General features: G+C 46.6%; 1 protein-coding gene and 1 long non-coding RNA gene across 5 annotated transcripts; both read right to left on the bottom strand.

Annotated features, from left to right (window-relative positions):
• Positions 1-14,523: 14,523 nt before the first annotated feature.
• Positions 14,524-18,877, bottom strand: LOC134958412 (uncharacterized). Its single transcript, XR_010186994.1, has 5 exons — positions 18,708-18,877; positions 15,985-16,055; positions 15,831-15,909; positions 15,670-15,757; positions 14,524-15,003 (listed from the first exon to the last, which is right to left on the bottom strand). It is a non-coding gene; the product is annotated as an uncharacterized LOC134958412 (long non-coding RNA).
• Positions 18,878-54,999: 36,122 nt separating this feature from the next.
• On the bottom strand, positions 55,000-287,928 carry LHFPL4 (LHFPL tetraspan subfamily member 4). Of its 4 annotated transcripts, XM_063941000.1 has the most exons (4): positions 286,695-287,920; positions 87,159-87,395; positions 70,613-70,629; positions 55,000-56,968 (listed from the first exon to the last, which is right to left on the bottom strand). In XM_063941000.1, exons 1-4 carry the CDS (start codon positions 287,098-287,100, stop codon positions 56,960-56,962), a joined length of 669 nt encoding a protein of 222 aa, XP_063797070.1. In that variant the 5' UTR covers positions 287,101-287,920; the 3' UTR covers positions 55,000-56,959. The 4 variants fall into 4 exon arrangements, with proteins under 4 accessions (XP_063797070.1, XP_063797071.1, XP_063797072.1 ...); XM_063941001.1 differs by lacking the exon at positions 70,613-70,629 and having other exon boundaries at positions 286,695-287,921; XM_063941002.1 differs by lacking the exons at positions 55,000-56,968; positions 70,613-70,629; positions 87,159-87,395 and adding exons at positions 183,288-183,490; positions 183,590-183,660 and having other exon boundaries at positions 286,695-287,928.
• Positions 287,929-288,358: the final 430 nt, after the last annotated feature.

Genomic DNA, 288,358 nt, shown 5'->3' with positions numbered 1-288,358 from the left:
CTACTGTATGTTCCTGCTACTTCTCGTCCCTACATCTCTGCTGCTTCTATCCCTACATCCCTGCTGCCTCTCTCACTCTGTCCCTACGTCCCTGCTTCCTCTCTCTCTCTGTCTTTACGTCCCTGGTGCCTCTGTCCCTGCTGCCTCTCTCTGTCCCTACGTCCCTGGTGTCTCTGTCCCTGTTGCCTCTCTTTCTGTCCCTACATCCCTGCTGCCTTTGTTCCTAATGTATGTTACTGCTGCCTCTCTCTGTCCCTGACGCTACTCTGTATCCAGTGGCGGATCCAGGGGGGGGGGCACCAAGGCACGTGCCCCCCCCTGTCGTTTAGAAGAAGGTTTTTTTTTTAAATTGATAGTGCACGACACTGTAAGGGAAAATGGGACGCTCCAATCTCTGCGGCGGCGGCCCCTGCAGTACGGGGGGAGATGGGGCAGTCCTGTTGCTAGACTGCACTGAAGTCCCCCTCTGTCCGGTCCGCGTCCTGGTGCTGAGTGCCGTCCTGACACCCGTGCTGCTGCCAGCTGCTGTGCGGCGCTGGCAGCATGAAAAGCCCACTCCCCCCTTCCCTCACCTGTGTGTCAGTGGCTCGGTACATATCAAAGGAGGGGGCGGAGCTACACGGACCAGAATGGGCGGAGCTAAACGGGACAGAAGGGGCGGAGCTACACGGACCAGGCTGCTGCAGTGCTGTACTGAGGTAGACAGTGGCTTAGGTAAGTGGTGGGTGACAGAGAAATGTGTGTGTGTGTGTGTGTGTGTGTGTGTGTGTGTGTGTGTGTGTGTGTGTGTGTGTGTGTGTGTGTATATATGGTGGGTGTGTATGTGTGTGTCTATGTGTGTGAATTGTGTGTGTGCGCACACGTTTTATGGACGCTACTACTGGGGGGGTGCATTACGTGTAAGGACGCAACTACAGGGGGGGCATTACATATAATGACGCTACTACTACTGGGGGGGCATTACGTATAACGACTCGACTACTACTGGGGGGGCATCACATGTAAGGACGCTACTACTACTGGGGGGGCCATTACGTGTAAGGACGCTACTACTACTGGGGGGGCATTACGTATAAGGACGCTACTAGAGGGGGGGCATTAAGTATAACGCTACTACTACTGGCGGGCGTTACATGTAAGGACGCTACTACTACTGGGGGGCATTATGTATAAGGATGTTACTACTACTGTGGGGGCCATTACGTGTAAGGACACTACTACTACTACTACTGGGGGGGGGGCATTACATATAAGGACGCTACTACTACTGGGGGAGCACTACGTATAAGGACGCTACTACTACTTGGAGTGCACTACGTATAAGGACGCTACTACTACTGGGGGGGCATTACGTATAAGGATGCTACTACTACTGGGGGGGCATTACGTATAAGGATGCTACTACTACTGGGGGGGCCATTACGTGTAAGGACGCTACTACTAATACTGGGGGGGGCATTACATATAAGGACGCTACTACTACTGGGGGTGCACTACGTATAAGGACGCTACTACTACTTGGAGTGCACTACGTATAAGGACGCTACTACTACTGGGGGGGCATTACGTATAAGGATGCTACTACTACTGGGGGGGCCATTACGTGTAAGGACGCTACTACTACTGGGGGGCATTATGTATAAGGACGCTACTACTACTTGGAGTGCACTACGTATAAGGACGCTACTACTACTGGGGGAGGCATTACATATAAGGACGCTACTACTACTGGGGAGGCATTATGTATAAGGACGCTAATACTACTGGGGGGGCATTATGCATAAGGACGCTACTACTACGGGTGGGGCATTACGTATAAGATAAATAAGATTGTGCTACATTTTGGCGTAAATTTAAATGGGGGTACTATTGTGTTGCCATGCCCCTTACTTGTGAGACCACACCCCTTTTCCCGGCGCACGCCAAAGGATTATGGGAGGGCGCAAATTTATAGTTTGCAGGGGGGCGCCGAACACCCTAGCACCGGCCCTGCTGCAGCCAGATCTCCATATCTGACATCGGGTAAAGGTCCGCTCCCCATCCTACCCCTGGTACCTTCTGTCCACTCTTCTCAATGCCAGTACCAGGGAACAGTTTCCATAGCAGGGGGCCATCAACAGTGTTAGTGTGGGGGTACAGGGGTGGTATATCAGTGGGTAGGGGTAATTCTTTGTGTGCCCCCCACCAGCCCACTGCGCCCATCGATGTCATTGCCCCCCCACCTAGAACCTACCTGCCAGTTCAGTCACAGGGATCCCCCTGCCCCCTTCCCATCCTGCCTAGCGTTCCCCCATCATCTCACTGGCCCCCCTCCCATCCCAATGTCTCCCACCCTACCAGCCGTGGGTATTCCCTCCCTTATTAAGCCCAGTGTACCCCCTTCTCCAACATAGTGCCACCCCTTCCCACCATGTCAGTGCCTATTTCCCATTCAGCCCAGTGCCCCCCTATATATCATCCACTGCCTCTCCCCATCAACCTCTATCTGGTGTCATCCATTGTCTCTCCCTGTCACCCTTTTAATGTCACCCACTACCTTTCCCTGTCTCCTACTGCCTCTGCCGTCACCTTCTCCCTCTCATCATCCACTTCCTCTCCCTGTCACCCTCTCCTTTCACACACTGCCTTTCCCCTGCATCACTATCTCGACATCCGCCTCTCTCTCCTGTTACCCTCTTCAAAGCATCACCCTCTCCCTCTCCATGTCAACTTTTCCCTGTCACCCACTGTGTCTCCGTGTCTACCATTCCTGTCACCCACTAGCTCGTGGATACAGCATTCCCTTTGAAGCCACGCTTATTATTGTGGGCCACACCCACTTTCCCAGGAGCGTGCTTGCCTTTGGCGCACAAAGTACCCCCCAAGTCATAGTGCCCCCCCTGTCATTTTTTTCTGAATCCGCCCATGTCTGTATCCCTGCTGCTATGTCGCTGCTGTCACTCTTTGTCTGTGTCCCTGCTGTCACTTTTTCTGTCTCTATGCCCCTGCTGTCCACTCTCTCCGTCTCTGTGTCCCTGCTGACACTCTGTCTCCCTGCTGCCATTCTTTCTGTCTCTATGCCCCTGCTGTCACTCTCTCCGTCTCTGTGTCCCTGCTGACACTCTGTCTCCCTGCTAGCACTCTTTCTGTCTCTATGCCCCTGCTGTCACTCTCTCCATCTCTGTGTCCCTGCTGACACTCTCTCTCCCTGCTAGCACTTTTTGTGTTTTGGTACCTGCTGCCACTCTCTCTGTGTCTGGATCTATGGTGCCACACTCTCTCTCTCACTCTGGGTCCTCTCATCTTGCTCCAAAAAGCCTAGTTACGCCTCTGCAGACAACACACAGTGCAAAGAAGAGACATAGCAGCGGGGGGCGGAGGCAGCGCTGGGAGATAAGCTCTTCTCCGCGCCGCCTCTCCCTATATAGTGAACGGGTAACCGTTCACACTGCCACTGACCCGGTATTCAACCCAGGAATAACACTGGTTTATTCCCAGGTTGAATTACCGGGTCAGGCGACCCGGGAATTCTGCCATGGCCCTTTCACACCGCACGCTGACCTGTGTCGACCCGGGTCGATATCGAGTTATTTGTGCGGTGTGAATGGGGTATAACAAAGCTGATCCATTGCTACAGGTCCATTGACTAAGTCTGCTTGTCTGGATACACGGATGGAGGGTTAATGTAGATCTGTTTTGAGGGGGCAGGGGGGCTATAAGGGTATGTATATGCTCTGTATAGTGTTGGTTATATAGCTAGTTATGTATATGTTATGCAGGTTGCTATGTACTGTTAATTATGTATATGCTATGTACATTCTATGTATACTTGGGTATTTATATGTTATGTCCATTCTGTGTTTAGTTTTGTATATAGTATGTGTATGCTATGTTTAGTTGTCAATGTATCTGCTATGCACATGCTGTGGGTGGGATGTACTAAACTGAAAATGCGGAAAAAACCCTGTTTTCAGGGTTTTTACCAAATTTTCATATGTACTTACCTGCATGAGCCGGGTGTCCACCATGCAGGGTAATGCCAGCTTTCGCTAGCGTTATCCTGTAGAAGCCTATGGGGCTTCTTCAGCAATGCCATGTGGGAGGGTTCTCTCACTGAACTCTCCCAGCATCCCCCACGGCCGCCGCCTGTCTGCGCATGTGCAGACAGACTCCCGGGTCATAGATTCGAAAATTCAGGAGCCGCAGTGAATCATAAAGAACAGCTCTTTTTGGGAGAGCTGTCCTTTGCGATACTAATCACATATGTTAGTACATATGCGATTAGTATCAATGCGGTAGGTGACGGGATGTACCATGATCCTTTGGTAAAACCTGCCCTGTGTCAGGTTTTTTAGGGGTATGCCATGTATATGCTATGTATTGTTGGTTATTTATAGGCTATGTGTAGTTGATTATGTATATGCTATGTATGGAGATTTGTCTTGGGGGTATTCTGTACTGAGGGGGGCTATTCTGTAATAGGGGGAGGAAGGTTATTTAATGCTAAGCTGCTTAAACATTGTGGACTGTGTGATGCAAGAGTTCACAAACTTGCTTGAATCACAGTGCATTAGAATATCAGGCTTTTTTTCTTGGCACCCCTTGTCCAAAATTTTCTTATTGATAATTTGACAAATATTAAGTTAGGTAAATTGGGCTTACATGATATCCTTAGTTCAGTTATGTGGTGGTGTACAGAGTTGTGCTTCTCATTGTCTGCATGTTTTATGATTGGCAGCCACTATCACTGGTTTTGCCTATCACTGTTTTGGTCCTGGGCCACATCCCGTGGCACCCCTGCTTGTGCCCCATGAGGACCCAGCTTGAGAACCACTGTGACAGAATATAGCATAAAGTAGCTATAATTTCCTTACAATTTATTTAGTGAGTGTACAGAGGATTAAATGTCACCCCAGTTTTAAATTCTTAATTACTTCTGTCTGCTACAACACAATACTTTCTAAACTTTTTAATGTGTTACATCCAGCTAATATAACATGTTCTGCCTTTTGTTGGTGTAACTCCATGTACATTACATTTTTTAAGTATTAATCCCGCCTACTTTGGTATTGGCTCCACCTACAGTTGATTCGGTGCCGCCCACATGAGGCCACTTTTCAAAATTTTTCCAGGGCCACTTTTGATTCCCAATCCGCCCCTAAATGTGACATATTGTAGGGTGAACTTAAGCACTACTGTGATTCAGAAACTAGGCACTACTATGGGGCATAACATTAAATAAGGCTCTACAATGGTTCAGAAAATGAACTAGGGCAATATTATAGGGCATAAAATGAACAACTGCTGCAGAGAAGTGTCTGTCTAAAAGCATTGGGATGGGGGCCCCTTCAAAATGTTGCTATGGGGCCCAGAAAGTTCTGGCTACGCCCCTATATATATATATATATATATATATATATATATATATATATACCAGGTATCCGAGACCAAAGAGATCTCAAAAGAGGGCACTCACCAGTCCAATAAATTAAAAGGCTTTTATTAGTTCATCGCAGTCATCAATAGATAGTCGACGTTTCGACCTATAAGGTCTTTTTCAAGACAGTCACCGCAGACATCCAGTCAGCATGCCAGCTAACAGCATACTGACTATGCCTACCGGGTCCCCTTATATAGCAACACAGCAAACATTAATTAGACAATCATCAGTAATCAATGATCACACCTGACAATGCTGGCGCCCCAACACTGCATAAAGTATATCACAAGATAGCACTAACACAAAGGTCTGTTACACCATACATATCAGCAGGTTCAATTATACACACCTGTTCCTAACCACCATCAGCCGGGGAGGCACAGTGCACACCCGGAAATACCGGAAGTGCATCATATGCATTCCACCGGCTCACTACAAATAACAACAACGTAGGACACAAGCTAAACGTTCACAGATGCATATAGTACATACCCACCAACTCACCAGATGCACTATACAGTGCATCTACAAATAATGCTGCAGTATATTTCACCCAATGTTGAAGACGCAAAAGCACAGTATATACACCCGGAAGCACCCGGAAGTGCTTCATTTCACCAGCTAATGAGACACATCCTGTCATCCTCGTGGAACGCAAACCCGGAAGTGCCAGACGCGCATTACATGCGCTCCACGCGTACAGCGGGCTGCGTTCCACTATATAGTTATAATAAACCATCAATGCCATAAATCTCAGCCTAGCCAATGTCATTGCTGCATGTAGACAAAACACCTATATATCATAGTTATCTAGTATTTTAAACAAATAAAATCTATTTAAAGCTCAATATTAACCATATAGGTGGAGGTAGATGAGAGAATGTAAGGCACTCCACTCCAATACAGCGACTATATGGAGCGCTCAACACAAAAGGTACCAGACAAGTGTATATACAGCAGGTGGATCCCTCTACATGTTACTTAGACGTATATTAAATATATTTATAAAAATATTCTAAGACTGCTATAGAAGAGGACCCGGCAGGAAACTGGACTATCCAATGAAAAAAAATCTAGAACAATATAAAGATAGCCTACACTATCAACACTTAACACTAAACATATAAGATATTCACATAACACTTGTTGTGCCTCTCATAAAAAGGAGAATCAAACTATGATTCTCGTTCACCAACTAATGAATGAAAATATTTAAAGGATTGTGTTCATTAAGGCCACATGGGGCAATGGTGTCAAGCCTGTAGATCCAACGAGCTTCACATTTCTTTAAAGAAAGTACCCGGTCGCCGCCCCTCAGGGGTTCAGGAATATGATCAATCACCATACACCGTAGTGAAGCAACTTGGTGATTAGCATGTAGAAAATGTATTGCCACAGGTTTGTCAGAAGCACCAGTTTCTATGGCTTGTCGAATAGAGTATCTGTGGTTGGCCATCCGCTCCCTAAATGATTTCTTGGTCATTCCCGTATAGTAGAGACCACACGGACAGATGATTATATACACCACAAAAGCACTAGTGCATGTCAAATTGTGCTTAATGGGTATTCTTGTACCATTATGTGGGTGGCGAAAATCTAAACCACTGAGCATCGAGTTACAGGTAGTACACCCCTTGCATTTGAAGCAACCAGTCCTTCCTGAGCGTAACCAACATGCAGACCCTACAATAGGTTGCATGGTGGGACGCATCAGTAGTTGGCGCAGGTTGGGACCTCTCCTATATGCACACATTGGGGGTTTAATTCCACGTAATTTCAAGCCAGGGTCTGTAGCTAGCAGTGGCCAATGTCGTTCCTGAATCCTCTTCGTAGTCTGAGAGGTGTGATCGTAAGTGCTCACGTGTATCATTCTCTTCTCAGAAGCCTTATTAGGCATAGTATGTCTCGGATCCCTATGTCGATGATATGCTTTATTAATACATCTGTCTAGCGTATCGGGTGAGTACCCTCGTTGTAAAAACCTGGTTTTCATTTCATTAATCTGATCACGGGCAAGTTCACTCGAAGAATTTATCCTCAGTACTCTCAAAAATTGAGAAATTGGAAGACTTTCTTTCAATGTGGAAGGATGTTGGCTAGTGGCCTGCAGCAAAGTGTTCCGGTCCGTCTGTTTACGAAACAGTGTTGTACTTAGTCGACAACCATCTCTCCAAACAGTTACATCAAGAAAGTTGACTGTCTGTAAATCCATATTGCACGTAAACCTTATGGGTTCATCTAATGTATTAAGGGAATCTATCATACTAGTCACTTCGTCCCTAGTGCCAGACCATAACAGAAAAATGTCGTCAATAAATCTAACATATAATAAACATTTATGACCAAACTGTTGATAAATAAAATTACGTTCATAAATGGCCATATATAAATTGGCATATGCTGGTGCCAGGTTAGAGCCCATAGCAGTACCGTTGATCTGGGCAAAATACCCAGAGCCATACATGAAGTAATTCTGTTTTAGTACCAACTCAACCAAGGTAGTCAAAAATTCAACTGGAGGCTGTGTATGACCAGCCTCAATCAGATGTTGCCGGATAGCATCGATGCCTTCCTTGTGAGGGATTACCGTATACAAAGATTGTATGTCAAGTGTCACAAGCCAAACTTCACCATCAGGGAAGCTAAAGTTCTTAATTTTATCTACAAAATCTGTGGTATCTCTAATATAACTGGTGGTCTTCATTACTAGAGGTTGCAAAAACTGATCGATATACATTGCAAGTGGTTGTAATAAAGACCCCCGGGCAGAAATGATGGGCCTGCCCGGCGGGTCCTCAAGTCGCTTATGCACTTTGGGCAATGTATAGAGAATAGGAGTAATAGGATATTCAACTTTAAGATAGGCTACTATATCCGTATCAATCCATCCAGCCTGAAAACCAAGATCGACCGTAGTATCAATGAGTCTCTTAATGTTATCAGTAGGATTACCTTTCAATTTAACATAGGTAGTATTATCTGCTAACTGTCGTCGGATCTCACGATCATACTGTGTCCAATCCTGTATTACCGCCTTTATCAGCGGGGCGAATGGTAATATTCTTATTACTCTTCAATGCTTTAAGAGCTTCCCTCTGCTGACTGGATAAGTTATGGTATCTAGGTCTTATAGTAACCTCCTCTTTTTTGTCAATCTCAGTCATCCGTACGAAGGTCTTGATACTAGCATTCTGAGACCCAGGGTCGTAATAACTCGGTTTTTTAAATTTCAGAGCATCCATCTTGCTAGGTGAGACATTGTCACCAAACTGTTCCCTAAGCCGTAACTTACGGCCAAATCTATAATTATCAACCGTCCAACCAAAAGGGTCATGTGTAACGGTAGGAATGAAAGATAAACCTAGTGACAAAACAGCAGTCTCAGCCTCCGTTAATGTGTGAGATGACAAATTAAATATCAGGCTTGGGTCTTGGGCTGCCGACCTCTTCTTGTTGTGTTGCCCACCCCGCCTTTGGTGGTTCCGGATCCGCCTCTTTTTTGGAAAGGGGGATACACATGAGAATCTTTCTCTAAAAAATGTTGTCGTTGTCGTTGTCGTGATCTACCATCATTAGAGTCAGTGGTCTCACCATCTGATGATGATTGGGCTGAAGTAAAGCCACCATATGTGAAATCTCTATATCTACGTGGACGAAAGGGTCGCCTGCCCCTATTCTCGCTCTGATTCCCTGATAGCCACCTGTACACTGTATGTAGTTTGTAATCAGTGTTAATTGTTTCAAGTTTCTTTCTCTTAAACTGTAACAATTCCTGTTGATATGTATCAACCTGATTTTTCAATCGATCAAGCCAGGGTTCTGTTTTATCACTAGTCAGTTTCTTAAGATGTAGACCCTTAAACATTTCTATTTCACTACGCAATTTCTTTAGCTCAGTGCTCACCTCTTCAATAACCAGTAAAATAAGGTCAGATGAGCACTTGTTTAGGACTGAGCACCACTTAGCACAGAACGTAGGATTACTCCTACCCAAAGTCGGTACATTTTGCACCCTAAAGCCCCTTGGGATCCTCTTGGCCCTGTGGTATTCACTCAGGAACTGACCATGCAATATCAAGTCAGTCTCACGTTTCCTCATTCGCAATAGCTTAGTAAATAAATCAGATGAGGTTTCAGCTGGTAATTCAGTGAATTCCACATGGTCAAAGTAGATCCTCTCAGCATCATCATCTGTGAGTGATAAGAAATTATTCTCAGCAATCCTCAACAGGTCCTCATCGACCACATTAGTCCCTGCCTGGGACATATTGTATATACAGGAAGGTACCAAAAAATCAGAACAAAGAATAAACAAAAAAAGCAAACAAAACAATATAAATATGAACTTTATAACATATAATCAATATCCACTAATTCTGTCATGGTCTGGCACCAGTATAGACAAATTATGAGAGGCACAACGTATATTAAAAATAGACACGCTGAATAGTCAGTAGTGTCAGTATACCAAAGCACTAGGCATGCTAGGATGTATCATTGGTTGCAACACTCAAGTCACTTTGCAATAAGAAAAAACATTAAAACATTGGTGATCAAATATAGCGGGTGCTCGACAAAGGTAATCCTAGCTTCAAATTGCTGGATCCACATATAATTTCTTTGAGGAGCACCCCTATATATGGATTTTTCTGATGTGAGTGCGGACTTTCAAAGAAATTATATGTGGATCCAGCAATTTGAAGCTAGGATTACCTTTGTCGAGCACCCGCTATATTTGATCACCAATGTTTTAATGTTTTTTCTTATTGCAAAGTGACTTGAGTGTTGCAACCAATGATACATCCTAGCATGCCTAGTGCTTTGGTATACTGACACTACTGACTATTCAGCGTGTCTATTTTTAATATACGTTGTGCCTCTCATAATTTGTCTATACTGGTGCCAGACCATGACAGAATTAGTGGATATTGATTATATGTTATAAAGTTCATATTTATATTGTTTTGTTTGCTTTTTTTGTTTATTCTTTGTTCTGATTTTTTGGTACCTTCCTGTATATACAATATGTCCCAGGCAGGGACTAATGTGGTCGATGAGGACCTGTTGAGGATTGCTGAGAATAATTTCTTATCACTCACAGATGATGATGCTGAGAGGATCTACTTTGACCATGTGGAATTCACTGAATTACCAGCTGAAACCTCATCTGATTTATTTACTAAGCTATTGCGAATGAGGAAACGTGAGACTGACTTGATATTGCATGGTCAGTTCCTGAGTGAATACCACAGGGCCAAGAGGATCCCAAGGGGCTTTAGGGTGCAAAATGTACCGACTTTGGGTAGGAGTAATCCTACGTTCTGTGCTAAGTGGTGCTCAGTCCTAAACAAGTGCTCATCTGACCTTATTTTACTGGTTATTGAAGAGGTGAGCACTGAGCTAAAGAAATTGCGTAGTGAAATAGAAATGTTTAAGGGTCTACATCTTAAGAAACTGACTAGTGATAAAACAGAACCCTGGCTTGATCGATTGAAAAATCAGGTTGATACATATCAACAGGAATTGTTACAGTTTAAGAGAAAGAAACTTGAAACAGTTAACACTGATTACAAACTACATACAGTGTACAGGTGGCTATCAGGGAATCAGAGCGAGAATAGGGGCAGGCGACCCTTTCGTCCACGTAGATATAGAGATTTCACATATGGTGGCTTTACTTCAGCCCAATCATCATCAGATGGTGAGACCACTGACTCTAATGATGGTAGATCACGACAACGACAACATTTTTTAGAGAAAGATTCTCATGTGTATCCCCCTTTCCAAAAAAGAGGCGGATCCGGAACCACCAAAGGCGGGGTGGGCAACACAACAAGAAGAGGTCGGCAGCCCAAGACCCAAGCCTGATATTTAATTTGTCATCTCACACATTAACGGAGGCTGAGACTGCTGTTTTGTCACTAGGTTTATCTTTCATTCCTACCGTTACACATGACCCTTTTGGTTGGACGGTTGATAATTATAGATTTGGCCGTAAGTTACGGCTTAGGGAACAGTTTGGTGACAATGTCTCACCTAGCAAGATGGATGCTCTGAAATTTAAAAAACCGAGTTATTACGACCCTGGGTCTCAGAATGCTAGTATCAAGACCTTCGTACGGATGACTGAGATTGACAAAAAAGAGGAGGTTACTATAAGACCTAGATACCATAACTTATCCAGTCAGCAGAGGGAAGCTCTTAAAGCATTGAAGAGTAATAAGAATATTACCATTCGCCCCGCTGATAAAGGCGGGGCGGTGGTAATACAGGATTGGACACAGTATGATCGTGAGATCCGACGACAGTTAGCAGATAATACTACCTATGTTAAATTGAAAGGTAATCCTACTGATAACATTAAGAGACTCATTGATACTACGGTCGATCTTGGTTTTCAGGCTGGATGGATTGATACGGATATAGTAGCCTATCTTAAAGTTGAATATCCTATTACTCCTATTCTCTATACATTGCCCAAAGTGCATAAGCGACTTGAGGACCCGCCGGGCAGGCCCATCATTTCTGCCCGGGGGTCTTTATTACAACCACTTGCAATGTATATCGATCAGTTTTTGCAACCTCTAGTAATGAAGACCACCAGTTATATTAGAGATACCACAGATTTTGTAGATAAAATTAAGAACTTTAGCTTCCCTGATGGTGAAGTTTGGCTTGTGACACTTGACATACAATCTTTGTATACGGTAATCCCTCACAAGGAAGGCATCGATGCTATCCGGCAACATCTGATTGAGGCTGGTCATACACAGCCTCCAGTTGAATTTTTGACTACCTTGGTTGAGTTGGTACTAAAACAGAATTACTTCATGTATGGCTCTGGGTATTTTGCCCAGATCAACGGTACTGCTATGGGCTCTAACCTGGCACCAGCATATGCCAATTTATATATGGCCATTTATGAACGTAATTTTATTTATCAACAGTTTGGTCATAAATGTTTATTATATGTTAGATTTATTGACGACATTTTTCTGTTATGGTCTGGCACTAGGGACGAAGTGACTAGTATGATAGATTCCCTTAATACATTAGATGAACCCATAAGGTTTACGTGCAATATGGATTTACAGACAGTCAACTTTCTTGATGTAACTGTTTGGAGAGATGGTTGTCGACTAAGTACAACACTGTTTCGTAAACAGACGGACCGGAACACTTTGCTGCAGGCCACTAGCCAACATCCTTCCACATTGAAAGAAAGTCTTCCAATTTCTCAATTTTTGAGAGTACTGAGGATAAATTCTTCGAGTGAACTTGCCCGTGATCAGATTAATGAAATGAAAACCAGGTTTTTACAACGAGGGTACTCACCCGATACGCTAGACAGATGTATTAATAAAGCATATCATCGACATAGGGATCCGAGACATACTATGCCTAATAAGGCTTCTGAGAAGAGAATGATACACGTGAGCACTTACGATCACACCTCTCAGACTACGAAGAGGATTCAGGAACGACATTGGCCACTGCTAGCTACAGACCCTGGCTTGAAATTACGTGGAATTAAACCCCCGATGTGTGCATATAGGAGAGGTCCCAACCTGCGCCAACTACTGATGCATCCCACCATGCAACCTATTGTAGGGTCTGCATGTTGGTTACGCTCAGGAAGGACTGGTTGCTTCAAATGCAAGGGGTGTACTACCTGTAACTCGATGCTCAGTGGTAAAGATTTTCGCCACCCACATAATGGTACAAGAATACCCATTAAGCACAATTTGACATGCACTAGTGCTTTTGTGGTGTATATAATCATCTGTCCGTGTGGTCTCTACTATACGGGAATGACCAAGAGATCATTTAGGGAGCGGATGGCCAACCACAGATACTCTATTCGACAAGCCATAGAAACTGGTGCTTCTGACAAACCTGTGGCAATACATTTTCTACATGCTAATCACCAAGTTGCTTCACTACGGTGTATGGTGATTGATCATATTCCTGAACCCCTGAGGGGCGGCAACCGGGTACTTTCTTTAAAGAAATGTGAAGCTCGTTGGATCTACAGGCTTGACACCATTGCCCCACGTGGCCTTAATGAACACAATCCTTTAAATATTTTCATTCATTAGTTGGTGAACGAGAATCATAGTTTGATTCTCCTTTTTATGAGAGGCACAACAAGTGTTATGTGTTATGTGTATATCTTATATGTTTAGTGTTAAGTGTTGATAGTGTAGGCTATCTTTATATTGTTCTAGATTTTTTTTCATTGGATAGTCCAGTTTCCTGCCGGGTCCTCTTCTATAGCAGTCTTAGAATATTTTTATAAATATATTTAATATACGTCTAAGTAACATGTAGAGGGATCCACCTGCTGTATATACACTTGTCTGGTACCTTTTGTGTTGAGTGCTCCATATAGTCGCTGTATTGGAGTGGAGTGCCTTACATTCTCTCATCTACCTCCACCTATATGGTTAATATTGAGCTTTAAATAGATTTTATTTGTTTAAAATACTAGATAACTATGATATATAGGTGTTTTGTCTACATGCAGCAATGACATTGGCTAGGCTGAGATTTATGGCATTGATGGTTTATTATAACTATATAGTGGAACGCAGCCCGCTGTACGTGTGGAGCGCATGTAATGCGCGTCCGGCACTTCCGGGTTTGCGTTCCACGAGGATGACAGGATGTGTCTCATTAGCTGGTGAAATGTAATATAAGCACTTCCGGGTGCTTCCGGGTGTATATACTGTGCTTTTGCGTCTTCAACATTGGGTGAAATATACTGCAGCATTATTTGTAGATGCACTGTATAGTGCATCTGGTGAGTTGGTGGGTATGTACTATATGCATCTGTGAACGTTTAGCTTGTGTCCTATGTTGTTGTTATTTGTAGTGAGCCGGTGGAATGCATATGATGCACTTCCGGTATTTCTGGGTGTGCACTGTGCCTCCCCGGCTGATGGTGGTTAGGAACAGGTGTGTATAATTGAACCTGCTGATATGTATGGTGTAACAGACCTTTGTGTTAGTGCTATCTTATGATATACTTTATGCAGTGTTGGGGCGCCAGCATTGTCAGGTGTGATCATTGATTACTGATGATTGTCTAATTAATGTTTGCTGTGTTGCTATATAAGGGGACCCGGTAGGTATAGTCAGTATGCTGTTAGCTGGCATGCTGACTGGATGTCTGCGGTGACTGTCTTGAAAAAGACCTTATAGGTCGAAACGTCGACTATCTATTGATGACTGCGATGAACTAATAAAAGCCTTTTAATTTATTGGACTGGTGAGTGCCCTCTTTTGAGATCTCTTTGGTCTCGGATACCTGGTATATGTGAAACTCTCCTTGGGGTTTTTTGAGGAGCACCCCTATATATGGATTTTTCTGATGTGAGTGCGGACTTTCAAAGAAATTATATATATATATATATATATATTATCCACAATATGCCGGCACTCCGTGTGTAAGCAAACTCAGCGTGCTCCGGTGCAATCATCCAAAATATTCATATCCAAACCACAAAGGAGGCACTCGGTGGCATCTAGCAACTTTCATATCACCCAACGAGTTTCGTCAATATTGACTTCATCAGGGGTGTCTTTAAAAAGAACAAAATATAAAAATTAGAATTATCTCAATTATCACAAACGTTTAACCTGTCGCAATACTGGACCAATTTAGCCTTTTTGCTCCATTAACAATTAAAAAAAACTTTTTCAATAAAGACTTCTTTTTTCTGTATACATGTCTTAACAGGTTATCTGGTTTCTATATTAATAAACATTTAACTGACATAGACGTCTCTCAAAGTATGATTTCTCAATTTAACTGGTTTACATGATGATTATCAACAGGACTCAAAGGCTGAACACAAATAAAAAAATGCATAAAAAACGAAGATACAGTAAGAGGAGGATGATGCAAAAGAAGAAGATACATAGACATTCAAGATGGTTGAATAATAACACTTATTCCAACCATATTTTTACTCTTATATATTATTGTTTCTGGTAACTTCAATAAAAGATGATAGAATAAACACTTGTTTATCTTATATATGGTTCTTGTCTCAAACATACTAATAGGGCGTGTTGGTTCACTGATTCCACATATTTATTGACATTCCTATATAGTGGGCCTTATACTCATATAATCATGTTTAAATATTATATAATTCTATACATTCTTATTAACAATTATTACATTGGTAATTGCTGACATTCTGGTGGCCACCAGTGGGACCTTTTTCATAAATCTTACTTACTTCACTCTAGTATAAGCTGTTCTTGATGGTTTTCCCAGATGGGACTAATTTCTCTGAGCCAAATAACGGTCAAACAAGTTGCTCCTATCTGTCAAATAGTGTATATTAATAAGAGTGTCCATTATAATATTGTTATGATTACCTTAATGAATAATACTCACTTGTAGCAACTTAGATTCCCTTTAACATTTGGTGTAAAAGTTTCCCTTTATGTATTTTCCAAAGTATACCGCTTGGATTCTATCAAACAGATAAATAATCTTAATAATTTATAATTATCTTAAATTTTAATGTTATATACCCTAATATACTTACTATTATAAAGCTGAATGCATCAATCTTAGTGCCGATCTGTGCTTACTGTAGATTCGGTCAAAAGCGAAGACCTATTTTGGCAATAAAAATGTTACCTCAGTGTATAACTTTGTATAGTGTTCTAAAACAATATAAAAATAATATAACATCCCTATTGGATTCCATAATGTTGGAGAGCGTTAATATACAGCTTTCCAATTTCTATTTAGCAATATTACTCTAATTAGTGTTAGTGCAAATTATGCTTATTTATAGTGAAATATATTAAAAAGTGGTACAGGTTGAGTATCCCTTATCCAAAATGCTTGGGACCAGAGGTATTTTGGATAACGGATTTTTCCATATTTTGGAATAATTGCATACCATAATGAGATATCATGGTGATGGGACCTAAATCTAAGCACAGAATTCATTTATGTTACATATACACCTTATACACACAGCCTGAAGGTCATTTTATGCTAATTTGTTTATAACTTTGTGCATTAAACAAAGTGTGTCTACATTCACACAATTCATTTATGTTTCATGTACACCTTATACACACAGTCTGAAGGTCATTTAATACAATATTTTTAATAACTTTGTGTATTAAACAAGGTTTGTGTACATTGAGCCATCAAAAAACAAAGGTTTCACTATCTCACTCTCACTCAAAAAAGTCCGTATTTCGGAATATTCCAAATTTCGGAATATTTGGATATGGGATACTCAACCTGTACTAATAAACTAATATTATTCTATTTAATATTGAATACTAGGTAATTCATCGCGCCCTACGGGCGCTCTTCACACCGTCGTAAGGGGCTATGCCCCTGTGGGCTGAGGGATGGTGGAGGGGGCAGGAGGTGTTGGGCTTGTTGGAGTTGTGGGTGTGTGGGGCAGGGGGATTGGGGAGGGTGTGTCCGAGGCTGACATGGGTGGTGGAGTTCCACATGGGGTGTGTGGGTGGATGGTGAAGGGTATGGGGGGCTTTGTAGTGTTCATGGGAGGGGTGGGGAGTGGGATAGGGGGAGATTTATGGTTTTGTTGAGTTTTTGTGTGAGCTGCAGGGGTGGTGTGTTTGAATAAGCTATGTGTCAAGTATGCGGCTAAAGTGTTTGGTGGATGTTATTGTGAGGTGGTGTGGGTGTTGGGCAGGTGTGTGTTGTGTGGATTTGGGGTAAAAGTGTACATGGTGTGTAGTTTGTATGTGAAAGGGGGTGGGTGTAGTGAGGTGGAGGCTTATGTGTGTTGGCGTTGCCCTGTGATTAAGGTATTGACTGACTGTGGGCAGGGTTGTTGTAGGTGGTGCATGTGGTGGATGGTTGATTGTAAAATAGGCTTGTGGATGGGGATGTTGGTGCAGAGGTGGTGGTGTAAATGGGGCATATGGATGTTGTGAGTGGTGGAGGGTTGGCAGTAAGGGGTATGGAATTTTTCAAGGGGGAACGGATGTGCTGTGTGTGAGGGAGGAACGTGTGGTGTGTAGGTGGGTTTAGAGGGGGTGTTGCGTTTTCCAGGGTGCTCATAGGTGCTTAGGGGGTTTTGTGGGTGTGGTGGGGAGGTTAGCGATTGAGGATGTATGTGTTAGGGAGTGTGGGGGTTGGCTTTGGATTGTTGATGGTGGTGAAGGTAATGTGTTTGGTGTGGTGGTGTGTGTGAGTGAGTGTTAGTAGGTTTGGCCTGTGGGCCGGTAAGATGCTGGGGATGGTGAATGAGCGTGTATGGGCTCAACCGGTCACAGATCTGGACTAATATATAGGAGATACAGAGACACACTGGGACCTGGAGGAATATGGATACCTATACACCAGTGACTGGGAGGGGTTGGGAATGAATGACCAGCGCTTATATCCCACCGGTCACCATACCGACGCCAGGGTTAAGAACGCCGGCTGGGGGTGGGGGTGGGCGAACGCAACGAAGCCCCTTGTGGGCTCGTTGCGTTTGCTATGCTGCAGGCTCGCCACAGGTTCTATTCCCACTCTATGGGTGTCGTGGACAACCCGGGTGGGAATAGTTCCTGTTAGTCAGCATGTCGGCTGTTGGGATGTTGAGGGGGTGGGATGTAGGCATCTGTATTGTGACCAGCGGTCTCCTGACTGCTGGTCACATAACTACATCCCACTGGGAGGGGGGAGACATAGTGACATACACACTCGTGAGTGGTGGGTGGGCATAAAGAAATACACATTGGTGGAGGTGGAGGGGAGGGAGACATTGAGACGTCCAAACTGGTGACTGGGGGTGGGGGACATTAAGACGTACAAACTGGTGACTGGGGGTGGGGGACATTAAGACGTACAAACTGGTGACTGGGGGTGGGGGACATTGAGACGTCCAAACTGGTGACTACAGAGATGGGGTATGGAGATATACATATTGGGGCTGGAGGGGAGATATCCACACTGAGTTCACACTAAAAAGGGCGGGATGTACTAAGCCGTGAAAAGTGATAATTTCATGGTGATAAAGTAGCAGCCAATCACCTCCTGTCATTTTTCAAACACAGCCTGTGACATGGAAGGTAGGAGCTGATTGGCTGGTACTTTATCACTGGGAAATTATCACTTTTCTAAGCTTAGTACATCCCGCGCTAAGAGAGGATATGGAGACACGTACAAATGTGAATTGGGCAAACAGACAGACATGCAATATGAACTACGGGGCAGTGGCAGAGGTACTGACTGAGACAGGAAGCATAGAGGGGAAAACCGCAGCTACAGAGGAATAAAACTTACTGGCCAGCTGCACCTGTTGGTCTTTAATGGAGAACTCCCATCATTATCAAGGGTCCCTCCGTCCAGGGGGCGGGGCAAGGGTGTGGGCATATTGCATCATTGTGCACGCCCCAAGCTCCTCATCAGCACAGGACTCTGGAAGCTCCGCCCATGACACGCCCCCGCCTGGAGGCTGCGATGTCTGCCTGTAGTAAAGGGAGATTCCCCTCGCCACACACCCGCCCACCCGCCTGACGTGCGGCATCCCTGCACTGCGTGCCGGCTGAGCGGAGGTAATAATTCTTCATTTAAAATAATACTTATTGTGGTGGTGGGGACAGCAGCGGTTGCGGGAGGCATAACGGGAGAGTGACAGCAGCGGTTGCGGGAGGCGGAACGGGTGAGTGACAGCAGCAGTTGCCGGAGGCAGCGGTTGCCGGAGGCGTAACGGGAGAGTGACAGCAGCGGATGCGGGAGGCGGAACGGGTGAGTGACAGCAGCGGTTGCCGGAGGCAGCGGTTGCGGGAGGCGTAATGGAAGAGTGACAGCAGCGGTTGCCGGAGGCGTAACGGGAGAGTGACAACAGCGGTTGCCGGAGGCAGCGGTTGCGGGAGGCGTAACGGGAGAGTGACAGCAGCGGTTGCGGGAGGCGTAACGGGAGAGTGACAGCAGCGGTTGCGGGAGGCGTAACGGGAGAGTGACAGCAGCGGTTGCGGGAGGCGGAACGGGTGAGTGACAGCAGCGGTTGCCGGAGGCAGCGGTTGCGGGAGGCGTAACGGGAGAGTGACAGCAGCGGATGCGGGAGGCGGAATGGGTGAGATACAGCAGCGGTTGCCGGAGGCAGCGGTTGCGGGAGGCGTAACGGGAGAGTGACAGCAGCGGTTGCCGGAGGCAGCGGTTGCGTGAGGCATAACGGGAGAGTGACAGCAGCGGTTGCGGGAGGCGTAACGGGAGAGTGACAGCAGCGGTTGCGGGAGGCGGAACAGGTGAGTGACAGCAGCGGTTGCGGGAGGCGTAACGGGAGAGTGACAGCAGCGGATGCGGGAGGCGGAACGGGTGAGTGACAGCAGCGGTTGCCGGAGGCAGCGGTTGCGGGAGGCGTAACGGGAGAGTGACAGCAGCGGTTGCCGGAGGCAGCGGTTGAGGGAGGCGTAACGGGAGAGTGACAGCAGCGGTTGCCGGAGGCAGCGGTTGCGGGAGGCATAACGGGAGAGTGACAGCAGCGGTTGCGGGAGGCGTAACGGGAGAGTGACAGCAGCGGTTGCGGGAGGCGGAACGGGTGAGTGACAGCAGCGGTTGCCGGAGGCAGCGGTTGCGGGAGGCGGAACGGGAGAGTGACAGCAGCGGATGCGGGAGGCAGAACGGGTGAGTGACAGCAGCGGATGCGGGAGGCGTAACGGGAGAGTGACAGCAGCGGATGTGGGAGGCGTGGCTTCACCACTATTGGTAGGGAGAGGACGCCGTCTGTTTCCCCTCTGTATCACGGGTCCGTCTCTCACAGCTGCAGTGTGTATAGTGGAAGCGGAATGGCGCTCTGCTCGGCCTTCATACCCTATGTCACAACAGCAATGTACCCCCTTTACCCCCTTCAGGGCTGGAGCCCGGTGGCAGGTGACTCCTCTCCTGTAGATTTGCCCAGATCTGTGACTCATTTGACTAACTCCACCCAGTGTTGTGACTCCGCCCAGTGTTAGCAAATGAGGCACAAAGTCACAGATCTGGGCTAATATATAGGAGATATATATATATATATGTACTGTATATACAATATATAGAAGGGTGTTTCATGGTTTATTGCGTCGAACTTTCCAACAATTCTGATAAACCCTTTAAACCCTTCCTACCTAAATTGGGACAGTTGGTGGATACGGGCAAACTCAAAAACAACTTCTGGGAGCCCTAGGATGATCTAGTGACTACTTATTATGAAGAAATACACATTTCCCAGCAGCCTCAGCCCCAAGGTCTGATGGGAGAGTCACCATCGTTGTTGAACCTGTCAAAGTCGAAAAATATTCCAGTACACACATCACATACAAACCACACACACATGCCCGCTGCGCATGCACTTGTTCCGCCATGCGTGCACATATTCACAAATTGCGTATGGTCGCACCCGCGGTCCTGCGCGGTTTGAGCGTGGTATGAGTAATTACAGTGGAATTTGTACTCTCATGGAAAAGCCATAAAGACATATCATAGATTTAATATATATATATTGTAAAAATCCCACACTGTCTGCTTGGCCCTTCTAAATAGCAGGAAAATCAGTCACACATAAATTAAAACTCCCAGAGACTAAAATACAATGGCATTATTTACACTGGGCTTTGGGGTTCTATGAAGAAGGCAGACACCTTTGTTTACTAACATAGGCAAGTTTCTATTTAGAACAAAGAGTGCTGAGTTGTCATTGTCTCACCTGAAAGGAAGGGACAAACAGGGTGACAATGCCCAGGAGCCGAGGCTGTTTGAAAGATCAGAAACAATAGCTAACCACAACACCACAGATGGAGATTTGGGATATTAACATTCCTAGTCTAAAACCCATGGAGATAAAGGTGTTCATATATATATATATGAATGAATAAATATATAATTCCTAACAAATTGTAATAGCAGGAGTATGTGTGTACGTGTGTATATATATATATATATATGTATATATATATATATATATTTATGAAAATGTGGATATATGTATATCTTGAAGATTGAAATAGATAATCATATCATGTGTGGGATCATATTGTTCAGAGTCACGTAAACATTAATCTGGTGGGAATAAGAACATTACTAAAATATTACCTCATTAAGTTATTAATAATACCAGATTTATGATTAATGTGATGGGTTTAACTGATCATGGGGCGGGAACTCAGATGTAAACAACAGAAACCACATCTCAAGTCCTAGCCATCGCCCACTTCTTGAACTGACCAACGGTCCCCGGTGCACAGGATATGTCCCATCCCCGAACCAATGGAAGAAGAGCACACAGTGTCTGTTGTATTATGTTTTGATCTACTGAATAAAGAGCGAGCTGCAGGCCAGGTCACTATCACAGACTCTTAACGCTTTCTACCTGACAAGCGGAGGACCGGCCGGGTTACGCTTGCGAACATTCTCACGTATGTACATTCTCTGTAGCCATTATTCTGTTTAGATTTATCTTGTTAGACTGTAGTGTATGATTTGCACTGTTTTACCTTTTGAAATAATCCACTGTGGCCTTAGAACCCAGCGGTTTGACTACATATCAGTGTTGTGTCCTCACTTTCCTGCAAGGGTTTAAAGCGTACTTTGCTGCATAAGGCTTAAGGTGTAACATCATTGCAGAGCTTTGCTGCATAAGGTTTAAAGTGTAATCATATCATTGCAATGTATAACTGTATAAGGTTTTAAGGTGAATTAATTGGGTGCGAACGCACTGCGTGTGCTTTGTACCCACAGTGCGGCGTTTGTACGCTAAGTGCGTACACGGTACGGGACTCTGTGCGCAAATAGCGACCGCAGCAGCTCCATAGTAAAGGTGTGTTTAAAGGTATAGCTTTGTGTTGAAAGGTAATATTGACATTATCAATTGGGGGCATCGTCCTGTTTTTCCTCATACCCACAGCCTAGCAGGGTACAGCAGACTTTATCTATCATCAAAGGGCGGACAGGTATCCATGTAAGCCTTCTCATGATTGGTGGATACTCTGGTAAACTCTTTCTCAAGTGCTGATAAGATAAGCGTCTGCTCTGCATGGTTTGTAGGGATGCTGGTGGGATCCGTAAGGTAAGAACGCAAAGCTATTTTTAAAGTCTGTGAATTTCTGTTTGGCGCCAAATGCGCACACATCACACGCATACACCTGTATTTTGTACTTTGCATATCTGCATAAGTATTGATTATTAGATTCATTTTGACCTGTGCTGAGGAATTTGTTGCTATTTAGTTAAAATATAGAGTTAATATTTTTTGAAGTGTAAGACGCATACACAGCCTGGCCTAGTTGTAAAGGTTTATACAGAAGAAACTGTGTGTGGTGTTAAGTGAGCGATTATAGTTAATATTGCTTACATTTATAGAAGTGTGGGATTTGTACTACTGCGGACGTACGGTCTTTGTACACGTGTCTCGGACAAAGTACGGGACTGTGTACGCTGCGTAAAGGCATACACACGTGGCGTGTTTACGCAACGTGCGTAAAGATACGACCACTAAGTACAAATCACACAATAACATTGTTTTAGTTTAGGCGCGAGACGGTAGCCACGCGATAATAGCACAAAATTGTTCAGTTTCCAATATATAGTTTAAAAACATTTTTACTGTATTACCTCTGGGGAAAGCTATCAGTTAACAGGAAAGGATATTTTTCTGATCAGAAAACTATAGAGTGTTAGTGTGGGCTGAATAAGGTGTGAATGTATTGAACCCCGCTTGGTGAACTTGGTGATCTCGGTGAAGCTTGGTGAAAACGTGGTGAGCACGGTCTAGGTGAATACGTGCAATGGAGTGTGATAAAGTTTTCGTGGTATTACACTCCAGCTGTTTTGGAGCACAGGGTGGAGACTCCAGTGATCCTACCACTTATAGATAGCAAGTGTCTATGAGCGGTACGATTGGACCGCGCGGTTGTATGGGCAATACGTGACGCAATGTGATACGAAGTTTTGCATATTTGTGCGTAAATCTCGTCATCATACGCGTTGTATGAACCACATGCAAGCGTGATTTGTGTAAAATAAAGGTTTAGGGAGTTTTCGCTGGTCTCTCAAGAAAATCTCCAGAGGCAGATATTCACTGGGTACGGTAAGTTACTCCTAAAGGCCCAGGGGATATAGGCCGAAGTAGGGCCTGCAACGGCTACACGTGTCTGCTAAAAAAAAGGCGGATCCGTGATACTCGGAGCAGAAGAAGTTAGTGGAAGAACTTTGAGGACTTCACCGGTAGACTACTGTGTTTGGTGCATTTTAGGAAGTTTTCCCGTGTTAAAAAGGTCCACAATGGAAGCCAAGTGCACAACACAGGGACGTTCCTCAGTCAGGGTTCAGACTGCAGAGTTCAGACCCAGGGGGTCAGCTCGGTTAGTAATGTGGGGGAAGTATGGTCCCCACACTGAGACCTTTTGTGATGAATGGACACGAATGACTGTGGGGGATAAAGCACCATTTCCTGGGATAGGTAGTTTTGACTCAGAGGTGTTGCAGAATTTAAGGATTAGGATATGTCTGTTAAAGTCCCAAAAACAAAGGATCAGACACACAAACTGTTTACATTTATGGCAGCAAGAGGGCGATATGCAGAGGGAACTAGCTTACACAGCCGGTTCCAAACCTAGCAGGAAACTGATGGCAACCGCACCACCACCACCGTATATTACAGGGAAGAAAGTGGCTACAGACAATGGCATACTGATATATGATAAGAGTAAAGTTGATAAATGTAGTAATGATGATAAAAGTAAAGCTGATAAATGTATTAATGCTAACCCGTGCAAGTTGTATCCCATTTTAAACTTCCCTCAGGACTACGAGCAAGAAGATGAACCCAGCACGATATCGGCACTTTCTCTAGCAGCCACCATACAGGACACCCAGGTGGGCACGGCCCAACCGGTAAGAGCAGTAGTAAAGCCCCCTAGCAGAGGGATAAGTGAGGTTGTGTCCACAGGTAAGTACGGTACTGTACATTATGCAGAGACAATAGCACCTCAGATTGTAGAGTCAACACAAAATGATGTAATTGAACTAAATCCTGTCAGGGTGATCACAGTCCCCAATGGGAGGACTGACGCTCAGGGAATCACTCCCATCAGGAACATTGCTATGCATTGTCCTTGGTCCCGGACAGAATTGAGGACAATTATGTCTGAATTTCCCGATCCCAGAAAGGATCTAGCCGCATGTCAGAGGTTTATTAGAGAATTAGGTAACGCCACCGAACCCACAAACAAAGATTGTCGAACAGTGCTACGGGCATGTTTACCCTCCAATATTGACCCTGCGAAATTAATTACTGATTGTAAATTAGATGTAGAAGTACCTCTCACTGATGAATACACTCAGGAGAATGTACGGCAGATCAATCTGCAATTAGGAGTATATTTCCCTACTGTTGTTAAATGGAATAAAATCTTTTCCATAAGACAAAAAGAAGGTGAAACTGCTTCTGAATATTTCCATCGAGCACTGCAGGAAATGGCTAGATACACTGGGGTCGAGGACATTAAGGAAAATGTACATCATAGAGAGGTAGCTGTGTCCGTATTAATGGACGGGTTAACAGACTCACTAAGAACCAGGGTACAAACCTCTCTACCTAACTGGAGAGGTATTTCGGTGGCTGCATTAAGAGAGTCCGCTATCGAGCACGACCGTAATATCCAGAGAACCAGAGAGGCACAGGGAGAGCGGTTGATGGTGATGAGCATCTAAGCACTGGAAGCATCAACTCGACCAAAACCCCAGGCCCCTGGCACGTGGAGGAAGCCAAGAGTTTGTTATCTGTGTAAAAGGGAAGGGCATTATGCCAGCAATTGTAACAGCACACATAAATTCAGACCCCCTAGACAAGAACACGAGCAAAGTTATGATACACGTAATTGGGATCAGGGATCACATAGGAAAAATTTTGGGCCACACCTGTAGTCTGCAGCCAGTGAAGTTGATTGCTAGTCTTGGTAGTGAACCTGAGGTCACAGTTGATGTAGTTGGTAGATCATTTCTTGTAGATACAGGGGCGGCCAGGTAAACTCTGTGATTTATCTTTAAAGTTTCCTTTTCATCTCTGACGTTCACCGACAGAACTACAGCTCAAACGTCACATGTCTACTCGGTCTTTTCAGAGGTCTGCCCAACCCCAGTATATCTCACCAGCATCACTGTGCCTGGCCATGCACAAAGTGTGGAGAGTGGAAATACTGGTGAAGGGAGACTGTGCAGAGATACCGATAGACATGTGGGTGTGACAGCCTGATGGTGAACGCAAATCTGACAAATTTTCTTTTTTATTATTCTCTCTCTCTCTCTCTCTTTTTTCATTTTCCACGGATGGTTTATTTCACACAACAGATAAACACATTGTAATGCAGGATTTATGTTCCCTACAGAAAGGTCGCTGACTCAGAAAGAATATCGTATCACTGGAGTGTCTGTTCCGGGAAGACTGAGAGGCAGGACTGTTGTCACGGCACCTGAGCACAGAGAACTACAAGACCAGAGGCGGTTGTCGCACCAAATTTCTTTTTCCTTTTTATTATTTTCTCCATCTCCCATTACCCTCCTTCCCCCCCCCCCCCCCCTTCTAGCTCCCTTTTTCTCTCCTCTTAACAAGATGGACTTACCCCAAGAGACTGCATTCCGGGTTTTCCTGTTGACCCTGTTGTTGACCAGAGCAGTCTGTTTCGGTGAGAGTACCAGAGAGGTCGAGAAAGGATCTGGAATGGGTTCTGATGGCAAGGACGGATTTGTAGAATTCCAAGAGCAACACATCCACCGAGCAAAGGCGAGTATCAGAAAACGATCTGGTAGTCAAGAAACTAGGAGACACTGTGAAGGGTTATTGGCTGAGGAAAATTGTATCTGTAGAAATTGTGAAAACATAGTTGAGGACGGGTGCATCCAGAGATGTCAGTCCAGCCTTAATATCAACATGGACCGTCATCCATTGAGTGATTATCACTCATTAGTGGGTAAGGTTTTAAACCAAACAGAATGCTGGGTGTGCTCACAAGTACCTCAAGGTCAGAGCAAGTCAGGATTAGTACCGTACCCTTTAGCAATAGATGAGGTACTCGAATTACGGGGTAGGAGACCGGTGGACAAGAAATTTAATATTTCTAGGCCCCCTAGTTTGAAGCTCCACCAGTATCATGTAGATAGATCCTTAGTGTGTTTCAACATTTCCAATTCCCGAAAGCCGGGAAATTGGGAAGTGACATGGAATAACCAAACCATGGCATTTTCACACAGAGCCGACAGAATACCCGTAGACTCTGCACTTATACGCCAAATAGCCAACAGTGGAAGGTATTTTCGGTATAGGTATACTCTAGGAAGTAAGACCATGCGGGTTGGAGAAGTATCACCAGGGTACTGTGCGCATATCATACAGCCTGATACGTGTACTGAACAGATGAGAGAGATAGGGATAGGATTTTTCACTTGGAAAGTTTGCAATATGGTAATGTCATATTCTGTCCCATATGTTCTCCCCGATGATGCTTATTTCATATGTGGGAGGAAGGCTTATAAGTGGCTTGCCCCAAACTCAGAGAGATTGTGTTACATTGGAAGAATGTTGCCAGAAGTAATGACCATAACCCATGATAAGATGAAAGACGTTCACCGCAGTGCTCAAGCTCCTTATACTCATACTCACTATGAACACATCGTTAAGAGACACCTCATAGATAGGACAGAGCACGCAGCCTCTGATTTGATCCACGAATCCACCGGGATTCAATTCCTACTCGCGTTAGACATCACCCGTACCGCCAGAGGAATTATAAATTATAGGTGTATCCATGCGCTAGCGAACCTGATAGATAATATCACCGAGATGTATGATGACACCTTCAGGTATACAGGGAGGGAGTTGCAAGCTTATAAAACGGAACTGATCCAGCACAGGATGGTCCTCAATTATATCACAGCGGTGACAGGCGGGTACTGCGTCACATTGGCAACTCAGTATGGTGTGAAGTGCTGCACGTATATTACAAACAGCACTGATGACCCAACCGAGGTCATAGATCAAAAGATGGACGATATCTTACAGTTGAAGTGGGAGTTCCGAAGGAGACACAACCTTACCCTTACTGCTATGAGTAATGAACTGACCGGTTGGGTCTCATGGTTGAACCCACGCAATTGGTTCTCAGGTTTAGGAGAATGGGCTCAAAATGTTATCGTGAGTGTATTAAAGTTTCTCCTTTGTATCCTGGGAGTTGTCATAATGATTGGCTTGATGTGTAGGTGTGTTCGAGTTTTAACGCGGCGCAAGCACGGTACCAAAGTGATGAGTTTAAGGAGCGGGGGCATTGTTACGGCAACTGATTTAATTTATGACCCATCAATAGAGACCATGTTGTGATAAGACGTGATTCCACGGCCCGTTTCTTTCACCCGTTTTTCCTTTGTTTTCCCTCAGCAAAAATACACCCATCCGGAGAAGACTTCAATCAACACCCAAGAATGATTACGCAAATGTGATGTGAATGTATTTTTGATATGCTCCTTATCTTCATCTCTACAACCTTCAGGTAGTGACACACATAGTCGATAGGTGATATCCATATATTAGCATTCATATGTGTTCCCCCTCCATGTATCATCAACTAAATGTGCACCCCATTTGTTGGAACAAGAAGCCGAACAGAGTTCGGTAGTGTTTGTTGGCCCACTTACAGACCCTTAATATGGGATAAGAAGGATTTAATGTATACTTCGCAATACCTCGAAGCTTATCTAGAACATATACGGCACGATGATACATGCCCCTCAGACATGGATTCATACATACATGCTTTTACTATCTCACTAGGTCATACATTTCCCACCTACACCTCTCCTCATACCATCCAATCATCTGTAGATATTGTATTGTATATTTTTCTGTTTAATGTTTAGATAGTGGCAGTTATTGTTGACTGCAAAAGGGTAGATTGTCAAAGTCGAAAAATATTCCAGTACACACATCACATACAAACCACACATACATGCCCGCTGCGCATGCACTTGTTCCGCCATGCGTGCACATATTCGCAAATTGCGTATGGTCGCACCCGCGGTCCTGTGCGGTTTGAGCGTGGTATGAGTAATTATAGTGGAATTTGTACTCTCATGGAAAAGCCATAAAGACATATCATAGATCTAATATATATATATTGTAAAAATCCCACACTGTCTGTTTGGCCCTTCTAAATAGCAGGAAAATCAGTCACACATAAATTAAAACTCCCAGAGACTAAAATACAATGGCCTTATTTACACTGGGCTTTGGGGTTCTATGAAGAAGGCAGACACCTTTGTTTACTAACATAGGCAAGTTTCTATTTAGAACAAAGAGTGCTGAGTTGTCATTGTCTCACCTGAAAGGAAGGGACAAACAGGATGACAATGCCTAGGAGCCGAGGCTGTTTGGAAGATCAGAAACAATAGCTAACCACAACACCACAGATGGAGATTTGGGATATTAACATTCCTAGTCTAAAACCCATGGAGATAAAGGTGTTCATATATATATATATATATATATATATATAAATGAATAAATATATAATTCCTAACAAATTGTAATAGCAGGAGTATGTGTGTACGTGTGTGTATATATATATATATATATATATATATATATATATATATATATGAAAATGTGGATATATGTATATCTTGAAGATTGAAATAGATAATCATATCATGTGTGGGTTCATATTGTTCAGAGTCACGTAAACTTTAATCTGGTGGGAATAAGAACATTATTAAAATATTACCTCATTAAGTTATTAATAATACCAGATTTATGATTAATGTGATGGGTTTAACTGATCATGGGGCGGGAACTCAGATGTAAACAACAGAAACCACATCTCAAGTCCTAGCCATCGCCCACGTCTTGAACTGACCAACGGTCCCCGGTGCACAGGATATGTCCCACCCCCGAACCAATGGAAGAAGAGCACACAGTGTCTGTTGTATTATGTTTTGATCTACTGAATAAAGAGCGAGCTGCAGGCCAGGTCACTATCACAGACTCTTAACGCTTTCTACCTGACAAGCGGAGGACCGGCCGGGTTGCGCTTGCGAACATTCTCACGTATGTACATTCTCTGTAGCCATTATTCTGTTTAGATTTATCTTGTTAGCCTGTAGTGTATGATTTGTACTGTTTTACATTTTGAAATAATCCACTGTGGCCTTAGAACCCAGCGGTTTGACTACATATCGGTGTTGTGTCCTCACTTTCCTGCAAGGGTTTAAAGCGTACTTTGCTGCATAAGGTTTAAGGTGTAACATCATTGCAGTGCTTTGCTGCATAAGGTTTAAGGTGTAACATCATTGCAGAGCTTTGCTGCATAAGGTTTAAAGTGTAATCATATCATTGCATTGTATAACTGTATAAGGTTTTAAGGTGTATTAATTGGGTGCAAACGCACTGCGTGTGCTTTGTACCCACAGTGCGGCGTTTGTACGCTAAGTGCGTACACGGTACGGGACTCTGTGCGCAAATAGCGTACGAAGTACGTAGCGTGAGCTAGCGACCGCAGCAGCTCCATAGTAAAGGTGTGTTTAAAGGTATAGCTTTGTGTTGAAAGGTAATATTGACATTATCAAACCTTTTAATGGTAAAAGTGGGCATAAAGAATAATGGTACCAATTTCTTCGGTATCACTGTAATACTTACAAATATGTTGCCGGCATTTTCCATAGCATTTCTTAAACCGGCTGGGACTCCTACAAGGCTTGTCTTAATCCAGAAAGACCTGCTAAGTCCCCATTACTTGTACCTTTGGCTCCCTGACCTCCTTGATGGATGAAAGGCTCCCTGGACCTAGCAAGTCTTTGCTAGGTTATTGTTCTATCTTTCCTCTATCACAATGTGCTCTCTTGTGTTTGATACCCATGGGCGGGATGTACTAAGCGTAAAATGTGGTAAACCCCCTGTTTACCGCATTTTCCTGATGTACTAACCCCCGTCCGACAGGTCAGCGCCACGGCGGGGTACGCCAGCTTTAGCTGGCGATAGTCCATAGAAGCCTATGGGCTTCTCTCCGCGGCGCTGTGTGAGGGATCCGATCGGATCCCTCCCAGCATGCCCTGCGGCCGCCACCGTTACCCCGCGCATGCGCAGACTGACTTCTGGGGCCGAATCCCGGAAGTCAGGCTGCCGCTGTGCATCGCGGAGGACAGCTCTTATCGGAAGAGCTGTCCTCCGCAATGCTGATCGCATATGTTAGTACATATGCGATCAGCATCGTGGCGCTGGGCGGCGATGTACATTAGTACATCCCGCCCACATGTGAGAACCTTACTGCTTCTCTAACACTTTCTTCTGCTATCTCCCGCTTTCTCCCTGTCGTTCTACCACAAGTTGTCCCCAAGTGCAGCAGACCATAGACCAGGCCTGGCAAACCTGTGACTCTTCGCTGTTGTGTACAAGACCAAGCATGCCACGCAACAGTTTTGCTATTAGGGAATGCTAGGTTTTTAACACCCTAATTATTACCTCTCACCTGTGTAACACTCTCAACGTAGCTGCTGATTCTCACTAATATAACACTTTTCTCTTACATCCTAGAGGATGCTGGGGTCCATTTTAGTACCATGGGGTATAGACGGTTCCGCAGGAGCCTTCAGCACTTTAAGACTTTTCAACAGTGTGAACTGGCTTTTCCCTCTATGCCCCTCCTCCAGACCTCAGTTTAGAAAATGTGCCCAGGAGACTGGACGCACTCTAGTGGAGCTCTACAGAGCTTTGCTAAAAAAGACTTTGGGGGTAATTCTGAGTTGATCGCAGCAAGAACTTTGTTAGCAGTTGGGCAAAACCTTGTGCAGAGAGAGTGGGGTGTGTTCAAACTGAAATCTAAATTGCAGTGTAAAAATAAAGCAGCCAGTATTTACCCTGCACAGAAACAAAATAACCCACCCAAATCTAACTCTCTCTGCACATGTTATATCTGCCCCACCTGCAGTGCACATGGTTTTGCCCAACTGCTAACAAAGTTCCTGCTGCGATCAACTCAGAATTACTCCCTTTGTTAGGATTTTTATATTTTACAGGGAAGCTGCTGGCAACAGCTTTCCTGCTTCGTGGGAGTTCGGGGGGGAAGTAGGAACCAACTTCTCCATGAGTTAATGGTTCTGCTTCCGCTGACAGGACACCATTAGCTCCTGAAAGGTACTGAACACAGCCCAAGCCTGGCCAGCGTTCACTCCCACAGCACTGCCGCCACCCCCTAACAGAGCCAGAAGTCAGAAGGCTGGTGAGTATATTACCAGAGTCCTGCAGAGAGGGGTCCTCCGGTCATCATTGGCGGCCAGTGGCGGTTCTTGCCACGGGCAAACGGTACTTTTGCCCGGGGCGCCGCCTTCCGGAGGGCGCCGGCGCCATCCGGAGGGCGCTGCACCAGGGCAAGATCCGCCACTGTGCCCCCCGCAGTGCCCTGCTGTGCCCCCCCCCCCGCTTTGAAGGGAACCAGACGCGTAGCGTCTAGTTTCCCTTCATTGAGAGGACCTTAGTTGTGCGGTGCGCGATGACGTCATCGCGCACCGCACAGCAAAGGTCCTCTCCATGAAGGGAAACTAGACGCTACGGTCTAGTTTCCCTTCGTGTAGAGGACCTTTGCTGTGCGATGCGCGATGACGTCATCGCGCATCGCACAGCATAGTGGCACAGACACTAGGGGTCATAATTGACCTCTAGTGTCTATGCTGTTCTATGGGAGAGACGTAATAACGTCTCTCCCATAGATCGAAGAGAAGAGAGAGGGGAGAAGAGCGGTGCCGCCGGCAGAGGGGGTCTGGATCAGGAACGGGGATGGTAAGTATTCTTTTTATTTATTTATTTATTTTCTTGCAGCGTCGTGACCACGCCCCCTATTGAAGCCACGCCCCCATATTTTGCCCGGGGCGCCACAAGTCTTAGAACCGGCCCTGTTGGCGGCATACAGGTACACGCGCAGTGGCGGGACGCTGCGCGCCATGTCTCTCAGCACAAGGGTGCAGAGCGCGCGGGGGGGACGCGCTCTGAGCGGCATGGTAAAAAATCCTTACTCTCACTGGCTAAAAAGTACATACAAGATGAACTAAATCCCCGGCCAGTATAAAAATTTTACATTGCTGAGGCTGAATCGCGCCATTACAAGGGTGCGGCCCTGCGGGGCTTCTCCTCAGACTTGCCAAAACACTCACTGGGTGCCATTTTCTCCTGCAGAAACGCCAGTGTGAACCTCCTTAAAGCTGTTTCTCCTCATGAGAATTCTGATACAAGTACCAGGGGTTGTAGAGGGTGAAGAGAGTGTTCTTTATCATTAGGTCTGTGGGCCTAATATTGGTATTTGCGCTGTAATTGGGTAATATTTCCACAATTCACATATAAAGCGCAGTGTGTGGACTGGCAAATCCCTCTGTGTCTCTCTGACAGACTTTTGTTGGGTCTGTCCCCGATAGCCCCCCTGTGTCACAAAGGTGTGTGTGTACAAGTGTGTAACATGTCAGACATCGGGGAGGGTACTTCCCTGGAAGAACCCATTTCAGATGCACGAGAGGCTAATATGGTGGCCCTTCCCTCACAGAAGGAGCCGGAGTGGGTGAGACTGTTGCAGAAGAATATGTCAATGCTTGCAAAGAAATTCTCTGAGTCTGAACAGCAGACTAAATATTGGAGGCAGTCCGTGGAGGATGCACTGTTTACTGACCCCTCCATATCATCCACTCGGGTCCCATCCAGTTCCCAGAAAAGGTCTCTGGCTCAGATAATGCAAGGGGACACAGACACTGATTCCGATACTCAGAGCCGGCCCTAACCAATATGATGCCCTAGGCAAGATTTTTGGCTGGTGCCCCCTAGCAACACCGCTGGTTCCGCCTCTGACCTTGCACCTCTTTCCCAGCACCATCACCACTCACCCATAGCAGTCCTTATTTTTGTGTTTGTACCCCCTATATTTTAAATAGGAACAGTTTGCACATTTGGTGCTCAGCCCAAAAAGGGGTGAGTTTTTGCTGGTAAGGGGCATGGCCACACAATAGTAACCCCAATTACAATTACGCCACACAGTACTGCAACTTTATTCACATTTGATCATGCGATAGTGTCCATAATTCATATTACATCCCACAGTAGTACCACTTTACCTTAAAAATGTTACTCCTCACAGTAGAGCCCCTTATTCACATTACATCACACTGAATTGCTCCTTATTCACATTACACCACACCCTATTGCTCTTTATTCACATTAGACGACACAGTAGTGCCCTTTCTATACGTAACGCCACATAGTAGAGTACCTTATACACATAATGCCATAGAGTAATGCCCCTTACACATATGAGACGCATTATTAATGTCCTTATAAACATAATGCGCCTTACACATATGACAACCTTTATTAATGCCCTTTTACACATAATGTCCCTTACACATATGCCGCACATTATTAATGCCCTTATACACATAATGACACACATAGTGCCCCCTACACATTTGCTGCACATTATTAGTGCCCCAATACACATAATGACACACATACAGTAGTACCCTGTTACACATATGACGCACATTATTAATGCCCTTATACACATAATGACACACATAGTGCCCCTTACACATATGCTGCACATTATTAAAGCATTTTTACATGACACACATAATGCTCCTTACACATATTCTGAACACTACTGCACAACCAACCCACTCACATGCACACAGCACTCGCACTGCCACTAACACTGTGACCTCTGCTTCTGCTTGGATACAGATGTGTCCTCCTAAATCTTGCCTCAATGCTCACGATGGGCACATTTTTTTTTATGAAAATGCATCTTATTTGCATTGCTATGTGGCTAGGATGCACAAGCAGCTTCTGCTGATTAAAATGATATGCAGCATGCCTATATACTGTGTGAGACTGTGGCTGTATCTGCATATGAAATGCTACACACAGAATATAGGCATGCTGCATATCATTTTAATCAGCAGAAGCTGCTGATGCCCCTAGGCATATCAAATGCCCTAGGCAATTGCCTAGTTTGCCTATGCCTATGGCCGGCTCTGCCGACACTGACGTTGACACTGGGGATGTGAAAGGGGTAGATCCCAAATTAGCCAAAAGCATACAATGTATGATAGTTTCTATAAAGGACGTGTTGGAATTTCCTGAAACAACACTGGTCCCAGAGGAAAAGGATTATTTTAAATTGAAAAAAAAGCAGGTTGTGACTTTTCCTCCTTCAAAGGATTTCAATGCGTTCTTTGAAGAATCCTGGGATAACCCAGAAAAGAAATGTACTATTCCCAGAAGGATGCATGTAGCGTACCCTTTCCCTGAGGAAGACAGGCACAAATGGGAGACACCCCCAAATATAGACACCTCAGTTTCGCGGCTGTCTAAGAAAATTGTTTTGCCTGCCCCGGGGTCAGCCTCTTTAAAAGATCCGGCTGACCGTAAATTAGAAGCAACCCTAAAATCCATATATACAGCTAACGGAACGGTGATCAGGCCCACCATTGCTTGTGCGTGGGTGGGTAACGCTGTGGAAAAATGGTCTGACAACTTGCTTGTTAAGATAGACACAGTTGACAGGGATGAAATAGTCCTAACTCTCGGCCATATTAAAGATGCTTCAGGTTACCTAGTTGAAGCTATGAAGGATATTGGGTTGCTGAGTTCAAGATCCTCCGCTATGGCAATTTCAGATCCGCCAATGGAATGCTGATGCAGAATCAAAAAAGAATATTGAGGCGCTCCCTTACAATGGAGAAGCCCTCTTTGAAGCTAGATGCCATGATTTCAACAACTACATCAGGCAAGTCGGCATTTCTGCCTTCCGCAGCTGCTCCACCTAGGAAAGGATATCATTCTCATATGATGCAGTCCTTTCGGCCTAACAAGTACAAAAAGGCAAAAGGTAACGCCTTCTTCGTAGGAAGAGGTCGAGGAAGAGGTAAAAGATCTGCAACACCATCAGGTTCGCAGGAGCAGAAGTCAACAGCTACTTCTGCTAAAACCACTGAAGTGTTTGTAGGCGCTGAAGCACGTGGAGACACTGAGGTGCCTGGAGGCACGGAGGTGCTTGGAGGCACGGATGTGCTTGGAGGCACAGAGGTGCTTGGAGGCACGGAGGTGCTGGAGGCACGGAGGTGCTTGGAGGCACGGAGGTGCTGGAGGCACGGAGGTGCTTGGAGGCACGGAGGTGCTGGAGGCACGGAGGTGCTTGGAGGCACGGAGGTGCTGGAGGCACGGAGGTGCTTGGAGGCACGGAGGTGCTGGAGGCACGGAGGTCTGGCGATCACCACTCCTGGAGAACTTGATGATACTCAGGCACTGATACAGCGCCTGAGGCCTGAATTTATACTTCCCACCATCAGCTGGTTGGTGGGAAGTAACTGATGACGTCACCCGCCCAGACGCCGGGCCGAGCGACGGGAGCCGCCAGCGAGGACGGCCGCAGAGAAGACCAGCGCGCCCGGAGAGGTAAGTACGGGACCCGGGGCGGCAGCGTGACAGGTACAAACTGGAATTTCAAGACCTTCCCCTATGCCGATTTTTCAAATCAGCCTTACCAGCTTCAGTTCAGGACAAGACAAAAGTGCTGAACGCAATACAGAAATTATGTCAAGACAACGTCATTTCCTTAGTTCCTGTGTCACAACCGGAAAAAGGGTTTTATTCAAGCCTGTTTGTGGTGCCGAAACCGGATGGCTCGGTCAGACCGATTTTGAACCTAAAGAATCTGAACCTCTATTTAAAAAGGTTCAAATTCAAGATGGAATCCCTGAGAGCGGTGATCTCCAGCTTGGAAGAAAAGGAATTTCTGGTGTCGATGGACATCAAAGATGTTTATTTACATGTTCCCATCTACCCTCCGTAATCAGGCATACCTGAGGTTTGCGGTGCAGGACTGCCACTACCAGTTCCAAACATTACCTTTCGGGCTCTCCACGGCTCCGAGAATATTCACAAAGGTGATGGCGGAGATGATGGTTCTCCTTCACAAGAAGAGAGTCAATATAATTCCTTACCTGGACGATCTCTTGATAAAAGCGAGATCGAGGAAGAAACTAGTGCAGAACACTGCAGTTTCCCTGAAACAGCACGGTTGGATCATAAACCTTCCAAAATCACAATTGGAACCCACAATGAGGTTATCATTTCTGGGAATTATATTGGACCTGGAAGCACAGAAAGTATTCCTACTGGTGGAAAAGGCTCTGGGGATCCAGAGGATGGTCAAACAGCTTTTGAAACCAGCATGCGTATCGATTCATCAGTGCATCCACCTGCTGGGGAAGATGATAGCGGCCTACGAGGCTCTACAATTTGGCCGATTCCATGCCAGGGTCTTCCAATGGGACCTACTGGACAAGTGGTCAGGATCGCACCTACACATGAACCGGAGGATAATCCTGTCCACAAAAGCCAGAGTTTCACTCTTGTGGTGGCTTCAAAGTTCTCACCTCCTGGAGGGACGCAGGTTCTGGATTCAGACTTGGATCCTGGTGACCACAGATACAAGCCTCCGAGGTTGGGGAGCAGTCACACAAGGGGAAAGCTTCCAAGGAAGATGGTCAAGTCAAGAAGTACTCCTTCACATAAACATTCTGTAATTGAGAGCTGTGTACAACAGTCTTCATCAAGCGGCACACCTTCTTCAAGGTCGTCCCATACAGATCCAGTCAGACAACGTAACGGCAGTAGCTTACATAAACCGTCAAGGCGGAACAAAAAGCAGAGTGGCAATGACAGAGGTGACAAAAATACTCCTCTGGGCAGAAAGACATGCAACAGCTCTGTCGGCAATTTTCATTCCGGGAATGGACAACTGGGAAGCAGACTTCCTCAGCAGACACGATCTCCATCCAGGAGAGTGGGGCCTCCACCCAGAGGTCTTTGCGGAGGTAGCAAGTCGTTGGGGTGTTCCTCAAGTAGATATGATGGCATCACGTCTCAACAAGAAGCTTCAGAAATATTGTTCCAGGTCGAGAGACCCACTAGCAATAGCAGTGGATGCACTGGTGACCCAGTGGGTATTCCAGTCAGTGTATCTGTTCCCTCCACTTCCACTAATACCAAAAGTTCTCAAGATCATCAGAAGAACAAGGGTTTGAGCAATTCTCATTGCTCCAGACTGGCCAAGGAGGGCTTGGTATCCAGATCTTCAGGAGTTACTGCTGAAAGATCCTCGGCCTCTTCCTCTTCGCGAGGACCTGCTTCAGCAGGGGCCGTTAGTTTATCAAGACTTACCGCGGCTGCGTTTGACGGCATGGCTGTTGAGCGCTAGATCCTAGCCCGTAAAGGTATTCCCAATGAAGTCATTCCCACACTTATTCTGGCCAGGAAAGGGGTAACGTCCAAACATTACCATTGTATTTGGAGAAAATATGTATCTTGGTGTGAATCCAAGAAGTCTCCTGCGGTGGAGTTTCAATTATGACGTCTTCTCCTATTTCTACAGGCGGGTGTGGATGCTGGCTTGAGATTAGGGTCTATCAAGGTCCAAATTTCGGTCTTGTCCAATTCCTTTCAGAAACAGTTGGCTTCCCTTCCTGAGGTCCAGACGTTCGTGAAGGGGGTTCTGCGCATCCAACCTCCCTTTGTGCCTCCTGCGGCGCCATGGGATCTTAATGTGGTTTGAGCCTCTGCAAGAGGTGGAGTTGAAGTTTCTCACTTGGAAAGTGGTCATGCTGTTGGCCTTGGCTTCAGGCAGACGAGTGTCTGAATTAGGGGCTCTGTCACACGAGTCCTTATTTGATTTTTCATGAAGATAGGGCTGAACTGAGAACACGTCAGCACTTTCTTCCGAAGGTTGTGTCTTCTTTCCATATCAACCAATCTGTGGTGGTGCCAGTGGCTTCTGACACTTCAGCCGTTTCAAAGTCCTTGGATGTCGTCAGAGCTTTGAGGACTTATGTTGCAAGAACAGCACGGATAAGGAAAACAGATTCTTTGTTTGTCCTCTATGACCCCAACAAGATTGGGTTTCCTGCTTCTAAGCAGAATATTGCGCACTGGATCAGAGGTACCATTCAGCACGCTCATTCCACGGCAGGATTGCCGTTACCGAGTTCGGTAAAAGCCCACTCTACCAGGAAAGTGGGTTCGTCCTGGGCGGCTGCCCGGGGTGTCTCGACGGCTGCTACTTGGTCGGGTGCAAACACGTTTGCTAAGTTTTACAAGTTTGACACCTTGGCTGCTGACGACCTTAAATTTGGTCAGTCAGTTCTGCAGGAAAATTAGCACTTTCCCGCCCGTACTGGGAGCTTTGGTACATCCCCATGGTACTAAAATGGACCCCAGCATCCTCTAGGACGTAAGAGAAAATAGGATTTCAATTACCTACCGGTAAATGCTTTTCTCGTAGTCCGTAGAGGATGCTGGTTATGTTAAAGGCCATGTTAGGCGGCATGTTTTTTGTATGGTGTGAGCTGGAGTGAATCTCGCCACTAGTTTAATGTAAATTCTTCTCTCAAAGATGTCCGTCTCCTATACTGAGGTCTGGAGAAGGGGCATAGAGGGAGGAGCCAGTTCACACCGTTAAAAAGTCTTAAAGTGCTGAAGGCTCCTGCAGAAACATTTATACCCCATGGTACTAAAATGGACCCCAGCATCCTCTACGGACTACGAGAAAAGGATTTACCGGTAGGTAATTAAAATCCTATTTTTAATACGTAAACCTAGTGTGATGCCTTGGTGTGCTTGGCTTGTGCTGGCACGGGGGACCCTATATTCTGGACTTGAACCTTGGGAATGTTAGGGATCCACCAGATGAGGTCACCTGGTTGTGGTTGGTGGGCGCATATTTTTTTACCAAAATTATGCTAAACACCTCGATTTTACTCTATGTTATATTGCAGCGTTTCTTATAATTATTCTGATTGGCAGTGTTTAGTACTATGGAGTGTGCGCCTGCATTTTCTCTTTTTCTATGTAATATTAATAACTTCACTATAGTGAAATAGGTTATTGAACAGTTTAGTAATAAAATGTTCTCCAGTTGAGAAACTGTATATCCATAGTAACGCTACAGTAAAGAACTATCCTCACAAATATTTACAGAGCTTCTGAAATAACTTGATGCAATACACAATGGTATAAGTGCAGTGCTGTCTCCTCATCTTCCAATTTTGGCACGCAAGCTGCAATTCACATGGATCTCACAGATTTCATCATACTGCGGCAACGCCAAAGAAATATGTAGGCCTCTGTGCGTGCACTGGATCAGGTACACACATACGGATGGAGTTTGCTAGACTGTATGATCCGTCCTGGACAGTAGGCAGAACGCGCTGCTCTCTCCTATCTGTTCTTGCAGGGTTGAATACCTAATGTTAGTGTTGGTACTATACAGTAGTTGGTACATTTGCCATTGGGCCCAGAGTTGAGCGAGGGTCGGGCAGTGCTCTGTGTCTTCCTTCTTCCACGGCCCCCATTCTGCTCTCACAAGTAGAGCAGCAACCTCTTCTTGGCCAACGCATGCCCTTAACCACAAGTACTAAAAAGAGGCCCCTACTCAGCCAGAGTGGCTATGGTCAGACCCCAACCAAAAAATGAGATTGGGTTCTAAAGTCTGCTGCAACATTGTTTTATGTTATTATATGTTTTTCATTTGTATCACGGTCTCCTCAATATGCAGAGCTACTTAATATGTTGCCATTTTATAAAGGATAACTAATAATAATAATCATCATCATCATCATCATAAATAATAATTGCATTAACATTTAATAAAGAGACTTTCTTCCTCTCAACTAATCCCATCATTAAATTACTCACTCCCACATTTAATACAGAGACCCTGTATCAGATGAATAGCCCCCCACAGTCCACCACACTACGTTAATATCCCCCTTTACACAAATCCTCATTACATTAATAACCCATCACTATAGTACCTGACACGTTTTTGTAGTTTAGATGATGCATTATAGTGAATGCATTTGTTGCATAGACTAAATGGTTGACAATCTGGAGCAAGTGGGACCTTAATGTGAAACATGCCTGGTGTAAGACAGAAGCATCTACTACTGTTGTCAAATGGGACGCATGTCAACCTCTGCATATGGTCTAAAATACACAATTTTTGCACACTTATTTTTTTAAATTTTTCTATTTATGCCCATTTTGCCATTAATTCTGCATCCACACATATGAGTAGTACAGAGTATAGCTGCCCACTCTTCCAGAATTTCCGGGGGAGTTTCCCGGTTCCCATATAGTGGCCAACTTTTATGAAAGCTACCCACCTGTCCTATGAAGTGGGCAGGACATCTTGTCCAGTGACGCGTTTCGCTACAAACTGCGGCCAGTCCCAGATCCATAATCCTGTGAATTGTGGCTAATCAGAGCATCGTACTCCAGCAAAAGTTTGTCAATGGTATAAAGAGGTACTGTATGCCGCACGGAGCTGTGAGTCACATTAATGACTGCACATCTAACATTATTAAACTGCGGGCCCTTAAAGAGCTGCAAAAATGTATAACATTCATTTTATCATAAACTGAATGCATAAAAAAACAAAAACAACGATTTGATAATCCCAGTAGTTTCACCAGTCATTTTTGAAGGTGCGAAATGACAAATATCCCATTCGCATTATAATTTACAGGCAAAGACTTATTTATTTCAATTATTTTTCTTTTTATTTCAATCATATCAATTACTGGCTTTTGCAACCCAATAAATAATGGTCAAGTGTCTTTTTGTATTTCACCTTGATCAGAAAGTTGTCAGACTGTGTTTCCACTGACAGACGACCAGAAATGTACAGGATCCAAAGCGGACAAGACCAGAAAACACAACACCAAAGAAAATGACAGTACTCGGTTCTGCGGTGCAATTTTTTTTGGCACCAGCCTTAGCACAGTATCGGGAGGACGTGACGCGAGACAGGGACAAGCAGAATTGTTCTCCATAGGGAAGACAGATGCTGAAAGGACAGTGATATATTGTTCTACTGAAAATAAATATCAATGACAGCAAAAAAAAAATTATTTGCACAGTTTGTGAAACTTTGAAACTCAGTTACTGTCTAATAAAAAATAGAATATGAATATTGCTGGGTAGTGTTTCTGCAAAATGTGGCTCCAGCAGAACGTCAAAAACAAGAACTCTCATCAGCCTTGTCCTGCAAGTGTGTAGAGTCCTTGATCCACCTAGCCACATGTTGGTTAGTGCTAAGTTTAATTTAATAAGCAATTAAAACACTTGACATGACCAGTACTATTGGTAAGCAGAAAAGTCAGCTGGTTTGGGGCTTGGGAATATTTTGTGTTCTGTCTGTCAGGCCGTCTCAAGCCATTGGGCACCCTAAAGGCCCCTACACACTTTGCCGATAACAATAATTGATATGAACGATATCGTTCAAAAATGAACGATAAATCGTTCGTATCGATCAGTGTGTATGCATCAACAATGAACGATGTGCGGCCCCTCCATCGCTGATTTATCCTCTTTTATACATGCAAGTCAATTTGGACGATATGGATGTATGTACTCTCATATTGTCCAAACTGACCATCGATATCATCCAGTGTGTAGGCAAAAATCGTTGGTGGAAAAATCGACCATCGATAATATTGGCAACATTGCACAGTGTGTAGGGCCCTTTAGGCTGCGTACAGACTTAAGGGCCCTACACACTGGCAGATAACACTGCACGATATGAACGTTCTTGTTCAATAATGAATGAGAACTCGTTCATATCATGCAGTGTGTAGGCACCAACGATGAACGATGCGCGGCCCCGCGCTCGTTCATCATTGGTGCCCCGTTGCTTATGAATGCAGGCCAATATGGACGAAATTGTCCATATTAGCATGCATTGCTATGGCGCCAGGTGACGGAGGGAGTGAAGAAACTTCACTCCCCCCCGTCACCTCCTCCCTGCCGCCGGGTCGCCCATCTTCCGTATCGGCGGTCGGACAGCTCGGCGGCGGGCCGCCCAGTCTGTAGGGCCCTTTAGTTGACGGATTGACCGTGGGCCCTTTAGTTGACGGATTGACCGTGCAACCGACCAATTTAACGATTGGTGGTAAAGGTTATGCACAAACGACCTTACCAGCTGCACTGTGGCAGGTATGGATGTGAATGGGCAAATATGCTTGTCAAGTGCTGAGGAATATGTGTGCGCTATATAAATAACTGGTAACAAATACCAATAGTCTGGCCAGCAGACCCATCTGAATATGCCCTGGCTGTAAGCACAGAGCAGGGAAGTGGATTCCTTTCTATTCTAGACCTTGTCAGATTTATTCATGTCCAACGCATATAAAATGGTAAAAAAAGAAAAGGTAAAAGCTTTCTCCTCACTTTCTTTTACATCAAACAACGGTTTATTTACATGATAATGATAAAGGTCTTATAGAGAAAAGAATTCTGTTTGCATCTAGTAGCAAAATTGGATATAGCAAAAGAAAACAGTTTGACTTTACTGCTATAGTTGGCTCAGGTGTTCTGCTCTCTATCGGTGTCTGGTAGACCCATCTCTAGACCAATGACAGCTGACTAGCCCATCTGCTGTGTGAGGCTCTAGAGACAAGTCGCAAGACCATCTGTCTGCTGTGATACTAAAATACGCTGACAGCAAGGACAGATACAAGGCTTTTTATATAGGACACTAACTCTTTTCCAGGTGTAATTTTTATTCTCTATAGAAGACCCCCAGCAATATCAATAGTTGTTGGCAAAGGGGGGCAAGGATGTGGGTGGGGGGGGTGTTTGTAATTTGGTAGATTTCACTGGGGTTCCCTTTCAAGTCTAAATTCAGCACCGCTCTCTCTTTGCTATGGTCGTTAAATCTCATGGTCATTATGGGGTGACCGAATAAGGGGTTAAAATCTACGCAACCCCAATTTAATGACACTCATCACTCATGTATTATAAACATGTATTATAAATTATAATTACATATATAAAGATTTAAGACAACACTGATGTTCGTGTGAGTTTAATCCTTTGTCACCAAGTGGACATAGGGGCAGATGTATTAACCTGGAGAAGGCATAAGGAAGTGATAAATCAGTGATATGTGCTAGATGATAAATGCAGCAGCCAATCAGATCCAATATGTAAATGAACAGTTAGGATCTGATTGGCTGGTGCATTATCACCTTGCACTTAACACTGCTTTATCACTGGTTTATCACTTCCTTATGCCTTCTCCAGGTTAATACATCTGCCCCAGAATGTCTTAGAATCTTTTCATACTGATTTCAGCAATTCAAATTCATGGCCAATTACAGAAGATTCCATTTTTATGAGCTTAAGGAATTGAAGCAATTTGGAAAACTAATTTTGTTACTTTAATCAAATGGGTTCCTAAATCATTGTGTGGGTCCAAAACAAAAGCTCGGCCATCAGCTGGCAGCACTACGTATATAGGCGGTCGCTCGGCCTGAGCGCTGTGAGCCATCAGTTATGTCCAATTTGTTTGCACGCATAACTGGCCACATCGCACACAGATCCAGTCGTTGGTCATTCTGACCACACAACTGGATTTGGCCGTGCAAGGACAGCGTTAAGGTCTACTGAACACACGTTCTGCAGTCCACAGCCCCCTTATACGGCAGACATGTACATGCACTAGTTTTCTGATGACCTCTTATGATGAAGCTAGCCGGTGAAGGGTGAACAGCTTTTAAAATGGGGATATTTGATCCCTATATTAGATCAGCAGTCTATATATACGTGGAGGACAGAAAAAAAATGTATAAGGGTTAAAATGAAAAAGAAAAATAAGTACATCTTTGTGTTTGTTTCTTTAACTCTTCTATACATGTGTAACGTGAAGATCACAGGCACGTGGTGTCTTCATAGGCCAATATATTGCCAAACTATTATGAAAACGATTATTATCCATTGTGTCATGGACGATGGCCATGTGGCCCTTATAGATCGTTTTCTTGCCTCTATCTTCAATCAGTGATGTATGTATTCTTAATATGGTGAAAGGAAGCTCAGACATGGCTGAAGAACATGCATGTTGAAGCCATTTGTCTTTGGTTTCTACATCTGTCCTGCCTGTGACCTGACACTTGCATTCACTCCTCAGACTCCTCTGCCCTTATTACCTTTTGTCGGCTACAAAACTCAATACCAAAGCCATGAATAGACATTTTAGTGCCCTAGGTGACAGAGAATACCGGTGGGAACTTGATGGGAATTATAGTGGTGCGTCCAACACATTGAGGGTCAAACCTTTCCCGCATAGGGTGCGTTTGGCCCTGTACAAATGTCAATGCCCCTTTCCGATCCTCACCTTGAGACCTGTCAATTACACCATTGTAGCTTCCTATTGATCTTTGTGCCCCAATTGGGAGAACCACCCCAGCTGTGGCTATTAAATACTGCACCTCTGTATTCTCTCTCACTCAGAACATTGCAAATTGTACATTGTTTTCAGCAATAAAAGCAAACTTTCAAAGATCGTTCTGCCTAAAAACTTACTTCTACCTGGATTCCCCTCACATCCAACTAGCAGAATGATGGCCGTCCCTTCCTACGGACAAAGTTCTGTCATCTTCTAATATAGTCTGTCTCATCGCACCCATCATAAACTGACAGAGTATATTAAGCATTGAACTGGTTTTTGGTTGCTAATAGTAGAGAAGCCGGTGCTTCTCCCAATATGAGGGACACTGCCAAGAAATACCCACAGATATGCTAGTTGCGGAGGGAAATATTTGGTTGAAGTTAGTTTTTAGGTGCAGTTATACTTTAACATATCAAACAAGTTGCCTTTGTAATTTTGTAATTACCATATAGCTGCAGCAGTGATATTATCGACAGTGACCTATGATCTGGAACATGAAGATTATGACAGGCCTATTGTAAACGTTGGACTGAAGTTACTGGTCTTACACTCCCACCAGTGTTACTAATAGATTCTTCTCCATCAGACATCATGAATCAGTTTCCTTATATTTCCTCTGACAATATAACTCGTGTTGTTGCTGTATTGTGCTACATCTTGTCTTTGTTGTCATAATATATACAGTCAGGTCCATAAATATTGGGGCATGGATACAATGCTCATATTTTGGGCTCTATACACCACCACAATGGATTTGAAATGAAACAAACAAGATGTGCTTTAACTGCAGACTTTCCGCTTTAATTTGAGGGTATTTACATCCAAATCAGGTGAACGGTGTAGGAATTACAACGGTTTCTATATGTGTCTCCCACTTTTTAAGGAACCAAAAGTAATGGGACAATCGACTCAAAAGCTATTTCATGGACAGGAGTGGGCTATTCCCTCGTTATTTCATCATCAAGTAATCAGGTAAAAGGTCTGGAGTAGATTCCAGGTGTGACATTTGCATTTGGAATCTGTTGCTGTCGACTCTCAATATGAGATCCAAAGAGCTGCCACTATCAGTGAAGCAAGCCATCATTAGGCTGAAAAATCAAAACAAACCAATCAGAGAGATGGCAAAAAATCAGGTGTGGCCAAATCAACTGTTTTTTATTATTATTATTATTATTATTATTATTATTATTATCCTTTCCGCAGCGCCCAATTACAGAGTACAAATGCACATAATCAAAACAGGAAAACAGTGACTTACAGTTGAAGACAATTTAGGACAAGTACAGGGTAACTAAGCATAACTACACCAGTAAATGACAGAGATAAGTTCCAGGTGGCCAAAAAACTGCGTGATTTGGGCAGTTGAGGATTATTAAAGTAGGAAAGGATGAGCACATGAGGGAAGAGGGCCCTACTCGTGAGAGCTAACTGTTTGGAACATTCTTAAAAAGAAAGAACGCACCGGAGAGCTCAGCAACACCAAAAGACCTGGAAGACCACGGAAAACAACTGTGGTGGATGACAGAAGAATTATTTCCCTGGTGAAGGAAAACCTCTTCACAACAGTTGCCCAGATCAAGAACACTCTCCAGGAGGTAGGTGTATATGTGTCAAAGTTAACAATCAAGAGAAGACTTCGCAAGAGTGAATATAGAGGGTTCTCCACAAGATGTAAACCATTGGTGAGCCACAAAAACAGGAAGACCAGATTAGAGTTTTCCAAACAACATCTAAAAAAGCCTTTACAGTCCTGGAACAACATCCTATGGACAGATGAGACAAAGATCTACTTGTACCAGAGTGATGGGAAGAGAAGAGTATGGAGAAGGAAAGGAAATGCTCATGATTCAAAACATACCACCTCATCAGTGAAGCATGATGGTGGTAGTGTCATGGCGTGGGCATGTATGGCTGCCAATGGAACTGGTTCCCTTGTATTTATTGATAATGTGACTGCTGACAAAAGCAGAATGAATTCTGAAGTGTTTCGGGCAATATTATCTGCTCATATTCAGTCAAATGCTACAGTACTCATTGGACGGCGCTTCACAGTGCAGATGGACAATGACCCGAAGCATACTGCGAAAGCAACCAAAGAGTTTTTTAAGGCAAATAAGTGGAATGTTATGCAATGGCCAAGTCAATAACCTGACCTGAATCCGATTGAGCATGCATTTCACTTGATGAAGAGAAAACTGAAGCGAAAATGCCCCAAGAACAAGCAGGAACTGAAGACATTTGCAGTAGAGGCCTGGCAGAGCATCACCTGGGATGAAACCCAGCGTCTGGTGATGCAAGAAAAGGTTATTGTGAATCCCTGGCAGGTGGCGCAAAAAAGGGCAGCCCGTAAGCCGGTTTCACCACACCTGAACCTCACCAAAAAGTTCAAATAACCACAATTTTTAGATACAAATGTGTGGGACACCAGAGTAACAGGCGCTTAACAAATGAAATAACAAGATATACTTAGTAAAACATCCCTTGAATGTGCAGGAAAGGTGGAGTTCCCGGTTGTCATGTATACAGGCGTATTCCCCTTCTCTGCAACGATTCTTTTCTCCTCAACTCGACATTAACATGTAAAAGATGGTATATACATATATGTGTAATATTGTTTCAATAAATAAAAAAGTCTCTTTAAATGTCAAACGATATGTCACACAAGAAGGGCTATGTTCATCCGTCAGCAAGGCGTACCCCAACTCACTTTCCAAACGAAGGAAGAAAGCCTATCTAGGTATCTTTATCTTATCCACCACAGTGTTTTGAAAATCACAGATTTAAATGGTGAACCCCTTTTGCCAAAGAAATGAGCGTACCTCACTCACACAAAGAGGGGGTTATTGACACACGTATCTTTCATTCCTTATGTATTGGATGTAAGGCGTACCCTACTCACGGAAATAAGGGTTATTTTCAAGCACATCTGGGTTTCTTTTGATGATCAGACGTGTTGGTGATTAACACCAATTGTCCTCATATGTGGATGGTTCCCAGAATCAGAAGAAAGTATAATAGTTCACAATATATCCATGTGCCAAAAAGGTTTGTATTTTATTTAAAAAAGTGCCCCAAACATAAGGGGTAAAAGCAGTAGACAACAATAAAAGGGTGCATACAGTCCAAAGAATGTTATAGCAGCATGGACAAAGTATCCAAAAACATAATAAGACAAAAATGAAAAAAAATATTTCAAAGTCCAAAATTAAAAAATAAAACAATTCGTACCTAGATGGTATAATGAAAGGTCCACAAAGACCAGCTGAGAGTGTGGACCTTTCATTATACCATCTAGGTACGAATTGTTTTATTTTTTAATTTTGGACTTTGAAATATTTTTTTTCATTTTTGTCTTATTATGTTTTTGGATACTTTGTCCATGCTGCTATAACATTCTTTGGACTGTATGCACCCTTTTATTGTTGTCTACTGCTTTTACCCCTTATGTTTGGGGCACTTTTTTAAATAAAATACAAACCTTTTTGGCACATGGATATATTGTGAACTATTATACTTTCTTCTGATTCTGGGAACCATCCACATATGAGGACAATTGGTGTTAATCACCAACACGTCTGATCATCAAAAGAAACCCAGATGTGCTTGAAAATAACCCTTATTTCCGTGAGTAGGGTACGCCTTACATCCAATACATAAGGAATGAAAGATACGTGTGTCAATAACCCCCTCTTTGTGTGAGTGAGGTACGCTCATTTCTTTGGCAAAAGGGGTTCACCATTTAAATCTGTGATTTTCAAAACACTGTGGTGGATAAGATAAAGATACCTAGATAGGCTTTCTTCCTTCGTTTGGAAAGTGAGTTGGGGTACGCCTTGCTGACGGATGAACATAGCCCTTCTTGTGTGACATATCGTTTGACATTTAAAGAGACTTTTTTATTTATTGAAACAATATTACACATATATGTATATACCATCTTTTACATGTTAATGTCGAGTTGAGGAGAAAAGAATTGTTGCAGAGAAGGGGAATACGCCTGTATACATGACAACCGGGAACTCCACCTTTCCTGCACATTCAAGGGATGTTTTACTAAGTATATCTTGTTATTTCATTTGTTAAGCGCCTGTTACTCCAGCGTCTGGTGATGTCTATGCGTTCCAGACTTCAGGCTGTAATGGACTGCAAAGGATTTGCAACAAAGTATTAAAAAGTGAAAGTTTGATTTAGGATTGTTTACTTTGTCCCATTACTTTTGGTCCCTTAAAAAGTGGAAGGCACCTATAGAAACCGTTGTAATTCCTACACCGTTCACCTGATTTGGATGTAAATACCCTCAAATTAAAGCGGAAAGTCTGCAGTTAAAGCACACCTTGTTTGTTTCATTTCAAATCCATTGTGGTGGTGTATAGAGCCCAAAATATGAGAATTGTGTCGATGTCCTAATATTTAAATACTTATGGGCCTGACTGTATATATATATATATATATATATATATATATATATGATATATATATATTTATTTATTTTTTTGCGGTTGATCAACATAGATAAAGTTTTCATTGAGGTTTTTAATTCATCCTCAGGCTGATATGATTTCTTCTTCTTACTATTATTAAAATATACTTACATTATATTAGAATTTTGTATCATTATTTTAGCTGCATTATGTTTAAAATACAGCACTTAGGCTCTCTTCATCATTAAGGGCTTTTTCCAGAATGTAACAGTAGTCGGTCAGTTCTGATGGGAATGAGTTCTGACAGTTTGCCATGGTCTGTTGTTATGGGTGAGTCACCTAGTAGATGTGAGAAGGACAGTAAAAGACCAGGCAGGATGCGGTCAGGAACCCAACGGTTAGAATACCAAGAGATCCTGGCAGTAAGTACTGGGCTAGGGTTCGGCTGCAGGAGGGGTGGGTTAGGGGTAGGGTTAAATTACTTACTGGGATCCATCGGGATCCCAACTGCCGGGATTCCGATACCATCCTAACCAGGTAAGTGACTTTCCAAGCTCGTATAATAAAGGTCATGTGGGTTCTCTATTGCAAACACACAGATTTGTTTAAAACAGCATTAGCAAGTGCTTTATTTCCACTACAGACAGCCCAAAGAAATATAACAATTTCTTTGCAAATCCTATTGTTGCTTGGGGGATATGAACTAGAAAAATTGTTCCCTTTACAAAAACAACACTTTTCATATAAAGCGCCTTATTCAGGTTTGTTAGCAAACAAAAAAAGTTAGCAATTGGACAAAACCATGTTGCACTGCAGGTGTGGCAGATATAACATGTGCAGAGAGAGTTAGATTTGGGTGGTGTGTGTTCAAACTGAAATCTAAATTGCAGTATAGAAATTAAGCAGCCAATATTTACCCTGCACAGAAACAATATAACCCATCCAAATCTAACTCTCTCTGCACATGTTACATCTGCTCCACCTGCAGTGCAATATGGTTTTGCCCAGTTGCTTACTTTTTTGGTTTGCTAACAACCCTGAATAACCGCCAAAATCCTCTAATATCTTAGAAGACTGACAATTTATTATTGTGGAGTGACAGCACACTGAACATTTTATGATATACTTTGCTTATTATGTTACTCTTTTTGGGAAAAAATAAAACTAAACAAGAAGTTTACGAATTAGCAGATATTCTTAAAGTCTTTTTTGTCGGCATGTTTTTTTTTCAAGGAAAAAGCTCACTTATGCTGTTTGGATCTATATGTCTGTATATACAGCAGAACGATGGACTGATAGATCGAATAGTTTTGAAAATGAAACCAAAGATTACATTAGCTTTTGGGGCATTTTTTAGCTTTGGGCGACCATCATACATACACTGTTGTACCTTGGCCCAACTGGCTGGGAACATCAGCTTAACATGAGTGAAAGATCAGAAATGTTAACTTACGGATATTAAATATCGTATGACTTCCATTAGCTATTTCTAGTTCTCACTCAGTCTCCAAATGTTCACCAGTGGGAGTGTATAAGATATGTGGGGCTTATTTACTAACATGGTACAAACAACTCGGTTGTGACCTAAAGCTGTTGCTCCTTGGAATTGAAGTGATGAAGTTCTCATCTCACCTCCTGGACTTAACACACTATATCTCTCTCCCCGTCTCCCCCTCCACGTTTGCGGTCACTGGCTGCCCTGCAATAATTGATTGTAGGGTGACCCCAATCTCCTGCCAGTCTTCCTCAAGCAATTGTAGCAAGGTGATTAACAGGGTGAGAAGAGTAGGGACGAGGGAGAGAGTGGATGTACCCCTCAGTGTCAGTCACAGTGATGAGGGGGAGTGTACACATGATGCCTCATTGGCAGAAAGTTGTGGAACTCATACCAAGTAATCACATTCTGTTATATTCTTTTTTTTTTTCCAAAGTGCAATTTATGAAATGAAAGCAAACATCTTATTGGCTGGAATATGTCACAGCACACATGTCAACATTATTAAAAATCCCAATTGCCTGTTTGTAAATAAAATCTAGTGTATTTTTATACTAAACAGTGGCACATTTATGTGTTTTTGTTATTAGAATCTGGCATCCCTTTAAGAATATTTTATACATTTAAGTTAATTACTTTAGATTTTAAGGGTATTGTGTAATGTGTGAGGGGGCTGTGCAGTGTGAGGCAGGGAGGGTTTTAATGTGTGAGAGGGGGTGGGGCTGTGCAGTGTGAGACAGGGAGGTGTGCAGTGTGAGGTAGGGAGGTGTGTAATGTGTGAGAGTGGAGGGGCTGTGCAGTGTGAGACAGGGAGATGTGTAATGTTTGATAGGGGTTGTGCAGTGAGAGGTGAGGGGGTGTAATGTATGTTAGGGGCTGAACAGTGTGCGGTAAGGAGGTGTGTAATGTGTGAAGGGGTGGGGCTGTGCAGTGTGAGGCAGGGAGGTGTGTAATGTGTGAGGGTGCGGGCTGTGCAGTGTGAGGCAGGAAGGTGTTTAATGTGTGAGGGGACGGGCTGTGCAGTGTGAGACAGGGATATGTGTAATGCGTGATAGGGGTTGTGCAGTGAGAGGTGAGGGAGTGTAATGTGTGAGGGGGCGGGCTGTGCAGTGTGAGGCAGGAAGGTGTGTAATGTGTGAGGGGGCAGTGCAGTGTGAGGCAGGAAGGTGTGTAATGTGTGAGGGGGCAGTGCAGTGTGAGGCAGGGAGGTGTGTAATGTGTGAGTGGGCAGTGCAGTGTGAGGCAGGAAGGTGTGTAATGTGTGAGGGGGCAGTGCAGTGTGAGGCAGGAAGGTGTGTAATGTGTGAGGGGGCAGTGCAGTGTGAGGCAGGGAGGTGTGTAATGTGTGAGGGGGCAGTGCAGTGTGAGGCAGGAAGGTGTGTAATGTGTGAGGGGGCAGTGCAGTGTGAGGCAGGGAGGTGTGTAATGTGTGAGGGGGCAGTGCAGTGTGAGGCAGGAAGGTGTGTAATGTGTGAGGGGGCTGTGCAGTGTGAGGCAGGAAGGTGTGTAATGCGTGATAGGGGTTGTGCAGTGAGAGGTGAGGGTGTGTAATGTGTGAGGGGGCTGTGCAGTGTGAGGCAGGAAGGTGTGTAATGTGTGAGGGGGCAGTGCAGTGTGAGGCAGGAAGGTGTGTAATGTGTGAGGGGGCAGTGCAGTGTGAGGCAGGGAGGTGTGTAATGTGTGAGGGGGCAGTGCAGTGTGAGGCAGGAAGGTGTGTAATGTGTGAGGGGGCAGTGCAGTGTGAGGCAGGGAGGTGTGTAATGTGTGAGGGGGCAGTGCAGTGTGAGGCAGGAAGGTGTGTAATGTGTGAGGGGGCAGTGCAGTGTGAGGCAGGAAGGTGTGTAATGTGTGAGGGAGCTGTGCAGTGTGAGGCAGGAAGGTGTGTAATGCGTGATAGGGGTTGTGCAGTGAGAGGTGAGGGTGTGTAATGTGTGAGGGGGCTGTGCAGTGTGAGGCAGGAAGGTGTGTAATGTGTGAGGGTGCGGGCTGTGCAGTGTGAGGCAGGAAGGTGTGTAAGGTGTGAGGGGGCAGTGCAGTGTGAGGCAGGAAGGTGTGTAATGTGTGAGGGGGCTGTGCAGTGTGAGGCAGGAAGGTGTGTAATGCGTGATAGGGGTTGTGCAGTGAGAGGTGAGGGTGTGTAATGTGTGAGGGGGCTGTGCAGTGTGAGGCAGGAAGGTGTGTAATGTGTGAGGGTGCGGGCTGTACAGTGTGAGGCAGGAAGGTGTGTAATTTGTGAGGGGGTAGTGCAGTGTGAGGCAGGGATGTGTGTAATGTGTGAGGGGGCGGGCTGTGCAGTGTGAGGCAGGAAGGTGTGTAATGTGTGAGGGGGCAGTGCAGTGTGAGGCAGGAAGGTGTGTAATGTGTGAGGGGGCAGTGCAGTGTGAGGCAGGGAGGTGTGTACTGTGTGAGGGGGCAGTGCAGTGTGAGGCAGGAAGGTGTGTAATGTGTGAGGGTGCAGGCTGTGCAGTGTGAGGCAGGAAGGTGTGTAATGTGTGAGGGGGCAGTGCAGTGTGAGGCAGGGATGTGTGTAATGTGTGAGGGGCGGGCTGTGCAGTGTGAGGCAGGAAGGTGTGTAATGTGTGAGGGGGTGGGGCTGTGTAGTGTGAGGCAGGAAGGTGTGTAATGTGTGAGGGTGCGGGCTGTGCAGTGTGAGGCAGGAAGGTGTGTAATGTGTAAGGGGGCGGGCTGTGCAGTGTGAGACAGGGATATGTGTAATGCGTGATAGGGGTTGTGCAGTGAGAGGTGAGGGAGTGTAATGTGTGAGGGGGCGGGCTGTGCAGTGTGAGACAGGGATATGTGTAATGCGTGATAGGGGTTGTGCAGTGAGAGGTGAGGGAGTGTAATGTATGAGGGGGCGGGCTGTGCAGTGTGAGGCAGGAAGGTGTGTAATGTGTGAGGGGGCAGTGCAGTGTGAGGCAGGAAGGTGTGTAATGTGTGAGGGGGCAGTGCAGTGTGAGGCAGGGAGGTGTGTAATGTGTGAGGGGGCAGTGCAGTGTGAGGCAGGAAGGTGTGTAATGTGTGAGGGTGCGGGCTGTGCAGTGTGAGGCAGGAAGGTGTGTAATGTGTGAGGGGGCGGGCTGTGCAGTGTGAGACAGGGATATGTGTAATGCGTGATAGGGGTTGTGCAGTGAGAGGTGAGGGTGTGTAAGGTGTGAGGGGGCGGGTTGTGCAGTGTGAGGCAGGGAGGTGTGTAATGTGTGAGGGGGCGGGCTGTGCAGTGTGAGGCAGGAAGGTGTGTAATGTGTGAGGGGGCGGGCTGTGCAGTGTGAGACAGGGATATGTGTAATGCGTGATAGGGGTTGTGCAGTGAGAGGTGAGGGAGTGTAATGTGTGAGGGGGTGGGCTGTGCAGGGTGAGGCAGGAAGTGTGTAATGCGTGATAGGGGTTGTGCAGTGAGAGGTGAGGGTGTGTAAGGTGTGAGGGGGTGGGTTGTGCAGTGTGAGGCAGGAAGGTGTGTAATGTGTGAGGGGGCGGGCTGTGCAGTGTGAGGCAGGAAGGTGTGTAATGTGTGAGGGGGCGGGCTGTGCAGTGTGAGGCAGGAAGGTGTGTAATGTGTGAGGGGGCGGCCTGTGCAGTGTGAGGCAGGAAGGTGTGTAATGTGTGAGGGGGCGGGCTGTGCAGTGTGAGGCAGGAAGGTGTGTAATGTGTGAGTGGGCGGGTTGTGCAGTGTGAGGCAGGGAGGTGTGTAATGCGTGATAGGGGTTGTGCAGTGAGAGGTGAGGGAGTGTAATGTGTGAGGGGGCGGGCTGTGCAGTGTGAGACAGGGATATGTGTAATGCGTGTTAGGGGTTGTGCAGTGAGAGGTGAGGGAGTGTAATGTGTGAGGGGGCGGGCTGTGCAGTGTGAGGCAGGAAGGTGTGTAATGTGTGAGGGGGCAGTGCAGTGTGAGGCAGGAAGGTGTGTAATGTGTGAGGGGGCAGTGCAGTGTGAGGCAGGGAGGTGTGTAATGTGTGAGGGGGCAGTGCAGTGTGAGGCAGGAAGGTGTGTAATGTGTGAGGGTGCGGGCTGTGCAGTGTGAGGCAGGAAGGTGTGTAAGGTGTGAGGGGGCAGTGCAGTGTGAGGCAGGAAGGTGTGTAATGTGTGAGGGGGCGGGCTGTGCAGTGTGAGGCAGGAAGGTGTGTAATGTGTGAGGGGGCGGGCTGTGCAGTGTGAGGCAGGAAGGTGTGTAATGTGTGAGGGGGCGGGCTGTGCAGTGTGAGGCAGGGAGGTGTGTAATGTGTGAGGGGGCGGGCTGTGCAGTGTGAGGCAGGAAGGTGTGTAATGTGTGAGGGGGCGGGCTGTGCAGTGTGAGGCAGGGAGGTGTGTAATGTGTGAGGGGGCGGGCTGTGCAGTGTGAGGCAGGAAGGTGTGTAATGTGTGAGGGGGCGGGCTGTGCAGTGTGAGCAGGGCCGGCGACAGGGGGGGTCAAAGGGGACTCCTGTACCGGGCTCCAAGGATCAGAGGGGCCCCAAGTATATGCCACTTAGTGTCCAGCAGGGAATAATCATGGAGTTATTGGGGAGAGACAGACCATGGTGTGTGTGGAGGAGGAAGGAGAGATATACATATTCATATCTCTGTATACTGTAGATAAATAAAAATAGATATATTTATTTAATAACAGTTTATTTATATAGCGCAGCAAATTCCATTGCTCTGAGGGGGCCCCAGAGATATCACTGTACCGGGCCCCAAGATGTCTGTTGCCGGCCCTGAGTGTGAGACAGGGATATGTGTAATGCGTGATAGGGGTTGTGCAGTGAGAGGTGAGGGAGTGTAATGTGTGAGGGGGCGGGCTGTGCATGGTGAGGCAGGAAGGTGTGTAATGCGTGATAGGGGTTGTGCAGTGAGAGGTGAGGGTGTGTAAGGTGTGAGGGGGCGGGCAGTGCAGTGTGAGGCAGGAAGTTGTGTAATGTGTGAGGGGGCGGGCTGTGCAGTGTGAGGCAGAAAGGTGTGTAATGTGTGAGGGGGCGGGCTGTGCAGTGTGAGACAGGGAGTGTAATATGTGATAGGTTATTTGATTGCAATGTTTTGCATATTTAATGCCTTCTATAGAGCAGGGTGTTACATTGTAATTAAGAAAGGCCAATTTAACCAAGGAACACAATGGCCTAGATTTATCAAGCCTTGGAGAGTGATAAATTGCAAGGGGATTAAGTACCAACCAACCAGCTCCCAACTGTCATGTTACAGGTTGTGTTTGAAAAATGGCAGTTAGGAGCTGATTGGCTGGCACTTTATCACCGTACAATTGATCACAATCCAAGGCTTGATAATTCTAGGCCAAAGTATGTGTATGTGTAGTCTTCACTACAGTATGTGTATATTTACTTATGTACTGTTCCCCTTTAGTAATACTAATACTTATACATATCTGGCTGGACTGCTCTGCAGGTCATGTAAGTAACTTATAAAGAAGTGAGAATAGTGATGATGCAGTCCATTGAATGTACACTTTCTACAACAATTCCTGCTGCCGCTTTCACCCCCCTACGTCTCCAGTCGTAGACCACTACTCTATAGCAGCCCTCTCTCAGGTGCCTTCCACATGGATAAAAGGACATACTGTAGCAATCAACATTTCAGTCTATAAGTAACAATAAGTCAAAACTGGCTTTTGTTCTTTTAGTGTTTACCCTGTAGCGAGAAGTTCTTAGTGACCAATGTACATACAGAAGTAACAAATAAATAACTTATGTGGCCATGTACAAAAGGTGATTGCTGAAATCAGGCCCAAGCGCTCAGTTTAACAAGTCCATTTTATATATATATATATATACGCACAGAAAGTTTGCAAAAAGTTTTTTTTTTTCATCCCAAAAGTAAATGAAAAATCCTCCGAACAGGGTCTGACGCTCAGGAAGGGCGATTTTCAGAGGTATAAATGCTTTGCTTTTTTATTTCTTATTATAAAATTGCAACACATTTCATAAATAGTCCTCGCAGCAGCCTCTTGCGTTTTTTTTGTTTTTTTGTTTTTAAATTAAGGATACGACAATAAAAGGACGTGGAGGAAAAGTTTATGTTCTTGGCATTGTTATCAGCAGACTTTGAGGACATCCGTGGTAGCAAGTGAATAAAAGGAGCAGTTGCGATGGCATCGCTGGTTCTCCCATGGCGCACGAGGGGCTCACTGTAGTTAGGGCAGTGCAGGCACCGTCTCGGTGGAGGAAGAATTCTCTTCAAGGCTGAGATGCGGAACCAGATTTCACTGGAGGGGGCTCAAGGCAGTGTGGCAGAGGACAGCAATACAAGAATAAGGGGAACGATACCAATGAGATGGGAGGAATGGGCAGCCTGGAGACATTCCTGCGTTGGCGAGGGTATTACGTGCCCCCTCGAATTTCATCTATTTTATATCCTCTGTAATAAAAAAGACAAAAAAATAAATAAATTATTTTGCATTTCTTTTATAATATATCTTACTATTTGTTATCATATGCTAGAGCAGTGGTTCCCTAATGCAGTCTTCAAGGCACCACAACAGTCCAGGTTTTAGGGATATCCCTGCTTGTGCACAGATGGTATAATCAAACTGACTGAGGCACTAATTAAGTTACGTGTGCCTAAGCATAGATAGCCTTAAAACCTGGGCTGTTGGGGTGCCTTGAAAGCTTTGTCAGGGAAGTTGGGCCACCCTCAGAAGTGGAGGTCATATCAACTTGCCAAAATTCCTGAGTCTCCTGGATAAGTTGGTGGAGTAGCCAAGTATGGCCTAGCCTAGGTAAGGTTCTACCACATACACTGATACTGGCCTGAAATATAATGCTTACACAATGCTTCAACATTCACATACATGCATACGTGTGACCAGCGATGTAGCTACTGCTAGTGCACAAGGTGCAGACACTACAGGGCCCAGAGGTAAGAGGGACCCAGCAATGTCAGCCCCCCCCCCGAGCCAATTTATTGTTACACTGCTCATGCACTGGCCATTGGCCTATCTATTACCAACTTGTGTATTTACTCGTTACACCACAACCAAGTCTGCTGTATTTGTCATGCCTGCCATACACTCTGCAGATATTTACAAATGACACAAATAGTAGAACATACTTGCCTACCTGACCCTCTCCATGAGGGAGAAAATGCTCTGTTCCTGGACTTTCCTGGTAATGTATGATTGCCATCACCTGTGGTGAGCTAGTTAATTGATAAGAAAGGTGTTTCACCACAGGTGATGGCAATCATACATTACCAGGAAAGACCAGGAACAGAGCATTTTCCACCTCATGGAGAGGGTCAGGTTAGGTAGGCAAGTATGTAGTAGAAGCATATAGAGTTATATTGGTTTTAGTATCACTACAGAGTTTTAGGCTTATGAAATGAGTCACTATAAAGCATGTGCGTTGGGTGTATGAGTCTCTGGGAGCCTCGTAACACCCCTTCCCTCCTGCCTGACCCCATCAGTCCCCCATTTGCTGGTGCTGCGATACAACCTGCCCTTTCCTGAATGCTACACCTGGCCCTCATCCCTAACATGTCCCCTAATAATCTGCCCAGTGGTCAGAGCCGGCCATAGGCATAGGCAAACTAGGCAATTGCCTAGGGCATTTGATATGCCTAGGGGCATCAGCAGCTTCTGCTGATTAAAATGATATGCGGCATGCCTATATTCTGTGTGTAGCATTTCATATGCAGATACAGCCACAGTCTCACACAGCATATAGGCATGCTGCATATCAGTGTAATCAGCAGAAGCTGCTTGTGCATCCTAGCCACATAGCAATGCAAATAAGAAGCAATTTCATAAAAAAAAGGTGCTCGACGTTAGCATTGAGACAAGATTTATGAGGACACATCTGTATCCAAGCAGAGGCAGAGGTCACAGTGTTAGTGGCAGTGTGAGTGCTGTGTGCATGTGAGTGGGTTGGTTGTGCAGTAGTGTTCGGAATATGTGTAAGGAGCATTATGTGTGTGTCACGTAAAAATGCATTAATAATGTGCAACATATGTGTAAAGGGGCACTATGTGTGTCATTATATGTATAAGGGCATTAATAATGTGCGGCATATGTGTAACAGGGTACTACTGTATGTGTGTCATTATGTGTATATGGGCATTAATAATGTGCAGCATATGTGTAAGGGTCATTATGTGTAAAAGGGCATTAATAAAGGTTGTCATAATGTGTAAGGCACATTATGTTTATAAGGACATTAATGTGTCTCATACGTGTAAGGGGCATTACTGAGTGAAATTGTGTATAAATGCATTACTAATTTGTGGCATTATGTGTATAAGGTGCTCTACTATGTGGCGTTGCGTATAGAAAGGGCACTACTGTGTCGTCTAATGTGAATAAAGAGCAATATGGTGTGGTGTAATGTGAATAAGGAGCAATTCAGTGTGATGTAATGTGAATAAGGGGCTCTACTGTGAGGAGTAATGTTTATAAGGTAAAATTATACTACTGTGGTATGTAATGTGAATTATGGACACTATCGCATGATAAAATGTGAATAAAGTTGCAGTACTGTGTGGCGTAATTGGAATTACTATTGTGTGGCCATGCCCCTTGCCAGCAAAAACACACCCCTTTTTGGGCTGTGCGCCAAATGTGTGAACTGTTCCTATTTAAAATATAGGGGGTACATACACCAAAATAAGGACTGCTATGGGTGAGGGGTGATGGTGCTGGGAAAGAGGTGCAAGGTCAGAGGCGGTGCTAGGGGGCACCAGCCAAAATCTTGCCTAGGGCAACATATTGGTTAGGGCCGGCTCTGCCAGTGGTAGTAGATAGTCCTGGTGTGAGGTGTCCACCGACCCTGACTGAGTGGTCAGAGTGAGGCACTTGCCTACGGTCCTGTCACTGAGGGGCCCAAGAGCCAGTATGTGATTACCCACACATTGGACTTTATTTAGACGATTTGCGACACTTGTGTCAGTAATTTTGGTACTGCTCATCCCTACAAACTGATCCATTGTGGGTTTTTTTTTAGTATTTCAGCTGTACTTCACACTTATTATTACCCAACCATGTTACAGAGTGGAATGGATTGGGGCAATTGTTCTCCCATCTCTAGATGTAGACTATAAATTCTGGAAATACTCTGGTTATTCCGAGGAAGTGCAAAGCAATAGTGGAAGCCAAAGCTTGTATAACTGGAACGCCTGCCGCCATTTGCACAAAATTCCACTACAAATTTGCTTATCTCCAACTAGTGAGCAGGTTACAATACAGAGAATATTCGTGACCTCTATATAATGCAAATAGCGTTGTAGTGATCTTTCTGTTCACTTGTGCCGGGAAGTCTGCTGGGATTTGTGTTTCTCCGTAGAATTCTGGAATATAAACACAATCCATACACTCTCAAAGGGATTTATAGCTCAGATTACTTTATCGTATTGGCTTGTACATATGTGCATTGGAAGCTATTGCTAGCTCAGGAAGATTTATTTTCATTGCCAAACTATGATATATAAAACATGGATGAAAAGCACAGAGAGAAGCTCAGAAAATAAAACAAAGCAGTTTGTAAAAGTTATACAAAGGTACATGTACTGTACAAGCCGATAAATCAAGGTAATCTAACGGTGGGCCGAAGTAGACCTCTAACTGTCCTTCTCTGACAAAGTAATTTGTGGTGAATGGGTAATACATTTATTACGTTTACTACCCTTGGTATACTGCCAAAACAGGAAAACAAATAGGATTTTGCTTTACATACATGAAAATATATGTGTTGACGTAACATGAAATCTTTACATCTTATGCTGCATACTAAATAAATAACACACATCACAGCTGTTTGAAATCTATGTCTATAAGGCAGTGGGAGAGATTTATCAAAGCTTGAAGAGAGACAAAGTCGAGAGAGATAAAGTACCAACCAATCAACTCCTGTCATATTTCAAACACAGCCTGAAAACAGACAGAAATTGATTGGCTGCTACTTTATGTCTCGCCAAGCCTTGATAAATCTCCCCCAACTGACATTGGGGGTCATTCCGAGTTGATTGTTCACTAGCTACTTTTAGCAGCCGTGCAAACGCATAGTCGCCGCCCACGGGGGAGTGTATTTACGCTTTGCAAGTGTGCGAACGCCTGTGCAGCAGAGCGCCTGCAAACACATTTTGTGTAGAACAAGACCAGCCCTGTAGTTACTTATTCTGTGCGATGATTGCTGCCACGAGTGACACGGTAATGATGTCAGATTCCCGCCCAGCAAACGTCCGGCCACACCTGCGTTTTTCCAAACACTCCCAGAAAACAGTTGACTACCAAAAACTCCCACTTCCTGTCAATCACCTTGCGATCGGCTGTGCGACTGAATGCGTCGCTAGTACCTGTGCAAAACCACAATGCTTTTTGTACCGGTACGTCGTGTGCGCGTATTGCAGTGCATACGCATGCGCAGATTTGCTGTTTTTTTATCTGATCGCTACGCAGCGAACAACAGCAGCTAGCGATCAACTCGGAATGACCCCCATAGTAATATACTAAAATAAAAACAAGATGCCCGAGTGCAGTGGATGTGTCTGGCCACAAGGTGGCACTCTTAGTTCAGTTGCCATTCCTATACACCAGTGATTTTCAACCTTTTTTTATTCGCGGCACACCGAACAATATTTTAAAATTGCCAAGGCACACCATCAGTTCTCCACAGAAAAACAAAACAAAACACACACATTGGCCCTCACAGTACATTGGCTTACACAGAAAAAACAATCATATTGTTCCCCACATAAATCCTATTGCTCCCCACATGAAATATTCACATTGTTCTTATTCTCCCCACATAAATCCTATTGAAATACTATTGTTCCCCACAGGAGAAATAAAATAACAAATATTATTATCAGCTGTCCTCCTCCCTGTCCCTCAGTGGCGGGGGTTGTTCCTAGTGGAGTTCTGCGAATACTGAGCAGCGGACGGTCGGGCAGGTGTGGATGTGGGGTGGGCAAGGAAAGCTGTGGATGCAGGCAGGAACTGGAAGATGTGTATGCAGGCGGGTGGGCTCGCTGGGTGGTGAGATGCAGCAGCTGTGACCTATGATATCACATTGTTTTCAAGGCATAGGTTATGGCAGGAGCACGACTGATCCTCTAAGAAGATCCCGGGCCAACAGTTCACTCTGAAGGTGCAGGAAGCTGCTCTGGCTCCGCGGCACACCTTGCAACTGGTCGCGGCACACTAGTGTGCCACGGCACACTGGTTGAAAAAGCCTGCTATACACAGTAGTAAGCCTTCAATGTGGTGATTTCCTCTTAGAGCTACATTTCTGCTCTCCTTCTGTATATTGCATGATACAGTTAAGTTTAATATGTACATTTGTACCTCAATATTACAAGGCACAGTGAAAGCTTTCAGAACATACAGCACAGAAGGTTATACTATACTCCTTTCACACCACTGCTTCTACCAGGTTAATGCTGGGTTAACCCAGGTAGCGGCTGAGTGTAAAAGGGTTGCTGGAAGGAAAACCCAGGTTGGATGAACTGGTAATCCAACCTGGGTAGCGACTTGGGGCCTAATTCAGACCTAATTGTAGATGTGCAGAAAAATGCACATCTACTATCAAAATCTTTGCCATGCAGGGGGACGCCCAGCACAGGGCAAGCCCACCCTACGTGCCGGGTCCTGCTCCCCACCCTCGCAGTCATGCGAAAGATGCTTTCGCACCTGACGAGTAGCTCTCTGCCTAGCAGGTGGCTACCTGCCACATTAAGGGTCGCAGCAGCTGCGTGTAACTTCACGCAGCTGCCGCGGCCCACCCTGCAAATGGTCCAGACGTGCCTGCGTTCTCTGGACCGCATCCCCCAAATGCCATCGCGATGCCGACGACCGCCTCTGCCTGTCAATCGCACAAGTGACATGCGTGCGTACACTTCACTGGGCTTCAGCCTGCGTATGCTGCAGCGATGAGGTCTGAACTAGGTCCTTGGATTGGACACGGGAACGATCCATGTTAATGGGCAGTGTAAATGGGTAACCAGGGTCATCTGACTTGGGTTCTGTTCACGCTTAGGGAGCATCTCCAAGCCCTGGGAGACCAGTTCCTCTGCACCCACTGTGTGAAAGGGGTTTGTCCCGGGTCTTACCTGGATTTGGACGGTGTTCGAAATCCAGGGTAAGTTAGCATTGCATTACAAAGCCAAAACTGACAGATTTAATCAGACTACAGGATTGTGGGTGGAGACACATGACTGGATGGAGACTATTGGTGCAATGCAGAAAATAGCTTGTAGGTGAAAGGCCAACTTTAATGCAGCATTCACTCATTGAGGCTACAGGCCGCATCCATGTTGCAAATACCTGTACTTAATAAAGCTTCTATCTATAATAGTATTTCAACTGGAACATGGCTGACAAAAATGCATTGCATTACATTAGGAATAATGTAACAGGAATGTACATTTGGCGTAATGTAACAGGAAATCAAATTAAGCAATATGTAAGGATTTGTATGTAAGGGTCTATTTATCAAGTACTGCTGAGCACTGCCTCTCAGCAATGCTACTTTAGTATTCAACTCGCTGTGAGGGGGTAGAGCTGGCAGCACCAGTTAAGTGCCGCTCTGACCGCAGCATCCTAAGCATGTTCCAATTGGCTGTACAGGCTTCAGGGTGCCTGTATGGTGTGTCTAAAGGCACCATGCTAGCCAGTAGTAAGGACCTTGAGGCAGTGATGGCAGTGACCCTGTTCTCTGTGCAGTTGCACTGGTCGTACCCCCTTAGATACGGTCCTGGTAATAACCGTTCCAATGTTCTCTCATTCTCGTGATCAATTTAGGCTTTAAATAAGGTAAAACCAAACAGTGCTTTGAGAGAATAACTGAAAAGTGATACCTATTGAATGGTGGGGTCCTACAGTGATGGGAGGTTGGACTTTCATGTGAAATGGATGTACGCTGGGTGGACTATCCAGTCTCACAGCTAAAAAAACATGGCCATCTTGTGGTGAGCATCTAGTATAGTTTGTAAATAAGCTCCTGTGTAAGACATCCATTGAATGGACCACTATACATGACTACATTGATCAGCCAACCAGTTTACGAGTAGCCAGTGACATCACTAAGACACTTCATAACCATTATTCATGATTCACCGGTTCCTAGAGAATGGATCTACTGTACTCTCAGACATCAGCCCTCAAAATGGCTGACTCCACTATATGCAGAAATGGCCGCCCCTTAATGGTGGATAATAAGATTATATAAATTTATATGGTGCAATGTCTAGCAGAGAAATGAAAATGTGAAACCCTCGCTCTACTGACACCTCAGGTTGTGATGGCTGACACGTTTCATATTTACTGACAGAGCAGATGCCTCCTGGGAAACAGAAATCTGGCTTCCAAGCTAAATATGACCAGATTCCAGTAAATCAATACTCTGCAAACTGGGATGTGGGCATGCACCTAGGAATACGCTCCTTGCCCAGACAGCTTCTCTGCTGCAAATGAAAAGCTCTGCACAGTATTGCTTGGTAATGTCATACATCAGCAGATCTCTAGAAATCCACAAGTATGGTTGTATCGGCCACTTGTGTTTAGTGTGAAGCTGCTCAGACATGGTACTCCTGCAGGGGGCTTGATTCAGAGTTGCACGCAGATGGATTGAGCAATATTTAGCAAACTGCACATGCGTCATGGGCTGAATATACATCTTATAGCGCTTATAAGTTACCCTGAGTTGTACGCCTCTCATTCACTTCTCACTTGCGATTGGATAGGTGTGATTTCCTGGCAACAGAGCGGTAATGGAGCATTTCAATGTAGAATAAATTTGTGTACGCACCAAGGCTAAGCCTGGTGGAACTACTCATACTAGTAAACACGGCTGCCCTTACTCGCAGAAAGCTGGGGGTGATATCGTCGTATAAATGTGACGCGTGTTCACATGGGGCTTCCAATCGCAGGAAGTGGCTGGTGCCAAATAATCAAATTACAAAATGTTAGTCTTCTTTCCAGTTCTTCATCTGCCAATTACCTCAAACATTCTGATATTTGTTATCGGCCAAATAGAGTCTCCATTCTACTTGATGACATCGGATTGAACCAGACTGAATTTTGTCCACACATAAAGGGACACACAAGTTACTTTTGTGGGATAATTTAGCTTAAAACAACTAACTTATGCACCTAACAGCCTGCCAGTAAAAGCTACTCTTCTGTTTCTTATCTACCTTGAAATTTCACATTACCACTCAATAAGCCTCACCCTTGGGCAGAAGTCAAGTGAGAGTACCAAGCCTCCAGCCTCCATGGGAATTCTATCCCTTTGGCCAACAAATGTTGGTTGAACAGAGACGGGGGTTTCTGTTTTTTGAGCCCTGTAGGTGCAGGGAATACACTGTAGGTCAATAATGCCAGATTCAAACAGTTGCTAACAAGCAAGGTGTGCGCACTTGAAGTAACACCAGATGCCACAGCGTTCTTTGTTGGCAATGGTTTAAATCCCCCCTGAATCTGTTGTAGGGTCATAGGGGTGGGGGGGGGGTGGGGAAGGCAAAGGACCCCACCCAACATATTACAGAATCTGGAGCACATCATTGCCTGCCAATGTGACACTTAATCTATACCTGGTGGGGGCACTTACTTATAGGGGAAACTCCAGGTTAGGTGGTGTTCTTGTAAAGATCCTTAATAAGCACAAACAGGGCTCTGTTACATGTAACTACATGAAATCATATAGGAAGTAACAGGAACCAGAAATATAGTACTGTAGGGTAGGGTTGGCAGGTCAGCTATCTGGATACATATAAAAAAACATAAATCGTTTCCAGCTGGCCCAAATGTCAAGGGACAATGTCAGGGTTTGAGGAGCTAGGTTCAGGAGTTTTTGTCCCTGGCTATTTTCCGAGATGTAAGTATTGATCTGATGCCCAAAACTTTATACAGTACCTTGATTTGATTGCTAGGTGGTGTTTACAGTAACTGTGCTTATTTTGTATGGGGTATAAGTTCAATTGCATTACATTAAAGATCGGCTTGTAGTGTCCTATGTTTGCATATAATGTAGTAAAAAAGTATTATGATCATGTACAGTGGTCAAGTCATGTTTGGGGTGTAGTGTCCTATGTCTGTATATAGTGTAATAGATGTATTATGGTCATGTCCAGTGGTCAGGTCATGTTGGCTGTGTAGTGTCCTATGTCTGTATAGGGTGTAATAGATGTATTATGGTCATGTCCAGTGGTCAGGTCATGTTGGCGGTGTAGTGTCCTATGTCTGTATAGAGTGTAATAGATGTATTATGGTCATGTCCAGTGGTCAGGTCATGTTGGGGTGTAGTGTCCTATGTCTGTATAGAGTGTAATAGATGTATTATGGTCATGTCCAGTGGTCAGGTCATGTTGGGGGTGTAGTGTCCTATGTCTGTATAGGGTGTAATAGATGTATTATGATCATGTCCAGTGGTCAGGTCATGTTGGCGGTGTAGTGTCCTATGTCTGTATAGGGTGTAATAGATGTATTATGGTCATGTCCAGTGGTCAGGTCATGTTGGGGGTGTAGTGTCCTATGTCTGTAAAGTGTAATAGATGTATTATGGTCATGTCCAGTGGTCAGGTCATGTTGGGGCGTAGTGTCCTATGTCTGTATAGGGTGTAATAGATGTATTATGATCATGTCCAGTGGTCAGGTCATGTTGGCGGTGTAGTGTCCTATGTCTGTATAGGGTGTAATAGATGTATTATGGTCATGTCCAGTGGTCAGGTCATGTTGGCGTTGTAGTGTCCTATGTCTGTATAGGGTGTAATAGATGTATTATGGTCATGTCCAGTGGTCAGGTCATGTTGGCGGTGTAGTGTCCTATGTCTGTATAGGGTGTAATAGATGTATTATGGTCATGGCCAGTGGTCAGGTCATGTTGGGGGTGTAGTGTCCTATGTCTGTATAGGGTGTAATAGATGTATTATGGTCATGTCCAGTGGTCAGGTCATGTTGGGGTGTAGTGTCCTATGTCTGTATAGGGTGTAATAGATGTATTATGGTCATGTCCAGTGGTCAGGTCATGTTGGGGTGTAGTGTCCTATGTCTGTATAGGGTGTAATAGATGTATTATGGTCAGGTCATGTTGGGGGTGTAGTGTCCTATGTCTGTATAGAGTGTAATAGATGTGTTATGGTCATGTCCAGTGGTCAGGTCATGTTGGGGGTGTAGTGCACTATGTCTGTATAGGGTGTAATAGATGTATTATGGTCATGGCCAGTGGTCAGGTCATGTTGGAGGTGTAGTGTCCTATGTCTGTATAGGGTGTAATAGATGTATTATGGTCATGTCCAGTGGTCAGGTCATGTTGGGGGTGTAGTGTCCTATGTCTGTATAGGGTGTAATAGATGTATTATGGTCATGTCCAGTGGTCAGGTCATGTTGGGGGTGTAGTGTCCTATGTCTGTATAGGGTGTAATAGATGTATTATGGTCATGGCCAGTGGTCAGGTCATGTTGGGGGTGTAGTGTCCTATGTCTGTATAGGGTGTAATAGATGTATTATGGTCATGGCCAGTGGTCAGGTCATGTTGGGGGTGTAGTGTCCTATGTCTGTATAGGGTGTAATAGATGTATTATGGTCATGTCCAGTGGTCAGGTCATGTTGGGGGTGTAGTGTCCTATGTCTGTATAGGGTGTAATAGATGTATTATGGTCATGTCCAGTGGTCAGGTCATGTTGGGGTGTAGTGTCCTATGTCTGTATAGGGTGTAATAGATGTATTATGGTCATATCATGTTGGGGGTGTAGTGTCCTATGTCTGTATAGGGTGTAATAGATGTATTATGGTCATGTCATGTTGGGGGTGTAGTGTCCTATGTCTGTATAGGGTGTAATAGATGTATTATGGTCAGGTCATGTTGGGGTGTAGTGTCCTATGTCTGTATAGGGTGTAATAGATGTGTTATGGTCATGTCCAGTGGTCAGGTCATGGTGGGGTGTAGTGTCCTATGTCTGTATAGGGTGTAATACATGTATTATGGTCATGTCCAGTGGTCAGGTCATGGTGGTGGTGTAGTGTCCTATGTCTGTATAGAGTGTAATAGATGTATTATGGTCATGGCCAGTGGTCAGGTCATGGTGGTGGTGTAGTGTCCTATGTCTGTATAGAGTGTAATAGATGTATTATGGTCATGTCCAGTGGTCAGGTCATGTTGGGGTGTAGTGCCCTATGTCTGTATAGGGTGTAATAGATGTATTATGATCATGTCCAGTGGTCAGGTCATGTTGGAGGTGTCGTGTCCTGTGTCTGTATAGGGTGTAATAGATGTATTATGGTCATGTCCAGTGGTCAGGTCATGTTGGGGGTGTAGTGTCCTATGTCTGTATAGGGTGTAATAGATGTATTATGGTCATGTCCAGTGGTCAGGTCATGTTGAGGTGTAGTGTCCTATGTCTGTATAGGGTGTAATAGATGTGTTATGGTCATGTCCAGCAGTCAAGTCATGTTGGGGTGTAGTGTCCTATGTCTGTATAGAGTGTAATAGATGTGTTATGGTCATGTCCAGTGGTCAGGTCATGTTGGGGGTGTAGTGTCCTATGTCTGTATAGGGTGTAATAGATGTATTATGGTCATGTCCAGTGGTCAGGTCATGTTGGGGTGTAGTGTCCTATGTCTGTATAGGGTGTAATAGATGTATTATGGTCATGGCCAGTGGTCAGGTCATGTTGGGGGTGTAGTGTCCTATGTCTGTATAGGGTGTAATAGATGTATTATGGTCATGTCCAGTGGTCAGGTCATGTTGGGGTGTAGTGTCCTATGTCTGTATAGGGTGTAATAGATGTATTATGGTCATGTCCAGTGGTCAGGTCATGTTGGGGTGTAGTGTCCTATGTCTGTATAGGGTGTAATAGATGTATTATGGTCAGGTCATGTTGGGGGTGTAGTGTCCTATGTCTGTATAGAGTGTAATAGATGTGTTATGGTCATGTCCAGTGGTCAGGTCATGTTGGGGGTGTAGTGCACTATGTCTGTATAGGGTGTAATAGATGTATTATGGTCATGGCCAGTGGTCAGGTCATGTTGGAGGTGTAGTGTCCTATGTCTGTATAGGGTGTAATAGATGTATTATGGTCATGTCCAGTGGTCAGGTCATGTTGGGGGTGTAGTGTCCTATGTCTGTATAGGGTGTAATAGATGTATTATGGTCATGTCCAGTGGTCAGGTCATGTTGGGGGTGTAGTGTCCTATGTCTGTATAGGGTGTAATAGATGTATTATGGTCATGGCCAGTGGTCAGGTCATGTTGGGGGTGTAGTGTCCTATGTCTGTATAGGGTGTAATAGATGTATTATGGTCATGGCCAGTGGTCAGGTCATGTTGGGGGTGTAGTGTCCTATGTCTGTATAGGGTGTAATAGATGTATTATGGTCATGTCCAGTGGTCAGGTCATGTTGGGGGTGTAGTGTCCTATGTCTGTATAGGGTGTAATAGATGTATTATGGTCATGTCCAGTGGTCAGGTCATGTTGGGGTGTAGTGTCCTATGTCTGTATAGGGTGTAATAGATGTATTATGGTCATGTCATGTTGGGGGTGTAGTGTCCTATGTCTGTATAGGGTGTAATAGATGTATTATGGTCATGTCATGTTGGGGGTGTAGTGTCCTATGTCTGTATAGGGTGTAATAGATGTATTATGGTCAGGTCATGTTGGGGTGTAGTGTCCTATGTCTGTATAGGGTGTAATAGATGTGTTATGGTCATGTCCAGTGGTCAGGTCATGGTGGGGTGTAGTGTCCTATGTCTGTATAGGGTGTAATACATGTATTATGGTCATGTCCAGTGGTCAGGTCATGGTGGTGGTGTAGTGTCCTATGTCTGTATAGAGTGTAATAGATGTATTATGGTCATGGCCAGTGGTCAGGTCATGGTGGTGGTGTAGTGTCCTATGTCTGTATAGAGTGTAATAGATGTATTATGGTCATGTCCAGTGGTCAGGTCATGTTGGGGTGTAGTGCCCTATGTCTGTATAGGGTGTAATAGATGTATTATGATCATGTCCAGTGGTCAGGTCATGTTGGAGGTGTCGTGTCCTGTGTCTGTATAGGGTGTAATAGATGTATTATGGTCATGTCCAGTGGTCAGGTCATGTTGGGGGTGTAGTGTCCTATGTCTGTATAGGGTGTAATAGATGTATTATGGTCATGTCCAGTGGTCAGGTCATGTTGGAGGTGTCGTGTCCTGTGTCTGTATAGGGTGTAATAGATGTATTATGGTCATGTCCAGTGGTCAGGTCATGTTGGGGGTGTCGTGTCCTATGTCTGTATAGGGTGTAATAGATGTATTATGGTCATGCCCAGTGGTCAGGTCATGTTGGGGTGTAGTGTCCTATGTCTGTATAGGGTGTAATAGATGTATTATGGTCATGTCCAGTGGTCAGGTCATGTTGGGGGTGTAGTGTCCTATGTCTGTATAGGGTGTAATAGATGTATTATGGTCATGTCATGTTGGGGGTGTAGTGTCCTATGTCTGTATAGGGTGTAATATAATTATATTATGTACAGTGGTCAGTTCATTGTTTTGATGGTGTCCATGCCATATGTCTGAAAAATATTTTGAAACGTTATGTACATATGCAATGTGGCTGTGTTACAGCTATCTCAGATGCATGTTCCTGGATGGTGTTTGGCAATGCAGCATACAGGATTATGGGCATTATTCAGGTATGTTAGCAAACTAAAAAGTAAGCAATTGGGAAAAACCATGTTGCGCTGCAGGTGGGGCAGATGTAACATGTGCAGAGAGAGTTAGATTTGGGTGGGGTGTGTTGAAACTGAAACTAAATTACAGTGTAGAAGTGAAGAAGCCAGTATTTACCCTGCACAGAAACAAAATAACCCACCCAAATCTAACTCTCTCTGCACATGTTACATCTGCCCCACCTGCAGTGCACATGGTTTTGCCCAATTGCTTACTTTTTTTGGGTTTGCTAACAAACTTGAATAACCCCCTATATTGGGTGATTATAGTGCAGGCAGATAGTGTTTATTTCATAAATGTTTAGTATTAATATTCTGATCTCTCTGAGTTTTAAGAAAGACATAGTTAAAACACTACAGTATTTCTACTTACCGCAGTTCCAACAAAATCTGCAATACAAGAGAGGACACAGTTATAAATGATAAGTTGCCACATTAAAGACCTCTACACTAAAAATGCATCAAATAAGTACAAACACATTTTATTGTTTGGCTATATTATTTATATACGTCGCCATACACTAACGGAACTCAGTGATTAAAGAATTAGGTAGAAAAAAAGTCTCATTATAATATTTGGTGTAAGTGCGAAATTAGTCTGGCTCCACAGGCCGGTGAGCACTGGGGGTGTAACGCTACTACGAGTGGCTCTCCGCAGTTATATACAATGCACATAGAACATAGGCCCTCATTCCGAGTTGATCGCTAGCTGTCGTTGTTCGCAGCGCAGCAATCAGGCTAAAAATCGGCACTTCTGCGCATGCGTATGGTGCGCACTGCACACGCACGATGTACTTTCACAAAAGCCGATGCAGTTTCACACAAGGTCTAGCGACGCTTTTCAGTTGCACTGCTGGCTGCAGAGTGATTGACAGGAAGTGGGTGTTTCTGGGTGGTAACTGGCCGTTTTCGGGGAGTATGTGTAAAAATGCAAGCGTGCCAGATAAAAACGCAGGAGTGGCTGGGGAAACATAGGCGTGGCTGTCCGAACGCAGGGCGTGTTTGTGATGTCAAAACAGGAACTAAACAGACTGAAGTGATCGCTAGCCAGGAGTAGGTCTGGAGCTGCTCAGAAACTACACAATCTTTTTTTTTGTAGCCGCGCTGCGATCCTTTCGTTCGCACTTCTGCTAAGCTAAGATACACTCCCAGAGGGCGGGGGCATAGCGTTTGCACTGCTGCTAAAAGCAGCTAGCGAGCGATCAACTCGGAATGAGGGCCATAATACAAACCTGATGGTTTATGTCTAATTCCGATGGTTGGGGATCTGCACATGTGCAGAACGGGTCCTGCGTGATCGCTCACTGTCCCCCCTTAGTTGCAGAATGAATGACATGCTGCAGCATTTTGGTGGGCAGAGCTGGGGCCAGCGACCGGGACCTTTCTACAAAATGAGCGAATGTCACCCCTGTTTTATAGGCATGCAGAGCCCAGGGTTTGTGTTATTGGACACAGACTTCCTGGACTCTGCTGACCAGTTCGGACAATCTGAGTACGCTTTAGCTTATGCAGACTGGCTTATGGAAGTGATAGTCGTGATGGCGATTCAATGCTGCATCTTCGGACACAGCTCTCGGATCGCAGATGCATGCAGGAGGCGTCTATTTCCTACAGCCGCTGCCCTGCAAATCCGTACAAATCGGAATCAGGCCCTTAGCACCTGGAAATTCCAGATGCAGCTGCTGTGTGCTGCACTGGGGAGAGAGGCAGCTGCAGAAGCAGCCACCGCTCTCACTCCCTGCTTTGATGTGTGCAGAGATGGGGGGTGAGCAATCGCCGTCTGCCGGCATTAAACCCCCCCCCTCCAGAGTACAGCACGTGCCTGCTTTGTGGCCACAATAAGGCTGATATTTTTTATATTTCCTACGTCGGGGGCTGGCCCCACCTTCCTAAGTTGGCCACGCCCCCTACCATTACCTGGGCCCAGCACAGCAGTCAGCGCCCCTGCCCGAGCTGGTTACTTTGGATGAGTAGATATTGAATTGTGTTTCTGAAATGAGGTAAGGGCCTGCAATGTGACAGACTGTAGCTGTGACTGTATGGTCTATTTATTAAGCCTTGGATAAAGATAAAGGGGGTAATTCCAAGTTGATCGCAGCAGGAAATTTTTTAGCAGTTGGGCAAAACCATGTGCACTGCAGGGGGGGGGGGGGGGCAGATATAACATGTGCAGAGAGAGTTAGATTTGGGTGGGTTATTTTGTTTCTGTGCAGGGTAAATACTGGCTGCTTTATTTTTACACTGCAATTTAGATTGCAGATTGAACTCACCACACCCAAATCTATCTCTCTCTGCACATGTTATATCTGCCTCCCCTTCAGTGCACATGGTTTTGCCCAACTGCTAAAAAAATTTGTGCTGCGATCAACTTGACATTTCCAAAGTGGAGAGAGATAAAGTACCAGACAATCAGCTCCTAACTGCCATGTTACAGGCTGTGTTTGAAAAATGACAGTTAGGAGTTGGTTGGCTGATACTTTATCTCCGGCCACTTTATCTCTTTCTAAGGCGTAGTACTGTACATAGACTCCTGTGCTACTGGAGCAGTGCAACGGGCAGTGATACTCTAATGTGACTGTACAATCTGGCTGTGACTGTGTATTCTGTATCGAGGTATGTAATGTGGTTATGAGTGTGCAAAGTGTCTGGGAGTGTGCTGGGTGACTTAGGCTGTGTAATGTTACTGGGGTTGTGCGAAGGGGCTGTGATAGTGTAATATGAATGGGACTATACAGTATAACGTGGCTGCAACTGTGTAACGTGACTGTGCAATGTGACTCTGACTGTGTAACGTGGCTGTGACTGTGCAATGTGACTCTGACTGTGCGTGTGCTTTGGGCTGTGCAATGTGACTCTGACTGTGCGTGTGCTTTGGGCTGGGCAATGTGACTCTGACTGTGCGTGTGATTTGGGCTGTGCAATGTGACTGACTGTGCGTGTGCTTTGGGTGGGCAATGTGACTCTGACTGTGCGTGTGCTTTGGGCTGTGCAATGTGACTCTAACTGTGCGTGTGCTTTGGGCTGTGCAATGTGACTCTAGCTGTGCATGTGCTTTGGGCTGTGCAATGTGACTCTGACTGTGCGTGTGCTTTGGGCTGTGCAATGTGACTCTGACTGTGCGTGTGCTTTGGGCTGTGCAATGTGACTCTGACTGTGCGTGTGCTTTGGGCTGTGCAATGTGACTCTGACTGTGCGTGTGCTTTGGGCTGTGCAATGTGACTCTGACTGTGCGTGTGCTTTGGGCTGTGCAATGTGACTCTAACTGTGCGTGTGCTTTGGGCTGTGCAATGTGACTCTGACTGTGCGTGTGCTTTGGGCTGTGCAATGTGACTCTGACTGTGCGTGTGCTTTGGGCTGTGCAATGTGACTCTGACTGTGCGTGTGCTTTGGGCTGTGCAATGTGACTCTGACTGTGCGTGTGCTTTGGGCTGTGCAATGTGACTCTGACTGTGCGTGTGCTTTGGGCTGTGCAATGTGACTCTGTGCGTGTGCTTTGGGCTGTGCAATGTGACTCTGACTGTGCGTGTGCTTTGGGCTGGGCAATGTGACTCTGACTGTGCGTGTGCTTTGGGCTGGGCAATGTGACTCTGATTGTGCGTGTGTTTGGGCTGTGCAATGTGACTCTGACTGTGCGTGTGCTTTGGGCTGTGCAATGTGACTCTGACTGTGCGTGTGCTTTGGGCTGTGTAATGTGACTCTGACTGTGCGTGTGCTTTGGGCTGTGCAATGTGACTCTAACTGTGCGTGTGCTTTGGGCTGTGCAATGTGACTCTGACTGTGCGTGTGCTTTGGGCTGTGCAATGTGACTCTGACTGTGCGTGTGCTTTGGGCTGTGCAATGTCACTCTAACTGTGCGTGTGCTTTGGGCTGTGCAATGTGACTCTAACTGTGCGTGTGCTTTGGGCTGTGCAATGTGACTCTGACTGTGCGTGTGCTTTGGGCTGTGCAATGTGACTCTGACTGTGCGTGTGCTTTGGGCTGTGCAATGTGACTCTAACTGTGCATGTGCTTTGGGCTGTGCAATGTGACTCTAACTGTGCGTGTGCTTTGGGCTGTGCAATGTCACTCTAACTGTGCGTGTGCTTTGGGCTGTGCAATGTGACTGACTGTGCGTGTGCTTTGGGCTGTGCAATGTGACTCTAACTGTGCGTGTGCTTTGGGCTGTGCAATGTGACTCTAACTGTGCGTGTGCTTTGGGCTGTGCAATGTCACTCTAACTGTGCGTGTGCTTTGGGCTGTGCAATGTGACTCTGACTGTGCGTGTGCTTTGGGCTGTGCAATGTGACTCTAACTGTGCGTGTGCTTTGGGCTGTGCAACGTGACTCTGACTGTGCGTGTGCTTTGGGCTGTGCAATGTGACTCTAACTGTGCGTGTGCTTTGGGCTGTGCAATGTGACTCTGACTGTGCGTGTGCTTTGGGCTGTGCAATGTGATTCTGACTGTGCGTGTGCTTTGGGCTGTGCAATGTGACTCTGACTGTGCGTGTGCTTTGGGCTGTGCAATGTGATTCTGACTGTGCGTGTGCTTTGGGCTGTGCAATGTGACTCTGACTGTGCGTGTGCTTTGGGCTGTGCAATGTGACTCTAACTGTGCGTGTGCTATGGGCTGTGCAATGTGACTCTGACTGTGCGTGTGCTTTGGGCTGTGCAATGTGACTCTAACTGTGCGTGTGCTTTGGGCTGGGCAATGTGACTCTGACTGTGCGTGTGCTTTGGGCTGGGCAATGTGACTCTGACTGTGCGTGTGCTTTGGGCTGGGCAATGTGACTCTGACTGTGCGTGTGCTTTGGGCTGGGCAATGTGACTCTGACTGTGCGTGTGCTTTGGGCTGGGCAATGTGACTCTGACTGTGCGTGTGCTTTGGGCTGTGCAATGTGACTCTAACTGTGCGTGTGCTTTGTATCACTCTCACAGGATCACAGCTATATCGCCATATAACTGTGATCCTGTGAGAGTGATACTAATCCATTGCTGAAAGGATTACTACAGCTTCTAATCCCAATCTATATGTTGATGATATTATTGTGGTGAAGCCATTTTGATATCTTATACATTTTGGATGTGATACACTGAGAATTTTGGATGTGATATACTGAGAATTACAACTATTGGTAATCCTGTCTGTTTTAAAGAATTTGATTTTAACCCCTGATGAAGTCCTAACGGACGAAACGCGTTGAGTTTCTTCGATTATTAGAACATACATCATCTGGTTGGAGATTTGTCCACTCTAATCTAAAGCAGAGAATCACCAGATTGTAATTCCTCAGATTAACATGAAAGTATTGTATGTCTATACGATTATGTATAATTCCCACAAAAAGGGTTATATTTTTTGCATCTATGACGTATGTGACAATGTTATTAATTTCTTTTATGTGAATAAACATTATTTTTAAACATTGCATTGTGAATTCAAAGGCGATATAGCTCCCATGAGAATCCCCCACACCTTTGTATCTTAATTTAATACCTCTTCTGACAGAAGGTATTTCTTATTGGTGCAGCTTGGGGTATAGCGCAATTTAGGGTTTAACTTTTGGTACTTCAATATATATATATATATATATATCACAAAGAAGGCGGCACTCACGACGACTTGAAATGATCACACGGACCCCAATAGAGAGTTCAACGTTTCAATCTTATTAACAGATTTTCGTCCTGTCCATGAATACTATCCTGCTTCATGAGGTGATTTTATGATGCACTTGTGGCCACAACACGCAGCAGCATCGATTACCGGTCGCCCCATCTGTGACTTTATGAAAATGTTGCTACAACCTCCTTCCCGTGTATAAATCTGTGCTGTCATATGTGCAAGGACTACGACCGCACACGCTGTAAAACTGATTGGTGCGTCACTATACACCATCATTGGTTGCACCACCGAAACTTGCAATAGCCCCATGGCAGGTTCAGTGTCTCCATCTTACCGCAGGCTCCTATGCCTACATCTGTGCACCTGGGAACACAGCCGGTTGCACTGTCTGACATGCCAGCGACACTCCCATAATATGCCCACGGAAAGGGCCATTACTGAGTGCATGCACTAATGCCACCTCCCAGGAACAACCATCACTTTTCCGCCATATTTTTGATGCCGCCTGAATAGATTATAACAGCGTCTTTGTGCGCACACTCGCGTAACACATGCCCCACCGGAGTTTTTGAAATTTTTGCACATGCGCAAATGCAATAACATCGCCACTGCGATCAGGTTGCGTGAGAATCAAAATCAGGCCCCGTGGGTGCAAGAGCGGATATTTCATAGGGTAGTTAAATATAACCCATATAGAGATTTCTCTCATCCCCAAAGTCCAATGATCTTTTTTTACTAATGTTCTTTACTACATAATTTTAGAAACTGTAGAACATAATCTTGCTCAAACTAGCCGCTGACATAAATATTCTAATAAAAAAAACAGAAAATTTATTTTATTTTGGCCCCTCACTACAGGGTATTTTTACTAAAGAGTGGGTTTATAGAAATGGAGAAGTTGCCCATAGCAACCAATCAATCAGATTCTAGCTATTATCTTCTATAAGGTGCTAGATAAATAAGTAAAATCTGATTGGTTGCTATAGGCAACATCTCAACTTCTAAAAACTCGCACTTTAGTAAATATACCCCTGAATATCTATCTAAAGTTATGTTAAAAAAGTTCCTTTAGAAACTCCAATAAAACTGGTTCACCTATACCTGACCCGAAAAATAGTATTAAAAATAATTCTGAGTGCGAACTAGAGATGAGCGGGTTCGGTTTCTCTGAATCCGAACCCGCCCGAACTTCATGGTTTTTTTCACGGGTCCGAGCAGACTCGGATCCTCCCGCCTTGCTCGGTTAACCCGAGCGCGCCCGAACGTCATCATGACGCTGTCGGATTCTCGCGAGACTCGGATTCTATATAAGGAGCCGCGCGTCGCCGCCATTTTCACACGTGCATTGAGATTGATAGGGAGAGGACGTGGCTGGCGTCCTCTCCATTTAGATTATAAGAGAGAGAGATTTACTGGAGCTTAGGACTAGGAGGAGTACTGTAGAAGTGTAGAGAGTGCAGAGAGTTTACTAGTGAGTGACCACCAGACAGTGCAGTTTATTTAATATATCCGTTCTCTGCCTGAAAAAAGCGATACACACAGTGACTCAGTCACATACCATATCTGTGTGCACTGCTCAGGCTCAGCCCAGTGTGCTGCATCATCTATATATATTATATATCTGTCTGACTGCTCAGCTCACACAGCTTATAATTGTGGGGGAGACTGGGGAGCACTGCAGTGCCAGTTATAGGTTATAGCAGGAGCCAGGAGTACATAATATTATATAGTGAGTGACCACCAGACAGTGCAGTTTATTTAATATATCCGTTCTCTGCCTGAAAAAAGCGATACACACAGTGACTCAGTCACATACCATATCTGTGTGCACTGCTCAGGCTCAGCCCAGTGTGCTGCATCATCTATATATATTATATATCTGTCTGACTGCTCAGCTCACACAGCTTATAATTGTGGGGGAGACTGGGGAGCACTGCAGTGCCAGTTATAGGTTATAGCAGGAGCCAGGAGTACATAATATTATATTAAAATTAAACAGTGCACACTTTTGCTGCAGGAGTGCCACTGCCAGTGTGACTGACCAGTGACCTGACCACACTGACCACCAGTATAGTTAGTAGTATACTTATATTGTGATTGCCTGAAAAAGTTAAACACTCGTCGTGTGACTTCACTTGTGTGTTGTTGTTTTTTTTATTCTATAAAAATAAAACTCATTCTGCTGACAGACAGTGTCCAGCAGGTCCGTCATTATATAATATATACCTGTCCGGCTGCAGTAGTGATATATATATATTTTTTATATCATTTATCATCCAGTCGCAGCAGACACAGTACGGTAGTTCACGGCTGTGGCTACCTCTGTGTCTGCACTCGGCAGGCAGTCCGTCCATAATTGTATACCACCTAACCGTGGTTTTTTTTTCTTCTTTATACATACATACTACTACGACATCTCTTTATCAACCAGTCTATATTAGCAGCAGACACAGTACAGTACGGTAGTTCACGGCTGTGGCTACCTCTGTGTCTGCACTCGGCAGGCAGTCCGTCCATAATTGTATACCACCTAACCGTGGTTTTTTTTTTCTTTCTTCTTTATACATACATAGTTACATAGACATCTCTTTATCAACCAGTCTATATTAGCAGCAGACACAGTACAGTACGGTAGTTCACGGCTGTGGCTACCTCTGTGTCTGCACTCGGCAGGCAGTCCGTCCATAATTGTATACCACCTAACCGTGGTTTTTTTTTCTTTCTTCTTTATACATACATAGTTACATAGACATCTCTTTATCAACCAGTCTATATTAGCAGCAGACACAGTACAGTACGGTAGTTCACGGCTGTGGCTACCTCTGTGTCTGCACTCGGCAGGCAGTCCGTCCATAATTGTATACCACCTAACCGTGGTTTTTTTTTCTTTCTTCTTTATACATACATACTACTACGACATCTCTTTATCAACCAGTCTATATTATTAGCAGCAGACACAGTACAGTACGGTAGTTCACGGCTGTGGCTACCTCTGTGTCTGCACTCGGCAGGCAGTCCGTCCATAATTGTATACCACCTAACCGTGGTTTTTTTTTCTTTCTTCTTTATACATACATAGTTACATAGACATCTCTTTATCAACCAGTCTATATTAGCAGCAGACACAGTACAGTACGGTAGTTCACGGCTGTGGCTACCTCTGTGTCTGCACTCGGCAGGCAGTCCGTCCATAATTGTATACCACCTAACCGTGTTTTTTTTTTCTTTCTTCTTTATACATACATACTACTACGACATCTCTTTATCAACCAGTCTATATTATTAGCAGCAGACACAGTACAGTACGGTAGTTCACGGCTGTGGCTACCTCTGTGTCTGCACTCGGCAGGCAGTCCGTCCATAATTGTATACCACCTAACCGTGGTTTTTTTTTCTTTCTTCTTTATACATACATAGTTACATAGACATCTCTTTATCAACCAGTCTATATTAGCAGCAGACACAGTACAGTACGGTAGTTCACGGCTGTGGCTACCTCTGTGTCTGCACTCGGCAGGCAGTCCATAATTGTATACTAGTATCCATCTCCATTGTTTACCTGAGGTGCCTTTTAGTTGTGCCTATTAAAATATGGAGAACAAAAATGTTGAGGTTCCAAAATTAGGGAAAGATCAAGATCCACTTCCACCTCGTGCTGAAGCTGCTGCCACTAGTCATGGCCGAGACGATGAAATGCCAGCAACGTCGTCTGCCAAGGCCGATGCCCAATGTCATAGTACAGAGCATGTCAAATCCAAAACACCAAATATCAGAAAAAAAAGGACTCCAAAACCTAAAATAAAATTGTCGGAGGAGAAGCGTAAACTTGCCAATATGCCATTTACGACACGGAGTGGCAAGGAACGGCTGAGGCCCTGGCCTATGTTCATGGCTAGTGGTTCAGCTTCACATGAGGATGGAAGCACTCAGCCTCTCGCTAGAAAAATGAAAAGACTCAAGCTTGCAAAAGCAGCACAGCAAAGAACTGTGCATTCTTCGAAATCCCAAATCCACAAGGAGAGTCCAATTGTGTCGGTTGCGATGCCTGACCTTCCCAACACTGGACGTGAAGAGCATGCGCCTTCCACCATTTGCACGCCCCCTGCAAGTGCTGGAAGGAGCACCCGCAGTCCAGTTCCTGATAGTCAGATTGAAGATGTCAGTGTTGAAGTACACCAGGATGAGGAGGATATGGGTGTTGCTGGCGCTGGGGAGGAAATTGACCAGGAGGATTCTGATGGTGAGGTGGTTTGTTTAAGTCAGGCACCCGGGGAGACACCTGTTGTCCGTGGGAGGAATATGGCCGTTGACATGACAGGTGAAAATACCAAAAAAATCAGCTCTTCGGTGTGGAGGTATTTCAACAGAAATGCGGACAACAGGTGTCAAGCCGTGTGTTCCCTTTGTCAAGCTGTAATAAGTAGGGGTAAGGACGTTAACCACCTCGGAACATCCTCCCTTATACGTCACCTGCAGCGCATTCATAATAAGTCAGTGACAAGTTCAAAAACTTTGGGTGACAGCGGAAGCAGTCCACTGACCAGTAAATCCCTTCCTCTTGTAACCAAGCTCACGCAAACCACCCCACCAACTCCCTCAGTGTCAATTTCCTCCTTCCCCAGGAATGCCAATAGTCCTGCAGGCCATGTCACTGGCAATTCTGACGATTCCTCTCCTGCCTGGGATTCCTCCGATGCATCCTTGCGTGTAACGCCTACTGCTGCTGGCGCTGCTGTTGTTGCTGCTGGGAGTCGATGGTCATCCCAGAGGGGAAGTCGTAAGCCCACTTGTACTACTTCCAGTAAGCAATTGACTGTTCAACAGTCCTTTGCGAGGAAGATGAAATATCACAGCAGTCATCCTGCTGCAAAGCGGATAACTGAGGCCTTGACAACTATGTTGGTGTTAGACGTGCGTCCGGTATCCGCCGTTAGTTCACAGGGAACTAGACAATTTATTGAGGCAGTGTGCCCCCGTTACCAAATACCATCTAGGTTCCACTTCTCTAGGCAGGCGATACCGAGAATGTACACGGACGTCAGAAAAAGACTCACCAGTGTCCTAAAAAATGCAGTTGTACCCAATGTCCACTTAACCACGGACATGTGGACAAGTGGAGCAGGGCAGGGTCAGGACTATATGACTGTGACAGCCCACTGGGTAGATGTATGGACTCCCGCCGCAAGAACAGCAGCGGCGGCACCAGTAGCAGCATCTCGCAAACGCCAACTCTTTCCTAGGCAGGCTACGCTTTGTATCACCGCTTTCCAGAATACGCACACAGCTGAAAACCTCTTACGGCAACTGAGGAAGATCATCGCGGAATGGCTTACCCCAATTGGACTCTCCTGTGGATTTGTGGCATCGGACAACGCCAGCAATATTGTGTGTGCATTAAATATGGGCAAATTCCAGCACGTCCCATGTTTTGCACATACCTTGAATTTGGTGGTGCAGAATTGTTTAAAAAACGACAGGGGCGTGCAAGAGATGCTGTCGGTGGCCAGAAGAATTGCGGGACACTTTCGGCGTACAGGCACCACGTACAGAAGACTGGAGCACCACCAAAAACTACTGAACCTGCCCTGCCATCATCTGAAGCAAGAAGTGGTAACGAGGTGGAATTCAACCCTCTATATGCTTCAGAGGTTGGAGGAGCAGCAAAAGGCCATTCAAGCCTATACAATTGAGCACGATATAGGAGGTGGAATGCACCTGTCTCAAGCGCAGTGGAGAATGATTTCAACGTTGTGCAAGGTTCTGATGCCCTTTGAACTTGCCACACGTGAAGTCAGTTCAGACACTGCCAGCCTGAGTCAGGTCATTCCCCTCATCAGGCTTTTGCAGAAGAAGCTGGAGACATTGAAGGAGGAGCTAACACGGAGCGATTCCGCTAGGCATGTGGGACTTGTGGATGGAGCCCTTAATTTGCTTAACAAGGATTCACGGGTGGTCAATCTGTTGAAATCAGAGCACTACATTTTGGCCACCGTGCTCGATCCTAGATTTAAAGCCTACCTTGGATCTCTCTTTCCGGCAGACACAAGTCTGCTGGGGTTGAAAGACCTGCTGGTGACAAAATTGTCAAGTCAAGCGGAACGCGACCTGTCAACATCTCCTCCTTCACATTCTCCCGCAACTGGGGGTGCGAGGAAAAGGCTCAGAATTCCGAGCCCACCCGCTGGCGGTGATGCAGGGCAGTCTGGAGCGACTGCTGATGCTGACATCTGGTCCGGACTGAAGGACCTGACAACGATTACGGACATGTCGTCTACTGTCACTGCATATGATTCTCTCAACATTGATAGAATGGTGGAGGATTATATGAGTGACCGCATCCAAGTAGGCACGTCACACAGTCCGTACTTATACTGGCAGGAAAAAGAGGCAATTTGGAGGCCCTTGCACAAACTGGCTTTATTCTACCTAAGTTGCCCTCCCACAAGTGTGTACTCCGAAAGAGTGTTTAGTGCCGCCGCTCACCTTGTCAGCAATCGGCGTACGAGGTTACATCCAGAAAATGTGGAGAAGATGATGTTCATTAAAATGAATTATAATCAATTCCTCCGCGGAGACATTGACCAGCAGCAATTGCCTCCACAAAGTACACAGGGAGCTGAGATGGTGGATTCCAGTGGGGACGAATTGATAATCTGTGAGGAGGGGGATGTACACGGTGATATATCGGAGGGTGATGATGAGGTGGACATCTTGCCTCTGTAGAGCCAGTTTGTGCAAGGAGAGATTAATTGCTTCTTTTTTGGGGGGGGTCCAAACCAACCCGTCATATCAGTCACAGTCGTGTGGCAGACCCTGTCACTGAAATGATGGGTTGGTTAAAGTGTGCATGTCCTGTTTTGTTTATACAACATAAGGGTGGGTGGGAGGGCCCAAGGACAATTCCATCTTGCACCTCTTTTTTCTTTTCTTTTTCTTTGCATCATGTGCTGATTGGGGAGGGTTTTTTGGAAGGGACATCCTGCGTGACACTGCAGTGCCACTCCTAAATGGGCCCGGTGTTTGTGTCGGCCACTAGGGTCGCTAATCTTACTCACACAGTCAGCTACCTCATTGCGCCTCTTTTTTTCTTTGCGTCATGTGCTGTTTGGGGAGGGTTTTTTGGAAGGGACATCCTGCGTGACACTGCAGTGCCACTCCTAGATGGGCCCGGTGTTTTTGTCGGCCACTAGGGTCGCTAATCTTACTCACACAGCTACCTCATTGCGCCTCTTTTTTTCTTTGCGTCATGTGCTGTTTGGGGAGGGTTTTTTGGAAGGGACATCCTGCGTGACACTGCAGTGCCACTCCTAGATGGGCCCGGTGTTTGTGTCGGCCACTAGGGTCGCTAATCTTACTCACACAGCTACCTCATTGCGCCTCTTTTTTTCTTTGCGTCATGTGCTGTTTGGGGAGGGTTTTTTGGAAGGGACATCCTGCGTGACACTGCAGTGCCACTCCTAGATGGGCCCGGTGTTTGTGTCGGCCACTAGGGTCGCTAATCTTACTCACACAGCTACCTCATTGCGCCTCTTTTTTTCTTTGCGTCATGTGCTGTTTGGGGAGGGTTTTTTGGAAGGGCCATCCTGCGTGACACTGCAGTGCCACTCCTAGATGGGCCCGGTGTTTGTGTCGGCCACTAGGGTCGCTAATCTTACTCACACAGCTACCTCATTGCGCCTCTTTTTTTCTTTGCGTCATGTGCTGTTTGGGGAGGGTTTTTTGGAAGGGACATCCTGCGTGACACTGCAGTGCCACTCCTAGATGGGCCCGGTGTTTGTGTCGGCCACTAGGGTCGCTTATCTTACTCACACAGCGACCTCGGTGCAAATTTTAGGACTAAAAATAATATTGTGAGGTGTGAGGTATTCAGAATAGACTGAAAATGAGTGTAAATTATGGTTTTTGAGGTTAATAATACTTTGGGATCAAAATGACCCCCAAATTCTATGATTTAAGCTGTTTTTTAGTGTTTTTTGAAAAAAACACCCGAATCCAAAACACACCCGAATCCGACAAAAAAAATTCGGTGAGGTTTTGCCAAAACGCGTTCGAACCCAAAACACGGCCGCGGAACCGAACCCAAAACCAAAACACAAAACCCGAAAAATTTCAGGCGCTCATCTCTAGTGCGAACATTGCCTACAAACAGTGGAGGTGGCCATTTTAAGGACTTATCAAGAATAAGATTGCAGTTGATTGATTCACTAGGAACCAAAGTGCCTGAGTGATGTCACCGATACCTAGTGGATTGATTGGCTGCCTTCAACACCCAAAATGGCTGCCTCTATCTTTAATGGCAACTTCCTGAACACGAATGAACTAAACGGTATTCTTTTTTAAGCAGATATCACTTTTAGTTTTACATTATGGGGTATATGCAATTGCGGTCGAATTGCCGCAAATGTCGAAAAATGGGGCATTTTTGACAAAAAAAAACTGTCGAATTGGATTCGACTATGCAATACAGTACTTTTCGTCAAAAAACCTGCCATTTCAGATTCGACTTTTTGCAATTCGACATTTTTCAAATTCGACATGTCTGCAATGGTAAAAATGCGGCTTTTCGACAAAAGTATATTCAATTGAAGAATGTCGAATCGACAACAGTGCTTTTCGACAGTCATTTCGTCAATTTCATTCCGATTCCGCCTCATTTTGCTGTCGTGATCTAATATTTTTTTTTTAAAAACATGGGTTTTTTGGTGTTTTTTTGATTGCTAATAGCATATCTATTTATATTAGAAGAGATTATCTACTTGGTTTGTCTATTTAGGAGCCACAAGTATTATTTAATATATTTTTTTAAAATATATATATTTTTTTTACTGACTAAAATACTGTAATATGGAGAGATCAGAGCATGTTTTTCAGTGGGAAGGGGTGGGAATGGGTTAAAATTTCAGAAAAAAAATACGTGGGGTCCCCCCTCCTAAGCATAACCAGCCTCGGGCTCTTTGAGCCAGTCCTGGTTGTAAAAATATGGGGGGGGAAAATGACAGGGGATCCCCCCGTATTTTAACAACCAGCACCGGGCTCTGCGCCTGGTCCTGGTGCCAAAAATACGGGGGACAAAACACGTAGGGGTCCCCCGTATTTTTAACACCAGCACCGGGCTCCACTAGTCAGAGAGATAATGCCACAGCCAGGGGACACTTTTATATCGGTCCCTGCGTCCCTGACATTAAATCACTAACTAGTCACCCCTGGCCGGGGTACCCTGGAGGAGTGGGGACCCCTTAAATCAAGGGGTCCCCCCCCTCCAGCCACCCAAGGGCCAGGGGTGAAGCCCGAGGCTGTCCCCCCCATCCAAGGGCGGCGGATGGGGGCTGATAGCCATGTGTCAGAAAAAAATATTGTTTTTTTGTAGCAGAACTACAAGTCCCAGCAAGCCTCCCCCGCAAGCTGGTACTTGGAGAACCACAAGTACCAGCATGCGGGGGGGAAACGGGCCCGCTGGTACCTGTAGTTCTACTACAAAAAAAAACAAATAAAAACAGTACACACACACCGTGACAGTATAACTTTATTACATACATGCACACCGACATACACACATACTTACCTATGTTGACACGAAGTGTCGGTCCCCTTCTCCATGTAGAATCCACGGGGTACCTGTAAATAACATTATACTCACAACAATCCGGTGTAGATCGGTCCTCTTCTGTTTGTAATCCACGTACTTGGCAAAATAAAAAAACGGAAACCACGGACCACGCACTGAAAGGGGTCCCATGTTTACACATGGGACCCCTTTCACCGACTGGCAGGACCCCCCATGACTGCTGTCAAAGAGGGTCCCTTCAGCCAATAAGGGAGCGCCATGTCGTGGCACTCTCCTGATTGGCTGTGCGCGTCTGAGCTGTCAGGCGGCGCACTCGAGATACACTGTAGCACATAGCCGCTCCATTGTATCCAATGGTGGGAACTTTGCGGTCAGCGGTTGACCGCGAGTAACCTCAACCGCTGACCGCAAAGTTCCCACCATTGGATACAATGGAGCGGCTATGTGCTACAGTGTATCTCGAGTGCGCCGCCTGACAGCTCAGACGCGCACAGCCAATCAGGAGAGTGCCACGACGTGGCGCTCCCTTATTGGCTGAAGGGACCCTCTTTGACAGCAGTCATGGGGGGTCCTGCCAGTCGGGGAAAGGGGTCCCATGTGTAAACATGGGACCCCTTTCAGTGCGTGGTCCGTGGTTTCCGTTTTTTTATTTTGCCAAGTACGTGGATTACAAACAGAAGAGGACCGATCTACACCGGATTGTTGTGAGTATAATGTTATTTACAGGTACCCCGTGGATTCTACATGGAGAAGGGCACCGACACTTCGTGTCAACATAGGTAAGTATGTGTGTATGTCGGTGTGCATGTATGTAATAAAGTTATACTGTCACGGTGTGTGTGTACTGTTATTTGGGTATTTTTTTTGTAGTAGAACTACAGGTACCACCGGGCCCGTTTCCCCCCGCATGCTGGTACTTGTGGTTCTCCAAGTACCAGCTTGCGGGGGAGGCTTGCTGGGACTTGTAGTTCTGCTACAAAAAACAATATTTTTTCTGACACATGGCTATCAGCCCCCATCCGCCGCCCTTGGATGGGGGAGACAGCATCGTGCTTCACCCCTGGCCCTTGGGTGGCTGGAGTGCGGGACCCCTTGATTAAAGGGGTCCCCACTCCTCCAGGGTACCCCGGCCAGGGGTGACTAGTTAGTGATTTAATGCCAGGGCCGCAGGGACCTATATAAAAGTGTCCCCCGGCTGTGGCATTATCTCTCTGACTAGTGGAGCCCGGTGCTGGTGTTAAAAATACGGGGGACCCCTACGTGTTTTGTCCCCTGTATTTTTGGCACCAGGACCGGACGCAGAGCCCGGTGCTGGTTGTTAAAATATGGGGGATCCCATGTAATTTTTACCCCGTATTTTTACAACCAGGACCGGCTCAAAGAGCCCGAGGCTGGTTATGCTTAGGAGGGGGGACCCCACGCATTTTTTTTCAGGTTTTTTTAACACTCAGGGTTTTTTTTAACACTTTTGTGCTGTCCATGAAGTCGAATCCAGGACGCACACTATCGTTTTTCGACAGCGGGACTGTCTAATCCGTTTTTTATTGAATATGTCGAATTTGGGTCCCGGCTGCCGGGATTCGACTGTCGAATTGTGTCGAATCCAAAAACGATCGAATTCCAGCCGGAATTCGACCGCAATTGCATATACTCCTATATGTTTTTGGAATATTTTCTTAAGCGATTTTCCCTGTTCATATTCATATTTGTAGACCACAGTGTTATTTATACAAGTTCATTATAATTGTGTTACCTTTGTTGTCTGCTTTAAGATCCTCAAGGAGCAAGTCGTTCTGTCTGTTTCCCAGTACAAAGGCCAGGAAGGATAGGATAAGGGCATTCAGGATCCCGATAATGGCCAGTATGTAGGCCCAGCGGACGGAGCAATCTCCGAGGGAATATTTGCCAGTCTTGTCCCCACACATATCCCTGATCGTCTCTGCATCCCATCCATCTGGGAATATCATGCAAGCAAGCACCAGGCATACAGCTGCGTAAAAAAAGAATTATTAGAATTATCTATCATCTATTTATAGGGTGACACAATGTCCTGAGACTGTGTGCAATTGCTAAATAAAGCCTAGAGCGAGCAAGACAAATATAAATGTGTAAAATAACAAAAATATAGTGTGTTTATATATAATAGTACATCAAGCATAAAAAACATAAAAGAAACATTTAGCAGAATAGGTGAACAGAAGGATGAAGATGGAACATACGAGACAACAGGAGGAAAGAGGACTCTGCATGAGAGGTGTTACAGTTTAGTGACAATAGAAATAGAACACAAATTGTTAGAATACAGATTGCACATAAAGGGACTAGAAAAAGATATTTCAGAGGCAGTCGCACTCATGAGACTGTTGGACAGGCTGCAAGTGGCTAACCGATTTCCACGTCTCCAGTCTACTAGTCATGTCTTGTCCCTAGAGTTGTACTCTACATGAGTCTGGTGCCAGCTAGAACAGAGGCAATACATTGGCTTTTTTATAAAGAGTGCAGGGTGAGTGGTGCAGATCAGCATACCCTGCACCCAGGGGTGGACTGACCACAGGGTTCCCAGGGAAGATTGCTGGTGGGCCGATGCGCATGTGGGGCCTGTTTTGTTTATTGACATGTGATGGGTGGTGCTGCAGAAGCGAGAATCAGGCCCCCAAAAGACGTAAAATCAAGACGATACAATGAGGTGTTCTGCCAGCCACCCACCTTGGTACAACCAATCCCTGCCATCTTGGCATGTTTTGCCATGCGCTTAACCATACAAGAAATCCCACATCTAGCTGGGTGATATTGCAAAAAGGCATTTCTGGCTGCAGGGCTCAGATCTCCTACTATCCATGAAATATTATTTTACTAACGTTTGAAAAACAGATTGACTAATATTTGGATAAACAGTTTACACCATTGGATTCCCAATTCAAAGTCAGTTTATCTAAATAAATTCTATACATTGAGGCTCTTCACTCAAAAACCCTCAGGTTTCTTAGCACTAGTAAAAGCCTGTAAACGGTTGTGGGGATGACCTACTGATGCCACCACTCTGCCCACGGTAGGAAGTGGCAGCAGCATCTTGGCACTAGTTAGATGCTGCCTGCTGTATTTATTGATGATCCCTAGGGCAGTACGGATGGTGTAATGGTTAGCACTGAGGTCATGGGTTCAATTCCCACCATGGCCCCAACTGTGCGGAGTTTGTATATTCTCCCCGTACTTGCGTGGGTTTCCTCAAGATACCAGTAGGTTAATTGGATCCCAACAAAACAATTAACCCTAGTGTGAATGTGTGTGTGTACATGTGGTAGGGAATATAGATTGTAAGCTCCACTGGGACAGGGACTGATGTTAATGGCCAAATATTCTCTGTAAAGCGCTGCACAATATGTGTGCGCTATATAAATAACTGGTAATAATAATAATAAATAAATAATCCCTGCAAGTGAACACAAAGGGGGTTGATGGAGCGTAATGGCTGCGTGAGGTCAGTGTAATTAATGGGTTCTATCCTCTAAGAGTTTTTGCTCCAGTGGTTAATGGGCCTTTAAGACACAAATAATTCTTCACTGAAATTGTTAATGAAACAAACATTTTTCAACAAAAAGCATGCCGATAACTGATTACATTGTTATCACTGAAAATAACTTTTACAATGTCGCAAAGTGCGCATCAGGAAATTTTTGTTGTTTTTTTTTAAACATATATTTATTGAGTTTTTCAGCAGAGAAAAAGAACACAAGATAGGGGGGTCATTCAGAGTTGATTGCTCGCTAGGTATTTTTGGCAGCGCTGCGATCAGATAGTCACCGCCTATAGGGGAGTGTATTTTCACTTTGCAAGTGTGCGATCGCATGTGCAGCCGAGCGGTACAAAAAAGTTTTGTGCAGTTTCTGAGTAGATTAGAACTTACTCAGCCGCTGCGATCACTTCAGCCTGTCCGGTCCCGGAATTGACGTCATACACCCGCCCTGCAAACGCTTGGACACGCCTGCGTTTTTCCAAACACTCCCTGAAAACGGTCAGTTGACTTGACACCCATAAACGCCTTCTTCCTGTCAATCTTCTTGCGATCGGCTGTGCGAATGGATTCTTCGTAAAATCCATCGGCCAGCAAAGATCTGCTTTGTACCCATACGGCGCGCCTGCGCATTGCGGTGCATACGTATGAGCAGTAGTGACCTGATCGCTGTGCTGTGAAAAACGGCAGCGTGCGATCAGGTCGGAATGACCCCCATAGTAGAGTGCTTAGCAATGACAAGGAACAGATATTAGCATTTCAAGTTATATAAACTTGTGATACACAGTGTCAATGGTTCTAGAAGTACTGTAGAATCAGCAAAAGAGGCATCGGGACATGAGTTGAAAATGTGTCGTCAACTGTGCAAACACTGTACAAAGGCCCTTATTCCGAGTTGTTCGCTCGTTATTTTCCTTCGCATCGGTGCGATTTTCCGCTAACTGCGCATGCGCAATGTTCGCACTGCGGCTGCGCCAAGTAAATTTGCTAAGAAGTTTGGTATTTTACTCACGGCATTACGAGGTTTTTTCTTCGTTCTGGTGATCGGAGTGTGATTGACAGGAAGTGGGTGTTTCTGGGCGGAAACTGGCCGTTTTATGGGTGTGTGTGAAAAAACGCTGCCGTTTCTGGGAAAAACGCGGGAGTGGCTGGAGAAACGGGGGAGTGTCTGGGCGAACGCTGGGTGTGTTTGTGACGTCAAACCAGGAACGAAACTGACTGAACTGATCGCAGTGGCAGAGTAAGTCTCGAGCTACTGAGAAACTGCTAAGAAATTTCTATTCGCAATTTTGCGAATCTTTCGTTCGCACTTCTGCTAAGCTAAGATTCACTCCCAGAGGGCGGCGGCTTAGCGTGTGCACTGCTGCGAAAAGCGGCTAGCGAGCGAACAACTCGGAATGAGGGCCAAAAAGTAATACTCTGCAAAACAGAGAAAAGAATACACATAAACAACAGGGAGAGTGTGGGGGAGGAGGGGGTGTGATCCGAGGAAGAGCTAGACATACAAATTCAGTAGAGCCAGCAATAAATTGCAGGTAAGATGTACACCTAGCAAGGGTAGCAAGGCTCATACAATTTGAAAAATGATAAGCAGAATAAAACAGTCCAGAAGGTCTCCAGAATTACTGGGAGGGGGGTGAGAGTGGCCCGGTCTCAATCAGAAGTCACTGTTTTTCTTAATAACCACCAATCCGTGGATTCAAATAATTTAAATATATTAGAACGAGTAGCGTCGTCAAGTTTCTCTATATATGGGCCCCATTTACGGTAAAAGGAAACAACACCTTTTTCTACGTCAGGAAGTGTGCAGGAAATTTATTTAGAAGTTGTAGCAAATTGAAATAAATGTTTTATTCTGCAGTCTCTGCACAGTCCCGTTATAAAACCTTATTGTCTGGAAGATACAAAATTCAGTTGTGTTTGCTTGTTTGTTTGTTTGTTTGTTTTAAAATCGTTATTCTTGCGAATCATAACATCCCTGTGTATATATAAATAAAATAAACAGAAAACATAAACAAACAACATTGGAGGAATAACGTTAGATGCAAATTTACACCCATATGAATTCCCTAGTTAGGAATGTGCTTTTTGAGAGATATATCTCCTGTATAATAGCCCAGATCTGTGACTCTGTGCCTGTGTGTATAACGCTGGGCGGAGTCACAGCGCTGGGCGGAGTCACAGTCACGGGCCTGGCCAATTATATAGGAGATCCAGCTGAGGATTCACTTTCTCTGGTGTCCCAGCATGGCTGCAGGCACGGGGGGCTGAAGCACAGCACTCTCCCTGGCCGGCGGTCTGCCCAGGGCTGAGCTCTCCAGGCGCAGCCCCTCTCTGCGCACCATGCTGCATGGGGGAATGCTCAGCTGCGTGACCTGGGAATCAGGACCCGGCGCCAGCCCGCTGACCCTACCGCACACCTCACCCGCAGCAGCTGGGCACCGTACTCCACCCTGGTTCAAGCCATGGACCAGAGGTATGGACAACCCCGCACCCGCCCTTCCCCCACCTGCAGGTACCCCTGCCCCTCCCCCACCCACGGTACCCCCTCCCCCACCCGAGGCACCCCCCGCACCCGCCCCTCCCACACCCGCTGTACCACTATATATAGATATATATATTTATTCCCATAATTCCAATAATGACACCCTGCAGATTGGGATTAATTGTGACACCTTTACTAAGTCTTAGTACAAATATGCATGTCTCAAACTGGTCCTTTTATTCTTCTCCAAATGATACATCGTAGATGCAGCTGCCTCTCTCCCCTTTAATGTGGCATTTCTCTCCATATAAATTCCATCTAGGATTCCATGAAACAAAGAGATAAATTGTACAGTATCTAGGAATTAGCACCAGGTAACCCGTGCCATTGCCCTTTTAAAATAAAAGTCAGAGATCGTTCGTCTTCTCGCACCTCCGGCCATCTCGGACTCCGCCGCAAGTCTTTCCTTAGTGCAAGAAATGCCATTTCTCTCTGTCTTCAGGAGATCCCATGTGTGGTTCCGTTCATTTATTTGGATATTAAATATACTGAGATTTGGTATGATCGGATTCTGCACCCGCCCTACAGTAGAGTGTGCCCAGGAGACTTAGTTACGACTGACTGGCAGGATAGCTATGGAGCGAATGGTGGGTATAATATTGCCCAGAATGCTCTGTTACAGGAACATTGTGTTTGTAATTTGCAGATTGCCGGTCTATTCGCTCATCCGGGACGGTATGAAGCACACCGCATTAAATTAATGTAGTACTGTGTAGAAAGTGACGGCGTACACCGATACATCACTGTATACTGCATGCAGAACACAAACTGCATTGTGCAGAACAGCGACTAACAACGATAAAAATACATTTATTTACAGTCAATAAAAAACAACTCCCAGTTGTTATGAAAGGAGTCAAAATGCAATCCCTTCACCTTTATGCATCATAGGCAGTGGCGTAACTACCACCCTCGCAGCCACTGCGGAGGATTGGAGGCGTAGGGCTGCGGGGGCGCCTCCGCTGATTGCTGCCAATCAGGAGCCGTAGCTGCCGGTCCGCAAGCTCTGATTGGCTCATGAACCGGCACTTCATTTGACAGACATGCCACCGGAGACACAGGAGAGGCGCACGCTGTACCCTCCGGCTCCTTCCCGGACTGTACCACTACCCTCCTTCCCGCAAAGCACAGCAGCGGGGGAAGGGTGTGTACCTGGCACTGGGGGGGGGGCATATTTGGGGTGGTGGGGGGGGCATATGGGACACTGGGGGCATATGTGTATCTGGCACTGGGGGGCATATGGGGCACTGGGGGCATATATGTTTCTGGCACTATGGGGCATAATTTTATCTGGCACTGTGGGAGAATATCTGGCACTGGGGGCATATGTGGCACTGGGAACACAACCCTAGCAACAAGCATTACCCCCTGGTAACAAGCACGACACCCAGCTCATGAAATCCCTGGCAACAAGCATTACCCCCTAGCAACGAGCATGCCACCCAGTGCATGAATCCCCTGGCAACGACTATTACCCCCTGGCAACGAGCTTGACACCCAGCACATGATACCCCTGGCAACAAGTATAACACCTAGCACATGAAACCCCTGGCAATGGGCATGAAACCCTGAGCATGAAAACCCCTGGCACCGTGCATGGAACCAAGAGCATGAAACCCCTGGCAATGAGCAGGTAATGTAAAAGTAATTAGAAGCCTTACTGTAGGACTTAATGTGTAATGGGCATTGCGGTGTGTGGCATAATGTATCACGGACATTGCGGTGTGTGTCATAATGTGTCACGGACATTGCAGTGTGTGGTATACTATATCACGGGCATTGTGGTATAATGTCTCTGGGGCATTGCAGTGTGTGGCATAATGTATAATGGGCATTGCGGTGTTTGGCATAAGGTATAACGGGCATTGCGGTATGTGTCACAGGCATTACGGTGTGTGGTATACTATATCACGGTCATTGTGGTATGTAGTATAATGTCTCAGGGGCATTGCAGTGTGTGGCATAATGTATAATGGGGATTGCGGTGTGTGGCATAAGGTATAACGGGCATTGCGGTATGTGTCACAGGCATTACTGTGTGTGGTATACTATATCACGGTCATTGTGGTATGTGGTATAATGTCTCAGGGGCATTGCAGTGTGTGGCATAATGTATAATGGGCATTGCGGTGTGTGGCATAAGGTATAACGGGCATTGCGGTATGTGTCACAGGCATTACGGTGTGTGGTATACTATATCACAGGCATTGTGGTATAATGTCTCAGGAGTATTGCAGTGTGTGGCATAATGTACAACGGGCATTGCGGTGTGTGTCATAATGTGTCACAGGCATTGTATGTGCAATAATGTCTCAGGGGCATTGCAGTGTGTAGCAAAATGTATAACGGGCATTGTGATGCGTGGCATATTGTGTCACAGGCATTACGGTGTGTGGCATAATGTGTCAGGGGCATTACGGTGTGTGGCATATTGTGTAATGGGCATTATGGTGTGTGGCATAATGTCTAAGGGCCATTGCAGTATGTGGCATAATGCATATTGGGCATTACTATAATACTATAAGGAGGAAAAATGACAAATAATGAATCAGGAATCAAGATTATTTTTTTTCCTGTGGTGGCCGTCTGGGTGTGCAGGTTGCAAAACTGGGGTATAAGGTAGTCTTTTCCTGCAATGCCACGCCCCTTTAAGCATTGTCACACCCAGTTCAGCAAGGTCACGCCCCCTTTTTGCGGCACCCGACTACTCATCACTTTACTAGTGGCAATTATAGGTGGGGGGGCGCCAGAGAATGTTTTGGCTTGGGGGAGAAAAACTTCTAGTTATGCCACTGATCATAGGGACGGACTCCTATCAGAGCCTCTGCCCCCGCACGTGTTCAGTAACAAAAGTCAGCAGTATTTAATTTCTTACTGCTGTGAACAGGAAATTATAATTATCAGGACTAGCCCTTATGGGGGTCATTCCGACCCGATCGCTCGCTGCACTTTTTCACAGCGCAGCGATTGGGTCGGAATTGCGCATGCGCCAGCCAAAGGCCGACCTTCAGTAGCGATCACCTCTGCCTGACTGACAGGCAGAGGCGGTCGCAGGGCGGGAGGGGGCTGGACGGTGGCGTTAAGCCATTTAGTGGGTGCGGTCCGGCCAATGCAGGCGTGGCCGGATCGTGGGGGGGGGGGGGGGGCAGTGGCAGCGACGATCAGCTCCCGGCCAGCAGCAGGAGCTGCGTTGGCCGTGAGTTACTCCACAAATACAAAACCATCGCAGCTGTGCGATGCTTTTGTATTTGTGCAGGGGTAGGCCGGCACTGACATGCGGGGCGGACTAGCCCTGTGCTGGGTGTCCCCCCGCATGTCTGGGAAGATGATCGTAGCTGTGCTAAATTTTGCACAGCTACGATCAACTCGGAATGACCCCCAATGTAACAAACAAAAGTTAAACCAATCTGTAGGGGTGTGAACTGCTCACTTATAAATCCTAACTTCTATTTACCTGTAGACGATTCTAGTCATATTGGTGGATGATCTGTCAGTAAACTATATCTTACACAGTTTTCTTTAATTGTCAATATAAAGGTTTGGCAGTATCCTTAGGTAACGGCACAGCTGGAGACCACCTGAATCTGTTGCGGTATCTTACTTGGCAGAGCAACATAATGCCTAATGCATCAAGCCTTTCGGAGAGATCAGCTTTTATAAGTGACATTTTATAGACTGTGCTAGAGAAATGATAGCTAGAAGCTGATTAGTTTGTTCTTATGCATATTTGCCCAGACTCCCACAATTGCCGGGAGGCTCCCGAAAATCAGATGGCCCTCCCAACCACCCAGAACAGTGGGCAATTCTACCAAAGCTGGCCCGCTGGTCTCCACCTAGCCGCCCACTTACTAGTGAAGTGGGAGGATCCGGCAGCCAATGACGCAATGCAGTAATCTTGGCGTTGTATAGCAATCCGGTAATTTTGGGCGTTGTATAGCAATCCGGTAATTGGGGCATTGAATAACAATCCGGTAATCTTGGCGTTGTATAGCACATTGACGCGATCTTGCAGACACATGCCCTCAGCATGCCCACATCAGAGCCGGCCATAGGCATAGGCAAACTAGGCAATTGCCTAGGGCATTTGATATGCCTAGGGGCATCAGCAGCTTCTGCTGATTAAAATGATATGCGGCATGCCTATGTTCTGTGTGTAGCATTTCATATGCAGATACAGCCACAGTCTCACACAGTATATAGGCATGCTGCATATCATTTTAATCAGCAGAAGCTGCTTGTGCATCCTAGCCACATAGCAATGCAAATAAGGTGCATTTTCATAAAAATAGGTGCCCGACATTAGCATTGAGGCAAGATTTATGAGGACAAATCTGTATCCAAGTAGAGGCAGAGGTCACAGTGTTAGTGGCAGTGTGAGTGCTGTGTGCATGTGAGTGGGTTGGTTGTGCAGTAGTGTTCAGAATATGTGTAAGGAGCATTATGTGTGTCATGTAAAAACGCATTAATAATGTGCAACATATGTGTAAACTTAAAGGGACACTATGTGTGTCATTATGTGTATAAGGGCATTAATAATGTGCGGCATATGTGTAGGGGGTACTATGTGTGTCATTATGGGTATAAGGGCATTAATAATGTGCGGCATACGTGTAAGGGACATTATGTGTAAAAGGGCATTAATAAATGTTGTCATAATGTGTAAGGCACATTATGTTTATAAGGACATAAATAATGTGTCTCATATGTGTAAGGGGCATTACTGTGTGGAATTATGTGTATAAAGGCATTACTAATGTGTGGCATTATGTGTATAAGGTGCTCTACTATGTGGCGTTGCGTATAGAAAGGGCACTACTGTTTCGTCTAATGTGAATAAAGAGCAATAGGGTGTGGTGTAATGTGAATAAGGAGCAATTCAGTGTGATGTAATGTGAATAAGGGGCTCTACTGTGAGGAGTAACGTTTAAAAGGTAAAGTGATACTACTGTGGGATGTAATATGAATTATGGACACTATCGCATGATCAAATGTGAATAAAGTTGCAGTACTGTGTGGTGTAATTGGAATTGGGGTTACTATTGTGTGGCCATGACCCTTGCCAGCAAAAACATACCCCTATTTGGGATGTGTGCCAAATGTGCAAACTGTTCTTATTTAAAATATAGGGGGTACAAACACCAAAATAAGGACTGCTATGGGTTAGGGGTGATGGTGCTGGGAAAGAGGTGCAAGGTCAGAGGCGGAACCAGTGGTGGTGCTAGGGGGCACCAGCCAAAATCTTGCCTAGGGCATCCTATTGGTTAGGGCCGGCTCTGGCCCACATAATGCCCCCTGCACCGGCTCTCATGGTGCCGATCTGGCTGCCCATTCCCGAAGTGGGCAGCCAAGAATTCGGCAACTATATTCTTATGGGCAATTTATCCATTTTATCTTTCTCAAAGGTTTGATACATCTCTCCCTCAGTGGTTTAACTGTCCCCCGAGTGGCAGGTGCTAACAGAATTGTGCCAACATTGGAGGTGGGACAAGGAGCTTGGTCATGCCATGGAGGCACGCCTAGTTCCCTTTCACTGCCGTGCGAAGCAGCAGTGAATCGGTCATGCCTCACAACAGCCTGGTCATCAGGATATTTCAGTCCAATCATGCCCTCAATAAGGGACTGTCCCACTGAAATTGGGACAATTGGGAGGCACATTAACATGACTGGGCAGATTTTTACTTGTAATGCTGACTACATCTACTCAGCTGTATTAGTAATGGGCTGGGGCACCGTATCCATTCCACACTAGGGAGGAGATTAATCAAAATTTCTAGAGCGGACAAGAGGGAATAGCTCTCCATTATCTAGTATATTCTGGAAAATGGAAGCTAGACTTGTTCTCTTTAGAATATTTGATAAATTTCCCCCTTGGTAAGAGTAAGGAGGGTGATGCAGCACATAGACCGCGTGGTATTGGTGCTGGCGCAGTGAACATAGGGTGAGACTTGGACACCCAGGCCCCATGCAGTGGCCCTGACTGCAACTTGAGCTCTACATCACGAGAGTTCTTACAGTAGCTCGGACAACTCCATGGGCGATATTCAATTGATATCTCGACGATCTCCCATCTAAAGTGATGTGATATCAGGGGGCGATATTAAATTGTGCCCCATTATCGCCCCTATCGCGCCCATAGCTGTCGGGTTTAGCAGTGAAAAGCAGCTAGACCATTGTGAAAAGTCCCGTTTGACCACCCGAACGGGTCACTTTTCACACATTTCAGCTCACCACCACCAGGGGTAGCGAGCTGAAATGCTGATATCACGCCCGTTGGCAGACACAATTGAATAGCTGCCCGCAGGCGTGATAGTGGGAAGGGAACAATTGAATTCCGCACCATGGGTCCACTTATCACTAATAATGCTCAAACTTTCATTGCGCTACCAGAAAAGAAAATCAAGTAGGAACTTGGTCAAATGAATGTGTATTTCACTAGGGGGATAGGCACTGGGGAGCTAGAGAGGATAAACAGCAACTTACTGGATTCCCCGATCATGACGCGCTGTCTGCGTGGAGTGACCCAGTGACAGCAAGCTTCCTAGTGTGGCCGTGGAGGACAAATGCCAGTTGGCGCCTGATCATAATTGTATACTAAAGGAGGACTCCTAGATTCACATTTGTAACAGTGCCATAACAGTACAATATTGATAAGTGAGTCTTGAAGTGCTTTATTCTTCTCACCCAGAGGATCTTAGTAGACGTCCTTCCGTGCAGAAGGGGCCTGTACGGCAGTCATACATCTTGCTTTACATATAGAAAAGTCAGAGAAGCCTTTTAATATTGCAGGTTTAGTTAAAGCTTCATTCCTCCTCTGCAAATTAGCGTCAGCAGCCGACATTAGGTTTAATGAAAAGAGTACTCCCCAGCCACTCACAAGTACTTGCATACACTTTCAATTGTAAGATTCGCTGCCTCCTAGACAGAATCTATCTACCTTCAATATATCTCTCTTAACTTTGGCCTCCATTGGGGCCTGGCTTTTTAATGTGCTTGAGAATTAAGAGATTACTGGTTGTAAAAAAGAAAAAAAAGTTTGATTTTGTGGCACTCGACAAACAAAGGGGGGAAAAAAACACACAAACACCCACACAATAAAACAACACAACACACATATATACACATGACATATCCTTGGCTACTCTTGCGGAATGGCGGAGAGTCCAACTATTTTTTTTGGGTGGGTCCTCCTGAACTCTCAGGAGTGAGGATCGCCCACCCAGATCCAATTTCTCTTCTAGAGAAGAAGACGAAACGCTGATGACAGGAGGAGCTGTATCAAACCTTCTAAAGAGAAATAGTGGAAATGTTGCCCTTAATAAATCAATCAGACCTTCCCACCGAGGTTTCCTGGAGCAGAGGTCCAATATGAAGGGAAGTATTAAAAAAACGTAGACTCTAGGGATTCCCATGCCACAGTCATGTAGCAATCTCGTCTCTAGTCTGTTGTGTTGTGAAAGCAAACATTTACACAAGTGATAATCCCAAGTGGGTATGTTTCTACCTGTGGTATGTCTATCTCCAGTCTAGGTAATCTCATTGACCTAGCTACCCATTCATTTATCTTCCCTGCAGACACACAATGACACAAGCACATACCTTTAGTCATTGTTAGAAACTGGCAAGTCTGGAAAATCTGGAAGCCTGTTGGAAATATGAATCCTCAGAAAGGACGTGTGTATAGGAAGGTAACACACCATATGCAGTTGCATAGAACATGATCGATTCGCTATTGTACAGAATTCTACACTCATCTAGATAACACTATTTGTAATGTGTAACTATGTTCCTGGATGTTATGTAGGATGTTTTTCTCAAACGTAGCAACCTTTTGGTCAGTTGTAGGTGATGAGTACAAGCAAATACTTGATTAAGTTATAATGCTAGGCTGCTTACCACTAATGCTATGGAGTCATAATAAAAATAGCACAGGTCTTACACTGCTGAGGTTCCCTCCTCTGTAAGTCACTGTAAGGGGTGAAGGTAGGCATTGTCACCCTGGGCAAATAATCAGCTTGGTTTCTCCGCCCCCACCACCATAGATAGTTGTCACCCTATACTTATGACCACCAAAGAGCATAACAGTGACGACCATATAATGCAGAGAGCATCACAGTGCCCACTATATAATACAGAGAAGATCACAGTGACTGCCATATAATGCAGATAACTTCACAGTGATCACCATATAATACAGAGAACATCAAAGTGACCACCATTAAACACATGGATCGTTGCAGTTACCGCAATATAATGCACAGAACATCACAGTGACTGTCATATAAATGCAGGGAATATCACAGTGGGCATCACAGTGACCACAATATAATACAGAGAACATCACAGTGACCACCATACAACACAGAGACCACTGCTGTGACTCAAATGTAATCCAGAAAACATCACGGTAACTGCCATATAATGCAGAGAACATCACAGTGAGCACCATATAATACAGAGAACATCTCAGTGACCACCATTAGACACAGGGAGTATTACAGTGACCACAATATAATGCAGAGAATATCACATTGACCACCATATAATGCAGAGAACATCAGTGTGCATCACAGTGATTACAATACACAGAATATCAGTGACTGTCATATAAATGCAGAAAACTTCACAGTGAGCATCACAGTGACTGCAACATTGGGCCTAATTCTGAGTTGATCGCAGCAACAACTTTGTTAGCAGTTGGGCAAAACCATGTGCACTGCAGGAGGGGCAGATATAACATCTGCAGAGAGAGTTAGATTTGGGTGGGGTGTATTCAAACTGAAATCTAAATTGCAGTGTAAAAATAAAGCAGCCAGTATTTACCCTGCACAGAAACAAAATAACCCACCCAAATCCAACTCTCTCTGCACATGTTATATCTGCCCCCCCTGCAGTGCACATGGTTTTGCCCAATTGCTAACAAACTTGCTGCTGCGATCAACTCAGAATTACCCTCATAATGCAGATAACATCACAATGACCGCCATATACTGCAGACAATATCAAAGGGCCCACCATATAGTACAGAGAGCATCACAGTGACTACCATACAACACAGAGAGCACAGCTGTGACTCATATATAATCCAGATAACATTACAGTGACCGCCATATAATACAGAGAACATCACAGTGACTGCAATATAATGCAGAGAACATTACAATGACCACCATACAATGCAGAGAATATCACATTGAGCATTACAGTGGCCGCATTATAATGCAGAGAACATCACCATGATTGCCATATAATACAGAGAACATCACAGTGACAGCCATATAATGCAGAGAATGTCACAGGGACTTCCATATACAGTAATTCAGAATGCATTAGTGACAGACATATAATTCTGAAAGCATCAGTGACTACCATATAGTACACACAGCATTAGTGGCCATCATATAATGCAGAAAACATTAGTAGCCTCAATACAATATATAAAGTATCAGTGACCGCCATACAATATATAAAGCAATCGTAGCCGGCCATACAATAAAGCATCACTGACCACCATTTAATGCATACTACAGATGTGTCCTCATACATCTTTGCTGCTGCAGCAATCATCCCCTCTCAGCACATCAGGTCCCGTGAGACTCTGCTTGCACCTTAGATTCTTTTTCACATCTTTTCCACCCAAAACTGCATCTTAGTCCTAATGCAATGCAATGAGAACTCACAAGGAGACTGTGCTGAATCATTTGGTGAGACCCTTGTATATCTGTGTGTGACTGAGTCTCTGAATCTGTATACAAAGTGCTATAATGCAGCAGCCGTGGCTTGTTGTCATACCAACTTCCATTGAGCTACAGATACAGACGGTATACGCTGAATTTACCGACACCGGAATCCTGATAGCTGGCAATGGCGGCAGCGCAATACCAGCGCAACAGGACTATTCTCACTTGTGGTTGCCCATGACACCCATAGAGTGGGAATAGAACCTGTGGCAAACGCAGCAAGCCACCGAGCCCACAAGGGGACTCTTTGCGCTCGCCCAGCTGCCGACATACTGGCGGCCGGGATGCCGTTGTAAGTATGTTACAACGGCATGTTGACGGCTGGCTGCCGGTAAATCATACCGCACCCATACAGACATATCTGTCGGAGTGTGACAGAGAGAATTTTTGATCACCTTATAATATTATTCCCACAAAACAAATGACAATGGTTATGATTCACGGCCGACCGTGTAGATGGCCGGTCACAATCATACTGTCATGATAATGGGCCTATTGTTATGTGGAGGCCTGGGGCTGTAGTACTATCCGCCCCATTGTTAATCTAGCCCTGTATACCGAACCCCCCAATAAGCTGCACATGAATGTGGTTCTACAACTTATGATCCAATGAACAGGTTGTAAACTAGCTCCAACTATCGTAAAACATAGACATACAGCTTTATGGTAAGAAACTGCATTATGAATTAATTTTGGAGACCTCTGTCCATCCTCTCCTGATCTGTATATTCATATTGGTGGCGACAAAGCTCATCTGTATTCTGCACCTTTTATCTCATTCTCAGCCTGGTTAGTCTACATTTTAGCCCTGCATTTGCAATGTCGACTCAAAATACCGAAGTCATTTATCAAAGCCTACAAAGTGATACTCTGTTTAGGCCTGGCAACTCTCTGCTGGCGACTGATTAATGGTTCCTGTAAACCCCTAGCGTCTAACATCCACACACATCCACTCGCATCCACACGCAGTCAAACAAATTTGTCTTGCTCATTTTGGACTTGGTAATTCCAATTCCCCAGCCTCCTGCTCTCCAGGGGATTTTAGCAATTACTTGTGGTCATATCCTCTGAGGCTCCACTTCAGAAATCAATGAGAACTACAGTACAAAGAAGCAATCTACAGTATGTCCAAGGAAACCGCCCCCTCCTGGTCATTGCAGGAATTGCACGTGTACTAGGCTTTATCAAGACTATTCATGTGGACAAAGGCACTCATTCCAAGTTGTTCACTCGCTGCCGTTTTTCTTAGCGCAGCGATCAAGTGAAAAAATGGCAATTCTGCGCATGCGCATGGTACGCAGCGCGCATGCGCTAAGTACTTTCACACAAAACTTTGTAGTTTTACCCAAGCTCGAGCAACGTTTTTCAGTCGCTCGAGTGATCGTAGTATGATTGACAGGAAGTGGGTGTTTCTGGGCGGCAACTCAGCGTTTTCAGGGAATGTGCTAAAAAACGCAGGCGTGCCAGGCAAAAACGCAGGAGTGGCTGGAGAAACGGGGGAGTGGCTGGCCGAACGCAGGGCGTGTTAGTGACGTCAAACCAGGAACTAAACAGACTGCATTCATCGCAAGGAAGGAGTAGGTCTGGAGCTACTCAGAAACGGCATGAAATTTTTCACGCGCAATTCTGCTAATCTTTCGGTCGCACTTCTGCTAAGCTAAGATACACTCCCAGAGGGCGGCGGCCTAGCGTGTGCAATGCTGCTAAAAGCAGCTAGCGAGCGATCAACTCGGAATGAGGGCCCATATTATGTGAGTTACTGTTGTATTAATATTACCCTGCCATATACATTGGCGGCCAAACAATTGTTTGCCCAACTTTGTTAAATTTTCATATATATATATATATATACACACACACACACACACACACACACACACACACACACACACACACACACACACACACATCATACTTACCTACATTTTATTTCTCCTCTCCAGGAGAAGCCCGGAGAGGAGACGCTGCAGTATCTTCGGGGGGCGGGGCCAGACTGTGACATCACTAAGCCCCGCCCCCATATTGGGAAATGCCACAATTTGCGGGTCCGCGGGAAGGGGCGGGGCTAAAATGACGCGATTTGCGTCATTTTAACCCCATTCTCCACCCGACGGACCCGCGAATGTGGGAGGTTATCGCTCCATCCTGCTCGCATCACTAGGGTGCGAGCAGGGTGCGGGAGACCTGTCCACTCTTCCGGGGGTGCGGGGGGCTACCCCAAGAAACGGCAGCCTCCCGCAGCTTCCGGGAGAGTAGGTAAGTATGACACGCATGCATATGTCACACAGGACCGGCACAGGACCGGCACTCTCCTTCTGTGAAACGGCAGCCCTCTGGATCCAAACCGATATTTATTTATTATTTATTAACAGTTTCTTATATAGCGCAGCAAATTCCGTTGCGCTTTACAATTGATATCACTCCATACAAACATACTGCGGCACTGGGAGTCTTAAATTCAGCATAATGTATTCACATCAAAATCCAATGTTTCGGGGCTAGATGGCACCTTTGTCAAGGAGAATCCCCCTTTGTCAAGGGTGTTTTAATAAACTTTTACTTTCTAGAGGGTCCAAGTACTGTTGTTATTGTAATATTTGTTTTACTTGTGGAACTACAAGCACCAGCAAGCCCTTTAATGCCCCACATGCTGGTCCTTGTGGTTCTCCAAGTACCAGCATGCGGGGAAGGCTTGCTGGGACTTGTAGTGCCACAAGTAAAACACAATATTTATTCTTATTTTTACACAATGGACTATGAACTCGGCATTCACAGCCCAGGAATGCCGAGCTACAGCCCTGGCCCTTGGGGGACATGGAGGGGGGACCCCTTCATTGGGGGGGTCCCAACTCCCCCAGGGAACCCCGGCCAGGGCTTACTAGTTGAGTTGGTAATGCCACGGCCGCAGGGACCTGTATAAATGTGTGCCCTGGCTGTGGCATTATCTTCTTGACTAGTGGATCCCAAAGCTGACTTATAAAATATGGGGGACCCCAGTGGCGTAACTAGAAATTTATCTCCCCCAAGCCAAAAAATCCCCCCCCCCCCCCCCCCCATGCTCCATAATTGGGAGCAAGAAAGGGATAAATATGCGCGCGCCGAAGGCGCGCGTGGCAAAAAAAGGGTGTGGTTTTGTTGGAATGGGCGTGGTTTCGCATAAAGGGGCGTGGCATTGCAGGAAAAGACTACCTTATACCCCAGTTTTGCAACCTGCACGCCCATACGTTGGCCACCACAGGAAAGAAAAATAATCCTGATTCATTCCCCTTACATTATTTGTCATTTTTCCTCCTTATAGTAATGCCCAGTATACATTATGCCACATACTGCAATGGCCCTTAGACATTATGCCGCACACAATAATGCACATGACACAATATGCACACACTGTAATGCCCCCGACACATTATGCCACACACCGTAATGCCTGTGACACATTATGACAGGAATCGCAATGCCCGTTATACATTATGCTACACACTGCAATGCCCCTGATACATTATAGCACATACAATGTCTGTGACACATTATGACACACACCGCAATGTCCGTGATATATTATGCCACACACTGCAATGCCCGATACATTATAGCACATACAATGCCTGTGACACATTATGCCACACACTGCAATGACCTTGAGACATTATACCACAATGCCCGTGATATAGTATACCATACACCGTAATGCCTGTGACACATACCGCAATGCCCTGCCCGTTATACCCTATGCCACACACAGCAATGCCAGTTATGTATTATGCCACACTGCAATGACCCTGAGACATTATACCACATACCACAATGCCCGTGATATAGTATACCACACACCGTAATGCCTGACACATTATGACACACACCGCAATGTCCGTGATACATAATGCCACACACTGCAATGACCCTGAGACATTATACCACATATCACAATGCCCGCGATATAGTATACCATACACCGTAATGCCTGTGACACATTATGACACACACCGCAATGTCCGTGATACATTATGCCACACACCGTAATGCCCATTACGCATTAAGTCCTACAGTAAAGCTTCTAATTACTTTTCAATTACCTGCTCGTTGTCAGGGGTTTCATGCACTGGGTGTCATGCTCGTTGCCAGGGGTTTCATGCTCTTGGTTCCATGCACGGTGCCAGGGGTTTTCATGCTCAGGGTGTCATGCTCGTTGCCAGGGGTTTCATGCACTGGGTGTCATGCTCGTTGCCAGGTGTTTCATGCACTGGGTGTCATGCTCGTTGCCAGGTGTTCATGCACTGGGTGTCATGCTCGTTGCTAGGAGGTAGTCCTTGTTGCTAGGGCTGTGCTCCCAGTGCCACATATGTCCCCAGTGCCAGATATTCCCCCACGGTGCCAGGTACTCACATGCCCCAGTGCCAAATATAGCCCCCCCCCATGTGCCAGGTACACATATACCCCCCCAGTGCCACATATGCCCCCAGTGCCAGATATTCCCCCCCAGTGCCAGATATTCCCCCCCAGTGCCATATATGCCCCCAGTGCCAGATATCCCCCCCCCCAGTGCCATATATGCCCCAGTGCCAGATATTCCCCCCCCCCCCCCCGTGCTGCTGCTGCTGCTTTTTGGAGGGACACGGAGGGCACAGCGCGCCTCTCCTGTATCCCTCCTGCTGCATCATCTCCGGCGGCCGTGGGTCTAATAGGGGGAAGTGCCGGTTCGTGAGCCAATTAGAGCTCACGGACGGCACTTCCCCCTATCAGACCCGCGGCCGCCGGAGATGATGCAGGAGGGACACAGGGAGGCGCGCTGTGCCCTCCGTGTCCCTCCAACAAGCGGCGGAGGGAAGGAGACCGCAGACTGACATGCGGACGCTCGTCCGCATGTCAGTCTGCTGTAAATCAGTGGCGCCCCCGCAGCCCCTCGCCCCCAAGCCACCGCGAGGGCTGCGGGGGCAGTAGTTACGCCACTGGGGGACCCCTACGTCCTTTTGGAACCAGGACCGGTCCAAGAGCCCAGTGCTGGTTCTTAAAATACTGGGGGACCTCATACACAATTCTTTCCCAGTATTCTAAGATCCAGGACCAGCTCAAAGAGCTAGGGGCTGGTTATATTTAGGAGGGAGGACCCCACACAATTTTTATTCTTATTGTTAACTCTTTCACACACATTTACAGAGAGAAGCATGGACGGATCTCACTGATCCCTGAATGATTCTCCAAAGACACCAGCCAAAAGCAAGTCTATTTGGAGGTTTATTTCTGTACGAATTCCATCCTTTTGCTTCACTGTTTTGGAATTGTCGGGAGTGACTGAGAATATGAATCCTTGGTAATTTCCTGTGTTCTATGAGGTGTATATACAAATCCAACGGTGTTTGGCCGATGGGTCTGTTTTTCCGTATATGTGTGGCCAGCCTAAATACGAATTGGTCAAACTCTACTGTATTTAGGGGGTCATTCCGACCTGATTGCACGCTAGCTATTTTTTGCAGCGCTGCGATCAGGTCAAAACTTGGCAAATCTTTGCATGCACCGCAATGCGCAGGCGCGTCATACGGGTACAAAACGGATCATTGCTGAGTGATGGATTTTACAAAGAATCCATTTGCACACCCGATCGCAAGGAGATTGACAGGAAAAAGGCCTTTATGGGTATCAACTGACCATTTTCTGGGAGTGTTTGGAAAAACGCAGGCATGTCCAAGCGTTTGCAAACCATCGTTCAGCAACGATCCGCTTTGTACCCGTACGACACGCCTGCGCATTGCGGTGCATACACCTGCGCAGTTCTGACCTGATCGCAACGAAAAATCCTACCGTGCGATCAGGTCTGAATGACCCCATTGTGTCTTATTAGAGTGCTGGTGACATGTCACATACAGATGGAGACACAGATGGAGGAACTGCACCTACCACAGGACAGGTGGAAGTTTTGATGGTGCCAACAGTGGTGCATCTAAAGACGCATCAAGTGGTATTTCAGCAGCTACGGACACTGATAGTGGCCGTCTCAGTACCTGCACAGACGCAAAGCTGTACACAAGCTAAGGGCTTTGTAGTGGTATCAGCATAAAGACACAGACGCATCAGTGGCATAAGATGTAAGGATGGCAGGAACCCAGAATCAGCCCTATTGGCCCCTGCATATAGCATACCACAATGCAGTGTCGGACTGGGGCATGAAGGGCCCAGGGGAATGTAGTTGTAGGGGCCCATGTTTAGGGGCATGGCCAGTCTCCAGAGGAGGTGTGGCCAGGCTTGGCTAACCATTAGAGACTGCATGGCTAGGATCCCTTGATAAATATATCAAGTAGAAGTATAGTATAAGACAGTGGGGCCCGCTGGGGGTTTCCCCTGTGGGCCAGTCCAACCCTGCCACCATGAGAAGTAATTTAGAAAACTGCATACTTGTATCTCCCTCTTACAACTGCGGTGTCTTACAGGGAAGGCTTCCAAGGATTTTCTCCCAAAGCTTCTGGAGATAACTGCTGGTTACAGTCTCCCCAATGTTGCATTGTTATCTCCTGATTTATTTATTTTAAGGATTTGTTAAATGTAACATTAATCAATTACAACTAATATATTAACTATTGTAATAATGCTGACATTAGGACACATTGTTAACATTATCAATATCAGCTGAGATGGTGAAAGGCTGTTGTGTACAAGGCGACAATTTAATGCAGCATTAAAATTTACAGGGTACCTGTTGCAACCCTCATAACTACAATACAGTCCTCTGCGGTGGCTAGTACACAAGTTTGATTTTTGTGTTCAAATTTTGTCCATTTCACAGTGTGTGACCACAATCAGTGAAAACATAGACCCTCACAGGCTCGCTTCACTTGTCACGCTTTGGGCAAGGTGCCTCGCTTTGTTAACGCTGCGCTCGTCACAGGTTACTATTCCCCATCGTGGTCCACGTGAATGGTAAATGAAGCAAAAGTTGAAAAAACTTAAAAAACAACTTGTGTCCTTTTAAACCTGTTGACCTTTAACCTGTCGCCCTATTGACCATGTCAATCTACTACATGTAGACCATATGGGGTAGACCTTTTGACTGTCTAACTAGACGCTGTCTATCCACTGACTGGAACCCCACTATTAGTTGGGAGGTAACAATTCACCAGTTTTATATCCTATTTGGAGATGCAGTTAATTTGACGGCTACTATGCATTCTGATACCCCTATTTGTTGTCTATGTATAGCCTAGAAACACTGCTAATGTCTATGCCAGCAGCAGAAGCTATCACTGTCTATGTGTAGCCTAGCAGCACTGCTCATGTCTATGCCAGCAGCAGAAGCTATCTCTGTCTATGTGTAGCCTAGCAGCACTGTCTATGTGTAGCCTAGCAGCACTGTCTATGTGTAGCCTAGCAGCACTGTCTAGTATGTACAGCCTAGCAGCACTGTCTATGTGTAGCCTAGCAGCACTGCTCATGTCTATGCCAGCGGCAGAAGCTATCACTGTCTATGTATAGCCTAGCAGCACTGTCTATGTATAGCCTAGCAGCACTGTCTATATATAGCCTAGCAGCACTGTCTATGTGTAGCCTAGCAGCACTGTCTATGTGTAGCCTAGCAGCACTGTCTATGTGTAGCCTAGCAGCACTGTCTATGTGTAGTCTAGCAGCACTGCTCATGTCTATGCCAGCGGCAGAAGCTATCACTGTCTATATATAACCTAGCAGCACTGTCTATGTATAGCCTAGCAGCACTGTCTATGTGTAGCCTAGCAGCACTGTCTATGTGTAGCCTAGCAGCACTGCTAATGTCTATGCCAGCAGCACAAGCTATCACTGTCTATGTAAAGCCTAGCAGCACTGTCTATGTGTAGCCCAGCAGGACTGTCTATGTGTAGCCTAGCAGCACTGTCTATGTGTAGCCTAGCAGCACTGCTAATGTCTATGCCAGCAGCAGAAGCTATCACTGTCTATGTACAGCCTAGCAGCACTGCTAATGTAAGCTATCAACCACAAGTATCCAAGTACTATGCCAGCAGGACTAGTTACTGTATATTCCAATAGTTGCCTAGTAATATGCAAGCTGGCAAAAATGTCTATGAATATGACAATGATAACAGTTGTTTGCCAGTAATAGTTTCCCAATAAGTTGCCAGCAGTAATGTCCATCAGTTACTCACCCCTCCACCTACTCCTCTTTGAGCCCTTCACTGATAGCCAACATTTAATGTCCATTGATGCTTACCCTGCGGCTCTCAGTGACACAATAGAGCAGGCCTGGCCAACCTGTGGCTCTCCAGATGTTGTGAAACTACACATCCCAGCATGCCCTGCCACAGTTTTAGCCTTCCCTAATAGCAAAACTGTAGCAAAGCAAGATGGGACTTGTAGTTTTACAACAGCTGGAGAGCCACGGGTTGGCCAGGCCTGCAATAGAGCAAGTCAGGCTGTTTCTAACTTTCCACACTCTCAACAGCAGACAGACAGCAGCCAATGCAAAGCCTCAAACATTTCCATCTACCATGAGACTCTGCTGTCACTGTGATTTCTACTCATAGCACTGGGCAGACCACCCCAGTCCCAACGCACTTTTCTTGTCCAATGAGAAAGCAGTAATAATAGGGGTCTAAGTTTTGTAAGCCTTGAGAATGCCAGAGCCCCTCCCACCACCAACCCTATTTGACTTCTGCTTGTATTAACCAGATGGCGCCCCTGAGTTTCTCAATGATGTCACTGGTTCCTAGGAAATTGATTCGCTGCATAGGCCAATGGGCAATATTTCAGCATAATATCTATTTAGGCATGTTATATCTAATCCATTGGGGATATTGACCTGAGCAGACTCCCAACATGTCTGTCTTTGATTCCTAATATGTAACCTGCATGATTAGTGCTGTTCCAGCACAGACCAGAGCCTGCCTGGAATACTGATAAACTCCAGTATAGATAAGCTAACATACTGCGAGGAATCAGCTCTGGGATATCTCCTCTATCCAGCTCATTTACTCTGATGATCTGCAGTGGCTTTTCAGCTATACACCAAGGTCCTGTGGTCATTTATTGTAAAGGAGCAGATATAACTTTGGCTGGAAGAGGACAGAACGGGTGCATACATCAGAGAAGCAGGCCATTAACTCGACTATTCCTTAAAGTAACTGTATTGGCAGAAGTTTAATGCAGATGGAGTGAGAAGCTGCTCTATTCATTCATTACTCTGCAAGAGACGAGAGATTTGATGGCTAACCATACAGAACAGGCCATTAGTGTTGAAGATATATATAGTGTAGAGACAAGGGACGCAGCTAAGCCCAAAGATATGGAACTAGTAGTGCAGTCTATATGGTCTGGCGGAGTCTTTTTTTATCCGATTAGTGTTACAAAATTGTTAGGGAAGAGAATAAACCAGAAGCAGCACACACCTTCGAAGATGGTTTAAGATTGAAAGAAAATGCACTATTAATAATAAGATTAGAGAGATAGAGAAAAGCCAAATAATGAAATTAAGTCTCAATCACAGGGCTCCAACTTCCCAATTCCAAATATCAGTACACAGAACTAGGGGCGCACACCTGCAAAAAGGGGTCCAATGGGAAGAGGGTGTGGCCTCACGGACCGACTGAGAAAGGGTATGTGGTGTCATGGGAAGAGGGTGTGTTCTCACAGCCCGATTCCATTTTCTTCACTTCGGGGGGCCGGAGATGCTGGGCTGCCCCTGGACACTGCTGTGGCCTCACTGCCGACTCCTACACTGTTATGTTACAGTGCAGCATCCAGCTCCGGTCACTGAAGAGGAGCTGGTACAGCATTTTAGTGTCACCAGGGAGTGGTCCCCCCCCCCCCCCCCCCCCAGTGACGCCACTGCACAGAGTTTTACCATGATGCAGCTGTTCATAGAGACGCTGAAACAATTGCAGCCAGTTTGAACATTCAAATGATGCAACTGGACAACCTCAAAATGATGTTCTAAAAAAATATTATAATGCAATATTTTTGGTGATTTTGCATTATATAAGTGTTATGTCGTTAACTGAAACTGAACGTTTGAAGCTTGAGAAGGACAAATATCTGTGCAAGGACACAAATGGAGAGTTTTAGTGTAGGCGCAGTTGGGAATTTATGCATTTATGCATATGTCCGTCCTATTATGAGTCAGATGGATCTTTACCAAACCTGTCTCTCCATTAAATGGGCATTTTGGGATGGCATTTGGGATGCCAACAAGCTTTTCTGTCTTGTGGAAGAGCCGTGGGTGCATAGCTAGACGTCCGTGCTATTCTGAGTCATGCGTATGGGGAAGATGGACTTTTTGCACGGGGCTAGGACAAGTGACAATATTAATAAAGATGGTTGCCATGGATGGCATAAAATTGGTAAGCGGCGCAGCTTTCCACTTGAAGTCGCACGGATCCTCACATTAGCTATACAAAATCTCACCTAGCTGTAACCTGTTGGGTATGATGGGCCGGATGTAATGAAATCCAAGTTGGCCGGAGGTGCAGCTTTCCGGCCGAACTCTGACATTTTTTTAAAGCAGCAATCATTTACGGAATCATTTAGGAATCAGCACCACAGCTCACAGACATAAGACATTTAAAATAAACTATTCCGTTTCTGCCTGTTTAACCCCATGCTAATATATTTTTTCCACTTTTTGTTTTTCCTACAGTGATTTTCTGTGTCCAAATTTCAGTTCCAATCTTGAATTGGCTGCTTGCACGGACGAAGAGTCTAAACTTACTACCAGTTAAGCTTGTTCAAGCTCAAGCATTACCAAACCTGTTCACTTTGCTGAATGTGGTTCACATTTTTTTTATAGTCCTTTTAAAGTTTAACAATTTTTGTAAAATTTGTTTTTAAACTTTAAAACCTGTTCGCTGGTCCTATGGGATGAACTGATCGAAGAACAACTTTGAAATCTTTGCATCTTTAACTGTTAATCACATACACAGCCGTCAGCGACTATTGACGATGAAAGCACAACCCCCGCCCATTAGTTATGGTCTTGTCACGCTGGGAATCGTTGGATCAGGAATCATTGTGCGTACTCAGTGGGCGCACCGGCTGTCAGTGCCGGGAAAGGTCACAGTGGAGATTCATTGATTGTTGTCATAACATGTGATAGATGTATCACTTATAAATTGTTTCCGGTGTCTGAGAAGAAGATGTCTTCCAGCTGTCTCTTCCCTGACTCTTATGCATAATCAGTGAATTTATTACAGCTCATCGTTGGGCCTCGAGAGTCACTGGCCTGCTAGATATAATTAACATGTAATTATCTTTGTTCCATTTCTCCAGATACCAGACCTTTCCTTTAGAGTGTGATGCTTTGTACAGAGGCTTATTCTACAGTTGTGGAGCTGTTGTACATTTTCATAATATTCACTACTTTTATGGTAAAGAACCATTGAGACGGTGTCATCACCATGGCATCTGGATGATAGAGCTACAATGTCTGGTAGACACCATATGGTCAACATGCATTAGGTCACCAGGTACAAAAGATCAACAGATAAAAGTCGACAGTGCTTAAGGTCGACAGGTACAAAGATCGACAGGTTCAAAAGGTCAACATGGCAATGGTTGACACTTTTTTTGGGGGTAGGTGGGGGGGTTCACATGTTTTACCAACTTTTGGTTGACCATCTATTGGGAATATTAACCTGTGGCGAGCGTACACATTTGTACTGATGGGGGTCATATAATAAGGAATATACACGATGTGGGATAAACCCCCCCTCCCAAAAAAAAATTGTCGACCATTTTTGTGTTGACCATTGTCATGTAGACCTTCTCATCCTATCAACCTTTTGTACCTGTCAACCTTAATCACTGTCGACTTTTAATCTGTCGACCGTTTGTACCTATCGACCTAATGAAGATCTATTATACCACACCCATCACCACTAGCATCTGACAGAATAGGCAGTAATTTCCTTATCCCCTCTTCCAAGAGGAAATGTATCAACATTTAAGAGAGATAACGTGGAAAAGTTTCCCATAGGAGCCAATCAGCATCTAGCTACCATTTATCTAGTACACGGGAGGAACCACTTTCTCCTGTGTGACATGTAAATTGTTCATTATTGTTTTTAGTAGTTTTTATGTTCCTCTTTTAAGTTAAGTTTTTACGTTTCCCCTTTCCCACCTCTTATATCATCTCAATACCAACACACACCATACACTGGGATATACGGAAGGCTGGTCTCTGCCTGATTTGCCATAATGAGACAAGGCATGTGCAGCCAAATATGAAAGATCAGCTGCTCAGTTTTTGGGTGCGAATGGCCAGATCGGGCAGGGCGTCATTAGATAATGACCACATACATTGTCCAGATAAGGTCAACTTTAATGGTTCTCAACCAGAACCGGATGAAAGTACATTTACAGTGCATTAAGAATTGAACTTCCATACTGCATTGCTGAGCGTTCCTTAGACCTGCGGCCCCTTTAACTTGGTGAATCACAGGGGCGTTCACATGCAAGTTGAGTCTGATAAGAACATTGAGATGTAGGTCAACCACAACTCTTAATGATGGGTCCTATAGAGCTACTGTGATTTTACATCTTAATAATGGAAGTATAGTTAGGGGACAGAACCCGAGTCTGACATCCACCTTGAGTGCATTTAGACGCTATCATTGTCAAGTACATATAACTCAAAATACTACTGTATAACTCCAAGTTTGTGGTCATACTTCTATGAGTACGCTGGTTCCACCTTGAAGCTTCCGATGTTGATTGATACAGATGCTCTTATCAGCCTGTTTGTGATGGTTTTTCCAGTCCGAATGCATGAGTGTACAGCTGCCACCATCGTTTTGTTCCAATGTGTTTTTAACAATGGTGATTGAGGAGAAACATTGGGACAGATTTACTAAGGTGCGGTTCTTTAAAGCTACCCGGTAATATTTGAAAACAGTAGTAAGAATAAATGCTAAACCAGGCTTGTTTAGCCTTTATTCTTTTAAGACTTTGGAAAAGCCACTCATGATTGGCGACTCTGACTAACCCGTACCTCTTGACTCAGCACCCCTTGACTCTATCCCTTCACTCAGCGGCAGTGTTCCTTTGCTCAGGGTTAATCTAGCGCTCTCATTTTCACATGCGCACAAGAGGACCATCGACAATGATGGTTTCATGCCATCATTATGATGGTGCCAAAACAACTTCATCTCACCCTTCCAATGGCCATCTCTACTCTCCTCCGCTCCCCAGCCACTGCCCCCACTTATTCCTCTATAGCCAGACGCCTTGCATTCTCTGCACTTGTTAGTTGCGGTTGTGTGACTGCTGGCATTGTGCTTAGCATCATATTCAGATTACCAGCCCTATTTAAACCCTAACACCCTCCTTTGACCATTTTCTATCTCATCCTTTTTCACTACTATCCCATCTGCCAGAGCTTGCCAGCTTTTTATTCTCTACTCCAGCCTACCAAACTATGAACTGGGCTCAGGTCACTGCAAACTGAGTACCGTGTCCCTATCCTCTAATCACTGGTGGTTTAGACTCTGCACATCTGTGCTAGGTGGAGGAAATGAATCCAACATTCACTGTGGAAATCGTGGCAATAACTACGTAGATGGCATAATCTATATAGACAAGTACCACGTTCCATGGACAGCCCAACATGTGCATATCGAGAGACATCCATCTATCTGGTGGTGCACATTTAAAGTTCTGAAAACAGTACTAGGTACTATTCATGTGGTGCACCCGTATTGGTTACGTTGATCGACAGTGTAAATCCTTTTCCCTTAAATATTGTTCCATGGTACGTTACCTCTTCACTACTTGAACAACTTTGGAACTTTTTCATTAATGAATGGAAATGGAAACCCATCTTGAGTTAAGCAATGTCTTAACTATGCAAGTACTGGACCCCCGGAAATCCATTGTGTGCTTGACCAGTGAAAAAGTCTGACGAGCCCGATTCAGACCTGATCGCTGTTGTGCGATTTGGCAAGGCTGACAATTATCGATCGACTGCGCATGCGTATGGATCGTAATGCACACGTGCAAGGCCAAACTGCAAAAAATCCAGCGTCTTTTTTGATCGCTTGGTGTACGCAAGTTGATTGACAGGAAGCCGGTGTTTGGGGGTGGTAACTGGCCATTTTTTGGGAGTGCCAGGAAAAATGCAGGTGTGCCCAAGCAGTTTCAGGGAGGGTGTGTGACGTCAGCTCCGGCCCGATCAGCCTGATTCTACCGCAGTGTAGGAGTAGGTCCTGGGCTACGCACAGACTGGAAAAATCATTAGATGGTGAGTGAGTTGCAAACGGATTTGCAGTGACCGACGTTTGCAGAGATTTTCGCAAGGCATATGCAGACTTGCACGCGGCGCATTTTCAACCTGTCTGGGCGGCGACTATCTGATCGCAAACCTCTGCAAACTCACAAAGGTGCGATCAGGTCTGAATTACTCCCTAAATTTTCCAATTTTTTGTAATTTTCTAGCAGGCTCTTTCCTTCGCAAACATGAATGTTTATTCCTCTCTTATTTCCTCTGCATTATAGAAGCCCCCTGGGCGTCCGATTCCGCGACTCAGCTACATATCAGCCCCCAACTGTAGAATTAACTCCGCAGTGCCTCAACACTATATTATGTGTATTCATACAGCTATTAGTAAAGATATAGAACTGTCCCGACACAAAGGAATGCAAGGTCTTTCTAACTAAAATTAGTAATTAGTAAGCCGCCAATGCCTCCTGCCTCTACGGCTTTGGAAATAGAACCACAACACTGTACACCCATTAAACAGCAGTGCGAGAGGTTTTCTCAAGACTTAATAACACACACACACACATCAGCAGGCTTGTCAGTTGTGCTTCGCACGTGAAGATTCCTAGCAGGCGGTGTATCCAGGCTTTAAATTGACTTCTTAAATAAAAGCTTTAGCTCATTTTAAATCACAGTTGTATGAAGATAATAGAAATATCATGAGCTACTAGAGGCGCATTTGGTTGAATGTAACTGAGGGCCTGATTTAAAGGTGACCGTAATGCCGATGTTGCAGTGGAGCAATTTTTCGCCACTGCCCATATGTCTAATTTGCCCTGCGCATGTGCGCCGCTGAGGTTTTGCAATGGCGGTAGCAGTTTATGCACAAAGTGATTGACAGTCATGGAACGTTAACGTTTGGGAGAGAACATGGGGGGGGGGAGCTGACTCAAGCACAGGCGTTTCAGGCGCGCCTTTCAGCTTGTCACTGCGATCCCATATTTAGTATAGATGGTTCCTGCGTCTTACTTCCAGGAGTCATGCTGCACAATCATCAGAAGGTTGATTGATGACTGATGCGCATCTGATGGCTATGTCTTTGTACAGAAACAGCGGATCTCACGCCTCCAGTGGGTGTCTCAATACAAATCCCGACGCCTGCAACATTTGCACATTTTCACACAGCCGCTGTGTACTGATTCTTAGCTGCAAGCGCAATTGCGTACATCTCTGAACCAGGCCCTGTCTGAATAGATTTGACCTATCGGTCATACACTTGAAAAGCAACCTCAGTCTTAGGGATCCATCCAGTGGCGGAACAAGCGAGCGGTGGGCCCAGGTGCGACAAAATGCTTTGGGCCCTCCACCCCCACATCCCATCCAAGTCCACCCACTCACCCCTGGAGAGGATCTGGTGAGGGGGATCTGCTCAGGGCCAGAGAAATGGATACCTAGCAACAGTGCCGTAACTAGACATTTTAGCACTGTGTGCAAAAAAACGGCATCGGAGCCCCACCCCTGCATGCAAAACAGGGGCAGTGCGCGCCGTAGGCGCGCAAAAATACATAGTGGCGTGGCTTCGTGGGGAAGGGGTGTGGCCACAAAATAATACCAATTCATAAAACGGTGCACAGTAGTCTCCATTCTTCAAATTACGCCGCACAGTAGCACCACTACACCAGGTAGAGACCCTTTTACACCTTACAGCGGACAGATTCCTCTTTTTACACATTACGGCAGACAGCGTCCCCTTTTTACACATTACGGCAGACAGCGTCCCCCTTTTTACACATTACGGCAGACAGCGTCCCCCTTTTTACACATTACGGCAGACAGCGTCCCCCTTTTTACACATTACGGCAGACAGCGTGCAATTTTTACACATAACGGCAGACAGCGTCCCCTTTTTACACATAACGGCAGACAGCGTGCCCTTGTTACACATAGCGGCAGACAGCGTACACTTTTTACACATAACGGCAGACAGCGTGCCCTTGTTAAACATAGCGGCAGACAGCGTACACTTTTTACACATAACGGCAGACAGCGTCCCCCTTTTTACACATTGCGGCAGACAGCGTGCACTTTTTACACATTACGGCAGACAGCGTGCCCTTGTTACACATTACGGCAGACAGCGTGCCCTTGTTACACATTACGGCAGACAGCGTCCCCCTTTTTACACATTACGGCAGGCAGATTCCCCCTTTTTACACATAGCGGCAGGCAGATTCCCCATTTTTACACATAGCGGCAGGCAGTCCCCCCTTTTTACACACTGCGGCAGGCAGATCCCCCTTTTTACACATTGCGGCAGGCAGTCCCCCGTTTTTACACATTGCGGCAGGCAGATTCCCCATTTTTACACATTGCGGCAGGCAGATTCCCCCTTTTACACATTGCGGCAGGCAGTCCCCCATTTTTACACATTGCGGCAGGCAGTCCCCCGTTTTTACACATTGCGGCAGGCAGGTTCCCCCTTTTTACACATTGCGGCAGGCAGTCCCCCATTTTTACACATTGCGGCAGGCAGATTCCCCATTTTTACACATTGCGGCAGGCAGTTTTCCCCTTTTTACACATAGCGGCAGGCAGTCCCCCATTTTTAAAAATAGCGGCAGGCAGTTCCAACAAAGAAAGAAAGAAAGAAAGAAAGAGACAGAAAGAAAGAGACAGAAAGAAAGAAGAATTATACTTACCCTCTCCGCTGGCTCAGGCTCCTCGGTGCAGCATCAGACGATTCCCGGGCTGGAGAGAAGGAGGAAGAGGGAGGTGGAGGAGGGAGCCGCAGCAGCGCTGTGTCATTTGTGGAGGCGCTGCTGCTGCTGCCCATCTGCTTCACTATAGGCTGTTCTCGGAAGACAGCCTATAGTGAAGCAGAGGGGCAGCAGCGCCTCCACCAGTAGTAAAGCGCTGCTGCGGCTCCCTCCTTCACCTCCCTCCTCCTCCTTCCCCCGTACTGCTGCTCCTCTCCTCTCTCCGGGCGGCTGTGCGCTGCGGGCAGCGGTTGCCTGCAGCGCACAGCGGCATGTAATGAGTCAGTTTGACTCATTACATGCTTTGGGCCCCTGGACAGAGGCGGGCCCCAGTGCAATGCACTGGTTGCACTGGCGGTAGTTCCGCCTCTGGATCCATCCTATTACCACCCGCGAAGGGTGCGATGTGGTGTTGCCGCAGCATTTAAACAGTGGCAACGGCACTGGATCTTGTACCCTTTGCAGGCTGGTTTGGGGCTGAATTCGCACCAAAGTGCTCGGAGCCCTATGGGGCAGCGTGATTCGCACCTGCGATATCATGACTAACAGGATCAACCCCTACGTGAAAATAACAATATAGAATACTCTGCATTTAAATTGTACTTTGCTTCAACAGGGCTTCCTTAAAGGGGGATCAGTATGATTTGCCTGCACATGGGATCCTGGCGGTCGTAATACCGACGCCAGGATCCCAATGTTTTAGAAGCCAACAGGGGTGAGTAAGGGGTGTTCCCCTCTCTCCCCAACCCCTTAGCCCTCCCTCCACGCAGCCTAACCCTAACCTCCCCCCTGTTGCATAACCCTAACCACCCCCCATAGGTGCCTAAACCTAACCGCCTGTCCCCGCTACCTAAATCTAACCCTCCCCCCCACAGCCTAACCCTAACCATCCGAAGGGGGTGCCTAGCAAGATTAGTCAAGTATGTACTGTAGTGTTGAATTCGCTTAAGTCTTTAGTGGTCTATTTGTGAGATACTGAAGATGCCCAAATACACCAAAAATGGACATTCTTGATCTATTTCTCAATCGAGGCTCCGCTCTGCAACAGATTATTAATATATATATATATATATATATTTAGAATAAGTGTGTCCACACCTCCTGGATTTGGTCCCCGCAGAGCCGGCCTTAGGCATAGGCAAAGTAGGCAAATGCCTAGGGAATTTGGTATGCTTAGGGGCACCAGCAGCTTCTGCTGATTAAAATGATATGTGGCATGCCTATATTCTGTGTGTGACTGCAGCTGTATCTGCATACGAAATGCTACGTTGCAGTGTATTCCTGGAAATCACTGTAATGTAGCATTTCATATGCAGATACAGCCGCAGTCGCACACAGAATATAGGCATCCTGCATATCATTTTAATCAGCAGAAGTTGCTTGTGCGTCCTAACCACATAGTAATGCAAATAAGATACATTTTCATAAACAAAAGGCGCCCAACGTTAGCAGAGCTGCCAACTGACTCATGCCAGGCATCTCCTGCAGAACTAGCGGCGGTGCTAGGGGGCACCGGCCAAAATCTTGCCTAGGGCATCGTATTGGTTAGGGCCGGCTTTGGGTCCCCGCCCTTCCATTTCCCTCCCCACGCACACTCATTCAAATCATCCAGGACAGCCATATGTGAATTAGCTGTTTACTAATCTGGAAATGGCCTACAACTGTAATAACTAGGCTCTTATAACAAAAGGGAGTACCACAGAGTCCATGCATTGTGTATGGTGGTAATGAACTGACATACTACTGTACATACCATTTGTTCTATATTCTGCTCTGAGGTGACAACATTTGATATTAAAACCCAATGTTGCTCTGTCTTTTTTTGTCTATATGCAAGTGGAAGTAGACATTAGGTGTCTGGTAGAGGCAACGTGAAAGATGACAGCAATACAAACAGCCGTATCTTGGGATTTAGGGCTAAAATACACTCACAAGGCACTTTCTAAGTTATTGAACCTCGTTTTGAAGGGCCTGTTGAGGTTTAGGGCCTAATTCAGACCTGATCTCTCCTCTGCGAATTTGCTGAGGTCTGCGATCAGATAGTCGCCGCCCAGACAGAGTGAATACCCGCCCTGTGCAAGCCTGCATACGCTGTGCGCCCTGGAAGCGCTTGGACACGCCTGTGTTTTTCCTGTCACTCCCAAAAAACAGCTAGTTACCACCCCCAAACGTCCGCTTCCTGTCAATCAACCTTCGTACGCCTAGCATGCGTATTACAATCCGTACACATGCGCAGTCGTTCAATAATTGTCCACATTGCGAATTCATACAACAGCGATTACCCCATTATTCAGGGAACATGTGTTTGATACACCTATTACCCTCTCTTAATTTACATATGATAGCGCTATTGATAATTGCCTCAAGGCAAACCAAACCTCTAAAGCATGGGTCTTCAACCTGCGGCCCTCCAGCTGCTGTGAAACTACACATCCCAGCATGCCCTGCCACAGTTTTGCTATTAAGGTATGCTAAAACTGAGGCAGTGCATGCTGGGATGTCTAGTTCCATAGCAGCTGGAGGGCCGCAGGTTGAAGACCCATGCTCTAAAGCATTACTTTATTGATGCAATGACACTGTTTTTTGGACCTCAAAAAAGATATACATCCTGTGAGAAAGTGGGAGAGGTTGGGTGGACCTGTGATTTATAATTCTGCACTGTGTCATGTGATTACCATAGTAACAGACATAGTATAGGAAAGAGGGGCGTGGTATGGTTGAAAAGGGGCATGGCCTAAAATTTATAACTAGTGGCATAATTGCAAAGCACTGTGTCCTGGGTATAGAAAATTCCTAATTACTGCTCTGTAGACAGCATGTCATATGTGCATGCCGACGGTAGTACCGTCATGATACTAATGTAGAGTTTCCAGATCCAGACTAATGGCTTGCGGGACGCAGGATGGATCACTATTGCAGCAGGAGGCATCTGCATGTAATAGACGCCTCCCGCTGCATCACCATACAACGCTATCACTGCTGCTTCCAAGGAAGTTATAGCAACTCCAACCACATCTGAATGACCCCCACAGGGCGGAATATAGTTGCTCTCTCTCCTTGTCCAGTAAACAAATCACATCTTTGTTTACTGAAGTCAAGGAGACTCCCTGAGATAGTGGTGACCTCCCTGGCTCCCTGCAGAGCCTATAAATCTCCCTGAAGCTGTGCGGGTGGGTACCACACAGTAATAAAGTCATTACTCACCACTCAAGGTATGCGGTTAGCTGTGATCCCGACGGGGGCACCATACCGCCGCTGATATACCAGCGAGGTAGGTGATTCCCCTCTACGGGTGTCCACGGCACCCATAGAGGGAGAATAGAACTTGTGGCGAGCGTAGCTCTCCACCGAGCCCGCAAGGGGTTTCGTTGTGCTCGCCCCCCCTGCCGGCATTCTCCCACTCGGGATGCCGATGTCGGTATACTGACATTCAGCATCCCGTGCGGCGGTAAAACATACTGATCCCCCACTCAATATAGAGGGAAATTCTGGATAGAAGAATAAGGAGGATGTGTGCTACAAGAAAATGGCCACGGCTCCCCAGCACGCTGATGGCTACATCAGTGGCATTGATCCCAAGGGAGTGTGCTGGTTTGCTGGAACTGTAAGCCCCATTACAGGCTGTGTGTGCTTCATTACAGGGGATCAGTGCCTAAGTATGCATTGCATTCCGACGTGGATGCTACAGTACATAACATAACAGTACAGGGCAGAATATTTTCAGTGCTCAGTCACACATATGATAAAACATCTGTCGTTAGTGGGTTCATGGGCTAACAAGCAGACTGTTCACGCTCTTTCTGTGACCCTTGCTGTTTTTTTCCCTGTGACAACTGTCCATGGTTTGCAAGCTCTGCCTCCTCTCACAAGTGCACCTTACCCCCAATATCTTAGCTGCGCTATAACTTGGAACATAAAGACACATCAGCGCTGTCTCCCTGACATGCTTTTTCAATCGTAGCCAAGTATGCCCCTAGGCACAGGCCTAATGTGTGCTTAATGCTGAATCCACCCCTGGATATCATACTGTGCAGTGTTCTGTGACATGAAAATACACAATGGGGAAGTAGAGATTATTTTACACTGCGGTGCTTAGTGGGGGCAGCGCGCGCTCTGCCTTTCTGCTGCTGGGCCCAGTGAAAGAGCGGCTCTCCCAGAGCTGACTGGGAGGAAGAGCTACCGGACCGATCACAGAGAGTAACTGGAGAGCTGACTGGGAGGACGCGCCTGCTGACTCTGACCAGGCTTGCAGATGTGTGGGGTGGATTTGATGCGCCAAATCATTCGTTATTGAGCTGTCAGCAGTGCATCGGGAGGTACAAGGAGGATTAGTCCCACGGCAACACAACAGAAAAACATTTCTGCAGCACAGTCCAATATTCAAATACTGAAGCCACAGCAACTGCCACCCCAAACCAGGGCCGTAACTAGGTGTGTGCCAGTGGTGCCTTGCACACAGCTCAACTGCACTGTGGACGCACCATCGGGCAGCAACACCCGCGCAGCCGCTGCCTGCTCTCTCTCATTGCCTCCCGCCGCTGCAGCGCTGCCCTGCACGCAGGGGGCGTTTCTGATTTTCTTTTGTGTAAAGAGGCCAGAGGCACCGGTCGCTATTTAATCCCCTCTCCTCTGAAATTTGGCTCTGACCCATTCCAAGACCCGCAAATCACTGTGCTCTTGTACTGTGTGCTGGTGTGCTGCTGTAACCTCCGACTGCCTCACTGGCTGCTGCATCCTATAACTACAGCCCATTGCCTGGTACTCTTCCTGGAGGCACTTGTAAGTGATATTATTCCAAAAATACTTATATCTGTTGTATTGTCTAAAAGGGGACTCTGCTGCCATAATGTGTAAAAAGGGGGGCTCTGCTGCCATAATGTGTGAAAAGGGGGGCTCTGCTGCCATAATGTGTGAATAGGGGGGCTCTGCTGCCATAGGTGGTCATTCCGACCCGATCGCTCGCTGCAGTTTATCTCAGCGTAGAGATGGGGTCGGAACTGCGCATGCGCCGACGCCGGCGGCGTCAAGCTGCCATTTAGGGTGCGTGGTCCGGCCAATGCAGGCGTGGCCGGACAGTTGGGGAGGCAGGCCGCGGCGGCTGCGTGACGTCACATGCAGCCGCTGCGACCCGGGCAGCGAAGAGGTTCTCCCGGCCAGCCACAGGAGCTGCGCTGGCTGGGAGTTACTCCTCAAATGCAAAAGCATCGCCGCTGTGCGATGCTTTTGCATTTTTGCGCATGGGGAGGCACTGACATGCGGGGCAGACTAGCCCTGTGCTGGGCATCCCCCCGCAAGTCTGAGTGCCTGATCGTAGCTGTGCTAAATGTAGCACAGCTACGATCAACTCAGAATGACCCCCATAATGTGAAAAAAGGGTCTCTGCAGCCATAATGTGAAAAAAGGGGCTCTGCAGCCATAATGCGTAAAAAGGGGGACTCTGCTGCCGTAATGTGTAAAATAGGGACTCTACCTGCCGTAATGTGTAAAAAGGGGTCTCCACCTGTCGAATGTGTAAAAAGGGGTTCTCTGCTGCCGTAATGTGTAAAAAGGGGGACTATACCTGCCATAATGTGTAAAAGGGAGCTCTGCCTGCCGTAATGTGTAAAATGGGGCTCTACCAGGCGTAATGTGTGATGGGCTCTACCTGGTGTAATGTATGTAAGTGGCACTACTGTGCGGCGTAATATTAACTGGTATTAATTTGTGGCCACACCCCTTCCCCATGAGGCCACACCCCTATATTTTTGCCACGCGCCTACGGCGTGTACTGGTCCCATTTTAAATATGGTGGGGGGGGGGGGGGGGGCGCCGATGCTGTTTTGTGCACACAGCGCTAAAATGTCTAGTTACAGCACTGCCAAACATCACCGGCCAGGAACACTGGCAGTTGGTGTGGCTCCCTTATTTGAATTTGGACTGCGCCGTAATAGGGTTGGATAATCGAAAGCACAACATTACTGTCATGGATCAATGTCGCTATCAGCACCTGCCCATGAATGACCAGTATCATACTCATCCACAGTGACAGAACTATCGCAGATGCAGGTGGCACTGCGACTACAGAGCCGCTCAGAGGTGACGTGGGACCCACATTTCCTACTTACTTAAATTCTCGCAATCAAATTGGCAGGAAATGGCAAAGTGTGTGGCCTCCTAGACCATTCTCCCTGAACAATCAAAATGAGTTTTTTGCCGTTTGGAAATGATCCATGCTTCCTATGTGCTCCGCTACGGGAGCTATTCTTAATTGCTCTGTAGTGCTGCAATTTAATCACCTTGCATCAACTTCAGGCAATGAGTCTTCTCCATAGAGTTTAATGGAATGAGCAATTAATCGCTCTTTACAGGAGATTTTAGACTATTACGTTCAGGAAATGCTCTTTTAAACTACAGAACACAGGAAGGTTTTTGTGTTTTCCTTGGGTGATTAATCTCATGAAATCACATTAAATCTCATTGTGTTTTCTTAAGAGATAAATCTCATGAGACTTACTGCAGAGATGGAAATCCGTCCGTGTAGTCCCCGCTTTAGTTAGTACAAAAGACTTGGCCTCTGATGTTTAATTATTATATTATTTTTAACTTTGTTGAAACAATGTTGCTGTACTCTTGAAAAACCCCTAGATGATACAGTACATTGGTTATCTTAGGTTTCTGCAAATGCGAATGCTTGTCGGGAAGTGTGGTTTATACCGATTAGAGCCTGATTCAGGGCAGCATGCGATGCCAATGTGCATGTAGTTGAGCAACGTTTTGCTACTGCACATGTGCAAAAATTCCTTCTCCTATAACACATGCATTACACAGCGTGTACACAGAGAGGCGCTGTTGCCATCGAGATGCATGCTACCAGAGAAGACTTGGTATAGCATGGGCATTCCTGGATGGTGACTGGGAGATGGCTTAGCGCACGCACAGAGATGGTCCATCGTATTGACGCGCTATGGGAGTGTTGCAGGCATGTTGGTGAAAGCGGCTGCAGACACAGGGGCTCGACCACACCTAGGAGGCCATACGAAGATGGAGAAACTGCAACTGTAAGCTCTTACAAGCAGGGCCCTCAATCCTCATGTGCTTATCCTTCTCTTACTTAAACCATCCAACGGTTTTCTGCCTCCCCAATACTTATTCCAGTGTCATCTGCTGATGTAGCTCTGTTTAGTTACCCTGTACATGTCCTATATTGTCTTCAACTGCAAGTCACTGTTTTCCTGTATTGATTATTTGTTTATGTACGCTGTAATTGGGCGCTGCGGATCTCTTGAGGTGCCATATAGATAAAGGATAATAGTAACATAGTACATAGTAACATAGTATCTAAGGTTGAAAAAAGACAATTGTCCATCGGGTTCAACCTATTTGTGGTCTCCTATGCACGATTATTTTGTATACAATTTTGACTGAAGTTGCTGACTGCCGTTCCGATTAACCCCTTTTTTATAATAACCATAGTGCGTGACTATGCCCCGTAACCCTGGATATCCTTATCCATTAGGAATTTATCTAACCCATTCTTAAAGGTGTTGACTGAGTTGGCCATTACAACTCCCACAGGCAGGGAATTCCAAACACGTATCGTCCTTACCGTAAAAAAGCCTTTACGCCGTATTGTGTGGAATCTCCTCTCCTCTAACCTGACCGAGTGTCCATGAGTTCTCTGTGTTGATCTAACCAAAAACAGGTCCTGCACAAGATCTGTATATTGCCCCTTATATATTTGTAAATGTTGATCATGTCCCCTCTTAATCTCCTCTTTTCCAGTGTAAACATGCCTAGTCTTGCCAGCCTTTCCTCCTATTTCAGCATCTCCATACCCTTAATTCGTTTGGTCGCCCGCCTTTGAACCTTTTCTAACTCCAGGATATCCTTTTTGTAGTAAGGTGCCCAGAATTGTACACAGTATTCAAGGTGTGGCCTCAAAAGTGATTTATATAACCGGAGTATAATACTCTCGTCCCTAGCATCAATTCCCCGTTTTATGCATGCTAATATCTTATTAGCCTTCTTTGCTGCAGTCCTACTTTGGGTACTACTGCTTAGCTTGCTATCTATGAGGACACCTAAGTCCTTTTCCAGTACAGAATCCCCTAATTTTACCCCATTTAGTAGGTAGGTGTTATTTTTGTTGTTGTTACCACAGTGCATTACCTTACACTTGTCTGTATTGAAGCGCATTCTCCATTTCGCTGCCCAAGCTTCTAATTTAACTAAGTCATTCTGAAGCGACTCAACATCCCCCTCCGCATTTATAACTTTACACAATTTGGTATCATCTGCAAAAATTGACACCATGCTCTCTAGACCTTCTGTTAGGTCGTTAATGAAAATATTGAACAATAGCGGTCCTAATACTGAGCCTTGCGGCACACCACAGTCCAAGTTGAAAAAGATCCATTAACCACAACGCGCTGCTCCCAATTATCTAACCAGTTTTTGACCCACGTGCAAAAATAATTATTATAAAAATGACTGCCATAGAGCTAGTGCAAGTTTTGATGGTGAGTATGATGGTGGCGTCTCAGTCCTTGAACATTTGGACACATGCATGTACACTAGGGAAGGGCTTTGTAGTTGCAGTTGCATAAAGCCTCAAACAGGCAACCACCAATAGACACAGTCACGTCTCCTAAGAGAAAATACTTGAATTTGCTTGCCAAGATGCATACTTGCCTATCTTGGCATAATCGTAGAGGAGACTCTGCATGCCAATTTGGGGGGTTGGGCCAGGATGTCAGTCACTAGGCCCCACCCCCAAAATGCAGTAATTTGTGGGTCTGCGGGGAAAGGGCTGGAGTTAATTATGCAAATTTGTGTCATTTAGCCCTGGAGCTGCAATTTAATGTATAATCTCCTCATCCTGTCAGCTTCAGTAGGAAGTGGTTGGGATGTGGGAGATATGGCCACTCCTTGGAGTCTCCTGGAACTTATGGGAAAGTAGGCAAGCTTGCCAAGATGGCGTCATCTGTACCATTTGATGGGGGGAGTTGGGGCAATAAGTGTGTGACTGTACACAATATAGCGTACATCCCAACATTGGCAGATTGCAAAAACAGGAAATACACATGGCTGCAGCAATCTTGTGGCATGGCCACACTTCCTGAAAAATGTCTGCACCCAGGCAAACACTTTTCATGCCGTGTAACCTCCTGCTGCACCCTGTACAGCATTGGGAAACCTCCCAACCTCCACGCAAATCGGGACAAAAGTCCAGACCATTGGGACTGTAGGACAGTACCATAAAATTGGAATTGTCTCACTAAAATCAGGACGGTTGGGAAGTGTGATTAGTGTCTGGCAGCCGAGATGCGTCCTCTGTCTGCGTCTCAGTCACAGCTAGTGCAGATGCAGTGGGACATTGATTGGTGGATGACAATGGTTATGAGGGGGCAGCACTGTGTAAATCTGGATGCGCTACTGAGTGGTAACGTAACAGGTTGGGCATCGATGTGACGTTTTTACTGCCTCTAACTAGCGCACTTACCGGGTCATCCATCACATCACAAAAATAGCCGCAGATTGCTTTATACGGCTTCCAATGACCTTGAAATGAGCTTTTCGGACAAGCAGAAGAGTGGTGCACATAAAGATCCATTACGGGTCTGCAGAACTAGTGCTGTCTAAACGATACTTACTGTAATTATATCATTACTGCAGCTTTATTGTCTTTCAATGAGAGCGGTATACCCGATATACTGCATTTAACATTATCCTACCTAATCCGCAGTCACCCTGTTGTTAGCCTTGTATTTCCGTATTTCATGTATATTACCCCCTGAATGCCGCATAACCCGTCAATCTATTAAATGCCCTGTACTCCTTTTTTAAAAGGCCTTTTAAGTATCAAACTGCAGTAATATTCTTCTTGCAGTGCTGAGAAAAAATAAAATAAATTGACCTTTTCACATACTGATCACCCCATATTGATCTGTTCAGCGCCGCTGTCCTCGCTCCTGACAGCTACATTGTCAGAATCCCTCTGCTCGCTGTAGGATTCGCTTATTCCTCCCTCTAAGGATTTAATGCCCTGCTTGGAAAGCTAAGGAAGCCGCATACATTGTAATAATATTTGTAAGGGACCTGCTATAGAACTGGCTGCACATATTCCAGTACACCGGGGCTGCTTAACCCATTCTGCCCTGGATCACAGCCTGATTTATGCCCCAGGCTTCTAATATTGATTACAGATATATTTCCGTCATTATTGGGGTATGGGTCGTTGGATAGACACAACTTAGGTCGACAGTCATTAGGTCGACCATGGAAGGTCGACATACAATAGGTCGACATGGTCATTAGGTCGACATGTACTAGGTCAAAAGGTCGACATGAGGTTTTTGACTGTTTTTGGTGTCGTTTTCTCCGTAAAGTGACGGGGAACCCAAATTAGCGCACCGTGGGGGTCATTCCGAGTTGTTCGCTCATTGCCGATTTTCGCTATACTGCGATTAGTCGCTTACTGCGCATGCGCAAGGTTCGCAGAGCGCATGCACTTAGTTATTTTACACAAAAGTTAGGTATTTTACTCACGGCATAACAAAGCTTTTTCATCGTTCTGGTGATCGTAGTGTGATTGACAGGAAGTGGGTGTTTCTGGGCGGAAACTGGCCGTTTTCTGGGAGTGTGCGAAAAAACGCTGGCGTTTCTGGGAAAAACGCGGGAGTGTCTGAAGAAACGGGGGAGTGTCTGGACGAACGCTGGGTGTGTTTGTGACGTCAAACCAGGAACGAAACTGACTGAACTGATCGCAATGTAGGAGTAAGTCTGGAGCTACTCAGAAACTGCTAAGAAATTTCACACACACCCATAAAACGGTCAGTTTCCGCCCAGAAACACCCACTTCCTGTCAATCACACTCCGATCACCAGAACGAAGAAAAAACCTCGTAATGCCGTGAGTAAAATTCCAAACTTCTTAGCAAATTTACTTGACGCAGCCGCAGTGCGAACATTGCGCATGCGCAGTAAGCGACTAATCGCAATATAGAGAAAATCGGCAACGAGCGAACAACTCGGAATGAGGGCCATGGTACACATATTAGGCAGCACTTTACAAAGAATATTTCTGCCATTCACACCACTCCCTACCCCATTGGAGCTTACAGTCTGTACCTACCGCATGAATATTACTGAAAAACCTTATTTTGTTAGTTAAAACATGTTCAGAATTGTTTTATTATTTATTATTATTATTATTATTTTGTAGAATTTTGATAATTTATCATTATTGTTTAATATTATAATCCTTTTTAAGTATAAAGGTAATGTACATTGGGCCTAATTTAGACCTGATCGTTGCAGCAAATTTGTTAGCAGATGGGCAAAACCCATGGCCCTAATTCCGATGCGGGGGGACACCCAGCACAGGGCTAGTCCGCCCCGTATGTCTGGCTCTGCCCTCCCCGCACAGGTACAAAACCGTTGCACAGCGGCGATGCTTTTGTACCTGAGGAGTAGCTCCCTACCAGCGCAGGTCCTGCGCACTGTCAGGGAGCTACCCTTCGCATCCTGGATCACAGGGCTGCGTGTGACGTCACGCTGCCCCCCCTGCAGTGCACAAATTTGCTGCTAACAAATTTGCTGCTACGATCAGGTCTGAATTAGGCCCATTTAGCAAATTACACATGTTCACTTAATAGTTATATTAGCATGTTACATAAATATATTTGTGCGTGTTCAGTTTACACTTTACAGACGGCAAAAGAAACCTGACCGTTTATTTCCTACACTATACCGATTAATCAGCATCAACTGCTCATTTCTTAAGCTGGATACACGCCTAGCTAGTTTGACGGCGGACCTACAGTCATGTGACGACTTAGTCGGACAATTTCAGTCCTGACATCCAGCTATGACGTCAGTCCCTGCAGCCAGTTTATGCATACCTCCCAACTGTCCCAATTTTCGCGGCACAGTCCCGTTTTTTGGGGTCTGTCCGGCCGTCCCCCACACGGTCCACAGCGTCTATTCCAGTGAACCAGAGGGACCGGGGACACGGCCAGCAGCTCACAGAGCGCTGCCCGTGCCCGCACTGTGATTAAAATAGTAGGCGTGGCTTGCAAGTGCGTCATTCATGTGAAGCCACACCCCTTTCGTTATGCCCCCCCCCCCCCTTTTGGGCGCCGCGCGGCTCTGCTGCCCAAGGAGTCCCTGATTGACGCATCAAGATGTTGGGAGGTATGGTTTATGGGCGGTCGGCAGTCTGCCCGTACACACAGTCAGATGCGCCAATATATCTGCAGATATATCGCCCATCGACTGTGCTGCATGGCCTACGTGCTATGTCTGTATATTACATCACTCACAGACATATTGGGTGTACACACCTGCTGATCCGCTCACTCATTCAATCAGCATTACATTACTATTATTTGTCAGAGGTGATAATTATTATTATTTATATAGCATCTTTTTCACAATTGGACTCAAAATACTTTACGTTGTTGAGGGTGAGGGAGACATCTTGGGCACGTTCAGTTGCTGCTCTGTATGTTTTTGAATGGCTCGGTTACTAGTGCCCAATGACAACAGTACACTTTGCACAACACATACTTACAAGTTTTAAACTTCTCTCCGGGAGAAGCCTGGAGAGGAGATGCAGGTGTTCGGTGATGGAGACGGCAAAATGTCAGGAAGAGCGAGGGGGCGGGTCCAAAATGACGTGATTATCATAAAACCATAGTTGCCGATATTCTGGCTGCTCTATGCGCGAAAGAGCAGCCAGGTCAGCTCAGCAGGGGGGCGGGGCGGAGATATGATGCGGCAAGGCGGCAGAATGGGGACATGGTTACTGCCATCGCATCATTGTAGCCATGCCTTCGCTCTGTGATGCCGATATTACCAGCATTATACAGCAGGGGGCGTGGCTATGATTACGCGATTCAGCGAGAATCGCATCATCAACTGCCCGGACCGCCCACTTTACTCATTAAGTGGGCGGCCGGGCAGGGGGGACTTCCAAAACGGGAGACTTGCCTGTTCTTCCGTGGGGCCAGGAGGGCCAGCGGATTTTCGGGAGCCTCCCGGCCCTTCCGGGAGAGTAGGCAAGTATGCATAAAACCACTCATTGGCCCCACCCCCTCCACACAGGCTGTGATTCCTGGTACTCTTCTCCCCATCCTGCCTACTTCACTAGGAACTGTGTGAGATACGGGAGGGCCACCCACGTTTTCGGCAGCCTGGAGGGCTCACCGGATATTCTGGAGTCTCCGGGAGGTTCCAGCAGAGAATGTAAGTATGGCACAATTGAGACAACACAGTGGCCTAACTACTGCCCCCGCAGCCCTCGCGGTGGCTTGGGGGCGCAGGGCTGCGGGGGCGCCGCCACTGATTTAGGATTATCCGGATTATTTTTCTTTCCTGTGGTGGCTAACGATGGGCGTGCAGGTTGCAAAACTGGGGTATAAGGTAGTCGTTTCCTGCAATGCCACGCCCCTTTATGCGAAGCCACGCCCATTTCAACTAAGCCACACACCCCTTTACTAATGCCAATTATGGGGGATGGGGATGGGGGGGGGACGCCGAAGAATTTTTTGGCTTGGGGGAGAAAAATTTCTAGTTACGCCACTGAGACAACATGACAATAAAATGCTTGTAAAACAAAAACTGGAGTCAGATTATAAATGGGGCAACCAAAACCTCCAACAAATGAAAACAATAATATCTGGATAAGATGTATCCTCGTGCTCCCAGCCCCTAAGGCTGCATGCCAAATGCTGTAATATACGGTAGCAGGGCATGTAAACTGCATGAGTGTGCTGCCTCCAGAGCTCCACTAGAGGTGAGGATCAGCTTAGCACTGCTCTTGTCAGTAAATTAATGTGGCAGGGGTAAATAACTTGCCCTGAGATGCCTACTAACCTCAAACTGGCCCTACAGGAAGCAATTGGGCGCTTATTTAGAAAAAAAAATGTCTGGGCTGTCCCACAAACGCTAAGTATCTCAAAAACACAGTGGGGGTAATTCAGAGTTAATCGCAGCAGCAAATTTGTTAGCAGTTGGGCAAAACCATGGTGGTCATTCCGAGTTGGTCGCTAGCTGCTTTCGGTCACTGCGCAGCGATCAGGCAAAAAAAGGCACTTCTGCGCATGCGTATGCGGCGCAATGCGCACGCACAATGTACTTTCACAACAGCCAATGCAGTTTCACACAAGGTCTAGCGACGCTTTTCAATCGCACTGCTGGCCGCAGAGTGATTGACAGGAAGTGGGTGTTTCTGGGAGGTAACTGACCGTTTTCGGGGAGTGTGTGGAAAAACGCAGGCGTGTCAGATACAAACGCAGGCGTGCCGGGGTAAACACAGGCGTGGCTGGCCGAACGCAGGGCGTGTTCGTAACGTCAAAACAGAAACTAAACAGTCTGAAGTGGTCGCAAGGTAGGAGTAGGTCTCGAGCTGCTCAGAAACTACACAATGTTTTTTTGTAGCCGCTCTGCGATCCTTTTGTTCGCACTTCTGCTAAGCTAAGATACACTCCCAGAGGGCGGCGGCTTAGCGTTTGCACGGCTGCTAAAAACTGCTAGCGAGCGAACAACTCGGAATGAGGGCCCATGTGCACTGCAGGGGGGGCAGATATACCATGTGCAGAGAGTTAGATTTGGGTGGGTTATATTGTTTCTGTGCAGGGTAAATACTGGCTGCTTTATCTTTACACTGCAATTTAGATTTCAGATTGAACACACCCCACCCAAATCTAACTCTCTCTGCACATGTTATATCTGCCCCCCCTGCAGTGCACTATGGGGGTCATTCCGACCCGATCGCTCGCTGCAGTTTCTCAAAGTGCAGCGATCGGGTCGGAACTGCGCATGCGCCGGCGCCGTAGTACGCCGGCACATGCCAGCCGTCGTTGCCTAGCGATCGCCTCTGAGGCAGAGGCGGTCGCTGGGCGGGGGGGGCTGGATGGTGGCGTTAAGCCACAGTTTAGGGGGCGCAGTCCGGCCAACGCAGGCGTGGGCGGATCGTTGGGGGGGGGGGAGCCGTGGAGGCTGCGTGATGTCACACGCAGCTGCTGCGGGCCGGGGAGCGACGAGAAGCTCACGACCAGCACGCTAAACCTGCGCTGGTTGTGAGTTACTCTTGAAGTGCAAAGGCATCGCCAATACCTTTGCACTTCTGCGGGGGGGGGGGGGGGGGGGGGGCGGCATTGACATGCGGGGCGGACTAGCCCTGTGCTGGGCGTCCCTCTGCATGTCAGTGTTACGATCAACTCGGAATGACCCCCGTGGTTTTGCCCAACTGCTAACAAATTTCCTACTGCGATCAACTCTGAATTAGGCCCAGTATACAGTGTGAATGGGAAACCACTGAAGATTGCTCTGATACCTACCACAGTCCCCCTGATTTCTAGCCACAAGGTGGCCCCGGAATTTTCAGATGGCGTCGGCCCAAAGTGTACTACGGATTACTCTTGTACATTTTTTGGGAGAGAGATCCTCCTGGGCAATCACTGACACATATCCATGTGCAGTACGTTCGTGTGGTCTGAACCCAGAAGCAAAGTGATAACAGTAAGCTATCACTTTGCTAATAGCCCTTTGCAGGATCAGAACTTTTCGGAACTTCTGTCCCGACGCCTCCCCAATAGTAAATGCATGCAGTAATATACATTTTTGCATTGTGAGTGGGGGCGGTAAGCGGTTGTTGATAAATATGCCTCTTGGAGGGCACGTAGTGCTATAACGCATTATAGGGATTATTCAGGTTTCTTAGCAAACCAAAAAAGCAAGCAACTGGGCAAAACCAAGGCCCTCATTCCGAGTTGTTCGCTCGCTAGCTGATTTTAGCAGCATTGCACACGCTAGGCCGCCGCCCTCTGGGAGTGTATCTTAGCTTAGCAGAATAGCGAACGAAAGATTAGCAGAATTGCGAATAAAAAATTCTTAGCAGTTTCTGAGTAGCTCGAGACTTACTCCTACACTGCGATCAGCTCAGCCCGTTTCGTTCCTGGTTTGACGTCACAAACACGCCCTGCGTTCGGCCAGCCACTCCCCCGTTTCTCAAGACACTCCCGCGTTTTATCCTGGCACGCCTGCGTTTTTTCGCACACTCCCAGAAAATGGTCAGTTTCCGCCCAGAAACACCCACTTCCTGTCAATCACACTCTGATCACTTCAACGATGAAAAATCTTCGTTCGGCCGTGAGTAAATCTACTAAGCTTTGTGCAAAAATACTTAGTGCATGCGCGCTGCGTACCATGTGCATGCGCATTTTTGCCTTAATCGCTCTGTTGCGAAAATCGGCAACGAGCGAACAACTCGGAATGACCCCCCATGTGCACTGCATTGGAGGCAGATGTAACATGTGCAGAGAGAGTTAGATTTGGGTGGGCTACATTGTTTCTGTGCAGGGTATTTACTGGCTGCCTAATTTTCACACTGCAATTTAGATTTCAGTTTGAGCACACCCCACCCAAATGTAAATCTCTCTGCACATGTTACATCTGCCCCGCCTGCAGTGCAGCATGGTTTTGCCCAGTTGCTTACTTTTTTGGTTTGCTAACAAACCTGAATAAGGCCCTATAGCTCTACTCTACACATAGCTGGACCTAACCAATATGATGCCTTAGGCAAGATTTTAGCTGGTGCCCACTTGCACAGACGCTAGTTCAGCCTCTGACCCTGTACCCCTTTCCCAGCACCATCACCCCTCACCCATAGTAGTCCTCATTTTGGTGCTCCTACTCCCTATATTTTAAATAGGAGCAGTGTGCACATTCAGTGCACAGCCCAAAATGGGGCGTCTTCTTGCTGGGAAGGGGTATGGCCACACAATAATACCCCCAGTTGAAATTACACCACCCAGTACTGCAACTTTATTCACATTATACTGTATCATGCAATAGTAACTTTTATTCATGTTACATCACACAGTAGTGCTCCTTATTCACATTACATCACGCCATATGGCTCTTTATTCACATTAGACCACACAGTAGTGCCCTTTCTATATGTTACACCACAAAGTACTGTAGTACACCTTATACACATAATTCCGCACATTAGTAATGCATTTGTATGCAGATAGAGCCGCAGTCATACACAGAATGTGGGCAAAACCATGTGCACTGCAGGGGAGGCAGATATAACATGTGCAGAGAGAGTTAGATTTGGGTGTGGTGTGTTCAATCTGCAATCTAATTTGCAGTGTAAAAATAAAGCAGCCAGTATTTACCCTGCACAGAAATAAAATAACCCACCCAAATCTAACTCTCTCTGCACATGTTATATCTGCCTCCCCTGCAGTGCACATGGGCCCTCATTCCGAGTCGTTCGCTCTGTATTTTTCATCGCATCGCAGTGAAATTCCGCTTAGTACGCATGCGCAATATTCGCACTGCGACTGCGCCAAGTAATTTTACAATGGAGATAGTATTTTTACTCACGGCTTTTTCATCGCTCCGGCGATCGTAGTGTGATTGACAGGAAATGGGTGTTACTGGGCGGCAACACAGCGTTTTCGGGGCGTGTGGATAAAAACGCTACCGTTTCCGGAAAAAACGCAGGAGTGGCCGGAGAAACGGGGGAGTGTCTGGGCGAACGCTGGGTGTGTTTATGACGTCAAACCAGGAACGACAAGCACTGAACTGATCGCAGATGCCGAGTAAGTCTGAAGCTACTCTGAAACTGCTAAGTAGTTTGTAATCGCAATATTGCGAATACATCGGTCGCAATTTTAAGAAGCTAAGATACACTCCCAGTAGGCGTAGGCTTAGCCTGAGCAACTCTGCTAAATTCGCCTTGCGAGCGATCAACTCGGAATGAGGGCCATGGTTTTGTCCAATTGCTATCAAAAATCCTGCTGCGATCAACTCAGAATTACCCCCAAGGACAATAGAATGTGTATATATATCTATCTATCTTATTTTTCACAAGGTTAGACATTGTAGCTATTGTGACATGAAAAATAATAACTAAAATCCACAAATTACAGCAGCACCATACTTACCTACATTGTTTTTCTCCTCTCCGGGAGAAGCCCGGAGAGGAGACGCTGCACGTGTCTTCGGGGGGCGGGGCCGGCCTGTGACATCACTAAGCCCCCGCATCGGGAAATGCCGCCATTCGCGGGTCCGCAGGAAGGGGGCGGGGCTAAAATGACGCGATTAGCGTCATTTTAACCCCTTCGCCACCCGACGGACCCGCGAATGCGGGAGGTTATCTCTCCATCCTGCTCGCATCACTAGGGTGCGAGCAGGATGCGGGAGACCTGCCCACTCTTCCGGGGGTGCGGGGGGCTACCCCAAAAAACGTGAGCCTCCCGCAGCTTCCGGGAGAGTAGGTAAGTATGCAGCAGCACTTTGCAAAGAGAGAGAGAGAGAGAGAGAGAGAGAGAATGAATAGGATAGGATCACATTTCAGAGTCCATATACATACAGTAATATATACACATACATATATGTGCTCCAGCTCATAGTGTGCAGGTTGCTGTCTGTGGTGAAATGTGTGGAAGAGATAAAGACAATTTGAATCACTAATTGTCAGAAACTGCAGAGTGGAGAAAGTTAGCGAGACACAAACCCCAACCACTGTCAGGCCCATATATGGGGCCCTGCATTGTGCCTTGCACTGTACACATGTACAAAATTGGTGTTTCAGTGTATGCAGAGCCGGATTAAGAGGGGGGCCCCGGGGATAAGTACCCCGGGCCCCCTTTTTTCAAAGGGCCCCCCCGCCGCTGCCGCAGATCGGATCTCTGTACCGATCTGCGGTATTGCGCTGCGCTCGCTGGAGCCGGCGCCACACGCAGCGGCAGGGCAGCTCAGCAACTGCTGTCCCTGGCTGCTCCGGCGGCTCCCGCTCCACTGAAGGCTGGCGCCGAGCGGCCGCGGCTGGCGCGAGGCATGCGTGTAGTCAGTGCCTCTGCCTCTAATGGAAGGACAGCTGAGCGACGGCTCAGCTGTCCAATAATGTGAGGAGAAGCAGCCTGCGGCTCAGTGATTGGCTGGGCACGCAGGCTGCAGGGAAGGAGGACAGCGCGGAGGGAGAATCTGGACGCTACCAGCAGCAGGCACCCATTCTCTGGCAGCTCTCCCATTCTACCTGTACAAAAATGTATGGATCTATTTATTACATTGTCTAATGGGTTTTAATAAATATATATATACTAGGTGCTTCATCGCGCCCTACGGGCGCTCTTCACACCGTCGCAAGGGGCTACGCCCCGTTAACCCTTGCATGCCTTTCTGGGGTTTAATATTTGTATTATATGGAGTATTACCTGCATTCCTTTGTTAGTGGTTAAATATTGCACAATGAAAGGGCGTGCGATGGTGAAGGAGGCGCAGCCCCTTGCGACGGCGTGAACAGCACCTGCAGGGCACAATGTACAGAATGTAGCGGGTGCGGGGGGGACTGCGGATGGTGTCTGTAGATGCTGCGGGTGGAGGGGAGGCAGAAGTGGGGGTGGGGCCCGGATGGGGAAGGTTCGGGAGGTGCTGCGCGTGGGGGAGGGGCAGAGGAGTGGGGGATGAAGATGGGGGAGGGGTCCGGAGGCACTGCAGGTGGGGGAGGGGCAGGGGTGCCACGGGTGGGAGAGGGGCAGGTGTGGGGATGTTGTGGATGGGTGAAGGGTTCCGGAGGTGCTGTGGGATGGGTGTGCCGGGGGTTGGGTAGGGGACCGCAGGCACCATGGGTAGGGTAGGGGCAGGTACGGGTGTTGCGGCGGATGGGAAAGGAGGTCCGGAGGTGCTGCAGGTGGTGGAGAGGCAGGTGCGGGGGTGCCATTGGTGGGGGAGGGGTGGGTGAGGGGGGGACCGCTGATGGAGGAGGGTGTCTGCAGATGCTGCGGGTGGAGGGGGGCAGGTGTGGGGGGAGACGTATAAGGGGGGTGAATGGTGGAAGGGGCCTGGAGGTGCTGTGGGTGGTGAAGGGGTGGAGGAGTGGGAGCCACGGGTGGTGTAGGGGGTCTGGAGGCACAGCATGTGGGGGAGGGGTGGAGTGCCGCATGTGGTGGAGGGGAAGGTGCGGAGGTGTAGTGCATTGGGGAGAGGTCTGGAGGCGCTGCGGGTACTGTACATGCCATAAAAGGTAGTTGGAGGGTATGCAGTAACAGGGCCAGGACAGGGGTGACAGGGTCAGTACAGGGTTGACGGGGCCAGGACAGGGGTGACGGTGCCAGGACAGGGGTGACGGGGCCAGGACAGGGGTGACGGGGCCAGGACAGGGGTGACAGGGCCAGGACAGAAATGATAGGGACAGGATAGGGGTGACAGGGCCAGGGTAGGGGCGGCAGGACCAGGACAGGGGTGACGGGGCCAGTATAGGGTTGACAGGGCAAGCACAGGGGTGACAGGGCCAGGATAGGGGTAACAGGGCCAGCATAAGGGTGACAGGGCCAGGATAAGGGTGAAAGGGCCAGGATAAGGGTGAAAGGGCCAGAATAAGGGTGGCAGGGCAAGGCCAGGGGTGACAGGGACATGACAGAACACAGGGCACGGGAGAGATTGGTATTAGGGACAAAACAGTGGTGACAGACAGATGTGTCTTACCGGAGTCACTGCTGCTGGCTGCTGCTGTTCCATTCCAACCTGTTGGGATCTGCTGCTGCTGGAGACTTGGCATGGCTGACTCTCTCAGGCTGGAGTCCTGCTTTCTCTGCCAGTCCGCATCCCTCCCCCCCTCCTCAGTCACACACCGCAGACCTCGCGCAGCTGCCGGGCACTGTGGTAAGGTGAGACTGGAAATGACTGGTTAGCCCCCAGGAGATGCTGCGGCTGGAGGGAGGAGGGGGTCATAGCATGCACGTGGCGCGGACCTCACGGCTTCCGGGCACTGTGGTAAGGGGAGACTGGGAGTGACTGGTTAGCTCCCAGGAGACGCTGCGGCTGGAGGGAGGAGTGGGTCAGAGCCTGCAAGCAGCTCGGATTTCTGCAGCGCTACCCGCCAGCTAAAGTGTGTGAATGAGCTGGGCGCACTCCACTGTGGGTGGCAGCGCTGCAGCTAGCGGTGGGGTTGCCGGGGCTGGAGATAACAGAGGCAGTATGGAACCTGCACAGCGGCAGGTGCCCCACTAAACTGCAGCTAAGAAGCGTGGAGTGTGTCAGAAAGTGACGCTCCTCCGCACCAGAGAGACCCTGCTGAGTATGCTGATGTGGGGGGTCAAGCACACAGTGAGCCGGTGCCCGTCTGTCTGTATGACATACCCCTCACACACCCCCATACCTCCCAAATGTCCCGATTTTCGCGGGACAGTCCCATTTTTTGGGGTCTGTCCCGCTGTCCCACCCGCGGGTCGCAGTGTCCGGCGGTGGGGGAGGGCAGTTGGAAAGCTCCTGTACTCGCTGTTCTGCTTAGCAGAGCAGCGGTAAATAGTGGAGACAGAGGGAGAGGGGGCATCAGGGGGTACGGATTACGGGGGGGTTCCAGCAGCAGAGCCGGATTAAGGGGGGGGTGGCCAGGGGATACGTACCGTTGGCCCCACAGTTTTAGGGGGCCCCCCGGCTGGAGTAGCTCTGTCCCAGCTCAGAAGCTCCCCCCGTCCTGCCAGCAACAGCGGCAGCATTGTGCTACAGTCAGCACACACTGCTGCATATTGGCAGGTCTGTGGTGTTGCAGGGAGGCAGCAGTCTCCCTGCTTTCTTCTCCCTGTGCGGGTGTGTAGGGGGAGCGACCACCTCCTCTGGATTTAGCCCTAGCTGAGGGGCCAAAATCCCATAAAAAAAATAAAAATAAAAATCGGAATTTGCATAAGGGGGCGTGGCCGCGCGGGCACAATTAGGCCACGCCCCCAACCCACAGCAGGCACAGCAATGAGATAGGGCTCCCCTGTCTCAAGTGCCCTGTGCCCCCCGGACTCATAATCAGCCCTGGGGGCATGCCAGCAGCTCACAGAGCGTTGGGCAAGCCCCCTCACTGACGAAAACGGGGGCCCTCCCGTGAAGCCACGCCCCCTTTTCGCCGAGTGTGTTTCCCTCCTTCTGCCTGGAGAAAGCTCCTGCAGAAAGCTGGGAGGTATGCACCCCTGCCTGTGACATGCCCAATGTCCATGCTATCTGCTTCTGCTCCTAGTCTCCTGTAGATTTGGCCAGATCTCTGTGACTCATTTGAATAACTCCGCCCACTGTTGTGACTCCGCCCAGCGTTAGCAAATGAATCACAAGGTCACAGAATAGGGCTATTATATAGGAGATAGATATATATATATAGATATATATATGTGTGTGTATATATATATATATATATATATATATATATATATATTGGTATGTTAATGTGTGTGTATAGGTGTTTACATATCTACAGTGTATATATATATGTATATATATATATATATATATATAGGCATGTGCATATATATGTATGTATAGACATATTTATCATAGGCTTGCGCATGGGGGGGGGGGCTGCCTGGTGCACACAGGCACCCCCTGATGTCCAGCAAACGCCTGTAGCTGACTCACTGCCGAGTGTGCAGTTCTATTCCTGACTGTGAGTGCACTGTACGCCCGCCCACGCTTTACGCCTGCCGGCACTGACAGCCCGCTCTCTACGGCCGTCCGCCTGCACAGACTTCCCACGCACAGAGACCTTCCGCTCTCTACGGCTGCTCGCTACGCCCGCCCACACCCGCTCTCTACACCCGCGCCCGTCATCCACCCGACCCTTTCCTGTCTACACTTGCCCTCTATGCAATGTGTTTGGGGGGTACTATGGGGTCTCTTCAGGCCAGGCCGCAGCTGCTCATTCGCACGTGGCGTAATGTGAATTTTGCCTCATACCGTGTGACGTAATGTAAATTTTGGCTCATACCGTGTGGCGTAATGTGAATTTTATCTCATAAAGCATGGTGTAATGTAAATTTTGTCTCCTATTGTGTGGCGTAATGTGATATGCGGCTCATACAGTGTGGTGTTATGTGAGTTGTGGCTCATACAGTGTGGCGTAATGTGAATTTCGTCTAATACTGTGTGCTGTAATGTGAATTTCGGCTCATACCGGGTGCTATAATGTGTATTTCGGCTCATACTGTGTGCTGTAATGTGAATTTCGTCTAATACTGTGTGCTGTAATGTGAATTTCGGCTCATACCAGGTGCTATAATGTGAATTTCAGCTTATACCGTGTGCTATAATTTTAATTTCGGCTCATACTGTGTGCTGTAATGTTAATTTTTCGGCTCATAATGGGTGCTATAATGTGAATTTCGGCTCATACTGTGCTATAATGTGAATTTCGGCTCATACTGTGTGCTGTAATGTGAATTTCGGCTCATACTGTGTGCTGTAATGTGAATTTCGGCTCATACCAGGTGCTATAATGTGAATTTCGGCTCATACCGTGTGCTATAATTTTAATTTCGGCTCATACTGTGTGCTGTAATGTGAATTTCGGCTCATAATGGGTGCTATAATGTGAATTTCGGCTCATACTGTGTGCTGTAATGTGAATTTCGGCTAATACTGTGTGCTGTAATGTGAATTTCGGCTCATACCGCGTGCTATAATGTGAATTTCGGCTCATACCGTGTGCTAGAATGTGAATTCTATATATATATATATATATATATATATATATATACATGCGTGTGCTCCCTATCTGAAAGATTCTTTCAAATTTACCACCGAATTGTAATTTTCTTTATAGTAATTGAAGACGTTATGATTTTAATTCGAGATTTTAGGGCCCCACTGTCTTAAGTACCCCGGGCCCCCCGAAGCCTTAATCCAGCTCTGAGTGTATGGCTTTGCAATGGAAAGACATGTACTGCACCAGTGTGCTTTCTTGATTGCCTAATTTACCAAGCCAATCAGAGACTTCCAACTCTGATTTCATATTTATTTCTTATTATCCATACTCGCACTCTAGATGACCACTCCTGCAATTCCTGGGAAAAGCTGATCCGCTGGGAGAGGGCAGAACAAAAATAATGTGCATTGCATCATGGTGTACTCGCCCCCTCGCAATGTACCTGTGATACACGGTATTATCTCCCTATCCTGCCCACTTCACTAGGAAGTGTGCAGGATGCGGGAGATCCATCAACTCTACCTAGGGAGCAGGTATGTTATTATCAGTAGTTATTACGAGTATGTTTTTTTTCTACTAGTACAGTTTGTATCACTTTTTGTAGTCTATAATACACTGAGTAGCCAATTTATTAGGTACACCTGCTCATTGATGTGGCATCAACGCCATGCATAAAAGCATGTATATATGGTCAAGAGATTCAGTTGTTGTTCATACCAAACACCAGAATGTGGAAGAAAGGTGAATTAATATTGATGGTGCGATGATTGTAGTTGGTAGTTTGAGTATCACAGAATCGGATGATCTAACAAGATTTCCATGCACAATAGTCTCTAGAGCTTACAGAGAACAGCGCACAAAACACACCCAGCGGCGTTACTTACTGTGGCCATAAACTCCTTATGGCCTAATTCAGACCTGGTTGCTGCAGCGCACACAGGATACAGTCCAGTGCAGTGTGCGCTTGCGCAGAAGTCGTACTGCGTGTGCGCACACAATGAGATGTGACTGCAGTCACTGGTGTGTCGGCAACGTTGGGACGGCGTTGGGGGGGAGGGGCGTGGTCCGGACAACAGAGGCATGTCCGGATTGTTGCTGGGGTGGGTCACGGCGGCAGCTGCATGACGTCACACGCAGCCGCTGAGGCCCAAAACATGGTGGGTAGCCATCTGCCTTCATAGGCAGAGAGCTACTCTACAGGTGCGAAAGCATTGCCGCCGCGCGATGCTTTCGCATGTCTGCAATGGGGGGCAGGTTCGGCATGCAGGGATGTGCTGGGCGTCCCCACGCATGCCAAAGATTTTGATCGTAGATGTGTGTTTTTTCGCACATCTATGATTAGGTCTGAATTAGGCCCTTAGGGTGGGATGTATTAAGATACATCGCCGCCCCTCGCCGCTTACCGCAGTGATGTTGATCGCATATGTACTAACATATGCGATCAATATCGCAATGCGGTGACGGAGCCCCCCCGCAATACCTGTGAGGTGGTCTGTGGGGGGTCTCCGTCACCTCCCCGGGATCTTCACACTGCCTAGACGTCGGGAAGCAGCAGCAGGCTGCCCCCGGCGCCTCCTCCTCCCTTCTGCAGCCGGAAGGGGGAGGAGGAGATTACCTTCCGGGTCCAGGGCAGCCTGGAGGAAGGTATGCCGGGGGGGAGGGGGGGAGGTGTCTGCGGCGGGGGCGGCGGGTTGCGGCAGTCTGCGATACGAAGCCCATAGGCTTCTATGGGGTATCATGGACGGCGAAAACGCGGAGGTAGGGTCTTAGTAAATTTGAAAATGCGGTAAAACCCCCGTTTTCAGGGGTTTTACCGCATTTTTCCTTTAGTACATCCCGCCCTTAATGAGAGAAGTCAGAGGAGAATGGCCATGGTTCATGCTGACAGGAAGAGGACAGTAACACAAATATCCATACATCAGTGGTATACAGAAGATCGCCTCTGTATGCCCAGCACGCTGAACTTGCAGTGGATGGACTACAGCAGCAGAAGACCACTCCGGGCTGACCATGTGCAACCCTTTATGACCACAGGTTACCCAAATCTTAATCCAGTAGAGCACCAGTGGGATGTATTGGAAAAGGATGAATGTGCCTGATGTCATAATGACCAGGATCAATCGGCGTATCTATAATGGGTGCAGGGTGCACATTGGACCTTGGGTCCCTGGGGGCCCACACCTCACACCCCAATATGAACCCCTCCTTCGGTACTGCAAATATCAACGGGAAAATGATGCAAATGCTATGTTTCAGGAGACTGCACGCGCTCACTACAGACATTACAGACATTATGGCGCCAACCCTGGGACCAACCCACAGGCAGAACACCCTGGCACAGAGTCTACTGGGGATATGTGCCAGTGAGAGGGGGTGGAGCCTGAACTGAGCCTGCACATGGGTATCCCTCTTGAACCATCACTGCCAGGATCTCTAAAGCTGGGTACACACTGGACGATATGTTGTCTGATCCAGCAGATCGGACACATCGTCTAGTGTGTGCCCACTATGTCACTGACAATGCACACTCCCATGGGTCGTCAACTACATCCTCCAACAGCCCTACATGCATTAATGAAGACCATGCTGCATTCCCTGCCATCGCTCTTGCTGATGCCAGCTCCTCCGTCGGGTCCCGTCGCTGCCATGTCAGGCTGAATACACTTCGTATAGTGTGTACCCACCTCAATGATGTTTCCAGCACCATGTTGAACAGGTGACCAAAAAATTCATTGTACTGGGGCAAAAGCGGGTCCTACCCATGTATAGTAAGGTGTACCTAATGAAGTGCCCATGGAGTGTAGTATTTTAAACTCCAAGTAACCATAAAATGATCTGGTTCTTGATCCCAGTTCTCAGTTTCTGTTCTGTTCTCGATACTCACCGCTAATATCTCAAAGTGAAATTCTACATTGCCGCTTCAAGGGGCAGCTGTACAAAGCTGGACTCTCAGAGGGTTCACTTTGGGTGAACTGTGAAGCCAGTCCTTTAATACTCAGTGTTAATGAGCTGAGTTTTCAAATACATCCCCTGATTAATGCAGCCCGTAATCAGTGAGCCGGTTCTGCCAGAGTTATGAGGTGCTCTGTGCGCCATGGCAGACAAAACTGAATACTCTGCACCCACTGTGCTGGAGAAAGGGAGGAGATCTTCCCACGCATGGCCGATCTCAGGAAGGCTGAATGCTTCTGGCATCAAAGCCTGGGATTAGATCCATGAATGCTCCAAAGCTATATGAGCCCTTTGCAAAGTGTTCTCCAAAGATGGTGATTAACCCATTTGCTCCAGGCAAAAACCCACAGTACACTTACATTATGCTCTGGCAGAACGACTGGTCTTCAGTTATAAAAAATGGATATATAAAGGTGATGCTGGACCTCCCATTGTCTATCAAATCAACTGTTTTAACCGGGTGGTCTTCTGTATGCCGGCGGTCGGGCTCCCGGCGCTCAGTATACCGGCGCCGGGAGCCCGACAGCCGGCATACCGACACTTATTTTCCCTCGTGGGGGTCCACGACCCCCATAGAGGGAGAATAAAATAGTGTGGCGCGCGTAGCGCGCCACCGTGCCCGTAGCGTGGCGAGCGCGCAAGGGGCTCATTTGCGCTCGCCACGCTGTCGGTAAGCCGGCGGTCGGGCTCCCGGCGCCGGGATGCTGGTCGCCGGGAGCCCGACCGCCGGCCAGCCGTAGTGAACCCGTTTTAACCACTTCATGACCTGGTCAGGTCTCACATTGTGGCAATATACCTGTTTCTGTGGGTGACATATTCTCCTCTAGCATGTGACATAAGGCTGTGACATTATAGTCCGGCACCGCACTCCCAGCCCATTACCTACATGGAGTGTCACAGTTAAGAAGTCATCAGCTGCCACCTCTCCGTGTCTGCGCATAGTGAGGGGGCACCTTAGTGACAGTAAAGACACTGAATCACTGGCGTTGTAGGGGAGATGTCTCAAACCATAAGAGAGATAAAGTGGAGAAGATGCCCATAGTAACCAATCAGCTTCTAGCTATAATTTATCTAGCAGTCTACAGAATGACATGTAGAAGATTAACGGTTGCTATGGGCAACCTCCACTTTAACTCTCTCGAAGGTTTGATACACATCCCCTTCAGTTAGTGTTTTAAGAGCTCCCTTGGGGCCCTAGACAATCACCTAGGTTTGATCAGTGAGTTATCACACCAACATATCAAAGACAAGGCTACATTCCTCAGACCCACGTGTTCCGTAAGCCTGAGGAAGCTAGTGCTTGCCTCTGAAACGTCCTATATGTGGGCTCCAACGGACACCCAGGTCAGTCTGAGATGTGGAGCAATGCCCCCATTTTTGTGCACGCATTTTTAAGAATGCACAGTAGGAATTTGTATTGGATCCCGGCGTCAGGATCTTGATCGATCACTGTCAGTATCCCGGTGCCGGCCTTCCGAATAGTGTTGTGATTCCGATGTCGGCATATCGACTGCTGGGATCCTGACCGGATCCCATATAAAATGCATGTACAATCAACACATAAAAAGTTTTCTGTTGGTGGAAATACTTCCAACACTTATCGGAGGGAAAATAGATGTGCATTATTTGGATCTCTGCCTCAGAAAGAGTTAAAGGACATATAGATGCAATATGAAGACTAGTCAAGAAAGCACTTCAGAACGTTCTGTCTCCTCTAATGCCACGAGAGGCACTCAGCAAATTAATAGGAAAATACATTTACCTCCTCCCTCCAACAAGAACTGCATTTAAAAGTGGTCCCTGTGCAGCAGGGCTGCATCCTGCAGGTAAATCGGATTATTGTTTTCTTAACATCTCATCTTGGAGTGTTCCCACAAATGACGCTCAGACTTTGAGGCAGATGCTGTTGCTCTACTAACTTTAATCTGACCCACTGGGAGGGATGTAAGTGCAACAAAAGCTTTTTCAAATTTCCTGACATAATTGCATATTGCCACATAGGAACTGGTAAGAGGATGCAACGATTGGCTGGTTCCCTTAAAAATCAAGTGTCCATTAGTGATGTATTATCTCCTAAATGAAGTCCTCCCAGTAGGAGCAACTATTTCAAAGTTCGTCTCTACAGCACTTCAATCAAAGTTTTAGCTCTTTTTCCTTTTTTTTTTTAAATAAACAAGAAAAATATGATTTGTTCCATACCTAAGGTATATACCACATAACACCCAAATGTCCCAGTTTAGGCAGGAAAGCTCTGCTCTCAGGGCTCTATCCTTCATTTCCGATCAGGACGGCTTTGTCCTGATCCAGCCAAATTCTGGGTGGGTGGGGGGATATGTCTCTTTCACCTACCAGGAAGTATTACTCTACAGGGATGGCCATCAGCCATCGAAGGTGAGCAACCACAAATGGGTTCCTCCCGTTGGTCCATTTTACCATCCATGGTACTATGCATGGACAACCACAGTCCCTGCTCGTTTTCACAGCTGCAGACATGAACCATAGCTAGTTTCCTTCCTACTATTATGGATGGTGTAATGGTTAGCATTACTGTCTCACAGAGGTTATGGGTTCAATTCACACCATGAACCTAACGGTGTGGAGTTTGTATATTCTCCCCGTTCTTCTGTGAGTTTCCTCCGGATACTCCGGGTTTCCTCCCACAATCCAAAACTATACTGGTTAACTGGCTCCCAACAAAATTAACCCAAGTGTGTGCATGTGCATGTGGTAGGAAATATAGACTGTAAGCTCCACTGGGGCAAAAATATTCTCTGTATAAAGCTGCGGAATATGTGTGCGCTATAACTGGTAATAAATATTATTATGGTGCCATGGCCAAAGCCCCCTTTTCACGCTTGTCCCACTTTGGCTGCAACAAAAGATTTGAGTTATGATATTGACTGAACATAGGGGGTGATTTATCAATCCTTCCATAGAGGAAAAGTTCTTGACTTGTATATAAAGTTTGGTAAATCTCTTTTTGTAGAGTTAACTGGAAAACCTGTGCAATCTTTGCAAGAGATCTAAATTAGTTTAACTGTGAATACTATGGATATGTTAAATGAATTGGAAAATAGCTGCAATACATTCTACTCCATCTGAAAAAAAAACTTAAAACCTGAACAAAACATAAACTGTCTAATTTTACAGATGTAATAGATGGTATTAATGTTTTGAAGGGAGTGAACATGATATTTAGGGGTCAATCCAATTAACTACGAAGCTGGCGAGTTGCTGTTGCAATGGCTTGAAACGCCAGCCCGTTGGGGAACAAAAATCTGCTAGTCTGGCTGTACTGTAAGTGCGCATACTATCAGGATTGAGCCCTGCCATCCTAGGCCTAGTGAGTGAATTTGCCCTACAATAACAATTAAGTATTTCCCATACTCATGTCCCCCTAATACCCCTTACGCCATTTATTTTTCTGGACGAAGTGGTAAAATTACAAGGAAACAAAAACAAATAAATTTAAGCCTGTGTAGTGCATCATGAGGAACTGGATTGCATCCTTTTTTATGCAAAGAACAATTAGGGTTCAAACACATTTATTAAATGTTCCAGATAGATTTGAAATACAGCAAGGATCTCCAAGTGTTCATGCTATGGTCGTTTCCCAAAGGTGAGGTTAGTATATCATCTTAGGTAGCATCACCCTAAATAAGTCATAGACGTTGGTCTGGTCTCCCCTCCTGAACCATCAACTACTTTTACCGCCTTCTCCATATACTTCACTCACTGGATGCAATCTGGAATATCTGATTGCAGGAGGAAGTGCGGTGACACAAGTCACCTACTCTTCTTTCTGCAGACAGGGAGTGAGTGAGACCCTAAAGTTTGAATGAAATATTCTCCTAGCAGGGGCTCATATTGTGGTGACTGGAGAGTTTGAGGTCAAGAGATTTGGAAGCAATTTCTGCTTCAGGCAGCACCAAAGAGCTAATATCCTCCTTACAGTGACCACACTCTACACCAGTGAACGTAAAAAGTCTTTTATTTTGTTTTAAGTGTTAAAATCAAATTTGATACTAGTTTCCCTTTAATTCTCTTCTGGAAGCAGGAGGCTAGGCTTAGGGATGTAATGCATTTTATCGTCCTCCTAATGTATCCCATGTAATGAAGCAGAACCTGTACGGAGCATGCATCCGTCATCAATAAATCATCAATCAATAATTACTAAGACCAGAATGGATTTTACTCTACGGTCGCTGGCTGGCTCTCTGCTACTTATCTGAGAGGACAGAACTCTAATGCTGCTCTGATGTATATATGAGGTTATTGAAGACACTTTCCAAATAAATGGGACTCTACTGAATAATGCTATTTAGAGTGCTTCCTCTTCATCCTCTCCTACTATTTAGAGTGCTTCCTCTTCGTAGCACCAACATTGCTTTTCTGTAAAACTGCCTCCTCAAGACGCTTTCACTGGCATGCTTGAGGAAGGGTTGGGTAGGGGTCCCCGGCAGTCAGAATACCGACACCAGCATCCTGACACTGTTCTGAAACTAAACTAACCCTACCCTCCCGCTAACCCCCCCTACCCGCACTCTAATGCTGCCACCCCCCCCCCCCCCCCCACTCATCCTAACCCTAACTCTCCCCCTAGTGCCTAACCATAACCCCCTCCCCTGCAGCCTAAACTCAACCTTCCCCGCCATACTTCCATTCAGGATTCCGCCTTCGGAATTCTGACAGGTGTCTGGATTCCAGGGCTGCTCTTCTGACCGCCGTCCCTTGGGGAGGAAGAGCCATAACTGGAAACCACAAAAACAAGATAAGCTGTCCAAAAAAAGGGTGCAAGCCCGTTTATTCAACCCTATATTCAGTGGCATATCTATAATGGGAGCATGGTAGGTGGTGCTTGTAGACTAATGGGTTGAGGGTACCCCATGCTGCACACCCTACACCCAGAACAAACTGTCTCTGTGTCGTGCATACCTTCTGCCGGTGGTGGCACCATGTTTCCTGCTATGTCTTCTGAAAATGTTGCAGGCACAGGAGATAGAAAGTCTCTGGCACTGTGCCATCTTAAAAGCCCTGGTTTAACCCCTTATTTTCTAATACTAGCACAGGCTGAGATGTCCGGGGCCCGTTACTGATTTGGGGTGTGTGGGGGAAGGGGCGGGTAATAGAGACTCCCCAGCCATTGACCTCATCGCTCATCACTGGATTTGCATCTAGTACCTCTGACATCACTGTTTTGGCCACACGTGTGTGTGTGTGTGTGTGTGTGTGTGTGTGTGTGTGTGTGTGTGTGTGTGGCCAGATTTGGCACTGATCCCGGCGCTTACAAATGTGTCTGGGTTAAGACTGACCAGGTTTACTAATAAACTGGAGATGCCATGGACAGAGAGAATAGATAACAATTATTCCTTTAAGTGATGGTCTGATGATGGCTGGGCACAGATGATACTGGCAGTGGGCACTTTATCTTATAATTGATGCCACCACTCATTATTATCACAGCTTTGGATCATTTATTGCTTAAGATCATAGAACCCTGCTGCTTTCTTTGTGCTTTTTATTTTACTCTCCATCATTATACAATGACACATGCACAAAGGGATATTGCACTGGACTTGCAAATGAGCAGACGATTAAGAGGTCACCCTGCTTTCCCCAGATACGGTCAATGCTACTGAAGATGTAGATGCAAATCAAGGTGAATTCTACATTTCCTCAGGAACATGCTGGAACCAAGGAAAGAGCTTTGTTTCTGGTACAAAAAAATGTTGATTTATTTGGATTCCCAGCTGCCGGCATCGTACGGTTATTTGGATGTGCTACTGCAGTGTTTTGCATAATAGTATCGCTGAGGTGCCAGCCAAAAAAACACATCTCTAGCAGTGGCATACTTGGAGCAGAATATATTACACACGCCGCTAACGCCTAGCATAGCAAGTGGCAAATGTCTTCCATTAAATCATTAATTCCTGGTGTTAAAAGCTACTAAGACACTTTCAGATGTGTTACGTCTAGAGCTCTACAATAAATAAATAAATAAATAAATAAAAGACACAGTTTTGTTATGTCACTTGCTTTTTAAACTTATGTTAGAATAATTGAATCACAATAGTCAAAAGACTGCCCTATATTGGGGATATTCAAAACTATATAATAATTCTGTAAGGTCTGTCCCGTCTCCTGCATACATGCGCAGTAGGAACCGGAGTGGGATGGGATGGAGACGGGAAAGGGGGAAGGGTGTGTGGAGGGACTGTGCAGCAGAAGGGAGAGTGGGTAGGGCGGGAGTATGGGGGTGAAACGGGACAGAGCAACAGTCAGAACTGGAGGAGCATAACAGTGGATAGTGGGGGGCCAGGGTAGGACAGAGTGGGGGCGTAATGGTGCTGAGGGGGGGGGGGGGGGGGGGGTTGAGGTGACCCAACATATGCCGGTTCCCTTTACCAGTATAGAAATCTTTGAATTCAGCAGTCCTGTGACTCAAATAATTTCAGCTAGAGCTGTCAACATATTCCAAGGGGTTGCTCACCTTCAGATAACTTTAAATGATCACCTGGTACATGCCTTTCTGCAAACTTTACTATATGCATTGCTTTCTGCTTCAGGCTGCATTTGGTACTTCATCGTTCTGAGTCCCAGTTGTGTATTCACCTTATCCAGGGGTGTTCTATGCACTGAATACAGCACTTGTCTCTTCCAAGTGCTGCTTGGACTTCTAAGTGTGAGTTTTAAACAGCAAAAAGGAGCTGGAAGCCGAGTGAAAAGGAGGTGCAGTGAGCTGGAACAATTGCAACTGCTAAGTGGAGTATAGGTGCCGCAGGAGAGAGTACTACGGCTGCATAAAAGTGAAGGACCAAGAACCGCACAAAGATAGATAAGTATAAGCCAGCTTAATTTATTGTATAAGTGAGATTGCTTGTCTTCTACTTTTTATTTTTGCTGCTTTTTCTGTGAGAGTAACAGGGAGTTAGACCTTACAAACAATATGGGAGGGGCTGTGATTGAGGACCTCACTCAGTGCATGTCGTGCAAGATGTATGTACACCTGGAGCTACCGGCCCAGTGTGAATACATCTGCACGAGGTATGTGCGAACTGTTGCCCTGGAAGCCCAGGTAACTGATCTAGAGCAAACTGTTACGCGACTGAGGGAGTTACACAATCTCGAGCGTAGTTTAGACAGAACGGTGGAGGAGTTGCGGGAGGGGTCACTGGTAGAAGAGGATGATGATCAGGTAGCCAGTTGGGTCACAGTTAGAAGGAAGAAAAAGAGGGGGAGGCACGACATCTCCGAACTATCAAACCCGAACAAATTTGCCCGATTGGACGAGGAATCGGAGGATGATAGTGAAGAAATGACGGTCCCGGAGGAGACTGCTCCCTCTAGCATCCAGAGGTGCGGTCCCTCTGGCGCGGTTGGGATAAAAGATAGAGAGGTACCTAGTCAGATGGTGGTGGTAGGGGATTCTATCATCAGGAAGGCAGATAGGGCAATCTGCTACCGGGACCGTGATCGCCGTACAGTCTGTTGTCTCCCGGGTGCTCTGGTACGGCACATCGCGGACCGGGTAGATAGATTGTTGGGAGGGGCTGGCAAAGACCCGGCGGTCTTGGTGCACGTTGGCACCAATGACAAAGTTAGCGGAAGGTGGGATGTCCTTAAGAAAGACTATAGGGACTTAGGAAAGAAACTGAAGGCAAGGACATCTAAGGTAATATTCTCGGAATTATTACCTGTGCCACGCGCTAGTCCAGGGAGGCAGAGGGAGATTAGGGAGGTAAATGTGTGGCTTAGGGATTGGTGCAGGAAAGAGGGGTTTGTGTTCCTGGAACACTGGGCGGACTTCTCAGTCAGGCGCCATCTCTTTTGTCGTGACGGATTGCACCTGACTGAGGAGGGGGCAGCGGTGCTGGGGGGAAGGATGGTTAGAAGGTTGGAGGAGATTTTAAACTAGGAGCCTGGGGGGAGGGTTTAGTTAGAAACTACGGGTCATGCAGTGAGAATAGTGGGGATGGCGGTAGTAAACGAAATGGGGGGAGGGTAAGAGCAGGCGGTAAGGTTACTAACATGGGTACTAAAAGGGATTTTACCAAAGCACTAACCAATGACGATTACAGGTCATCCTTGCTACATAAGGTGAAAGATGTCCCTAACGCAAGGGAAAATACTTATCTTAGTTGTATGTATGTAAACGCCATAAGCATTACTGGTAAAAAGGGTGAACTAGAAATACTTGCAGCAAGCAAACAGTATGATATTATAGGCATTACTGAAACTTGGTGGGATGAATCTCATGATTGGACAGTCAATCTAGAGGGCTATACACTGTTTAGGAGAGACAGACTAAATAAAAAGGGTGGAGGGGTGTGTCTTTACGTAAAGCCGTTTTTAAAACCTAATATATGGGAAGATATTCGGGAGGGGACTGTAGACACTGTCGAGACATTATGGGTAGAAATTGCATGCGGGGAAAAAGGAATAAAAAAGTTAGTATTGGGTGTATGCTATAGGCCGCCTGGTATCAACGCATCTGATGATGAATTGTTACTAAAGCAAATTGAAAGAGCAGCAGGAGTAGGAGACATAGTAGTGATGGGAGATTTTAACTATCCAGAGATAAACTGGAAAAACGATTCATGTGATACTGCTAGGGGCAATATGTTTTTAAACACACTTAATGATAACTACTTAGTCCAACTAATTGAGGAACCAACTAGGTACAATGCAATCTTAGACCTGGTATTAACAAACAATGGGGATTTGGTATCAGGTATTATAGTAGGGGAACCCATAGGAAACAGCGACCACAATATGGTCTCATTCAATATCAGTTTCCATAAACAGCCCTATACTGGCTCAACTAGAGCTCTAAATTTTAGCAAAGCAAATTTTGAAAAGATGAGGGTATTTTTCAGGGATATTGAATGAAAAGGTTTGTTTTTAGGAAAAAAATACTACGGAGAAATGGGAGGTACTAAAATTCCTGCTAGCTAAAAATACACTCAAATGTATTCCTATGAGTAGCAAAAAATAAGAATTTACTTACCGATAATTCTATTTCTCGTAGTCCGTAGTGGATGCTGGGAACTCCGTAAGGACCATGGGGAATAGCGGCTCCGCAGGAGTCTGGGCACATCTAAAGAAAGCTTTAGGATCACCTGGTGTGCACTGGCTCCTCCCCCTATGACCCTCCTCCAAGCCTCAGTTAGGATACTGTGCCCGGACGAGCGTACACAATAAGGAAGGATTTTGAATCCCGGGTAAGACTCATACCAGCCACACCAATCACACTGTACAACTTGTGATCTGAACCCAGTTAACAGCATGATAATAGAGGAGCCTCTAGAAAAGATGGCTCACTACAGCAATAACCCAAATTTTTTGGTAACAATAATTATGTACCAGTATTGCAGACAATCCGCACTTGGGATGGGCGCCCAGCATCCACTACGGACTACGAGAAATAGAATTATCGGTAAGTAAATTCTTATTTTCTCTGACGTCCTAGTGGATGCTGGGAACTCCGTAAGGACCATGGGGATTATACCAAAGCTCCCAAAACGGGCGGGAGAGTGCGGATGACTCTGCAGCACCCAATGAGAGAACTCCCGGTCCTCCTCAGCCAGGGTATCAAATTTGTAGAATTTTACAAACGTATTTGCTCCTGACCAAGTAACTGCTCGGCAAAGTTGTAAAGCCGAGACCCCTTGGCAGCTGCCCAAGATGAACCCACCTTCCTTGTGGAGTGGGCATTTACAGATTTTTGGCTGTGGCAGGCCTGCCACAGAATGTGCAAGCTGAATTGTACTACAAATCCAACGAGCAATAGTCTGCTTAGAAGCAGGAGCACCCAGCTACAGTAGTTGGGTGCATACAGGATAAACAGCAAGTCAGATTTCCTGACTCCAGCCGTCCTGGAAACATATATTTTCCGGGTCCTGACAACGTCTAGCAACTTGGAGTCCCCCAAGTCCCTAGTAGCCGCAGGCACCACAATAGGTTTGGTTCAGGTGAACGCTGAAACCACCTTAGGGAGAAACTGAGGACGAGTCCTCAATTCCGCCCTGTCCGAATGGAAACTCAGATAAGGGCTTTTACAGGATAAAGCCACCAATTCTGACACGCGCCTGGCCCAGGCCATAGCCAACAGCATGACCACTTTTTCTGTGAGATATTTTAACTCCACAGATTTAAGTGGGTCAAACCAATGTGACTTTTGGAACCCAAAAACCACCTTGAGATCCCAAAGTGCCACTGAAGGCACAAAAGGAGTCTGTATATGCAGTACCCCTTTAACAAACGTCTGAACTTCAGGGACTGAAGCTAGTTCTTTTTTGGAAGAAAATCGACAGAGCCGAAATTTGAACCTTAATGGACCCCAATTTCAGGCCCATAGATACTCCTGTTTGCAGGAAATGTAGGAATCGACCCAGTTGAATTTCCTCCGTCGAGCCTTACTGGCCTCGCACCACGCAACATATTTTCGCCAAATGCGGTGATAATGTTTTTCGGTTACATCCTTCCCGGCCTTGATCAGGATAGGGATGACTTCATCCGGAATGCCTTTTTTCTTCAGGATCCGGCGTTCAACCGCCATGCCGTCAACGCAGCCGCGGCAAGTCTTGGAACAGACAAGGTCCCCGCTGAAGCAGGTCCCTTCTTAGAGGTAGAGGCCACGGATCCTCCGTGAGCATCTCTTGAAGTTCCGGTTACCAAGTCCTTCTTGGCCAATCCGGAGCCACTAATATAGTGCTTACTCCTCTCCATCTTATCAATCTCAGTACCTTGGGTATGAGAGGCAGAGGAGGGAACCCATACACTGATTGGTACACCCACGGTGTTACCAGAGCATCTACAGCTATTGCCTGAGGGTCCCTTGACCTGGCGCAATACCTGTCGAGTTTTTCCCAACGGTTTATAATCATGTGGAAGACTTCTGGGTGAAGTCCCTACTCTCCCGGGTGGAGGTCGTGCTGAGGAAATCTGCTTCCCAGTTGTCCACTCCCGGAATGAAAACTGCTGACAGTGCTATCACATGGTTTTTCGCCCAGCGAAGAATCCTTGCAGCTTCTGCCATTGCCCTCCTGCTTCTTGTGGCACCCTGTCTGTTTACGTGGGTGACTGCCGTAATGTTGTCCGACTGGAACAACACCGGCTGACCTTGAAGCAGAGGTCTTGCTAAGCTTAGAGCATTGTAAATGGCCCTTAGCTTCAGGATATTTATGTGAAGTGATGTCTCCAGGCTTGACCATAAGCCCTGGATATTCCTTCCCTGTGTGACTGCTCCCCAGCCTCGCAGGCTGGCGTCCGTGGTCACCAGGATCCAGTCCTGAATGCCGTATCTGCGGCCCTCTAGAAGATGAGCACTCTGCAACCACCACAGGAGGGATACCCTTGTCCCTGGTGACAGGGTTATCCGCTGATGCATCTGAAGATGCGACCCGGACCATTTGTCCAGTAGGTTCCACTGGAAAGTCTTGCGTGGAATCTGCCGAATGGGATTGCTTCGTAGGAAGCCACCATTTTTACCCAGAACCCTTGTGCATTGATGCACTGAGACTTGGTTTGGTTTTAGGAGGTTCCTGACTAGCTCGGATAACTCCCTGGCTTTTTCCTCCGGGAGAAACACCTTCTTTCTGGACTGTGTCCAGGATCATCCCTAGGAACAGAAGACAAGTCGTCGGAACCAGCTGCGAATCTGGAATATTGAGAATCCAATCGTGCTGCCGCAACACTACCTGAGATAGTGCTACACCGATCTCCAACTGTTCCCTGGATCTTACCCTTATCAGGGAATCGTCCAAGTAAAGGATAACTAAAAATTCCCTTCCTTTGAAGGAATATCATCATTTCGGTCATTACTTCAGTAAAGACCCGGGGTGCCGTGGACCCTCCCTACGGCAGCGTCTGAACTGATAGTGACAGTTCTGTACCATAACCTGAGATACCCTTGGTGAGAAGGGTAAATTTTGACATGAAGGTAAGCATCCTTGATGTCCCGAGACATCATGTAGTCCCCTTCTTCCAGGTTTGCAATCACTGCTCTGAGTGACTCAATTTTGAATTTGAACCTCTGTATGTAAGTGTTCAAAGATTTTAGATTTTAAAATCGGTCTCACCGAGCCGTCTGGCTTCGGTACCACAATAGTGTGGAATAATACCCCGTTCCCTGTTGCAGGAGGGGTACCTTAATTATCACCTGCTGGGAATACAGCTTGTGAATGGCTTCCAAAACTGCCTCCCTGTCAGCGGGAGACGTCGGTAAAACAGACTTTTTGGAAACGGCGAGGGGAATACGTCTCGAATTCCAATTTTGTACCCCTGAGATAACACCTGAAGGATCCCGGGGTCTACTTGCGAGTGAGCCCACTGCGCACTGAAATTCACTGAGAACGGGCCCCCACCGTGCCTGAACTTGTAAAGCCCTAGCGTCATACTGAGGGCTTGGCAGAGGCGGAAAAGGGTTTCTGTTCCTGGGAACTGGCTGATCTCTGCAGCCATTTTCCTCTCCCTCTGTCACGAGCAGAAAAGAGGAACCCTTTTGTCCGCTTGCCAACCAGGACTGCGCCTGATAATACGGCGTCTTATTTTGAGAGGCGACCTAGGGTACATCCCCTTTTTTTAAGGCAATACTTTCAAATGCCGTTTGGAATCCCTGACCACTTTACTGGTAGAATACAACGCACTTATACTTGATGCCAGTCGGCAAATATTCCGCTGTGCATCATGCATATATAGAAATGCATCTTTTAATTGCTCTATAGGCAATAATATACTAAAACTTTCACAAAGAGCTCAGGAGAGCCCCTAGTGTGCACCCTTCTCGTCGGGCACAGAAATCTAACTGAGGCTTGGAGGAGGGTCATAGGGGGAGGAGCCAGTGCACACCAGGTGATCCTAAAGCTTTCTTTAGATGTGCCCAGACTCCTGCGGAGCCGCTATTCCCCATGGTCCTTACGGAGTTCCCAGCATCCACTAGGACGTCAGAGAAAAAGGAATAAAAATCATAAACCGATGTGGCTTAACAAAAAGATTAAGGAACTTATGGGCAAGAAAAGGCGAGCATTTAAAAAATACAAATCTGACGGGGAAGCAGAGTCATTTCAGCACTATAAGGAATGTAACAAAATTTGCAAAAAGGAAATAAGAGCGGCTAAAGTAGAAACTGAAAAACTAGTAGCAAAGGAAAGCAAAGCGAATCCCAAAAAAATATTTAAATACATTAATAGCAAGAGATTAAAGAAGGAGAGTATAGGCCCTTTAAAAGACAAGTTGGGAGTCTTAAGCAAAAATGATAATGACATAGCGGACACACTAAATGAGTTTTTTTCAACAGTATTCACTCGTGAGGACCCAATTCAAGGACTAACGCACAATCTCAATAATGAGAATATCACACTGATAGGTACTTATTTAAGCGAGGAAGTAGTCTGTGACCGATTAAAACATTTAAAGATTAATAAATCACCAGGGCCCGATGGTATTCATCCAAGGGTTCTAATGGAGCTTCACTCTGAACTGGCAAAACCGCTATCTTTGATCTTTAAGGATTCAGTTATATCAGGTATGGTTCCCAAAGACTGGCGTATAGCGGAAGTAGTGCCTATATTCAAAAAGGGAAGTAAAGCTGAACCAGGTAATTATAGACCAGTTAGTCTTACATCTATAGTGGGGAAAGTATTGGAAGGTATTCTAAGAGATAGTATTCAGAAGTTCCTTGAAACCAATAAGGTCATTAAAAATAATCAACATGGGTTTATGAAGGACAGATCCTGTCAAACCAACTTACTTGGCTTTGATGAAACAGTAAGCGCAAACCTAGATCAGGGTAAAGACGTGGATGTAATCTTTTTAGACTTTGCCAAAGCGTTCGATACTGTACCACACATGAGACTTATCTACAAGCTACAAGAATCAGGGCTAGGAAGCACAATATGCACTTGGGTCAAAAACTGGTTAGATAATAGGAAGCAGCACGTTGTGGTTAATGGATCTTTTTCAACTTGGACCGAAGTGCTAAGTGGTGTGCCGCAAGGCTCAGTATTAGGACCGCTATTGTTCAATATTTTCATTAACGACCTAACAGAAGGTCTAGAGAGCATGGTGTCAATTTTTGCAGATGATACCAAATTGTGTAAGGCTATAAATACAGAGGAGGATGCCGAGTCTCTTCAGAACGACTTAGTTAAATTAGAAGCATGGGCAGCCAAATGGAGAATGCGCTTCAACACAGACAAGTGTAAGGTAATGCACTGTGGTAACAAGAACATAAATTACACCTACCTACTAAATGGGGTAAAATTAGGGGATTCTGTACTGGAAAAGGACTTAGGTGTCCTCATAGATAGCAAGCTAAGCAGTAGTACCCAAAGTAGGACTGCAGCAAAGAAGGCTAATAAGATATTAGCATGCATAAAACGGGGTATTGATGCTAGGGACGAGAGTATTATACTCCCGTTATATAAATCACTAGTGAGGCCACACCTTGAATACTGTGTACAATTCTGGGCACCGTACTACAAAAAGGATATCCTGGAGCTTGAAAAGGTACAGAGGAGGGCGACCAAACTAATTAAGGGCATGGAGACGATGGAATACAAGGAAAGGCTTGAAAGACTAGGCATGTTTACATTGGAAAAGCGGAGACTAAGAGGGGATATGATCAACATCTACAAATATATAATATACACAGAGCTTGCGCGGGACCTGTTTTTGGTTAGATCAACACAGAGGACTCGTGGACACTCGCTCAGGTTAGAGGAGAGGAGATTCCGTACAATACGACGTAAAGGCTTTTTCACGGTAAGGACAATACATGTTTGGAATTCCCTGCCCGAGGGAGTTGTAATGGCGGAATCTGTCAACACCTTTAAGAATGGGTTAGATAAATTCCTAATGGATAAGGATATCCAGGGGTATGGTGCATAGTCATGCATTATAGTTACTATAAATAGGGATAAAATGTAACGGCTGACAGCAGCATCAGTCAGAAATTTTAGTCAAATCATCATGCATAGGAGACCACAAATAGGTTGAACTCGATGGACAATTGTCTTTTTTCAACCTCAGATACTATGTTACTATGTTACACCCTGGGCAGTGAAAAAACATAAATTCTACAAAAGGATAAAAATACATTGATGAAAAGCACAGTAAGAAGATGGCAGAGATTCCTACTCTGCTATTCGCCCGGAAAGTATGGGAGACGCCTGAATTTCAGGAAGCTCACCCAGACTATGGGAGAATAACGCAGCCTCCCTGATGCCACTCAATTCCCCTGTAAAGTGAGTGTCTCAAGACATTTTGCGCCGAATTGCGTTGTGGTGGCCCCACGGCGCCCCTACAATTATGCAAAATAAAGTACCATACCCCCGCACCAACTAAAGTATTAAAATCATCTGAAGCAAAATGTTCTATATCAACGATCGACAATTTGTATTACAATAAACAAAACCAGTTTTATCAATATATCCTGTATATACTCCGTCTAGACATGTGAAAACCTTGGCTGGCAGTACTTAGGAACCTGAACACACAATGTAATATACAGATCACACAACTCATCCACACAATAGTACATGATTTGTAATAAAATAGGAAGGTTGAAGACCATGAAATGATTTATTTGTAACTTTTTTTTTAATTATTAACAAGTCATTTCGGTTCACTTTCATTCTGATTAACAATTAGAAATTCAACTTTTGTTTCAAAAACAAAATATAATGAACGCCCTTGGAACAACTTTATAACATTCCATCAGCAGTTGAGAAATCATGTCCCTAGGCAATGGCGTAGCCAGAACTTTGTGGGCCCCATAGCAACATTTTCCCAATGCTTCTAGAGAGGCACCCTTCCACTGCAGTTGTTGATTTTATGCTCCATAATAGTGCCCTACCTCATTTTGGGCGAGATGTACTAAAGGGAAAATGTGATAAACTCCCGTTTTGGGGGGCTTTATTGCATTTTGGTATGTACTAACCCCCATCCGCCGTGTTTTCGCCCTGAGGGTATCGCCATCTTTTTATGGCGATAACCTATAGAAGCCCATGGGATTCTTAACGCCAGCCGCCGTGACCACCGCCTCCGTCGCCTCCCCCCGGCATACTTTCTTCCAGGAAGCCCTGGTTCTGGAAGCTAAACTCCTGCTTCCCCTAGCAACACAGCCGGAGGTCATTCCGGCTGCAGGGAGGAAGAGGAGGCGCCCGGGACAGCCTGCTGCCTGCTTCCCGGTAGGTGAGCAGGTGGAGACCCCAGGGAGGTGACGGAGACCTCTGTCACCGCATTGTGAATGATGTTAATTAACATCGCTTTGATGGGCGGCGAGGGGCGGCGATGTATGGTAATATATCCCGCCCTTTCCGATCCATAGTGGTGCCTTAGTTCATGTTATGTCATACGGTATTATTGCCTGTACACATTAGGCAACACAGTACCCCCACATTATTACATACAGTGTCCCCAGCTCATATTATGCCACAGTATAGTGCCTCCAGGTTTACATCTGAAACAACAATGCCCTAGTTCATATAATGCCCTCCAGTTCATTATATGCCATATTACAATGAGCAGGTCCATCCCTAGATATATTGTAGGCCCCATGGCAAAAGGTTGCAAGTCCCCTATGTATCTACCAATGGTGACACATTAACATAACACATTTGACTTTGACAGGGAAGATGGGCCACTCTCAGCTCTGGGCCCCCTAGCAACTGTACTCCTTGCACCTATGGTAGCTACACCCTTGCCTCTAGATGTAAATGCAAAGACTCACTGCAGGGTAAACACTGCAGGTCCTGGCATTCTGCACACACATACTGGCCAAGCCAGCTATATTTGTACACTATTCAGAGTTGGGAATGCAGCTGATTAGCAGAATTTAATAACCTTACTGAATTGGCCCCTATATAGTCTTTGGTTTGTGATGGGTTAATGATAGAGTTTTTGCTAGTTAAGATTAGCCTCCCCCTTGAAGGGTTCGGTTTGTGTTTGTCTTAGCCTATCAGGGTAGGTAGGGGAGGTAGCATAGGAGGGGTATATATATATAGGGAGACAGCAGCAGCACTACCTTTTGGGTGCCTGGCAAGGAACAGATAAGTGGTCTCCCTCTGTCTTTTCTTTTTTCTGTCCTTGCCTTTCTCCTTGTCCCCTTTTACCTTCTTTGTGGGTTTCCTTCTCTTGTCTGTCCTTTCCAGTGCCCTCCTTAGGTGTCTCCTCTGTGGTCCCCCCCCCCTGCTGGCTGGCTGAAGCCGCCCGCCCACTGACCTCCGCCGGGGACCGTGGGTATCGAACACGGTCCCCTCCGGCTGCTTCCTCCTCTATGGGTGGTCCTCCGCCGGCTGCGTTGCCCGCGGCCTCTGCCCCTGGTGTGTCCATTCCCGCCGGGTCCCCGCGCACTTCACCGCCGTGACCCGCTTCTGGTGGGGCGGCGCTAGATGACATCACTGCATCCCGTTGCCCTGCGGCGGGGCGCGCGGTGCCTGTGGACCCGGCGGACGGCTCTCCTGCACTTTCACCGGCTGCGCCCGCGGTGCTGGCGGGCGGACCCCTGCACTGCCCTCTCCCTTGGCACAGCTGGCAGCCAGCTCCTGCCGCCTACGGCGTTCCCGCGGTGCCTGCCGCGCCGACCGAGCCGGCCCCTTTTTCATCAGGTGCCCCTGCTGTGCCCCCCACTGACGGCGCTGGTGCAGCTACTGGGCGTGAGGCCCTTTTTCCTGTGTACCCTTGATGACTTGTGCATCTCCCCTTTGGGGGTAGTGCCCAAGAAGGTTCTGGGAAAGTTCCGTTTGATCCAGTATTTGTCTTATCCACGCGGCGGTTCCGTTAATGACGCCATTCCTGCTGAGTACTGCAGGGTGCGTTGTCAACTTTTTGACGAAGCTCTTGAGATAGTTCGGGGATTTGGTGAACGTGCCTTGCTGGCTAAGCTTGACATCGAGTCGGCTTTCCGGCTCCTCCCTTTGCATTCCGGTTCATTTCGGTTCATGGGTTTTATGTTGGATGGGTCCTATTACATTGACAAGTGCCTGCCCATGGGGTGTTCTATTTCTTGTGCCTATTTCAAGAAATTCAGTAGTTTTTTGCACTGGTGCGTCCAGGAGAGCACGGGTCACACCGGTATTGCTCACTATTTAGCCGATTTTCTCTTTATAGGCCCCAGAGATAGCGAGGTTTGCCTGCACGTATTGCGGTCTGTGTCCGTGTTTGAGAGTTTGGGCGTTCCCATCGCGGAGGACCAGACCGAGGGCCCTACGTGTTGCCTTCCTTATCTCGGTATCGAAATCGACACGGCTGTGGGTTGTTGTCGTATAAGTCTTATGTTCGTGTTGATAAGTTATAAGTTGCGCCCGTTGGTGTTCACCCAAAAACGTAGTTTGCCCGGCAGTTTTGGAGCGGTTAGCGTTCCGGAACTGGGGGCGTGAAGGAATTTTTTTATTTATTTTTTCCTCCGTTAGTGGACAATTGGATGTTCTACAGGTCCACCGGAGGTTTTTTACAAGTTTTCGCCTTCACTTGGGTCTGTTTTTTCTCGTTGTATTTTTCTTCTGTAATTTCTTGTCATGCATGCTAACAATTAGGTTACTTTCTTTTTCAGCTCATAATTTTTCATCTTCCCAGGTTTGGGTAGTGGGTCATTCCTAAATTTTTTGGGCGGAGCGTCACCCCTTAGCTGCAAAGGCCACTGAATTGTTAGGTGTTCGCATGGTGCGGTGGCTGGGTGTTAGGCATTTACGGTGGTCTGGGTTTTTGTCGTTGCTTTTTGACAAAAAGCGGTGCTGGGGTCGTCCAGACGTTGTTATTGTTCACCTAGGGGGTAACGACATTGGCCAGAGGAAAGGTATTGATTTGACGCTTCAGGGCAGGGAGGATTTGTGTCTTTTGAGGTCCCGGTGGCCCGATGTTTGTGTGGTGTGGTCTGACATTGTTCCTAGGACGCATTATTATTATTACATTCTATTTATAAGGCGACACAAGTGTTTCGCAGCGCCGTACAAAGGACAGTACAGGGAGACAAAACATAGCATTACAGTAAATAAATAACAGAAATAGAGTACAGGTAACAGAGCACCACACGTTCTCAAGACATAATACAGCTAAGATGAAAGTATTGAGGGATTGATCATCGTACTACTAGAGGCTGGTGGCCATAGATGGAGATGAGCCTTTACTTGCAGGGTAAAGATGGTTGCTGAGTAGGAGAGAGCTGCGAGTGAAATGTGTCGAGACGACGGCTTAGATAACAAGAGGAAAGAGGGCCCTGCTCTGAAGAGCTAACAATCTAGTGGGGAGGGGCGACAGACTGATGACAAGAGGTGCAGGCAAGCGAGAGTTAGCCTGATGGCCAGAGGCGGAACTACCGCCAGTGCAACCAGTGCGTTGCACTGGGGCCCACCTCTGTCCAGGGGCCCAAAGCATGTAATGAGTCAAACTGCCTGCCGCTATGTGTAAAAAGGGGGAATCTGCTTGCCGCAATGTGTAAAAAGGGGGAATCTGCTTGCCGCAATGTGTAAAAAGGGGGAATCTGCTTGCCGCAATGTGTAAAAAGGGGGAATCTGCTTGCCGCAATGTGTAAAAAGGGGGAATCTGCTTGCCGCAATGTGTAAAAAGGGGGAATCTGCTTGCCGCAATGTGTAAAAAGGGGGAATCTGCCTGCCACCATGTGTAAAAAGGGGGAATCTGCTTGCCGCAATGTGTAAAAAGGGGGAATCTGCTTGCCGCAATGTGTAAAAAGGGGGATTCTGCCTGCTGCAATGTGTAAAAAGGGGGAATCTGCCTGCCACAATGTGTAAAAAGGGGGAATCTGCTTGCCGCAATGTGTAAAAATGGGGAATCTGCTTGCCGCAATATGTAAAAAGGGGGAATCTGCCTGCCGCAATGTGTAAAAAGGGGGAATCTGCTTGCCGCAATGTGTAAAAAGGGGGAATCTACCTGCCGCAATGTGTAAAAAGGGGGAATCTACCTGTCGCAATGTGTAAAAAGGGGGAATCTACCTGTCGCAATGTGTTTAAAGGGGGAATCTGCTTGCCGCAATGTGTAAAAAGGGGGAATCTGCCTGCCGCAATGTGTAAAAAGGGGGATGCTGTCTGCCGTAATGTGTAAAGAGGGCACGCTGTCTGCCGTAATGTGTAAAAAGGGCACGCTGTCTGCCGTTATGTGTAAAAAGTGTACGCTGTCTGCCGCTATGTGTAACAAGGGCACGCTGTCTGCCGTTATGTGTAAAAAGGGCACGCTGTCTGCCGTTATGTGGAAAAAGTGTACGCTGTCTGCCGCTATGTTTAACAAGGGCACGCTGTCTGCCGTTATGTGTAAAAAGTGTACGCTGTCTGCCGCTATGTGTAACAAGGGCACGCTGTCTGCCGTAATGTGTAAAAAGGGTACGCTGTCTGCCGCTATGTGTAACAAGGGCACGCTGTCAGCCGTTATGTGTAAAAAGGGGGACGCTGTCTGCCGTAATGTGTAAAAAGGGGACGCTGTCTGCTGTAATGTGCAAAAAAAGGAATCTGTCCACCGTAAGGTGTAAAAGAGTCTCTACCTGGTGTAGTGGTGCTACTGTGCGGCGTAATTTGAATAATGGAGACTACTGTACACCGTTTTATGAATTGGTATTATTTTGTGGCCACACCCCTTCCCCACGAAGCCACGCCACTATGTATTTTTGCGCACGCCAACGGCGCGCACTGCCCCTGTTTTGCATGCAGGAGTGGGGCTCCGATGCCGTTTCTGGCACACAGTGCTAAAATGTCTAGTTACGGCACTGTTGCTAGGTATCCATTTCTCTGGCCCTGAGCAGGTCCCCCTCACCAGATCCTCTCCAGGGGTGAGGGGGTGGACTTGGATGGGATGGGGGGCCCAAAGCATTTTGTCGCACCTGGGCCCACCGCTCGCTAGTTCCGCCACTGCTGATGGCAGTATGCAAGCAAAGCTGAGATGTTCACGGCATGAGGTAGGGGGGTGGAGGCACGGCTTCAGGACTGGGTTATGCATCGGGAGGGTATGCTTTGATGAATAGGTGGGTTTTTAGTGCCCGTTTGAAGCTTTGCAAGGTCGGGGAGAGTCTAATGGAGCGGAGGAGTTCGTTCCACTGAAGGGGAGCAGCACGGGGATAGTCTTGAACACGAGCATGAGAAGCTGTGACCAGGGCGGTGGAGAGGCGACGGTCATTGGTCGACCATAGGGGGCGGGAGGGAGTATGAAGGGAGAGGAGGTTGGAGATGTAGGGAGCTGTGGAATTAGAGATGGCCTTGTATGTGAAAGTGAGGAGTTTGAAGAGGATTCTGTAGGGGAATGGGAGCCAGTGTAGATTTTGGCGAAGGGGAGTGGCAGATGTGGTGCGGCGGGTGAGGAAGATAAGCCTAGCTGCAGAGTTTAGGACAGATTGGAGGTTAGCAGCAAGATGGGAGCAAGCGAGGCCAGTGAGGAGAACATTGCAGTAGTCAAGTCGTGAGATGACCAGTGAGTGGATGATGAGTTTAGTTGCACTCTGGGAGAGATATGGCATTGGAGGGGTTCCGTCAGCCGTATGGCCGTTGACAAGGCCCGGAAGAAGGTTAATTTTGCAGTTTCGACGTTTGTTAGGGCTAACGGTGGTTTTGCTGTTCGGCACCCGTTGCTGTTGCCTGAGAATCCTTTATATTTTAGGCGGGATGGGGTCCATTTGTCTGAGGCAGGTTTAGAGGTTTTTCTTCTGACTTTTTTTTCTGTTTGGAATAGTTTCATTGTGTAGTCTTCTTGGTGCTGGATGGCGGGCTGCAGTTCTGTAAGGCCATTTATCAATGGGGTTACAACCTGGCGGGAAGGCGCTTTTGACCAGCGGCCACATGGGGCATAAATGGCCTTTAAAGGGCACCTACCCTTTCCAAGGACGGCTAGTGAGTTCTGCCCGTACGGGGGGACGATGGGCATTTTCGTAGGAACTGGTCATGCTATGCCATAGTGAAGGGTGGTGTTTGCCTTATCAGGGCAGGTTATGCTTTTGGCCGGATGAGGTGTTTTAGTCGCCTCATATTATAAAAGTTGGGGCGTTTAAGTCGCCGCCATTATTGCATAACATCAATTGGCGAGAGCTGGTCATCAAGCGCTTTCCTTGCCATCCCTTACCAGAAGGGTCATTCCACATAATAAATACATTGATGACCTTTTAAAACTTACGCAGTTGTTGTCCGTGTCTTATTGTGTCTGTGGCATTTGTTTTAGAAGATAAGCTAGCTTATTGGTTATGCAAAGGTAATCACAATAAATCAATAGACGCCTTAGTGATATTTGAATACATCGCAAGAATGTATCAAATATGGCGTGCAGGGACAGAGCTTGTGAGAAACTCTGTCCCTGTGAATCTCTCCCCATACTTCTCAGCTTAAGCATACACCTACCTCCGTTCAGGTGATCTGGTGAGCTTCTCGGTCAGCTGGGCTCCTGCTCTGTGATCCTGGTCATCTGCTCGGTGCTGTAAACTGAGATGCTGTTCGGGACTTTGCAGCATCTCATTTCACAACAGATCATATGACCGGGGGCTACAGAAGGAGCACATCGACTGCGCTTCACCAGATCACTGATCACTGGACTTTGATCTATTTAGACATATAAGGCTAATCACAGGCGTCTGAGCTCTGCTCTGACAGGCAGGGTTAGTAGAACTGGAGGGAAGCCTTCATAACGCCATCTGAAGATGGTGTTATTTTTGCAAGGCTCCCTCCGGTACTTTTTTGCAATAATATTTTAGTAAATTTGAGCAGCAAATCACATTTCCCATTACAAGTATGGGAAATGCGATCTGATTACTAAACAAATGTAAATTTAAGGGCTTGGAGGAACATTTTGCGAATTCTCCTCCAATTGGCCATTAGTACATTCATGTGACACTAAAATAATGTGAAAAGGGTGTGATGTGGTATCACATTATTTTAGTAAAAATAATATTGAAAAATATGCTCACAAGTATGATATACAAAACGGTATCACAAAAAGTATCATTATAATAAGTAGCTAAAAAAATAATCTGGAAACATGAAGTGCTATCTCTGAGGAATGAGGGAACGTCTTATTTTGAATTATGACATAGAGGAGTGGGGAACAGGGTGTGGCCATGATGACATGTTGGTGGGGAGGGGGGGGGTGACATTCCCCATCCAGCAGTCTGATTGTCACCATTTAAATGTCTGCAAAGTTTGAATCACACACACCACTTGCACGAACACACACCACTAGCACGAACACACACTTGTTTGAGGTACCCCTCCAGGTGCTCTCAGAAGGGCAGATCTAGGGTGCCCAAGTGAAGCTTCCCGTTCTAGAGCAGGAGCCAGGTGGCCGGTTCATGCACACGCTCATGGTCCAACAAGCAGTGAAACTACTCTGACCCCTCAGGTGCCCTAATTAAGTTTTTTTATGAACAAAGATTTTTTTATTGGTAGGGTGAGCAGTAATAGAACATGTTCATTTATGGGGGTCCCTGATAAATAGACCACCTAGTCTATTCTAAAACAATGACTGTACTCTGTGACATGCTTCAACACACTGTGCAAGTAGCTACCTGTATGCAGAAGTGACATCCCATCTTCCCATATTAAAAAAAAGAATGATCTATAGCCGGACACTGTTTGCCCCTCAGAACAGTGGCGGATCTAGACTTAACTTTTAGGGGGGGGGGGGCAGTTTAAGAATGATGACCCCTCCCCCTAATCATAGCTCCTCCCACTAACAAATGCCCCTCCCATTCGCTTCTAAAATTTTCAATTGTTGCCATTACTAATAAAATGTTGCCAGTTAGTGGAGAGAACCCTGCGCACTGGTGATACAGACTGGCGAATCACCATTCCTGCATGCATCTGCACATTCGTAGATCACACATGCACAATCGTGCAAGCCAGATTTGGACTACCAGTCCACTTTCAGAGAGAAAAAAGTGAAATACATTTATTTTAGCAGGAAAAAAAGCTTTATATAAATACAAATTTCTTTTAATAGATCCTGTGATGGCATCAGTAATATCATATGACAACAATGGTATACATTATAGCACATGGTTTGAGCCGAAATTCACATTACATTACACTCTATTAGCCAAAATTCACATTATAGCATGCAAAATGAGCCGAAATTCACATTATAGCACACAGAATGAGCCAAAAGTCACATTATAGCAAACAGAATGAGCCGAAATTCACATTATAGCACACAGAATGAGCCAAAATTCACATTATGCCACATGGAATGAGACAAAATTCAGGGAGAGTGACAGCAGGGACATAGGGGCAGGGAGAAAGAGAGAGAGAGACAGACGGTGGGATGAAGAGAGGTAAGGGTGGAGGGAAAGGGGGGGGGTCGGAGAGGGAAAGAAAGAGACGAGGAAGGGTGCAGAGGGAAAGGGGGGGGGGGGATAGCAAGAGGGTGGAGAGGGGGTGGGGGGGGGGACCACATCTGACTGAGACCTATATTTGATAAACTGTATTTTTAGAGTTAGGATGAAAACTAGAATGTACTCACCCTGGGAGGGAGCTGGCAGCCGGGGAGGAAGGAAGTCCAACGGGACGATCCGAAGCTGAATATTGTACAGTGGCTGCTGGTCTCGGGGGAGGGGCCAGCCACCAGGCGGGAAGATCAGGGTCATTGATGCTCAGGGAGGAGTTGAATCTGTGTGACAGCAGCTGCTGATGGGAAGTGTCCTAATCTCCCACCCGGTAGCCCAATGAGCCCCTATCACCAAAGTACTGCTACATGCCCCCCCCCCCAGAGTGCAGGTGTCAGCATCGCAGTGGAGTAATCACAACTGTGCACCTCCGGAGCAGAGCTGAATAGCTTACCCCTGCTGCTGGATGAAAGACATTATAATCTCTTATCTTCTTTCGTCCAGCAGCAGGGGTAAGCTATTCAGCTCTGCTCCGGAGGTGCACAGTTGTGATTACCTCACTGCGATGTCGGCACCTGCAATCTCTATCTAATTTGAATGTCCGTGCCTCCAACCAACCTTTCTTAGTCTCATTCGGCTCCTCTCCCAGCACACCACAGTGACTGATGGTGCAGGAGAGGAGACTTTGGAGAATGCGCTGGAGCTCCGGCACCCGGCAGCTGTCCAATGTGCTCAGTCTGACAGGGCCCAGGCCGGAAGCAGCTGGCGTCACATGTTAAACTGCCCTGTAATGGGGTCCACTGCGGAGAGCAGCCTGTGTCGGGTGGACGGGTAGCCGCAGCAGAGAGTGCGTGATGTCACTCACTGAGCCCTCCTGAGTCTGGCGCACAATGTCGGGCCGGCCCTGCGCTTATGATCGTCGCGCGGGACCCGGCCATCCATTCTGGCGCCGGTATGTTTAGGGGGGGCGTTCGCCCTAATCGCCCCCCGCTAAATCCACCACTGCCTCAGAACATAATTATCAGCTATAAAGGGGGTTATAAAGAACTGCGCTATTATGTCCTCACGCCTTTAAAGCTAGTGGCTGCTATGAACTGTTGGTGGGTGCACTACACAGACCCACTATAAGAGAGCATGTGTAAAAATGTGTATGGTTCAGCGCTCACTAGATTCATATAGGTAAATGCAATGAATATTGTGACTAAAATACTATATCAATATTATATATAAGACGACAAATAAATTATAATGTCTAAAAAATAAGTAATTTATTGGTAAAAGAATAAATTTGTGACAATTTTAAAAAGTTAAATTAATACCGGTAATTAATCCTCACATGTAACATATAAGACAAAACAAACATGAAACATAAAAACAATCCCTATGGGCACACTGTATTAGCGGTTTACCCCACTGGGAAATAAATTCCTCTGAGTTATATCAAAAGTCTCAGTGCATAGCACAGTAATTGAAAAGGTGCTGGTATCTGGTCTATGTTCATGCCATACAGTTTGTAGATGCAGGGGTTAACAGCAGTGTAAATGGTCAGGATCCCTCCTACCGTTTTAAGATCACAGTCCTTTATAGTTTACCCTGTTATGGTGAATATAATTCTGTACTTGCTGATATATGCAGCGCTGGTGTTTGTCTGCCGGCAGACTCCCGTCCCTCTGGCTCCGTTGCTCTTCACTTCCGGGCGCTGTACGGAGCGGGATCGATTCTATCCGCGATCTACGCGTTTCACCTGTAAGGCTTCGTCAGGACCGCAATCCTGACGAAGCCTTACAGGTGAAACGCGTAGATCGCGGATAGAATCGATCCCGCTCCGTACAGTGAAGAGCAACGGAGCCAGAGGGACGGGAGTCTGCCGGCAGACAAACACCAGCGCTGCATATATCAGCAAGTACAGAATTATATTCACCATAACAGGGTAAACTATAAAGGACTGTGATCTTAAAACGGTAGGAGGGATCCTGACCATTTACACTGCTGTTAACCCCTGCATCTACAAACTGTATGGCATGAACATAGACCAGATACCAGCACCATTTCAATTACTGTGCTATGAACTGAGACTTTTGATATAACTCAGAGGAATTTATTTCCCAGTGGGGTAAACCGCTAATACAGTGTGCCCATAGGGATTGTTTTTATGTTTCATGTTTGTTTTGTCTTATATGTTACATGTGAGGATTAATTACCGGTATTAATTTAACTTTTTAAAATTGTCACAAATGTATTCTTTTACCAATAAATTACTTATTTTTTAGACATTATAATTTATTTGTCGTCTTATATATAATATTGATATAGTATTTTAGTCACAATATTCATTGCATTTACCTATATGAATCTAGTGAGCGCTGAACCATACACATAATTATCAGCTAGCCTCGTGCCATGATATTTGTGACAGGCCCCATGAGTGGTGGAAATTTCTTATCCCGTCATGTCTTCGGTATAGGGAGCAAAAGGCCACATGTTTTTCCATTAAAGGCTGCAATTTACCTGTTGTCTTTCCCAGTGATAAAGGCTGTCCGACGGCTTTATGATGTAGTTCATGACAAATCGTGTCATCGTGGCCCCGCCTCCCGTGGCACAATACAAAAAAAATAAGATTTTACTCACCGGTAAATCTATTTCTCGTAGTCCGTAGTGGATGCTGGGAACTCCGAAAGGACCATGGGGAATAGCGGCTCCGCAGGAGACTGGGCACAACTAAAGAAAGCTTTAGGTCACCTGGTGTGCACTGGCTCCTCCCACTATGACCCTCCTCCAAGCCTCAGTTAGGACACTGTGCCCGGACGAGCTGACATAATAAGGAAGGATTTTGAATCCCGGGTAAGACTCATACCAGCCACACCAATCACACCGTATAACTCGTGATACTATACCCAGTTAACAGTATGAAATACAACTGAGCCTCTCAACAGATGGCTCAACAATAACCCTTTAGTTAACAATAACTATGTACAAGTATTGCAGACAATCCGCACTTGGGATGGGCGCCCAGCATCCACTACGGACTACGAGAAATAGATTTACCGGTGAGTAAAATCTTATTTTCTCTGACGTCCTAGTGGATGCTGGGAACTCCGAAAGGACCATGGGGATTATACCAAAGCTCCCAAACGGGCGGGAGAGTGCGGATGACTCTGCAGCACCGAATGAGAGAACTCCAGGTCCTCCTCAGCCAGGGTATCAATTTTGTAGAATTTTGCAAACGTGTTTGCCCCTGACCAAGTTGCAGCTCGGCAAAGTTGGAAAGCCGAGACCCCTCGGGCAGCTGCCCAAGATGAGCCCTCCTTCCTTGTGGAATGGGCTTTTACAGATTTTGGCTGCGGTAGTCCAGCTGCAGAATGCGCCAGCTGAATTGTGCTACAAATCCAGTGAGCAATAGTCTGCTTAGAAGCAGGAGCACCCAGTTTGTTGGGTGCATACAGGATAAACAGCGAGTCAGTTCTCCTGACTCTAGCCGTCCTGGAAACATAATTTTTCAAGGCCCTGACTACGTCCAGTAACTTGGAATCCTCCAAGTCCCTAGTAGCCGCAGGCACTACAATAGGTTGGTTCAAGTGAAAAGCTGATACCACCTTAGGGAGAAACTGGGGACGAGTCCTCAATTCTGCCCTATCCATATGGAGAATCAGATAAGGACTTTTATATGACAAAGCCGCCAATTCTGATACACGCCTGGCCGAAGCCAAGGCCAATAACATGACCACTTTCCGCGTGAGATATTTTAGATCCACGGTTTTTAGTGGCTCACACCAATGTGATTTTAAGAAACTCAACACCACGTTGAGAACCCAAGGTGCCACTGGAGGCACAACCGGGGGCTGAATATGCAGCACTCCTTTTACAATGTCTGAACTTCAGGTACTGAAGCTAGTTCTTTCTGGAAGAAAAACGACAGAGCCGAGATCTGTATCTTAATGGAGCCTAATTTTAGGCCCATAGACACTCCTGCTTGTAGGAATGCAGAAATCGACCTAGTTGAAATTCCTCTGTTGGGGCCTTTTTTGGCCTCACACCAAGCAACATATTTCCGCCATATGCGGTGATAATGTTTTGCAGTTACATCTTTCCTGGCTTGAATCAGCGTAGGAATGACTTCCTCCGGAATGCCCTTTTCCTTTAGGATCCGGCGTTCAACCGCCATGCCGTCAAAACGTAGCCGCGGTAAGTCTTGGAACAGACAGGGCCCCTGCTGCCGCAGGTCCTGTCTGAGCGGCAGAGGCCATGGGTCCTCTGACATAATTTCTTGAAGTTCTGGGTACCAAGCTCTTCTTGGCCAATCCGGAACCACGAGTATCGTTCTTACTCCTCGCCTTCCTATTATTCTCAGTACCTTTGGTATGAGAGGCAGAGGGGGGAACACATAAACCGACTGGTACACCCACGGTGTTACCAGAGCGTCCACAGCTATCGCCTGAGGGTCCCTTGACCTGGCGCAATATCTTTTATAGCTTTTTGTTGAGGCGGGACGCCATCATGTCCACCTGTGGCCTTTCCCAATGGAGTACAATCCTTTGGAAGACTTCTGGATGAATTCCCCACTCTCCCGGGTGGAGGTCGTGTCTGCTGAGAAGATCTGCTTCCCAGTCGTCCACTCCGGGAATGAACACTGCTGACAGTGCTAACACATGATTTTCCGCCCATCAGAGAATCCTTGTGGCTTCTGCCATCGCCATCCTGCTTCTTGTGCCGCCCTGTTGGTTTACATGGGCGACTGCCGTGATGTTGTCTGATTGGATCAGTACCGGCTGGTTTTGAAGCAGAGGCCTTGCCTGACTCAGGGCATTGTAAATGGCCCTCAGTTCCAGAATATTTATGTGTAGGGAAGTCACCTGACTTGACCAAAGTCCCTGGAAGTTTCTTCCCTGTGTGACTGCCCCCCAGCCTCAAAGGCTGGCATCCATGGTCACTAGGACCTAGTCCTGTATGCCGAACCTGCGGCCCTCTTGAAGATGGGCACTCTGCAGCCACCACAGTAGAGATACCCTGGTCCTTGAAGACAGGGTTATCAGCCGATGCATCTGAAGATGTGATCCGGACCACTTGTCCAACAGGTCCCACTGAAAAGTTCTTGCATGGAACCTGCCGAATGGGATTGCTTCGTAGGAAGCTACCATTTTTCCCAGGACTCGCGTGCAATGATGCACCGATACCTGTTTTGGCTTCAGGAGGTCTCTGACTAGAGATGACAGCTCCTTGGCTTTCTCCTCCGGGAGAAACACTTATTTCTGGTCTGTGTCCAGAACCATCCCCAGGAACAGTAGACGTGTCGTAGGAACCAGCTGTGACTTTGGACTGTTTAGGATCCAACCGTGCTGTTGTAGCACTTTCCAAAATAGTGCTACCCCGACTAGCAACTGCTCCTTGGACCTCGCCCTTATAAGGAGATTGTCCAAGTACGGGATAATTAAAACTCCCTTTTTTCGAAGGAGTATCATCATTTCGGCCATTACCTTGGTAAACACCCTCGGTGCCATGTACAGTCCAAACGGCAGTGTCTGGACTTGGTAATGGTAATCCTGTACCACAAATCTGAGGTACTCCTGGCGAGGATGGTAAATGGGGACATGCAGGTAAGCATCCTTGATGTCCCGAGATCCCATGTAATCCCCCTCGTCCAGGCTTGCAATAACCGCCCTGAGCGATTCCATCTTGAACTTGAATTTTTTTATGTATGTGTTCAAGGATTTTAAATATAAAATGGGTCACACCGAACCATGCGGTTTCGGTACCCCAAACCGTGTGGAATAGTAACCCCGTCCTTGTTGAAGTAGGGGCACCTTGAGTATTACCTGCTGGGAATACAGCTTATTAATTGCCTCTAGCGCAGCCTCCCTGCCTGAGGGAGTTGTCGGCAAGGCATATTTGAGGAAACGGCGGGGGGGAGACAACTCGAATTCCAGCTTGTACCCCTGAAATACTGCTTGAATGAAACAGGGATCCACCTGTGAGCGAGCCCACTGATCGCTGAAATTGTTGAGACGGCCCCCCACCGTACCTGGCTACACCTGTGAAGCCCCCGCGTCATGCTGTGGACTCAGAGGAAGCGAGAGAAGAATTTTGATTCTGGGAACAGGCTGACTGGTGCAGCTTTTTCCCTCTTCCCATGTCTCTGTACAGAAAAGAAGCGCCTTTGACCCGCTTGCTTTTCTGAAGCCGAAAGGACTGTACCTGATAATACAGTGCTTTCTTAGTCTGTGAGGAAACCTGAGGTAAAAATATTTCTTCCCAGCTGTTGCTGTGGATACGAGGTCCCAGAGACCATCCCCAAATAATTCCTCACCCTTATAAGGCAGAATCTCTATGCGCCTTTTAAAGTCAGCATCACCTGTCCAATGACAGGTCTCTAATACCCTCCTGACAGAATGGACATTACATTCATTTTGGATGCCAGCCGGCAAAATATCCCTCTGTGCATCCCTCATATATAAGACGACGTCTTTAATATGTTCTCATGTTTGACAGGGTCACCGACCACGCTGCAGCAGCACGATCTGCAGGTCTCAGTCTAGTACCTGAGTGTGTAAATACAGACTTCAGGATAGCCTCCTGCTTTTTATCAACAGGTACCTTCAAAGTGGCCGTTCCTAAAACGGCAGTGCCACCTTTTTTGACAACCGTGTGAGCGCCTTATCCACCCTAGGGGATATCTCCCAGCGTAACTTATCCTCTGGCGGGAAAAGGTACGCCATCAGTAACTTTTTAGAAATTACCAGTTTCTTATCGGGGGGAACCCACGCTTTTCACACACTTCATTCATTCATCTGATGGGGGAACAAAACACTGCCTGCTTTTTCTCCCCAACATAAAAACCCATTTTTAGAGGGTTAATGTCAGAAATGTGTAACACATTTTTTATTGCCGGGATCAAGTCACGGATGTTCCTAGTGGATTGTGTATATGTCTCAACCTTGTCGACACTGGAGTCAGACTCCGTGTCGACATCTGTGTCTGCCATCTGAGTGAGCGGGCGTTTTTGAGCCCCTGATGGCCTTTGAGACGCCTGGGCAGGCACGGACTGAGAAGCCGGCTGTCCCACAGCTGTTACGTCATCCACCCTTTTATGTAAGGAGTTGACACTGTCGGTTAATACCTTTCACCTAACCATCCACTCTGGTGTCGGCCCCACAGCCGACATCACATTTATCGGCATCTGCTCCGTCACCATATAAGCCTCCTCATTAAACATGTCAACACAGCCGTACCGACACACCGCACACACACAGGGAATGCTCTGACTGAGGACAGAACCCCACAAAGCCCTTTGGGGAGACAGAGAGAGAGAGTATGCCAGCACACACCAGAGCGCTATATAATGTGGGGATTAACACTATAACTGAGTGAAATTTCCCCAATAGCTGCTTGTATATATAATATTGCGCCTAAATTTAGTGCCCCCCCTCTCTTTTTAATCCTTTGAGCCTGAAAACTACAGGGGAGAGCCTGGGGAGCTTTCTTCCAGCTGCACTGTGAAGAGAAAATGGCGCCAGTGTGTCTGAGGGAGATAGCTCCGCCCCTTTTTCGCGGACTTTTCTCCCGCTTTTTTCTGGATTCTGGCAGGGGTATTTACCACATATATAGCCTCTGGGGCTATATATTGTGGTATTTTTGCCAGCCAAGGTGTTTTTATTGCTGCTCAGGGCGCCCCCCCCCCCAAGCGCCCTGCACCCTCAGTGACCGGAGTGTGAAGTGTGTATGAGGAGCAATGGCGCACAGCTGCAGTGCTGTGCGCTACCTTGGTGAAGACTGATGTCTTCTGCCGCCGATTTTCCGGACCTCTTCTTGCTTCTGGCTCTGTAAGGGGGACGGCGGCGCGGCTCCGGGACCGAACACCAAGGCTGGGCCTGCGGTCGATCCCTCTGGAGCTAATGGTGTCCAGTAGCCTAAGAAGCCCAATCCGGATGCAAGCAGGCGAGTTCGCTTCTTCTCCCCTTAGTCCCTCGCTGTAGTGAGCCTGTTGCCAGCAGGTCTCACTGAAAATAAAAAACCTAAATCTATACTTTCTTTCTAAGGGCTCAGGAGAGCCCCTAGTGTGCATCCAACCTCGGCCGGGCACAAAATCTAACTGAGGCTTGGAGGAGGGTCATAGTGGGAGGAGCCAGTGCACACCAGGTGACCTAAAGCTTTCTTTAGTTGTGCCCAGTCTCCTGCGGAGCCGCTATTCCCCATGGTCCTTTCGGAGTTCCCAGCATCCACTAGGACGTCAGAGAAATTGCAGTATTATACGTAAGGGTTCGGGGCTGCGAAGTTGAAAATTGTGGTCCCCCACCTGGACCGCAACCCCTCTATCACCAGGATCTCCATACCCTTAAACATGATCCTTTCCATGACCCGTCCTGGACTTCTCACTTAACTTAAGACTGCAGTCACCTGTACTGAAACACTCTTCTCATCTGTTTATTAGTCCAACACAAGTGACAGCAATCATAGATTAAAGGGGGATTCAACTGCCCACGGTCATTTTTCAGGTGGTAAAAATGGGACTTTAACCGCAATATTTTTTTTTCAGGCAATCCAATTGCAGCATGTTTTTACTGCCCGAAAATAGGTAATTTTTTGATAAGTTTACGGACCTACGTGTTTTTGGAAAAAAAAAAGCACTTATCTGGGATTTTTTTTGAGACCTAAACTTAGGTCCCGGAAAAAAAAAATTGATAAGTTGTGGCCTCGGGCTTCCTTCGGGAATAATTGATTAGCCCCGGGGATCAATTAGCCCGTGGAAAATTACCCTGTGCAGTTGAATTCTCTCCTAAACTGAAGGTCCAGCAACAGAGCATTTTGTACCTGGTGGATGGGGGCATGTAAGAGGGTCTGGATTTCCCAGAGAAGGACGCAGTAAGGCCGGTTAGTAAGGTGTGAAGCAGGCGCAGACATGGTTGCACAGTACAGGAACAGATGACACAATCAATGGGCTCTAGACTCAACCTCTGGTTAAATAAAGCATCAATGTTATTACACATTTTTTCATCCACCCAGTGCCCAGTTACACTGTCACCTAATAAATTGGTCTCAGAGCTGACACTCTCACACAACGGAATCAAGGTCTATCAGGGCCGCTCCCCAGATTCTGATCACATCTCACTACAGGGTATATCTCCACTTTCAGCCCTTCTATATCCAGCCCCACATTGTTTGCATGAACAGACAATATCTCACGCTCGCTGCTCTAGGCAGTAGACCATGAATTCACACTCCTGCACTCTCCAGTCACTAGCCAGTCAGACTGATCGCATCTGGCTGCATCTCCGGCCCTATACAACTACTCTAAGCAGTTATACGCAGCTTTCCCTCTTCAGCGTTCTATGGGCCTGCTTCATATTTGTAAGTAAAGCAACTTATCAAGCAACTGGGCAAAACCATGTTGCACTGCAGGTGGGGCAGATGTAACATGTGCAGAGATTTCAGTGGGGTGTGAAATCTAAATTGCAGTGTAAAAATAAAGCAGCCAGTATTTAACCTGCACAGAAACAATGTAACCCACCCACATCTAACTCTCTCTCTCTGCACATTACATCTGGCCCCCCTGCAGCAGTGGCAAACGCAGGATTTACTGGAGGGCGGTTTCTATACACACACATGTAATATATATATATATATATATATATATATATATATATATATATAAAAAGTGCAATGTTGCGCCCGGCACTCCTAAGGTCCCCAAGGTGAAATGCTGTGGTGCCTTCCCGATGACATAGAGTCACTATATAAAGTGGTAGAGAAGCGTGGCGGCACTCAACAGACTTGATTCAATCTTTTATTAATGCCGTGGAGCCGACATGTTTCGGGGCTTGTACCCCGTCCTCAGTGCCAGACAAAAGTGTCTGGCCCTGAGGACGGGGTACAAGCCCCGAAACATGTCGGCTCCACGGCATTAATAAAAGATTGAATCAAGTCTGTTGAGTGCCGCCACGCTTCTCTACCACTTTATATATATATATATATATATATATATATAGTTATATACAGCAAACAATGAAGGTGGTACTCCTGGACTCTTTGCATGGTGAAGAAAGGCTGCGTTTAATCAACGTTTCGGGGCATTTCCCCCGTCTTCAGGACACACTACCCATGTAGTGTGTCCTATTGACGGGGGTAGGTGCCCCAAAACATTGATAAAAAATACACAGTATTATACATACATATATATATATATATATATATATGTATATATATATATATATATATATATATATGTGTATATATATATATATATATATATATATATATATGAATCGCAGGTCCGGCACTCCATGCTTCAAGCTGTAGCTGCGGCGGTGCCCTCACAGAAAAGAAATATAGTTTGCAGAGGTGCGGCACTCATACCAAATAACAGAAACTCAGAGCCGTGGTCGATTTTGCATCAACGTTTCATATTTACAATATGATGACAATATGTAAATATTGAAACGTTGATGCAAAATCGACCACGGCTCTGAGTTTCTGTTATTTGGTATGAGTGCCGCACCTCTGCAAACTATATATATATATATATATATATATAGTATATATATATTAAAGGTGGGTGTGTAAAAAAATGTCTATATACTGAACCGTATAACTAACACACACATTGCACACACACTTATACACTGCACACACAATATAATTACAAACATATACACACATGCCTGGGGCTGAGATGAGGAGACTGGCATCCACGGCGCAGCAGAATTGAATGTGAGGATGTGGGAGCTGAGCATGCACAACAGCTCCTGTCCTATGCTCCTCTGTCCGGACATCTAGTGCAGAGAGCTCACTGTCGGCGAGAGCTCTCTGCATCAGCGGCTGCGATCGCGGTAGCACTTTTAATTGAGATGGAGAAACAATTGTTTCCATCTTTGAAAAAAAAATTTTTTTTTAGACGATCAGGGGGGGGTTCTGGGTACCCAGAAATCCCCCCTGAGTGCGCTGCTGCGCAGTTCTACATGGTTTTGCCCAGTTGCTTGATAATTTGCTTTACTTACAAACACGAACCAGGACCAATGTGTTGTAGCCGCCAACTCAGAACTTTCTCCAGAACACATCATTACAGGGGAACCCGAAGTCCATCTCACTACTCACACTGACCTTAAAATGGAAAACTGTGACAAAATCCCCAATTTCACTGAGTTTTCACTTTTCATAGCTTTTCGCCTACTTATGTAGCCCCCATAGGTTGTAATGAGGACTGATCAATAACGCTATTTATGGTGATGATAAAATCATCTCTTCTCCAAACTTATCGCCCAATAATAACAAAATATCTTGATGGCGTTATAATAAGGACAGAGCAGAGAAGATCACAGTGCATGCTGATTCCTCCCTCTCGGAACAGCGCCTGACATGACGAGAGATGAGTCAAACAGCCGCACTGCACAGGCGCAAAATTGGTGCATACATATTAAAGTTTAATGACGTCTTTCGCTATCGCAAAATACATCTCGGCTTGCTTGCTGAGTATTTGCCAGGACAGACCATTAACGCTTGGGACCGTGACGTATATATAAATAGTGCAGAAATGTAAAAAATTACAGCCCGCGAAAAGTAGAGATTTTGTAAAATTATTTAGTGCAATTGTCTATGAATAGAGGGGGTCATTCCGAGTTGATCGCTCGCCAGCAGTTTTTAGCAGCCGTGCAAACGCTATGCCGCCGCCCACTGGGAGTGTATTTTAGCATAGCAGAAGTGCGAACGGTTGTATCGCAGAGCGGCTGCAACATTTTTTTGTGTAGTTTCAGAGTAGTTCAAAACCTACTCAGCGCTTGCGATCACTTCAGACTATTCAGTTCCGGATTTGACGTCACAAACCCACCCAGCGTTCGCCCAGCCACGCCTGCATTTTTCCTGGCACGCCTGCGTTTTTCCAAACACTCCCTTAAAACGGTCAGTTGCCACCCAGAAATGCCCACTTCATGTCAATCACTCTGCGGCAAGCAGTGCGACTGAAATGCATCGCTAGACCCTGTGCAAAACGTCATCGTTCGTTGTGCCCATATGTCGCGCGTGTGCATTGTGACGCATACGCATGCGCAGAACTGCCGTTTTTTAGCCTGATCGCTGCGCTGCGAACAAATGCAGCTAGCGATCAACTGGGAATGACCACCAGAATCCGTAATATGGAATGTAAAGGCTTAGGGGTATATTCAATTAAAGTCGCATCCATTCCGACATGTATTTGTTGGAATGGATCCGACAACCCCCTATTCAATCCCATCTAAAATTCGACTTTTTCAAGTCGAATTTAGATGGGCCCAGAGGAGGAGAGGAGGGGGCGAGCCGCGGGGGGACAGCTGGCGGCAGCCAGAGGAGATCAGCGCTACGGAGTAACGCTGCAGCAGGATGTCACTCAGCCGCCCGACCTCACGGCAGCTTCCACCCGGCTCCAGCAGCGTGCTGGAGCCGGGTAGAAGCTGCCGTGAGGTCGGGCGGGTGAGTGAGATCCAGCTGCAGCGCTGATCTCCCTGTATGCCCGCCGGCTGTCCCCCCCCCCCCCGTCTCCCTGTGGCTCTCCGCCCCCCCCCCCCCCCCCCGCCTCGCCTCCTCTGGGTCCATCTCATTCCGACATCATTTTGATGTCGGATTGAGTTGGTCGACATGGTTTTCGACATCAACACGTGGATCGGCAGCTATTCCGCCGATCCACGTGCTTTTCGACAAGTCGAATGCCTTGACTTGTCGAAAAGCATTGAATAGGTCGAATCACGTTTCGACCTTAAAAAGTCGAAAACTGCCGTCTTTTCAACAGACGGCAATTTTCGACTTCAATTTAATATACCCCTTAGGGGCCAATTTATGGCCCTTTCCATTTTTTGTCCTTTATTTATATCCTTTAAGTACCTGTATTTGCAACAATAAGACATGAATACGTTAATTTATCAATAATGTCATGCTGGTACAGTGCATCCAATATAAGTCTGTCCCAGCAATGTCCAAATCCCACGCAGAGTTCATTTTCAGCTTGCTTGCTAGACCTGGCGATATGGGTATATTTACTAAAAGTCTATTTTGGGTCTATTAAAAATTTACCAAAATAGAACCAACATCCCCACAAAATCGACTAGTTTTCATTTCCAAATAGCTAATTTACTAAAAGTTGATTTTTTGTTCCATTTTCAAATCACTGGGTGATGTAAGTTCTATTTTAAGTTCTATTTTAAGTTCTAAATGTGTTCTATTCACTAAAAATCAACCAAATATCTACTCAAAATGGAAAAAAATATACAAAAGCATTCCTATTGGCCAAAACAGGTCACATGCACTGTATTACCCACAAACACCTTCATTCCTGGGCTAGCTTGCATATCCACAATTTTATTTTGAAATCATTGCTGTGCCTTTCAATGCCATGACTTATGCAGCCGGAGTGCCCCACATGCTTCTATCCCATGTTTTTTCCATCATATTGAGGTTTCAAACAATTCCACATGATTAAAAATCAAATAGAACTGTTTCTGATGGTTCTATTGAAAATGGTGATTTGCGTCTATTTTTGGTTCTGTTGATGTTCTATTTTCAAAGCGACTGTTAGTAAATGAGCTTTTCCTATTGATGTCTATGGGGAAGTATAGATGGTCTATTTGAAGTTCTATTTGTGCGTGAAGTCAAATTTCTGGTGATTTTGAGTCGGTTTTGCCTTTAGTAAATACATGATTGACAAATGCACCACAAAATCACCTCAAAATCACCTAAAAATGGACTGAAACTGCAAATCGACTTTTAGTAAATATACCCCCTGATGCCTTTAGTGTGCTCTGCATGTATGACCATCTGTCAGCACACACGCATTATCCAGCGTGTTAAGTAGGCATCCAAAAATCTCCCTTTGATGACGCTGTAACCCAGGGTTAGGGAATTTATGGCTTTTCAGCTTTTGTGGAACTATACCTCCCAGCATGCCCTGACACATTTTAGCTATTAGGGCATGCTAAAATTGTGACAGGGCATGCTGGGATGTGTAGTTGCCCATCAGCCGGAATGCCACATGTTGCCGACCCCTGCTGTAACCAAAGGTTAGAGCTGCGAAAACCCTTCTCGGATGCAATAGCTATAGGGGACAAGTTCTGTAAAGCTAAACTTCAGGGTTTGATAAATTGCTCCAGGTGGCGGAAGCCCCCATTGAGAACACGGGCAAAGTGTCTTCAGCATTACTTTACAAAACCCACGCATGGAACACGATTGGCAGAAAGCTATACCTATGTACCTACGCAGGGTCCTGTAATAATGCGGAGCATGCAGAACCAGATTAGAGGGTTTAACGCACGAGTCATAAATCAGGGCAGGCTTGAGAAGCATTTTATCCGACATGAGATTAAAATGTAACACGAGGCAACATATATAAAGCTGTTTGGCTTTGCAGATGACAATAAGAATGACACAGAATGCAAGTGACTGAATCAAAAGGTGTTTATATATAGGACTTGCAATAAAAGCCAAGGACATATCTGGCTTCCAGCACCTAAAAGATTCATATTTAATCCACAAGTGATTCATCCACCTGGTTTTGATTTCCAAGCTGAAATGTCCTACATAAATAATAATGCAAATCATATAGCTCTCACTCTGAATTGCAACCCACTCTACTCGCCTGCCAGTATCCAGCTATTTCTGGATGTTTTCTGCCTTTCAGGATGTATCCTTTCTTTAAACAATATTGCCCCTAAAAAAGGATGTTGCTTAGTTATAATCATTTTGCTCTTTGCTACAGATTATTGAAATAATTCATGATATTTAAAACAATATATGTATCTGAAATTACCTGCTTAAAACTCAGAAATATATCTGCATTGCCATTTGAAAGGTATGTTCTTAAGGAGTCCTTAGCAACTTCTGTAATGTAAAAAACAAAGTATGGACTGAGCTGATCATTTCCTTGAAAAGGTTGCCAACTTGTGTCAGTATTTAAGCATCTATCTGTAAAATACAGCAACAGTGTGTTTCTGGGTTTTCAGCAGGAAATTTGCTGCAAAAGTCATTTTTCAGATAACAGAATTCCAGTAATTTTTAGATACCAACATAATAACTTTAAGCAGATCTTTATTCACATAGATGTTGCACCTTATAGTAGCTCTCCAGTTACTTTAATCCATCCTCTGACCTTAAAAGAGTGACTTATTTTATAAGACAGCGCCCATGAATCTCGTCATCATTGTCTTGTGTTGACCAATACTGCCTCCCGCCAGCTGTAACTGTTTATATATGGGCAATGTTCCGCTTTACTGTACACTTTAAGGCTTGTATAAGTCAGTAAGCGGTTCCATGACCTTAATAATATACAGGTCATGGCCCTCAGATAGAGGCTATAGGGGGTCATTCCTAGTTGATCGCTCGCTAACAGTTTTTAGCAGCCGTGCAAACGCATAGTCGCCGCCCACGGGGAGTGTATTTTTGCTTTGCAGGAATGCGAACGCCTGTGCAGCAGAGCGGCTGCAAACACATTTTGTGCAAAACAAGACCAGCCCTGTAGTTACTTATCCTGTGCGATTATTGCTGCGACTAGTGACACGGTAATGATGTCAGATACCCGCCCAGCAAACGCCCGGCCACGCCTGCATTTTTCCAAACACTGCCAGAAAATGGTCAGTTGACACCCAGAAACGCCCTCTTCCTGTCAATCTCCTTGAAATCGGCTGTGCGACTGAAAGCTTCGCTAGAACTTGTGCAAAACCACGATGCTCTTTGTATCAGTACGTCGCGCGTGCGCATTGCGGTGCATACGCATGCGCAGATTAGCCTTTTTTTCACTGATCGCTACGCACCGAACAACAGCAGCTAGCGATCAACTCGGAATGACCCCCATAGTCTGTAGTGATGCACTCCAAAGATGCCAACATGGTGCAATGTTACGGCAGTAAACTTGCTAGATAAAATTATGGTAAATATTGATCCATAGTTTCTTAGAATTCATCAATGAATCACAGCTTGCAGAAGAGCGCCAAACAAGAAATGCAGGAAATGCTGGCAGTGCAAGGAGGTATAATTGGTGGCCATATTCTGACTTTTGCAGGAGTCAGTTTTGCGGAAATAGAATTGGCTAGCAATCTCTATACCGAGTTCCCACTGAATATAAGCTTCATTATCATCAGGAGGGCTAAAAATACAGAAGACGTGACTCATGGCTTATTATTGTTATTACAGAAAATATATTTGTTGTCGAAATTAGAGATTTAAGAATTCACAATAAAATATTGAATTGGGGTATAGAAATAACAAATGTCATACAGATTGCAATATACAGCCATCTTATAGGAGAGTTGAAAAGCAAAATCTCATTTACCTCAGAATTGTGCAATTAGGGTTAAGCTTCAAAATTGAGTCAGCTATATATTTTTTTTGTTAGAAGCCAATCAACTTACCAGTATGTTTGTGTGTGTGTTTATGGGAAGGGAGGTTTCGAAAGAAAACTGGAGTAGCTCGAGGAAATCCACGCAAACACAGGGAACACATACAAACTCTACACAAATAGGGGTTGAATGAGAAGCTAACTTATGACTTCTTGCATCAGCTTTTTATTTATTAATAATTGAGTTACAGGCCGGATAATTATAAATCTTTATATTCTACAATAAGAAATGAATGATTATCTAAATGCATTACAGATGCAGGGTGGTGGGGGGCAACAGGGGAAGTCACCCAGGTGTCCCCACATACAGAGGGGCCCCACACAGGGTCATTCTGACCATGCATTTGCAGAGAACAGGTGCCCGGGCAGCAAAGCTGTTAGATTTACCATCTCCAGTTGGCGTTACCGTATAGTAGCCTACGGTCTACTATATCGCAAATCCTTCCAAAGAGTGTATCTCTGGCTCCTTCTCCGTCGGCCACTGGTAGCACAGTGCCACGGCCGACTGACACACAGGCGCATTGGCTGGCGAGAACTTGACCCATTGTGATAGCATTTTGTTATTTTACACTGGATAGGGCAACATGTGTGGGGAGCATTAACTCCTAAGAAATTACGGTCACATTTCATGCCAATTTAGTATTTACGTTGGCACAGGTTGTTTCGCGGAGGTGTAAAGTCCTGATGATACGGTCTGATTCAGCTTTTGCCTTGCTATGCTGCACTTTAATTGTAGATTTGGAATTTAGAGCCTATAAAATAGAGACAAGGACAGTGTACATAAATTCTGCTCTGTGATGTGGGTGAAACTGAAATTAATGGAGAACTTACAGTAGGAAGTGGAACAAAAACGATTAGTGGAATTTGGCGCAGAGGACTAAAGGTCAAAGGCTGGTGGAGGAATGTGCAAAATTCTGCACCTAAGGCCTAATTCAGACCTGATCGTAGCAGCAAATTTGTTAGCTGATGGGCAAAACCATGTGCACTGCTGGGGGGGTGGGGCAGATGTAACATGTGCAGAGAGTTAGATTTGGGTGGGGTGTGTTCAAACTGAAATCTAAATTGCAGTTTAAAAACAAAGCAGGCAGTATTTACCCTGCACAGAAACAATATAACCCACCCAAATCTAACTCTCTCTGCACATATTATATCTGCCCCCCCCCCCCCCTGCAGGGCACATGGTTTTGCCCAACTGCTAACAAATCTGCTTCTGTGATCAATTCTGAATTACCCCCATGGTCTTGCCCATCTGCTAACAAATTTGCTGCTACGATCATGTCTGAATTAGGCCCCAAGTGTACAAGGTTTTGCCCATTAGAGAACAGGTCTGAATTAGGCCCCAAATTTGGAATGCCGCACGGCGGTTTCATTTTATTTCTTGCCGAATACCAACACCTATTGTTGCACCAACATTGAATACAGTCATACGTACAGCTTTTATGACTTCAGAAATAAAATAATTCCATAGAAAAATTACCCTTAAGATGTACAGTATTTATAAATTGAAGGTATTTTGGTTAATCCTATACTAATGTATATAAATATTTACAGATGTAAAGACGTGTTGAATGACACTTCAGAAATGTGCGCTGACGTAAGACTGAAACGCTGACATGTTTTGTGTTCGGATGCTCATTGATTACTTTTTTCTGGATAGACCTTATTCTAGTAGTCTGCATTTTCTGTTGGTCAAGGAGCTGCAAATATCTCATTTATATTCAAATTGTTCAGTGTACCAAGGTCACTGCATGGCTGCTGTGGGTTGCGGGAAATTGAGTTGAAGCTCATTGAAAGCAGAGGTGCTTGGAATAGTTAATGAAAGAGAGAGAAGAGGAGACAGACAGAGACACTGATTGAGCAAAAGAAAGAAAAAGAGGAGACAGAGCAAGAGTTTGGACAGGGAGAGAGAGAGAGAGAGAGAGCGAGAGAGAGAGAGAGAGAGAGAGAGAGAGAGAGAGAGAGGAGACTGGGGGGAGAGAGAGGGAGAAAGAGGAGACTGGGGGGGAGAGAGGGAGAAAGAGGAGACTGGGGGGGGGGGCAGTGAGAGAGAGAAAGAGTGGAGACTGGTGGGGGATAGATAAATAGAGGGATACAACTGGATAATGTCATGGAGACAGATATTCAGTGGGGTTGATAAATACCCCTAGGTGCACATCCCCCACATAGTAACAGCCACCCACATAAACATCACACGCATCCCGCCTACTGTGTCCTCAGACGTCTCACCCACGCTGCCCATTCTCATTAACTCCTTCATTGCCAAGGGCTACCTGCAGCATACTGTAACTCCAAGGTTTGCTTTCTGCTGTCTTCAACCTGTAGCACTCCACCTGTGGAAGCACTACAAGTCCCTGTATACCCTGTCTGCTATGGTAGAATTGGTCCTTCTTATTTATTAAAATGTCCCTGGGTAAAACAATGTTTCATTCAAATCCTTTTGCCTGTGTCAGATTGGCTAAATGAAGATCGTACAGTTATCCCTTTACATGTCGTACAATACAATTTTAACACCTGAAACAACCCGGAGCAGAAGAAGGATAGAGACGACTGCTGTGCATCAGACTACTAGCTGAGGGCGATGGCCACTGTGCACCTTACAGAAATACATGGGTGGTGTACATTAGGGTTAAGGATTACTAGTCTGTGAGAACTGTGTTCCAACACTGCCATTAGACTAACATAGGTAGTTGACGAGTGTGCCAATGGTTAGGAAGAGCAGTGCTGGATTAACAATAGGATGGCCTCTGTCAGGGCTGGCCCTGGGTATAGGTGGCCTAACCGTTTTATAGGATGATCTAACCTCTAGGGGGCGACAGCAGGAGCCCTCGAACCAGCTGCAGCTGGCTTCAGCAGATTAGTGAAAAGAAATCTGAGTGCTGGCCTGGGGCAGAGCTACCTAATGACTCCTTTGACCTCCCAGCAGTGATCTGAAATAAGTTATCTGTCCGTTACTGCAGATTTCTCAGACCACAGCCCACCTTTGTGAGGGAGTGGGGTCGCTAGAGCACAGCACAATGGGAGGGCCAAGGAGGAGGAACAAATTGGCCGTGAGTGGCACATAAGGTGCCTAGTAGACGCTCCTTCAAAGATCAGCCTGCAGGTTCCAAGATTTAAGATCACAGGTGAGTAGCACTGGGGGTGAATCATTTGAATTGGGGCACTGTGTTGCATAATGTGAACCAAGGGCACTTTAGTGTAGCATGATGTGGACTGGGGCACTGTAGAATAATGTGAACTTGTGGCACTGTGTGGCACGATGTTAACCAGGGGCACTGCAGTGTAGCATGATGTGGACTGGGGCACTGTAGAATAATGTGAACTTGTGGCACTGTGTGGCATGATGTTAACCAGGGGCACTGCAGTGTGGCATGATGTGGACTGGGGCACTGTAGAATATTGTGAACTTGGGGCACTGTGTGGCACGATGTTAACCAGGGGTACTGTAGTGTAGCATGATGTGGACTGGGGCACTGTAGAATAATGTAACTTGGGGCACTGTGTTGCATAATGTGAACTAAGGGCACTTCAGTGTAGCATGATGTGGACTGGGGCACTGTAGAATAATGTGAACTTGGGGCACTGTGTGGCACGATGTTAACCAGGGGCACTGCAGTGTAGCATGATGTGGACTGGGGCACTGTAGAATAATGTAAACTTGGGGCACTGTGTAGCACGATGTTAACCAGGGGCACTGCAGTGTGGCATGATGTGGACTGGAGCACTGTAGAATATTGTGAACTTGAGGCACTGTGTGGCACGATGTTAACCAGGGGCACTGCAGTGTAGCATGATGTGGACTGGGGCACTGTAGAATAATGTGAACTTGGGGCACTGTGTTGCATAATGTGAACCAAGGGCACTTCAGTGTAGCATGATGTGGACTGGGGCACTGTAGAATAATGTGAACTTGGGGCACTGTGTGGCACGATGTTAACCAGGGGCACTGCAGTGTAGCATGATGTGGACTGGGGCACTGTAGAATAATGTGAACTTGTGGCACTGTGTAGCACGATGTTAACCAGGGGCACTGCAGTGTAGCATGATGTGGACTGGGGCACTGTAGAATATTGTGAACTTGAGGCACTGTGTGGCACGATGTTAACCAGGGGCACTGCAGTGTAGCATGATGTGGACTGGGGCACTGTAGAATAATGTGAACTTGGGGCACTGTGTTGCATAATGTGAACCAAGGGCACTTCAGTGTAGCATGATGTGGACTGGGGCACTGTAGAATAATGTGAACTTGGGGAACTGTGTGGCACAATGTTAACCAGGGGCACTGCAGTGTGGCATGATGTGGACTGGGGCACTGTAGAATATTGTGAACTTGGGGCACTGTGTGGCACGATGTTAACCAGGGGCACTGCAGTGTAGCATGATGTGGACTGGGGCACTGTAGAATAATGTGAACTTGGATACTGTGTTGCATAATGTGAACCAAGGGCACTTCAGTGTAGCATGATGTGGACTGGGGCACTGTAGAATAATGTGAACTTGGGGCACTGTGTGGTACGATGTTAACCAGGGGCACTGCAGTGTAGCATGATGTGGACTGGGGCACTGTAGAATAATGTGAACTTGGGGCACTGTGTGGCATGATGTTAACCAGGGGCACTGCAGTGTAGCATGATGTGGACTGGGGCACTGTAGAATAATGTGAACTTGGGGCACTGTGTGGTACGATGTTAACCAGGGGCACTGCAGTGTAGCAAGATGTGGACTGGGGCACGGTAGAATAATGTGAACTTGGGGCACTGTGTGGCATGATGTGAACCAGGGGCATGATGTGGACTGAGGCACTCTAGAATAATGTGAACTAAGGGCACTGTGGCATGATGTGAACTAGAGGCATGTTCAGCATGTGTGTGGTACTGGGAGCATTATTTTACACATTATGGCCAAGATTTATCAAGCCTTGGAGAGTGATAAATTGCACGGTGATACCAACCAATCAGCTCATAAATGTCATTTTTCAAACACAGCCTGTAACATGGCAGTTAAGAGCCGATTGGCTGGTACATTATCACTGTGCAATGTATCACTCTCCAAGGCTTGATAAATCTGAGCCAGTGGCGGAAGTACCGGAGTCAATGGAGTCGGCTGCCGCCGGGCACCAACCCTGAAGGGGCACCTCCTCCATTGCTCCGGTGTCATCCGCAGCGAGTCCTGCAGCATGACGAGCCTTGCAGCCGCAGTACCCGCACGGCTGTTAGTGTCTGGGGGGAGGAAGCAGGGGCGGGTCGCCTGTGAAGCCTGACGAGCGGTCAGTGTCTCCATGCAGTGGGCGTGGTGTAGGCGGAGCGGTACTCGCGGCTCCCGCTACGTCCACACTACGCCGCTTGTATGAAGACACTGATCCGATTCCTAGGTCCTGTGTTCTTCTGGCTCATCCGCTGATCTTCCCCGCACCAGTAAACCGCTGAGGGAATACCAGAGCGGAGGGGGCTGCAGATCTGTGAGTTTGAGTGGAGGGAAGCTGAGAAGGTGGGGTGGGGTGGAGAACTGTTTGCGGAGAGCTGTGTCTTGGGATCTGTGTGAGGGGGAAATGAGCGAGGGTGGTACACTGTGTGTGTTTGAGGGAAGGGGAATTGAGGAAGGGAGAGGAGCTGTGTGTGTTTGAGGGAAGGGGAATTGAGGAAGGGAGAGGAGCTGTGTGTGTTTGTGTGAGGAAGCCAACTTGGAGGTAGAGAAGAATATCTGTGAGGGAGGGAGGAGAGCTGTGGGGGGATTTGTGTGAGGGTGGTGCACAGTTTATGTCTGGGGGGGGTTTGTTGGTGGTGTCTGTGTGCGAACCTGTGTGAGTAAGGAGAGCTGAGTGGGGGGGGAGCTGTGTAAAGGTGGTACGCTGTGTGTGTGTGTTTGTTGGGAGGGGAACTGAGCGATGGAGGAGAGCTGTGTTTGTGGTGGTGGTGGGGGACCTGTGTGAGTTAAGGTGGGTACACACTGGAAAGATATATCTGTCGATCAATTGGTCGGCAGATATATCTATGGACGGATCGGGCAGTGTGTTGAGCATACACACTGCCCGATCCGTCGGGGACTGACGTCATGAACTCACGCCCGCCCAGTTCAGCTGTCAATCACCGCCGGCCGCCGCAGCATGTGTACGGGCGGTCGGCCGAAAGCCGTACACACACAGCGACGCGCCAATATATCGGTAGATATATTGGCCGTCGGCTGTGCTGCGGGGCCGACGCAATACATCTGTGAACTACGCAGTTCACAGACGTATCGGCCGTACACACTGGCCGACGGACTCGCAATATATCGGCCGTTCAAGAGAACGGACGATATATCGGCCAGAGTGTACGGGCCTTTAGGGACAGCTATGTTGGGGGGCTTTCAGTGAGGGTGGTGCGCTAGATGTCTTTGAGGGGAACTGAGTGAGTGGGGAAAGCTGTGTGTGTGTAGGGGATTTGTGTGAGGAGTAAATAGCTATATGAGGGGGGATAGCTGTGTGTGTGTAGGGGGGGAGTCTGTATGAGCAGGGGAGAGCTACAGTATATTAGGGGGGTCTGCGTGAGGGACGGATCTGAGTTAGGGGTGAGAACTGTATGCATATGTATTTATATGTACATTAATATGGGGCACTGAGGCAGTATATTGATTAGGGCCCGGTTGGTCTTTATCCGGTTCTGTCCAGTCTCCACAATGGCCTGTAACAAAGGCCCCAGAGGGCACCACAAGTGCCGTCCACCATATGGCATATTTTTCCAGCACCTTTCTGGAGGGGCATCCCATAAATCGGCCCAATAGATGCATATTCTATTTCAGTGAATTTGTGTATAGATAGATACGCACCATATTTATTTCCCCTTTTTTTCAGACGGGAGTGGGCACCAAAATCTAACTTGCCTCCGGGCGACTGGTATGAACTTACGCCACTGATCTGAGCCTATATATTTTAACATTGCCAGTATATAATTCTGCCTCACTGTGGTACAAAACTCATCTATCCTGCTGAGCCACCAGTTATATCCTGTACAGGTTGAGTATCCTATATCCAAATATTCCGATATATGGAATATTTCAAAATACAGAATTTTTTGAGGGAGACTGAAATAGTGAAACTTTTGTTTTCTGCCGGCTCAATATACACAAACTTTGTTTAATACGCAAAGCTATTAAATATATGGATGGCGGTCGTTAGGTCAACATGCATTCGGTCCACATACATTGGGTCGACCAGTAATGGTCGACATGGAAAATGTCGACATGAGTTTGTTTTTTTGACCTTTTTCATACTTAACGATCCACATGGACTACAATTGGGAAGGGTAAACTGTGCCAAGCGCAGCGAGGCACCTTGCCCAAAGCATGGCGATCGGAACGAGCCATGCGAGGGGACACGGTGCACTAATTGGGGTTCCCAGTCACTTTACGAAGAAAACGACACCAAAAACAGTTTTCCATGTCGACCTAATGACAATGTCAACCTAATGTATGTCGACCTAATGAACCACACCCAAATATATTGTATTAAATGACCTTCAGGCTGTGTGTATAAGATGTATATGAAACATAAATGCATTCTGTGCTTAGACTTAGGTCCCATCTCCATGATATCTCATTATGGAGTTCAATTATTCCAAAATACGGAAAAATCCGATATCCAAAATACCTCTGGTCCCAAGCACTTTGGATAAGGGATACTCAACCTGTATACTAAAAACTGGTAGAGGTATAGCAATTAGACATTTTAGTAAATCTCCCCCACCTCTTAAATCCACCCCATAAAAACTTGCCAATGTAAACATGGATGGTTGCATGTGTCCAATGGGCCATTTTACCCATTCTAGCCTTCGGGTTAAGCATTGCCAGCGAGGGTACTTATTTCCAGCCTCAGCTAAACCAGTATATCTATCTATCTATATATATATATATATATATATATATATATATATATATAAAAACGGATGTATGTATGTATGTATGTATGTATGTGTGTGTAGGTATGTATGTATGTATGTATGTATGTATGTATGATCCAGCATTTCTCTGGAATGCCTGGAGCAATTTACACCAAACTTGGTACACATATCACTTACAATCTGAGAAAAAACACTGTGGGGGTAACACACCCTTAGCACCCCCAGGGGTGGGGGTGGGAAGGGGGTGACATGTAAAAATCCATACTTTTCACCATAACTGTGGAATACCTGGAGCGATTTACATCAAACCTGGTACACATATGACTTACAATCTGGAAAACAATACTGTGGAGGTAAAACACCCCTAGCACCCCTAGGGGTGGGGGTGACATGTAAAACTCCATAGTTGTCGGGATCGCTGAGATAAACAGTGACACTCCCGATGCCGTTTCACTCCAAGTTCATCCCCCATCAGCATGGGGGGTGAGAAGTGGGAGTAAACCACCCTTAGCACCCCTAGGGGTGGGGGTGGGAAGGGGGTGACCTGTAAAACTCCATAGTTTTCGGGGTCGCTGAGATGCATAGTGACACTCCTGATGACGTTTCACTCCAAGTTCATCCCCCCATTAGCATGACCCCTGGGTAGTGAACTTAAACTTGAAGATGGGCGGAATGACAATAGTCTTATTGCATTAAGATTTCCACGGGCGGAGCTTGGCATGTCGTCCCAGCAGTTACAGCACTGAGCAGGGCAGCATCAGAGGTGGGACGGGGCAGAGAAGGAGGCGGATTATGCTCCTCACCACCAGCATTTTGACATCATCAATACGGGGAAGCCCATAGATGCGGACTGACAAACATTGCCATTATTCTTGAAATTCCGTAGCCAAGTACGGGTATTCAGCTAGTTTTACTATAGCTGTTTATCAGCTAGTTATATTGTCTACAAAGCATGCATGTAAGAGTCTTGCTCATAAGTGTGGGGACTTGCTTCACTGCTCTGATTCAAAATAGAAGAATAATGATCATAGGATAATTCCAGGGAAGGATGGCAGAAATAGTGACTCACATAGATGATCCTTGTATATCTCATAGAGTGACTGATCCCCCGCTACATGTATAGAAAGTGTGCCCAGTGGTGACTCTATAACATACTTATATCTATTTTCTTATGCTGGCCTGTGGGGAATCCGTGTAGGGGGAACTCTGCTTGGGGGCTGGAGGACAGCTACGATAAAATGAATCACAGCTAATCTCCTCATCACCCACTTCAGTGGAGGTGGGCGAGATCCGCCAGAGCAGTCCCCCAAATTTGGGTGTCTCGAGTCCCAGACATTCCAGCAGCGGTTGCAGATATCTGTCTCAAGTTTGCAGAGGGCAGCAATATGTAAGGAATGTATTTACACACTGGGGGTCATTCCGAGTTGTTCGCTCGGTAAAAATCTTCGCATCGCAGCGATTTTCCGCTTAATGCGCATGCGCAATGTCCGCACTGCGACTGCGCCAAGTAAATTTGCTATGCAGTTAGGAATTTTACTCACGGCTTTTTCATCGTTCTGGCGATCGTAATGTGATTGACAGGAAATGGGTGTTTCTGGGCGGAAACAGGCCGTTTTATGGGCGTGTGGGAAAAAACGCTACCGTTTCCGGAAAAAACGCAGGAGTGGCCGGAGAAACGGAGGAGTGTCTGGGCGAACGCTGGGTGTGTTTGTGACGTCAAACCAGGAACGACAAGCTGTGAAATGATCGCAGATGCCGAGTAAGTCTGGAGCTACTCAGAAACTGCTACGAGGTGTGTAATCGCAATATTGTGAATACTTCGTTCGCAATTTTAAGATGCTAAGATTCACTCCCAGTAGGCGGCGGCTTAGCATGAGCAAATCTGCTAAAATCCGCTTGCGAGCGAACAACTCGGAATGACCCCCCCTGTAAACTGACTTTCTCAAATAGAGCCTAGTTCATGTTTGTATGCAAGTGCAATTGCGATATTCTAGGCTACGGAGCAGCTAATGTTGGCAAGCAAAGCTGCCACCCAGGAATAAAAAGAGATGCCCACCGGAGCCATTGCAAACTCTTTCGCACTTGCGTACACATTCGCAGCCTATACGCAAAAAAAGAGGAACATTGGTTGGACCCTCTCGCTGTCTCAGTCTATCCCTCAGGGCTGCGGGAAGTTACAAGATCTCTGATTTTTGCTGCACCACAGCTAAAAAATATTCAAAGCAGGGGTGGTCCTTAAGTGCTTGGTGAATAAGGGTCTACAGCAGACATGTCAAACTCAAAATCCCAACTGTGCTGAAAAATCAAGGTCTAATGGGGGTCATTCCGAGTTGATCGCTCGCTAGCAGTTTTTAGCAGCCGTGCAAACGCTATGCCGCCACCCACTGGGAGTGTATTTTAGCTTCGCAGAAGTGCGAACGAATGTATCGCAGAGCGTATACAAATTTTTTTTGTGTCGTTTCAGAGTAGTTCAAAGCCTACTCAGCGCTTGCGATCACTTCAGCCTATTCAGTTCCGGATTTGACATCACACACCCACCCAGTGTTCGCCCAGCCACGCCTGCGTTTTTTCTGGCACGCCTGCGTTTTCCCAAACACTCCCTTAAAACAGTCAGTTGCCACCCAGAAACGCCCACTTCATGTCAATCACTCAGCGGCAACCAGTGCGACTGAAATGCATCGCTAGACCCTGTGCAAAACTACATCATTTGTTGTGCCAGTACGTCACGCGTGCGCATTGCGCCGCATACGCATGCGCAGAACTGCCGTTTTTTAGCCTGATCACTGCGCTGTGAACAAATGCAGCTAGCGATCAACTCGAAATGACCCCCAAGGTTGTGTAGGCTGCAAGAAAGTTTTATATGCAATTTTGATAGGTTTAGAAAACACAACAATAAAGACTTAGAGGTCTATTTATTAACATTATTTTTACTAAAATAATGTGAAAAAGGGTCTTTTCACACCCTTTTCACATTATTTTAGTATCACCTGAATGTATTAAAGGGCATTTGGAGCAGTTTTCATGATAAACTGCTCCAAACCCTTTAATTCACTTTTTTTTAGTAACCCACATCGCATTCCCCATACTTATAATGGGAAATGTGAGGTGGCCAAATTGACTAAAAAAAAAAAAGGGAAAAAATACCGCAGTGTACCCTGTGATAATCTCGCCAGCTCAGGCTGGCGAGATCACAGGGCAGCACTGAGATAGGCAGGCATTTGCCCAGCTTTCTCTGCCCCTGGCAGAGAAAGCTGAGCTGGACCCGGCTCCAGTGATCAGCTATGTGTGTCCAGTGGGCACACAAGCTGATCAAAGTGTTAAATGGAAAAACAAAACAAAAAAAAAACACATACTCACCTGTCCAGGGAGCCGCATGTGCTGCAATGTGACCCCAGTGCATTAAAGTGACGCTGCAAAGCGGAAGCTCACTTTACAGCACCGGGGGTCACCGTAGCGCACAGTATCCGGCGCCCGGCAGCCCAGCAGATGCAGCGCGGACCGGCTCCCTTGACTGGTATGTATATGATATGCTAAGGGGGTGGTATCCACGGCTCGTGGGGGTAGTCGCGACAGGGGGGGTTGACTGGGCGATGGCGGTAGTGGCGAAGTCGGTGAGGGCGGCGCATGCGCAGCAAGACATCAGGGTATTTTTACGAAAAATACTCAGATGATGCTGCAGAGTGTCATCGTAGGGACAGAGCTTGACCGCAAGCTCTGTCCCTGCATGCGATAATTGATACATCCCTGCGATGTAATCAATTATCGCAGTGCGAGTTCGGGCATTTTTATCACCTGTCATCCGCAGCCTGGATGCGGATGGTGATAAATAGGCCCCTTAACATGTTAACATTAATTTACTTTAATGTTTTCTTCCTGATACTTGACACCATATCATCATCCATATCATCATCATCCATATCATCTTCCATATCATCATCATCCATATCATCCATCATCATCATCATCATAGATATCAGCCATATCATCCATCATCATCATAGATATCAGCCATATCATCCATCATCATCATCATCATCATCATCATCATCCATCATCATCATCATCATCATCATCCATCATCCATATCATCCATCATCATCATCATCCATATCATCCATCATTATCATCATCATCCATATCATCCATCATCATCATCCATCATCATCATCATCATCATCATCCATATCATCATCATCCATATCATCATCATCATCATCCATCACCATCATCCATCATCATCATCATCATCATCCATATCATCATCCATCATCATCATCATCATCATCCATCATCATCATCATCATCATCATCATCATCATCATCATCCATATCATCATCATCCATCATCAATTCCTCCTATATCACTGTATAGTCCCCTCTCCTCTATATAATAATAATAATAATAATAATAATACCACCACATATCCATACCTCCCAACTGTCACGATTTTCGCGAGACAGTCCCGTTTTTCTTTGGACTGTCCCGCTGTTCCACCCGCGGGCCGCAGTGTCCCGTGGTGGTGTGGGGGGGAGGGTAGTTGGGAGGCTTCTCTGTGACTCGCTGCTCTGCTTAGTGCATAGCAGAGCAGCGGTGAATAGATGCTGTGCGCATGCGCTATTCACGGGAGACAGAGGGGCTGGGGGCATGGCCAGCAGCTCGCAGAGCGCTGGCCATGCCCCCTAAGTGATGAATTCGGGAGGCATGGCTTGCGAATGCATCATGCCCGCTAAGCCACGGCCCCTTTCACATAGGTCACGCCCCCTTTTTAGAATGAGCTGGGAGCTGTGTTATTCCCCCTCTTATATCACTGTATAGTCCCCTCTCCTCTATATAATAATAATAATAATAATAATAATAATACCACAAGTCAGTGTGATCTGGGAAAACGTGGAAAATGTATCCATTCCAGACCCTCTCTGTCCCTCCAGTCCAGCCACATGCGCCCTCTTGCTACTCGTGTCACCTTCAGCCTTGAGCCCTCTGTGCCCACTGTGTCTAGTTAGCCTCCAACCCTCTGCCAGCCCCCTCCAATTTACCTTCTGCTTAGATTAGAATGGATTCCTCTTCTCCTCTTCCAGGTCCTGCAAATCGCAGGCAGCTGGGCACACACAAACATGGCACTGACATGTGGGATGTGGCGGCGAGGCGGAGCTTGCTGGAGTCTGAACACTAGAGCCAGCCGAGCATGCACAGCAGCTCCCCGAGTGGACATTTCCCCATCTCATCGAATAGCTGCTGCACATATGCAAAACGAATGCTCCCCTCCGTTCGCAGCAGCCAGTGACGGGCCGCATTTAACTGTTTTGACAATAGTAACCTGCGGGCTGCAAAAGTATGCATTAGAGGCTGCATGCGGCCAGCGGGCCTCGAGTTTGACATGCCTGGTCTACAGATAAATAAAGGAAGAGAACCAAGGAGTTCAATGGCCATGGTCTTAATTTTCTGATATCTCCTACGACGCATGCATTACACATTGTACACACAAAGGCGCTGCTGCATATGCATTTCTGTGGGCGGATTGCCTCTATACATATGCTTAGTTTGATTACCACCATTATTATTAGTGCGCATACTTTGAGAGAAGGATAGATAAAGATAGTGGTGAGATTCCAAACCAGCACACACAAACAGAGGAAAGCCATGCTAACCCAACTTTAAACAGGAACAGCAACAGCTGAACCAAACCACAACACTTAACCAAGTAACAGTGCAGGAAGAACGAAGCACCGGGCGGACACCCAGTATCCTCTATGGACTACGAGAAAAGGATTTACCGGCAGGTAATTAAAATCCTATTTTCTCTTACGTCCTAGAGGATACTGGGGTCCATTTAGTACCATGGGGATGTACCAAAGCTCCCAAACCGGGTGGGAGAGTGCTGAGGTTCCTGCAGAACTGATTGACCAAACTGAAGGTCCTCAGAGGCCAAAGTATCGAACTTGTAGAACTTAGCAAACGTGTTCGAACCAGACCAAGTAGCCACTAGGCAGAGCTGTAAAGCCGAGACACCCCGGGCAGCCGCCCAGGAAGAACCCACCGACCTAGTAGAGTGGGCCTGTACAGATTTTGGAACCGGCAAACCTGCCGTGGAATAAGCATGCTGGATAGTGAGCCTGATCCAGCGTGCAATTGTATGCTTTGAAGCAGGACACCCAATTACATTGGGATCATATAGAACGAACAGCGAGTTGGATTTCCTGTGACGAGCTGTCCTCTTTACGTATACCTTCAAAACCATCACAACATCCAAAGACTTTGAAGTAGCGGAAGTGTCGGTGATAACCGTAACCTCAAAAGGTTGGTTGATGTGTAACGCAGACACCACTTTTAGGAAGAAATTGTTGACGAGTTCTGAGTTCAGCTCTGTCCTCATGGAAAATTAAATAGGGGCTCTTGTGAGACAAAGCCCCCAGCTCTGACAAACGTCTTGCTGAAGCCAAGTTCAACAGTGTGGCGGCCTTCCATGTAAGATATTTTACATCTACCTCCTGTAACAGTTCACACCGGTCTGATTGGAGGTACTGCAGCACCAAATTGAAATCCCAAGGTGCCATGGGAGGCACAAAGGGAGGTTGGATGCGCAGAACACCTTTCAAAAACGTCTGGACCTCAAGAAGAGAAGCCAATTGTTTTATAAAGAAAATGGACAAGGTTGAAATCTGGACTTTTATGGAGCCCAGACGTAGGCCCACATCCACACCTGCCTGCAGAAAAAGCAGGAAACGTCCCAGGTGAAATTCCACCGCAGAATAAGTTCTGCTCTCACACCAAGAGACGTATTTCTTCCAAATACGGTGATAACATTTAGACGTTACCCCCTTCCTGGCTTGGATCATAGTCGGGATAACTTTGTTAGGGATCCCTCTTCTGGCTAGAATTAGTCGTTCAACTTCCATGCCGTCAAACGTAGCCGCGGTAAGTCCTGATAGACAAACGGGTCCTGTTGCAGAAGATCCTCGCGAAGAGGTAGAGGCCACGAATCTTCGAAGAAGCATCTCCAGAAGGTCCGCGTACCAGGCCCTTTTTGGCCAGTCCGGAGCAATGAGTATTGCTTGAACCTTTTCCCTTTTTATTCTTTTGAGAATTCTTGGGATCAGAGGAAGTGGAGGAAACACGTACACTATCTGATAGACCCATGGAGTCGTCAGAGCGTCTACCACCACTGCCTGTGGGTCTCTCGACCTGGAACAATACCGCTTTAGCTTCTTGTTGAGATGAGAGGCCATCATTTCGGTTTGTGGATATCCCCACCGACGTGTCAAGCACCTGAACACTTCCGGGTGAAGGCCCCACTCCCCCGGGTGCAGGTCGTGTCTGCTGAGGAAGTCTGCTTCCCAGTTGTCTACTCCCGGAAAAAAGACCACTGACAACGCCACAGCAGTTTCTGCCCAGAGGAGAATTCTTGACATCTCTGACATTGCTGCTGTGCTTTTCGTTTCGCCCTGTCGGTTTATGTACGTCACTGCCGTCACATTGTCTGACTGGACCTGAATGGCCCGATCGTGAAGAAGATAAGAGGCCTACAGAAGGGCGTTCTATATGGCCCTGAGTTCCAGAATGTTGATTGGGAGGATGACTTCCTGACTGGACCATCTTCCCTAAAACTGCAAACCCTGGGTGACTGCTCCCGAACCTCTGAGGCTTGCGTTCGTGGTTAACAGGATCCAGTCCTGAATTCCGAACCTCCGACCCTCGACGAGGTGAGAAAACTGTAGCCACCACAGAAGGCATATCCTGGCTTTTGGCGACAGACGGATCCTCTGGTGCATGTGAAGATGCGTTCCGGACCATTTGTCCAACAGATCGAGATGGAAAGGCCTTGCGTGAAACCTTCCGTATTGAAGCGCCTCGTAAGAGGCCACCATTTTCCCCAGAAAGCAAATGCATAGATGCACCGATAACCGGGTTGGCTTCAGGACATCCTGAACCACCAATTGGATTACCAATGCTTTTTCCAATGGAAGGAACACTTTCTGCTACTCCGTGTCCAGTATCATTCCCAGGAATGGGAGCCTCCGTGTTGGCTCTAGGTGAGATTTTGGAAGGTTCAGAATCCACCCATGGTCCTGGAGAAGTTTGGTTGAGAGACCAATGCTGTCCAGCAACCTCTCCCTGGACGGCACCTTTATCAGAAGATCGTCCAGGTATGGAATTATGTTCATTCCCTGCTTGCGGAGTATAAATCATCTCTGCCATTACTTTGGTGAACACCCTCAGTGCCGTGAAAAGACCAAATGGCACGGCCTGGAACTGGTAGTGATAGTCCTGCAGTGCAACCCATAGATAAGCCTGATGAGGCAGCCACATCGGAATGTGAAGGTACGCATCCTTGATATCCAGAGACACTAGGAATTCCCTTTTCCTCCAGACCTGAGATCACCGCTCTCAGAGACTCCATCTTAAACTAGAACACTCTTAAGAACGAGTTCAAGGACTTGAGGTTCAGAATTGGTCGTACCGAACCATCCGGTTTCGGTACTACAAACAAGTTGGAGTAGTACCCCTTGTTGTGCAGATGAGGTGGAACTGGAACAATGACTTGAGTTTGTACCAGTTTCTGGATGCCCTGCTGTAAAGTTATACTTGCCTCTTGTGAAGCTGGTAAGCCAAATTTGAAGAATCTGTAAGGTGGGAGCTCTTGGAACTCCAGTCTGTAGCCCTGGGAAATAAGATCTATGACCTAGGGATCCCGGCACGAACTTGTCCAGATGTGACTGAATTTTAGTCGGGCTCCCACCTGACAGTCCTCCAGGCATCGTGGTCCACCGTCATATGCTGAATGCTTTGAGGAAGCAGAGTCTGAGCTCTGTTCCCGAGCACCTGCAGTTGCTGGTTTGCGTGGTTTACCTCTTGCGCCTCTGGAGGCCGTAGAAGCACCTCTGGATTTTCCCTTAAACTTGGCTGTCTGAAAGGACTATAAATTTGAAGCTGAATAAGCATTCCTCGCTGGGGGAGCTGCGGAAAGGAAGATACGTAGACTTACCCGCAGTAGCTTTGGAGATCCATTTGTCTAGTTCGTCTCCAAACAAGGCCTCTCCTGTGAATGGTAGGCCTTCCACGCCTTTCCTGGAGTCCGCATCAGCAGTCCACTGGCGTAGCCACAAGCACCTGCATGCTGACACTGCCATAGCGGTGGTGCGTGCATTAAGCAAACCAATCTCTTTTATGGCTTCCACCATAAAGTTCGCAGAGTCCTGTATATGCTGCAGGAGTAAAACAACATACCCCCTAGACAAGGAATCTAACCCCTCAATTAGGTTACCTGACCATTTAGCAATGGCTTTTGTGATCCACGCACATGCAATATTGGGTCTCGCCCACCCCAGCAGCTGTGTACAATGACTTGAGTGTAGGCTGCACAAGGGACAGGCAATGCAATTTTTCGTGACAGCCTAGAGACTGATGTGTCCACTATCGGTGGATTTTCCCATATTTTCCCTATCCTCCAGTGTAAAAGGAAAAGATGAGAGCAACCTTTTGGGGATTTTAAATTTCTTATCAGGATTAACCCACGGTTCTTCAAACAGGGTATTCAATTCCTTTGATGCAGGAAAAGTGACTGAGGACTTATATTTTACATTAAAATAAGATTCCTCACACTCCTCTGACACCTTATCAGGAATTTGCAGAACCTCTCTGATAGCCTCTATAAGAGCCTCAATTCCCTGTGACAGAGTAGTTCCCCCCCTCCCCCCCCCCCCCTCCAAATCCACCTCACCCTCCTCCATGTCTGACCTGTCAGCGTCAGAGTCAGACTGCAGGATATGGGACAGAGATCGTTTTTGCATACAAATGGGAGGGGATTGAGATGCTGGTTTGGGGACTGAGTCTCTATTCATATTCTCATCCACAGTCTATTTGATATCATTCCCTTAATGGAATTAACCCACTTCGGGTCAGCCCCGCTATTCTGGGAAGGTGCACTGCCCTGAGTACCCAGTAGTGAGCCCCCTGGTGAAGAGGAACACTCCGCTGTACAGGAAACACTCTTTGCCCGATATAATGTAAATGTGACAGAGCGCACACACACACACACACACACACACACACACACACACACACACGCACGCACACACACGCACACACGAATAGGTTAAGCACAGAGGAGTAGGGAGACACAGAGTTATTTAAAGCCAGCCCCCACCGCCCTCTTATCGCTAATGCCAAGCTTAGCCGGGTCGCTCCCCCCCTGCTATGACTCCCTGGTACCGCTGAGGTGATCTGGAGTCTCTCCGGAGGAGATGCGCGTCCCTGTCAGTCAGCGTGTGTCCACTGCAGAGGGAAAATGGCGCTGGTGAGCTGCTGGATCAACTCATAGTGAAGGCCCTGTTCCTTCAATAGCGCGCGGTCTTCCCGCTTTTTTTATACTGGCTGAGGTAATCTGGTGTTTAAAATGAAGAGAAAACCGTTTTAAGGCTGTGTTTACCAGTGTGGGTACTGTGGGGTGGTATTCATGTGACCGCCGGTCAGCTGACCAACAGTCACATGACCTCCTCCACCAGCCCGACGGGTCACTGTCCCGATGGTCGGCATGCCGACCAACAGGGACTATTTCCACTCGTGGGTGTCCACGACACCCATAGAGTGGGAATAGAACCCGTGGCGACCGCAGGTCGCCACCGAGCCCGCAGCGTGGCGAGCGCAGCGAGCCCGCAAGGGGCTTGCTGCACTCGCCCCTCCCCGCCGGGATCCCGGCGTCGGTATGCTGCCGGGATCCCGGCGTCGGTAAGCTGACTGGCGGTCAGGAGACCGCCGGTCAGCCGTACTACACCCGGTACTGTGTACAGTGTACTGAGACGCAGCTGTGTACAGTGTCTGGAGATGCATTTGGCCCCAGTTAGAAGCCGTGCATCTCTGTACCCTCATGCTGCCATAATGGCTGGTGACCCGCTAGCCGCGAAGCTGGCTTAGGACTCACCACTCTTCATTCTTCTGGCTCTGTTAAGGTTGGCGGCGTGCTGTGGGAATGTACGCTCGCCGTGGTGGGGCTTGCAAATAGTTCCCTCAGGAGCTCAGTGTACTGACAGCAGGGAACGGGACCATTAACCTTTCAAAAGGTTGGGCCATCCCCTTCCCCCCTAAAGGTGGGTACACACTATTAGATATATCTGCAGATCAATTGATCTGCAGATATATCTATGTACGGATCGGGCAGTGTGCTGTGCATACACACAGCCCGATCCGTCGGGGGACTGACGTCATGAACTGGGCGGGCAGGCGCTCGCGCCCGCCCAGTTCACCTGTCAATCACCGCCGGCCGCCGCAGCATGTGTACGGGCGGTTGGACGACCACCCCGTACACACACAGCGACGGGCCAATATATCGTTAGATATATTGGCTGTCGGCTGTGCTGCTCGGCCGACGCGATTCGTCTGTGAACGACGGAGTTCACAGACGTATCGCCCGTACACACTGGCAGACGGTCCCGCGATGTATCGGCTGTTCAAGAGAACGGCCGATACATCGACCAGTGTGTACGGGCCTTAAGTCCCACAAAGCAGGCAGGCTGGTGCCAACCAGCCCTGCCTGAAAATAACAAACATATAAAATAAATGCAGAAAACTCTTCATGAGCTTCCATAAGCGTGACCGGCTCCTCCGGGCACATTTTCTAAACTGAGTCTGGTAGGAGGGGCATAGAGGGAGGAACCAGCCCACACTATCAAATTCTTAAAGTGCCCATGGCTCCTAGTGGACCCGTCTATACCCCATGGTACTAAATAGAATCCCAGTATCCTCTAGCACGTAAGAGAAAGATTAGTTTATATTAGCACATTTTGATTGTCAGCTCTTCAGCACCACAGACTGAGCTATTTACTTTGCCGCAGTGAGCTACAAGAGGGACACTGGATAAATAGGGGGCAGATGTACTGAGCCTTGGAGAGTGATAAAGTATCAGCCAATCAGCTCCTAACTGCCATATTGCAGACTGTATTTGAAAAAATGACAGTTAGGAGCTGATTGGTTGGTACTTTCTCACTCTCCACTTTCTCGCTTTTCAAAGCTTAGTACATGTGGCCCTAGCCTTGGAGAGTGATAAAGTAGAGAGAGAGATAAAGGGGTCTACTCATGAATCAGTAAAAAGAGTGACGTGAGCCAGCGGAGAAGTTGCCCATGGCAACCAATCAGCATTGAATATTTATCAAGTGCATTCTGTAGCATTATACATAGCAGCTGATTGGTTGCCTTGGGCAACTACTCCACTGGTTCACTTGTCCAATCTTTTCACTGCTTCAAGTTCATGAATAAATCCATAAGTACCAACCAATCAGCTCCTGTAATTTTTTTCAAGCACAGCCTATAACATGTCAGTTAGGAGCTGATTGGTTGGTACTTTATCTCTCTCCAAGGCTTGGTACATCACCCCAAACGCCAAACTCTGTATTGCAACACGAAAGTGACAGGATCCAATTCCAAAGGAAGCTCCCCCCTCCCCAGCATTGCTTGACGTGCTCTCCCTCAGAGGACCTGCCTGTTGTGTGTAGAAGGCAGTCTCTTATCATTGTGATTGATCTCCAGCATCTGATTTGACTACAGTTTGGCTTTATCCCCCAGGAATTATTTTAATCTCCCTTTCAGAAGACCCCGTCCTCCTCCCCAAGACCCCAAATATCAGCGAGAGAGGGGAAGAAGAAAAAGAACTCTTTCTGCCTAAATTGGTTGATTCTGGATTGCTGGTTGCCATGGAAACTATCTGCAGCAGCGGCGGCCCTATGTAATCAGCTGTGGTCTCTGGCCGCCTCCTGCTGCTACATTCATGGAGTCCCCTCCCTCCATTTATCCCTGGCCCATGTCCCCCCTCACTGTCCACCCCCCACTTTTATTCTGCCTGCTCGTGAGTCCTCCTAATTCTCTCTTACCTTTCTATTTGATAAAAAACAAAAATGCTAAGCAATGTTCTGTTAGCCACCGGCATGGGGTGTAAAACGCCAGACTGAGGGGTACAATTCACTGGTCACATGTATGTTAAACCTGACATGTAGTGTCACACTTAGCTACGGTAAAGTACAATGCTTCGTTTAGGCTCAACACCCCACACTGGTGAGAGTTAACCGCTTAGTAGCCACAGCGGTTTTCACCTCTTCAGGATCAGACCCAAATTTGGGCGATTGGCTCTCCCCCTCATCCCATCCAAGTCCACCCCCTCACCCCTGGAGAGGATCTGGTGAGGGGGGCCTGCTCAGGGCCAGGGAAATGGATACCTAGCAACAGTGCCGTAATTAGACATTTTAGCGCTGTGTGCAAGAAACGTCATCGGAGCCATGTAAAACAGGGTCGGTGCGTAAAAAAAATAGGGGTGTGGCTTCGTGGGGAAGGTGTGTGGCCACAAAATAATACCAATTCATATAACGGTGGACAGTAGTCTCCATTATTCAAATTACGCCGCACGGTAGCACCACTACACCAGGTAGAGCCCCTTTTACACCTTGCGGCGGACAGATCCCCATTTTTACACATTATGGCAGACAGCGTGCCCTTTTTACACCTTACGGCAGACAGCGTCCCCTTTTTATACATTACAGCAGTGTCCCCTTTTTTACACATTACGGCAGACAGCGTCCCCTTTTTATACATTACGGCAGACAGCGTCCCCTTTTTACACATTACGGCAGACAGCTTCCCCCTTTTTACACATAACGGCAGACAGTGTCCCCTTTTTTACACATTACGGCAAACAGCGTCCCCTTTTTTTACACATTACGGCAGACAGCGTTCACCTTTTTTCACCATACGGCAAACAGCGTCCCCTTTTTTACACATTACGGCAGACAGCGTCCCCTTTTTATATATTATAGCAGACAGTGTCCCCTTTTTACACATTACGGCAGACAGCTCCCCCTTTTGTTACACATTACGGCAGACAGCGTCCCCTTTTTACACATTACGGCAGACAGAGTCCCCTTTTTTACACATTACGGCAAACAGCGTCCCCTTTTTTACACATTACGGCAGACAGCGTCCCCTTTTTTACACATTACGGCAAACAGCGTCCCCTTTTTTACACACTACGGCAGACAGCGTCCCCTTTTTTACACATTACGGCAGACAGCGTCCCCTTTTTACACATTACGGCAGACAGCTTCCCCCTTTTTACACATAACGGCAGACAGTGTCCCCTTTTTTACACATTACGGCAAACAGCGTCCCTTTTTTTACACATTACGGCAGACAGCGTTCACCTTTTTTCACCATACGGCAAACAGCGTCCCCTTTTTTACACATTACGGCAGACAGCGTCCCCTTTTTATATATTATAGCAGACAGTGTCCCCTTTCTACACATTACGGCAGACAGCGCCCCCTTTTTTTACACATTACGGCAAACAGCGTCCCCTTTTTTACACACTACGGCAAACAGCGTCCCCTTTTTTACACATTACGGCAGACAGCGTCCCCTTTTTATACATTACAGCAGACAGCGTCCCCTTTTTACACATTACGGCAGACAGCGTCCCCTTTTTTATACATTACAGCAGTGTCCCCTTTTTTTACACATTACGACAGACAGCGTCCCCTTTTTATACATTACAGCAGATAGTGTCCCCCTTTTAACACATTACTGCAGACAGTCCCCCTTTTTACACATTACGGCAGACAGCGTCCCCTTTTTTACACACTATGGCAGACAGCGTCCCCTTTTTTACACATTACGGCAGACAGCGTCCCCTTTTTTACACATTACAGCAGAAAGTGTCCCCCTTTTTACACATTACGGCAGACAGTCCCCCTTTTTACACATTACGGCAGACAGCGTCCCCTTTTTAACCATTACGGCAGACAGCGTCCCCTTTTTTACACACTACGGCAGACAGCGTCCCCTTTTTAACACATTACGGCAGACAGCGTCCCCTTTTTACACATTACAGCAGACAGTCCCCCTTTTTACACATTACGGCAGACAGTCCCGCTTTTTACACATTAAGGCAGACAGGATAGATAGATAGAGTACAATAGACATATTGGCAGTTTTCGCTGGCTCAGGCTCCTCGTGCAGCTTCTGGCAGATCCCGGGCAGCCAGGGAAAAGGAGGAGGAGGAGTGAGGGGGACTCGGGAGCCGCAGCAGCGCTGTGTAATTGGTGGAGGCGCTGCTGCTGCTGGCCCTCTCCTTCACCATAGGCTGCCCTCCGCCCCTGTGAAATCTGGGAAGCGAATCCCAGCATTCACAGCGGCGGAGGGCAGCCTATGGTGAAGGAGAGGGCCAGCAGCAGCAGCAGCGCCTCCACCAATTACAATGCGCTGCTGCGGCTCCCTCCTCCACCATCCTCCTCCTCCTTCAACCCCCCCCCCCACACACACACACCTCGTTAACAGTGCGCTCCTCAGCAGCGGCACACAGCGGCAGCCAGGCGGCATGTAATGTGTCAGTTTGACACATTACATGCTGCTCTGGCTTTGGGTGTTTCTGGGCGGAAACTGACCGTTTTCTGGGAGTGTGCAGAAAAACGCAGGCGTGCCAGGAGAAACGGGGGAGTGGCTGGCCGAACGCGGGGCGTGTTTGTGGCGTCAAACCAGGAACGAAATGGGCTGAGTAAGTCTCGAGCTACTCAGAAACTGCTAAGAATTTTCTATTCGCAAATCTGCTAATCTTTCGTTCGCAATTCTGCTAAGCTAAGATTCACTCCCAGAGGGCGGCGGCCTAGCGTGTGCAATGCTGCTAAAATCTGCTAGCGAGCGAACAACTCGGAATGAGGGCCCATGTGCAGTGGAAAAAAAATTGCTAACCGCAAGCCACGACTAAATGTGGTACACTTTCCATTTTGAATGTATCAGAATATATATTATTTTATTATATACATATATGGGCAAAAATGTACAAAAAAATGTTACTTGAATCTAGTGATGTGCACCGGAAATTTTTCGGGTTTTGTGTTTTGGTTTTGGATTCGGTTCTGCGGCCGTGTTTTGGATTCGAACGCGTTTTGGCAAAACCTCCCTGAACATTTTTGGTCGGATTCGAGTGTGTTTTGGATTCGGGTGTTTTTTTACAAAAAAACCCTCAAAAACAGCTTAAATCATAGAATTTGGGGGTCATTTTGATCCCATAGTATTATTAACCTCAATAACCATAATTTCCACTCATTTTCAGTCTATTCTGAACACCTCACAATATTATTTTTAGTCCTAAAATTTGCACCGAGGTCGCTGGATGACTAAGCTAAGCGACCCAAGTGGCCGACACAAACACCTGGCCCATCTAGGAGTGGCACTGCAGTGTCAGGCAGGATGGCACTTCAAAAAAATAGTCCCCAAACAGCACATGATGCAAAGAAAAAAGAGGCGCAATGAGGTAGCTGTGTGACTAAGCTAAGCGACCCAAGTGGCCGACACAAACACCTGGCTCATCTAGGAGTGGCACTGCAGTTTTCTAGCGAGAGGATGAGTGCTTCCATCCTCATGTGAAGCTGAACCACTAGCCATGAACATAGGCCAGGGCCTCAGTCGTTCCTTGCCACTCCGTGTCGTAAATGGCACATTGGCAAGTTTACGCTTCTCCTCAGACGCTTTTAATTTACATTTTTGGGTCATTTTACTCAACTTTTGTTTTTTGGATTTTACATTCTCTCTACTATGACATTGGGCATCGGCCTTGGCAGACGACGTTGATGGCATTTCATCGTCTCGGCCATGACTAGTGGCAGCAGCTTCAGCACCAGGTGGAAGTGGATCTTGATCTTTCCCTATTTTACCCTCCACATTTTTGTTCTCCATTTTTTAATGTGTGGAATTATATGCCAGTATCAATAGCAATGGCCTACTACTATATATACTGCGCACAACGGAAATGCACCACAGATATGGATGGATTGTATACTTGACGACACAGAGGTAGGTAGAGCAGTGGCCTACTGTACCGTAATGCTATATATTATATACTGGTGGTCAGCAAACTGTGCAAAACTTAAATGCACCACAGGTATGGATGGATAGTATACTTGACGACACAGAGGTAGGTAGAGCAGTGGCCTACTGTACCGTACTGCTATATATTATATACTGGTGGTCAGCAAACTGTGCAAAACTTAAATGCACCACAGGTATGGATGGATAGTATACTTGACGACACAGAGGTAGGTAGAGCAGTGGCCTACTGTACCGTAATGCTATATATTATATACTGGTGGTCAGCAAACTGTGCAAAACTGAAATGCACCACAGGTATGGATGGATAGTATACTTGACGACACAGAGGTAGGTAGAGCAGTGGCCTACTGTACCGTACTGCTATATATTATATACTGGTGGTCAGCAAACTGTGCAAAACTGAAATGCACCACAGGTATGGATGGACAGTATACTTGACGACACAGAGGTAGGTAGAGCAGTGGCCTTCTGTACCGTACTCCTATATATTATATACTGGTGGTCAGCAAAATTATGCACTGTACTCCTACTATATACTACAATGCAGCACAGATATGGAGTGTTTTTCAGGCAGAGAACGTATAATACTGGTGGTCACTGGTCAGCAAAACTCTGCACTGCACTCCTCCTATATAACACTGCTGGTCCCCAGTCCCCACAATAAAGCAGTGTGAGCACAGATATATGCAGCACACTGAGCACAGATATGGAGCGTTTTTCAGGCAGACAACGTATACTGGTGGTTACTGGTCAGCAAAACTCTGCACTGTACTCCTCCTATATAATACTGCTGGTCCCCAGTCCCCACAATAAAGCAGTGTGAGCACAGATATATGCAGCACACTGAGCACAGATATGGAGCGTTTTTCAGGCAGACAACGTATACTGGTGGTCACTGGTCAGCAAAACTCTGCACTGTACTCCTCCTATATAATACTGCTGGTCCCCAGTCCCCACAATAAAGCAGTGTGAGCACAGATATATGCAGCACACTGAGCACAGATATGGAGCGTTTTTCAGGCAGACAACGTATACTGGTGGTCACTGGTCAGCAAAACTCTGCACTGTACTCCTCCTATATAATACTGCTGGTCCCCAGTCCCCACAATAAAGCAGTGTGAGCACAGATATATGCAGCACACTGAGCACAGATATGGAGCGTTTTTCAGGCAGACAACGTATACTGGTGGTCACTGGTCAGCAAAACTCTGCACTGTACTCCTCCTATATAATACTGCTGGTCCCCAGTCCCCACAATAAAGCAGTGTGAGCACAGATATATGCAGCACAGATATGGAGCGTTTTTCAGGCAGACAACGTATAATACTGGTGGTCACTGGTCAGCAAAACTCTGCACTGTACTCCTCCTATAATACTGGTGGTCCCCAGAATAAAGATATGCAGCCCCCTGAAACAAAGTGAGAGGACGCCAGCCACGTCCTCTCACTATCATTTCCAATGCACGAGTGAAAAATGGCGGCGACGCGCGGCTCCTTATATAGAATCCGAATCTCGCGAGAATCCGACAGCGGGATGATGACGTTCGGGCTCGCTCGGGTTAACCGAGCCATACGGGAGAATCCGAGTATGCCTCGGACCCGTGTGAAATGGGTGAAGTTCGAGGGGGGTCGGATTCCGAGGAACGGAACCCGCTCATCTCTACTTAAATCTAATTAGTGCAACCACTTTACACCAAACTTTGGTGGTCATTTCGAGTTGTCCGCTCGCTGCTATTTTTAGCAGAATTGCTAATCTTTCGTTAGCAATTCTGCTATGCTAAGATACACTCCCAGAGGGCGGCGGCCTAGCGTGTGCAATGCTGCTAAAAGTAGCTAGCGAGCGAACAACTCGGAATGAGGGCCTTTATTCAGAAAGAAGCCCATAGACCCATACATGGCACAAGTTTGATACACTGTATATGCGGTGTGAATTTTTTTTTTCCAGAGTTTTTACCGCATTTTGGACCCTATTCAGGTACAGTTGCAGATTCTGCTAAAAACCAAAATCTGCATGCTAACTGGCAGCCAGCGATGCGATTTCATAACAATTTTCATTGCATCGCTGAATCCAGAAGTAATGACGGCCCCCCTGCATATGTAGCTAAGATGCATATGCCGACGGTCTGCTGCCATTTTTTTCATTGGAGCGGCTGCGTGAAAACCACTCCCCCGCAATGCCGCCCCCCGCTGTCTGCCGATGTCACTCAAAGTGTGATCGCATCCTTCAAGGATTCGATCTCACTGTGAATGCTAACGCATACGCTGTGCGGCCACAGCACATGCACATTTTGCAGAAAAACGCTCATTTGCGATTTTCTACAAACCGCGATCCGTACTGAATAAGGGTTGCAGTTAAAATACTGGCTGTTGGGATCCCAGCGTTCAGGATAACGACGCCGAAATCCCAACAGCCAACAATGCCGACAGCCGGAATCCCGGTGCACCAGGGCTTTTCCCACTCGTGGGTGTCCACGACACCCATAGAGTGGGAATAGATCCTGTGACGAGCGCAGTGCGCCACGAGCCCACAAGGGGAATCTTAGTGCTCGCCCTGCTGCCGGGATTCTGGCGGGCAGGATGCCGCTGTCGGGATATTGACAGCCGGCATACCGTCCGCCGGTAAAACGTATGTAACCCACTGAATAACCCCCCTTGACATTAGTACATACCGCCTTTTAGCAGTTTGCATGGAAGCTACTTTTAGATGCAGACAGCACTAAAGGGGTCATTCCGAGTTGATCGCTAGCTGCCGTTGTTCGCTGCGTAGCGATCAGTGAAAAAAAGGCTAATCTGCGCAAGCGTATGCACCGCAATGCGCACGTGCGTCGTACGGGTACAAAGTCCTTTGTGGTTTTGCACTGGTTCTATCGACGATTCCAAACGCACAGCCGAACGCAAGGAGATTGACAGGAAGAGGGCGTTTCTGGGTGTCAACTGACCGTTTTCTGGGAGTGTTTGGGAAAACGCAGGCGTGGCCGGGCGTTTGCTGGGCGGGTATCTGACGTCATTACCGTGTCACTCGTCGCAGCAATCATCGCACAGGATAAGTAACTACAGGGCTGGTCTTGTTTTGCACAGAATGTGTTTGCAGCCGCTCTGCTGCACAGGCGTTCGCACTCCATAGCTGCCCGTGGGCGGCGACTATGCGTTTGCATGGCTGCTAAAAACTGCCAGTGAGCGATCAACTCGGAATGACCCCCTAAATCCATAGGAGTCAGCTGTAGACAGATGTTTTGTAATCAATGAGAAATCGCCCTTCATCTTATACATGTTGTGATACACACAGCAGAGCTAAACCAGATTAGTCTATTACAGCATCTGAACCATTGTACTAGTCACTGTAAAACGTTATAGGGATATTTTCCTCGTTCCATTTTAATACAGCAACATACTAGTTTCCTTCTGAGAATTTCTGGGAATTTACGCGCCCCTGTATGAACATCACAAATGATGCATGTAAGTGGCTGAAAGAAACGGGCCTGGGGGTATGCTTTGGTTACTTTCCAAAAATACCCTTTTGAAACACTGACGTCAAGGGTGGCCACCCACAGCGCAGATATATAGAGCATGCCTGGGAAAGATGAATGCTTGCATTTGATGGTGGCTACGATAACAGACCTTCAAAATGTGTCTTAACATGTAAGTAATGTCCTGCCGTCAACATTGGAGGCCACTTTCAAGTAATTCAAAGTGGGTGGGAATGATCCATAACTTGATGCGGAGCATTTTAATGGTGACATTGAAGGTTATTCTATTCTTTTAAAGCTGGTGCATGGTAGAAATAGTCTTGAATTAACTTCAAATTTAAAGTCTTTTTAAAATTGTACTAAATGATTATTTAAAATAAAGTTGTAATGTAAACAGTATTTATTAGTCTATAGAGTAAAATACCTAACTGCATAGCAAATTTACTTGGCGCAGTCGCACTGCGGACATTGCGCATGTGCATTAGCGACTAATCGCTCCGTTGCGAGAAAAAAATAACGAGCGAACAACTCGGAATGACCCCCATAGTGATATATAGATTACGCTATGCTGATCTTTGCCCCTAGCCGCGGCAAACGCAACCCATTTGCCGTGACTAGCGTGCCCACAAGTGTGCGTGGGCACCTGCATATGCACCCGCTTCCATAGGAGTGCATTGGTGCGCATGCACCTGCGGCAAGTCGTGAGCTGGTACGACTACTCACTGCGATCGTGGCAAAGATGAGAGAGGACACATATGTATAGGGGAGATGTATTAAACCTTCTAAAGAGAGGAGAAGTGGATAAGTGGATGTTGCATACGGCTCAGTGGTAGTCCCACAGTGTTTCATTGTGGAAGAACCCCTAATCGCATTATAGCGAAAATCGGCAACGAGCGAACAACTCGGAATGACCCCCTAAATGCATATAGGCTGGTACTCTGAAACCCCACCCATAGTATCCTTAATGTCCAACTTCTTATTTCGCAGTCTGAGATTGGTTTAGGGCAGTGATCGCCAACCCGTCGCTCGTGAGCTACCGGTAGTTCGCCGTAGCATTTTTGGTAGCTCGCAAGTGCACGGGCTTGGGCAATCACTGGTAGCGGCAGTCCTCCTCCATTCATTTTTAATATGGTGCCGGCCGTCAGCCAATTAGAGCTCGAGGACAGGCAGCGGCAGCACCTGATTGACTGCCGGACCGCAAGCTTTGACTGGCTTACTTCCCAGCGCCATATTTCAAATGCCCAACGCTGCCACCGCCACAGACCCTCACCGCAGCCGCTCTCCGGACATTACCCCTTTCGAAGAAGCCAGCAGTGGTGAGCACTGTGCGGGGGGCACTCTATCTGGCACTGCAGGGGGCATTGTATCTGGCACTGCAGGGGGCACTGTATCTGGCACTGCAGGGGGCATTGTATCTGGCACTGCAGGGGGCATTGTATCTGGCACTGGTGGGGGCACTGTATCTGGCACTGGTGGGGGAATTGTATCTGACACTGGTGGGGGCATTGTATCTGGCACTGCGGGGGGCACTGTATCTGGCACTAGTGGGGGCACTGTATCGGACACTGGTAGGTGCACTGTATCTGGCACTGGTGGGGGCATTGTATCTGGCACTGGTGGGGGTATTGTATCTGACACTGGTGCGGGCACTGTATCTGACACTGTGGGGTGCACTGTATCTGGCACTGTGGGGGGCATTGTATCTGGCACTGGTGGTGGCACTGTATCTGGCAGTGGTGGGGGCATTGTATCTGGCACTGGTGGGGGCATTGTATCTTGCACTGCGGTGGGCCATTGTATCTGGCACTGCTGTGGGCAATATTTGTGTGTCTGGCACTGCTGGAGGGCATTGCTTGTAGTTGTGAGGCCACACCCACTTGAGTGAGGCCACACCCACTTTTGCAGGCACACACGTGAAGGGGGGGGGGGGGGTAGGGGGGAGCTCTTTCAGAGGTTTTATCTTCCGAAAGTAGCTCACACCCCAATTAAGGTTGGAGACTACTGGTTTAGGGTAACTCTGGAACTGTCATGGGATGAATGTCCTGATTTTCCAGTCTTGGATAACCTCCCAGGGCGGAATGTATCAAACATAAATCTGGTAAAACCTCTGAAAACGGCCATTTTCAGATTTACCACAATACATATGGATCGCCATATGCAGAGATATCTGCCTTGGGCCTGCGGCACAGAAGTCCCCATTGAATGCTATGGGGCTGCAATGAGCCGGTGCGCAGCAAGCTCCAGAATGTGTAACTTTCTGAAGCTTCTGCACAATAGGCAATGCCATCTATAGATGGCATTGCCTATAGAAGCCTTTGAGCGGATCCATGCAGCTTACACGTACACTGGTTGATGGCTGTGCACGCACATTAAGACTCCCATGTCATAAACGCAGATGTCACGTCTTCGCCAAGACAGCTCTATGAGGCTAATTCAGACCTGATCTCTAGCAAGTGATTTTTGCACTGCTGCGATCAGATAGTCGCCGCCTATAGGGGTAGTGTATTTTAGCTGTGCAAGTGTGCAAACGCATGTATAGCAGAGCTGTACAAACAGATCTTGTGCAGTCTCTGCACAGCCCAGGACTTACTCAGCCGCTGTGATCACATCAGCCTGTCCAGGATCGGAATTGACGTCAAGAACCCTTCCTGAAAAACACTTGGACACGCCTGCGTTTTTCCAACCACTCCCTAAAAACGGTCAGTTGCCACCCACTAACGCCCTCTTCCTGTCAATCAACTTGTGTTCGCTGGTGCGAATGGATTCTTCGCACAAACCCATCATTGAGCGGCGATCCGTTTTGTACCCGTGCGACGCGTCCGCGCATTCCGGTGCATACGCATGCACAGATTAGACCTGATCGCTTGCTGGGCGAAAATGCAGCCTAGCGATCAGATCTGAATTACCCCCTATATCAGAACAGCAATCCCGGCAGGTAAGCATGCATGCATACCAGCATTAAAAAAAAACGTGCTGTATGTACTGTATGTGAATAGGGGCAAGGTATATCACAACTAAATTGCAATATGTGATAGAACCTGTGTGCTTTAACTTATGTAGCAAGAGGCTGTTGAACACATTGGCCTCACCATAAACAATTCAAATCCCATTCGACAGTGATCAGTCAGAACAACAATCCTTAGGCTGAGTTTACTGGCCTGTCATTCGCCAACAACAGGTAACATGGTGAATCTTGTAATCCAGCTATTTATCCCACTCACTGATTTACCATCACCCTCATACTACCTGCGTGGCCGAATTTCCCACCACACGGTTGCTTAGCTGAAAGTATGGACGAAATTCATTCTTCTGATGCAACTTTGATTTGTATTTATTAGCATAGATGGAGATGGCCATACTTCTCCCTCAGCAAAGTCCGCATTAAATATTCTGATGCAAGAATGTTCCTTTAGTATCCAGACCTAGATAGATTCCCTCACTGCATGCTAAGAGCCTTTAGAGTGTTTACTATGGTCCCTAGTCAATTGTGTTGAGTTGTCATGGATATTAGTTCAGCTTACAAAATGGCTGCCGCCACTGGATATATATGAGGTGTATACATAAACATGAAAATGTGGTGGCATGAAGTTATGCAGATATGGAGAGTAGTGATGAACCATTATCTTTTGCAGAGCTGGCAGTTTAATACTCTGGGCTTCCTTCCATACAGTGATGCACATGATGTAATTGCTGTTATTTTCTCTCAGAAGGGAGCTACCATATGTACAGCAGAAGTCTGTCTACCAGGCACGATACAGCCGAGGGCCAGTCTGTGCGTGGGCGGATAAATATAGGTTGCGCTATCGCCTCTCATAATAGAGTTTCCTCTCTCATATTCACACTAATAATTCCTCTGCTGAGAACAAGCATCTAAATTAAAATTGTCTTTGTACGAGTGGCAACGTCTCTTACGGTTTTAATTGGGAGCCTCTCTGAAATGACAAAAATGAATTCCATGGCTTAGCTCTCTTCCTCTAACATCACAATAAATGATACATATATAGATAGATAGATAGATAGATAGATAGATAGATAGATAGATAGATAGATAGATAGATAGATAGATAGATAGATAGATAACTAGTAAAGTAACTGGTAAAGTGTGAATCCGCCCCTCTGTTTCCATTCCTGTCCCCATGCAGCTGTTCAACCTGCCCCCTCATACTGTACTTACCCTGTGGCCGGTCCTTCTCTCCTAGGTCTGTCCCACCTCCCTAGCAGTGTGAGACATTGGGGGGCGGGGGGCGTGCCCTGGCATACAGTTGGTGCGCACTGAGGAGACGGGACAGACATTCTGAAATTATTACACAGAAATTCAGTACACATACCTCTAAACAGATTGTGTTATTCAAAAACTAACGCACAAGGTTTGTAGCCAGATTGCTCACAGTTCCGGGGGCAAAAAGCACCGGAAACCCAAAATGGGATTTTTGGGCATATTTAGGGGGGCATGTTCCGTGGGCGGCACTAATCAATGGACGCCTTTGGAGCAATTCAGTTGTTCATTGAATTAATTTAATCTCATTTATTATCGCCTTTAACGGTTAAACCTGTTTTGGTTAGAGTCCCCAAACCACAGACTTTTTGCACATTTTATCGGTGAGAAGAAATGTGTCCTTCCGTGGCACTCACTCTCGAAAGGAAGCCTTTATTGGGGGCCTCCTGTGATGCTGGGGAAGCCAATTTATCATGGACAATGGTGGTACTTGCATCACTGTCTTCCAATTCCTAAGGCCATCTCTGGATGGCATTAGCTGAGGGTGCACACACAGAAAAAAAAAATGCTTTAGTGTATTTTATTTCCTAATGCTTTATATATTGAGTGATCACAAAGAACAAGTGAAATAGATCTTATGACAAAAAGTAACAGGCATTTGACATGTGAGCTAGTTTTTTTGGAGTTTGCACAGCACAGAGAAACCAAGCATGGACACTATGAATTGCTACATAATCTATAAGGGGAGGGGGAGTGTGTGTGTGTGTGTGTGTGTGTGTGTGTGTGTGTGTGTGTGTGTGTGTGTGTGTGTGTGTGTGTGTGTGGGGGGGGTTAAGGACTAGCAGGAAGGGGAAACAGACTGATGTTTATGCCTCAAGATAGAAATACATTAAAAAGGGAGGAGGAGGAGGGGTAGCAATCACAGGAAGAGATGACAGAGGTTGACGGCATGATGGTGTGAGGTAGCAGTGAAGGGAAAGTCACATAACGCGTCACAATAAATAATAAAGTCACAACGTCACATAACGCTTGTGGGTCAGGCTGACAAATGGTAGAGGGTAGTGGCAAAGAGATGCCGCCGAGAGCCCAGATCCGAGAAACATGTGGCCTTGCAGGTAATAGGTCATGTTCCCCATAGCCGCAATTTGCCAGGTTTGATTTTTGAGGACATAGAGGGAAAGAGGGAGCGAATCATTCCAGTTGTTTGCAATAAGGCTTTTGGCAGCAACTAGTACTGTATGTGGGAAGCCAACTTTACAGAAAGTCTTGGGGAGGGTAGCAACCAATCAGCTTACAGGTAGTACTGATCAAGTACAATCTATAAAATGATACCTTACTGTCATTTCACTGTGTTTCCTAACTCTGGTGCTGTTCTTGCCTCTCTACCCTTACTCTTACCCACACCTAATTAAGGTTAGCTCTCCCGTCAAAGCACCATGGATATCTGTTTTTTTGTTTCCTTTTTATTTTATCCTTGAGCTGCAAACATCTATTTATGTCCCTGTAAGCACAGACATGATTAAGTATCAGAAGACATGGCTGGTGGATGAATTGCGGTCTCTTGCTCAAAATAATAGCCTGTGCATGGCTACGTATTAAGGGGGTGGTATCAGGATCCCGTTTATTGGGATGCCAGCGGTCAGAAAAGCAACAGCGGCATCCCGACGCACAGAATCCCGACACCTGGAAGATAAGTATGCTAACCCTTACTCCCTAACCCTGCCTTCCCCCGGCCTGACCCTAACTGTCCGCCCACCCGGACTAGTCTAACCATCCCCGGTGGTACATAACCCTATCCCCCCTCCAAGCAGTCTAAACCTAACCTCCCTCCCCCTCAGCTTAACCGTAACCCTTCCCCATAGCCTAAGCCTAACCTCCAAACCCTCCCCCCCCCTTCCCCCCACACCCTCCCAACGTCCAGAGCTTAAGGAGACCGGGCATACTTACATTTGATTCATGTCGTGATATTCCAACTAGTATCGGCATTCCAACTGCCGACATCCCGAGCGCTGGTATGCTGACTGGATCCTACATTAAGGGTCTATTTTTTTTTACAATGGGTGGTGATAGACTCCCAAACCTAAGTATCCCAACTCTCTATTGCGCCAATATCTCCCGCTCTTCCAATCTGTCATCTCCTAGAAGAACATTGGCATAATGGTGTATCTCTAGACACGTTTGTCTCCAGCATTTCCAGGTATAATTGGGGCAATCCTTTTCAGATCCCGAGCAGAGAAGTGAACTATGACTAACGGATAAACCTATGTAGGCTTCATGCAGGGAAAGGTTTATCTTACTGCTTGATGCACTCATCGTCATCTCTTTTCCTGTGCCGGGGCTGCAGTGAAAATACGCTGACTGGTGCTAATCTTGTATAACTTTTCTTTTCTCCTCTTTACAGCTCACCCAGTGTAATGTAAAATAAAAATCTGCTAAACTGCAAACTGATGACCCACAGCTGCAGACAAGGACTCCCCGTGCCGCACAGGTCTGAGGAATATGATGCTGAGGGATTTCCTTTCATGACATGATTCTAAATCTGGTGCAGGAGGTAACTCGGCTCTTGAAGGGAAAGCATGGACAGTGCTTTGGCGGGGGGTGGGGGATACTGTGCTGAATATCTACTGAAGCACTAGGAGGTGGAGGACTAACGCACAAATGAATTGATACATTGTGATGATTGTGTATGTATTGTGGAGACTGGAGAGTAAAATGGAATAATACTTATATCGTATCGTTACCAAAATCTCGCCATGACATACAGCCGAGTATGAATTTAAATTTTTTTTTTTTAATGTTCTGTTACTTGAAGAATAATAGGATGTTATTTTAGTGAAGGAAAAAATTGATGAGCTTTATTCTGTTTATGTGTTTTATTTTGATGTTCCCTATCTGCTGCTTTTTATTACGGACAGTATCTAATCAAATAAAACCAGAAGCAGCTACTAATAACAAACAAAAACCGTCATACATTAAAACAAAGGTATAAGTATATTTTAGTTTTTTTACAACCAAAAGTACGAAAAAGCATCATTTGCAGAGCAAACTGTTAAAAGAGTAGTGCTACTGGCTCCAGTCATATTGTTCTCCAGGGAGGCTTCTTGCTTTGTCCCAAGATGGCTGCCGGGGTCTCTACTGAGCATGGGCCATCTTGATCTACACTGTGTTAGACTGTGTGAGTTGCACAGTGGAAGACGGCTGTACCTGCTATCTACCTGTAAACCTACACCACTGGTTAATAACTGGTCTGTAAACAAGCACTAAGGCTGGGTACACACTTAACGATGTGTGTACTCGGCCAGCAAATGACCCACAGTAGTGGGTATACACACTAGATGATGTTCCTGATATGTCGGTCCAATCTACCGGATTGGACGACACATTGCTTAGTGTGCACCCAGCATAATTTACAGAGAGACCAAAGATCAAGCAATGCGTATATGAAGAGAGTTATGGCTGGAGAAAGTGACCTTTGATAGGCAAGGAAATCCTTCTGTTTCTCCAATATGATTCCCTTTGAAGGTAAATTAGTTAATAAATAAGAAGTGTCGCTACGAAGAAAGCATTTGATGGGTTAACTGATAAATGCTGGCGAAGGGTGCCTGTGTGACTAACAATCTATCAAACTTAACCTTTGTCAAACATTGGGCAGCCGTGCCTGGAGAGAACGGTTAGCGTCTAAGTAAAGGTCACATGTGTAGGAAAAGTGGCAGCTATAAGCCAGCTATGTTCACAGAACTGACCTCCCAACGTGCACTGAACACACATGTGGGTCTAACAAGTGTCACATATCCTTATATGTCGGCCCATCCATAATCATTATTCACTATCCAAAAACCAGAGAAGTGATGCTTGCTAAATCAAATTTGTATTTAAATGAATATACAGTGCCCCCGCCATAAAGTACCGGCTTAGAACACAGAATAAAATTGGCATTATAGTGAGGATGATTAAATAAATGACATCAAATCTATGTTAATGCCCTTTTGTTAAGAGATTAATCACTTGGACAAACTGAGCCATTTTTGCTCAACGATGACACTTTTAACCTATTTCATGCCAGATCTGGGGCCGGATGTAATGGTTTGCAAGAAAGCCGGAGCTCTGAGGCTCCATCTGAACTCGTACTTTTTTTAAAGCAGCAAACGTTTACAAGGCAAAACCAACTAAGCCACAAGGGATCCGCAGCGCCCATTACACAGTACATAATAAAATGAGCAAACAAGAAAACATCACTTACAGTACACGACAATGGGTGGGATGTACTAATGTACATCGCCGCCCATCGCCGCCCTGCGCCACGATGCTGATCGCATATGTACTAACATATGCGATCAGCATTGCGGAGGACAGCTCTTCCGATAAGAGCGGCAGCCTGACTTCCGGGATTCGGCCCCGGGAGTCAGTGTGTGCATGTGCGGGGTGACGGGGGCGGCCGCAGGGCATGCTGGGAGGGATCCGATCAGATCCCTCACACAGCGCCGCGGAGAGAAGCCCATAGGCTTCTATGGACTATCGCCAGCTAAAGCTGGCGAACCCCGCCGCGGCGCTGACCTGCCGGACGGTGCTTAGTGCATCAGGAAAATGCGGTAAACAGGGGGTTTACCGCATTTTCCGCTTAGTACATCCCGCCCAATATAGGACAGGTATAGAAAACCCTGGGTTAGGTGCCATCAAAGGGAGTAACAATGGAGTATGAAGAATAGATTCTTGTATATCCTAGCACACTGTGTGAATGCTTCTGAAGCCGTCTTTTCCTGTCTCACGCGTTTCACTGCCATTGCGCAGCCTCAAGAGACAGGCAGCGCCCTCACTACTACGTTGTTTTGAAAAGCAATGAGGAATACTAAAGATAACATTTCACTAGGTTTCGCGATCCGATTGCTGCTATATATTTCCTGGTGTCTTCAGCCCCTTGGATCTAAAAACAAAAAGTAACATTCTTCCGTGTCCTCGTTTACCCAGTAGAGTGCTTGTAAAATAGTCAAAGTTAGCTTCTGAGTTGAACTTCGTAATACGCTATGCTCTATCCCAGTGGGCTAACTTGCACATCTCAGCTCACCTGCTTTGCCAGAGCCTGGAAGAGCTATAAGAGTGGGCAGCCAACAAGAGTACACAACGCATTTTATAACTTTACTCCAGTGTTTTACCAAGCTGAGATTTTTATGCAAGCAGTAAGCACTAAATCCACAGATACATTGAGACTGTACTGCCTGCTGGCAGGTTCTCTTTAATTAATGTGTTAGGGTTAAGGCTGTACATATGGGGGTTATTCAGGTTCGTTAGCAAACCAAAAAAGCACACTTATGGGCAAAACCATGCTGCACTGCAGGAGGGGCAGATATAACATGTGCAGAGAGAGTTAGATTTGGGTGGGATGTGTTCAAACTGAAATCTAAATTGCAGTGTAAAAATAAAGCAGGAGATATTTACCTTGCACAGAAACAATATAACCCACCCAAATGATAATCTAAATCTCTCTGCACATGTTACACCTGCCCTACCTGCAGTGCAACATGGGTTTGCCCAATTGCTTGCTTTTTTGGTTTTCTAACAAACCTGAATAACCGCCTTACTTTGCTATTTGGAGGTTTCCAATTTTGGGTTCTGGGCTACAGAGTTAGAATCGGGGTCTAGGCTAGTTTACACTTAATTTATGTGTTTCCCATGCAGATATCTGTTTAATGTGCAATTGTGTGTGAATGACATGTACGCAGTATGGTGGTCATTCCGAGTTGATCGCAGCCAGCAACTTTTTGCTGCTGCTGCTGCGATCAACTAGTACACGCCTATGGGGGAGTGTATATTAGCTTAGCAGAGCTGCAATGCTAAGCAAAAAAAAAATTCAAGCAAAAGAAGACTAGGCCTGGACATACTTACCCTGTGCGATGATCCCTGCGATGCTGGTGCCGGCTTTGATGTCAGACATCCGCAATCCGTTCTCCTGGACACGCCTGCGTTTTACTCACCACTCCTCGAAAACGGCTCCAAGCGGTCCGGATCCGCCCTGAAACGCCTTCTTCCTGTCAATCTTCTTTGCGGTCGGCTCTGCGACTGCTTCCTTTGTAAGCCGCAACGTATCCCAGCGACCCCTGTCGCCGGGCAATGTCACGCACACACACTGCGGCCGCCGCGCATGCGCATTCCATACCCGTTCGCAACGCAGCAATAAACCGCTGCGTGTGAACGGGTCAGAATGACCCCCTATGACCGGTAGTGAAATGTGACTTTTATTGTTAATAGTAGTGATGTATAAAATCTACTATTGTAACATTCAGATGATTCCCAAATACTCAGAGATGGATTCAATCAAATATCAATCTGTATAACAATCCTATGGCAAAGAAAGGGACACTTACAGTACATGTATGAGACAGCATGGCATATTGGTGGTCATTCCGAGTTGTTCGCTCGCAAGCTGCTTTTAGCAGCTTTGCACACGCTAAGCCGCCGCCTACTGGGAGTGAATCTTAGCATAGTAAAATTGCGAACGAAAGATTAGCAGAATTGCGAATAGACACTTCTTAGCAGTTTCTGAGTAGCTCCAGACTTACTCGGCATCTGCGATCAGTTCAGTCAGTTGCGTTCCTGGTTTGACGTCACAAACACTCCCAGAGTTCGCCCAGTCACTCCCCCGTTTCTTCAGACACTCCCGCGTTTTCCCCAGAAACGGCAGCGTTTTTTCACACACGCCCATAAAACGGCCAGTTTCCGCCCAGAAACACCCACTTCCTGTCAATCACATTACTATCACCAGAACGAAGAAAAAACCTTGCAATGCCGTGAGTAAAATACCTAACTGCATAGCAAATTTACTTGGCGCAGTCGCAGTGCGAACATTGCGCATGCGCAATTAGCGGAAAATCACTGCGATGCGAAGAAAATTACCGAGCGAACAATTCGGAATGAGGGCCATTGTACCTAATACTGACCACCAGTCCCTAACACAACAAATGATTATTACTCAACTACACAATCAATGACTGACTGCCATTATTTTATCCAACAGGTAAGTAATTCTCACTGGGCATTTATTACATATGCAGAAATGCTAACCGCACATTAAAGGGGTTGGTAGGCGTGACCAGCTGTAGGGATCCTGGCGCTCAGCATACTGGCGTCGGGATCCCTACCGCCGGAATGCCAACAGAGTGGCAAGCGAAACGGAGTGGGAATAGAGCCTGTACGTTGGTATCCCACGTGTCGGCATATTAAGCAGTCGGGATTCCGGCATTGGGATCTTAACCGCCGGGATCCCGACTGGCGGTAACATACCCGCATCCCCATAAAAGAGACTACCACCACGCACATTGCAAATAGACACCCTGCCAGCCACCAGTATCACAGAGATCGCCTGTATTGCTGGTCATACACTGCCTGTATTGCTGGCCATACACTACTCAGTATAAAGCACACAATCTGACCAATGGGGGGATTAGGCTGGACGATACTGCGATCACTGTGTGCTGCCATACACTGCACATTGTATAGGCGCGAGCTTCACTGCACGGAATTGGCAGCAGGAAATGGATCGGACGTGTTCAACAATCAAATCCAAGGATGCCAACCATTTCTCAGCTCTTTTCACATGCTTGATTATCGTTCATGTACATACACTGGACAGTAATCGTTCAGAACTGTCATACGTTGACCGGATCTGAATGATTATCATTCTCTGGGCTCTGTTTAAGAACAAGCCATAACCTCTTTAGCACTCACTTACACTATAGATGATGTTAGTGGTACCGCTCCCATTATTATTATTATCCTTTATTTATTTGGCGCCACAAGGGATCTGCAGCGCCCATTACACAGTACATAATCAAATGAGCAAACAAGAAAACAGCACTTACAGTACAAAATAATATAGGACAGGTATAGAAAATCAGGGGTCAGGTGCCATCAAAGGGAGTATGGAGTATAAGATAGTGTAAGTAAGGGAAGGAAAGGCACACGAAGAAAGAAGGCCCTGCTCTTGCAAGCTTACAATCTAAAAGGTGAGGGGCTACCAGACCGGGGTGACACAGAAGGGGTAGACAGTGAGCATAGGCAAGAGGGTTAGGAGGAGACTTGGCTGGGTTTGGAGAAGTGGGTCTTGAGAGCCCGTTTGAAGTTTTGTAGAGAGGTGGAGAGTCGGATGGGGAAAGGTAGAGAATTCCAAAGATAGGGAGCAGCACGTGCAAAATCTTGTAGGTAGGAGTGGGAGGAGGTAATTAGTTGGCAGGAGAGACGGCGTGCATTAGCAGAGCGAAGAGGACAGGTGCAATTTATAGCATGCTGTGCTGTGTGGGCCTGATTAATATGCGGACACTGACATAATCACACCTGCGGTTCCTTACGCAGTTTAATGTGCGAAAATATGCTAATATTGCTGGCTGGAAATGTATTGAGACGTCCACCAGCGGCCTCGCTAATATCAGCAACTGCGTACACACGTGTATTGGTGGTCGCAGATCCTTTTGTCACCCAGAATGGCTGCAGGAACAGAGACGCTGGCACCTTGTTTTCTGCATGTGAGGCCGCAGATGTGGGCAAAGACACGCCCTGCATGCATCCGCTTTTGACGCTACTCCCCGTTACCTTCCGCAAAATAGCCTCCTCCTGTCAATCATTGATTCCTCACTGCGAGCATCCTCACAAAAGTACCTTAGAACGTACGCAGTGTGATTGCGAAGCATGGGTAGTCGGCCAATAATTGCTCCATTGCATTAATACGAGCATTGAGGGCTTAGGGCCCGATTCAGTAAGGATTGCTAAGTAGCAGAATCTGCAATTCTTGTGAACGCATGCTGGGGCCGCCCATCGCAGGCCAAGGCTGCCCAGCATGCTGACTGCCGCCCCCCCTCCCCCTGATCAAGTCGAAATTGTGATTGCACCGCAATTTCTGCTTAATCGTGGAAATAAGAGTTGCCTCCTGCTGACTTGACTGCGCCCGCAGGAGATCCGCCGCCATCTTTCTGATCACGGCGGCTGCGTGTGACAGCCATCCCGATCATGCCCCCACCACGCACCCGCAGAAAATGCAGGCGCATGCGCCCGCATCCTTTTTGTAATTTTTGCGGTTGGATCACATTTTGCGGTCCAACCTGAATCAGGCCCTTAATTCAGTAAGGAGTGAATTGCAAATCTGCTCGTTGCAGCTTTCGAAATGCAATCCTTAGTAATGCATGTGCAGGAAGAGGTGCATTGCATACGTCCTTCCTGCATTTGCGATCTCTAAATTGCGCTATGATTGCAGTTCTGGATTGCAGTTCAGCCATCGGTCGTGACCAGAGCCGGATTAAGGCCCCGGGAGGCCTGGGGTACTAAAGAGCAGGGGGCCCCCATGGACTAAAAAACTAAAAAAATAATAATTATATATATATATATATATATCTATCGCTAAGAATCCCTCCTCCTTCAGTTCAGCGTGCGCCGCGCCAATGACTGAGCCGTAGGCTTGCTGAGCCGGACAGCAATTGGACAGCTGAGCCGTCGCTCAGCTGCCCTGACTACACCTGTTAGAGCACTCTTCTTAGAGCTGTAGTCAGCGCAGCTGAGCGACGGCTCAGTTGTCCAATTGCTGTCCGGCTCAGCAAGCATGCGGCTCCGTCATTGGTGCGCCGCACGCTGAACTGAAGGAGGAGGAGGGACAGGGCAGCGGGGAGCCGGGGCTCGTGAGCGCAGCACCGCAGATCGGATTGAAGAAAGATCCGATCTGTGGTGTGGCAGGGGGCCCTTTTGGAAAGGGGGGCCCGGGGTACGTATCCCCGGGACCCCCCCCCCCTTAATCCGGCTCTGGTCGTGACTCAGACTAGCAGTCTCAGGGCGGCTTGCGAGGCCAAGGAAACTGCATCTGGGATGCAGTCCTTGGCCTCTCCACTCCTGGAAAACGGGGGTGATGCGCCCCTGTTTCTACGAACACCGCCCACCCCAGCCCCTCTCACCAAACACCTCTACCTGTCAATCAGGCAAAGGCGTTTGCATCCCTGCGTGCAGAACGGGTCCTGTGCATGGACAGTTTCCTGACCAACGGGAAACTGTGCTTTGGATCATGATTACGCCTGTGTGCCTTGAAATGTCTACAATGTGAGACAAAAATCCAATAAAAACCATCTGCAGCCAACCCAGCTGACGTGTGGTGAAGAAGAAGACACCTGTGTATTGGTTTTGCTTTGAATGAAGTAGCATTTGATACTCTCACTTAAAATTAAATTTAAAGGTGCATCCTCCCCCCCTGCCAACGGACTCACTGCTGCCGTGAGAAATTGTGATACATTTCTGGCAGACAGAGGAGCATTTCTGTAGATGTAATAATATCTATCCGCATTCTGGGCTTGGCTTGGGATTTTCCGTGTGATGGGGAGAAATTAGAGAGGTGATAACACAGAGGTAATGTGCTGCTCTCCGCAGTCTTTACTAGATAACAGAAAACTGGTCACGTCTCTGCACTGGTGAAAGCTACTTGGGATCAGAAAAATACATCCACTTGAGGGAAATGGGATTAATATTAGCATATTTTTTCCCTTTTATTTTGCAGAAAACGACCGGTACTAAAACATGGAAGGAAGAAAATGTATATTCCCGAGAGAATAAACTATTCAGTGGTTAATGGTGCTTAGTTACTGTACAACATTACAATGGCACCGACTTGTAGCTTATGAATCAGTGTTGCAGCGTCTGGTTGCAACGTCACAACATGACCTGTTTAGATGTTGCTTTATCGGACAACATACTGATATGATCATGACAAGAGGGGATGCGGTCAAGATCCCAGCCGGACGGGATCCCGGCGGTTGGAATACCGACACCGGGATCCCGACCGGCACATTCTCCCTCCGTGGGTGTCCACGACACCCATAGAGGGAGAATAAATTAGTGACCGCAGCGTGGCGAGCGCAGGTCCCCTGTTGGGATTGTGCCGGTCGGGATCCCGGTGTAGGTATTCCAGCCGCCGGGATACCGTCCGGCGGGATCTCTTACTGATCCCGACAAGAGAACATTGCACATGTGTGACAGTATGCCAGGTTCAGTGGTTTCCCAATCTATTCAACTAAGCCCCGTGTTCCAACCGGGCAGAAAAACACTGCGAGTAATGCACAGCGCTCATAAGCATGCTAATATAAACTGGTGGATTCAAAAGAAGATTACAGTATGTGTCACTGGCAGTAAGCACATCCCTGACAATCCGCCCAAGTTCTTAATAAGTGACTGCGGATAAGAGCCTTGATGGAGACCCTGATTAGAATCCCAATGTAAATGTGACACTGGGTCTGATCAGAGGCAATGCAGATGTTTGCGGATTGGGGAGATGTTGTTTGTACTGCGCACATGGGTACACCAGACAGGAATTGGCGGCAGCACACAGATAGCTATTAGATATTTATGTGGCTGTGTATTGCAGCAGCGATAGCCCTCTATAGCTCCCCCCCCTCTATCGATAACACTTCTCCCCTGCTTATTACCGCTGGACGCTGTGTAGCAGCACAGTGGCACATCGGCAGGGCCGGTAACAGAAACCTTGGGGCCCCATACAGTGATATCTCTGGGGCCCCCTCAGATGATATATATATGTATGTGTGTTTATTTATTAAAGTGCAACAGAATTTGCAATATACAAGAAACTGTAATAACATATATATATATATAATATATATTTATACAAATATATAAATATGTATATCTCTCCTTCCTCCCCCCTACACACCACAGTCTGCGTCTCCCTCTATCCCTCCTCCCACACACCCCACAGTATGTCTCTCCCCAGTGACTCCATGCTGCATTCCCAGCTCCCCCATCACCAGTCCACTCTTACCCCGGGGAGAGACTCCTCTGTGCTGTTCTCCCCAGCCCAGAACACCGCACACCAGACCCTACCAGAAGAGGCCAATGCAGGGCACAGGAATCCTGGCCAGTGGAGCTGCTGTCATGTCCCATAACTGCCTGCAACTGAGCAGAACCCAGAAGAGCGGACGCACACTCGCTCCGCACAGTCACTTTGTGTGAGAGACTCCTGTCACTCTAAGGCTGTGGCCACACCGCATACAGCTCGCTGCTCTATTTGGACAAGACGGCTCACATACCTGCCGGGTACTTATCAGCATATACTTGGGGCCCCTCTGTTCCTTGGGGCCCAGTACAGTTGTCCCCTTTGTACCCCCCTGTCCCCGGCCCTGCACATCGGGCAAGAAGAGCCCAGCATACAGCAGCATATGATGGGCAGGGGAAGGAGTGTGCTGCAGTAGTCCCTGATCGTTCCCTGTCCAATGTGCCACTGCATCTGTCCCGGCTTCTAGATATCGTTTTTCTAGTACATTCTGTATCGCGTCGGCCCTGCAGCACAGCCGACGGGCAATATATCTACCGATATATTGGCACGTTGCTGTGTGTGTACGGCGGTCGGCCGACCACCCGTACACATGCTGCGGTGGCCGGCGGTGATTGACAGCTGAACTGGGCGGGCGTGTGTACACGCCCGCCCAGTTCATGACGTCAGTCCCCGACGGATCTGGCAGTATGTATGCACAGCACACTGACCGATCCGTCCATAGATATATCTGCAGATCAATTGATCTGCAGATATATCTATTAGTGTGTACCCACCTTTACACAGACTTGCCGAGAGCTCCGACCTTCACAACCCGGTGATACAAATCTGAAACAGGCCCAATGTCTTATGTGACTTTAAAAATGTGTGGAATGCCCTTTTTAAGTTCAATCTGGATGTTTGGCTAGTTGGGTTCCTGGTTGTAGATTCCAGACTCAGTATATGAAAGGATGCTGCAATTAAATCCCCTTTTCCGCAACATTCTCAATGTATAGAAGAACAGAAGGAATGCAGTGTCTGTTAATTACATCTCACGGACGTTTGATGCTTAATGCTGCAAAATTACCAAGCAGAATTCAAGATATCGAATAATTGTGTCTGAATTATTTCCTAGGGCAGAATGATTGGTTTTATCATATTTGCAAATCCTTTAAATCAGTCGTTTCCACTTAGCAAGAGTAAGGTATATTGATGAGGTAATGGAGTGGAGGAGACGCTTTCAGACAGCTTGTGCTGTCCAATTATAAAACATTTATTTTTTAATTTAATCCCTGTCTGGCGAGTCTAACAGCTCAGTACGAAATGTGATCTTTGAGCCTGACCCAGAGATGACATTTGTGTTCTTAACTGACTATGGTGGTCATTCCGAGTTGATCGCTAGCTGCATTCGTTCACTGTGCAGCGATGTGGGAAAAAAATGGCACTTCTGCGTATGCGGCGCAATGCGCACGCGCGACGTACTATTACAACGAACGATGTAGTTTCACACAGGGTCTAGCGAAGCTTTTCAGTCGCACTGCTGGCCGCAGAGTGATTGACATGAAGTGGGCGTGTTCGAAAAAACGCAGGCGTGCCAGTAAAAACGCAGGTGTGGCTGGGCGAACGCAGGGCGTGTTTCTGACATCAAAACAGAAACTGAACAGTCTGAAGTGAGCGCTGAGTAGGTATTGAGCTACTCTAAAACTGTACAAAAAAACTTTGTAGCCGCTCTGCGATCCTTTCGTTCGTACTTCAGCTAAGCTAAAATACACTCCCAGTGGGAGGCGGCATAGCGTTTGCACGGCTGCTAAAAACTGCTAGCGAGCGAACAACTCGGAATGACCACCTATGGGGGTAATTCAGACCTGATCGCAGAGCAAATTTGCTAGCAGTTGGGCAAAACTATGGCCCTCATTCCGAGTTGTTCGCTCGCAAGCTCCGCAGTGTCCGCAGTGCGACTGCGCCAAGTAAATTTGCTATGCAGTTAGGTATTTTACTCACGGCATTACGAGGTTTTTTCTTCGTTCTGGTGATCGTAGTGTGATTGACAGGAAGTGGGTGTTTCTGGGCGGAAACTGGCCGTTTTATGGGAGTGTGTGAAAAAACGCTACCGTTTCTGGGAAAAACGCGGGAGTGGCTGGAGAAACGGAGGAGTGTCTGGGCGAACGCTGGGTGTGTTTGTGACGTCAAACCAGGAACGACAAGCACTGAACTGATCGCACTGGCAGAGTAAGTCTCGAGCTACTCAGAAACTGCACAGAGAAGTCTTTTCGCTAAAAGCAGCTTGCGAGCGAACAACTCGGAATGACCCCCTGTATCCAAACCTGAAAATTCACTCAGTTTAATGTTGTCACAAAGTATCATATATCTGAGCGGGCAGTATTGTATTGTAGGTTGCAATATAGGATGAGGACAGTACTGCCAGATAGCAGCCCATATACCAGTGGTTCCCAAACTTTTTAAAATTACGGCGCCCTAGAGTATCAGAATTTTTTTCACGGGATCTCTAGGCCAAAGATTTCTTATTGAGAAATTTAGAAAAATATATTCAATTAAGTAAATTGTGTTTATATGTCATCCAGTAGGTCGAGATGGTCAAACGGTCGACAGGTTCAAAAGGTTGACATGACAATGGTCGACACACAAATGGTCGAAACAAGGTTTTATTTTTATTTTGTCAACTTCTCCTTCATTTACCACACACGTGGACAACTATTGGGAATAGTAACCTAAGGAGAGCGTAGCGGTAGCGGAGAAGGCCACCTTGTCCGAAGCATGGCAAGCAAAGCGAGCTCGTGAGGGAATACATTTACACTGATTGCGGTCACAGGTGATGAAACATATCAAATCACACCCAAAAAAAAAAAAAGTGCGTCAACTTTTTTTGTGTAAAACATTTCCATGGCAACTTTTTGGCCCTGTTGACATTTTTGACTTGTTGTCCTGTTGCATGTTGACCATATGGGTTTGGCCTATTGACTGTCTGTAGATCTATTATACCACACCAATTTCATGGACCATAAATAATTTGAACCCCTGCAAGAGCACCGTGGCACCACGGGGTGCCACGGCACACAGTTTAGGTACCACTGCAACTGTGTCAGCATAAGGGTGGGGGACTGATGCAGTCCTCTTCTCTTAAACCACCCTGGTGGGGAGGGATACAGAAAAATGTAGCAGCTGGTCCCAATGCAGCCCGGATCTAAAAATTAGAGCCAAAATAATATGTTAATTCCAAATAACATCAGGTTGCCTCATGTGGTCATTGGCCTACCAGGATAAGGTATGAGCCAATCTGCCCATACTGCCATACAAAGTGGAGGCAGCCATTTTGTCTATTACATTCATGCTGTAACTGTATTCAGACTACACAATCTATCAGTTTACTAGAAACTATTGAAAACACTGAACAGTGTTAATCTATGGGAAAGTGCTGTAAAACAAACCCCCTTAGTCCACTATTGTCAATTTTGATACATAGTGGAGAAGAAACTCCTTCCTGCCCCCAAAATAGCATTTGTTTATTGGTGGGTTAACCTTGACGGTATTAAACCACCGTCGGGGGAAATCATCAATAGTTTCACCAACCAACGGCCATCTCTGCTCGATTTCTCATCTGCCAACAGGCCAATCAGAGGTGTGTGGGGCTTCATGAGTCATGTTAGGGGGCGGAACTAGGTTCTCCAGGGAGAAAAAAACAACCCATCCATTGGCTCTGTGCCATCCATCGCATAGAACCATTGGATCTCCGTCATTGATGGCAAAACCATCTAACAAATGTGGATGACGAGCGATGGTTGCTGACCATTGATCGTCGATGGGCAACCCTAGTTTATATTTTTGGGTCAACCGTCCCTGCTAAGTATAACTGCAGACAGATGGAAGAGATTTATCAATATGGTCATGACATCAGCAGAAAGACTATTTGAGGATAAAAATCTAAAGAAATCAAAGAGATGATCGAGTGATAGGCAAAATGATAAGTATAATTCCCAGTACCTTTCACTCACCAGGATGAGATATTCAACTGCTATACAATGGGGGGGGGGGGGGGACATTAGCACTTGTTTATATGTAAAATAGGGAAGATGGTGACAATATAGTATAAAATAATAATAATAATAATAATAATAATAATAATACAGGTTGAGTATCCCATATCCAAATATTCCGAAATACGGAATATTCCGAAATACAGACTTTTTTGCGTGAGAGTGAGATAGTGAAACCTTTGTTTTTTGATGGCTCAATGTACACAAACTTTGTTTAATACACACAGTTATTAAAAATATTGTATTAAATGACCTTCAGGCTGTGTGTATAAGGTGTATATGAAACATAAATGAATTGTGTGAATGTAGATACACTTTGTTTAATGCACAAAGTTACAAAAAATATTGGCTAAAATTACCTTCAGGCTGTGTGTATAAGGTGTATATGTAACATAAATGAATTCTGTGCTTAGATTTAGGTCCCATCACCATGATATCTCATTATGGTATGCAGTTATTCCAAAATACGGAAAAATCCGATATCCAAAATACCTCTGGTCCCAAGCATTTTGGATAAGGGATACTCAACCTGTAATAATATTAATAATAATATAATAATAATAATAATAATAATAATAATATAAAAATAATATATGAGCAAGTCGCCCACACAAAATCTTGCACACGGGACCCCTCTCTTGTTCAATCACCTCTGGAAAAGGGGCACAGTTTGATCATTCTCAGATCTCTCTGTATGTAATATCCACATAGGCAGCGGCTTTATAAGAGCACTGTAGAGCTCATTACATCAGGCCCGGAAAATGATAATGAAAAAAAGTTTTAGAATAAATATTTAAAGACAGCAAGTGAATACCATTGTGTATTTTAATCAGTACAGAGAAGGATTGAGTACTGATGCGTGATTCCTGGTGGAGCCGGTTTATATCGCCGCAGTACTGGGCATCATTATTATTCCTCCCGCTGCTGATGTTTGTTTATGCAGATTTAGTGCCACCCCACACACAGCTAATGAGTTACAATCTATTCCCACTGGGGAGAACAGTCACAAGAGCAGGTTCAAGGGAGACGCAAGATGTTCAAAGTTTTGAAGCACAGAGAATGAGGCTCACGCTGCGGCAGTATACATCTGTAATGTAGAATTACAGGGGTTCAGAGCGCAAGGGAGAGAACCCTTGAATTATTATGAATTTTGTCTTTTTTTTTTTTTTTTTCTACCAAGCACAATGAGCTATCTGTCAAGACAGAAGTAATCTCCTAAATGACACATAAAGGGAATGTGACAAATGGCTAAGGAGCTGTCCTCGGGGGGTAGTGCTGACACACAGGAGACGGAGGCATTGCAATAGAAAGGGCTACCAGTGCCATGCAACACCTTCTGGTCTACACCTAGTTGGTCAAGGGTTCATCCTACTGCAAGATAATGACCACAAACATAGCTCCAGGCTAGGGACTTAATTCAGACCTGATCGTAAAAGCAAAATCATGTGCACTACAGGTGGGGCAGATATAACATGTGCAGAGAGAGTTAGATTTGGGTGGGTTATATTGTTTCTGTGCAGGGTAAATACTGGCTGCTTTATTTTTACACTGCAATTTAGATTTCATTTTGAATACACCCCACCCAAATCTAACTCTCTCTGCACATGTTATATCTGCCCCCACTGCAGTGCAGCATGGTTTTGCCCAAGAAGTTTGCTGTTGCGATCAGGTCTGAATTAGGCTCTATATCCGAGCTACCTAGGTGAAAAAGAACGGCGGCTAGCTTCAAATCATGGAATTGTCGCACAGCCTCCAGGTGTAAACCCCACAGAGCTGGTTTGAGTAGGAGAACACAGAAGGGCACGAAGCAGGGTGTATTGGCAGTGGCCGTCTGTGACTTAATGCAAATCCAATATAAGCTCCTGCCCTGGTGTATAGTCATGCAGGAAAATGTCAACAACTGAGACGCCTATTTTAGCGCACGTGTATGCTGTAATATTCATTGGTGCGTCCTTATACTCCATCATCGGTTGCACCTATAAAGCTTACAACAGCCCTACGGCAGATACAGGTTCTCAGTATGACTATTGCCTCCAATGCCAGCAGCTGTGCATCTGGAAACGCAGCCGCTGTCAGTGACACAAATGCGACACTCTGATAACACGCCCACTGAAGGGACCATTTTGGCGTGCACTACTAGCCACCTCCCTGTCACCACCCATCACTTTTCCCCACCTCCCTGATACCGTCTGAAAGAATCACGACAATTTTGGTATATGTGCAGTTGCAAAAAATATCACTCAACTGCATGAATATTGAAATTACCTGTGGTTCCAAATCAGACGCAAGTGTTTACTGAGCATCAGGCTAAGCAGCAATATTAGGGGCAGAGCAGTGCCTCGTGCCAGGCTTGGACAATACGGAACATGGGGGGTCATTCCGAGTTGTTCGCTAGCAGATTTCGGTCGCAGCGCAGCGATCAGGCAAAAAAAACGGCACTTCTGCCCATGCGTATGCACTGCAATGCGCACGTGCGTCATACTATTACAACGAACGATGTAGTTTCACACAACGTCTAGCGAAGCATTTCAGTCGCACTGCTGACCGCAGAGTGACTGACAGGAAGTGGGCATTTCTGGGTGTCAACTGACCGTTTTCAGGGAGTGTGTGGAAAAACGCAGGCGTGCCAGATAAAAACGCAGGTGTGGTTGGGGAAACGAAGGCGTGGCTGGCCGAACGCAGGGCGTGTTCGTGACGTCAAAACAGGAACAGAATAGTCTGAAGTGATCGCTAGCGCTGAGTAGGTCTGGAGCTACTCTGAAACTGCACAAAATTATTTTGTAGTTGCTCTGCGATCCTTTCGTTCGCACTTCTGCTAAGCTAAGATACACTCCCAGAGGGCGGCGGCCTAGCGTTTGCACTGCTGCTAAAAGCAGCTAGCGAAAGAAACAACTCGGAATGAGGGGCATGGTACATAACACAACGACCGCACAACTGCATGTACCGAGCAACTATCCTTAGCAACAGAGCTAAAGGTCACCAAACTTTGATCCGAGAATTTATACTCTCTGCCTATTACAGTAAATGATTTCCTTTTGGAGACGTATATAAACAGGGAACAAAATCATCTACAAACTAGATTGTGCAAAATTGCGATTTTATTGGCATCTCTGTAATAAATTGAATTAGCCGCCTAGACCGGCTCATCACTGAGAGAAACCAAGGACCAATACACCTCCATAGTCATGTCTTAATGCAATAAAGTAAAAGCCAATTCAATTATACCAACTGTTCAAGATGAATAAATGTATTTCATTTCTCCTAGTGCAATAAATATAACCCCCAATATGTCAAGCCTTTGGGGGATAATATAAGCATATTTGGGCTGTGCTTTATTTAATAAGTTAGTATAATGTGCCAGTAGATTTGGTTTTGTGCGGCATTGCACTTGCTGTCGTCTTCTCTCATACGGAACGTGCACTGTATATTGAACAAGAAAAATACATTTACCATGTGACTAAATAAAAAAACTAATATTAACCATTATCAATTTCAGTTCTTCAGTGACATACAGTAGATTATAAATATATGTGTGTTGCTAATATGGAGCTACAAGGGTTGGATGATTTACATAAGGAACAATATAGAAATAGACATTAAGGTAAAAAATATACATATATTAGGGCGGACGCAGAGTAGGGTGCAAAGTGGGCACAAGTTACATATGAAAACAGCGCATGCAAGAAGAGCAGCTTCTCGCCATTATGCATGATTCCAGCAGCGATTGAAATGCGTTCCGGTCAAGAACAGCAGTATATCTGCTCACGTTCTGCCAGGAGCACGTCACAGACCCTTACAAGCTGTACCCATATTTGAAACTGCTTCCCTTATGTGCTACAAACGTATTTGCTAATCAGCATCCATTAAACTACTAAAATCCCACAAATGCAGTATAATTATTATATATAATATTATTTAGTGTGTACACACACACACACACACACACACACACCACACACACACACACACACACACACACACACACACACACACACACACACACACACACACACTAAGACAAAGAGACCACCAATCAGTGTAAGCGAGGTATTCACAATCAGCCAATCATAGCTAGTTTTCTAGATCCAGTGAAAGTCACCATCATCCTCATCCATCCAATCCAAACCGATTTCCATATCTATGCATGTCAGCACACGTTCCCAAATACATAATGCCCCTATACCAACTCATTTCGCCCATGCAGGCACAAGCTGCTGGGCATTGGCGTTTCTATAATGGGTGCAGTGTGTGCGAGGCACACGGGCCCCCAAGTCCAGGGGGGTCCACCCCGCACACACTGCACCCATTTGCTTAATACTTACCTCTCTGAAGTCCCCCGTCGAAGCCATTCCTTTTCGGCAGCGCAATAGCGTTTGAACACTAGGAGGGACAAACTCTATTGCACCTGCTGAAAACTCCGGAAAGATGGCACGGCGGCCATTTTTCCAGAGTTTGGCGCATGCGCATTAGCAAAATCTTCGGGAAAATGGCCACTGAGCCATGTTTCCGGAGGTTTGCACATGCGCAATAGAGTCTGTTCTCATATTGCCGCTGCCGCGGAGAAGGATGGCACCGCCGGGGGACTCCGGAGAGGTAAGTATTAAATCCTGTGCATCAGTCAGAGAGGAGGGGGCCCCTGAAGCAGAAGGCTGCACACGGGTCTCCTCCTCTCTTAAAACGCCCCTGCTGCTGGGGAAACACTGAAATAGAAAAAAGATGAGCATATGCTTTTTTTTAAATGTTCTGTTCATTTTGGATTCATCTATTTTGAAATAATGTTTGATAATGGTTATTGAAGGCAAAATACACCTGTCACATTGCACCAGCAATAAACGTATATTACATATTCTATGCTGACTCCTATTGTCAGGGCTGTGTTGAAGAGTGTACACCCAGTGCTGCCACCCACAGTGGCAAACGCAGGATTTGCATGGGGGGGGTTTCCAGAACTGGGTGGAGCCAAGCACGGAGGTGGGGACTGAGGTGACCAGTATATGCTGGGTCCGAAAACTAGTGTGTGTGTGTGTGTGTGTGTGTGTATATATATATATACACATACATACATACATACATACACACACATATATACCGTATATACACTTATATATATATATATATATATATATATATATATACATATACACATAGTACATTAAACATGCATATATATATATATATATATACATACATACATACATACAGTACACGTATTTATACACATGTATATATATATCATATGTGTGTGTGTGTTTATATGTATGTATATACATGTGTATATATGTATGCTCATGGATATATATGTACTATAATTAAAATAAAGTAAACTTTTATTAAGCACTTACAAGTGCCACCAGGAAGACAGCAGGCTGCAGAGGACGCTAGACAGCCATTAATAATACTCGGCTCGCAAAATGCAGCAAAAAATAAATAAATAAATAATTATATATATTTTTTTGGTGGAGGGTGGGTTTCTGGGTGCTCGGAACCCCCCCTGCATGCGCCACTGAGCCAGGGTGCAAGGCTGTGGGGGTGGCATGGTCACTGCCCCAACGGCATCCGTTTACAGTCTGTATAGAAAGGTCACAACTTAGAACACCCCTGGTGCCCATCTTCATGCCTTGCAGTGCTAATTGTGGGTCACATGTGCAGTAGACAGGGTGAGGAGGCACAAGGTGGCTCTGAGTCCTTCTACAGAGCTGCCTAGTAGCTGCCAGTTCTCTTATTATCCACCCAGAAGGACTTGTTTAATTGAGTGCAAGGTCAAAAACCACATCAACAAATCAGGTGTTTGCTTTCATTGTCTAACTAGACAGATAAAAAGTAATTGCTGATTGGTTGATATGGTCTTAATGCAGACTTAGGGGCCTGTTTATTACCATCCGCATCTTGGATGCGGATGTCATGGGATAAAATCGCCCAAACTCGCACTGCGATAATTGATTACATCGCAGGGATGTATCAATTATCGCATGCAGGGATAGAGCTTGCGGTCAAGGTCTGTCCCTGCGATGTCTCTCCGCAGCCTCATCGTGGTATTTGTCGTAAAAAATACCCTAATGTCCTGCTGCGCAAGCGCCGCCCCCGCCGCTGCCCGGTCGACCCCCCCCCCCCCCGTCATGACTACCCCTGCGGACGCGGCCCCAGCCCCTTCCTAGTAGGATAATATACTCACCTGCTTCTGCTGGGCTGCCGGGCGCTGGATCCTGTGTGGTGCGGTGACCCCCGGTGCTGTAAAGTGCAGCGGCTCCCTGGACAGGTGAGTCTGATTTTTTTCTGTTTTTACTTTTTTATTTCTTTTTTTTTACACTGTGATCAGCTTGTGTGTCATAGCTGATCAGGGGCAGAGAAAGCTGGGCAAATGCCTCCCTATCGCAGTGCTGCCCTGTGATCTCGCCATTATCACAGGGCACACTGCAGTAATTTTTTAATTTTTTTTTTTTTTTTAGTAAATTTGGTCAGATCGCATTTCCCATTATAAGTATAGGGAATGCGATGTGGCTCAGTAAAAATAAGTGAATTAAAGGCTTTGGAGCAGGTTTTCATGAAAACTGCTCCACATGCCCTTTAATACATCCAGGTGATACTAAAATAATGTGAAAAGGGTGCACCGGAAATTTTTCGGGTTTTGGGTTTTGGATTCGGTTCTGCGGCCGTGTTTTGGATTCGGACGCGTTTTGCCAAAACCTCCCTGAAATTTTTTTGTCGGATTCGGGTGTGTTTTGGATTCGGGTGTTTTTTTACAAAAAACCCTCAAAAACAGCTTAAATCATAGAATTTGGGGGTCATTTTGATCCCATAGTATTATTAACCTCAATAACCATAATTTACACTAATTTTCAGTCTATTCTGAACACCTCACACCTCACAATATTATTTTTAGTCCTAAAATTTGCACCGAGGTCGCTGGATGGCTAAGCTAAGCGACACAAGTGGCCGACACAAACACCTGGCCCATCTAGGAGTGGCACTGCAGTGTCAGGCAGGATGGCACTTCAAAAAAATAGTCCCCAAACAGCACATGATGCAAAGAAAAAAAGAGGCGCACCAAGGTCGCTGTGTGACTAAACTAAGCGACACAAGTGGCCGACACAAACACCTGGCCCATCTAGGAGTGGCACTGCAGTGTCAGACAGGATGGCACTTCAAAAAAATTGTCCCCAAACAGCACATGATGCAAAGAAAAAAAGAGGCGCACCAAGGTCGCTGTGTGACTAAGCTAAGCGACACAAGTGGCCGACACAAACACCTGGCCCATCTAGGAGTGGCACTGCAGTGTCAGACAGGATGGCACTTCAAAAAAATTGTCCCCAAACAGCACATGATGCAAAGAAAAAAAGAGGCGCACCAAGGTCGCTGTGTGACTAAGCTAAGCGACACAAGTGGCCGACACAAACACCTGGCCCATCTAGGAGTGGCACTGCAGTGTCAGACAGGACGGCACTTCAAAAAAATTGTCCCCAAACAGCACATGATGCAAAGAAAAAAAGAGGCGCACCAAGGTCGCTGTGTGACTAAGCTAAGCGACACAAGTGGCCGACACAAACACCTGGCCCATCTAGGAGTGGCACTGCAGTGTCAGACAGGATGGCACTTCAAAAAAATTGTCCCCAAACAGCACATGATGCAAAGAAAAAAAGAGGCGCACCAAGGTCGCTGTGTGACTAAGCTAAGCGACACAAGTGGCCGACACAAACACCTGGCCCATCTAGGAGTGGCACTGCAGTGTCAGACAGGATGGCACTTAAAAAAATAGTCCCCAAACAGCACATGATGCAAAGAAAAATGAAAGAAAAAAGAGGTGCAAGATGGAATTGTCCTTGGGCCCTCCCACCCACCCTTATGTTGTAGAAACAGGACATTCACACTTTAACGAACCCATCATTTCAGCGACAGGGTCTGCCACACGACTGTGACTGAAATGACTGGTTGGTTTGGGCCCCCACCAAAAAAGAAGCAATCAATCTCTCCTTGCACAAACTGGCTCTACAGAGGCAAGATGTCCACCTCATCATCATCCTCCGATTCCTCACCCCTTTCACTGTGTACATCCCCCTCCTCACAGATTATTAATTCGTCCCCACTGGAATCCACCATCTCAGATCTCTGTGTACTTTCTGGAGGCAATTGCTGGTGAATGTCTCCACGGAGGAATTGATTATAATTCATTTTGATGAACATCATCTTCTCCACATTTTCTGGAAGTAACCTCGTACGCCGATTGATGACAAGGTGAGCGGCTGCACTAAACACTCTTTCGGAGTACACACTGGAGGGAGAGCAACTTAGGTAGAATAAAGCCAGTTTGTGCAAGGGCCTCCAAATTGCCTCTTTTTCCTGCCAGTATACGTACGGACTGTCTGACGTGCCTACTTGGATGCGGTCACTCATATAATCCTCCACCATTCTTTCAATGGTGACAGAATCATATGCAGTGACAGTAGACGACATGTCAGTAATCGTTGGCAGGTCCTTCAGTCCGGACCAGATGTCAGCACTCGCTCCAGACTGCTCTGCATCACCGCCAGCGGGTGGGCTCGAAATTCTTAGCCTTTTCCTCGCACCCCCAGTTGCGGGAGAATGTGAAGGAGGAGCTGTTGACGGGTCACGTTTCGCTTGACTTGACAATTTTCTCACCAGCAGGTCTTTGAACCTCTGCAGACTTGTGTCTGCTGGAAAGAGAGATACAACGTAGGTTTTAAATCTAGGATCGAGCACGGTGGCCAAAATGTAGTGCTCTGATTTCAACAGATTGACCACCCGTGAATCCTGGTTAAGCGAATTAAGGGCTCCATCCACAAGTCCCACATGCCTAGCGGAATCGCTCTGTTTTAGCTCCTCCTTCAATGTCTCCAGCTTCTTCTGCAAAAGCCTGATGAGGGGAATGACCTGACTCAGGCTGGCAGTGTCTGAACTGACTTCACGTGTGGCAAGTTCAAAGGGTTGCAGAACCTTGCACAACGTTGAAATCATTCTCCACTGCGCTTGAGTCAGGTGCATTCCCCCTCCTTTGCCTATATCGTGGGCAGATGTATAGGCTTGAATGGCCTTTTGCTGCTCCTCCATCCTCTGAAGCATATAGAGGGTTGAATTCCACCTCGTTACCACCTCTTGCTTCAGATGATGGCAGGGCAGGTTCAGGAATGTTTGCTGGTGCTCCAGTCTTCGGCACGCGGTGGCTGAATGCCGAAAGTGGCCCGCAATTCTTCGGGCCACCGACAGCATCTCTTGCACGCCCCTGTCGTTTTTTTAAATAATTCTGCACCACCAAATTCAATGTATGTGCAAAACATGGGACGTGCTGGAATTTGCCCAGATGTAATGCACGCACAATATTGGTGGCGTTGTCCGATGTCACAAATCCCCAGGAGAGTCCAATTGGGGTAAGCCATTCTGCGATGATGTTCCTCAGTTTCCGTAAGAGGTTGTCAGCTGTGTGCCTTTTCTGGAAAGCGGTGATACAAAGCGTAGCCTGCCTAGGAACGAGTTGGCGTTTGCGAGATGCTGCTACTGGTGCCGCCGCTGCTGTTCTTGCTGCGGGAGGCAATACATCTACCCAGTGGGCTGTCACAGTCATATAGTCCTGAGTCTGCCCTGCTCCACTTGTCCACATGTCCGTGGTTAAGTGGCCATTGGGTACAACTGCATTTTTTTAGGACACTGGTGACTCTTTTTCTGACGTCTGTGTACATTTTCGGTTTCGCCTGCCTAGAGAAATGGAACCTAGATGGTATTTGGTACCGGGGACACAGTACCTCAATCAAGTCTCTAGTTGCCTGTGAATTAACGGTGGATACCGGACACACGTTTCTCACCACCCAGGCTGACAAGACCTTAGTTATCCGCTTTGCAGCGGGATGACTGCTGTGATATTTCATCTTCCTCGCAAAGGACTGTTGGACAGTCAATTGCTTACTGGAAGTAGTACAAGTGGTCTTTCGACTTCCCCTCTGGGATGACGATCGACTCCCAGCAGCAACAACAGCAGCGCCAGCAGCAGTAGGCGTTACACTCAAGGATGCATCGGAGGAATCCCAGGCAGGAGAGGACTCGTCAGACTTGCCAGTGACATGGCCTGCAGGACTATTTGCTTTCCTGTGTAAGGTGGAAATTGACACTGAGGGAGTTGGTGGTGTGGTTTGCAGGAGCTTAGTTACAAGAGGAAGGGATTTAGTGGTCAGTGGACTGCTTCCGCTGTCATCCAAAGTTTTTGAACTTGTCACTGACTTCTGATGAATGCGGTCCAGGTGACGTATACGGGAGGATGTTCCTAGGTGGTTAACGTCCTTACCCCTACTTATTACAGCTTGACAAAGGCAACACACGGCCTGACACCTGTTGTCCGCATTTGTGTTGAAATAATTCCACACCGAAGAGGTGATTTTTTTTGTATTTTGACCAGGCATGTCAATGGCCATATTCGTCCCACGGACAACAGGTGTCTCCCCGGGTGCCTGACTTAAACAAACCACCTCACCATCAGAATCCTCCTTGTCAATTTCCTCCCCAGCGCCAGCAACACCCATATCCTCATCCTGGTGTACTTCAACACTGACATCTTCAATTTGACTATCAGGAACTGGACTGCGGGTGCTCCTTCCAGCACTTGCAGGGGGCGTGCAAATGGTGGAAGGCGCAAGCTCTTCCCGTCCAGTGTTGGGAAGGTCAGGCATCGCAACCGACACAATTGGACTCTCCTTGGGGATTTGTGATTTAGAAGAACGCACAGTTCTTTGCTGTGCTTTTGCCAGCTTAAGTCTTTTAATTTTTCTAGCGAGAGGATGAGTGCTTCCATCCTCATGTGAATCTGAACCACTAGCCATGAACATAGGCCAGGGCCTCAGCCGTTCCTTGCCACTCCGTGTCGTAAATGGTATATTGGCAAGTTTACGCTTCTCATCAGACGCTTTCAATTTTGATTTTTGGGTCATTTTACTGAACTTTTGTTTTTTGGATTTTACATGCTCTCTACTATGACATTGGGCATCGACCTTGGCAGACGACGTTGATGGCATTTCATCATCTCGGCCATGACTAGTGGCAGCAGCTTCAGCACGAGGTGGAAGTGGATCTTGATCTTTCCCTATTTTAACCTTCACATTTTTGTTCTCCATTTTTTAATGTGTGGAATTATATGCCAGTATCAATAGCAATGGTCGACTACTATATATACTGCGCACAACTGAAATGCACCACAGGTATGGATGGATAGTATACTTGACGACACAGAGGTAGGTAGAGCAGTGGCCTTCTGTACCGTACTGCTATATATACTGGTGGTCACTGTCAGCAAACTGCAAAACTAAAATGCACCACAGGTATAGAATCTAGATGGATAGTATACTTGACGACACAGAGGTAGGTAGAGCAGTGGCCTTCCGTACCGTACTGCTATATATACTGGTGGTCACTGTCAGCAAAACTCTGCACTGTACTCCTCCTATATAATACTGCTGGTCCCCAGTCCCCACAATAAAGCAGTGTGAGCACAGATATATGCAGCACACTGAGCACAGATATGGAGCGTTTTTCAGGCAGAGAACGGATAAAACTGGTGGTCACTGGTCAGCAAAACTCTGCACTGTACTCCTCCTATATAATACAGCTGCTCCCCAGTCCCCACAATTAAGCAATAAGCACAAATATTTGCAGCAACATTAATAAACGGAGAGGACGCCAGCCACGTCCTCTCCCTAACATTTCCAATGCACGAGTGAAAATGGCGGCGACGCGCGGCTCCTTATATAGAATACGAATCTCGCGAGAATCCGACCGCGGGATGATAACGTTCGGGCGCGCTTGGGTTAACCGAGCCATACGGGAGAATCCGAGTATGCCTCGGACCCGTGTAAAATGGGTGAAGTTCGGGGGGGTTCGGTTTCCGAGGAACCGAACCCGCTCATCACTAGAAAATACCCTTTTTCACATTATTTTAGTAAAAATAATGTTAATAAATAGACCTCTTAGGGGCAAATTCAGTATGAATCGCAAGTAGCGATTCGTAACAGAATTTTGCTGAGGGGCCGCGGGCGCGGGAGGGGGACGGCAACGCTCCGTTTTCTGGGTGGAAACGGAGCGTTGTGGGGGCGTGCCTGCCCAAATGGTGGGCTGGTACGCGTGAACAGGAGCGTGTCGGGGGTGAGGCCGCAGCGGCTGCGTGACGTCACACGCAGCCGCTGCAACAGCAAAACTGGCGCCGGGACTCCTGCGGCCGCAGCTAAGCTGCGCCAGCAGGAGTCATCCTTAATTTCTACTAACAAGCAGAAATTGCGCGCTGTTCGCAATTTCTGTTGAAGCGGGGGGGAGGCGCCGGTCAGCATGCTGGGCGGCTCCCAGCATGCGTGCTAATGGTTAGCAAATTCTGATGATTAGCAGCATCCGCTAACCTTACTGAATTGGCCCCTTAATCAATTCAGCAATGTTACTAAAGGGCCCTACAGACTCGGCAACCCGCCGCCGAGCTGCCCGACCGCCGATACGGCAGACGGGCGACCTGGCGGTGGGGGGGAGGTGACGGGGGGAGTGAAGTGTCTTCATTCCCCCCCATCACCTGGCTCCACAGCAATGCATGCTAATATGGAAGAGATTGTCCATATTGGCCTGCGTGTTTAAACAAGATGGCACCATCGATGAACGAGCGTCGGGCCGCGCATCGTTCGGCGCTGGTGCCTACACACTGAAAGATATGGACGGTATCTTGTTCATTAATGAACAAGATCGTTCATATCTTTCACTGGTATCGACTATCAACCAGTGTGTAGGGCCCATTAAGTGACCATCTGTGTGTTTAGAAGGAAAGAGCACTTTGTAATGATCTTACATTACTTTGCCTAAACCTAGAGTGGCACGGGACCCCACTCCCCAAATAATACAATTCCTCAGTCTATCTTTATGCTTTCACACAATGCCATTGAGAGATTGGCTATAAAGTGGGTAACTAAGAAATTATTTGTTTTATTTACTACAAATGATTTCTTGTTTTATATATTTACTCTTCCATCTAACATGTATTACTGCAGAGACAGGTCCACACCTTTTCCTGCCATTATGGGACATGGGGGGTCATTCTGAGTTGATTGTAGCCCCCCCCATACAAATACAAAAGCATTGCACAGCGGCGATGCTATTGTATTTCAGGAGTAACTTCCGGCCAGCACAGCCGGTGTCGTTTTCTGCGTAAAGTGACGGGGAACCCCAATTAGTGTAACGGGTCCCCTAGCATGCTTCAGGCATTACCGTTCCCAATCGTAGTCCACGCGGATCGTAAAGTATGGAAAAGTTCCCCAAAAGAAAAAAAATGTGAAAAACTCATGTCGACCTTTGCATGTGGCGACCATTTTCACGTGTCGACCATGTGTCCATGTCGACCATGCCAATGTCGTCCAATAGTGGTCGACCTAATGACTGTCGACCATAACATAGTCGACCATCCAAACGGATACAGTCTGCAGGGACATAACATGGGCAGTGTTCTCCCTACACTTTATTTCCTAGTCAGTCCATGCCGTAAAATTCCTCTGCCATCCAGTACTGTAACGTGGTCAGTAAGTTGCGTTGCGCTATTTATATATGAAACATCAGTGCAGCGTGACTTTCGGATCCGTCAGACTGGAGGGCAGAGCATATGGTTCCCACAATATGAAATAAAGGGCATGCAGTTGCCGGGAGTAACAGACACCAGTAAACACACTGAACAGTGAAGAGAACGGACAGTTGCTACATGTTTGATACTGGTCTTTTTGTATAACCAGCAAGTGTGGCTGTATCTGGACAGTGCTGCTGTTTACAACGAGCAAGCGAAAATAAAGGAAGAGGCTTTCAAAGGATGGTATACCCTGTGAGGTCACATCCCTTGTACAGGTGCCCCTTTAACAGGTGCCAGCGCAAGCAGGCATCCACCCATCCTATCACCCCCATCTCACAAAACATAGTCATAAGTTTTATAAAGAATGCTACTAGCATTACTAATGTGGGGCATATGTGTAAGGTGCATTATTGCGTGGCATTATGTGTATTATGGGCACTACTAATGTGGGGCATATGTGTAAGGTGCATTATTGTGTGGAATTATGTGTATTATGGGCATTACTAATGTGGGGCATATGTGTAAGGTGCATTATTGTGTGGAATTATGTGTATTATGGGCATTACTAATGTGGTGCATATGTGTCAGGTGCATTATTGTGTGGAATTATGTGTATTATGGGCATTACTAATGTGGGGCATATGTGTAAGGTGCATTATTGTGTGGCATTATGTGTATTATGGGCACTACTAATGTGGGTCATATGTGTAAGGTGCATTACTGTGTGGTATTATGTGTATTATGGGCATTACTAATGTGGGGCATATGTGTAAGGTGCATTACATTGTGGAATTATGTGTATTATGGGCATTACTAATGTGGGTCATATGTGTAAGGTGCATTACTGTGTGGTATTATGTGTATTATGGGCATTACTAATGTGGGGCATATGTGTAAGGTACATTACATTGTGGAATTATGTGTATTATGGGCATTACTAATGTGGGGCATATGTGTAAGGTGCATTACTGTGTGGCATTATGTGTATTATGGGCACTACTAATGTGGGGCATATGTGTAAGGTGAATTGCTGTGTGTAATTATGTGTATTATGGGCATTACTAATGTGGGGCATATGTGTAAGGTGAATTGCTGTGTGGAATTATGTGTATTATGGGCATTACTAATGTGGGGCATATGTGTAAGGTGCATTACTGTGTGGCATTATGTGTATTATGGGCATTACTAATGTGGGGCATATGTGTAAGGTGCATTACATTGTGGAATTATGTGTATTATGGGCATTACTAATGTGGGGCATATGTGTAAGGTGCATTACTGTGTGGCATTATGTGTATTATGGGCATTACTAATGTGGGGCATATGTGTAAGGTGCATTACATTGTGGAATTATGTGTATTATGGGCATTACTGTGTGGCATTATGCAGGGTTGAACTGGCCCACAGGGTAACCAACCGGTGGGCCCCACTGCCCGAGTGTTGCTGTTTCATATGCAGAACTAGCGGCGGTGCTAGGGGGCACCAGACAAAATTTTGCCTAGGGCATCAAATTGGCTAGGGCCGGCTCTGGAATCATCTATGTAATTCCACACTACAGTAGATCATGACAAAGACTGACAACAAGAGCATAAAAAAGTCTCAAGTCACATAAACCACACCCCAATCCAGCCAATCACAGCTCAGCAATATACTATTTTGTTACAATGCAACAATAACTTATATTTTATCACAGAATACAGTAATTCACAAATCAGTTGTCCAATAGCAAATCACTATATTTCAATATCGGCCTAACTGATCTCCCTGATTTCTACTTATTTGTGAAAAGAGATGTCTAGCCCCTTGTTTACACATTTTAAACCGAATAAAAGTTGCAAAAAGTAGAAGCCTTCTTTAAAATAGAGATGTGCACTTGAAATTTTTCGGGTTTTGTGTTTTGGTTTTGGGTTCGGTTCCGCGGCCGTGTTTTGGGTTCGACCGCGTTTTGGCAAAACCTCACCGAATTTTTTTTGTCGGATTCGGGTGTGTTTTGGATTCGGGTGTTTTTTTCAAAAAACACTAAAAAACAGCTTAAATCATAGAATTTGGGGTCATTTTGATCCCAAAGTATTATTAACCTCAAAAACCATAATTTCCACTCATTTTCAGTCTATTCTGAATACCTCACACCTCACAATATTATTTTTAGTCCTAAAATTTGCACCGAGGTCGCTGGATGACTAAGCTAAGCGACCCTAGTGGCCGACACAAACACCGGGCCCATCTAGGAGTGGCACTGCAGTGTCACGCAGGATGGCCCTTCCAAAAAACACTCCCCAAACAGCACATGACGCAAAGAAAAAAAGAGGCGCAATGAGGTAGCTGTGTGAGTAAGATAAGCGACCCTAGTGGCCGACACAAACACCGGGCCCATCTAGGAGTGGCACTGCAGTGTCACGCAGGATGGCCCTTCCAAAAAACACTCCCCAAACAGCACATGACGCAAAGAAAAAAAGAGGCGCAATGAGGTAGCTGTGTGAGTAAGATAAGCGACCCTAGTGGCCGACACAAACACCGGGCCCATCTAGGAGTGGCACTGCAGTGTCACGCAGGATGGCCCTTCCAAAAAACACTCCCCAAACAGAACATGACGCAAAGAAAAAAAGAGGCGCAATGAGGTAGCTGTGTGAGTAAGCTAAGCGACCCTAGTGGCCGACACAAACACCTGGCCCATCTAGGAGTGGCACTGCAGTGTTACGCAGGATGGCCCTTCCAAAAAACACTCCCCAAACAGCACATGACGCAAAGAAAAAAAGAGGCGCAATGAGGTAGCTGTGTGACTAAGCTCAACGACTCAAGTGGCCGACACAAACACCTGGCCCATCTAGGAGTGGCACTGCAGTGTCACGCAGGATGGCCCTTCCAAAAAACACTCCCCAAACAGCACATGACGCAAAGAAAAAAAGAGGAGCAATGAGGTAGCTGTGTGAGTAAGCTAAGCGACCCTAGTGGCCGACACAAACACCTGGCCCATCTAGGAGTGGCACTGCAGTGTCACGCAGGATGGCCCTTCCAAAAAACACTCCCCAAACAGCACATGACGCAAAGAAAAAAAGAGGCGCAATGAGGTAGCTGTGTGAGTAAGCTAAGCGACCCTAGTGGCCGACACAAACACCTGGCCCATCTAGGAGTGGCACTGCAGTGTCACGCAGGATGGCCCTTCCAAAAAACACTCCCCAAACAGCACATGACGCAAAGAAAAAAAGAGGCGCAATGAGGTAGCTGTGTGAGTAAGCTAAGCGACCCTAGTGGCCGACACAAACACCTGGCCCATCTAGGAGTGGCACTGCAGTGTCACGCAGGATGGCCCTTCCAAAAAACACTCCCCAAACAGCACATGACGCAAAGAAGAAAAAAAGAGGCGCAATGAGGTAGCTGTGTGACTAAGCTCAGCGACCCTAGTGGCCGACACAAACACCTGGCCCATCTAGGAGTGGCACTGCAGTGTCACGCAGGATGGCCCTTCCAAAAAACACTCTCCAAACAGCACATGATGCAAAGAAGAAAAAAAGAGGCGCAATGAGGTAGCTGTGTGAGTAAGATAAGCGACCCTAGTGGCCGACACAAACACCTGGCCCATCTAGGAGTGGCACTGCAGTGTCACGCAGGATGGCCCTTCCAAAAAACACTCCCCAAACAGCACATGACGCAAAGAAGAAAAAAAGAGGCGCAATGAGGTAGCTGTGTGACTAAGCTCAGCGACCCTAGTGGCCGACACAAACACCTGGCCCATCTAGGAGTGGCACTGCAGTGTCACGCAGGATGGCCCTTCCAAAAAACACTCCCCAAACAGCACATGACGCAAAGAAGAAAAAAAGAGGCGCAATGAGGTAGCTGTGTGACTAAGCTCAGCGACCCTAGTGGCCGACACAAACACCTGGCCCATCTAGGAGTGGCACTGCAGTGTCACGCAGGATGGCCCTTCCAAAAAACACTCCCCAAACAGCACATGACGCAAAGAAAAAAAGAGGCGCAATGAGGTAGCTGTGTGAGTAAGATAAGCGACCCTAGTGGCCGACACAAACACCTGGCCCATCTAGGAGTGGCACTGCAGTGTCACGCAGGATGGCCCTTCCAAAAAACACTCCCCAAACAGCACATGACGCAAAGAAGAAAAAAAGAGGCGCAATGAGGTAGCTGTGTGAGTAAGCTAAGCGACCCTAGTGGCCGACACAAACACCTGGCCCATCTAGGAGTGGCACTGCAGTGTCACGCAGGATGGCCCTTCCAAAAAACACTCCCCAAACAGCACATGACGCAAAGAAAAAAAGAGGCGCAATGAGGTAGCTGTGTGAGTAAGCTAAGCGACCCTAGTGGCCGACACAAACACCTGGCCCATCTAGGAGTGGCACTGCAGTGTCACGCAGGATGGCCCTTCCAAAAAACACTCCCCAAACAGCACATGACGCAAATAAAAATGAAAGAAAAAGAGGTGCAAGATGGAATTGTCCTTGGGCCCTCCCACCCACCCTTATGTTGTATAAACAGGACATGCACACTTTAACCAACCCATCATTTCAGTGACAGGGTCTGCCACACGACTGTGACTGAAATGACGGGTTGGTTTGGACCCCCACCGAAAAAGAAGCAATTAATCTCTCCTTGCACAAACTGGCTCTACAGAGGCAAGATGTCCACCTCATCATCATCCTCCGATATATCACCGTGTACATCCCGCTCCTCACAGATTATCAATTCGTCCCCACTGGAATCCACCATCTCAGCTCCCTGTGTACTTTGTGGAGGCAATTGCTGCTGGTCAATGTCTCCACGGAGGAATTGATTATAATTCATTTTAATGAACATCATCTTCTCCACATTTTCTGGAAGTACAGTAACCTCGTACGCCGATTGCTGACAAGGTGAGCGGCGGCACTAAACACTCTTTCGGAGTACACACTTGTGGGAGGGCAACTTAGGTAGAATAAAGCCAGTTTGTGCAAGGGCCTCCAAATTGCCTCTTTTTCCTGCCAGTATAAGTACGGACTGTCTGACGTGCCTACTTGGATGCGGTCACTCATATAATCCTCCACCATTCTTTCAATGGTGACAGAATCATATGCAGTGACAGTAGATGACATGTCCGTAATCGTTGTCAGGTCCTTCAGTCCGGACCAGATGTCAGCATCAGCAGTCGCTCCAGACTGCCCTGCATCACCGCCAGCGGGTGGGCTCGGAATTCTGAGCCTTTTCCTCGCACCCCCAGTTGCGGGAGAATGTGAAGGAGGAGATGTTGACAGGTCGCGTTCCGCTTGACTTGACAATTTTGTCACCAGCAGGTCTTTGAACCCCAGCAGACTTGTGTCTGCCGGAAAGAGAGATCCAAGGTAGGTTTTAAATCTAGGATCGAGCACGGTGGCCAAAATGTAGTGCTCTGATTTCAACAGAATGACCACCCGTGAATCCTTGTTAAGCGAATTAAGGGCTCCATCCACAAGTCCCACATGCCTAGCGGAATCGCTCCCTTTTAGCTCCTCCTTCAATGCCTCCAGCTTCTTCTGCAAAAGCCTGATGAGGGGAATGACCTGACTCAGGCTGGCAGTGTCTGAACTGACTTCACGTGTGGCAAGTTCAAAAGGTTGCAGAGCCTTGCACAACGTTGAAATCATTCTCCACTGCGCTTGAGACAGGTACATTCCACCTCCTATATCGTGCTCAATTGTATAGGCCTGAATGGCCTTTTGCTGCTCCTCCAACCTCTGAAGCATATATAGGGTTGAATTCCACCTCGTTACCACTTCTTGCTTCAGATGATGGCAGGGCAGGTTCAGGCGTTTTTGGTGGTGCTCCAGTCTTCTGTACGTGGTGCCTGTACGCCGAAAGTGTCCCGCAATTCTTCTGGCCACCGACAGCATCTCTTGCACGCCCCTGTCGTTTTTTAAACAATTCTGCACCACCAAATTCAAGGTATGTGCAAAACATGGGACGTGCTGGAATTTGCCCATATTTAATGCACACACAATATTGCTGGCGTTGTCCGATGCCACAAATCCACAGGAGAGTCCAATTGGGGTAAGCCATTCCGCGATGATCTTCCTCAGTTGCCGTAAGAGGTTTTCAGCTGTGTGCGTATTCTGGAAACCGGTGATACAAAGCGTAGCCTGCCTAGGAAAGAGTTGGCGTTTGCGAGATGCTGCTACTGGTGCCGCCGCTGCTGTTCTTGCGGCGGGAGTCCATACATCTACCCAGTGGGCTGTCACAGTCATATAGTCCTGACCCTGCCCTGCTCCACTTGTCCACATGTCCGTGGTTAAGTGGACATTGGGTACAACTGCATTTTTTAGGACACTGGTGAGTCTTTTTCTGACGTCCGTGTACATTCTCGGTATCGCCTGCCTAGAGAAGTGGAACCTAGATGGTATTTGGTAACGGGGGCACACTAACTCAAGAAATTGTCTAGTTCCCTGTGAACTAACGGCGGATACCGGACGCACGTCTAACACCAACATAGTTGTCAAGGCCTCAGTTATCCGCTTTGCAACAGGATGACTGCTGTGATATTTCATCTTCCTCGCAAAGGACTGTTGGACAGTCAATTGCTTGGTGGAAGTAGTAAAAGTGGGCTTACGACTTCCCCTCTGGGATGACCATCGACTCCCAGCAGCAACAACAGCAGCGCCAGCAGCAGTAGGCGTTACACGCAAGGATGCATCGGAGGAATCCCAGGCAGGAGAGGACTCGTCAGAATTGCCAGTGACATGGCCTGCAGGACTATTGGCATTCCTGGGGAAGGAGGAAATTGACACTGAGGGAGTTGGTGGGGTGGTTTGCGTGAGCTTGGTTACAAGAGGAAGGGATTTACTGGTCAGTGGACTGCTTCCGCTGTCGCCCAAAGTTTTTGAACTTGTCACTGACTTATTATGAATGCGCTGCAGGTGACGTATAAGGGAGGATGTTCCGAGGTGGTTAACGTCCTTACCCCTACTTATTACAGCTTGACAAAGGCAACACACGGCTTGACAAATGTTGTCCGCATTTCTGTTGAAATACTTTCACACCGAAGAGCTGATTTTTTTGGTATTTTCACCAGGCATGTCAACGGCCCTATTCCTCCCACGGACAACAGGTGTCTCCCCGGGTGCCTGACTTAAACAAACCACCTCACCATCAGAATCCTCCTTGTCAATTTCCTCCCCAGCGCCAGCAACACCCATATCCTCCTCATCCTGGTGTACTTCAACACTGACATCTTCAATCTGACTATCAGGAACTGGACTGCGGGTGCTCCTTCCAGCACTTGCAGGGGGCGTGCAAATGGTGGAAGGCGCATGCTCTTCACGTCCAGTGTTGGGAAGGTCAGGCATCGCAACCGACACAATTGGACTCTCCTTGTGGATTTGGGATTTGGAAGAACGCACAGTTCTTTGCGGTGCTTTTGCCAGCTTGAGTCTTTTCATTTTTCTAGCGAGAGGCTGAGTGCTTCCATCCTCATGTGAAGCTGAACCACTAGCCATGAACATAGGCCAGGGCCTCAGCCGTTCCTTGCCACTCCGTGTGGTAAATGGCATATTGGCAAGTTTACGCTTCTCCTCCGACAATTTTATTTTAGATTTTGGAGTCCTTTTTTTACTGATATTTGGTGTTTTGGATTTTACATGCTCTGTACTATGACATTGGGCATCGGCCTTGGCAGACGACGTTGCTGGCATTTCATCGTCTCGGCCATGACTAGTGGCAGCAGCTTCAGCACGAGGTGGAAGTGGATCTTGATCTTTCCCTAATTTTGGAACCTCAACATTTTTGTTCTCCATATTTTAATAGGCACAACTAAAAGGCACCTCAGGTAAACAATGGAGATGGATGGATACTAGTATACTTATGGATGGACGAGCGACTGCCGACACAGAGGTAGCTACAGCCATGGACTACCGTACTGTGTCTGCTGCTAATATAGACTGGATGATAATGAGATGAAATTAAATATATATATATATATATATAATATCACTAGTACTGCAGCCGGACAGGTATATATATTTATTATGTAATGACTGATGACTGACCTGCTGGACACTGTCAGCTCAGCAGCACCGCAGACTGCTACAGTAAGCTACTATAGTAGTATGTATCAAGAAGAAAGAAAAAAAAAAAAAACACGGGTAGGTGGTATACAATTATGGATGGACCAGCGACTGCCGACACAGAGGTAGCTACAGCCGTGGACTACCGTACTGTGTCTGCTGCTAATATAGACTGGATGATAATGAGATGAAATTAATATATATATATATAATATCACTAGTACTGCAGCCGGACAGGTATATATATTATATAATGACTGATGACGGACCTGCTGGACACTGTCAGCTCAGCAGCACCGCAGACTGCTACAGTAAGCTACTATAGTAGTATGTATCAAGAAGAAAGAAAAAAAAAAAACACGGGTAGGTGGTATACAATTATGGATGGACCAGCGACTGCCGACACAGAGGTAGTTACAGCCGTGGACTACCGTACTGTGTCTGCTGCTAATATAGACTGGATGATAATAAGATGAAATTAATATATATATATATAATATCACTAGTACTGCAGCCGGACAGGTATATATATTTATTATGTAATGACTGATGACGGACCTGCTGGACACTGTCAGCTCAGCAGCACCGCAGACTGCTACAGTAAGCTACTATAGTAGTATGTATCAAGAAGGAAGAAAAAAAAAAACACGGGTAGGTGGTATACAATTATGGATGGACCAGTGACTGCCGACACAGAGGTAGCTACAGCCGTGGACTACCGTACTGTGTCTGCTGCTAATATAGACTGGATGATAATGAGATGAAATTAATATATATATAATATCACTAGTACTGCAGCCGGACAGGTATATATATTTATTATGTAATGACTGATGACGGACCTGCTGGACACTGTCAGCTCAGCAGCACCGCAGACTGCTACAGTAAGCTACTATAGTAGTATGTATCAAGAAGAAAGAAAGAAAAAAAAAACACGGGTAGGTGGTATACAATTATGGATGGACCAGCGACTGCCGACACAGAGGTAGCTACAGCCGTGGACTACCGTACTGTGTCTGCTGCTAATATAGACTGGATGATAATGAGATGAAATTAATATATATATATATATAATATCACTAGTACTGCAGCCGGACAGGTATATATATTTATTATGTAATGACTGATGACGGACCTGCTGGACACTGTCAGCTCAGCAGCACCGCAGACTGCTACAGTAAGCTACTATAGTAGTATGTATCAAGAAGAAAGAAAAAAAAAAACCACGGGTAGGTGGTATACAATTATGGATGGACCAGCGACTGCCGACACAGAGGTAGCTACAGCCGTGGACTACCGTACTGTGTCTGCTGCCAATATAGACTGGATGATAATGAGATGAAATTAATATATATATATATAATATCACTAGTACTGCAGCCGGACAGGTATATATATTTATTATGTAATGACTGATGACGGACCTGCTGGACACTGTCAGCTCAGCAGCACCGCAGACTGCTACAGTAAGCTACTATAGTAGTATGTATCAAGAAGAAAGAAAAAAAAAAACCACGGGTAGGTGGTATACAATTATGGATGGACCAGCGACTGCCGACACAGAGGTAGCTACAGCCGTGGACTACCGTACTGTGTCTGCTGCTAGTATAGACTGGATGATAATGAGATGAAATTAATATATATATATATATATATATATATATATATATATAATATCACTAGTACTGCAGCCGGACAGGTATATATATTTATTATGTAATGACTGATGACGGACCTGCTGGACACTGTCAGCTCAGCAGCACCGCAGACTGCTACAGTAAGCTACTATAGTAGTATGTATCAAGAAGAAAGAAAAAGAAAAAAAACACGGGTAGGTGGTATACAATTATATATATTATATACAAATATATATATATATATATATATATATATATATTAAACTGGTGGTGATTAATTAAACTGGTGGTCAGGTCACTGGTCACACTATCAGCAACTTGCAAGTAGTACTCCTAAGCAGACAATCACAATATATACTGGTGGTCAGTGTGGTCACAATGGCAGTGTGGCACTCTGGCAGCAAAAGTGTGCACTGTACGTTAATATGTACTCCTGCTCTCAGACTCTAACTGCTCCCCACTGTCTCCCCCACAAGTCAGATATACAGTCACACTATCACTTCAGCAAGTAGTAGTACTCCTCCTAATGCTCCCCAAAATTACTAAAGTAAATACTGTGTCTCTCTCTACTCTAGTCTCACTCTCTTCTCTATAAATGGAGAGGACACCAGCCACGTCCTCTCCCTATCAATCTCAATGCACGTGTGAAAATGGCGGCGACGCGCGGCTCCTTATATAGAATCCGAGTCTCGCGATAGAATCCGAGCCTCGCGAGAATCCGACAGCGGGATGATGACGTTCGGGCGCGCTCGGGTTAACCGAGCAAGGCGGGAAGATCCGAGTCGCTCGGACCCGTGTAAAAAAACCTGAAGTTCGGGCGGGTTCGGATTCCGAGGAACCGAACCCGCTCATCTCTACTTTAAAATTGACAATATCATAACAACGACTACATAGCAACTTCCAAAATGAAACCAGGGTACATGAATTGACAATTTTCCTAGAGATGTGCACATGCTCAGTAGAGAAGTCTCCGGGAACATAGCATGGGTGCCATTTTACAAGAGATATGCGTATGGGCTGTAGATTCTGTCGCAAAGCCTGAGAGTAGGGGGCCCGCATGGAGCATGCAAGTCTATCCTCTCTCTTAAACCACCCGTGGTTGCAGGGCCGGAGTAAGGCATGTGGGGGCCCCAGGACAACAAAATTGTGGTGACACCTGGGACAATGCCTGCCGCTGCTCAGGCTGTATACAGCGCAGAACGGCTCCCAAGTCCCTTCATTAGCGGCACAAGCGTGATATGTCATGTGCTGCTCATGAGGAGACTCTGGAGCCGCTCTGCGCTGTGCTGTATGCAGCCTGAGCAGCAGCAGGCGTTTTCCCAGGTACCGGGTTGCAAAGCACGGGAGGTAAGTGGTGACAAAGAGAGGGGGGAGGGACTGCACTATTTTACCCTGCTGTGTGGGGGCCTCCTGTGTGTGGGGGCCCCGGGACAACCGCCCCTGTCGCCCCTCCCATAATCCGGCTCTGTTTACTTGCATGCATACATCAAATGCTTGAACTCCCAGATTCTGCTAAAAATATGATCAAACTACTAATGAATTCAGCCGCATTCAAGCTGGAGCATCATTATTTTCCTGAGCACTCTGGGGGCACTTGAGAAATGCATCCGAGAGCCACTGGGACAAAGAACTAGTGAGATTGATCTTGCATTCAATAGCTTCATTTACCCTGCCGCCTAATTGCCATTACCTTCAAATTAAAAGCAATGTGCTTTCCGTAATTAGCTACGGATGTTATTCCCTTGGCTGCTTTTGCACGATTTTCACACACTCAGTTCTGCATTGTGTCACATCAAGTTTGTTTTTCCAACTTTCACAAACTTTTTCCATTCCAATCGGCAGGTTGCTGTGTTGTGCTAAGGACCGTGCGTCATTCCGCACCGCTCCCCTGACCTTCTACTGAAAGTAGTCAATATCATCACTTATCCAGCAGGACAGTGTGTAGGCTTATTATGGTTGCCACGTCCTCCGATCGCTGTATTTACTGGCAGGTATGTTCCAAAATGTCATTTATCTTTTAATTCACTACGCAAGTTCCCATGCCCTTCCTATCTATCAGAAAGTGGATGGGGAACAAGCACTTAAAATGCCAAGCCCGATTAAGATGGAGAGCCTTGGTAGTTTCATTAACATATTCTGTGATTAAATCGCGACCAGTGGATAATACATACATGTATTGCTCACGTTGGGAAAGTAGCAGCTCAATAGGAAAAATCTTTAATGATGTGTTTCAAATGTATCTGGATCTAGATCAATAGGTTATAAAGCAGCGCACATGACCCCCTGCCCCCTATATCCCAAGACGTTATTAAGATTCGGGCTAGTGTTAAAAACAAACGAGAACAAGAAAGATAATGAGCTGAAAATTTACCTTTATTAAGAAACCATTTAAAAAAAAGAATCTATAATTGATTAAATAGAATAATATAATACAGCTGAAACTGGAAGCAGAGAACCATCTGCTTTGTCTTACTGTTGCGGTAGGGCCGGTGTCTAGAAATGTGGGAGCATAGCCCAAAAAACCCATTTGGGCCTTGTTGGGGCAGATCAGTACGGCATGGCCTGAGTAATCAGAGGAGTGGGCTAATGTGTCCATGGTTTAGATGTATCAAAACTTCCAGAGAGAAAAAGAAGAGAAATTGCCCATGACAACCGGCCTAGCAAAAGCTATAAAATGACAATCAGTAGCTGACTGTTGCTATAGGCAACTTCAAAAATTTACATCTCACTCATACTTGCCTACTCTGCTGGAACGGCTGGGAGGCTCCCCAAAAATTGGATGGCGCTCCCGGCCACCTTGGAAATTGTGCAACTCTCCCGGAGCCTACCATATCCGGCCACCCAGTCTCCCACTTACCGAGTAAAGTGGGCAGTAACACGATTTGCGATGAATCACGTCATTGTAGCCACGCCCCTTCACTGCACAATGCCAGTAATCTCGGCATTGTATAGCAGTGAGGTGCGTGGCTATGATGATTCAATCACACAGTCACGTCACCACCCACAGCCTTTTGCACCGCATCCTGCCCCCTTCCTGTCACCTATGCCAAGCCACGCCCCTTGCATTGCCAAGTAAATCGGCAACTATGATCTTACTGGCTCTGTTTGTCCCCCCAAAAAAGTGAAATCATTCTGCCCGATGCCATAGATTACTAAATTATATCAGGGGGTGTCCTCACCTCCAAATCTGTACCTAATAGGGCTGGAAAGATCTTAACTTAGGGGTTGGAAGACCGCTTCATGCCTTCATATTTTCATTTTTGCTGGATGGGCGGGGGGAGGGGACGACGACGATAGTGAAGGTTGCACAGTAATTATTAATTTGGGATGATCACATTCTGGACATAAATGGGGCTTTAGAATCTGGTGTTTAGAATCCTTGACTGAGCTCATGAGAACCTACGCACAGCCACTGCAGTGAAACTGCGCAAGACTCAGTCTTCCACATTACTTATGGGGGGTCATTCCGAGCTGATCGCTAGCTGCCGTTGTTCGCTGCATTGCGATCAGTGAAAATAAACGGCTAATCTGCGCATGCATATGCACCGCAATGCGCACGCGCGTCGTACGGGTACTAAGTCCTTTGTGGTTTTGCACTTGTTCTAGCGACGATTCCAATCGCACAGCAGAACACAAGGAGATTGACAGGAAGTGGGAGTTTCTGACGTCATTACCATGTCATCGCACAGGATAAGTAACTACAGGGCTGGTCTTGTTTTGCACAAAATGTGTTTGCGGGCGCTCTGCTGCACAGGCGTTCACACTCTTGCAAAGCGAAAATACACTCCCCCGTGGGCGGCGACTATGCGTTTGCACGGCTGCTAAAAACTGCTAGCGAGCGATCAACTCGGAATAACCACTCATAGTCCTGTGTTTCTACTATACTGCTTGCGTTGTGTGCTTACTGTATGGTGCTGTTATGGGAGCTTCACTAAGGGACTCACTTATCATTAAATGTTTGTGGCTTTCAGGGGGTAACTGCAAATATTTAGCATCACCAGCATGTATCTGATATCTGCTGCGATCCCTCCATTCCCGACAGCAACAGCAGCCCCCCCCCCCCCCCAAACTTTCTATGGTGGAAGCAATATTGTCAGATTTCCGAAGCTCCAGAATGCGAAGCAATGGCCACCAGGCACGCGTGGGCAACGTCCGATCATGCGCAGGAGTCCCGTCACTGAACTGAACACATCGTAGGGACAGGGCTCCATTCGGAAACCATTTATACATTCCACCAATCTAATCACATATTGTAATGCGAGTTTAGGTTCTTAAATTGTGGCCAGATTGCATTGCAAAAGCGATTATTGATAAATGGGCCTCTAAGGCGCTGTTCAATACATAACCCGCACCCCCTCCCCCCACCACCATTGGCGTTTCTGTAATGGGCGCAATGTGTGCGGTGTCTACGAGGACCCACACTGCACTCACATTTTTTTACTTACCTTTCCAGAGTCCCGCGTCGGAGCTGCAGTCGCAGTAAAAAATTGCTGGCAAAATGGGCGCTGCACATGCGTAATAGGGTTTTAGTTTCCAGAACATGGCAGTCATCTTGTTTCCGGGGACCTGTGCATGCGCCGTGAAGAGGAAGGGGCCCACCCGGAGTATGCACAAGGGCCCACTCCTTTATTAAAACGCCTCTGCCCCCCAGCCTCCACTATACTCCATTTCCTCATACTGATGCAGAACTTCAGGCTCCAGCACAGACTCGGGACTCGCATTTTATGCAGAAGTATTTAACGTTTCAGTGTCGCTGCTTACTGCGGGGAATCTTGTACCACTGAAATGTAAATAATAAATCCCCTGGTTTAGCTAAATTGGGGTGTCTATGCCAAGACCTGAAAATAAGATTTTACTCACCGGTAAATCTATTTCTCGTAGTCCGTAGTGGATGCTGGGACTCCGTAAGGACCATGGGGAATAGCGGCTCCGCAGGAGACTGGGCACAACTAAAGAAAGCTTTAGGACTACCTGGTGTGCACTGGCTCCTCCCACTATGACCCTCCTCCAGACCTCAGTTAGGATACTGTGCCCGGAAGAGCTGACACAATAAGGAAGGATTTTGAATCCCGGGTAAGACTCATACCAGCCACACCAATCACACCGTATAACTCGTGATACTATACCCAGTTAACAGTATGAAATATAACTGAGCCTCTCAACAGATGGCTCAACAATAACCCTTTAGTTAGGCAATAACTATAAACAAGTATTGCAGACAATCCGCACTTGGGATGGGCGCCCAGCATCCACTACGGACTACGAGAAATAGATTTACCGGTGAGTAAAATCTTATTTTCTCTGACGTCCTAAGTGGATGCTGGGACTCCGTAAGGACCATGGGGATTATACCAAAGCTCCCAAACGGGCGGGAGAGTGCGGATGACTCTGCAGCACCGAATGAGCAAACTCTAGGTCCTCCTCAGCCAGGGTATCAAATTTGTAGACTCTTGCAAAAATGTTTGAACCCGACCAAGTAACAGCTCGGCAATTTTGTAAAGCCGAGACCCCTCGGGCAGCCACCCAAGAAGAGCCCCCTTTCCTCGTGGAATGGGCTTTTACAGATTTAGGGTGCGGCAGTCCAGCCGCAGAACGTGCAAGTTGAATCATGCTACAGATCCAGCGAGCAATAGTCTGCTTAGAAGCAGGAGCACCCAGCTTGTTGGGTGCATACAGGATAAATAGCGAGTCAGTTTTCCTGACTCCAGCCATCCTGGTAACATATACTTTTCAGGGCCCTGACTACGTCCAGTAACTTGGAATCCTCCAAGTCCCAAGTAGCCGCAGGCACCACAATAGGTTGGTTCACATGAAAAACTGATACCACCTTAGGAAGGAATTGGGAACGAGTCCTCAATTCCGCCTTATCCATATAAAAAATCAGATAAGGGCTTTTGCATGACAAAGCCGCCAATTCTGACACACGCCTGGCCGACGCCAAGGCCAACAGCATGACCACTTTCCACGTGAGGTATTGTAGCTCCACGGATTTAAGTGGCTCAACCCAATGCGACTTCAGGAAATCCAACACCACGTTGAGATCCCACGGTGCCTCTGGAGGCACAAACGGGGGCTGACTATGCAGCACTCCCTTAACAAAAGTCTGAACTTCAGGCAGTGAAGCCAGCTCTATTTTGGAAGAAAATTGATAGAGCCGAAATCTGGACCTTAATGGAACCCAATTTTAGGCCCATAGTCACCCCTGACTGTAGGAAGTGCAGAAATCGACCTAGCTGAAATTCCTCCTTTGGGGCCTTCCTGGCCTCACAGCACGCAACATATTTCCGCCATATGCGGTGATAATGGTTTGCGTTTACTTCTTTCCTAGCTTTAATTAGCGTAGGGATAACTTCCTCCGGAATGCCCTTTTCCTTCAGGATCCGGCGTACAACCGCCATGCCGTCAAACGCAGCCGCGGTACGTCTTGGAACAGACAGGCCCCCTGCTGCAGCAGGTCCTGTCTGAGCGGCAGAGGCCATGGGTCCTCTGAGATCATTTCTTGGAGTTCTGGGTACCAAGCTCTTCTTGGCCAATCCGGAACAATGAGTATAGTTCTTACTCCTCTCCTTCTTATTATTCTCATTACCCTGGGTAAGAGAGGCAGAGAAGGGAACACATACACCGACTGGTACACCCACGGTGTTACCAGAGCATCCACAGCTATCGCCTGAGGGTCCCTTGACCTGGCGCAATATCTTTGTAGCTTTTTGTTGAGGCGGGACGCCATCATGTCCACCTGTGGCCTTTCCCAACGGTGTACAATCATTTGGAAGACTTCTGGATGAAGTCCTCACTCTCCCGGGTGGAGCCCGTGCCTGCTGAGAAAGTCTGCTTCCCAGTTGTCCACTCCGGGAATGAACACTGCTGACAGTGCTAACACATGATTTTCCGCCCATCGGAGAATCCCTGTGGCTTCTGCCATCGCCATCCTGCTTCTTGTGCCGCCCTGTCTTGTCTGACTGGATCAGCACCGGCCGGTGTTGAAGCAGGGGTCTAGCCTGACTTAGGGCATTGTAAATGGCCCTTAGTTCCAGAATATTTATGTGTAGGGAAGTCACCTGACTTTTCCATAGTCCTTGGAAGTTTCTTCCCTGTGTGACTGCCCCCCAGCCTCGAAGGCTGGCATCCGTGGTCATCAGGACCCAGTCCTGTATGCCGAATCTGCGGCCCCCTAGAAGATGAGCACTCTGCAGCCACCACAACAGCGACACCCTGGCCCTTGGAGACAGGGTTATCCGCCGATGCATCTGAAGGTGCGACCCGGACCACTTGTCCAACAGATCCCACTGGAAGATCCTTGCATGGGACCTGGCGAATGGAATTTCTTCGTAAGAAGCTACCATCTTTCCCAGGGCTCACGTGCATTGATGCACCGACACCTGTATTTGTATTAGGAGGTCTCTGTCTAGAGACGACAACTCCTTGGACTTCTCCTCCGGGAGAAACCCTTTTTATCCTGTTCTGTGTCCAGAACCATACCCAGGAACAGTAGACGCGTCGTAGGAACCAGCTGCGACTTGGGAATATTCAGAATCCAGCCGTGCTGTTGTAGCACTTCCCGAGATAGTGCTACTCCGACGAACAACTGCTCCCTGGACCTCGCCTTTATAAGGAGATCGTCCAAGTACGGGATAATTATTTCGGCCATTACCTTGGTAAATACCCTCGGTGCCGGGGACAGACCAACGGCAAAGTCTGGAATTGGTAATGACAATCTTGTACCACAATTTTGAGGTACTCCTGGTGAAGAGGGTAAATAGGGACATGTAGGTAAGCATCCTTGATGTCCAGTGATACCATGAAATTCTCCAGGCTTGCAATAATCGCCCTGAGCGATTCCATTTTGAACTTGAACCTTCGTATATAAGTGTTCAAGGATTTCAATTTTAGAATGGGACTCACCGAACCGTCTGGTTTCGGTACCACAACATTCTGGAATAGTAACCCCGTCCTTGTTGAAGGAGGGGTACCTTGATTTCACCTGCTGGAAGTACAGCTTGTGAATTGCCGCCAGTACTACCTCCCTTTCTCCGAGGGCAGCAGGCAAGGCTGATGTGAGGTAACGGCGAGGGGGAGTCGCCTCGAACTCCAGCCTGTATCCCTGTGATACTACTTGCAGAACCTAGGGATCCACCTGTGGGCAAGCCCACTGGTCCCTGAAGTTCCCGAGACGTGCCCCCACCGCACCTGTCTCCACCTGTGGAGCCCCAGCGTCATGCGGTGGACTCAGAGGAAGCGGGGAAAGATTTTTGATCCTGGGAACTGGCTGTCTGGTGCAGCTTTTTCCTTCTTCCCTTGTCTCTGTGCAGAAAGGAAGCGCCTTTGACCCGCTTGCTTTTCTGAAGCCGAAAGGACTGTACCTGAAAATACGGTGCTTTCTTAGGCTGTGAGGAAACCTGAGGTAAAAAAATTTCTTCCCAGCTGTTGCTGTGGATACGAGGTCCCAGAGACCATCCCCAAACAATTCCTCACCCTTATAAGGCAGAATCTCCATGTGCCTTTTAAAGGCAGCATCACCTGTCCACTGCCGGGTCTCTAATACCCTCCTGGCAGAATGGACATTGCATTAATTCTGGATGCCAGCCGGCAAATATCCCTCTGTGCATCCTTCATATATAAGACGACGTCTTTAATATGCTCTATGTTAGCAACCCTCGCTGCAGTGAGTCTGTTGCCAGCAGATCTCACTGTAAAATAAAAAAACTAAAATATACTTTCTTTCTAGGAGCTCAGGAGAGCCCCTAGTGTGCATCCAGCTCAGCCGGGCACAAGATTCTAACTGAGGTCTGGAGGAGGGTCATAGTGGGAGGAGCCAGTGCACACCAGGTAGTCCTAAAGCTTTCTTTAGTAGTGCCCAGTCTCCTGCGGAGCCGCTATTCCTCATGGTCCTTACGGAGTCCCAGCATCCACTTAGGACGTCAGAGAAATAGCCTTTGCCGGTAGTTTAGCAGTTGTTGATCGTTCTTCTGCAGACCCTAAAGGTCACACATGCCCATTGAAAAAAAAACCCATAATGTAATAATACTGCACATACAGAAGCCAGTATGGCTGCACATGCCATGTATAAGGCTAAAGCCTATCCAATATCCGTGTGCAGTATACACAGTGAATGCACGTACACATAATGTCATCCGAGATACAAGAGAGTATAGGAACGACTAGTGATATTCATTAGTTGCTAAGGGCAACTTCTCCAGTCTTTATATCTCATTTAGTGTTGACACATCTCCCCATAGAGAGAACTTTGCAGGATGAAATCCCTGTACCGAGGTCTATTCTATATCGTATTGTGATAGCGGCTGGTGGCATGGTCCATTGGGGCTGGGGTAACAAAAGGCATAACTCATTTCTCTGGGTAAGAGGATGGATCGTGAGGCTTGTATATCCTCCTGGAGTCTGGAAGAGCTCCCGGAAATTCAGGAGACTCATTTACATTCAGGGAGGTTACTCATACTTACCTACTCTCCTGGAAGACTGGGCACCGCTCCAGCATTCTGCCCATTTCCTAGTGAAGAAGGCAGAATAGGGAGAAAAATACAGCAACATTGCGGAACCGGCGGAGAGGCGGAGCCTAATGATGTGATTATATGCTAATTGTGTCATTTTAGCTCTGCCCCTATGCAAATATTGCCAAATCACTGATTTTTCTTGGTGAGTGGGCGGGGCCTAATGGCACCAATAGATTGGCCCCGCCCTCATCACCGCCCACCTGCTTCTCCTTTCCGGGCATCTCCCGGAGAAGAGAATACAAATGTCGGTAAGTATGAGGTTACTACCTGAGGGGATATTTCCTAATGCAGGGGATTTCACTTTGAGGAGAGATCCTCTTCATTTCAGCACACTGGCCCCATTTAACAACGAATTTCCTTGCTGGAAACTCGTTTTGGTATTAAATGGGACCAATCGCTATTTAACAAGGCTAATAGCGCTGCTAACTAGCAGCGCTATTGGCCTTTCATATTCCCCATACTGCGGCCATGTAAACTACTATTTATGAACGAGCGCTTTTTATGAAATAGCGCTCGCTTACCTGTAACGGCATCGTCTTCTCCGGGCAGACGTTAGGACACCAGCAGAGTCCTTCCTGCGCTCCAGCTCCCCCCTCCCGCAACAATCCCGGCATGCATCACGCCTGCCAGGTTGCTATAGAGACAGGAAGCCTGAGGATTTATGCAAATGGCTGCCACGTCCGGAAATCACTAACGCGCATGCGCCGGGAATTAGCATAAACCGGCGCATGCACGGTAGGAAGCCAATCAGGGAGAACAGTTCATTCGTCAAGGCAAATACCGCATTCGCTCGCTCGCCGTGGCATAGGCTCTTCTTAAATAGAAGAACGCGATGCCACTATACCACGGCGGGGGAAAACGGTATTTTGAACTTCGTATTTTTCTTCATGATAAATGAGGGCCACTGTTCCTTTCTGGCACAGTCCTAATTTTGGAGCTCAATCATCGACTTACATCAATCATCAGCTCACTTCACAAAGGCTGTAATCAGGGAAAGTCGAGCTGGTACTGGGCCCAGAATACATATGATATCCTGGTAGACGGGATGCCGCTGTCACTATACCGACAGCAGCATCCCATCTGCCGGAATCCTGACAGTGAGGCAGCGAGTCCCCTCGCGGGATCACTGCCCTCGCTACGCATTGGGCCCGGTAGCTCATTTTGTTCGCCACAGGTTCTATTCCCACTCAGTTGGTGGCGTGGGAATACCGAGCGTTTGTTGGGATTCTGGGCAACGGTTTTTCACCAGCTGTCGGGAGTCTGGCGTCATTCTCCGGTATATTGACTGCATCACCCGGGCCCAAGCTCAGAGGAAGGCCCGTGGCGCACGGATGCCTCTAAACTTACAGTATATTGTAAGGCGCAATGGAATTTGCTATATAAGAAACTGTTAATAAATACATAAATAAATATTAATTCACAGCCCCTTTTTGACATCACAGAAGAATCCAGGCTACGCCCCTCTGTGACATAACCACAGGTAACGTGGGGAGAATGTAGCTGGAGGTGTGGCCAGACCTCATTGTACCAATCAGGCAGAAGGAATAGTGAGTCTAGCCCAAGTGGCGCGATGTGACAGAACGGTCACCGCCGCCGGGTCTTTTTATACTGCAGCTGTTGGTCAGGAATAATAGTTCACCTGATTACGTCTAACCTCATTTCTCCTGTGTTTGATTGTCCTGAGGAACCAATGTATTAGTGGTTTATTGTAAATGCACAGCACACATATCATTACATTATGCACAGCACACATAGCATTACATTATGCACAGCACACATAGCATTACATTATGCACAGCACACGTAGCATTACATCACGCACAGCACACATAGCATTACATTATGCACAGCACACAGCATTAAATTATGCACAGCACACAGCATTACATTGCTGTTTTTAAGAAGGAAGAATGGTGGTCATTCCGAGTTGTTCGCTCGCTAGCAGTTTTTAGCAGCTGTGCAAACGCTATGCCGCCTCCCATTGGGAGTGTATTTTAGCTTAGCAGAAGTGCGAACGAATGGATCGCAGAGTGGCGGCAAAATTTTTTGGTGCAGGTTTAGAGTAGCTCAATACCTACTCAGCACTTGCGATGACTTCAGACTGTTCAGTTCCTGTTTTGACGTCACAAACACGCCCTGCGTTCGCCCAGCCACGCCAGCGTTTTTCCTGGCAAGCCTGCGTTTTTTCGAACACTCCCTGAAAACGGTCAGTTGACACCCAGAAACGCCCACTTCATGTCAATCACTCTGCGGCCAGCAGTGCGACTGAAAAGCTTCGCTAGACCTTGTGTGAAACTACATCGTTTGTTGTAACAGTACTTTGCGCATGCGCATTGCCCGCATACGCAGAAGTGCCATTTTTTTGCCTCATCGCTGCACAGCGAACGAATGCAGCTAGCGATCAACTCAGAATGACCACCTATATCCAGTACAATACTTATCTTGTTTTTAATAAAAGTTGAGGGTGACCTGAATTCATTCACCTGAACTAACTAATTTTCGAGGAGAGTTGTAGCATACAGGGGAAGGGGTCTATATTGGTGGCTCAGTGGCCACCATCAGGTGGTAGAGCCGGTACTAATGCATTGGGCTCGGAGGGGGAGGGGGGCACACTGCGCAGTAGATTCTACCTGCAAACTGATTTTTCGTTACAGGCAGATGTCTGCTGCAGGAATCAGCTTTGCTGCGGGCCCCTTGTCAGATGCTCAGGATATCACCTGGAATGCCGACACCGGAATACCGAGTGCCGACATCCCGACCGTAAGTATTCCAGGGAGTCGTCGATTTTGGCCGCGGTGGGGTTAGGGGGAGGTTAGATATAGGCTGCAGAGAAGAGAGGGTAAGGTTTAGGCTGCAGGGAGGGGGATTAGTGTTAGGCTGCTAGAAAGGAAGGGTTAGGCTGCAGGGAGGGGGGATTAGGTTTAGACACCCCTTGGGTAGGCAAAGCTGCGAGGGGGGGTGGTTTAGGGTTAGGCTGTGGGTGGGGGGGAGGGGGAAGGTTAGGGTTAGGCTGCAGGAAGGGAGGGTTAGGGGGGTAGTGAAATCATACTTACCTGACCCCTGTCGGGATGCTGAGCATCAGGATGCCGATATCAGTCTTATGACCACCAGCATATCAAAAGCCGGTATCCCGTATCACACACAAGTAAATCATGTGTGCCTCTGCCACAACCCTCCCCAAGTGTGCCTTTACCTCTCCCCCAAAGTGTGCCACTACCCCCTCCTCAAATGTTCCTCTGCCCCAGCCCAAGCCAAGTGTGCCTCTGCCCCAGCCCAAACGAAATGTTCTTCTGCCCCTGCCCTCCCCATGTGTGCCTCTGCCCTCTCCCTAAGTGTGCCTCTGCCCCAGCTCTCCCCAAACATGCCTTTATCTCTCCCCCAAATGTGCCTCTGCTTTCCTCCCCAAATGTGCCGCTGCCCCAGCTCTCCCCTAGTGTGCCTCTACGCCCCCAAGTGTGCCTTTACCCCCCTCTCCAAGTGTGACTCTACCCTATCCCCAAGTGTGCCTCTACCCCACTCCCCATGTGTGTCTCTACCCCAGTACTCCCCTTGTATTCGTCTGACCACCTCCCCTTGGCTGCCCCAGTCACATCAATTCCCAAATGTGCCTTTTCCCCCTCCCATGGCTAGTGGCCATGATCAGAAGTAGCACGGACGAACGGAAGCAAGACTATGTTAATCGCCACATGGAGTGTCACATGGGGTGTCATAGCGTATGCTTGTCCTGGGCACCAGTGCTCTATGACACACCTGTGCATCCACCAGGTGGAAGGCCAGGGGCCCTAGCTGTTTCATCTGTACTGGGCCCCATATTTATGATGGCAGCCATGGCTGTAATCCAGGAGAAGCCTACTCTCCGACAGTTTCCGGCCAGACAAAGGGCCAGACCCAATTGCTTAGCAGGCAAATCTTGCTGGACAACTATATAACCTGGTTGCAGGGGAGACTCTGAGCCCCATAGCAACAGCTCCTCTGGCACTCACTATAGGTATGCCCATGTTGTTGGTCCATGAGGAACAGGTTGACCACCCCTACTTTAGAAGAACCACAATCTATGTTCCACAGACATTACTGGACAAAAATACAATTTTTACGTATTATGGTAGAAAGACCTTTATATATTGTAGCTTAGATGCATTTTCTTGAACTCCATGCCTCATTTGCTATGAATTAGCCTCAAGAGCTAATCATCAAGTAGATCTGTGCCGTGAAGACAGTAGAGGCAGTCAATGTGTGGCCCAACCCACTATTCATAAGAATGCATCCTATTAACTCACTTGGAACTGATGGTGAGGTATGAGGCACACAATGCTTCGTGCCTCAGTGATGTCACTAGTTTTCACTGCATTGAACATTCTTCAGCCCACAAAATGACTGCCCCCGCTGTGTGTAGGCAAACGCATCACAGTAAAGCATCGACCAGGAGACGTTTCAGTATGAGAAAAGATCAAACACAAACATAAAACCAGATAATCTCAGAACGGTGATAATCAGTGTCTGCTCTGCTCCTCAGAAAGCTGCGCTCTTTCTCTCTGAGAAGATGTAATTAAAATCTGCATTTGTAAATACCTTTATGATTCATAATGTGTCAACAAAAGCGGTACGATAGGTAGCGGTGCCGTCTAGCTGTTACTATGCCTGGATTGTGCATTACAGTATTCATACGATGCGAGCAGCAATTAACTCATTAGAAGCCATAGACATGTAAAGAACAGGATGATCAGGGAAATAGTACACACTTGCACAATATGTTGTTTTTCAAAGAATTTAGGCTGTTTACAGCATACTTGCCTACCCTCCCGGAATGGCCGGAAGTCTCCTGAAAATCGGGTGACCCTCCCGCCCCCCGGAAAGGTGGGCAAGCCTCCCGCTTTCCCTGCAGCCCCTCCACACTCCTCCTCGGCCGCCGGCTGCAGAGAACAAGTGGGCGGTCCGAGGAGGTCCGATGACGCGATTCGCGCTGAATCGAGTCATCGTAGCTCCGCCCCCCGCTATACAGTGCCTATTTTCTCGGCACTGCATAGCAGGGGGCGGAGCCACGATGATGTCTTATACAGGGAGTGCAGATTGGGGCTAGCCTGTTTTATACAGTGAGTGTAGATTGGTGCTGGCCTGTCTTATACAGGGAGCGCCGATTGGTGCTAGCCTGTCTTATACAGGGAGTGCAGATTGAGGCTAGCCTGTTTTATACAGTGAGTGTAGATTGGAGCTGGCCTGTCTTATACAGGGAGCACAGATTGGTGCTAGCCTGTCTTATACAGGGAGTGCAGATTGAGGCTAGCCTGTTTTACACAGGGAGTGCAGATTGAGGCTAGCCTGTTTTACACAGGGAGCGCAGATTGGGGCTAGCGTGTCAGGGAGCACATATTTGGTCTAGCCCAGTGGTTCCCAAACTTTTTTGAATCACGGTGCCCTAGAGCATCAGATTTTTTAACATGGCAGCCCTAGGCCAAAAGATTCTTATTAAGAAATTTAGAAAGAAATGTTAAATTAAGTAAATTGTGTTTATATGTCATACTTAAGAAGATCAATGTTGTGCTGAGGGATAAGCTTTGCTTCTTTGTCCACATATTTTATGAGTGGCAGCGACCAGCACTGGTTTTGCCTATTACATTGACCATAAATCATTTTAATTGGTCCTGGACCAGCAACCGAGGGCACCACTGCAAGTGGTCCGAGGCACCCAAGGGTGCCGCAGCACACATTTTAAGAACCACTCTAACCTGTTTTATACAGGGAATGCAGATTGGGACTAGCCTGTTTTATACATGGAGTACAGATTGGGGCTAGCCTGTTTTATACAGGGAGCACAGATTGGGGCTAGCCTGTTTTATACATGGAGTACAGATTGGGGCTAGCCTGTTTTATACAGGGAACGCAGATTGGGGCTAGCCTGTAGTCTGTTTTATACAGAGAGCGCAGCTTGGGGCTAGCCTGTTTTATACAGGGATTGCTGATTGGGGCTAGCCTGTTTTATCCAGGGAGTGCTGATTTGGGGCTAGCCTGTTTTATACAGGGAGTGCTGATTGGGGCTAGCCTGTTTTATACATGGAGTACAGATTGGGGCTAGCCTGTTTTATACAGGGAGTACAGATTGGGGCTAGCCTGTTTTATACATGGAGTACAGATTGGGGCTAGCCTGTTTTATACAGGGAACGCAGATTGGGGCTAGCCTGTAGTCTGTTTTATACAGAGAGCGCAGCTTGGGGCTAGCCTGTTTTATACAGGGATTGCTGATTGGGGCTAGCCTGTTTTATCCAGGGAGTGCTGATTTGGGGCTAGCCTGTTTTATCCAGGGAGTGCTGATTTGGGGCTAGCCTGTTTTATACAGGGAGTGCTGATTGGGGCTAGCCTGTTTTATACAGGGAGTGCTGATTGGGGCTAGCCTGTTTTATACAGGGAGTGCTGATTGGTTCTAGCCTGTTTTATAAGGGGAACAGAGATTGGGGCTAGCCTGTTTTATACAGGGAGTGCAGATTGGTTCTAGCCTGTTTTATATGGGGAGCGCAGATTGGGGCTAGCCTGTTTTATACGGGGAGCGCAGATTGGGGTTAGCTTGTCTTATATGGGGAGTGCAGATTGGGGCTACCCTGTATTATACAGGGAGCGCATATTGGGTCTAGCCCGTATTATAAAAGGAGCGCAGATTAGGACTAGCCTGCTTTATAAAGGGAACTCTGGTTGAGACTAGCAACTGTTATACAGGGAGTGCAGATTGGGACTAGCCAGTTTTATACAGGGAGCGCAGATTGGGTCTAGCCTGCTTTATACAGGGAGCGGGTATTGGGGCTAGCCTGTTTTATCTAGGGAGTGCTGATTGGGGCTAGCCTGTTTTATAAGGGGAACAGAGATTGGGGCTAGCCTGTTTTATAAATGGAATGCAGATTGGTTCTAGCCTGTTTTATACGGGGAGCGCAGATTGGGGCTAGACTGTTTTATACGGGGAGCGCAGATTGGGTATAGCCTGTTTTATACGGGGAGCGCAGATTGGCGCTAGCTTCTTTTATACGGGGAGCACAGATTGGGGCTACCCTATTTTTTACAGGGAACGCATATTGGGTCTAGCATGTTTTATACAAGGAGCACAGATTAGAACTAGCCTGTTTTATAAAGGGAGCTCAGATTGGGACTAGCAAGTGTTATACAGGGAGCGCAGATTGGCGCTAGTCTGTTTTATACAAGAAGCGCAGATTGAGGCTAGTTTGTTTTATACAGGGAGCGCAGATTGGGGCCAGCCTGTTTTATACAGGGAGCGCAGATTAATACTAGCCTGTTTTATACGTGGTAAACAGATTAGGCCTTTCTTGTTTTATACAGGGAGTGCAGATTGGGGCTAGTCTGTTTCATATGCGGAGCGCAGATTGGGGCTAGTCTGTTTTATACGGGGAGCACAGACTGGGGCTAGCCTGTTTTATACAGGGAGCGCAGATTGGGGCTAGCCTGTCTTTTACAGGAAGCGCAGATTGGCGCTAGTCTGTTTTATACAGGGAGAGCAGATTGGGGCTAGCCTGTTTTATACAGGGAGTGCTGATTTGGTTCTAGCCTGTTTTATAAGGGGAACAGAGATTGGGGCTAGCCTGTTTTATAAACAGAGTGCAGATTGGTTCTAGCCTGTTTTATATGGGGAGCGCAGATTGGGGCTAGCCTGTTTTATACGGGGAGCGCAGATTGGGGTTAGCTTGTTTTATATGGGGAGTGCAGATTGGGGCTACCCTGTATTATACAGGGAGCGCATATTGGGTCTAGCCCGTATTATAAAAGGAGCGCAGATTAGAACTAGCCTGCTTTATAAAGGGAACTCTGATTGAGACTAGCAACTGTTATACAGGGAGTGCAGATTGGGACTAGCCAGTTTTATACAGGGAGCGCAGATTGGGTCTAGCCTGCTTTATACAGGGAGCGGGTATTGGGGCTAGCCTGTTTTATCTAGGGAGTGCTGATTGGGGCTAGCCTGTTTTATAAGGGGAACAGAGATTGGGGCTAGCCTGTTTTATAAATGGAGTGCAGATTGGTTCTAGCCTGTTTTATACGGGGAGCGCAGATTGGGGCTAGACTGTTTTATACGGGGAGCGCAGATTGGGTATAGCCTGTTTTATACGGGGAGCGCAGATTGGCGCTAGCTTCTTTTATACGGGGAGCACAGATTGGGGCTACCCTATTTTTTACAGGGAACGCATATTGGGTCTAGCATGTTTTATACAAGGAGCACAGATTAGAACTAGCCTGTTTTATAAAGGGAGCTCAGATTGGGACTAGCAAGTGTTATACAGGGAGCGCAGATTGGCGCTAGTCTGTTTTATACAAGAAGCGCAGATTGGGGCTAGTTTGTTTTATACAGGGAGCGCAGATTGGGGCCAGCCTGTTTTATACAGGGAGCGCAGATTAATACTAGCCTGTTTTATACGTGGTAAACAGATTGGGCCTTTCTTGTTTTATACAGGGAGTGCAGATTGGGGCTAGTCTGTTTCATATGCGGAGCGCAGATTGGGGCTAGTCTGTTTTATACGGGGAGCACAGACTGGGGCTAGCCTGTTTTATACAGGGAGCGCAGATTGGGGCTAGCCTGTCTTTTACAGGAAGCGCAGATTGGCGCTAGTCTGTTTTATACAGGGAGAGCAGATTGGGGCTAGCCTGTCTATACAAGGAGTGCAGATTGTGGCTAGCCTGTCTAATACGGGATAGTGCAGATTGGAGCTAGTCTGTCTTAAAAGGGAAGCAGAGACTGGGGATAGCCTGTTTTACACAGGGAGTGCATATTGGGTCTAGCCTGTTTTATACAAGGAGAGCATACTGAAGCTAGCCTGTATTATACAGGGAGCGCAGAATGGGGCTAGTCTGTTTTATACAGGGAGCGCATCCTGGGTCTAGACTGTATTATACAAGGAGCGCAGATTTGGACTAGCCTGTTTTATACAGGGAGTGCAGATTGGGACTAGTCTGTTTTATACAGGGAACACAGATTAGGGCTAGTCTGTTTTATACAGGGAGCACAGATTGAGGCTAGCCTGTTTTATACAGGGAGCACAGATTGAGGCTAGCCTGTTTTATACAGGGAGTGCAGATTGGGGCAAGCCTATTTTATATAGGGAGCGCAGATTGGGGCTAGCCTGTTTTAAACAGGGAGCGCAAATTAGGGTTAGCCTGTCTTATACAGGGAGCCTGCACAGATTGGGGCTAGCCTGTTTTATTTAGGGAGTGCTGATTGGGGCTTGCCTGTTTTATAAGGGGAACAGAGATTGGGGCTAGCCTGTTTTATACACGGAGTGCAGATTGGTGCTAGTTTGTTTTATACGGGGAGCGCAGACTGGGGCTAGCCTGTCTTATACGGGGAGCACAGATTGGGGATAGCCTGTTTTATACGAGGAGCGCAGATTGGGGTTAGCTGGTTTTATATGGGGAGCACAGTTTGGGGCTAGCCTGTTTTATACAGGGAACTCATATTGGGTCTAGCCTGTTTTATACAAGGAGCGCAGATTAGGACTAGCCTGTTTTATAAAGGGAGCTCAGATTGGGACTAGCAAGTGTTATACAGGGAGCGCATTTTGGGTCTAGCCTGTCTTATTCAAGGAGCGCAGATCAGGGATAGCCTGTTTTATAAGGGGAACACAGATTGGGGCTAGCCTGTTTTATACAGGGAGTGCTGATTGAGGCTAGCCTGTTTTATAAGGGGAGCGTAGATTGGAGCTAGCCTGTTTTATACGGGGAGCGCAGATTGAAGCTAGCCTGTTTTATACGGGGAGCGCAGATTGGAGCTAGTTTATCTTATATGGGGAGAACAGATTGGAGCTAGCTGTTTATACAGGGAGCGCCTATTGGGTCTAGCCTGTTTTATAAAAGGAGCACAGATTGGGGCTAGCCTGTTTTATACAGGGAGTGCAGATTGGGGATAGCCTGTCTTGTACAGGGAGTGCAGATTGGGGCTAGCCTGTTTTATACAGGGAGTGCAGATTGTGGCTAGCCTGTTTTATACAGGGAGCGCTGATTGGGGCTATTTTATTTTATACAAGGAGTGCAGATTAGGACTAGCCTGTTTTATTAAGGGAGTTCAGATTGGGACTAGCAACTGTTATACAGGGAGTGCAGATTGGGACTAGCCTGTTTTATACAGGGAACACAGATTGGCGCTAGCCTGTTTTATACGGGGAGCAAAGATTGGGGATAGCCTGTTTTATACGGGGAACGCAGATTGGGGCTAGCTTGTTTTTTATGGGGAGCACAGATTGGGGCTAGCCTGTTTTATACTGGGAACGCAGATTGGGTCTAGCCTGTTTTATACAAGGAGCGCAAATTAGGACTAGCCTGTTTTATAAAGGGAGCTCAGAATGGGACTAGCAAGTGTTATACAGGGAGTGCAGATTGAGTCTTGCCTGTTTTATGTAGGGAGTGTAGATTAAGATTAGCCTGTTTTATACGAAGAAAGCAGATTGGGGCTATCCTGTTTTATACAGGGAGTGCAGATTGGGGCTATCCTGTTTTATACGGGGAGCACAGACTGGGGTTAGCCTGTCTTTTACAGGGAGCGCAGATTGGGACTAGCTTGTTTTATACAGGGACGCAGATTGGGACTAGCCTGTCTAATACGGGGAGTGCAGATTGGAGCTATCCTATGTTATATGGGGAGCACAGACTGGGGCTAGCCTGTTTTACACAGGGAGCGCATATTGTGGGTCATTCCTACCTGATAGTAGATGTGCTAAATTTAGCACAGCTACGATCGTCTTCCCTGACATGCGGGGGTACGCCCAGCACAGGGCTAGTCCACCCCGCATGTCAGGCCGTCTCCCCGCACAAGTCCAAAAGCATCGTCCAGCGGCGATGCTTTTGTAGTTGTAGAGTAACTCCCAGCCAGCGCAGCTCCTGCGGCTGGCAGGGAGTTAGTCATTGCTGGCCGGGCCACAGCAGCTGCGTGTGACGTCATGCAGTCACTGCAGCCTGCCCCCCGCACGGTCCGACCACAACTGCGTTGGCCGGACCGCGCCCACAAAATGTAGGCCAAATGCCGCGTGCCACCTCCTCCCGCCCAGCAAACGCTTCTGCCTGTCAATCAGGCAGAGGCTATCGCTGGGCTACGACAGCTGTCGGATGTCTGGAATTGGCCAACGCACTGCGGCGCCGGTGCATGCGCAGTTCTGACCTGATCGGCTGCTGTGCGAAAATGCACAGCACGTTAAGGATGGAATGACCCCCAGTGGGTCTAGCCTGTCTTATACAAGGAGCGCAGATAGAAGCTAGCCTGTCTAAAACAGGGAGAGCAGATTGGGGCTAGTCTGTCTTATACAAGGAGCGCAGATTGGGGCTAGCCTGTTTTATAAAGGGAGCGTAGATTGGGGTTTGCCTGTTTTATACAGGGAGCGCAAATTAGGGTTAGCCTGTGTTATACAGGGAGCACAGATTGGGGCTAGCCTGTCTTATACAGGAAGCGCAGATTGGGACTAGTCTATTTTATACAGGGAGTGCAGATTGGGGCTAGCCTGTTTTATACAGGGAGCACAGATTGGGGCTCGCCTGTTATATACAGAGAGCGCAGATTGGGGATAGCCTGTTTTATACAGGGAGCCTGCACAGATTGGGGCTCGCCTGTTATATATAGAGAGTGCAGATTGGGGATAGCCTGTTTTATACAGGAAGCACAGATTGGGGCTAGCCTGTTTTATACAGGAAGCGCAGATTGGGACTAGTCTATTTTATACAGGGAGTGCAGATTGGGGCTAGCCTGTTTTATACAGGGAGCACAGATTGGGGCTACCCTGTATTATACAGGGAGCCTGCACAGATTGGGGATAGCCTGTTTTATACAGGGAGCATAGATTGGTGCTAGTCTGTTTTATACAGGAAGCGCAGATTGGGGCTAGCTTGTTTTATACAGGAAGCGCAGATTGGGGTTAGCCTGTTTTTTACCGTGAGTGCAGATTAATACTAGCCTGTTTTATACGGGGAACGCTGAATGGGGCTAGCTTGTGTTATACAGGGGCTAGCCTGTTTCATACGGGGAGCACAGATTGGAGCTAGCCTGTTTTATACAGGGAGCGCAGACTGGGTCTAGCCTGTGTTATACAGGGAGCGCAGATTTGGGGCTAGCCTGTCTTTTACTGGGAGCGTAGATTGGTGCTAGCCTGTCTTATACAGGGAGCACAGATTGTGGCTAGCCTGTCTTATACAAGGAGTGCAGATTGGGGCTACCTTGTTTTATCCAGGGAGCGCGGATTGGGGCTAGTCTGTTTTACACAGGGAGCGCAAATTGGTGCTAGCCTGTCTTATACAGGGAGTGCAGATTGGGGCTAGCCTGTTTTATACATGGAGCGGAGATTGGGGCTAGCCTGTCTTATACAGGGAGCGCAGATTGGGGCTAGCCTGTTTTATACAGGGAGCGCAGATTGGGGCTAGTTTATTTTATACAAGGAGCGCAGATTGGGGCTAGCCTGTTTTATACAGGGAGCGCAGGTTGGGCCTAGCCTGTGTTATACAGGGAGTGCAGATTGGGGCTAGCCTGTCTTTTACAGGGAGTGCAGATTGGGGCCAGTCTGTCTTATTCAGGGAGTACATTGGGGCTAGCCTGTTTTATACAAGGAGCGCAGATTGGGGCTACCTTGTTTTATCCAGGGAGCGCAGATTGGGGCTACCTTGTTTTATCCAGGGAGCGCAGATTTGGGCTAGCCTGTTTTATACAGGGAGCGCAGATTGGGGCTAGCCTGTATTATACAGGGAGCGCAGATTGGGGCTAGCCTGTCTTATACAAGGAGCATAGATTGGGGCTATCTTGTTTTATCCAGGGAGCGCGGATTTGGGCTAGCCTGTCTTATACAAGGAGCACAGATTGGGGCTAGCCTGTTTTATACAGGTAGCACAGATTGGGACTAGCTTGTTTTATATGGGGAGTGCAGATTGGGGCTAGCCTGTTTTATACAAGGAGCGCAGATTGGCGATAGCCTGTTTTATATAGGGAGCGCAGATAGGGGCTAACTTGTTTTATCCAGGGAGCGCAGATTTGGGCTAGCCTGTTTTATACAGGGAGCGCAGATTAGGGCTAGCCTGTTTTATACAGGGAGCGCAGATTGGGGCTAGCCTGTATTATACAGGTAGCGCAGATTGGGGCTAACCTGTTTTATACAAGGAACGTAGATTGGGGCTACCTTGTTTTATCCAGGGAGCGCAGATTTGGGCTAGCCTATTTTATACAAGGAGCGCAGATTGCGGCTAGCCTGTTTTATACAGGGAGCGTAGTTTGGGGCTAATCTGTTTTTTACAAGGAGCGCAGATTGCGGCTATCTTGTTTTATCCAGGGAGCGCAGATTTGGGCTAGCCTATCTGAAACAGGGAGCGCAGACTGGGGCTTGCCTTTTTTTATACAGGGAGTGCAGATTGGAGCTAGCCTGTCTTATACAAGGAGCCCAGATTGGAGCTAGCCTGTCTTATACAGGGAGCGCAGATTGAGACTAGCCTGTTTTATACAGGGAGCACAGATTGAGACTAGCCTGTTTTATACAGGGAGCACAGACTGGGGCTAGCCTGTTTTATACAGGGAGCACAGATTCGGTTTAGCCTGTGTTATACAGGGAGTGCAGATTGGGGCTAGCCTGTCTTTTACAGGGAGTGTAGATTGGGGCTAGCCTGTCTTATACAGGGAGTGCAGATTGGGTCTAGCCTGTCTTATATAGGGAGCGCAGATTGGGACTAGCCTGTTTTATACAGGGAGCACAGATTGAGGCTAGCCTGTTTTATACAGGGAGCACAGATTGGGGCTAGCCTGTCTTATAGAGGGAGCGCATATTGAAGGTAGCCTGTTTTATACAGAGAGCACAGATTGGGACTAGCCTGTTTTATATAGGGAGTGCAATTTGGGGCTAGCCTGTTTTATACAAGGAGCGCAGATTGGGGATAGCCTGTTTTATATAGGGAGCGCAGATTGGGGCTACCTTGTTTTATCTAGGGAGCGCAGATTTGGGCTAGCCTGCTTTATACAGGGAGCGCAGATTGGGGCTAGCCTGTCTTATACAGGGAGCGCAGATTGGGGCTAGCCTGTATTATACAGGGAGCGCAGATTGGGGCTAGCCTGTCTTATACAGGGAGCGCAGATTGGGGCTAGCCTGTATTATACAGGGAGCGCAGATTGGGGCTAGCCTGTTTTATACAGGGAGCGCGTATTGGGGCTAGCCTGTTTTATCTAGGGAGTGCTGACTGGGGCTAGCCTGTTTTATAAGGGGAACAGAGATTGGGGCTAGCCTGTTTTATAAACGGAGTGCAGATTGGTTCTAGCCTGTTTTATACGGGGAGCGCAGATTGGGGCTAGCCTGTTTTATACTGGGAGTGCAGATTGGGGCTAGCCTGTCTCATACAGGGATTGCAGATTGGGGCTAGCCTGTTTTATACAGGGAGCGCAGATTGAGGCTAGCCTGTCTTATACAGAGAGCACAGATTGGGACTAGCCTGTTTTATATAGGGAGTGCATATTGGGGCTAGCCTATCTTATACAAGGAGCACAGATTGGGGATAGCCTGTTTTATATAGGGAGCGCAGATTGGGGCTACCTTGTTTTATCCAGGGAGCGCAGATTTGGGCTAGCCTGTCTTATACAGGGAGCGCAGATTGGGGCTAGCCTGTCTTATACAGGGAGCACAGATTGGGGCTAGCCTGTATTATACAGGGAGCGCAGATTGGGGCTAGCCTGTCTTATACAAGGAGCGTTGATTGGGGCTACCTTGTTTTATCCAGTGAGCGCAGATTTGGCTAGCCTATTTTATACAGGGAGCACAGATTGGGGCTAGCCTGTCTTATACAGGGAGCGTAGATTGGGGCTTATCTGTTTTATACAAGGAGCGCAGATTGCGGCTACCTTGTTTTATCCAGGGAGCACAGATTTGGGCTAGCCTGTTTTATACAAGGAGCACAGATTGGGACTAGAGTGTTTTATACAGGGAGCGCTGATTGGGGCTAGCCTATTTTATACGAGGAGCGCAGATTGATGCTAGCCTGTTTTATACAGGGAGCGTAGATTGGGCCTAGCCTGTGTTATACAGGGAGTGCAGATTGGGGATAGCCTGTGTTATACAGGGAACAAAGATTGGGGCTAGCCTGTCTAATACAGGGAGCGCAGATTGGGGCTAGCCTGTTTTATACAGGGAGCGCAGATTGGGCCTAGCCTGTGTTATACAGGGAGTGCAGATTTGGGCTAGCCTGTTTTATACATGGAGCGCAGATTGCCTAGCCTGTGTTATACAGGAAGCACAGATTGGGGCTACCCTGTTTTATATAGGGAGTGCAGATTGGGGCTAGCCTGTTTTATACAGGGAGTGCTGATTGGGGCTAGCTTGCTTTATCCAGGGAGCACAGATTGGGGCTAGCCAATTTTATACAGGGAGTGCTGATTGGGGCTAGCCTGTTTTATACAGGGAGCACATATTGGGGCTAGCCTGTCTTATACAGGGAGCACAGATTGGGGCTAGCCTGTCTTATATAGAGAGTGCAGATTGGGGCTAGCCTGTTTTATACAGGGAGAGCAGATTGGGGCTAGCGTCTCTTATACAGGAGTGCAGATTGGGGCTAGCCTGTCTTATACACGGAGTGCTGATTGGGGCTAGCCTCTCTTATACAAGGAGCACAGATTGGGGCTAGCTGGTTTTATACAGGGAGTGCAGATTGGGGCTAGCTTGTTTTATCCAGGGTGGGCATATTGGGACTAGCCTGTTTTATATAGGGAGTTCTGATTGGGGCTAGCCTGTTTTATGCAGGGAGCGCAGATTGTGGCTAGCCTGTTTTATATTGGGACTAGCCTGTTTTATATTGGGTGTGCAGATTGGGGCTATCCTGTTTTATACAGGAAGCACAGATTGGGGCTAGCCTGTTTTACAGAGGGAGTGCAGATTGGGCCTAGCTGGTTTTATACAGGGAGCACAGATTGGGGCTAGCCTGTCTTATACAGGGAGAGCAGATTGGGGCTAGCCGGTATTATACAGGGAGTGCTGATTGGGTCTAGCCTGTCTTATATGAGGAGCGCAGATTGAGGCTAGCCTGTCTTTTACAGGGAGCGCAGATTGGGCCTAGACTGTGTTATACAAGGAGTGCAGATTGGAAATAGCCTGTCTTTTACAGGGAGTGCAGATTGGGGCTAGCCTGTTTTATACAGGGAGTGCAGATTGGGGCTAGCCTGTCTTATACAGGGAGCGCAGATTGGGGCTAGCCTGTCTTATACAGGGAGTGCAGATTGGGGCCGAATGTGAGCCGGAAGCAGCCACACCATGGCTGCATCTATTTGTGTCACCCTCAAGCGACCTTATGCAAATGCCACCTAAAGTCCTTCCCTGGTGTAGATCTGTGCGTATGGATGTGCAAGGCCAGAAATAGTGATTGGTTGCACTAGTGAGACTTGCACCAGCCCCATGGAAAGGGCACTTTCTCCATATGACTCTGGTCTCCTCTGTGAGTGGTTGAGCGTCTGTGTATGCAGCCACTTTCACAGACATGCGTGGGGCAATCCTATAACCCACCCAATAACATGGGTCATCTTCGCACGTGCACAAAGACACTTCCCTGTAACCAGCCCCAAAACGACTGTTACATTTTCAACACATTTCTGAGACCGTGTGTCTACTGTGCGCCTCAATCGCGGCTCCGACTCTGGGCCTAATTCACATTTGTAAGGAATTGCACAGCGGCAGGGAAGCAACTGTGCAATTCCATCCATCTTGATGCACACTTGGCGCAACAGACGCAGCACAGAAGAAAAAGATGTTCCACTGCGTCCGACATTGGCAAGCAATGCATGTGAATCAGGACCATTATATGCTGCTCAATAATCACAGAGCTTGTTCCCACTTAGCTTATATAGCTGATATATTGCATATATGATGCACACAGAATCTAGATCTCTCCCAGGAATTGCAGGAGACTTGATTTTTTGGGAAGTCCCCTGCATCCACGGAAGAGCAGGTAAATCTCCTACATCCCACACGCTTACTAGTGAAGTGGGTCAGGATGGGGAGAGCGTTAGCAAAATTACGGCAATGGGTGGATCTAAATGATGCAAATTGCAGCATTTAGTTTTTTTGCAGACCCATGAACTGCAGCAGTTTTCTCAGGTTGGGGGCGGAGCCTAATAACATGTAAGCCCAGCCCTACAACCGCAGCCTCCAACAGCATCTCCTCTCCAGGATTCTCCCGGAGGGGAGACAGAAAATGTAGGTAACTATGGATAATCTGCACTTGCCATAGGGCTCGCACAAGGGCCCTCATTCCGAGTTGTTCGCTCGCAAGGCGATTTTAGCAGTATTGCACACGCTAAGCCGCCGCCTACTGGGAGTGAATCTTAGCTTCTTAAAATTGCGAACGAAAGATTCGCAATATTGCGATTACACATCTCGTAGCAGTTTCAGAGTAGCTTCAGACTTACTCGGCATCTGCGATCAGTTCAGTGCTTGTCGTTCCTGGTTTGACGTCACAAACACACCCAGCGTTCGCCCAGACACTCCTCCGTTTCTCCAGCCACTCCCGCGTTTTTTCCGGAAACGGTAGCGTTTTTTCCCACACGCCCATAAAACGGCCTGTTTCCGCCCAGTAACACCCACTTCCTGTCAATCACACTACGATCGCCTGAGCGAAGAAAAAGCGGTGAGTAAAAATCCAAACTTCATAGCAAATTTACTTGGCGCAGTCGCACTGCGGACATTGCGCATGCGCACTAAGCGGAAAAACGCTGCGATGCGAAGAAATTTTCCGAGCGAACGACTCGGAATGACCTCCAAGTTTCGATGGTCTGTCTGATGGGGTGACTAAAGATGTACAGTGACGCAAATCCAGGGAGGGGATTTGTAGCGGCATCAGCATAAAGCCGCAGATGCGACTGCAGTAAAAGAAGCCGACACGGACACTGCTGCATCTGACCCGGAATCCAGATCGGTTTAGCATTTATTTCTGCAGCCGCTTTAAAAGCTGCTAATCATTGGGGGCTTGACAAACGGCCCAATATTAATGTATCCCTAAGACATTTTGGTGTGTAGTAGAAAAAGCTGAAATCTAAAAAAAAGGGTCCGAAATGTGTTTACATCCAACTATACGTGAGCCCCATATACACATCAGAAACCGCAATGTTTTTGCAGTGGTTAACAATGGTCCTTAAAAAGTTAAATGCACCTTTGGAGAAGCTTCAACAAATGAAAATGCCATTACAACAGCATATCACAGGCATCACACTCATATCACCTTCAATTGAATCGGCCCCAAACCCTATTTCACAGTTTACAATGGATTTAATCTAGGGATCTGTGTTTCTTGTCACTTGTTGCACTATGAATCTCAGCATGCTTTTCTTCACTACAGGCGAGGAACAAAGACCGTAAACAGCAAAACTCTGGCAGCTTTGCCAAGCGTTTTGTACTTGGCATGATCGCTCTGCCCCTCACTCTACCTTCTGTTGGATTTCAGACCTTCGCTTGTCCCCTTATGTCTTATATATTGAGTATAGCTCTGTGTTTTGCCTGTCTTTATTCTGTGCTGTGACACAAACATAACCTCCTCTCAGCTCAGAGTCTAGACCAGGCATTCCCAACCGCCGTCCTCAAGGCACACCAACAGTACAGGTTTTAGTGATATCCAGGCTTCAGCACAGATGGTTAAATCAAAATAACTGAGGTACTAATTAAGTCACCTGTGTTCAAGCCTGGATATCACTAAAACCAGGACTGTTAGTGTGCCTTGAGGACCGTGGTTGGGAAACACTGGTCTAGACTATCCCCATCTATACTGGATCGCCACATTTCTCAACAGTAAACTACAATAGTATAGAAAATCAGACAAAATGGAGTTGGGAACACAGAATGGACAAATGCTGAAAGGGTGGATTTTCCACTTAGAACTCCATTTGCAGTAAATGCACTTTTTGCTTGAATTGTTCATTAAAAATGTATGTGTGTATGCATTCTCCATCTGAGTCATTACAGCACTAGGTCTTTACACAAAGGTATATGGATGCTCTAGAGATGATATCCTTTTGTACTTGATCCAACTGCAATGTAAGAAACTGAGCCTAATTTATAGTTACCAACATTTACATACAATTGCAAGGTAACCTTGGCAGAGGTATCTACACCTGGCAGAGGTGGGGTGCCCCTCTGGTTCCCTTTGCATACTATGCCCCTACAGTGGCATGATCTAATTACAATGACATTGTATACTAAATGATCCCTATCAGGGAATGGTAACTTCTGCAATGTACAGAATAAGATCAGATATTGCAAAGTGAGAATGACATACAGAACAAGAAAAGTAATAAGACCTGGGACACTTATCAATGAGCAAGTTGGACAATGTTGGACTTTCAATGGAAAATAGGAACAACTGCCACTTTTGCCCTATAAACTGCATTATTTCATAGTGTTCGGCAGAAACCTTCAGACATCAAAAAAGAAAAGAAAAGAAGTATTTGTCTAATCTTGTGTGAGTTTAATTTCACAATGGTTTAACCCATTGAGCACTTGTGGGTATATTTACTAAAGGTAAATATTCATCAATTAGAAATCGATAAAAATCAACAAAAAATCGACCTTTAGTAAATATAACCCAGTTATTTAAAAAATATAAATTTTTATCACTTTGTTAAATATCATTATTAACAATAATTTGGTTTAAAAGCAAAAGGCTAAATGTAATTCCGCATTAACCATGTGATATGTATGGAGAAATATTTCATGAGGACACACAAAGTGCATGGTTTCTTATAGTAACAATGAAGTCACTAAATCTGTGGGCTGGAGCCTGGTCGCAATACAATCTGTTGCAAATTCATCTGTTTGTTGCATAACAGAGACCAAAAAATGTGGATGAATAAAAATGAACAGCCACACAGGGTATATGCCTGTAATTAATTATAAAAGTGCTGCTTCTAAGCTACAGTATATAGCATTTCATATAATGGAAAAAATGTATCACCCGTGTATCCGAAGTCCTATTTTTAGGTTAGCCAAGGTTCCCTAATGAAACTGTTGCAGCCAAGAGGCTTTTCCCTGTCTGTTATTACACTCTCTTATTAAAATAGCATCCACATACACCCCAGTGGATGGGTAATGCCTTGTTATTAAATTCCATTCTGCACATCTAATTCCTATATATCACTCTATTCCACCATCTGAAGATGTTTCTACCACACTACCCCTCCATATACAGCTGTATGACAACTAGCTATGCCCAGACACAGAGCAGGAAAACTTACAGGTTTTCTGAGCATTGCTACAGCCACATTGTCCCTACAAAGGCGATTCCTATAATTAGACCCATCAGTCATCCACCAGCACATTGGGCAACTCAAGTTCCAGCTAAAAAAAACATACAGACGTGTTGAGGAGTCTGAACTTATAGACACCAGCAGGAGACAGCAATGAAATCATAGATATACTCATAAAACAGGCAGAGGTGGCTGGTGTAACCCTTCAGCTACCAGACTCTGAATCTATACTGTAGGTCTTCATTCTGAGAGGTCTCATGGCTGAGAGGTCTCATAGCTGCACCAGATTGCCTCCACATCCCCCATTACCTGCAAAGAGCTGCATCCAGGCGCAGATCTTGTACACTGTGGCCGTGTTGCAGAAGAAGAAGAGGGCAAAGCAGGTAATGCAGCCCAGGATCAGCACCATGGACAGCAGGACGAAGAATGCAGCTGCCTTGAAGGCTCCAGAGGGGATGGTGCTGAAATCTGTGAAGGATCCTCGGCAGGTGAACTCTCTGTTTGCTGCTCCATTGCCCACACAGTAGTGGAAGAGCCCAAAGTAGCCTGGCTTAGGTGTGTTGACACTATCCCCTATCCAGTAGGGTTGGATGAAGACCACCACGTTAATGATGGCAAAGCAGATAGTGAAAATGGCCCATAGGACTCCTATGGCTCTGGAGTTCCTCATGTAATTGTCATGGTAGAGCTTGGAGGCTTCTTGAGAAGGCAGCATCTTGGCTGGGGCTCAGTTGTCCTCTGTACACTATAGTAGACTAACCACCCCTGCAGACCCTTCTTGCAGCCCCACTATGAAAAGTCCTTATGGAGAGTGTCCTCCTGCCCATGCACCCTCAGCCTGGGCATGCAGTAGGTGGGGTGAGGGTAACCCCAAGCTGGCCACTAGTACACGACTCCAGCGGAGAGACAGATCGCGGTGCTCAGCCAGCTAATCAGAGAGACCAGAGTCCCCGGGAGCAACATTTGCCTCAGACAAAATGAGATACAGCCATGAGGTGCCTGCGGTTGCAGAGATGAGGATGAGTGCAGTTCTGAGCGGGGATGCTGCAGAGCCAGGCCATTTGCAGAGAGGAGATAGCGGTGTTAATGAAACGGCAGAGACTTGGCTGACTTCATCCCACCCTGCAGCTGCTGGGACTCCATCTTTGCTGTGTCGGTTCCTTCTGTTGCCTGCTGCGCGCCACCGCGCCAAGGCGCGCTCCCGCGGCAATGCAGATTTGGGTAGAAGTAAAGAAAAGCAGTATATCCCCGGCAGAGGAGCTCTGGTGTCACCCGCTCTCTGATCAGGGCACTTGCATTGGTGACTCTGCATTAAATGCACAAGGCAGATGCAGATATCATCCTATCTGCAATGTATTATTATTCCCATCTGATATAATAATAATCCTGCTGCTGTGTCTGGCTGGGGAAAGGAGGATGTGTTTAGTTACAGCATAGGTCTCCCTTTATATAGGTTGGGGAGACTATCTTGGCACTGAGAACAAGGCATTGGCTCTCTCCAGCCTAAGCTGTGCAAGGCTTTCCTCAGACGTCCCTCTCACACTGCCTGCTGCCCTGCCAGACTGGTGATGTGATGTGGCATATGCCCACTAGGGGCCAGGAAAGACCACTCATCCTGTTCATCTTCATTAGACATAAATACATAGATTTTCACTCCAGCGCCTGACAGATATTCCATCACTGTATATTAGCATGCACCACCATATGCATATACATACACATAGCAGGTGTACATGATATTGTGGGTAACATCACACATGAACATGCTGTCGTCTGGTATAAATCATTTACTATTTTCTAAATATACATATTTTAATGCTAGGTGCTGGCTCAATGTCTGCTGTGATCAGAGCAGAATGTCTCCCCTAATGTCTTAAGTAGAATATATTTTCTAATATAACATTCAAGTGTAACCTACATTGGAAACAGCCATATTGTGAGCTTGCTATCCATTAGGATTCCTATCCTAAATT

Source organism: Pseudophryne corroboree, chromosome 9 (genome assembly GCF_028390025.1).
Source record: "Pseudophryne corroboree isolate aPseCor3 chromosome 9, aPseCor3.hap2, whole genome shotgun sequence".
Taxonomy (NCBI): Eukaryota; Metazoa; Chordata; class Amphibia; order Anura; family Myobatrachidae; genus Pseudophryne; species Pseudophryne corroboree.
Note: the sequence above shows the minus strand (reverse complement) of the source record. Positions and strands in the feature narration are given on the sequence as shown.

Excerpts from the sequence above, each read along its gene's own strand:
- LHFPL4 (XM_063941000.1), bottom strand. The coding sequence starts at position 287,100 with ATGCTGCCTTCTCAAGAAGCCTCCAAGCTCTACCATGACAATTACATG. Across the intron at positions 87,396-286,694 it reads CTGGATGCAGCTCTTTGCAG|CTGTATGCCTGGTGCTTGCT; the intron begins GTAATGGGGGAT and ends TTTTTTACGCAG.